This window comes from Conger conger, chromosome 6, assembly GCF_963514075.1.
Source record: "Conger conger chromosome 6, fConCon1.1, whole genome shotgun sequence".
NCBI classification, from domain to species: Eukaryota; Metazoa; Chordata; class Actinopteri; order Anguilliformes; family Congridae; genus Conger; species Conger conger.
Genome location: NC_083765.1, coordinates 63,623,730 through 63,901,625, shown reverse-complemented (window position 1 = coordinate 63,901,625; position 277,896 = coordinate 63,623,730). Strand labels below are relative to the sequence as shown.

General features: G+C 43.0%; 3 protein-coding genes and 1 long non-coding RNA gene across 5 annotated transcripts in view; 3 read left to right on the top strand and 1 right to left on the bottom strand.

The window, feature by feature from the left end:
- Positions 1-27,438, top strand: part of mettl15 (methyltransferase 15, mitochondrial 12S rRNA N4-cytidine) — a 143,867-nt gene extending 116,429 nt beyond the window's left edge. The window contains exons 4-6 of the mRNA XM_061246516.1: positions 6,046-6,237; positions 11,610-11,788; positions 26,814-27,438. Coding sequence (XP_061102500.1) covers positions 6,046-6,237; positions 11,610-11,788; positions 26,814-27,247 — 805 coding nt within the window. The 3' untranslated portion in view covers positions 27,248-27,438. The remainder of the gene's footprint in view (positions 1-6,045; positions 6,238-11,609; positions 11,789-26,813) is intronic.
- Positions 27,439-73,231: 45,793 nt separating this feature from the next.
- kcna4 (potassium voltage-gated channel, shaker-related subfamily, member 4) lies at positions 73,232-255,243 on the bottom strand. 2 transcript variants are annotated; one of them, XM_061246274.1, is made up of 2 exons: positions 251,857-255,243; positions 73,232-73,379 (listed from the first exon to the last, which is right to left on the bottom strand). In XM_061246274.1, exon 1 carries the CDS (start codon positions 255,241-255,243, stop codon positions 253,222-253,224), a length of 2,022 nt encoding a protein of 673 aa, XP_061102258.1. In that variant the 3' UTR covers positions 73,232-73,379; positions 251,857-253,221. The 2 variants fall into 2 exon arrangements, with proteins under 2 accessions (XP_061102258.1, XP_061102257.1); XM_061246273.1 differs by lacking the exon at positions 73,232-73,379 and adding an exon at positions 198,041-200,889.
- Positions 81,913-83,293, top strand: LOC133130201 (uncharacterized). The gene is made up of 4 exons (XR_009708923.1): positions 81,913-82,083; positions 82,171-82,355; positions 82,442-82,575; positions 83,091-83,293. It is a non-coding gene; the product is annotated as an uncharacterized LOC133130201 (long non-coding RNA).
- Positions 255,244-256,359: 1,116 nt separating the features above from the next.
- On the top strand, positions 256,360-269,142 carry fshb (follicle stimulating hormone subunit beta). The gene is made up of 4 exons (XM_061245513.1): positions 256,360-256,600; positions 265,640-265,741; positions 266,067-266,238; positions 268,677-269,142. Exons 3-4 carry the CDS (start codon positions 266,080-266,082, stop codon positions 268,893-268,895), a joined length of 378 nt encoding a protein of 125 aa, XP_061101497.1. The 5' UTR covers positions 256,360-256,600; positions 265,640-265,741; positions 266,067-266,079; the 3' UTR covers positions 268,896-269,142.
- The last annotated feature ends 8,754 nt before the right edge of the window (positions 269,143-277,896 follow it).

Sequence of the window (277,896 nt, the reverse complement as noted above, 5' to 3'; positions counted from 1 at the left end):
GTGTTTTAGCAGCACAGTCATCTGTGGCTGAGTGCAGAGTGGGTGGGGATACATCTGTAATGAGCTGAACGTGTGACAGTGCACTGACTAATCACAACAGATTTCACATTCTCTTTCAATCAGTGGCAGGTCATGTGTCCTTACTGTCCTGTGTCCTTTCTGTCATGTGTCCTTACTGTCCTGTGTCCTTACTGTCATGTGTCCTTACTGTCCTGTGTCCTTACTGTCATGTGTCCTTACTGTCCGGTGTCCTTACTGTCCGGTGTCCTTACTGTCATGTGTCCTTACTGTCCTGTGTCCTTACTGTCATGTGTCCTTACTGTCCTGTGTCCTTACTGTCCTGTGCGTGGTAATGCGGTACATACCCTGTGTGTTCCGTCTCTCTCTCCCTCTCCCTCTCTCTCACTGTTAGCTGTCCATATCCTGTCTATTCTCTCTCTCTCACTCTCTCTCTCTCTCTCACTGTTAGCTGTCCATATCCTGTCTATTCTCTCTCACTCTCTCTCTCTCTCACTGTTAGCTGTCCATATCCTGTCTATTCTCTCTCTCTCTCTCTCTCTCTCTCACTCACTCTCTCACTCTCTCTCTCACTGTTAGCTGTCCATATCCTGTCTATTCTCTCTCTCACTCACTCTCTCTCTCTATCTTTCTCTCTCTCACTCTCTCTCACTCACTGTTAGCTGTCCATTATGCCCTTTCTACAATATTAAATTAACTTTCAAGTGTTTCCACTAATGAATTCCTAATTAGAGATAAAGGTTGCTCATTGATGTTTTATTGAAAATGTATGCTGCATTTAATTGAAGCTGTGTCCAGTGATATGTCTGCTCATTTATACATTGGCTGGCAAAATGCATTTCGACCTTCATGACTAACTTAACCTAGTTCTGGTGGAAATTATAATTATCAGAAGTTAGCCAATTGCTTGACTGGCCTATGTATGCAGTAATAGTGGATCACAATAATTCAGACAAATAAATGCAAATAAATACATCTGTCCAATCTGACCAAGGCCAACGAGCCTTTAAAGTTGGAGAAAGGCGCAGATCATAAGGAAATAATTTCCTGAATATCCCTTTGAACAGGTTAAATCAGTTTTTATGAAGTGGGCAAGTCTATTGTGCCGCCCAGACCCTGGTGATTCCTCCCAGCTGAGCAGCCAGGCAAGGACACCACTGAGAATCGACTATGAAAATGGTGCTGGGACTGAAATGGGAAAAATGGCCACAAGCTGACAATATCCTCGTTATTCTACAAAATAACAGCGATTGTATCTCGTATCTATTTAGTTTGCCATCACGTTTCATTCATTTCAAACATTTCCTCAACAATGCAGTACGCCACAGATGACTAAAGGTATTGAAGCTGTCATGGAAGTTCTGCATCAACAACATCGGTACAAAACATTATATCTCTAATGGGTTATGATTAAGGCAGATGTTTGTCATGGGTGTCAGATTCTGTGATTTTTGATGATTTTTGGGAAGAACTGTGACTTTCCCATTTTGCTATTTCCGCAATTTCCTTAATTTTTTGTGCTCGAGTGCATTTTTCTCCCAATTTGAGCCGTGCCATCTCTAGTACCGGACCGTGTTTCCGAGCCAATCAGGGATGCTCGCATGTACAAGGACTTCAATACTTCCTACATTATCTTCCAGACGGTTAGTTTTCAGGGCCACATTTTCACCAGTTATGAACGTGTTGACTCACCTCGTTTGTGTAGATCAGTAACTTTATGTCATTCTGCAATATCGCGTGTGAATATGGGACTTTCATACTTCATGGCATGCATAGCTTTTTCAGACATAATGTGGCTCCACTTTGACCTCACAGGAGAATTTTGATGACTCTATATTAAGTATTGGGTGTTTTAAGCCAAAATAAACTGATTTTGAGTTACAAAAGTTATAATCAATTTTTTGTTCAGCAGTTACAGCATTGTAGGTAAAATGGTCTAACTTCCATGGCAATAATATGCAGTCTCTCTAGTCAATTTAGATTTCATGTATAATAATAAAAGAATAAAGGACTTGAATTTTCATTTGTTCTATTAAAAATAATATACTTTAGGCTTATATACAAGTTCTTGTGTAAATGTAACAGTTTAATTTATTTCATTACAACAAGACAGACCCAGCTAGCTAAATAGCTAGGTATAATCTAGCTTGCTCATAATTATGAATTAACATTTTCCTGCCGATTTTAGCAATAATAATTATAATTAGGAATAATAATAGTTTTAATAATAATAAAAAAAATTTTCCCAAAACATCGATAGTTATTTTGATCCGTAGTGCTATTTCTTTTGTAACTAAAAAGTTAAGTTACACTACAGTGAACTTTTTTCCTTTTTGACAAGCTAGTCGTCTTAGCAAGCGTCAAATCAATCGCCACCATTATTTATTTGAGTGGAACTATCACATTTGCAGCTCATTAGTAGAACAATAGTAGGCTACTATAGCTTTTAGCCTGCTCTTGAAACCGCACTTTCAAACAGGAAAATCATCTTCATTCATACACAATACGGATAATTATTACTACAATCTTAAACAATAAAGGTGGCCCGAAATTCAAGAGCTCACTGTCTCAATCGGGCCATTGCCTGATTAATGCGCTTAATTTGCCTCGATAGCCAGCAAACTGAACAAACTTTACAAAAAGCAGCTCACCTATTCTGAACCAGTGACCATGGACACAAATGACTTGGAGGTGTGAAAAGGCCAGCTACCCCAAGCCCATGAAAGGCCCCACATCTCTGTTCTTGGCATGTTAATGAGAATGTGTTTCTTTTCATTTAAGGGGAACGTTAAAATGTGAAATTCATTTTGTCAGAACATCTAGTGTATGATCATATGCAAACAGGCAATTGCTCTGTCTCATAATAATAAATATGAATTCACGGGCGGCGTGAATGCGTTCACTATCCTGAAATCATGAGGGAAAAGAGTGATGTTTTCATTTGACTTTATAAAACGGATAGTTCTGGTCCGGGATGCTGATTGGTAAATAACTTTTAACATGCCTTCGCACCATTGGTTAGACTGGAGTGATAACTTTTAACATGCCTTCACACCATTGGTTAGACTGGAGTGATAACTTCTAACATGCCTTCGCACCATTGGTTAGACTTATCTGCTGCCTGCAGAGATGACAGCGAGGCTGTCCTGGGCATAACTTCACCACCTGACAGCTATTTACAAAAGACAGTATCAATAAACCAAACTTAAATAGACACTTCGTCATGTTTATTTGCTTGCATAAATACATACCGACAGAATGCCTTACCAATGGAAAAGATACGTTGCTTAGCTACTCTTGCTGAAAGCACTTAAGGCAGTGCGACTTCTCAGGGTTGCCTATGGCGACCAGTTTTGCCCTTTTCCTTGTCTCAGTCTCAGCTGATACAGCTTCAGCAAGTTATGCTTGCTCTCTTTCTGCCCATGTCCCGTATATTTGGTTTGAAATGTGTAACCCTCACTATCAGTTGAAATATGAAAGTCATCACTGCCACTAGAAATATTTAACCACCGTTTACAGCTTTGTTTACCAAGATGACTTTATGGGCCATTTCCGAGCAACTGCTACCAGCTGTTGCGCAACGTGGGGTAGTAACGCCCGTTATAAGTCAAGTGGTCCAAAACAAAGTTTGAAATAGTTTTAATTACATGATACATATTTATGCAAGCAAATAAATATGCTATAAGCTTGGGTTACTGTCTTTTTAAAAAAAGCTGTAGAGTGGTGAATTCTTTGCCCCCATTAAATCAATCTTATTTGGCTATTTGGCAAGCTTTAGATGTTATTTGGTTTTCTTTAGACAGCAGGCTAGTTTTTTACTGTTCATGGACTGTTCTTGATGTATTTCAAAAATGACACTCTGCTGCCCCCTACTGTCGGTCATTGCAAGTATTTCAGAAAGCGTAAGATTAGAGTGCTCACATTTGCCACCTGGTGGTGGTTGTGCAAACAAGTCATTATAGTGGAAAAACCAAAAAATATACAGTCAGGTCCATAAATATTGGGACATCGACATAATTATCCTCTTTTTGGCTCTATACACCACCACAATGGATTTGAAATGAAACGAACAAGATATGCTTTAACTGCAGACTTTCAGCTTTAATTTGAGGGTATTTACATCCAAATCAGGTGTACAGTGTAGGAATTACAACAGTTTGTATATGTGCCTCCCACTTTTCAAGGGACCAAAAGTAATGGGACAATTGGCTGCTCAGCTGTTCCATGGCCAGGTGTGTGTTATTCCCTCATTATCTCATTTACAAGGAGCAGATAAAAGGTCTAGAGTTAATTTCAAGTGTGCTATTTGCATTTGGAATCTGTTGCTGTCAACTCTCAATATGAGATCCAAAGAGCTGTCACTATCAGTGAAGCAAGCCATCATTAGGCTGAAAAATCAAAACAAACCCATCAGAGAGATAGCAAAAACATTAGGTGTGGCCAAATCAACTGTTTGGAACATTCTTAAAAAGAAAGAACGCACCGGTGAGCTCAGCAACACCAAAAGACCCGGAAGACCACAGAAAACAACTGTGGTGGATGACAGAAGAATTCTTTCCCTGGTGAAGAAAAACCCCTTCACAACAGTTGGCCAGATCAAGAACACTCTCCAGGAGGTAGGTGTATGTGTGTCAAAGTCAACAATCAAGAGAAGACTTCACCAGAGTGAATACAGAGGGTTCACCACAACATGTAAACCATTGGTGAGCCTCAAAAACAGGAAGACCAGATTAGAGTTTGCCTTTGCAAAAGCCTTTACAAGTTCTGGAACAACATCCTATGGACAGATGAGACAAAGATCAACTTGTACCAGAATGATGGGAAGAGAAGAGTATGGAGAAGGAAAGGAACTGCTCATGATCCAAAACATACCACCTCATCAGTGAAGCATGGTGGTGGTAGTGTCATAGCGAGGGCATGTATGGCTGCCAATGGAACTGGTTCCCTTGTATTTATTGATGATGTGACTGCTGACAAAAGCAGCAGGATGAATTCTGAAGTGTTTCAGGCAATATTATCCGCTCATATTCAGCCAAATGCTTCAGAACTCATTGGATGGCGCTTCACAGTGCAAATGGACAATGACCCTAAGCATACTGCGAAAGCAACCAAAGAGTATTTTAAGGCAAAGAAGTGGAATGTTATGCAATGGCCAAGTCAATCACCTGACCTGAATCCGATTGAACATGCATTTCACTTGCTGAAGACAAAACTGAAGAGAAAATGCCCCAAGAACAAGCAGGAACTGAAGACAGTTGCAGTAGAGGCCTGGCAGAGCATCACCAGGGATGAAACCCAGCGTCAATGCGTTCCAGACTTCAGGCTGTAATTGGCTGCAAAGGATTTGCAACCAAGTATTAAAAAGTGAAAGTTTGATTTCAGATTGTTAGTTTGTCCCATTACTTTTGGTCCCTTAAAAAGTGGGAGGCACATATACAAACTGTTGTAATTCCTACACCGTTCACCTGATTTGGATGTAAATACCCTCAAATTAAAGCTGAAAGTCTGCAGTTAAAGCACATCTTGTTCGTTTCATTTCAAATCCATTGTCGTGGTGTATAGAGCCAAAAATATGAGAATTGTGTCGATGTCCCAATATTTATGGACCTGTCTGTATATGCAAATTTGCCACTGCCTGGCAGATCTCTCGAGGTAGAAGTGGCAAATGAAACATGAAATCTCTGTACCTGGTCTGCGACAATGTTTAGATAGGTGGCACATGTTAAATTGTCCACATGAACCCTCTAATATATCCCTGACACGTAGACATAGCATGCAAAGTTTCAACTTGTTTGTTCAAATGGTTGAAGAAATAGAAACATTTACTGAAATATCAGAAAGATCTGAGAGGTCAAGAAGGAAGGAGCCCTTATCCCCCACAATTGCATACGTCTATCCTGGTTGAAAATGTACTTGTATCAATTTGCTTGGTATGAATGTATTATGAGGTAGCTATATCAAATAGAAATGCTGTTATTAATGGGTACCTCCTACTTATGAATGTTTATCTCCCTGCTTTCTTTTCAGAGGCCAGATCAACTCATTGCTTGGGCGGTTCAGTGAGCTAAGCGCCCTGCTGTCCGCGCGTGGAGTTGAGCCCGGCAGTCTGGATGGTGTTCTGCTGGATGCAGGCTGCTGCTCCATGCAGCTGGACTGCCCAGAGAGAGGCTTCTCCCTCAGCAGGGACGGGCCCCTGGATATGAGGATGGATGGAAACAGGTAGTGTATGCTACACAATTTCTGGATAATGGGTCCAGCACATGTGCTTTTGGGGTTACCTCTGTACCTCTAGAATGAGGCCATATGTTGTAGAGAGCATTTAGTAGCAAATAGGGGTGTGAACTGTTAAACACTTGTAGGGGTCCTCGCACGGGACTCCAAATTATGTAGGGTCCTCGCACGGGCCGCCAAATAACGCAGGGATTTTACTCTCTACGAAACCGGGGCGCCAGTTAAACGTTGTGTAGCAGTATAACTGCAAAAAGTAATCAGTCTCATAAAATTACTATTATCAGAAATATCTAACCACAAATTTAGTATTTTAATTCATAATTAAAATAACCAATATTAATGATTAAACATACCGATAACCTGAAGGTTGGAAGTTCTTCGAAAGACTGCTTTAACTCGGCTCTCATGTCTATGTGATTCCAAAACGGACACCGGGGTTTAATAAAATATATTTATTTATTTATTAAACACAGAACAGATAAACTAACGGGAAGTTAGTAAGGAAATTTAGTTGGGTATGTGTGTGTGCGTGTGTGTGGCACGCGCAAGCGCGCGTGTCGCTTGAACAAAGGAAAGGTAAAAGTGGGAGTAGCTAGCTTGGGTAAGCTAGAGTTCTGGGTGTGTTAGTTATTGTTAGCTGTGAGAAGACTACTTGCGTAGTTTACTCTATATATGCACAAAAGACGGCGAATCAATTCACGTACATATATAGCTAACAAAATACATTCCAATGATAAGACAGCAAATATGGAAACACAGATTCACAAAAACAGTTAAGACTAAACTAAACACTGGCTATGCCTGAATGTTTGTTCTCTTACTGAGTCCATCCAAAAGACGTGCTGTCCTTGTAGGAGCCGCGATGGTGCTGTGAATGTGTGTCGCGGAGAGATGCGCAGGCTGGGGCGTCTTAGCCGCGCGTTGTCGTCTGGTCCGCTCGGTTGCTGGAAGGATGTTCGTTGGTCCCTTTTCCGGGTGGAAAAGTTTGTTGCTGTTGTTCTTTGGTGAGCTTTGCAGGGGTAAACTGATGTAGCGTTCCGCGTACACCAGTTTCCACTCGCTATAGGCCACGAAGTTACCGCGAGGTAACTGGGTGTGTCCGTAGGCCTGGTAGTGCGCTGTGCAGCATTCAGCCTCTGTCCGAGTCTCGGAGCAGATGAGCTGAAGCGAATGGCCACAAAGGGTGCGTCGAAGAGAAGAAGCAGAAGAGGCAGAAGAAGCAGAAGAGAGAGATCCCAAGAACGTGTCTTGCTCTTATACGGGACCGTTTATTGCTCCCGCCATTACGGGATTGGCTGAACCAAGTTAGACATCATTCGTGGTGGACGTCGCGGAATTTTCCTGTGGGATTGTGGAAGTTGTAGTCCCTACACACTTAAACGGTTAACTGAAACGGAGTTATAAATGTTTTCAAAAAATGACTAACCAATAACCAATTATTTTTTTCTGAAGCTTAAATGATAAGCTCAATTTAAGTAAATGGTCTTTCACACTTATAGACAAAATGCTACTCCCTCTATCCCATTCATTTTCAAGTAGTTATGTGATGTGCTGCTGGAATAGCCAAAGCTCAAACAGTAGTGCTATTTCTAAACATGCCATCCCATGTGAAGCCATTCCGACTCATTCCCTTTCTCGTGCTACATGGTTGGACAGTTGAAAGAAAAATTATGTCTGGCCTGGCATAGCTTCAGCCACATTTTACCCCAGACTGTCTCTTCCTCTCTCCCTAAATCTGAAAGTTACTACCCAAATGGAGACACCAAAACCACAGCTTGAAAAAAGCATGAGGTGGCTCTGAACAGTTGGCAGCAGAAAACCAGATAAAACGCCTCTTAACTTTATAAGCATAGCTAGCTACTGTACTGCACGATCAGGCGCTAACATTAAATCAACAATATTATCAGCTGACTTAGCGCTGCTACTTAACTTACTGCAGACTGGACAAGGAAAAAGCCTCTTAACATTAACCTTATCTAAACGCTTAATTTGACTCAGAAGGATGATCAGATGCAGAATAAATATGGTTTATAGTCAGCTAGCTTTGCTAATTGAAAGCTAAATAACGTTTAATATAAAAGTTAAAAAGTCTAGCATAACTCAAAGGAAGAGAAAATAACTTTTGTACTGGTAGTACTTTGATATATCTCCAGAAAAAAATACACCCAAAATATTATCTGGAATCCGTTTATAATTAACTACAGTTAACGCTAACCTTAACACTGGAGGAAAGCCTATATTGAGGAAATCCATAAAAACCTGGGGTAAATTCCCTCTCTGTCCCCTAACAGCAACACAGATTTTCACCTTAAAAATGTATAATATGAGCTTTTGAAACGCCTTAATATTAGCCTTAATATGAAAACCAACTCCACTCAATCTCTTTCGTCCCTTGTAAACACCCAACACCACCGACCCCACAAACAGGAAGAACAGGAAGTGATTAAGCGCGTTTCAGGCAGGAAACCAATGGTCAAGTTTAATTACATGACTGTGTCCTCCACAGCCCAATTTTGTTTTGTTCTTGTAGCATTTATTTTGCAATGCCTACATCTGAATAGAGGACTTCTTTGGAGGTCTTCCAAGGAATCTCTTGTGTCTAGTCCCAAGTTAATATTTCTGAGGAAGACAGTGAAAACACCTTTGACTTTAACTCCACAATAGTGGGCATTTTTAGTGACGTGACCCCACACAATGCCCTCTATTGTGGAGTCAACTTTGTTTTCACTGTCTTCCTCAGAAATAATCACTCAGATGTGAGATTCCTTGGAAGTCCTCCAAAGGAAGTTATCTATTTAGATGTAGGCATCGCAAAATAAATCTTTGTTGTAAAATGTCAACCTTGAAGTTGCATGAAGTCTCAAGAAATGTTTTTGCCGAAGGGCAACAGTCTCAGTGTGTGTATGGTTTCAGTACGCAGGTGCCGAGCAAACTATACACCATTGGAAATGTGATGTCATGAGCTAAAATGCATTTTTAGTCATGATATCAAGTTAGCTTATTTCCTGAATAATCAAGAACAATATGTAGCCTTTAGTGTTTTATAAATTATCATGACAAGGATAACTACAATGTGATATTTAACAAAGATGGCAGTAATCAGAATAATTTAGTCAAAATTATTTTAAGTGCCCAACAGCTGTCATTCAGGTTAGCAAACAAATTTACGAAAATCTGCAGTCTTCATGTCATCAGAAAATGCTAATGATGCAAAGAACAAGAGTGCTCAGATTTGCCACCTGGTGATGGTTTTGCAAAAAACAAACCCTAAAGCACTTTGGCTTATTGGTAATCTTGCTACAAATGACTGCTCCATCTGTTACAGGCCAAAACAGGTTTTCTTTATTTTGCTATCGAACACTAAACACTAAACAACAACTTTTCAGTGAGTATGCCTGTATCTAGCTTGACCAAACTCAAAGACAAAGGCTTTAGAATTGTAATTAAATTGGTCAAACACTGCCTAGGGAGGTAAAAAAAAAAAGTGAAGACTCTCTAGCCTAGTCTAGTTTGTAGCCTAATCCATACACTCAGTTAATTAATAGAGATAAAAGCTTTAACACATGCTGTTTGGATTGTTTGATTACAATTGTAAAACTGTGGTGTAAAGCCAAATCAAGAAAAAATGTCTCTGTCCGAAACATTATAGGCTACTGTATAGTGTATGACAATTCACCAAAGAAAGACAATGCAAAATAATGTTTTGATAGATTGCGCGGTGTATCCCATCTGCTGAATTCAGTAAGTAACGATAATTTATTGTTCAAATACTTTAACTGCCTACACACAAAGCATGTTAGTTGTTTGTGTGCTGGATAGTTCCCTGCACGCCTAAAACTCAATATAGGCTTGCGATTACAGAACCGAGAATATGGATTTCCACGTTGAGCAATTTTTTACATTCTACTCTTCCAATAGCAAACCCCCGGACTGCGATCATGTTATGCTGTCCCCCTGTGCTTGCAGCTGTGGCAGAGCTACAGAGGCCCATGTGGGACACTAGCTCCAAAACTAGAGAGGGTATGTTCAGTAAATCTTTTTCTTTTTTTTTTATATCACAAATTGCTTACTATGGATAGCAGGCCCCCGGGGGCCCAGCGTACACTTGTTCCACCCCTGCTTGGAGTACATACTTACGAGTAGGCTGAATACATACTTACGAGTAGGCTGAATACATACTTTACGAGTAGGCTGAAATGTATTGATAGAGACTGGTGAATTTAATTGCACAAGTTGTTCCTCCCAGCATTTGGCAATGTTCACAAATGAGTAGGCATACAGCATGCGAGACACTCCCCACTGCAGGCTACGTGCAATGTTACTGCATGTTAATGTTAACGTAACTGCACCGACCATACGGACAGCTCGGAGGCGTCCGTTGTTTTGACATCAGCTGTACATCATGGTAGCTGCAACCTGGTCAGCGACGGGGCTTTAGGACACGCGCCCTGCTGGCTCTCCATCGTTAGGGTTCAGTCAGGGCGTGTTTCTGTCTTTTCATCGTTAGTGTTCAGTCAGGGCGTGTTTCTGTCTCTCCATCGTTAGTGTTCAGTCAGGGCGTGTTTCTGTCTCTCCATCGTTAGTGTTCAGTCAGGGCGTGTTTCTGTCTCTCCATCGTTAGTGTTCAGTCCGGGCTTGTTTCTGCCTCTTCATCGTTAGTGTTCAGTCAGGGTGTGTTCCTGCGCCCCACGATCTTCCACACTGCTTCTCCCCCCTCCGTACGTCTAAAGACGAGTCTGTGTCGTACGTCTGAGTGAGACTCTGTAAATAACGATGCTGAAGCGATGCCATCCATGTCAAATTATATTTTTGTCAAAGTAAAAAAATATAGAATTATTATTTCGGAGAATCAGATTTAAATGTTAAAGCCTCAACACAGGCAGTTATTGTGACACGCAGAAAATAAATCGCTAATTTAGAGTCAGTCACTTTTCTGTATATCACTTGCATCAGTTTTTGTGAAATTGCTGATGCTTAGACTAAATTATATTATGTTTATTAGTGTGTGATTAAATCCTTCCTTTTCAATATATTAAAAACAATTATGAGTGTTTAAAAACATTTGGCTGAGATCCCTTGTGGGTGATTTGGCAAGGTTGTGCTAACATCTTATAGTTTATTGAAAAAATCCATTTCCATCTGTTAATTATTTATTTTCCTGCGTGTTCATGTGCGCATACTGTATGCATCGTGTGTGTTTAGACAGATGGATAAGTAGTTGCCAACTACCTTGTTTTTCTGCGTTAAGATCTGAAAGTTGCAGGCAGGGAGGTGTTCCTGTGTCTGAGGGCTGTCAAGCTGCACCCTTGTCAATGAGGATGTGACGTCAAGCTGCTAATTGCGCTCCTCTTTGTGCGTAGGTGCCCCGCCATGCCCAACGCTGCTGACGTGGTGAATGCCTTAGATCAACATGCGCTTGCGTCCATCCTGAGCACGTACGGGGAGGAGCGGCATGCCAGGAAAATAGCTTCAGCGATTGTGGAGGCACGCTGCATCTATCCCATCCGCCGGACCCAGCAGCTGGCCAGCATTGTGGCAGGTATCCTCATTAATGCTACGCGTTATCTCAGAGCATAGAAAAGGAGAGAAATATTAATCCCGTCTCTCCCTCTGGGATCTATTTGTCCAGGAAATCATGCAGCCTCTAATCCCGTCCATCCTCCTCTAACGGCAGTGTGTTGTTGTCTCAGGTCTGCCTCCTGATGAGGTTCTTATTAATAAGGGGAGAAGGTGTTGGTACAGGGTGCGGTTCTTTGTTTTAGTTTTTACTCAGCTAAGCCTCCCTGCCTCTCCCCTCCCTCCCCTGCTTTTCTTTGTTTTGGTTTGTTCCCTCCCCAGGCTTCCCTCCCCTGCTCTCCCACACTCTACACACACATTGCGGAGGCTTGGTGATTTCGGAGAGGGGCGAGTTGATCGCTGTTGAGCGCGTGCGTCACGGGAGGGGACAGGTGTGACGGAGGCCACTTGTTTGTTCTTTTTTAAGAGCAGTGCAAGTCAACACCAATGCTTATTCCAATCAATCCATAAGGTCTTGGCTTGCGTGGGTCCCAAGGGGTCATTAGGGGGCTGCTGCCTCGGTTGTTGCCTAGGGAAGTGCATGACGGGGGCGGGGGCGGGGGCGGGGGTGGGGAGGGGAGGGCTATCAGACGCCATAACGATAGGTATCTGGGGAGCCCGTCTGTCTCCGGCGGATTTGTTTCTTTGTGCCTGCATATCGACATGCATATATGCCTGCCATGGTGGGGAGCATTCTGCTTTTGGTTTGGCTTGTTTCAGCATCTGCCGATCCATGTAGGTGTGAATTCATCTGCTTTTTGCCGTAGGTCAGTTTGTATCTGTTATTGCAATAGGTAGCAGAGTGTTTCTTCCACACGGCATCAGCTTATTTCTGTTTTTGTGTCTGGTTGTTGGCACTATTCAAATGTGCTGAAATGTGTCTTACAGTATGAACGTGTTTCATTTTGCTTGAAATGTATTGTTTGTTAATTGCATAATTTTGTTTAAAAAATATTGTTTATCTATCTATTTCAGTCTGCTTGCCAAGACTGTTAAATTAACTAATAAAATGAATCAGAATATGTGCCTAATTTATGATTGGATTAGATCAATACTGTTTATTTGCCATGTCCATTTGGCATATATCCCACATTTTCCTGCAGTGAGAGCACAGTGTTTATTCCTGAATGCAAATTTAACATTTTACAATCAAAAGTGGAATTAAGAACCTGTTTGTATTTGTTCCCAGTACCATCATCACTGCCAAACTGAATGGAAAGTAGTTCCCAAAGCATTAATCAGGCCCAACACCTGACAACTGGACCCACACGAAAACAGTTTTATAGAACATTTGCTTTTTCATTTTTTAACTCAGTGAACAAATACACTTCTTTTTGTGACCTATAAACAGTGCAAATATTTTGCACTCACAACGAGACTGGTTCCTTGACTGGTTAATGAACATCTCATATATTACATTACATTACATTACGTGGCATTTAGCAGACGCTCTTATCCAGAGCGACGTACAACAAAGTGCAAATCAATCACAAGAACAAGTGCAAAAGTAGACCTGAGAGGACAGTACAGTTCCGAGTCCAAGTGTAAACATACAGAAATTCAGAACCCTTGAAGAGTACAATCAACATTCAAACTAGCATACCACTGTTGGCAGCTAGAATACAACAACAGCCAATAAAAACAACAATACCTATACAAGTAACGATATCTATACATAAGTGCCATTACGGTCTAAGGCTAATCACAGTGATTGTGAGTTGGGGAGGGAAAGGTGTAGCCTGAAGAGATGAATCATCATATTGATTTTTATTATTATGGGTCCAAGCAGCAAAGCTGCTGGAAACCTATTGTTTTTGTTCTGTTTTTTTTTTATTATATTTTCTCTCGGGAAAACACTTAATCTCCCAGTCGGTATGGTGAAAACTCTCCAAACTTGGTAGCCATGTTAGGGATGTGTGAAATTGTGATCCGTTAGAACTTCTTAAACCAATTGACCTACTGGTGGCACTATAGAGCATGTTAGGGTCATGGGACCAATACTGTTAGATCTGAATACTGTTAACTAAATTGCGAAGCAATAGTGGATAGTTGATCAAAAAACTGAATGAATGGTGAGCCAATCAAATGAACTCATCTGGGTGTGTGTTAAGATCACTATTATTCATTCTAGTCATAGTTTTCAACCTTGACCACATTGTTCTGAACAATCCAGTCAACAGCTTGAAAAACATGGTATTTGTACATGGTCATTGTTGGTAATAATAATAATCTTAAATAATACTTGTAAATCTTCTCATGAAGACTAAAGGCCTCTTAATAGTCCAGCGACAGAGTGTTGATTGACTGAAATTGCAGAACTTTCATGAACGTTCTATTGTCATCCAATGTACACTGTGGAAGCACACTCTAGTCACCCGGAGTATAAACCAAATGCCGTAGCGACATCCAGTGAACGCTGTAGGTCATGCCAACGCATTGTCTCTGGGCTATGAACTGCCCATAAGTCTGATCAATATGATGTGGTTAAAATGACGGTATATACAGTGCCCTCCATAATGTTTGGGACAAAGACCCATCATTTATTTATTTGCCTCTGTACTCAGATGTGTAATAAAAAAAAATCACATGTGCACAATATCTAATTTTAATGACGGGAATTTTCATACATTTTGGTTTCACCATGTAGAAATTACAAAAGTGTTTATATCTTTAGTTGTCTCTTTCTCTTCAGTATATGAAAGGCATGCTCAATTTGGTTCAGATTAGGTGATTGACTTGGCCATTCTTTAGCTTTGAAAAACTGTTGCTTTAGCAGCATGTTTGGGATCATTGTCTTGCTATAGAATGAACCGCTGGCCAATGAGATTTGAGGAATTTGCTTGAACTTGAGCAGATAGGATGTGTCTATACACTTCAGAATTCACTTTGCCGCTACCATCAGCAGTTATATCATCAATGAAGATAAGTGAGCCAGTTCCTTCAGCAGCCATGCATGCCCAGGCCATAACACCCCCACCACCATGTTTCACAGATGAGGTGCTATGCTTTGGATCTTGGGCAGTTCCTTCTCTCTTCCATACTTAGTTCTTCACTCTAATATAAGTTATATGTTTCATCTCATCTGACCAAGACCTTTTTCCAGAACTACGGTTGCTCTTTTAAGTTCTTCTCGGCAAACTGTAACCTGGCCATCCTGATTTGACAGTGGTCATTGACGTGTGGTGTGTTCAGAGATGCTCTTCTGCATACCACTGTTGTAATGTGTGGTTATTTGCGTTACTGTCATCTTCCTCTCAGCTTTGACCAGTCTGGCCATTCTCATCTGACGTCTCTCATGAACAAGGCCTTTCTGTCTCCAGAACTGCTGCTCACTGCATTTTTTTAAAATGACATAGATATATTGTAATACGTTACTAATAATAAATAAAGGTTGTGAAGTTAAATTGCATGTTGTTATGCACTGATTTTGTACCCATCGTACATTGGGTACGCCATAACAAAATTCCGCTTAGGGCCCCAATTTTGACAGGGGCGGCCCTGGGCCCAACAGATAGAGAACACTCTCCTGGATGCAGGTGTAGAAGTCCACCATACTTAGAAGACTACACAAGCAGGAATGGAGAGGGTATACTACATGATGCAAACCACTGACAAGCCTAAAGAACAGAAATGCGAGATTACAGTTTGCTAAAAAGCACCTAAAGAGACCAAAGTCTTCTGGACTGACGGAACAAAGATTAACATGTACCAGAGTGACGGAAAGAGGAAAGTCTGGAGAAAAAAAGAAAATGCCCAGGATCCAAAGCACACCACATCATCTGTGAAACATGGTGGAGGGGGTGTTATGGCTTGGGCCTGTATGGCTGCCAGTGGAACAGGCTCATGGTGTGGGGGGTTATGGCTTGGGCCTGTATGGCTGCCAGTGGAACAGGCTCATGGTGTGGGGGGTTATGGCTTGGGCCTGTATGGCTGCCAGTGGAACATGATCATGATGTGGGGGGGTTATGGCTTGGGCCTGTATGACTGCCAGTCGAACAGGCTCATGGTGTGGGGGGTGTTATGGCTTGGGCCTGTATGGCTGCCAGTGGAACATGATCATGGTGTGGGGGGTTATGGCTTGGGCCTGTATGGCTGCCAGTGGAACAGGCGCATGGTGTGGGGGGTTATGGCTTGGGCCTGTATGGCTGCCAGTGGAACATAATCATGGTGTGGGGGGGTTATGGCTTGGGCCTGTATGACTGCCAGTGGAACAGGATCATGGTGTGGGGGGTTATGGCTTGGGCCTGTTTGGCTGCCAGTGGAACAGGATCATGGTGTGGGGGGTTATGGCTTGGGCCTGTTTGGCTGCCAGTGGAACAGGCTCATGGTGTGGGGGGTTATGGCTTGGGCCTGTATAATAATAATAATAATAATATACCTTTTATTACATTTACATTTACATTTTAGTCATTTGGCAGACGCTTTTAATCCAAAGCGACTTACAAGTGCATAGGTTGTACCATAAGTCAGAGCATCACATCCAGAAACTAGCAAAATACACAGGAAATGCTGTTCTAAACATAGTTGTCAGAAGAATTTATTTATTTATTTATTTTTATTTTTTTTGGGGGGGGGGGGGGGGGGGGTTAGACAAGGATAGGGATATCAGAAAGGAGGGGCAGGGGAAATCAGGAGGGAGGACTAAGGTAGAGTTTGAAAAGGTGGGTTTTGAGTCTGCGTCGAAATAGGGGGAGGGATTCTGCTGTTCTGACAGTGGTAGGCAGGTCATTCCACCACTGAGGAACCAGAACGGAAAACAGGCGTGAACGTGCAGCTCGACCGCCAGGTGCACGTAAAGAGGGAACCGTAAGGCGACCAGAGCTGGCAGACCGGAGTGGTCTAGCTGGGGAGTAGGGAGTGATCAGGGATTGTATGTAAGGTGGGGCAGTCCCCTTAGCAGCCTGAAATGCCAACACTAGGGCCTTGAAACGGATGCGTGCGGCAATGGGAAGCCAGTGGAGGCCAATGAGAAGCGGGGTGACATGAGCCGACCTGGGCTGATTGGTGATCAGGCGGGCTGCAGCATTCTGGACCAGCTGGAGGGGCTTGATGGCACACGCTGGGAGACCGGCTAGGAGGGAGTTGCAGTAATCCAGGCGGGAAATGACGAGCGCCTGGACTAGGAGCTGGGTGGCTTTCTCAGTCAGGAGATGACGGATACGGCGTATATTATACAGAAAGAACCTGCAGGTTCTGGCAGTGGAGGATACTTGTGGAGCCAGGGTGAGGCAGTTATCAAGAGTCACCCCAAGATTCTTTGCCGTACGGGAGGAGGAAACTACAAAGTCCTCAACAGTCAATGAGAGGTCGATTGACGGAGAGGACTTAGCAGGGATGTAGAGAAGCTCAGTTTTGGCAAGGTTGAGCTTCAGGTGGTGGGAAGTCATCCACGCAGAGATATCAGCCAAGCAGGCAGAGATCCGTGTGGTGACTTGGGTGTCGGGGGGGAAGGAAATGAAGAGTTGGGTGTCATCAGCGTAGGAGTGATAAGAAAAGCCGTGGGAAGAGATAACAGAACCAAGAGACATGGTGTATAGCGAGAAGAGGAGAGGCCCAAGAACCGAGCCCTGCGGGACTCCAGTTCGTAGGGGTTGAGGGTCGGAGACTGCGCCCCTCCAAGTCACCTGGTAGGAGCGACCAGAGAGGTAGGAACCAACCCAACCGAGTGCAGAACCTGTGACACCCATCCCAGACAGCGATGAGAGCAGAATCTCATGGTTGACTGTATCGAAGGCGGCCGACAGGTCGAGGAAGATGAGGACAGAGGAGAGGGATTTTGCTTTAGCAGAGTGGAGTGCCTCAGTGACCGCGAGCAGGGCGGTTTCAGTGGAGTGGCCACTCTTGAAGCCAGACTGGTTGGGGTCATGGAGATTGTTGTGGAGAAGATAAGTGGACAGTTGGGAGCAGACCGCCCGTTCCAGGGTTTTAGCGAGAAAGGGAAGAAGAGAGACAGGCCGGTAGTTGTTCAGGGCAGAGGGGTCAAGAGTAGGTTTTTTGAGGAGGGGAGTGACTCTGGCCCTCTTCAGGGAAGAGGGCATGGTGCCGGAAGAGAGGGAGGTGTTGATTAGAGAGGAGAGAAAAGGGAGAATGTCCTCAGATATAGATTGTAGGAGGGGAGAGGGGATGGGGTCAAGAGGACAGGTGGTTGGGCGGTGGGAAGTAAGGAGTTTCAGTGTGTCAGCGTCAGAGAGGGGAGAAAAGGAGGTTAGGGAGTTGGGGAGGGTAGGAGGGTCAGCAGGGGTGGAGGGTTGGGAGAAGGAATTGCGAATAGCATCGACCTTCTTTTCAAAGAAGGAGACGAAGTCATCAGGTGTGAGTGATGAGGGGGGTGGGGTAACCCCGTGGGGTAATTTGGCCACTGCATTTAACCCATCCTAGTTATTAGGAGCAGTGGGCAGCCACAGTGCAGCGCCCGGGGAGCAATGTGGGGTTAAGGGCCGTGCGGATCATTTATTGTGGCTCGACCGGGTTTCGAACCAGCGACGTTGTGGCTCCCAGTCATGTACCTGGGAGCTACAAGCCGCCAGTGGAACATGCTCACTTGTCTTCATTGTGATGTCATTGTGATGTGACAGCAGACAGAAGTAGAACAATGAATTCTGAAGTCTACAGAAATATATATCTGCTCAGATAAATCCAAATGCCTCCAAACTTATTAGACTGGCCGAGTCAATCACCAAATTTCAATCCAAGTTAACACGCATTTTACATGCTGAAGAGGAGACTGAAGGCAAAAAGTCCCTGAAAGCAGGAGCTGAAGAGGACTACAGTACTGGGTATCACCAGGGAAGATACCCAGCGTCTGGTGATGTCTATGCGTTGCAAACTTCAAGCAGTCATTTAATGCAAAAGATAGGCAACAAAATATAAAAATGATGACTTTATTCTACATTGGATAGGTCCGGTCCTTTGTCACTACTGCTCAGTTTGCGTTCCAACCGTGCCAATATCCACGATATATGCACGGCTAAATGGAATGTTCACATCGTTTAATATTACTCCGCGTTTGTAGATGACTTTGTAACCGGAATTAACGTTGTAATCATTTCGCCACAAGTACCCTAACGTTACCAAAATAAAACACAATGAGTGATTTTAAAGTGTTCTTTGACCTTCTCAGGGATTTGGTAAGGAGAAGGAACAAAGAAATAACAAACGGCTAAGGCAACGTCCTCAGATCGAAACACCAGCAAGACCGCCAAACCCTGTTATTCCGCCTCGCGTTGTACCTAACCACCCCACTAGCTGGGCCAATATCCACGATATACCACAAGTTCCAGTTCCATAACGCTTAAGTATGTTAAACTGATTTTTTGATGCCTGAAAATGGGGGGGGACTATATACAAAAGGTTCTGTAATTTCTAAACGGTTCATCCGATATGGATGAAAACACACCCAAATTAACACATCATTGTCATTGCATTCTTTCAACCTCAAAGTGCTAGATTACTGAACCAAAAATAACAAACAATGTTTCACTCCAATGAATTATGGTGCTCACTGTATAACAAGCACTGTTTTCTTGTGTCACAGCAGTTCAGTGAAACGGGATGTAAGCCTGCACATGGGGGGGATGTACTCATTGTTACCACCTGGAGAAAGAATATTTTATTTTGGGACACCTTTTAAAGATGAATGAGTGAGCACAGAGTTAGTTCTGTGCGTCTTCGGGAGGACTGCCTTGGTTATTATTGATCCGGTGAGTCATGCCAAATGCCACAGTGCACTGGAGGAGAAATGGCACATGGCTCACAGACCGAGCTGAACATTAAAGGTGGTGTGACGGGGATACTGTACGTGGTGATGCGAAGGAGGACTGGGGCCGGACAGGTTGTGTTGCTGGCGATTGAGTTCAGCGCCTGTCCCCTGAGTCAGCACTATTGCCTGCCTGGGTGAGATATTCTCAAGAATCTTGGTGGCAGAGAAATGCAGACGTTTGTTTCGCTACAACGAATAGACTGATTAAACACTGACAGTCCAAAGAATACAATGCGCACATCCACGTAAGGAGTAAAGAATGTAACATTGAGAATTACTTTTGCTTTCTCATTCTCTCAGTGTGTAAAGCAAATATCTACATATCCACATGCACCCACACAAAATATAAATGTACAGGACTATGCAAAAGTCTGAGGCACATGTTGAAAAAGTCTGTACAGCAAAAATGCTTTCAAAAATAATTAAATTAACAGTCGTAAGTATCAAAAGTAAGTATCACTTACTATTGCAGTGAACAGTTAAAACCTTAAATCAATTTATTATGACCACCCTTCGCTTTCAAAACGGCATCAGTTCTCTTAGGTACACTGTCTTGCAGTTTTATAAGAAAATCAGTTAGTAGGTTGTACCAAACATATTGGAGAATTTGGAGTTCTTCTGCAGACTTTGGCTGTTGCGCTTGTATCAGGGTATCCAGAAAATCCCAGACAGTCTCAATCAAGTTTTTATCTAATGTGGTCTATTACTTAATATCCTGCCTTATTTAAATAAATACCAAAAATTCACTGTAACGTTAAATCTTTTGGAAATCTCAAATGTGCTCTTTGTACTGTAAGATTGTGGAAGGTTGTGTACATATAGCATTTATTTTATATGCAGGTTAAGTGAGGAGTTCTAGCTTGCAATACCACTTGTGTTCAGTATTCAGAGTGTTGAACATCTTAACAAGGGCATTGATTGTTGGAACCACTGGATCCAGAGACTAAACATATTTCACTTAATCCTCCCCGACATATTGGAGGTTCCACAAAGATAGGTTGTCTTGTTGTGCTGCCGCTGAGCTGACTTTCTCTGCAGTAGCTGGTGACTTACAGTGACTTTTTCCCCAAGCCAGTCTCCACATCTCCTCAGTCCATGCCTGCTTTGAATGACAACTATGAAGGTAATCTTGCCTGTTGTTGAGGTAGGATTTTACCCCTTGTTTATCCAAATGCTCAGTCCTCTGGCTGTAGTTAACTGCGGTCTTAAGCAAGTTCAGAACTTACTCTTCAAAGACATTTTAGATTAATTTGATTTGTTAAATTGAGAGTACCAGATAAGGAGAGGCATGTCTTGGTTTGTCTCCTTGCCTCTGTCCCTCTCCCCTTTGGACCTGCCAGCATTCCAGTCAAAGCTGGATCAACAATTGTGGGACATGTGTTCCGAACATCATCACCAGAACTTGTTGGCAGGCTGAATGCCATGGACAGGCTGGATGAGAAGATGGAATGATGGAAATGATGGAACTGAGTTTAAGGCATACAAGGGATAAAATCCTACCTCAACAACAGGCAAGATTACCTTTAACGCTCAAAGCAGGCATGGATTGAGGAGATGTGGAGACTGGCTTGGGGAAAACGTCACTGTAAGTCACCAGCTACTGCCAAGAAAGTCAGCTCAGTGGCCACACAGCTAGTGCAGGAAGACCCAGCAGATGACTCTGGTCTCCACACAACCCAGGAACCGCCCCCCAGAAAGGACAGCTCTGTGAGGCTCATCGATGCAGCCTCACCCCCTGTGGACTCTCCTTCTCCTTCGGATCTGGGGAATGTCTGGCAGCTGTGCAGATAGAAGTGGCGTGCTCTGTAGATTTGCTTGCATCACCCCCCAGCCCCGACCAAGAACTCCACACCACCCCCCGACAGGGGCAGCTTCATGGGGCTCATCGCCCCGGCTCCCACTGAGGATGCCACCCTGTCCCCTGTGGGCTCTCCTTCTCCCTTGGTGAGGTGTGCTCTGTGCACTGCATCAGCCCCCACAGAGAATGCCGTACCAGCTGCCACATAAGACACTGGGCCAGCCGCCTTGGATTCTCCTTCCCCCCGATGTGAATCCAGAGAACATCCTGAGCTGCCCAGACCCATGTGGAGTGTTGTGTGGGCTTGTCTGTAGCACCCTACTTGGACACTACCTCTGACAACATCCGGTCTGCCACCAAAGCTGGAGATCCGCATGACCAGTCTTTGGTGTGTTCCAAAGGAAGGCCTGCTCCTCTGTCAGAGCTTTAAAGGGACCCCAAAGGAAATTAACCAGGAGGCCGAGGCCCAACTGTTTCTGACCCCTCAGTCCCACATGTCTCTGCCACAGCTTCGTCTTGCTCCACAAAGAACGATAAACGGCCCGTTTGGAACACCGGCTTCCCGTGTCTTCGTCCTCCCACTCCCCGGTCATCACACCTCCAGGCTTCAGCCACAGACGGCATGCAGGGAGGCTGAGAAAGCCCTGTCCCAACGTCTGAAGCGCTGGTCCAGCAAGGAAATGGAGCCCTATCAGGGGCCATTAACCCATCTGCCCAGAGAGGCTACACCTGCAATTACTTTCATGGACCCTGGCCAGAGATGGGACAGGCATGGTTAATGTGGATCCACGTGCGAAAGACGCGAGATGGCAGAATACCTCCTGTCATCCCCCAGGTCTGCTGAGCGGTGTTCCCCCTCCACTGCCAAAGGACTGCAAGTAGCCAACCTGCTGTCCTCTGAGGTAAAACTGGACGCTTTCCACCAAACCGTACCACCACCTTAAAACATGGAGCCATGGCTAAGTCCCCTTCCCCAAGCATAGGTGCGTACGCTAGTCAGAGCTTAGCCTAGCCTGCTGTTGTACTCTGGAGGAGATGAGGGTCCAAATGTGTTTCAGGCCCAGTCCCAATATTGTCTGTTATTTGGATATTTTTTGTAGTGATTGTAGTGTTTTGTGCCAACTATTGAAATTTGTAAGTTTTGCTTTGACATTATATAGCCTTTACTCTCAACAGTGACTTATTGATTACTTTTTACTTCTGAAAGAATGTCACAGTTCACATAAACACATTTGTCTCCCACAGATGCACTGATTTCATTCAGTCTTCAGAACAAATAGAAATGGATGGCAAATGCACTGTCAGGAAAAATAGGATTGTTTTATATTTGGTGTGGCTGAACTAAACAGCTGGCCAGGATTCAGTCCTCATTTTTCCTAAACTCTTGACTCACAATTTGCAATCATGCTTTTTAAAGCGACAGGAGGGTGTACTGTACTTTCTCAGAATGAGCATTTGAAAACCTTTCACTGCAGTATTTTAGTTTTTAAACAAGTAAATATTAATCTTACTCAATAGCTTCATTCTGACGACTTGCCCTTGCAGCCCAGCTTACTGTAGGGAAAGCACCAGGAACTCCTTTCAATCTGAGATTTATTGTTGGCTTCTATTCCTTGTTTGCCCAGCTGCCCAGTTTAGAAGTGCAACCTTATCTGTTAGTGTGTGGTATGACACAGTCAGTGCATTCAAAGTGTAAGCTTATATTGGCATCTGGATGTTGTTTCACTGCTGTGTGAATTTGGAACCACATTGTAAGGATGAAAATGCAGTTGGCAAGTTACATGACATCCAAAGCGACTTACAGTTGATGGAGAAATGTGGAGTTAAGGGCCTTGCACAAGCACCCAAAAGCTGTCTGGGTCTTATCATGGCTAGCCCGGGGATCGAACCACCGACCTTGCAAGTCCCAGTCAAGTACCTTAACCACTACGCAACACTATGTACATTAACAACGCACGTGTCACACATGGCACAAGCTCCAACTGGGCCGGGTTTCATTGTGCAAATGCCTGAAGAATTAAATTGCATGTAAACATAAAAAGTGGGCAATGTTCAAAGCCTCCATTGCAGAGGCGGCAAGCAGGAGCTGTGGCCAGAAGGTCATTAGTGCCTGTCAGGGCGACAACCCAAGAACCCACTGGTGGACACCAGAGGTGAGGGAGGCCGTCAAACTGAAGAGGCCTTTCGGGCTTGGCCGGCCCGGGGTCCACTGAAGCAGCAGACAGGTACCGGGTGGCCAGAAGGGCTGCGGCTTCTGCAGTCACTGAAGGTATGGGAGGAGTTCAGGGAGGCTATAGGGAAGGACTTTCGGTTTGCCTCGAGGAACTTCTGGAAAACTATCCGACGACTCAGAAAGGGAAAGCAGGGCTTGTCTCAGGCTGTTTTCAGCAGGGGAGGAGAACTGCTGACCCGGACTGGGGATGTTGTCGGGCGGTGGAAAGAGCACTTCGAGGAGCTCCTGAACCCAAACAACACGTCCTCTGTGGAAGAGGCAGAGCCCAAAGACTCAGGGCAATCTGCACCTATATCCCTGGCGGAAGTTGCTGAGGTAGTCAAAAAGCTCCTCAGTGGCAAGTCGCCGGGTGTAGATGAGATTCGCCCTGAGATGCTGAAGGCTCTGGACATTGTTGGGCTGTCTTGGCTGACACACCTCTGCAGTGTCGCGTGGAGGTCAGGGACAGTACCTGTAGAGTGGCAGACCGGGGTGGTGGTCCCCATTTTCAAGAAGGGGGGCCGGAGGGTGTGCTCCAATTATCAGGGTATCACACTCCTCAGCCTCCCCGGGAAAGTTTACTCTAGGGTGCTGGAAAGGAGGCTCCGACCGACGGTCGAACCTCGGATTCAGGAGGAGCAATGTGGCGTCCGTCTGGTCGTGGAACAGTGGACCAGCTCTTTACCTTAGCGGGGTTGCTGGCTACCCATCCAGTCCACATGTGCTTTGCGGACTTGGAGAAGGCTTTCGACCGTGTCCCCCGGGGAACTCTGTGGAGGATACTGCCGGAGTATGGGGTACTGGTCCCTGTATATACAAAGTGAGAGCTGTGTCCGTATCCTCGGCACAAAGTCAAGCACGTTTCCAGTGGGTGTGGGACTCTGCCAAGGTTGCCCCTTGTCACTGGTCCTGTTTGTGATATTCATGGTCTGGATCTCAAGGCACAGCCGAGGTGAGGAGAGTGTCCAGTTTTGTGACCTCAGAATTGCATCTCTGCTTTTTGCGGACGACGTGGTTCTGCTGGCTTCATGGGACCGTGACCTTCAGCACGCACTGGAGCGGTTTGCAGCCGAGTGTGAAGCGGCCAGGATGAGAGTCGGGACCTCCAAGTCCGAGGCCATGGTTCTCTGCCGGAAAACGGTGGATTGCTCGCTCCGGGTTGGGAACGAGTCATTGCCCCAAGTGAAGGAGTTCAAGTATCTCGGGGTCTTGTTCACGAGTGAGGGTAGAAGGGAGCATGAGATCGTCAGGCAGATCGGTGCAGCGTCAGCAGTAATGCGGGCGTTGCACCGGACCGTCATGGTGAAGAGGGAGCAGAGCCGGAAGGCGAAGCTCTCGATTTACCAGTCGATCTACGTCCCTGGAATACCCAGCTTAGCCTACTGCCACCGCGACCCGACTCTGGATAAGCGGATGAAGATGGATGGATGGATGGCATAAAAAAGTGTTGTGTGACTATCAGTGTCTCAGAATGTCAACCGACACAAATGCAAATGCCTTAATTTCATTGGTTATGGACGAGCGTTATTACAGCGTTTCATTTTAGTGATTTGAGATGATCACTTTGCCCTTTCCGTTGTTGGTGGTGATTGATTTGGCGCTCGCTTCACAAGTCAAAAGGAAAACAGTTCACCCTAGTGGAACTTTTCAGTTCCAAAAGAAATAGCACTATACTTTCTACATAATTGTGCTCTTTCTGGAATACTACGTAAGACTATTCTCATGATTGCTAAAATCACCAGGAAAATGCGTTAATGTTAGTTCCTCACTCACTCCATGATTAATTGTGAGCAAGCTAGTTTATACCTAGCGATTTCGCTAGCTGGGTCTGATATGTCCTGTTGATATAGCTGATTAGATAGCAGCCTAGTTTTAAATTAAATATCAAGGAAGCAGCGATTAGCAAGATTATGATCGGATCACACACATCGGTACCGGTACTCTTAATTGTAAGTTTTATGGTATTAGCTTCCAAACTATGTTGTGAACACGTTGGTGGCACAGTACGAAGGTGGTACGAATGAATAAATAAATAAATAAACACATTAACTGAAGCTCCTTACCCGTATCTGCATGATTTTGTGCATTGCACTGCTGCCACACGATTGGCTGATTAGATAATCGCATGAATATGTAAGTGTACAGGTGTTCCTAATAAAGTGCTCAGTGAGTGTATACTACATTTAGGGAGTCGGGGTGCTTTATCAAATAATGCTGTAGTTTAGTTTCAGACAATTTACATTAAAGGGCAGTTGATGAAATGCATGTGGTTACATTTTTCCTCCTCATTAATAACAGTTAAATGAATTTGGCAGTTGGTATGTTGGGTATAGCAGTTGGTATGTTGGGTAAGGCAGTTGGTATGTTGGGTATGGCAGTTGGTATGTTGGGTATGGTGTTGGGTGTGTTGGGTATGGCAGTTGGTATGTCGGGTATGGCAGTTGGCATGTTGGGTACGGCGTTGGGTATGTTGGGTATGGCAGTTGGTATGTTGGGTAAGGCGTGGGTATGTTGGGTACGGCATTGGGTATGTTGGGTAAGGCAGTTGGTATGTTGGGTAAGGCAGTTGGTATGTTGGGTATGGCAGTTGGTATGTTGGTTATGGCAGATGGTATGTTGGGTATGGCAGTTGGTATGTTTGGTATGGCGGTTGGTATTTTGGGTATGGCAGTTGGTATGTTGGGTATGGCATTGGCTATGTTGGGTAAGGCAGTTAGCATGTTGGGTATGGCAGTTGGTATGTTGGGTACGGCGTTGGGTATGTTGGGTATGGCAGTTGGTATGTTGGGTAAGGCGTGGGTATGTTGGGTACGGCATTGGGTATGTTGGGTAAGGCAGTTGGTATGTTGGGTAAGGCAGTTGGTATGTTGGTTATGGCTGTTGGTATGTTGGGTATGGCAGTTGGTATGTTGGGTATGGCATTGGCTATGTTGGGTAAGGCAGTTGGTATGTTGGTTATGGCAGTTGGTATGCTGGGTATGGCAGTTGGTATGTTGGGTATGGCATTGGCTATGTTGGGTAAGGCAGTTAGTATGTTGGGTATGGCAGTTGGTATGTTGGTTATGGCAGCTGGTATGTTGGGTATGGCAGTTGGTATGTTGGGTATGGCAGTTGGTATGTTGGGTATGGCATTGGCTATGTTGGGTATGGCAGTTGGTATGTTGGGTATGGCAGCTGGTATGTTGGGTAAGGTGTTAGGTATGTTGGGTACGGCGTTCACTCTGTCCCTGTCTCTGCAGGAGCGTTTCCCGCTGGTGCACTGTACGCCCGTAGAGACCTGCTCCAGCGCCCCGCTCACCTGGCCACCAAGACTTTCCAGGCGCTCCGCATCTTCGTGAACGACGAGCTGAACGAGCTGTATGCCGGCTTGCAGGCCGCCCAGGCCTTTCTCCGGCCCGGGGGGCGACTGTGTGTCCTCACCTTCCACTCCCTGGAGGACCGCACGGTCAAGCGCTTCCTGCAGGGCCTGGACCCGTCCGCCCCGCCCTGCCGCGGCCTGCACCGGAGGACCCGACCGGGTGCGGAGGCAGGGCCAGGGCACGAAGAGGCAGAGCCAGCCTCCAGCGCTGACTGGGCTATTCTGCACAAGGGCGTGATCACGCCCCACAGGGAGGAGGTGCAGGCAAACCCACGGGGACGGTCAGCTAAACTTCGGGTGGCCTGTAAATTATAGAGATCTTTTGTGTTTTTTTGGCTACCAGAATAGATCTGTGTAGCTGGAGATACTTTTGTTACTTTTGTTTTGTCTTCAGTTTTTTTTTTTTTTGTCATTTTGTTATTTTAAATGTTGTATTATTGTAATGTAATCAGATTGTAATCACTTGTGTTCACACTAGTCAGTGAAATAAATGGAAATCCTTTCAATGGCTGTGGAATTGAATTGAATTGAAAAATATACGTAGCGAATGTAACCATGGTAACCGAGAGATATTTAAGCAACAGGTAAAAAACCTAAATGTGAATAGCTAAACTGCAACCAAGCAAGAAACATGTTTGAAACAGTGTCCATCAATCCATAGTGAATTAGCTTCATTCTTAATATGCATCACGTGACTTTGGCCCATCCACCATGTTGGAAAACAATCCACCCTGTACAACTGTGTTTTTTCAACCAAAATATATTTTATTTAAATATCAGTTCAGCTACATACTGCAAATATAAAGACAGCGATAAACAAGGTTTGTAACGGCTCATTTCTGCAGTTAATGTCTGCTCAGACCAAGCTGAGGATGCCATGCAGGCCGGCGTCGCATGATTTTGCCTAAGATCAGTTCACAGTAATATTGCATACTTATGCTTTGGTTAACATGGCGCATCAAGGAGAAATATAAGATGCACAACACATAAAACGGGTCAATCAATGCTTTCATTTATTGTATATAATTGTGCATATGAATGCTTGAGACCACTGGCCCTGACCATCTAAGTCACACCAGGGCACGAGTGGGTTTATTTGCATTCAGTCCTTTTTTTAAAAAGTGAGATTTACGATCAATCTGATCACTGGATATACCGTTTAAAAATGTTAAAACTCACAGTCCTATATGTATAAGTTATTTTATGATGCCATTGTTTTTTTGTTGTTTTGTAACTGGTGGGGAGGCAAAGCCAGCTTGGGAGGGTGCTCGCCTTCTCTGCACGAATCACAGTCAAATACGCAGTGTGCACACACTGGGGCATGATCAAACATGCAGAAAAATTTTAAGATTATGAAGCAAAATATTAGCGCTGGCTATTGTTTCATTCAAAAATACACAATAAAAATACAACATCATATTGGATGGACTAATATTGATCCAAATTAGACAGTTGCAGTAATGACAAATAATATTGCTCAATGGTAAATCTTGGGTGGTTGTTCGTTAAAGAGGTGTCTAATGATACATGGGGGACAGTCACCATAAATGTAACGCTTGATAAATGTAACATGGTCAACAACCTAATGTACAATGCAGATACCATAGCCATTGTACATGCACAATTCAGTTCTCTACCACCTTTCTGAGGAACTTACAGTGATTTCAGGTGTCATTTGGCATCGGCAAATATAGTTTTTCCACAAGAACTACTTCTCCATACCATCACCACCAGGTGCCAAATGTGAGCACGCTAATCCATATCTGTCTGAAATATTTGCACAGTTATGACAGTAAGGAGTGGCAGTGTCCAACAAGCATTATAGGGCTGAAATGTCTGAACGGCCTGGGCCCTGACACTGCAGACACTAACTTTGGCTTAATTCCTGAAACACATTGTTGAATTAATATTGACAAGTAACACTATCTATGATAGCTTAGGCTATCATATAACATAACCTTTTCCAACCCCTAAGTGTACCTACATTTGTGTCCTCTTGTTCTGCTAACCGAACTCAACCTGGAGAATCCCCTATACTTCACTTTGTTAATCCCTTTAATGAATTTAAAAGCCTCAATTAAATCCCCCCTAAGCCTCCTTTTACTAAGCTTAAAAATATTAAGCATCCTAAGTCTATCCTCATAACGCTTATGTTTTATACATGGAATTCAATCTGGTTGCCCTTCTCTGAACCTTTTCTAGTGCCTCTATGTCCTTCTTATAGTGCGGTCCCCAGAACGCAGTACTCCAAGTGTGGTCTAACGAGAGTATTGTATAAGGTGAGTATAACTTCCTTGGATTTATAATCTTTTCTCGTTCATCTGATTTCCTTGTCATAACAGTTTTCCAGTGTTTGGATCACTTCCTGCTGTTTGGACGGGAATTGGGTTAGACCCACTTGGAAGCGGGCGGAGAGTGGTTGTTTGGTGTTTGATTTTGCGGATTCTCACATGGCCAAATGAACTACCAAAGTAAAGGACTAAACGGTCCTGGGTTCAATGAGACAGCCCCAAACATGGCAGGTGAGAAAGTGACTTTCGAAACACAATGAAGTTGCAGCCATACAACACTTATATTATACCAAATTATATTATCGGCCTGTAAATACTGTATTTTTTTTGGCTATATGCTCGTTATGAGATGTGTACTGAAATTAACCTCCTTTCCCCTGCCTGTCACCCTCCCCTCCCCCTCCCCCTCCCTCTCTCTCACCCTCCCTCTCTCTCTCTGTCCCTCTCCCTCTCACCCTCCCTCTCTCACCCTCTCCCCCTCCCTCCCTCTCCCCTCTCACTCTCCCCTCTCTCACCCTCCCCTCCCTCTCTCTCCCTCTCTCTCACCCTCCCTTCCCTCTCTTTCCCTCTCCCTCTCTCTCTCTCCCTCTCACCCTCCCCTCCCTCTCTCTCTCTCCCCCTCCCTCTCTCCCTCTCACCCTCCCCTCCCCTCTCTCTCCCTCTCTCTCTCTCCCTCTCACCCTCCCCTCCCTCTCTCTCTCTCCCTCTCCCTCTCTCTCTCTCTCACCCTCCCCCTCCCTCTCTCTCTCCCTCTCACCCTCCCCTCCCTCTCCCCCTCCCCTGTCCCTCTCTCGCTCTCTCACCCTCCCCCTCCCTCTCTCTCCCTCCCTCCCCCCCTCCCCTCCCTCTCTCCCCCTCACTGTCCTTCCTCTCTCCTTACCACCTCTGCCGACAGCGGGTAGATTAAGGTGATCACACGCCCTAGGCTATACTTTGTGTAGGCTACACTTTCCACCCCATTATCAGAAAAAAATAATAATTAAATGATGCATTTGGAGCCAGAGTCAAACAGAGTATGATGCGGTACACATGGGAACATGTACATGTTACACACACGTGCCGTAATGGTAACTATGCGAAGGCTGATAGCAGTACTGTTTCACAGACGGCTGCTACAAAGTGGCAGAAGAAATTCTTCCACATAGGTTATGAGATGCATTGAAATGTCCACAAATCATATTGCGTGTAACAAACATTGCATGATCTGAACAGTCACAGCATAAATACAAGATAAACTTTTTGCTGATGTTACAAATCACAAGCTTAGACATGAATCTGTCTATCGGGACCTAAATAAATAAATATAGCTGAATATAGCTGCAAGGAGAAGGGAGTTTGGGACAGAGAAGTAGTTGAGGGTGACGCAGGGGGAAGTGCAGGTAAAGCTGTTGAATAGTTTACACTTCATAAGACCCCTAATAACATTTATATTCCATCTGTCCTTTTGGAGTCTCCAAATGTCCTTTTTGAAAAACAGCCCAGACATAGCTTAGAAAAAACAATCCAGAATGCTCATATTGTCATCAAATTTGAAAGGGGATTTCTCCAGTCTTGTGGCTGTGGCTCCATTTTGTTTCTATCCACACCAGCCACAGCTACAACAATCTGTATCTCGTGAAAACAGAAAATAATATTAGCAATTATAGAAAACTCTTGGAAAACAACCTTGCGTTTTTGGTCAATTTTTTGGAGGATTCGGACACGTGTTGTGGGCATCACTGTTCCATTCTGATTCTTTTGCACCTGAATGTACGTATTGAGTGCTACACTCACATTTACTTGGAGTAAGCAAAAGCTTCAGCTGTAACAGCTACTATGAAGTCCAAGAGGCTCAGCACAAAAGTACTGAAAGATCAATTATTTAAATTATACAATTATCAATAAAATAGATAAAATAGTCACTCAGGACATTCCTTCACCATGAGGGTTTGGGTCTTCACCTAGAAGATGAGGTAACATCACCGGTCCAGCTGTGCTGTGGTGCTGTGACTGACCGGTCCAGCTGTGGTGCTGTGTCTGACCGGTCCAGCTGTGGTGCTGTCTGACCGGTCCAGCTGTGGTGCTGTGTCTGACCGGTCCAGCTGTGCTGTGGTGCTGTGACTGACCGGTCCAGCTGTGGTGCTGTCTGACCGGTCCAGCTGTGCTGTGGTGCTGTGTCTGACCGGTCCAGTGGTGCTGTGGTGCTGTGTCTGACCGGTCCAGTGGTGCTGTGGTGCTGTGTCTGACCGGTCCAGTGGTGCTGTGTCTGACCGGTCCAGCTGTGGTGCTGTCTGACCGGTCCAGCTGTGGTGCTGTGTCTGACCGGTCCAGCTGTGCTGTGGTGCTGTGACTGACCGGTCCAGCTGTGCTGTGGTGCTGTGACTGACCGGTCCAGCTGTGCTGTGGTGCTGTGTCTGACCGGTCCAGCTGTGGTGCTGTGTCTGACCGGTCCAGCTGTGCTGTGGTGCTGTCTGACCGGTCCAGCTGTGCTGTGGTGCTGTGTCTGACCGGTCCAGCTGTGCTGTGGTGCTGTGACTGACCGGTCCAGCTGTGGTGCTGTGTCTGACCGGTCCAGCTGTGCTGTGGTGCTGTGACTGACCGGTCCAGCTGTGGTGCTGTCTGACCGGTCCAGCTGTGCTGTGGTGCTGTGTCTGACCGGTCCAGTGGTGCTGTGGTGCTGTGTCTGACCGGTCCAGTGGTGCTGTGGTGCTGTGTCTGACCGGTCCAGTGGTGCTGTGTCTGACCGGTCCAGCTGTGGTGCTGTCTGACCGGTCCAGCTGTGGTGCTGTGTCTGACCGGTCCAGCTGTGCTGTGGTGCTGTGACTGACCGGTCCAGCTGTGCTGTGGTGTTGTGTCTGACCGGTCCAGCTGTGGTGCTGTGTCTGACCGGTCCAGCTGTGGTGCTGTGTCTGACCGGTCCAGCTGTGCTGTGGTGTTGTGTCTGACCGGTCCAGCTGTGGTGCTGTGTCTGACCGGTCCAGCTGTGCTGTGGTGCTGTGACTAACCGGTCCAGCTGTGCTGTGGTGTTGTGTCTGACCGGTCCAGCTGTGGTGCTGTGTCTGACCGGTCCAGCTGTGGTGCTGTGTCTGACCGGTCCAGCTGTGCTGTGGTGCTGTGTCTGACCGGTCCAGCTGTGCTGTGGTGCTGTGTCTGACCGGTCCAGTGGTGCTGTGGTGCTGTGACTAACCAGAGGGATCAGCAGTCATGTCCTCTCCTCCTGCAACATCAGTCACATCAATCATCTTTTGTAATTTATTTTTCTGAGCTTGCTTTTACTGCCTCTTCTGCAAAATGTTTGCGGATTCCACACCAGTGTTCCTCGTAAATTCTCAAGCTGCATGGTTTGTGTTGTGTTCAAATTCAAGGGCCTTCTTTTGCAAATAATGAGAATTTTTCTTGGTGCATTTCAGTAATGTGTTCCTTAACAGACTAATTACCAAATGGTGGGTCTTGGGTGGTTTCCAGATGAGGCCTTCTTTTACCATTGTGGCTTGTGTTACTCGTTGTTTTATTTTGGGAACATCGGCTGAAACATGCCAAGGGGAGAAGGCACTTCTTCTTCTATTAAAAGATAGATTTGTACACCAAACCTTCTGCAATGGCTCCTACCAATAATATTTGCTCTCCGCAGTTCCCAGTTCCCCCTTGGAGCCTCCGGCTCAATCAATAAGTGTTGTAAACCGATAAGTGTTAAGAACACCCAACATAAAATATCCTTGTATGCTGACGATGTCCTGTTATTTGTTAATGATGTTAGGTTTTCTTTACCGGTACTGGTCAGAGAACCTAGTTTTTGGGCTGATCATGTTACAGAGAGCCTAAACAAAGCATAGATAATTAAATTTCTATGGACAAGTACCTCCGTACAAGTATGCAACAGCAAAACAAAAATAATTGTTTAGATTTTTTGATTTTGTTTAGAATTTTTCCAATTTTGGTAGCCAATTGTATCGATTCCAATTATGGCTGTAAGCAGCCCCATCTCTCGGCAGCCTGGATGGATCCAGCATAGCGTTCCTAACCCAGCTGAGTCCCGCTCTCCCTCAGAGCGACGAGCCAATTATGCTGCTCCACGAGAGCCTAATGAACTGATGCATGAAGGTCCGTTACATTAGCCTGCATCAAGGTCCATTACTTTAGCCTGCATCAAGGTCCGTTACGTTAGCCTGCATCAAGGTCAGTTACGTTAGCCTGCATCAAGGTCCGTTACTTTAGCCTGCATCAAGGTCCGTTACGTTAGCCTGCATCAAGGTCCGTTACTTTAGCCTGCATCAAGGTCCTTTACGTTAGCCTGCATCAAGGTCCGTTACGTTAGCCTGCATCAAGGTCCGTTACGTTAGCCTGCATCATGGTCCGTTACTTTAGCCTTCATCAAGGTCCGTTACTTTAGCCTGCATCAAGGTCCGTTACTTTAGCCTGCATCAAGGTCCTTTACGTTAGCCTGCATCAAGGTCCGTTACGTTAGCCTGCATCAAGGTCCGTTACTTTAGCCTGAATCAAGGTCCGTTACGTTAGCCTGCATCAAGGTCCGTTACTTTAGCCTGAATCAAGGTCCGTTACTTTAGCCTGCATCAAGGTCCGTTACGTTAGCCTGCATCAAGGTCCGTTACTTTAGCCTGAATCAAGGTCCGTTACTTTAGCCTGAATCAAGGTCCGTTACTTTAGCCTGCATCAAGGTCCTTTACGTTAGCCTGCATCAAGGTCCGTTACGTTAGCCTGCATCAAGGTCCGTTACGTTAGCCTGCATCAAGGTCCTTTACGTTAGCCTGCATCAAGGTCCTTTACGTTAGCCTGCATCAAGGTCCGTTACGTTAGCCTGCATCAAGGTCCTTTACGTTAGCCTGCATCAAGGTCCGTTACTTTAGCCTGCATCAAGGTCCTTTACGTTAGCCTGCATCAAGGTCCGTTACGTTAGCCTGCATCAAGGTCCGTTACTTTAGCCTGCATCAAGGTCCGTTACTTTAGCCTGCATCAAGGTCCGTTACGTTAGCCTGCATCATGGTCCTTTACGTTAGCCTGCATCAAGGTCCGTTACTTTAGCCTGCATCAAGGTCCGTTACGTTAGCCTGCATCAAGGTCCATTACGTTAGCCTGCATCAAGGTCCGTTACGTTAGCCTGCATCAAGGTCCGTTACTTTAGCCTGCATCAAGGTCCGTTACGTTAGCCTGCATCAAGGTCCGTTACGTTAGCCTGCATCAAGGTCCTTTACGTTAGCCTGCATCAAGGTCCGTTACTTTAGCCTGCATCAAGGTCCGTTACGTTAGCCTGCATCAAGGTCCGTTACTTTAGCCTGCATCAAGGTCTGTTACTTTAGCCTGCATCAAGGTCCTTTACGTTAGCCTGCATCAAGGTCCGTTACTTTAGCCTGCATCAAGGTCCGTTACTTTAGCCTGCATCAAGGTCCGTTACTTTAGCCTGCATCATGGTCCATTACGTTAGCCTGCATCAAGGTCCGTTACGTTAGCCTGCATCAAGGTCCTTTACGTTAGCCTGCATCAAGGTCCGTTATGTTAGCCTGCATCAAGGTCCTTTACGTTAGCCTGCATCAAGGTCCGTTACGTTAGCCTGCATCAAGGTCCTTTACGTTAGCCTGCATCAAGGTCCGTTACGTTAGCCTGCATCAAGGTCCGTTACTTTAGCCTGCATCAAGGTCCGTTACTTTAGCCTGCATCAAGGTCCTTTACGTTAGCCTGCATCAAGGTCCGTTACTTTAGCCTGCATCAAGGTCCGTTACTTTAGCCTGCATCAAGGTCCGTTACTTTAGCCTGCATCAAGGTCCTTTACGTTAGCCTGCATCAAGGTCCGTTACGTTAGCCTGCATCAAGGTCCTTTACGTTAGCCTGCATCAAGGTCCTTTACGTTAGCCTGCATCAAGGTCCTTTACGTTAGCCTGCATCAAGGTCCGTTACTTTAGCCTGCATCAAGGTCCGTTACGTTAGCCTGCATCATGGTCCGTTACTTTAGCCTGCATCAAGGTCCTTTACGTTAGCCTGCATCAAGGTCCGTTACGTTAGCCTGCATCAAGGTCCGTTACGTTAGCCTGCATCATGGTCCGTTACTTTAGCCTGCATCAAGGTCCTTTACGTTAGCCTGCATCAAGGTCCGTTACGTTAGCCTGCATCAAGGTCAGTTACGTTAGCCTGCATCAAGGTCCTTTACGTTAGCCTGCATCAAGGTCCTTTACGTTAGCCTGCATCATGGTCCGTTACTTTAGCCTGCATCATGGTCCGTTACTTTAGCCTGCATCAAGGTCCGTTACTTTAGCCTGCATCAAGGTCCGTTACTGCCGCGTGCCACTGCAGCTCCACCTCTAGCGAACACTATAATGGATTTGGTTCGCTGGACCCTTGCCCTGAAAATTTCCAAAATGCAGAGAAGGTGAGGTCCCCCCACGCTTTGCCACCCCATGTTACAAAATAAGGAACCATTGTCGTTACAGCAAAGGCATTGTGAAATTGTTTACACAGATAGGACTGTGGTTTTTAATGCTTTAAAATGGCATACCCTGTGCCCATATTGATTGAAAATTTCACTCCAGAAAAAGGAATGAATGCAAATAAACCCACTCTGGGCACAATGCAGGCCAGTGTGACTTTTGGGGTTAAACCAAGAAAAAAAACAAAAAACAAACAGCTTCAACTTTGCACATACTGTACACATTAATCAGTGCATCCTTTAAATACTCAGTGACTCAAACTCAGTGTCAAAGTACGAGAGCAAATCAGTGACTATTTCCTTCTCATTCGTCTCCTCCACCAAATAAGGTGTTTTGATCTTTGATATTTAACTGCATCTGTTTATAATTGCTCGATCAGTAGAGTGGACTGTTTTTTTCTGAAAGTTATAAATATGCTCACTGTGTTGCCTTGGAAACTAAACACCACATGTAAGGTTAACTTATTCATGTCTAAATATGTTTGCTGTTTAATCACAATGTCAATGGCAACCATATTCTGCATTTGGATGCCTCTTCATTTGAACTTAAACAATGTCCTTGCTTTTAGAACTTTTAGAAGTTGTCAGCACAATAATTCAAACTGATTATGAAATTATTCATCATTGTAGATGGAGTATATGCGTTTACATTTATGTCAATGTATCACATTACATTTTTCACACATCATTTTGAACTCCCTCATTATTGAGCTTTATTGACAGCACAAGGTACCTTGGGGGCAGGAGGTGAGATTGAAGCACACCCACCTGCATATTCCCAAACACGTTCACATTTCCAGTTTACAGTTGTTGGTCTGTTATTCGTATTCCTTTCTCTTGCTACCCCCTTTCTTTTCCGGGACCATTAACTAGCTAATAGATTGAATGCAAGGAGACAGTATGACATATGCTCAGTGATCACTTTATTAGGTAGACCTGTGCACCAGCTTGTTAATGCAAATACTTAATCAGCCAATCATGTGGCAGCAACTAAATGCATACAAGCATGCAGGCGTGGTTCATCCAGGTGTTTTTCAAACCAAATGTTCAGAATGGGGAAGAAATGTGATCTAAGTGACTTTGACCATGGAATGATTGCTCTTGCCAGACAGGGTGGTTTGAGTATCTCAGAAACTGCTGATCTCCTGAAAGTTTCAAGCACAACAGTCTCTAGCGTTTGCAAAGAATGGTGCGAAAAACAAAAAACACCAGTGAGCAGGGGGCAGAAATGCATTGTTAATGAGAGTGGTCAAAGCTGACAGGAAGGTGACAGTAACACAAATAACCACACATTACAACAGTGGTATGCAGAAGAACGTGAACACACAACATGTCAAACCTCTAAGGGGATAGGCTACAGCAGAAGAATTAAGTAAAAAAAATGTAGTCTAATAAAATACCTAATAAAGCCCAGAATGAACCCCACATGATTCACACAGGCAGTGAATGCGGTCTCTGACCATGCGGTCTCTGACCATGCGGTCTCTGACCATGCGAGCTCTGACCATGCGAGCTCTGACCATGCGGTCTCTGACCATGCGAGCTCTGACCATGCGGTCTCTGACCATGCGAGCTCTGACCATGCGAGCTCTGACCATGTGAAATCTGACCATGTGAAATCTGAACAATATCTGAAGGTCTGTGATTTAATTAGATGGGTCCCTCTACCCCCTGCTGCCTCGGAAATAATCCAATTACAGGCCAATGTCATAATTTCAAAAGAACAAATTTTGAAACATTTTATCAGCCAATGAATCCGTCATAATTCCTTTATGTCCCGGGTCAGGGGGACAGGACGTGATCCCAGGACACATGATCAGAGAGCACATGAACAAGGAGCTGTTTACATCCTTCTTGAATGTATTCTATACACTTCATGGATACATGCTATTTAAAATAATGGCATATTTAAAATCATATAAATAGTGTTAATATATTATTAGGGACCTTCTAATTCACATCCCCTTCTCTCACATGCGCTGTAGCGTGACACAATGTCACGCTCGCTGAGTGTATGAGACCTTGAGCATCTGATGACTCATCGCTGGAAGAAAAGTGTTCTGAAACCCTTACATTTCCTTGTATAATACCACAGCTGCATCAGATTCCGGGGATTTGAAACATCTAGTTGAATGCAACTAGTTATTATGAGAATATACCCAAGATTCTGTAATTTGGAATGACATGATCAGCATATTGAAGACGTTTGGCACTTTGTCAAGTATTTTTTTAACCATGGCTAACACTAGTTGTTGTTTTTATATTCGCTACTTTCGCTACTTGAGAATTTGTCATGAAATGTGTGGTGGGGGTAGCAGAGGCACTGGTGTAGCAGACACCCTCACACTGGGCCCAGGTGCAGTAGGGACCCCACCCTCACCGGTTACTAAATATGCACTTCAGACACTGCAAGTGTACAGTACAACTCAAACCCAAGTTTCATGCTCTGAAAGAAGTTGCAAAATGATTTCAATTGCTTCCCCGTTAGCTTTTGCTCTCCTCTGATAAGGATCTGTTTGACTCCACATATGCATTGGCAGCTCAGTATGAAAACAACTTTTCAGTTGAGTCCCTAACCTAAATAACATCGTTCCGAAATACTCTAACACCTGCAATTCTGCAAACTGAATGCTGCTCAAAGATCTCACACAAACCCTGTTCATTCTTCACCAGTCCATCTTACCAAGTGTCCTCAATGTTGCTAGGGCTTTGCAAACATTGCCTGTGACTGCTGCCACTGCTGAATGATCCTTCTATAAACTAAATATGGGGGCAATAGGCCAAATGCTGGAGACAGTGTGGGCTGAGTGTCCGCTGGGTTCTTGGGCGCCTCCCTGATCGAGGCCACCCTGCACGGTTACTCAGTTTGACCGACTCTAGGAAGAGTCCTGGTGGCTCCAAACTTCTTCCATTTCACAACTATTGAGGCCACAACGATGTAATGTTGTAGATATATATATTTTTTTTATCATTGCCAGGTGGAACTGAATAGAGGTTTTTTTTTTAAGGAAATATTAAATTAATGAGAACTGTTCCTTTCTTTCACAAAAATTTAGAGGCCATTGGCTTCCTCCTGCCCTCAGTGGGTGATTTCAGAAAGGTATTCTTATGATGCCTGTGTGTGGAGGAAGCGGAATCATCATTAGGACAGGGAGTGGATATTTGGGATATTTGGGATATTTGGCATTCTTCGATCAGCGGACATATTTCTGTCGGCACTGCCACGGGCCCTATTTATGTTTACTCGGCCCAATATTCAGGACAGCCACTATCTGGCACTAATTTAGGCTTTTAGTTTTGAGTTTTCTCTCCCCTGATGGTGTCTGTTGGCAGGAATTGTAAAATTAAACAAGTAGAAATTATACATTGTTTACATTACATTATCAGTAATCAGAGCAACAGCTGACAGTGTGCTGGTTTAGATTGCTTGTTCTATTGATTTCAGTTTATAATCCATTTGGAGCATTGAAGCGAATGTGCTTCTGACAACTTGCAAATTAGACCTCCCTCATCACACATACAGCGGGCTCCAGAATTATTGGCACCCTTGATAAATATACACAAAATATTCCGTAAACTAAAAGATAATAGTTATTGACAAGCTTTATTTTTCAACATTCATAAAGTAGTGTGCTTTATTTTTATTTATTTTTAAACAAACTGGTTCCATATTTATTGGCACCTCTGGTTTCATACTGGTAAATATGACATGACATGTTTATGTCTTTTCCTATAATTTGTGACGACGTTAAAGAACACATTGGAGGGATTTTTGGCCATGCAGAACTTTTCAGAATTATTTATATCCTGGGAATACCCCCATCTTCAGTTCAGTAATCTTATTATTATTTTTACATAATCCAAACCTTTTTACAAAACACATGTTACAGTGAAATTATTTTTAAAAATATCCATCTACAGGACATCTTTCATTCTCACAAATTCAGAATTTGTTATTTTTGTTATTTTTGTTTGTATCTGTGCGATTGTCTGTGGTTTGTGTCAACGGTGGAGCACTTACCTGTATCCTCCCTGCAATACCGTGTTCACGTTCCACGTGTGTCTGCTCCCTGACCAGAGGCCTGCGGACACAGAGGGTGGTGTTCATGTTCCACGTGTGTCTGTACCCTGACCAGACGTGTGTGGACACAGAGGGTGGTGTTCACGTTCCACGTGTGTCTGCTCCCTGACCAGAGGCCTGTGGACACAGAGGGTGGTGTTCACGTTCCACGTGTGTCTGCTCCCTGACCAGAGACCTGCAGACACAGAGGGTGGTGTTCACGTTCCACGTGTGTCTGCTCCCTGACCAGAGGCCTACGGACACAGAGGGTGGTGTTCACGTTCCACGTGTGTCTGCTCCCTGACCAGAGGCCTACGGACACAGAGGGTGGTGTTCACGTTCCACGTGTGTCTGCTCCCTGACCAGAGGCCTGTGGACACAGAGGGTGGTGTTCACGTTCCACATGTGTCTGCTCCCTGACCAGAGGCCTACGGACACAGAGGGTGGTGTTCACGTTCCATGTGTGTCTGTACCCTGACCAGAGGCCTGTGGACACAGACGGTGGTGTTCATGTTCCACGTGTGTCTGCTCCCTGACCAGAGGCCTACGGACACAGAGGGTGGTGTTCACGTTCCATGTGTGTCTGTACCCTGACCAGAGGCCTGTGGACACAGAGGGTGGTGTTCACGTTCCACGTGTGTCTGTACCCTGACCAGAGGCCTGTGGACACAGAGGGTGGTGTTCACGTTCCACGTGTGTCTGTACCCTGACCAGAGGCCTGTGGACACAGAGGGTGGTGTTCACGTTCCATGTGTGTCTGTACCCTGACCAGAGGCCTGTGGACACAGAGGGTGGTGTTCACGTTCCACATGTGTCTGCTCCCTGACCAGACGTGTGTGGACACAGAGGGTGGTGTTCACGTTCCATGTGTGTCTGCTCCCTGACCAGAGGCCTGTGGACACAGAGGGTGGTGTTCACGTTCCACGTGTGTCTGCTCCCTGACCAGAGGCCTACGGACACAGAGGGTGGTGTTCACGTTCCACGTGTGTCTGCTCCCTGACCAGAGGCCTGTGGACACAGAGGGTGGTGTTCACGTTCCACATGTGTCTGCTCCCTGACCAGAGGCCTGTGGACACAGAGGGTGGTGTTCCCGTTCCACGTGTGTCTGCTCCCTGACCAGACGTGTGTGGACACAGAGGGTGGTGTTCCCGTTCCACGTGTGTCTGCTCCCTGACCAGACGTGTGTGGACACAGAGGGTGGTGTTCCCGTTCCACGTGTGTCTGCTCCCTGACCAGAGGCCTACGGACACAGAGGGTGGTGTTCCCGTTCCACGTGTGTCTGCTCCCTGACCAGACGTGTGTGGACACAGAGGGTGGTGTTCACGTTCCACGTGTGTCTGCTCCCTGACCAGACGTGTGTGGACACAGAGGGTGGTGTTCACGTTCCACGTGTGTCTGCTCCCTGACCAGAGGCCTGTGGACACAGAGGGTGGTGTTCACGTTCCACGTGTGTCTGCTCCCTGACCAGAGGCCTGTGGACACAGAGGGTGGTGTTCACGTTCCATGTGTGTCTGCTCCCTGACCAGACGTGTGTGGACACAGAGGGTGGTGTTCACGTTCCATGTGTGTCTGTACCCTGACCAGAGGCCTGTGGACACAGAGGGTGGTGTTCACGTTCCACATGTGTCTGCTCCCTGACCAGAGGCCTACGGACACAGAGGGTGGTGTTCACGTTCCACGTGTGTCTGCTCCCTGACCAGACGTGTGTGGACACAGAGGGTGGTGTTCACGTTCCATGTGTGTCTGCTCCCTGACCAGACGTGTGTGGACACAGAGGGTGGTGTTCACGTTCCATGTGTGTCTGTACCCTGACCAGAGGCCTGTGGACACAGAGGGTGGTGTTCATGTTCCACGTGTGTCTGCTCCCTGACCAGACGTGTGTGGACACAGAGGGTGGTGTTCACGTTCCACGTGTGTCTGCTCCCTGACCAGAGGCCTGTGGACACAGAGGGTGGTGTTCACGTTCCACGTGTGTCTGTACCCTGACCAGAGGCCTGTGGACACAGAGGGTGGTGTTCCTCCCCCCAGGATCAGTGTCTCACTGAGTGGCCCGGGCGGGCATGAGGGGGCCTCAGCTTGAGTGGAGGCGATATGGCACCTTTTTGATGTGTGTTATTTTTGTTTTGGGGGTTTTTTTTTGGCTGTTGCCCACTGGCATTGCGGAATGGTTGGGGGGGGGGGGGGGGGGCTCCACTGTATTTGTTCCTTTTCACTCTTTGATGTACCTCTGTGGCATTGTGTGAAGTGTGAGTGAGCCCAAATGCGAGTCTAGCTGTACCCCCCCCCCCCCCCTCAGAGTGTACAGGTGGGCTGAGTGGCTACAGCCACACCCTGTAGCCTTCAGTGTTAACTGTGTCTTACCTATGAATTCAGGAATAAAGACATTGCATTTTTCTTTTCACTCAAGTGTTAGTGTGGTGTTTGGAGATCACCTGCAAACCAAGGAAAAGGGTTAGTGTGGGGGAGCTCAAAACCACTGACAGTATCAAGTGATGTTAACCCCTTAAGTCTCATGGCTGGTGTGTAACTCATGGTTCTATCTGTATAACCTATTTTAAGATGCCACTGCTTTAGTGACAACCTTGTGCTTATTTTGTAAAATGTTGGTGGCAAAACAGGCGTGAGGGGACCTCGTCTTCTCTGCATTTTGGAAATCCACATACTACACAAAATAACGTAATGTCAGGGTAAGGAAACCATAGCATTGTCAATACACACGCTGAGACGATTACGCCTCAGCAAAAAGTGTTCTTGAGATTTTATGCCCAAAAAGGCTGACGATTTACAACAAATTGTGATGCCTACACTTCCTTTGGGGGACTCTCTCGTCTCTCTAGCCTCTCATGTATTGTAGAGTGAATATCTCTGAGGAAGACGGTGAAAACACAGAATTCTAAATACATTCTCTAAATATTTTATTATTATTCAGTATGCTTATAAATAAGGAGCCAGCCTGCGTTTGAATAATAAATAGTGTGTGAAATTGCGGGATGTGTTTGACTTGTTGATGGGGGTTGGGTATTTGTCAAAGAAGTCAATCAATGGACCTGAATGAATATATTAGTATACAAGAAGTTATTGTGATTATTGTACATATTTTTACAATCTTCTCGACTTGTTGCTGTGTGCGGAGAGGCGGGGGGGGGGGGATCTGACAGGCGGGGGAAGTGCAAACCCTTTTTTTTCAGGAGAATAACAAAATCCGGAAAAATTTTCAGGATAAAAAGTGTATACTTTAGTAAGAAAAACACAGTATTTTACATGTCATAAGACCCATACTATCATTTAGTCTCCATTTGTTCTTTTTGGAAAACAGAATAAGACATAGCTTAGATAAAACAATGCAGAATGTAAATTCTTTGTGATATTGTCAGAAAATATGAAAGGGGATTTGTCAAGTGTTTTGGCTTTGGCTCCATTGTGTTTCTAAGCGCTCCAGGCACCGCCACAATAATCTGTATCCACTCAAAAACAGAAAGTCTTTTCAGTGAGAAAAAAATCTTCCACTTCCACTGTATTTGAGCTTCTGTAACTTTGGTAATTCTGACTCCTATCCCAGGAAAACCTACCCCAAGGAGTTACCTTTCAGACACCAGGATTATGCCTGTAGTCAAAGGGGTTCAAGAATAGCAGGCATTTTATTTTGGGTTTGTGATTTTCAAGCTTGTGTAAAGAAAAGAGGCAATACTTAAGGGGTTAATGTAAAACATATGCCAGACTACAAATGGATACATTATATCTGGAATCTGACCAGACCTGCCCTTTATCAACATGTAAAGCACTGCACACCTGCACTGTAACTACTGTGGTAAATGCAGCCAAAGCTTTTAAAATGCAAATGACGTGAAAATTACACTGCACCAGGAGGTGTTTTGCAACATACTGTTTCACAGCCTGCACTATCTCATGAGGGCTTGTGGAAGTAATTCACAAATTTGATGGAAATGCATGAATGTGCTCAAGTATGGGTATCCAAAATATTAATATATTAAAGGCACAAAGAGTAACAAGTGTTTAAATTGAAACCCAGCAGCTGCTAAACATTATGTTTATGCAATATCCCAAATATGATAACTGCCCAGAAAAGCAACTGGATGCTGCAGTGAGCACAACGCTGTGAAAACATTCAAACTAGCTTGAAGATTTAACATTTAGGTTGAGTTTTTTATTAATTTATTTTTTTAATTAAATGTATGAAAAAAGATCCTCACTGCATTTATAGAGGAGGCAATAATCTGGGTATTGAAGCTCTGCACTTATGTCTGAAAGCAGCACGTTCATAGTTCGATTATCAGAAGGTCTGTCAGACAGCCATTGCTCTGAGTGGGTGCTATGCTAACCAGTTATTCCTAATAGTTGCATCCAAAGGGTAGAGCTGTGAGCCTGTCCCCCTGCCACACCAGTTCTGTGGGAGTGCAGCACGCAGTGATAATCCGGTGGAGGCTGCATTCCTGTTCTATAAAAAGATTTCTCAATGAAACGCTGAGGTCGAAGCCATTTGAATGATTTTTCTGAATGACGCAGGGCCTGGCTCCCATGGGAAGCAGATCAAATCCACCTGAAAAGACAGAGATGTTCAGGCAGAGTGAATGAGCTGCCAGGAGCCCTCCCTTTTGCTAACTTTCAATTAAAACTTTGATAAAAACAAGACTTCTAAAGTCCTCATTCTCATGGGAACCTGGAGAGGCTGACCAGAGGAAGCCTCCATTCTTCAGTTAATTTCTTTTAAATGATTAAGTGCTCTCTTCGTTCCTTTGTACTTTCTCACTGTCCCTTGTCACTGTCAAAAAAGGAAAAAAATATTACCCAAAATACATTTTGTCCCCAGACTAACCCCTTTACCGATCTGCTTTAATACAGAAATATTATCAGTCATCTTGAAGGGTGAATATAGATTATTTAATCATATTGCATTTCAATGCAGGTCTAATTGAGATCGATACCCTCTAAATTATGGGTTGGGGTGAGGCTAAAGACATAGGGGGGAATCTCCTAAGTGAAACGGACAATTTAAATGAGCACCACAAACTGAAATATAAAAAAATAACAGCGACTAATCATTTTCAGTTTATTCACTAACTATTAATTTTGGGAAACAGCAGTATTTCAGGATTCTTTCCAAGTATTTTTCCAGAACAATCTGAAACTAGTTCAGCCTGTTAACCCCTTGAGTGCATACTATGCAGGATTTTCACAAAAATATTGTAAAACAACCGTGCTCAGTCATTAGTATGATACATTGGCAGCCTGTGTCTGTTTCACTTCTGCCCAATACCTTGCTTGTGCATTTGTATTTGTTATTATAGAAACTGCTTGTGGGCCTTTTTGTATTTCTGAGCTGTATCTGAAAAGCATGTGTTTAATACACTGAAATTATACACTCTATGATCCAATACAACCGGGGGGGGGGGGGGGGGTCAAGACAATTGGCTACTACAGTGGTGAGCTGGGTTTGCGAGAAACTAACCTTGGTTGCTAACCATTAATGAGGTGGCTGGTCAGCTTTCAGTCACCTTAAAGGTACAATAGGTAATTTTGGACTTCTAACAGTCAAGAGAGGAATAGCAGCAACAAACACCCTCAAACCCCAACACTGTTTATCCCTCCCCCCTCCCTGTAAACACTGGTACAGTAATAGGTCCTGTACTTTCATAATGAGAAGGATCTATTACTGTAAGAAGAACTGGAAGAAAACCAGTATCTGGTGGAAGTGGTTGACTGTTCACCCCAGAGCAGGAGACCCACATTGTAAATATTGTCATTGCAAATAACTGCATCAGACTGCAGGACCCAATAACACCATTCAAAATGTAAACAGAGTGAATCTCTATGTACTGTCTTGTCTACTGAAACGCAATAGAATTAGGATGAAGCAGCTGTTTGAAAGAAACTCAGACCATGTCAAACAACTGAGACAGGAATATGTGCAGGTACTATCATATCATTGGTTCTGGATCTGGAAGTGTATGGAGCTCCATCATATTGACTGATCCCTGTCTTTTCGTACTGTGCTAAGTTGTTTTGTCTTGTCTCTTTCAGAGTCATGGAGCTAGTAGCAGATGCAGTGCACAATGAGCATAATGAGCATAATGAGCATAATGAGCACAATGAGCATAATGAGCATAATGAGCTAATGATGCTATTGGTCAAAACCACATCCTTCACCATCCTGCAATCCTCGGCCCATACAACACTGTCACATTTCCAGACACCCTCCACAATAGACTGACTCCTACTGACCAGGGGCCCAAGCAGCCCAGGGCCCAATGAGCCCAGGGGCCAGAGCAGCCCAGGGGCCAGAGCAGCCCAGGGACATTATTTAGTTCACAGGTCACCCACTTTTCATCACACTGCCCCAGGATGATTACTGTTTTTAATCCTATTTAAGAATGATTTTCGGCATGGTGCTGGAAGGTGTATGAACACCAGTGCATACTAGGCGATGGAGGAGGCTGGTGGGGACATCGATCAGGGGGCATGCCAGGCCTGGATACGGCCCTCCAGGCCCACAAAGAAGGCCGGATTTAGCCTAATTCTGTTCTTCTTTTTTTTCTAGCACAAATGTTTTTGTTTTCTTCCATTGCGCTTTTGTTGTTTGAGGAGTGTGAGAACATTTTGAGGAAAAGAATATATAACCTTTTTTTCCCCTTATTTATATTGATAGTGGGTTATGTTCAGAATACACAGCCATAATTTACACATTTGGATACCTGTGTGTGTGTATGTTTACTACACAGAAAAAGGAAAAGCCAGAAGTGTTTTTCATTTATACTATCAGTGCGTAATTGGTGCTTCATGTGCTTATTCAAAGGTTTGTGTTTACTGTATTGGCACAAAACACAAAGAGTTTGAAGTTTTGCCAGACTTCTTTGGTTTTGCAAGAGGTGTAAAATGCTTTGCTAGTTTGGTGTAAGGTTTTATGGTTAGTGTATAGAGTTTTGCAGAAATAGCAATCGGAAAAAACTCAATTTTGCTTGTGAGATTGCATGTTGACTCGTGTAATGAGAAATACTCCATAAAGCAGCTAGCTAGCTAGGTATAACTACTTTTAAAAGCCTAACTCTAGGCTATCTAGCTAGTTAACTAGCTGGCATTAGCTAACACTGTTACTGCCATTTTTCCGTGTAGCTAGAGCTACGATAAGCCACAGTGAAGGTAGCATTGTGTTATTCCATGTTAAGTCTATGGGTCAAAATGCAATAATTCAAATTATTAATTCAAATTTAATCAAATGTACAGTCATGATATTAGAAAAAGCATGCATGCTTTTTAATTATGGACATAATGAGTCATCTTGTGTCAGCATCCGTTGGATTGAAATGTAGTTATTTTTGTGTTAATGTTTTGGGTTTTTTTATACATAACACGGAAATGGCGCAACGTACCAATACCATAATCGGTAGTTGGGGACGCCGTTGACCCCCCCCCCCCCCCCCCCCACCCCTCCAGGCACCCCCATCCACAGAACACCCCTTACAGGGCCCCTCTCCCCTCCCCTCCACGTTCCTCTCAATAACTGCCCTTCTGGGGTTTTCCATTTAAATTGATGCACTGATTTGTATAAATGTATACATATACACTCATCAAGCACTTTATTAGGTATTTATTAGACTTATTTTTTAGACTTCTACTGAAGCCTATGCACTTAAGAGGTATGACACGTTGTGTGTTCAGAGATTCTCTTCTGCATACCACTGTTGCAATGTGTGGTTATTTGCATTACTGTCAGCTTTGACCATTCTCCTAGGACCTCTCTCGTTAACAAGGTGTTTTTGCCCGCAGAACTGCTGCTCACTGGATGTTTTTTGTTTCTCACACCATTCTCTACAAACTCGGCAAGATCGGCAGTTTCTGAGATACTCAAACCACCCTGTCCGGCACCAACAATCATTCCACGGTCAAAGTCACTTAGATAAAAATGTATTGTGTATTGCACTGATTAAATAATCGCATGAATAAGTAGGGGTAATAAAGTAAAAATGTCCCTAATAAAGTGCTCGGTGAGTTGAGTGGGAGTGCTCGAGTGTTTGCTGTGAGGAGGGAGGGGCCGCCGGCGTAGTTTAACTCTACATACGCAAACGACGGCAAACCTATTCACGTAAACACACAGCTAACCGAGGGCAATGTACTGATGGCAGAAACACACACATTCTGTCTCTGGCCAGGCCTGGGAGGGTTGTTCAGTCTCACTGAGTCGACACGGGCTGCTGGTGCTGATCAGTCTCACTGAGTCCACACGGGCTGCTGGTGCTGATCAGTCTTACTGAGTCCACACGGGCTGCTGGTGCTGATGCAGGGGTGCTGTTCCTCCAGAGGCTGTCTCCAGCAGGGGTCACTTCAGGACGTAGCAGTGGCTGGTGTGCTGGATGGGGGAATAAAACCCCTGTAACTCCAGCAGTCGCACGTCGTACTCAGTCCGTTTCCATTTATTTTGCTTGTTTAACACTCAAACAATTCATCTGGTGAATAATCAATACGTAGCCTATCATGATTAAGAAATGACAATGAGAGAGATAACTAGGCTACAAAGTGAGATTCTTTAACAAAGATGACAATAATCTGAATAATTGTCAAGAAATCCCAATGCTTTCACTGAATGCTATCTCCCATTGTAGCATTTTCTTCTCATCGTGCTACAGAATGTAATTAGCCTAATTTTAAGATGCCAATCAGTTTAGTCAAAACTATTTACGCATTAGAAAGCCTCTTGTTAAGTGTATCAAACCAAGATTGAACGCAATGTATAAAAGCCGTTTTACACCAGTACAAAATGGCTTTAATTCAGGTTAGCAAACAAATTTACCAACCAAATTTAAACAAATTGGAAGGGTTAACTACAATACAAAAAAACCAACAATTTCTTCATTTTACAAATACAAATGAGATCATGACACGCAACTGCTTTGGCCCAGATTGAAAGGGAAATTTCAAAAGGGAAATTGCCACTAATTGCAAATTACCATGTCTACGGTAGATTCCCTTCAGCCTGCCACTGGGTGCATTCAGACGAGCTGACAACACGGTCTTGTGATGTACTAATCAGTGGAGTAAAGATTTCAGCCCAGTCCTGCCAGGTGGGAATGTGAATGCTGTGCTTTATTATAAACCCTAGCATTACTGTGGATACTGTTTTCTCCACTTGATACTTGACTTTTTCCTCTTTGCTGTCAATCTCACAGACAGCTACATTGTAAGGCACTTGGCGCAGTGCTGAGTATATTACAGCTTGTTGTGATGTGTTATTTTCTTTACCCACCTAGAGCTCAACAGGACTTCAACCTCTCAGAGAACCATAATGGAAGCAAAGTATAGGGTTGGGTTGGAGTCTGAGAATCTCCCGCAGTGAAGATGATGATTTGATTCTGTGGTGGTAATCTGTAGTCTCATAGGTGTTGATTACCATCTCCGTGCTGTTTCCAGGCTTTGTCACTTCCTCCCGTATGAGTCAGCCAGAGTTCTGTATTCTGCTTTAAAGGGTAGCATACTTGCTACATGCATTTATTTGAAATTTCCTATTGCAGAAAGGGTGGTATGGTAAACTAGCAATGCAGCGTGTTACATTGGGGACAATAACGGGGAATAGGGAATAACTGTTTTACCTTGACTTCTGACAGACAATACTCAGAACAAATGAGCGCTTAATCAACTTTGTCAATTTCTTGCAGTATGTTTCATTAGCATGGATGATTGTTTGAATTAAAAATATAAGTCAACAGAGATACACAGAAGTATTCATGAAATAGGCCCCAAGGTTCAGTCCAGTGTAAATCGGGCTCCAGAATTATTCGCACCCCTAATGAAAAGAAAGACAAAAGGCTGCATGTCATAAACAGTGTGGATAACGATCTATTAGGGGTGAGCCGAGCTCGCTTTAGATGAGTACCCGTAACGATTATTGACTTTTTACCAAGCACGAGTGTTGTAAGAGTAATTGGATTCATCATCCTCCATCGGAGATTTGGCCAGCTTTATTTATTTATTTTTTACCTTGGCTGCAGTGGCTGTACATCAGTGACAAATGCATAACATGAAGTTAACACTGCTTCGTGATTGGCCAGTTCCTCCCTGGTTCCTCCTTAGATGAGTAAGAATGGCTGCCTGCTGGTATTTTCCTCACTTCACTCTTGTGCATGATGTCACTACCTGTAGTGTAGTGGTTAAGGTACATGACCCTGTAGTGTAGTGGTTAAGGTACATGACCCTGTAGTGTAGTGGTTAAGGTACATGACCCTGTAGTGTAGTGGTTAAGGTACATGACCATGTAGTGTAGTGGTTAAGGTACATGACCATGTAGTGTAGTGGTTAAGGTACATGACTGTAGCGTAGTGGTTAAGGTAAATGACCCTGTAGTGTAGTGGTTAAGGTACATGGCTGTAGTGTAGTGGTTAAGGTACATGACTGTAGTGTAGTGGTTAAGGTACATGACTGTAGTGCAGTGGTTAAGGTACATGACCCTGTAGTGTAGTGGTTAAGGTACATGACTGTAGTGTAGTGGTTAAGGTAAATGACCCTGTAGTGTAGTGGTTAAGGTACATGGCTGTAGTGTAGTGGTTAAGGTACATGACTGTAGTGTAGTGGTTAAGGTACATGACTGTAGTGCAGTGGTTAAGGTACATGACTGTAGTGTAGTGGTTAAGGTACATGACTGTAGTAGAGTGGTTAAGGTACAATGTATAGGTATTGTTGTTTTTATTGGCTGTTGTATTGTTGTATTCTAGCTGCCAACTGTGGTATGCCAGTTTGAAAGTTGATTGTACTCTTCAAGGGTTCTGAATTTCTGTATGTTCACACTAGGACTCGGAACAGTACTGTCCTCTCAGGTCCACTTTTGCACTTGTTCTTGTGTTTGATTTGCACTTTGTTGTACGTCGCTCTGGATAAGAGCGTCTGCTAAATGCCACGTAATGTAATGTAATGTAATGTAATGTTACATGACCCTGTAGCGTAGTGGTTAAGGTACATGACTGTAGCGTAGTGGTTAAGGTACATGACTGTAGCGTAGTGGTTAAGGTACATGACTGTAGTGTAGTGGTTAAGGTACATGACCCTGTAGTGTAGTGGTTAAGGTACATGACTGTAGTGTAGTGGTTAAGGTACAAGAATGTAGCGTAGTGGTTAAGGTACATGACTGTAGCGTAGTGGTTAAGTTACATGACTGTAGTGTAGTGGTTAAGGTACATGACCCTGTCGCGTAGTGGTTAAGGTACATGACTGTAGCGTAGTGGTTAAGGTACATGACCCTGTAGTGTAGTGGTTAAGGTACATGACTGTAGTGTAGTGGTTAAGGTACATGACTGTAGCGTAGTGGTTAAGGTACATGACTGTAGCGTAGTGGTTAAGTTACATGACTGTAGTGTAGTGGTTAAGGTACATGACCCTGTCGCGTAGTGGTTAAGGTACAAGACTGTAGCGTAGTGGTTAAGGTACATGACCCTGTAGCGTAGTGGTTAAGGTACATGACTGTAGTGTAGTGGTTAAGGTACATGACTGTAGTGTAGTGGTTAAGGTACATGACCCTGTAGTGTAGTGGTTAAGGTACATGACTGTAGCATAGTGGTTAAGGTACATGACTGTAGTGTAGTGGTTAAGGTACAAGACTGTAGTGTAGTGGTTAAGGTACATGACTGTAGTGTAGTGGTTAAGGTACAATGTATAGGTATTGTTGTTTTTATTGTCTGTTGTATTGTTGTATTCTAGCTGCCAACTGTGGTATGCCAGTTTGAAAGTTGATTGTAGTCTTCAAGGGTTCTGAATTTCTGTATGTTCACACTAGGACTTGGAACAGTACTGTCCTCTCAGGTCCACTTTTGCACTTGTTCTTGTGTTTGATTTGCACTTTGTTGTACGTCGCTCTGGATAAGAGCGTCTGCTAAATGCCACGTAATGTAATGTAATGTAATGTAATGTAACATGACCCTGTAGCGTAGTGGTTAAGGTACATGACTGTAGCGTAGTGGTTAAGGTACATGACTGTAGTGTAGTGGTTAAGGTACATGACTGTAGTAGAGTGGTTAAGGTACATGACTGTAGCATAGTGGTTAAGGTACATGACTGTAGTGTAGTGGTTAAGGTACATGACCCTGTAGCGTACTGGTTAAGGTAAATGACTGTAGCATAGTGGTTAAGGTACATGACTGTAGCGTAGTGGTTAAGGTACATGACTGTAGCGTAGTGGTTAAGGTACATGACTGTAGTGTAGTGGTTAAGGTACATGACCCTGTAGTGTAGTGGTTAAGGTACATGACTGTAGTGTAGTGGTTAAGGTACAAGAATGTAGCGTAGTGGTTAAGGTACATGACTGTAGCGTAGTGGTTAAGTTACATGACTGTAGTGTAGTGGTTAAGGTACATGACCCTGTCGCGTAGTGGTTAAGGTACATGACTGTAGTGTAGTGGTTAAGGTACATGACTGTAGTGTAGTGGTTAAGGTACATGACCCTGTAGTGTAGTGGTTAAGGTACATGACTGTAGTGTAGTGGTTAAGGTACATGACTGTAGCATAGTGGTTAAGGTACATGACTGTAGTGTAGTGGTTAAGGTACATGACTGTAGTGTAGTGGTTAAGGTACATGACTGTAGTGCAGTGGTTAAGGTACAATGTATAGGTATTGTTGTTTTTATTGTCTGTTGTATTGTTGTATTCTAGCTGCCAACTGTGGTATGCCAGTTTGAAAGTTGATTGTACTCTTCAAGGGTTCTGAATTTCTGTATGTTCACACTAGGACTCGGAACAGTACTGTCCTCTCAGGTCCACTTTTGCACTTGTTCTTGTGTTTGATTTGCACTTTGTTGTACGTCGCTCTGGATAGGAGCGTCTGCTAAATTCCACGTAATGTAATGTAATGTAACATGACCCTGTAGCGTAGTGGTTAAGGTACATGACTGTAGTGTAGTGGTTAAGGTACATGACTGTAGTGTAGTGGTTAAGGTACATGACTGTAGTGTAGTAGTTAAGGTACATGACCCTGTAGCGTAGTGGTTAAGGTACATGACTGTAGCATAGTGGTTAAGGTACATGACTGTAGTGTAGTGGTTAAGGTACATGACTGTAGTGTAGTGGTTAAAGTACATGACCCTGTAGCGTAATGGTTAAGGTACATGACTGTAGTGTAGTGGTTAAGGTACATGACCCTGTAGCGTAGTGGTTAAGGTACATGACTGTAGCATAGTGGTTAAGGTACATGACTGTAGCGTAGTGGTTAAGGTACATGACTGTAGTGTAGTGGTTAAGGTACATGACTGTAGTGTAGTGGTTAAGGCACATGACTGTAGTGTAGTGGTTAAGGTACATGACCCTGTAATGTAGTGGTTAAGGTACATGACTGTAGCGTAGTGGTTAAGGTACATGACTGTAGCGTAGTGGTTAAGGTACATGACTGTAGTGTAGTGGTTAAGGTACATGACTGTAGCGTAGTGGTTAAGGTACATGACTGTAGTGTAGTGGTTAAGGTACATGACTGTAGTGTAGTGGTTAAGGTACAATGTATAGGTATTGTTGTTTTTATTGGCTGTTGTATTGTTGTATTCTAGCTGCCAACTGTGGTATGCCAGTTTGAAAGTTGATTGTACTCTTCAAGGGTTCTGAATTTCTGTATGTTCACACTAGGACTCGGAACAGTACTGTCCTCTCAGGTCCACTTTTGCACTTGTTCTCGTGTTTGATTTGCACTTTGTTGTACGTCGCTCTGGATAAGAGCGTCTGCTAAATGCCACGTAATGTAATGTAATGTAATGTAACATGACCCTGTAGCGTAGTGGTTAAGGTACATGACTGTAGCATAGTGGTTAAGGTACATGACTGTAGCGTAGTGGTTAAGGTACATGACTGTAGCGTAGTGGTTACATTTTTACATTTACATTTTAGTCATTTGGCAGACGCTTTTAATCCAAAGCGACTTACAAGTGCATAGGTTCTACCATAAGTCAGAGCATCACATCCAGAAACTAGCCAAATACACAGGAAATGCTGTTCTAAACATAGTTGTCATCAGAAGTGCATTTTTTTTTTTTTTGGGGGGGGGTTAGACAAGGATAGGGATATCAGAAAGTAGGGGCAGGGGAAATCAGGAGGGAGGACTAAGGTAGAGTTTGAAAAGGTGGGTTTTGAGTCTGCGTCGAAATAGGGGGAGGGATTCTGCTGTTCTGACAGTGGTAGGCAAGTCATTCCACCACTGAGGAACCAGAACGGAAAACAGGCGTGAACGTGCAGCTCGACCGCCAGGTGCACGTAGAGAGGGAACCGTAAGGCGACCAGAGCTGGCAGACCGGAGTGGTCTAGCTGGGGAGTAGGGAGTGATCAGAGATTGTATGTAAGGTGGGGCAGTCCCCTTAGCAGCCTGAAATGCCAACACTAGGGCCTTGAAACGGATGCGTGCGGCAATAGGAAGCCAGTGGAGGCCAATGAGAAGCGGAGTGACATGAGCCGACCTGGGCTGACTGGTGATCAGGCGGGCTGCAGCATTCTGGACCAGCTGGAGGGGCTTGATGGCACATGCTGGGAGACCGGCTAGGAGGGAGTTGCAGTAATCCAGGCGGGAAATGAGGAGCGCCTGGACTAGGAGCTGGGTGGCTTTCTCAGTCAGGAGATGACGGATACGGCGTATATTATACAGAAAGAACCTGCAGGTTCTGGCAGTGGAGGATACTTGTGGAGCCAGGGTGAGGCAGTTATTAAGAGTCACCCCAAGATTCTTTGCCGTACGGGAGGAGGAAACTACAAAGTCCTCAACAGTCAATGAGAGGTCGATTGACGGAGAGGACTTAGCAGGGATGTAGAGAAGCTCAGTTTTGGCAAGGTTGAGCTTCAGGTGATGGGAAGTCATCCACGCAGAGATATCAGCCAAGCAGGCAGAGATCCGTGTGGTGATTTGGGTGTCGGGGGGGAAGGAAATGAAGAGTTGGGTGTCATCAGCGTAGGAATGATAAGAAAAGCCGTGGGAAGAGATAACAGAACCAAGAGACATGGTGTATAGCGAGAAGAGGAGAGGCCCAAGAACCGAGCCCTGCGGGACTCCAGTTCATAGGGGTTGAGGGTCGGAGACTGAGCCCCTCCAAGTCACCTGGTAGGAGCGACCAGAGAGGTAGGAGGAAAACCAAGCGAGTGCAGAACCTGTGACACCCATCCCAGACAGCGATGAGAGCAGAATCTCATGGTTGACTGTATCGAAGGCGGCTGACAGGTCGAGGAAGATGAGGACAGAGGAGAGGGATTTTGCTTTAGCAGAGTGGAGTGCCTCAGTGACCGCGAGCAGGGCGGTTTCAGTGGAGTGGCCACTCTTGAAGCTAGACTGGTTGGGGTCATGGAGATTGTTCTGGAGAAGATAAGTGGACAGTTGGGAGCAGACCGCCCGTTCCAGAGTTTTATCGAGAAAGGGAAGAAGAGAGACAGGCCGGTAGTTGTTCAGGGCAGAGGGGTCAAGAGTAGGTTTTTTGAGCAGGGGAGTGACTCTGGCCCTCTTCAGGGAAGAAGGCATGGTGCCGGAAGAGAGGGAGGTGTTGATTAGAGAGGAGAGAAAAGGGAGAATGTCATCAGATATAGATTATAGGAGGGGAGAGGGGAAGGGGTCAAGAGGACAGGTGGTTGGGCGGTGGGAAGTAAGGAGTTTCAGTGTGTCGGCGTCAGAGAGGGGAGAAAAGGAGGTTAGGGAGTTGGGGAGGGTAGGAGGGTCAGCGGGGTGGAGGGTTGGGAGAAGGAATTGCGAATAGCATCGACCTTCTTTTCAAAGAAGGAGACAAAGTCATCAGGTGTGAGTGATGAGGGGGGTGGGGGGGGAGGGGGGGCCAGAAGAGAGGAGAAAGTTGAAAACTCTTTGCGGGGATTAGAGGCGGCCGCGTTAATTTTGAGTGAAAGAAGGAAGATTTAGCTAGAGAGACAGAGGAATGGAAAGATGATAAGAGGGCATGGAAGGAAGCCATATCAATGGGGAGACAGGACCTTTTCCATTTTCTCTCCGCCGCCCGCAGTTCGGTTCGGACAGCTCGTAGAGCATCAGAAAGCCAAGGACTGGGGGGGGAGGCCCGAGCTAGTTTGGTGGTGAGGGGACACAGAGAATCAAAGGAAGATGAGAGGGAGGACATGAGAGTTGTAGCCGCATCATCGGGAGACAGTCGGGAGAAAGACTCCGCAGATGGTAGGGAGGAGAGGATTGTAGATGAGAGGGTGGAGGAAGACAGGTGGCGTAGGTTCCGTCGACAGGTGACAGTGGATGGTGGGAGAGATGGATGGGTGTTAGAGGAGAGTGGAAGAGAGAAAGAGATGAAGGAGTGGTCAGATATATGGAGTGGTGTTACAGAGAGGTTGGTTGTTGTGCAGCTCCTTGTGAAGATGAGGTCAAGAAGGTTGCCTGCTTTGTGGGTGGGAGGGGAAAGAGTGAGGGTAAGGTCAAAACAAGAGAGGAGGGAGAGAAAGGTAGACTGGGTGGACTCTGAGTTGAGGTTGAAGTCACCCAGGAGGATCAGGGGGGTGTCATTGACAGGTGAGGAGCTGAGGAGGATGTCCATCTCATCCAAAAAGTTCCCCAGAGGACCCGGGGGGCGATAAACAACAATAACAAACAGTTTGCACGGCAGAGTAACAGAAACCGCATGAAATTCAAAAGAGGAGAAGGAGAGGGATGAGGAGAAGACACTAGATCTCCATGAGGATGAGATTAGGAGACCTGTGCCACCTCCTCTGCCAGAGGATCTGGGTGTGTGGGAAAAAGAGAAGGCAGAGGAAAGGGCAGCCGGGGTGGCCGTGTTCTCTGGTGAGAGCCACGTTTCAGTTAAAGCAAGAAAGTCAAGGTTGAGGTGGGAGGCATAGGCAGATATGAAGTCTGCTTTCTGGACAGCGGACTGGCAGTTCCAGAGGCCACCAGCCACACAGAGATCAATACCAGGGGATCTGGGAGGAAAGATGAGGTTAGAGATATTCTGCCCATGTTGGCGGGAAGTGAACCTCCTACCTGACTGGGACCTGGGGAGAGGAGAGAGGACAGGGATGGGAAGGAAACACATGGAGGGAACTAGGGAGGACAAGAGGAATACTACACAGTGGAATGAGGGCAGGCAGCAAAAACAAAATCAAACATCAGGCTCTCAGACAGTCTCGATGAACACCCGTAGATAGACACCCTCGACTTTGTACACCTGCGACTTCGTACGCCGAGGCAAGTAGCCGAGGCTGCCGCACACAGCTGCCGCTGGTGCGCTACACAACTGCTTAAATAACACTGACGCTGAATACAGAAAATGCAACCAACCCACTGCAGAACAATAATGCACACTGAAGTGAGTTCAGGTGTGCCAGTAATAATAGCCTGAGCAGGGTGCAAAGTATTGGCTCCTCCTACAACAAAAGCTGTGGCCTGCCAGCCAGTAAAACAATAGCCTAACTTAATAGCCTAGCTTACCTGAGAGAAACAAACACCTAACCCAGTTTCACTGAATCTAAATAAACACCACTTGTAATAGCTAACAAACAAACAAGTACACAACAGAACACTATAATGACAACTAAACTGAATTTAGAATCAGCAAGCAAACAAATAATACTTAACTAATCCAGGAGAAAATGCAACCAACCCACTGCAGAACAATAATGCACACATGGTTAAGGTACATGACTGTAGTGTAGTGGTTAAGGTACATGACTGTAGTGTAGTGGTTAAGGTACATGACCCTGTAGTGTAGTGGTTAAGGTACATGACTGTAGCGTAGTGGATAAGGTACATGACTGTAGTGTAGTGGTTAAGGTACATGACTGTAGTGTAGTGGTTAAGGTACATGACTGTAGTGTAGTGGTTAAGGTACAATGTATAGGTATTGTTGTTTTTATTGGGTGTTGTATTGTTGTATTCTAGCCGCCAACTGTGGTATGCCTGTTTGAAAGTTGATTGTACTCTTCAAGCGTTCTGAATTTCTGTATGTTCACACTAGGACTCGGAACAGTACTGTCCTCTCAGGTCCACTTTTGCACTTGTTCTTGTGTTTGATTTGCATTTTGTTGTACGTCGCTCTGGATAAGAGCGTCTGCTAAATGCCACGTAATGTAATGTAATGTCATGTAATGTAATGTAATGTTACATGACCCGGTAGCGTAGTGGTTAAGGTACATGATTGTAGCGTAGTGGTTAAGGTACATGACTGTAGTGTAGTGGTTAAGGAACATGGCTGTAGCGTAGTGGTTAAGGTACATGACTGTAGCATAGTGGTTAAGGTACATGACTGTAGTGTAGTGGTTAAGGTACATGACTAGTGTAGTGGTTAAGGTACATGACTGTAGTGTAGTGGTTAAGGTACATGACTGTAGTGTAGTGGTTAAAGTACATGACCCTGTAGCGTAGTGGTTAAGGTACATGACTGTAGTGTAGTGGTTAAGGTACATGACCCTCTAGCGTAGTGGTTAAGGTACATGACCCTGTAGTGTAGTGGTTAAGGTACATGACTGTAGCGTAGTGGATAAGGTACATGACTGTAGTGTAGTGGTTAAGGTACATGACTGTAGTGTAGTGGTTAAGGTACATGACTGTAGTGTAGTGGTTAAGGTACAATGTATAGGTATTGTTGTTTTTATTGGCTGTTGTATTGTTGTATTCTAGCCGCCAACTGTGGTATGCCAGTTTGAAAGTTGATTGTACTCTTCAAGCGTTCTGAATTTCTGTATGTTCACACTAGGACTGGGAACAGTACTGTCCTCTCAGGTCCACTTTTGCACTTGTTCTTGTGTTTGATTTGCACTTTGTTGTACGTCGCTCTGGATAAGAGCGTCTGCTAAATGCCACGTAATGTAATGTAATGTAATGTAACATGACCCTGTAGCGTAGTGGTTAAGGTACATGACTGTAGCGTAGTGGTTAAGGTACATGACTGTAGTGTAGTGGTTAAGGTACATGACCCTGTAGCGTAGTGGTTAAGGTACATGACTGTAGCATAGTGGTTAAGGTACATGACTGTAGTGTAGTGGTTAAGGTACATGACTGTAGTGTAGTGGTTAAAGTACATGACCCTGTAGCGTATTGGTTAAGGTACATGACTGTAGTGTAGTGGTTAAAGTACATGACCCTGTAGCGTATTGGTTAAGGTACATGACTGTAGCGTAGTGGTTAAGGTACATGACTGTAGTGTAGTGGTTAAGGTATATGACCCTGTAGCGTAGTGGTTAAGGTACATGACTGTAGTGTAGTGGTTAAGGTACATGACTGTAGTGTAGTGGTTAAGGTACATGACTGTAGCATAGTGGTTAAGGTACATGACTGTAGTGTAGTGGTTAAGGTACATGACCCTGTAGCGTAGTGGTTAAGGTACATGGCTGGCACCTGCAAGGTCAGTGGTTCGATCCCCACCCCAAATGCTCCTGACAAGCTGGTTGGTGCCTTGCATGGCATGGGGTGCTTTGGATAAAACATGGACTACATAAATGCACATTTAGACTAAGGATACTACTTAACTAGTATCTTGTCATAGGGTGATCAGATTGGAACTTTAGTCGAACCTTATACAGGTCTATGTCCCGATACGTGTATTATATAGACACACCCCAAACATTTCAAAGTATGGTGGCACTTTTTATGGTGTGAGCTTTCAACCTGGGTCAGACTTACTGCATCCTCCGGTCGGGGTTGTTAGCTGACATTGACTGAAAGCAAAATGGACAGAGCATGTAGGACAGAGCTTGCTGCTAACAACTCGGATGGTACTGCCTCGTACCTGCTATGCACAGAGCCGGCTATCATTGTTGTATTCGGTGTATATTTAGCTATATTGAACAGAATTAAATTGTCAGATTGCAGGCAAAGTTGAATGAAGATAAAGTTTCAAAATATATATAAACAGCAGCTGCAGAACGTGTAGGATGTAGGTGGCAGTATCCAGTGATGTGGGGCAGTTTGGCAGTATCCAGTGATGTGGGGCAGTTTGGCAGTTTCCACACTAATGGGTAAGGTTATTGTTATTATTGCTGTTAGTATAATGATGTATATTGATTTGTCCATATTCAAATTATTAGGCCATTACAATTATGAGAATATAATTATGATAATTATCAGGACTCATGTCAAGGGCTAGGCCTACTTCAACCGAGTGAAGGGAAGTGAGACATAACATGTAAAAAAACTGAAAATGGCATCTCCATACCAGCAAACTCTTTGGAAGCACAAAGCCCTTACTGAACACAATATGGAAAACCAAGCATCTTGAGCCAAACCTCATTGCAGTTATGATTGGAAGAGAGTGCTATGGTCAGATGAGACTAAAATGTTACATTTTTGCCATACACACCATGAACATGTTTTGCAGCAAATGAAATGCATACAAAGAGAAGCGTTTCATACCTGCTGTGGAATATGGAGGCGGGTCACTGACCTGCTGTGGAACATGGCGGAGGGTCACTGATGTTTTAGAGATGTTCTTCTGCCAGTGGTCCAGGGGCACAATTCAATGGCACAATGAATTCAACAAAGTTCCGAGACATCTTGGTAGAAAATCTGGTTGCCTCTGCTAGGACGTCTTGTTGTAAGTAGATTGTCCAGCAGGGCTATGACTCCAAGCATACATAAAAATGGTTAAGTAAAAACGACAAAAAAAATTTGTGCATATTTATCGAGGGTGTCAATAATTCAGGACCCCACTGTATCTAACCTTTTATGTTCTTTCTCATATTTTTTAATCCTTATTTTTATTTATTTACTTATTCATGATGCATCTGATATACAAAAGGTGCTATAGAAATACGGTTATTATTATTATTGTTATTATATAACTCCTGTAATTCCTAAAAATAAGTTCCATATGAAAATAGCCATTTCAAATACATTCATACCCATTACATATGCTCACCATGCTGCCTTATATTACAGGATGGATACGGACTACACCCCTCCTCCACCCCCCTTTTTTATTTTATTTTTTTATCTACATGTGGGAACTAGGTACCTGTTTATATGAAAGGTCTAAAGGTCCCATATTGTTCCAGAGTTTATTTTAAGTCCTGATATCTATAGGAAGACAGTTGTGTGGTTTTAATTACCAAAAACAATCTCTACCCAGTTTAACATTTTCCAGTGTCCATACTGACTATTTAGATCTGAGCTGAGCACATTCCCTCTTTCTTGCTGTATGCATTCTCCAGCACCACTCATGAGCTTTACCAAGCACTGTTTTAGTGACTGTTTTTAAGGCTCATTAATATCAATGAACATCTGTTATGATTGGCTGGATGAATGTCATCTGTGCCGAATGCTTGGAATGCTTATTGCAGGGTAGTATTATGAAATTACAATGTTGTGATAATATTTTATGTACATTTTTGCGCATTTGTTTTTCCAAAAAATGAGCACTGAGCTAAGTGCTACTGACACAAAGGCTTATCATGGATTCTGTTGAAATCATTAGCAGAAATGTAAAACCTTTGAGTGTCTGTTGGTGGGGGGGTTGCTATGCAGTCTTGCCGTAGCAGAGCAGAGCCTGAGTTGCCTGTGCACTGGCTCTGGCGGGCTGCACTCTGGACCGGCTCTGACCCACAGTCTCAGAGTGACGTCAGCAGGGCCTCGTGGGGCTGTGGTGAGTCAGAGCCGGCGCTGCTGCAGCCATTAGCGCGTCGTTGGTAATCCCAACGACACCTTCTCACATTCCTGTTTCACTGCGCTCCTGCGCCGGCTGCTCTGTTTACCAGGGTCACTATTCCTGGCGTGTTTGCGCTCGGAGAAGATGCAGAATGTGCCCCCTGGTTTTCGCGACTTGCTTTCAGGTTTCTTACATGTGATAAAATTGCAGGTGTAGATAAATAGGCAGGAGACATAATGAGATAAAGAAGATTCAATCATCAAGTGAGGAACTGAAAATAAAGAAACTAACCACACAAACATTACTCAACATATTATTTCAATCTTTTCATTTGGGGATTTATATGCAGCTGAATCTTATTCTGAACCCCCCCCCCCGCCCGGCCCCGCCCCACCTGATTCAGCCTATTCCATCAAAAAATAACTTGAGTTCTATTCAGACAGGTTTCTGTCTGTCACTATAAGGACAGGTGATAGAAATGCACAAAAAAGTGACTTCATACCTTTGCACAGACTAGAATGGCAGCCCATTCTACTTTGTGGTTTTTGAACTCCAGAGATGAGCATCACAGATTAAATGAAGGAAAACTCTTGTACCATTTACAATACTAATTTAGGAATTAAGTTATACTACAAATACGAAATATAGTCAGCAAAAATGCAGAGATGAAGTTGTTCTCCTTTATTTTGCAATGACATGTGGATAACACTGCGTTTGACCTTGGAACGGCTTTGACTTTGACGGTGAAGCTGAAGGCTGCTAGCGTGGTGGGGGAAGGGAAGACACTACAGGTGTGTGATCGTTGAGTGGACTAAAGATCTAAAGATCTACAAGGGAAGGAAAAGGTGCTGGGACTAAAGAGGGCAGGGGCTCCACGCTGATCACTACTGATCACGGGCTCCACGCTGATCACTACTGAGCAGGAATTCGGGTCTACTGAAAATAAGAATGAAATAGTATTAACAGTGGCCTAAAAGGAAATCTGGCTAATTTAAAAGGGACAACTGAGAGAAAGCTAGATAGATTGGCCGATGTAATTTATAATTATGAGAGATTTTTAAGGTGATTTGGAGGTCTACAGATAAGGAATAAAGGGACGCAGAGTCCAGTAAAGCAAGGAGACCGCCAGAAATAGAGAGGCTTATTCAGGAGAGAAGGCAGGTGATGAAAAGAGAGAGGGATTGAATGCGCTGGAGGTGGAGATGAAGAGCAGGGGTCCTTAGTGAATTTAAGGACCCATTTAAATTCACTAAAACCTTATTTAGCAAGGAGAAATCTGGCAAGTGAATTGTAGAAAGGCAGGAGCTGGGTACATCCAGATATCACAGACACCACAGACAGTGAAAGGGCTGAAAGGAACTGGCGATGCCAGCAGACACTGGTGAAATAGAGTGTCAGATGGACGTCACCCCCCCCACACACACACACACACACACACCCCCCTCCCCCCCACCCCCCAGGCATGTGCTGTGCATGGGCCTCATCCCTCCTGGACTTCATGGGATCTCTTACGGGGTTTATAAAGGAGCACCAGATGTGTCAAAGTATTTATGGAGGTTAATGACTGTAGTGTGGAAAAAGGGACCTATTCCAAGGGCATGGTGGAGAGAGGGAAGTATTTATGCCCATGAGGAAGCAGCAGTAGGCATTAGCCAGTTTTGGCCAGTCAGCCATCTTAATGTTGAGGAGAAAATGTTCTTGAGCATACTGGTTTGGAGGGTGGTAGCGCAAAAAAATCAGGGTTTCTCATGGTGCTTAGAGCTATAGCTGCAAAGTTCTGGGAATATTTCCATTTTGGATAAATTTTGGGAACTTAAAATGAGAGAAAACAGGAGTTAAACAGGTAACTACGATTCTATGAATTCCATCAGAAACGTTGTATGTGCACTGCACATTCTCCATCTTGTCTATGCACAGGCAACAAACAAAGAGCACTTGTGATGTCAATGACATAAGGCCAGGGATGGGCTGTATTTCTGATACATCTGATCTATTTGAACTATGTATTTCAATAAAAAATTGCATTTTGTCATTTGTATTTTATTGTGGAGGAATCTCCATGTAGTTTGTATAATGGAAGCCATGTCCACTACAAGCCCTCTCCAATGGCCAGGGCCATGCCTGTCTTTACATGCCATTATGCAGCACTGCTTCAAGATTCTCAATGCTCAAACAACCCTTCTGCAGTCTTTTTAACCTTTTGCAAAATCTAGCTATCACTAACTAATCAGCAAACTAGCTAGCTTTGTTGCAAAACAATGTTAGCAAACATTTGTAAGAGTTTGCTATACTTTATTTTACCTTCAAGAGAGGATACTTAGCTGGCTAGATATTTTAGTGGAGACAATTATTTTTAGCCCACTTTTTCTGCTGCATTGTTTTTATTGGCAAGTTTGAACCTGAGTAAGTTAACTAACACAACAGCTGTCACTAAACATTCCAAAATTTGCTTGGTTTGCTTTGCTCTTGTCAGCACCACAATCAGCAGTGACTTATCAGCTATCCAAGTTAGAAAAGGTATTTTAACAAGTTTGCTAACTAAAGTTACCCACTAAAATGTTATCTAACTACACTAGTTATCCTGGTTATAGATATTTCATGTTAGCTAGTAGGCCAAACTGCCTTAGCCTACTAGCTAACTTGTTATCTACAACCAGGATAACTAGTATAGTCTCTAACTATTTTTCTTGGAGGTGTTTTGTTTTGTTTTTCTATTGCCCATTTGCAATAAGCTGCCTTGTCATCCTCAAGGCAGTAACTTCATCCATAGCAACCTTCTTGGCTTTCAGAAACTCCCACAATCAGATCCATTGTTATTGTTTTGGCTTTGAGATGTGAAACTATTACTCTGCTTCATTGCCATGGGTTAGTGGCGCATGCTGGTCAGAATTTTTGGTGAAGCAAACCCACCATCACCCTTGGTGGAAATCGAACCCATTAGTGCCATGTTTTACCTGCTGACCTAGGCCGTTTTGAGGTGATAAAACTGATCACATCACACAGCCAGCTATAGGCAGCCCATTAAACAGGTTTAAATGGATCACGATGGTCCTTCCATTGAAATGAACTGCCTTCTCTTAAAGGATCTACACAAAAAAGAATACAATGACAAGTAGTCATGTTTATTTATTAACAATGTCATCTCACTATCCATCACCTATGAATTCAATAGATAGTTGTTATTTTGTTAAAAAACAAACACAACTGAGGGGGCACATATTGCATACAACTGTGTGCTACAATTGAGAGAAGATGTTGAGATGGACTTCTTACCGTTTGTAACAGGATGACACCATGTTTCAGATCCTTATTCTTAATGTTCTTGGAGCTTTAATGGTACCGATGCTGATCTGAAGTACCAGACATGTGTCATCTTTCTTGGGCATGTTGTGGCATCCGATTTTTTTTGTTTCGGTTATAATGATTTTTTTCTGGATGAAGAACACATGGATATTGGGGTTAAATTTATGTATTCATATTACCCAGTAAGATAGTTTATTTGGCCCAAGAAAGATGACCTGGGAAAAGTTCTACACATCGGACTGTAGGGGTCCTCGCACGGGACTCCAAATTATGTAGGGTCCTCGCACGGGCCGCCAAATAACGCAGGGATTTTACTCTCTACGAAACCGGGGCGCCAGTTAAACGTTGTGTAGCAGTATAACTGCAAAAAGTAATCAGTCTCATAAAATTACTATTATCAGAAATATCTAACCACAAATTTAGTATTTTAATTAATAATTAAAATAACCAATACTAATGATTAAACATACCGATAACCTGAAGGTTGGAAGTTCTTCGAAAGACTGCTTTAACTCGGCTCTCATGTCTATGTGATTCCAAAACGGACACCGGGGTTTAATAAAATATATTTATTAAACAAACGTAAAACACAGAACAGATAAACTAACGGGAAGTTAGTAAGGAAATTTAGTTGGGTATGTGTGTGTGCGTGTGTGTGGCGGGCGCAAGCGCGCGTGTCGCTTGAACAAAGGAAAGGTAAAAGTGGGAGTAGCTAGCTTGAGTAAGCTAGAGTTCTGGGTGTGGTAATGAGTTAGAGTTAGCTGTGAGATGGGACTACTTGAGTAGTTTTACTCTATATATGCGCAAAAGATGGCGAATCAATTCACGTACATATATATGTAGCTAACCAAACACATTACAATAGTAGGATGGTCAATATTGAAACACAGATTCACAAAAACAGTTAAGACTAAACTAAACACTGGCTATGCCTGAATGTTTGTTCTCTTACTGAGTCCATACGCATTGGATCCAAAAGACGTGCTGTCCTTATAGGAGCCGCGATGGTGCTGTGAATGCGTGTCCTGGAGAGATGCGCAGGCTGGGGCGTCTTGTCTGGTCCACTCGGTTGCTGGAAGGATGTTCGCTTGTCCTTTTTCCGGGTGGAAAAGTTTGTTGCTGTTGTTCGATGGTGAGCTTTGCAGGAGTAAACTGATGTAGCGTTCCGCGTACACCAGTTTCCACTCGCTATAGGCCACGAAGTTACCGCGAGGTAACTGGGTGTGTCCGTAGGCCTGGTAGTGCGCTGTGCAGCATTCAGCCTCTGTCCGAGTCTCGGAGCAGATGAGCTGAAGTGAATGGCCACAAAGGGTGCGTCGAAGAGAAGAAGCAGAAGGGGCAGAAGAAGCAGAAGAGAGATCCCAAGAACGTGTCTTGCTCTTATACGGGACCGTTTATTGCTCCCGCCATTACGGGATTGGCTGAACCAAGTTAGACATCATTCGTGGTGGACGTCGCAGAATTTTCCTGTGGGATTGTGGAAGTTGTAGTCCCTACAGGACAATATTGACAATTTTATCGGAATCCTACCCAGTGAACATGGCAAATTTAGATGGCATCGATTAGCAATGTAATGATATGCCTATAAAATAAAGTTCCTGGGATGCTTATCTAACCTGTTTCTACCTATTCCTACCTCTATTATAAGGATTATAAGGAGATGTATGGTGTCGTCCTGTTACAAATGGTAACATCTGACCTGTAGAGCTCATTAAGATTTTATCAATTATTTCTATGTCATTATTGCTTACTAATTAGATTTTAAAATATATTTTTTCATTGTATATTATTGGCATCGCTTTTTTTTCCCAAAAATGAGAATACACATTTTTCTGCAGCAGCAATAGGGTACTTTTTCTTTCAGAACAAATTTGTGGATATTGCCAAACATAAATATATAATAATAAAAAAGATCATTTGTTTTTTGTCAAACAGTTTTTCTGGTTCTTTTCGACTTATATCCTACTACTGTCTTTAAACATACCAAACTTGAGCATCATAAACTTTCATACTGGCCAGGTTGCCTTTATTTTTCTAAGCTATACGATTCATCCTTTTTAAACGATAGAATCCACCTTTACAGAGTAGGCCTAGAAATACCGGGTAATTGCAGTGCATTGCCGGTAACAAGCCACATAAACAATATTAAACATATTAGACATATTAAAATGACATGACCAACCAACCATAGGAGACAAAGTTTGGCTAACTTTACTGCTCAAACTAGCTAACATTACAGCATGATCAAAGCTAGTTACTTGCTAGCTCTGCATATATTGCTACCTATGGTAGCTATGCAGCAGCAGGCAGTGAAAGAGAATGAACAGAGACGATGTTATGCCTCATGCCAGGACGTGTTGCTGCTGATTACATTAAACGTGTTGGTTTAATGTATATGCTTTACAGGACTTAATAACGTAGCTAGCTAACTAGAAGTTGCCATTGTAGCTAAATTGTCTATTTAACGTTACATAGCTAGCTAGCTAACACAATTAGCTAGTAATATTAACGTTACTTTACCACAAAGCCAATATAGTCTAGCTAGTTAAGCATGGAGCTAGCTAGCTAGCCATCCCAATAGACACACCAATAGACTTTCCATGGCTAGAAATAGCTACATATTAACGAAAAATGCTGTTTTTTGTGGTGTTACCCATTGATACAGGGTCAGACATAATGTTACTTAGTTATTTTGAGAAATCAGATTGGAGAGCAGCAGGGCAACTGAAGCGTGAAGTATAGATAGCTAGCTAGATAAGTAACCTAGCTGTTGGAAATGTAGCTATATATATATTTCAGCTGACTAGCTTAATTATAGCTTTGTACAGTTGTATCACTAACAACTAGTAACTGATAAGCTAGCTAACTAACAGGTGCCTCCCATTAGCCAGAAAGTGCATACTCCTTAACTCCACTACCGCCCTCCTCCACTCTGTGCCCCGGAAACCGATCTTTGTGGACTCTCTCCCTCCACTGTCCAATTTTCAAAAAATCAGGGACAACTCCGCCCTCCTCTACTCCCCCTGCATTGTGTAAAATGATGCATGTTTCAGCGGAACTCTATTGTTAGTAGAATGATGTGGTATTATTACACAAGTTTATTTTGATATTCAGTGAGCAGCATTTTTCACCACTGAATCAGAAAACAATTCTGGCGGTTAAATATTTGCTTGTAAAACCGTGTTCATCCTTCCACATATATTTTATTATCTAGTGGGTCACTTTTGCTGCACATGAGACAGGGCTAGGGGGTGCTGTTTGACCACCAAACTAAGGGACAGCAGTGGCGCTTAGGAAACCCATATTTTTTTAACCGTTTCATCTGCGTCACAGATTTTGATGTTTCCTCCATCGTGTGGTTTCATTCAGCCGACGCCCTTATCATGTGACACTGCTTTCTCTTCTTTTTTTTAACATGGTATCAATTTATACAGCTGGATATTTTTCTGAAGCAATTCTGGCTAGTCCCTACCAGTGCCCTACCAGGGAATCAAGCGTGGAACCATGTTGCAAGCCCAGTTGCCTAATCATTACACGCCACTTCTGCCCAATATCTCGATCTACATATGAGTAATTGTACATTCTATAACCTCCAGTGTCTTTCAGTGGCAAAGGCACATGTTAGGCAGGGAGGGGATAAGTGGATAGTTGGGTAAAAAAAAGAGCCAGGCAAATTCAACCATTCAGGAAAATGGTAATGCCTTGAATCCTGTGTTGAGAGTCTAGACATGTGCAGCAACAACACAAGCTGAAGCACACAACTGCATTCCCAAGGCTCAATGAGTAATACCCACAGCAAGGTCTTTGAGTTGTCTTTATAGATCAGGTGTTAATGTATACTGACATTTCAAGTCTCAGCCCAGGAAATTAATATGGCTGGGGTGAGCTGCATAGAGTGACATTCTGTGAACATTTCAGCAGGGTTTGAGAGGAAAGAGAGAGGGAAGCATGGGAGAGATTAATGTGAGCTATATTTTTAGTGTTTCATTCATAAAATGGTCCGGGTATTTTTAGCTCTTCATTCAGAAAAAAAATGGATAAATAAAGCAGCTGATCCCAGTGGGACCTGGGAAGGCGTCATTCTGGAACTAACAAGGACTGTTCAGAATGAGCAGAACAGCATTGCCATTTTTATTGCCTTGCAAATGAATGCATGGTGAATGCAGATCATTACAAAAAATGGTAATCTTCTGGAAAATATCCCAAGTGAAAAAACAAAGGGTTTGGTCACACATTTCTGTTAAATGCACTGCTGAAGACACCTATTTATCTCTCTAAATTACAGCTTCTGAGTAAAAACAGAGTGCATTCCATAAGTATTTGGACAGTGGTACAATTTCTGTTATTTTGGCTCTGTATTCCAGCACAGGTTAAAGTGCAGTCTGTTAATTTGAGGGTACATACATTCATCCATATTGGGTGATCCATGTCGGAATTACATCCTTTTGTACACATAGTACACCCATTTTAGGGGACAGTGTATATTCAATATTCAATCACTTAGTGTAGGCATAAGAAAACTTTCCGTATCTAGTCTTAATTGGGTTTGATTGCATTTGGTGTCTATTGGTGTTTGTCAACATGAGGACCAGCATTGTGCCAATGACAGCAAGGAGACCATTATGAGGCTGAGAAATAAGAAGAAATCAGTTAGAGATATAGGCCATATAATGGACTTACCAAAATAGACTTCTACCCTCAAATTAAAGCTGACATTCTGTCATATTCTCACTTTAACACTCATATCAATTGTTTCATTTACAATACAATGTGCTGGAGTAAAGAGGCAAAATAACAGAAATTGTAGCAATGTGAAATTAATTATGTGACATGACACGGTAAAATGGGTATCACAGTGCAGCTTTATGGATGCTTAAAAAACATTGCCAGAATTGATTTTGCTCAAAAATGAGATGTGCTCATCTCTGGAATCTTGAATTAGTGTCATTCAGCCTATCATTCAGCTATAAATCCACTACGTATCATAATGTAGAAATATGGAAAACACGTTTTCAAAAGTCTGGTTACTTTTCCTGCCGCTGTTGAACAGCTGTAGCTATGTAAATGAATGCAAATGATCACTATTGATGTCACTATTGGCCATGCAATAGCATTTAGATTTAAAAATAAAAATTATTTTAACACTGTAAATGCAATACCCTCCTCCTTCCACTTTTCCTAAAGTGGATTTGGGCTTAAAATAACCATGTTTTTAAAAATCAAAAGAATTGACTCAGTGAAGAAATACAGGCAGTTATCAGGTGAGAATGTGTCGGATAAACTATTCAGTATGCTATCGACCAACACTATTGGGACGACATTGGCTCAGGCGGTAAGAGCAGTCGTCTCATTGGCTCAGGTGGTAAGAGCAGTCGTCTCATTGGCTCAGGCGGTAAGAGCAGTCGTCTCATTGGCTCAGGCGGTAAGAGCAGTCGTCTCATTGGCTCAGGCGGTAAGATGAGTTGTCTCATTGGCTCAGGCGGTAAGAGCAGTTGGCTGGCAATCGGAGGGTCATCGGGTCGTTCCCCTGCCTCGTCTGTGTCGAAGTGTCCCTGAGCAAGACACCGAACCCTAAAATGCTCCTGATGGGCTGGTTGGTGCCCTGCATGGCAGCTAATCACCGTTTGGGTGGGTGTGTGTGTGTGTGAATGGGTGAATGAGAAGCATCAATTGTACAGCGCTTTGGATAAAGGCGCTATATAAATGGCAGCCATTTACCATTTACAACACCTAGAAACATTCACTCATTCATTCATCATCCTAACCCGCTTATTCTGAACAGGGTCGCAGGGTGGCTGGAGCCTATCCCAGCATACATTGGGCGAAATGCAGGAAACCTAGAAACATATTGTGTGATAAAAGTGTTCAGTGAAGTTGCTGAGAACTTAATGTTGGATTAATTTTATGGGTAGCTAAAGCTGTAGCCTGTTTCTTTTTTAAAACATCATCACCAAGCAAAATCATCAGAAACAAGCATACACACATACCCAAACTATTAAACCTGCAGACACCATTGACTTTTCTTTCGAGAATTCAATTGGGATCTCTTCAAAAAGTATTGGGTTCGCATATGCACCCTACCAGTAACAACATGCAAATAAAGCTACATATTACTTCTACAAGCTAGGCTAGTTCTCAGTATGGTTTGAAGATAGCTAGCTATGCGCTACAAGTGTAATAGGCGCTACTAAATGATAATGTGTTAACATTAACTTACATCTGCATCTGTCCATATACAGCATGTCCTTCTCTTCTTTAAAACTCAATATCCCATTTTAATTCTTGTTATGTTCTGCCAACAATCACATTGATTTGGCAGACTTGTCTTCACATTATTGGTTTACCTCTTTTAGTGGCCGGAGCCAAGGCTGAAGGATCCAGGGAGAATTTCACAAAGCTGGATTAGTGGGTCTGCTAGCTGGATAGCTGCACTGAACAGCTTCCTGTAGCTGGCACGACAAAAGCAGCCACTCATCATTGGTGGTTGCGCTTCATTTTCTACATCATCATCAACCTGGTTCTCTTACTATTCAAATAATGGCTTTGCAAGTCAGAGGGGACACATCATGGACCTGGCATGCAAGCTGCACAAAATCTACAAGAAGTAAAAGGTTGAATATTGATATACACTGTGTACTCATGTAAATTGGCAGTGATTTGAAAAAGTGAGTTTCTTTTACAGAGAATTAATTACTAGAAAGTAACAAGACACATAATTGGTACATTTTAAGTTCATATAGCAACAAAATACTAAATCAACTCTTTAAGTCCTGAGTTCCTCTGAAAATAATCTATTTGGTTGTTGATTCAAGGAGAATATTTGATTGAATCCTCAGCAGCCTGCCCAGTGGTACATGTTGTTTGAAGTAGACCACCATAGTTACAGTACCCATAGCAGATATTAATGCATTGTGTGTTGGAAGCCTTGTCAGTGTGAAGGTCAAGATAATGGTCTCGGTGCTTGTGTGAATTTCCTGTCTTTTTCGGCTTTGGCCAACCATGATGACATCATCTCTCACTTTTTCCGGACTTTCTTTTTAAGGTAATTGTATCTATATAAACAGTGGTTACCCTGACCGAATATAATTTGTATTTGACCATTTAAAAAGAAAAGAGATCTGTATAAGACTGTTACCTAACAAATACATAATGGCCCTTACATGTGAACATCACAGCAGAAAGAGCTTCAATGAAGTAGCCAACCAGCCTTGAACCACTTGAACTAATTATTTTCCCGCCTTCAGTTACAGTTATTTCCACAGGGTCAGTCTGTGTGTGTGTGTGTGTGTGTGTGTGTGCGTGTGTGTGTGTGGCTGCAGTTATTTCCATGGGATCAGTCGCAGTTGCTGTAGCTTCTCAAATCAGTACCTTTACATTTTTTTCCAGCATATATAAAGCATTAGTGTGACCACTGATATAAAGATGTACTGTATGTAACCAGTAAATATAGTGTTACACATATTAATGGATTATACAATTGTCAAATTTTAACACATTTCCCATTTCTCCATAGCTATGTCATCTGCAACAACCTTCAAACAAGCGACCTTCCTGTCTCTGACTATGTAACCTAACGTTAATTCCTGAGACGAGAGACCCATCACCTGTGACCAAAACTGTATTGAGAGTCATGACAACATTTTTAGCAGTAGCGTTATCTTCTCAGCTATTAACGTTACAAAGTTTGCTAGCTAACGTTACTAAAATTGGCTAACATTCAAACGTTAAAGTTGCAGACTCCGACGGAGTGGACAGAAAAGCACTATGTGCTTCTTTGGAGGGAGATTCTTGTACCGGAACCCCTCATGTTTAAGAAAAGAAGCGCGGAGAAGGGAAAGGTGTGGACTGATATAGCAGAGTCTCTGAACAGCTGCCGAGACCTTCGGTTTAAAGTAAGTCAGAGATCTATCAGGGAGAGGTTTGCCTTACTGCAGACCAAGTTCAGATGGAGGAATCGTGCAGATGAAAGAGGTAGTGGCACATCAGAAACCACGACGGAGCTTGATGAGCTCATCTATGACGTCATAGAGAAAGAAAATGCAGCTGCAGAAACCCAGGGAGTGAGGCACCTCTCAGAGGAAGGTGGAGGCAGACCAGTCCAAAGCAGAGGAGGCTAGGGAGATGGCAATGGAGGAGTGGAGCAGACAACGAGAAGGCAGGGAGAAGATGGGGAGGAGAAGTGGAAGCGAGATCCTGGAGTCCTTGAGGGAGAAGACTCAAGCGGAAAGAGATCTAAGAGTGAAAGAGCTGGAGTTGGAAGCACAGGCTAGGAGAGGAGAGGATTCACCAAATCAGATGACACAGATGTTGGTCCTGATGCAGCAGCAGTAACTACAATTTCAGGCAGCCATGCTTGCAATGGTTGAGGACCTGTCTAAAAAGCAGAATGAAATGTAATATTCAGAATGAATATGCAAACCTAAACCATTTTCTTTCTTTTTTGGTACAGGTTGGGTACAACTGGTTGAAGTTGGATAGATATTTTGTCTGTATTCATCTATTTGTTATTTAGGCTATATTGATATAATGCATATTTATATATAAATAAAAGGCATATGAATCATTTTTCATAAAATTGAAGTGCTTTATTGACATTATTTTAAACTATTTCAATTAGTGTGTTCATTGGGAATGAACTTTTACTTTTTTTCTTTTTACAAACGTAAGCAAACTCTTGTTGTATTCGTTCATTTGTGGAGTGAGGTGAACATGTTGGGAATGGGGCCAGTGGATATGCAAGGTCCCCATACACAGACATCCACTGGGGAAACTGCTTGCTGTTCCAGAACAGGAAGTAAGCCGGAGTCTGCAAGCATCCCAGATTCATGTTTCTTCCCGTCTGCAAAACCAAAGCAACAAATGCAACACAGGGCTTAATTAGGGGTGAGCGAGCACTGCATTATTCGTATCCATTAAAACCAATTAAGTTATCCGTATCCGCTAATCACACTCACAGTGGGCGTGATGTAACCCGGAAGTGCTGTCTACTGCGGTCCCCTGTACTACAGTGCGATTTGCAGTACACTGCAGTACACGAAGACTTTCATATGAAGCACAACTACTACAGTTTTGCACTCTGTTATACAGGTAAATCTCTATTAAATCTTTATCTGGTTAATCTTAACATTAATAATAAAAAAGAAATGAATAAAACCATCTATATAGAATGATGTGCACATGCGTGAACAATTTTACAAGGAACACCTTTGGCTGGACCTTTGGTTGTTCGCCCGGACAGGGGTAAAGTGGGCGGAGTTATCTTCCCGCCGTGTGTCATAATGTGGTGTTCAAACAGGTCGTCTGATCTGCTATTAAAAACAACCGTCGCCTGACCTGTTTGTCAGTCTGCAAATGTTTGCTGTGAAGAGCATTACTACAAGAGTGTTTTAATAAAACGAAGCTGCCAAGCGATTCGAAAAACGCCACTATGTCTCTGCCTCAGTCTTTGGAGCCAGCGCTCGCCACAGTAGACCTAACAGAACTAACATGAAGGACTAGAAACAGAGGCGTTGAGTAGTTAAATGTAGTCGAAGAATGACTAGTCATTAAGGATTTTCCGATGTCCTCACAAATTAAACTGTGTTCAGACCGCTTCAGATCACAGGTAATCTGAACAGAAAAATCGATATATACATAAGCAAGCTTACTAGCTAGCTAGTTACATTAACATTGCAGCAAAATCCACTGTCCACAAGAATCACCACCAGAAAAAAGGAAAACTGACAAAATGTACTACCTTACCTCTAGCTAAAATAATGTCCACAGAATCGTGACTGCGCATCCTCCGTCCTTACAAATAATCTAGGTTTTTTAAATCCTGGATCATTTATGTCTAAAGTTAGCTCTGTACCATAGCTTGTTTGAAGCACATGGCTGTGTATTTGCAACGGGTCACGTCTTCCCCGTCAGCAGCCATTTCTGTTCGCAGTGCACTACCTTTTCAAATTGTAACAGAAATGACCACACGATGACAAAATACTAGTTAGGTATTTATATCCTTAACCTGCGATCAGAGCAAGTTAACACAACAGTCTCTTGTCATGCACAAGACATTGGTCCGAGGTCACCAAAGTTAGCTAGCTAACCTTGAGTACTGTAAGTTAGTTGATATAGGAACATATAGTAACTCTGTTGGACCACATTGCGCAGGTACCATTCATTTCAAATTATGAGGCTAGCCAGTGCTTTAGGATGAAATCACATTGACAAGAAGCAGAGTACCAGCCAGTGCTGCGCTTGTGATTACTGATGAGGTTGTGATAGTTTGGTAAAACAAGCTAGCTGGCTGTTTCAGAGATGTTTGACAGTTGCCTCACTGTTGCTTTGCAACAGAGCTACACACTGCCTGCTACCACTCTCTCCCACACTTTCCTTAGCAAACATAGTTTTTTATAAAACTTGGGCAGGCTCTTCCTGAATTATTTTTTTGTCAATTAGTAAACTATACAATGCAGTATTACATTTAGCGTTTGATAACAGTGAGCATTAGCTAGCAGACTAGCTAACTAGCTAGCTAACCTTTAGCTGATACAAAATTATACAAAATGTAATTTGGAAGCGCTGCTGTTCCATAAGTAGTGAATGGACCAGTTCAACAGATATGTGTAAAAATTGTAAAAATATTTTACATAGCAAAAATGTAAATGTAATTATTTTTACATGGACACAGATTATGCTCAATCCTGGACTAAATGCAGCTTCGTATGGAAAATCTCCAATTGAATTTAGTCTAGGACAAGGCTTAATCTGCATCTGCAATTTAATCGTAATTATTATAACTTTATTTGTAAATGGAATTACAATGTTGTACCCCAATAATTTTGGTTCATTAATATACTCTTACTTTTTAATTTTTAAATGAAAGGTAAGTGTTAGGCATTGACTTTAATCTTTTTTTTTTTATTTGTTCCATATTTTTTATGCAAGAAATCGGGATTTTGTGACTACATCTGCATTATGCTATCGGAAAACATAGCTAGAATCCTAAGGAATGCCATTAAACAATGAATAGTGAAATTATAAATCATTTCAAAACCCCAGGTAACAGCAGTACATGCCAAACTGGTTCTGCAGCTTTTAATGCCAACGCCTATTCCAAACAAGCTAACTGTCAATGTCCACGCAACTACTAAATAACGTCACCAAACAGGACATTCAAAATGACTCGCTGTCCTGCTTGCATATCAAGCTTAAAGAGCATACTAAAAGGTTTTTTTAGATAGTGCAACCCTCATGCTCCAGATCAAAACCCCAATAGATGACCGTTTTATTGAAAACGCAGCTGCTTCTGTGATCTACGTTGATAATTTAAATGGAGGGGCTTTTCAAGACAACCTGAAGAAGTTTGTTCTAATGTTATTGTCTAGTGGTTGTCTAGTTAACTTGCATAGCTTTTCAAAATGCAATTTAAGTTCCATTTCAAATGCAAGCCAACATCACTACAACTTGAGAGTCAACAAAATAAGATTTTTTGTTGCACTTTAGTGATGCTGCTTGTGAACAAACATTCTACTGAAGAGTCTGAAACACGATTCAATGACAAACCGTGTAGTGTTATTTTAAACTGGCAAATGCCACTGTTCAATGTCAAATTTCTAATTTCTTATTTTCCTTTTTAATCGATTAAAATGTCTTAATCCTGCCTTAACTATAAACCACTACGAGAGACACTGAATATGCTAGATGCTGTGTTATAACTTTGCCAAGATCATCATCATAATAGCTAACAAGGACATTAAGAATTTGATCCATGTTCAGGCTTGTAGACTCATCAGCATTTACGGTTGGTAATTAAAGAATAAATCGTTGCAAGACTGAACGTGATTGGATAGGATGCATCCAGAAGACAAGTGGGATCGTGTTATGACATTTAAGTACATGTTACAAATTAAGCGATGTTGTCATATCGATATATTGCACAGGATTAAATTCCTCCGGTATATACTATCATTTTAGGGGGAAATTTATGTATTATCTTGACTTGGCCGGGGAGTGGTTGTTGTGTGTTCTCTTATTTATTTTGCGACAATATTATTTTGTGGAATAAATGACCAAACGCCAGAAATCCAGCACCATGCCCTGAGAACTTTTAGTCCTGGGAGACTGTGAGTGCAACAACATAAGCCTATTTGTTAAGCAATTATTCTTATTTAACCAATTATTTTGTAAGTTAAGAAAAATATTGGCAAATCATTTTCATTTAGTGTACGGGTTATATTTATTTAATTAATTATGAGACTATAATAACCTAATAATGTAGCCTACCTATAGATGTTGTCCTGATTTTAAGTTTGTTCTTAGCTCTTAAGTCAGGAAATAATTTGCCAAAAATGACCACTAGCCTATTAATAAGGTAGGCACAATGTGGCTATAGACTGTAGTCTGCTGTGTGTGCACATGAACTCAACAATACATTTCTCACAGAAAACATTCTTTGTCCACTTTTTTACTTGACAGCAGTGGTGATACAACTTACAAGAATTAAATGCTAGTGAGTTGGTAACCTTTAATGATCCCCATCTGAGGTTACCATGATGTAGCTAGAGCGAGCCAAAAGCAATAATGCATAAAATGTGCTGCTTAACGGTACTTGGTCAATCAAAAGATAAGAATGGAAGCATTCGATTTCAGTGAACGGCACCAAAATTTTCTGTCGCACCATCCATAAATGCCAAAACTCCTACCATAGAACCAATTTAAATGTTTAATGATGATTCAGAAAATGTATAACTTCTCATTTCTGTTGGCTGCTATCGGTGAGTCCAAGAGTTCAGTTGCTATGTAAATAATGTCAGAACAGCACCGTTACTTACTACCTAAACTTTGTTGCACGCTCGAAAGCCATAACATGATTGGAGCCTATCATCAAAATCCATTTAAACTATTCACAAATATAAGGCGGAACATACCGAGTGTCCAGTGAAAATATTGACCTGGCTATCTTTCAGAATTCTGACAGATCAAACTGCCACCAACTGCCATACATGAGCGCATAAAAAATGAACCAGTAAGTGCCATTGTTACCATAGTCACCATGTTCAAACTCCATAATTGAAAACAATGGAATGTTCAGTGAAATCAGTAGGTCTGAGGCAATCATTAGTTTCAGATGAGTACTCATACCGAGTATTGACTTTTTTCCGAATAGGAATGTTGTACGAGTAATTATCCATGATCAGTGAATTGGTCTGCTTTATTTATTTTTCACATTGGCTGCAGTAGCTGTACTGTGAAAAGTTAACACTGAATGATCCAGAATTAGAGTTAATTGTAAGAATGCGATCACAATTTTGTGGACACGGACATTATTTTAGCGAGAGGTAAGGTAGTACATTTTGTCATTTTCACTTATTTCTGATGGTGATTCTTGTTATTTAGTTATTCACTTTTAAACACATTTACTATCCAGCTAGCTAGGTACTGTGAGGTGTTTGGGCGATGGCCATCTACTTGATTTGTTTGTTGAAGTTGTCTGGGGTGAAGTTACTTACAGTGTATTTTCTAGATTGCTGTAATGTTAATGTAGCTAGCTAGCCAATGAGCTTGTTTGTTATGTCCTACTGATTTTTCTGGTCGGATTACCTGTGATCTGAACAGTGACGTGCAGTCAGGGGAGGCAGTGCCTCTCGGATTGCGCAATCTCTCACAAAGGAGGTTAAGCTGCAACTTGAGCACGTACAATTGATCTCTCTATATGTCACCAATATAGTGTTTGTACAGACTTTTATTATATGTCCTCACATTCCATAGTCTAGTTCATGTATTTCACATATGTGTATAACATATTAGTCTTGCTGATCTGACATAACACCGCAGTTGAAAAGCAGGAGGGGAGGCGGCTAGTACCTCTGCCTCACTGAAGGGGGCGTGTGTGAGCACACAGGCTTGTTCTGCTATTGTTCTTCTACACCTATTGGCTAACTTTTTTAGCTAGCATATTACCCACAATGCCATTTGTCTGTAATATGCTAGCTAAAAAAGTCAAGTAGAGAAAGTCAAGTGCACCGCATCAGTCCGTAAATTTTTTTGCCCTGCCTGCAAAAATGGAATATTATATATCTAAGCTAAAACATTTCTCAAAACTGGACTTTCAATCAAAACAGGAACTGATAAATAATGGAAGACCGATGCCGGAGCTAAAAGATTTGCTTCAAACGACGGGACAGAAGATAACACGCTCTTTTCAAACTGAATGGTACACCCGAAAAGACTGGCTATGTGGGTGTCATACGAGAAACCGCCTTTTCTGCTTTCCCTGCCTTTTGTTCTCAGCAGGTGACAATGTCTGGACTACAACGGGATTTTGTGACTTGAAAAATCTACCAAGAAGCCTCAGCAGACATGAAAGTTCAACTACTCACATTCAAAGTCAAATTGCTTTAAAAACATTTGGAAGCGCAAGGATAGATCTGGCTTTGAACGAACAGCGGAGACTAAATATTAGCGTCCACAATGCTAAGGTAAAGGAAAACCGAGAGATTTTAAAAGACCTCATAAATGCAACTTGCTTCCTAGCCAAACAGCAATTAGCATTTTGTGGTAACGATGAGAGTACGACCTCTTCTAATCGTGGCAACTATGTGGAACTATTACATGCTTTTGCTGAGAAAGATGATAGGTTAGCTAGACATTTGGAGACATCCACTGTGTTTTCTGGCTTATCAAACAGAATTCAGAACGATTAAATTTGTTCTGAATTAAATTTTCATCCCTAGCAATAATCTCTATTGAGGCAGAAAGACTTTTAAAACTAAGAAGAAGAATAAGAGGACTTTTACACCAAAGCCGTAGAGATGTTTGTCCAGAAGGATAGGCGAATGGACTTCATTTACAAGTAAAGGTAAGACCATGCATACACTGCTGTACAGTCCACGACAAAAATAAAAGATCAGCCCTTTTTTAATAATAATTTAAAAAAAAGTTATTTCAAAGAATAAAACTATATTTGTCTTTTTGTTGTTGACTGTATATACTTTCATTTGTATTGAATGAGTATGAATTGTGGAGTTGTGATGTCAAATTAAGAACACATGGAGGGTGCAGAGCAAATGTGCTCTCTCTGAGCCCCTATATATTTAACGATCTTCTTTGGCCAAATATGTACCTTACCTATGTGTGTGTAAAGAATGCTGATATGGGATATGAAACATAACCAGTAGTCAATGTGCAAACAGCCAGTTGAATGGTGAATTTATGCTACTCTGTTGAATTCATATATTTGTAAATCTGACTTTGAAAAAGTCAGTGCCTCCCCAGCCACGAACCTCACCGTACGTCACTGGATCTGAAGTGGTCTGAACACACTTTAATGTGTGAGGACAGCTAAAAATCCTTAATGCCTACGTTTAACTACTCACCACCTCCATTTCTGATTCTTCATTGTTAGTTGAAGGTACAATAGGTAAGAACTTTGTGTTAAAACATTGTTACAAGACCATTGTAAATCCCTTCCTGTCATTGAAAAAGGCTCACTGACATGTTGACTCACCCTCTGCTTGTGTTTATAATCCTTAAATTTGGGTTTCAAAAATGCGGTTCACGGGCCAGCACTCTGTACCAATACATCATATAGCTATACAATATTTCAAGCTCATTGGTTGAAAATTGGTTCTAATTGCCACAGCCAATAGGATTTCAACGTCAGCACTTTCACAGAGAAGGGGTGGGATAAACAGTTTTGTGGTTTGAGCTGCAATTCCTCTCTTGACCTTTAGAAGTCTGTTACCTATTATGCCTTTAATATAACATTTGTTTGTGACCTTGTTTCAATGTGAATGAGATGGGCCAGAATTCATGCTGAGCGAAACTCACATATTGAGTAAAGATTGCAGTGGTCTTATGTGTCTAATTTAAAACATTTTAAAACAATTTATATTATGTGTCAATAGGCGCATTGGGAAGTCAAGATTCCAAGGCTTCGGTCAATATGTTGCATATGTATCACAAAGTTAATCATCCAAATATAAAAGAAAGTTGATCTGATCTTGTCGGTGTTGCAGGTGACACTCCCGACCCCAGAGGGTAAAGAGTGTAGTGCTTTAGAAAAACGTGGGTGTGTGTTTAAAGTGGTGAGTGTGACGGCGACGGGGATAGTTGTTCTGATACGAACGGGAAGGTGGCTCAGCCAAAAGTGTTCCTTGTAAAATTGTTCATGCACATACACACATTGGGCCTCATTTATCAATATTTTCGTAAATCAGTGTGCAAATGTATGTGTGATCGGAAACAAACTAACAAATTAATAAAATATTAATTCATAGAATAATAAAATAAAACGGGCTTTACAACCGTGCTCTTTCATTTCCGCGCAAAATACAAATAGCTGAGACTTGTGAAGTTCTTTCGGCTCCTACGAAAAAACTGACGTCCGAAAACTTTGATAAATCCCACATTATAATGAAATGAAAGGTAGGACTAACTCTGTGGTTAGTTATCGATCAGCACATAGACCAGCTAGCCAGGGATAACTTATAAGCTTAGCGCAAATTTATGCTAATAGTTATTGTTGTAATATGAACTAAATTAATCCTAAATCCATTTCATAAACATGAACTACGAATCTAGCGTTGAATCATCTCAGATAACTACACAATTTTTGTTTTTTAAACTCTCATAATATAAGCTTTATTGTCTTTTACTCGCAAATCAACCATAGCCTGAGCAGCCAAAATGAGAGAGAAACTGGCAGGTATTTGCAGTTAAATTAAATATGTAATAATATGTGGATTTACTTGCTTTCTAATAATGGCAGCACAATGAAACATGAAATTATATAATTTCTCATGACTTCCCATTCAATGTTTCAGTGTGTTGACATCACCGAAAAGCAAGTAAATCAAAGTATACTTGTGACTAAAATCGTAAATTCATAACCAATTACTTTTTCGTGATTATGCACTGTCGCCTATGCTGCATTTAGTATGTATGAAACGAGAGGACAAATAAAGTTTATTGCATTAATCGCTGGAGGTGCTCATAAAGATAACATGTAATGTCACAATGTTGAACTTTTGGTTGTTGACCACTAGATCACTAATTCTGTTTTTGCCTTTACTGAGTTTCACTGCCTCTTGCATCTTGTTAGACTCACCTGGGGCATGTTCAATCTGAAAACGGTGTGCACCGCTTTGCTACGGTTTCCAGGTTGAACGACGTGTTTCCTCAAAACGGTGTAAAACGGTGTGCAACAGGCTTTGAGGTATGTTTCCTCTCGTTTGGTGGGCGTGTCAGAGGCATTACCCAATCAGCAGCGACGTGTATATAAACCCCGCCCCGTATTTAAAAAGGCAGTGCGCACAATGCATCCAAATAAAGTCATTTACAAATGCAACAGATGTTTCCGGCTCCTGCACCACTGAATTTGTCTCCGGCTCCTGCACCACTGAATTTGTCTCCGGCTCCTGCACCACTGAATTTGTTTCCGGCTCCTGCACCACTGAATTTGTCTCCGGCTCCTGCACCACTGAATTTGACTCTTGCTGGACCATCACCTGCCTCTGCTCCAAAGTCGGCACCAGTCTCAAACCCCCAACAAATGCATAAAGGTACATTTTAAGTTGATTCCTCTTTCCTAACACAATTTTAGCGTTGATATATTTTCTGTGACTAATCTATTTAAATGTGTGATGTAGATACAAAACCATGGACGCACGAAGCTACCTTGCTTCTAATTTGTCTAACGAAGAAAATGGCTGAAGACTTTCAATCTCCTGTGTTAAAGAAGGTAGAAGTGGAAGGTAGCTGCAGGAATGCTGGCTAAAGGACATGACTTTGGAGCAGAGGCATGTGACAATAAGTTCAGGCAATTAAAACACAGGTTCGTTTTGGTACTGTCATTTGCATTTTTTTTATGAGAGTAGGGCAACTTGAAGACGTTTGCTATGTCTGGGTTTCTACTCTTAGATACAAAACAATAGTGGACAACAAGAAGAAGACTGGGAGTGGTGCCAGCAGCTGGGTCTTCTTCTCTTCAATGGAGGACCTCCTGGCTGATGATCCCAGTGTGGAGCCGGTCCAGACTGTGTCATCATTTGCTGGTGATAATCTTTTCCATGTCATTTGATATTTTTAATTGTGGACATTTTTTTAGTGCCATATCAACATGAATTAGCACAACAGAGGAGTTGAGTGCAGTTTGTTAATCAAAGAAAGAAGAAAATGTTATCTTAATGCATGTCTAAAACATTGGATCTTAATTGTAAGTTTTTATTAAATCACTCAGTGATGCCATAAAATGCCCTCAGTCATATTACCAACCATGTTGGATACAAAGTGGCTCCATGTTGCCATCTACTCTTACTGGATAACTTGGTAGTGTTGCTAGCAGTTTTATATGAAGGATGGCTTTTGTGTGGCTCAGGTAACTAGAAGCTTGGTTAACTGGATGTTTTAAGTAGCTTTGTTTGCACGACACTCATTTACAGTAGATGCAGACATGTTTGAGTCCATGTGAAAATGGCTAAATGTATTCGTCGGAGGAAAGTGATGTTTGCTGCCTTGATCACTACCATTTTGAGACCACCAGGTTTAATATATTTTTCTTTCCACTCAGGATCTTCATCAGACCCAGATGGCCCAGGACCATCATCTTCACAACCATCAACATCACAACCTAAGCCATCAGCAGAACGTGGCAGAAAGAGAAAGTACAAGTCCACATCTGAAGCACCCCAGTGGTTGAGCAGCATGTCACTGAGCAGAGGAGGCAGATGTCGGAACTCATGGTCCTGCAAAAACAAGCAGTGGAAGTGGCGAGTGAAAGGAATGACATCTTGAAACAATTTGTTACTGCTTTAACAAAGAAAGAATAGGAATTTATTACCACGTTCTGCTGATGGCTTAGGTTGTACTTTGTTTGGTTTAATGGCATGATGGTAGTCTTATGCTGCATGGAAATAAATGCAATCTTTATCACCTTTGTGCCTTATTCAGTATTTGTTTTATTTCCATTCTTTTATGAAGCAAAAACTTCTGAGAACTTAGATGAACCAAACAAAAGTAGTCAAACAGAACTTAAATCACCCTAAACCAAAAGTAAAGCAAGGTCATCCCTTTTTCTTTGACCTGTAGTATTTTCAGGGTCTACTACTTGACATTCATTGCCATCGTTGCCATCCACATCTTCACAATCCTCCATTTTGTGCCCTTCCTCCCTCAAGAGGAAATTATGTAGAACACATGCAGCTGTGATTACCACCGGGACTTATTTTTAGGTCTTCCATGGGCAGGTACTTCAGTTGTCTCCATTTCCCCTTAAGAAGCCCAAATGCCCTTTCAATCACAACTCTGGTTGAGCTGTGGAGAGTGTTGAATTTCTTCTGCCTCTGGGATAAGTGCCCATTATCTCTGTATGGTGTGATGACAGATGTGCTGAGTGGGTATGCAGAGTCTCCAAGCAGGTGGTAGTCACTTCCCATTACATCCTGGAGGTGGCTATATAATGGCCAGTTCCGAAACACCCTGGCATCGTGCACAGACCCCGGCCAACCAGTGTACACATCCAGGAACATCATCTCTGATGTACACACTGCCTGGAGTTGAATACTTGCATGTCCTTTCCTGTTTATGTAACTGTTTCTATGGAGTGTGGGTGCTGGGATGGGAATGTGTGTGCCATCGATGGCTCCAATGACTCCAGTGAAGCCAGTTTTGTCTTGAAAGCCATTTGCCAGGTTGGCAAGCTCATCCTCTCTGGGCCATTGTATGTATTCATTCCTCAATCCACACAGGACCTTGCAAATGTCTGAGAAAACATAATGCAGGGTTCCTTTTGACATGTCAAATCGGTCTGCAACACCCCTGAAGCTCTCTTGGTTTGCCAGCAACCAAATGGAGCACAGCAATTTCTTTGGGGTGTCCAAGGTTAAGTTGACCAAGAAAGGACCAACTTTCTCACAGAGGGCCAGTGGAAAAGTACTTGCAGCATTAGTTTATAGTAGAAGTTTCTACACCCCTATGACACTGTAAAATAAGCTGACACAAATCTTGCTATTATGGCTGTTGTATACACACTTATGCACATACTGCTATATACATTGTGGGAATTGTAGGTAAGTAAATATCTAACATATCTAATATCTAATATTGTTTGCACATGTGTATTTTACATCAAAGGCAGAACAACTCCAATAATAAGAGCACAAGCATATAGATCTGGTGCTTATTAAAGTCTGTCTAAATATCATTTAGTATGCATGTCTTCTGGTGCATGTCCTTTCCTTAGGAAGGTGTGCTAGGCATTATGATTAATGTAACAAATACATATACTGTAGGCTATATTTAAATGACATGACCTACCCACTAGAGTGGTCTGCAATGTGATTTTAAGACATGTTTGTATCTTTTGCTATTGTATGTACCATTGTGGAGTGACACTTTTATAAACGTTTCTACTCCACTCTACTCCTCTAAATATATAATGGTAAATATTACAATATCATATCATAACAACAGGATCAGCAATAATGATAGGCCTAATACTCGTAACACAGTCTCGAAGGTAAGAAGTGGATTATCCTTCACCTGAAATGTTTGCCTTGTCATCCTGAAATGCGAAGCAAATGTTGGATCGTTATAATTAGGAACCACAGTTTCCACATACTCCTTCACTCGATCGGGATGTTCTCTGCTATTCTGCTGGACGGCAAGGGCAGTGACGGTAACATCAAGCGTATTTCGTAGGATTGAATACGTTTCTGAACCGATTTCATCAGGCTCCAAAAATTCTTCGAAAAGAACGCAAAGAATGGCCTTCTCAGCCGCCATAGTTGCAACGCTTGCATAACACAACAGGGCGTTCAACGCACCACCGTTTCCGTTTAAATAAACGTTTTGCTACGTTTTGTCGGGGCTGAACGCACCCCTGCTCTCTGTTATTCAGTCATGTGAGTTGTTTAGCCTATTGTCTCACAGTATTTAAGCCTGGTCTTTTCACCCTGTTTTTGTTGAGTCTTCACTGAACCCTCTGTGAGTAACTTTTGCCTGAACTGCTGTAGACTTATACTCTGATTGCCTCACCTGCTCTTTGACCCTGGACTGTTGTAACTCTGTGATACTTGGATTGCCTTGTGGATTTGTTTGCCTTACCTGGATTGATATTTTTGCCAACGTAACCAATCTCTGTACCCTGATTATTTGGTTTACCCTTTGGATTAACTGTCAGATGTTTTTTGCCTTTTTGGATTTAAGGACTGAACTTTTGCTTTTGGATTTTTGTTCAATATCTTCTGAGCTTTTTGAACTTTGACTTTTTGTGGAATAAATCTTTGAACTTAACCTGCTGTTGCTTCGCAATTGAGTCACCGTCAGTTCCTTGGTGGTTCAGGGGATGGTTCTCTGACTGCCACACCGGAGACTCAGGTTCAAGACCCGAGTCTGACATGTAAAGGCCTTGTCGTTCTGAAAACACACATTCCCTTCTAAATGTTCTTCTTACAAGGATGGCTCGTTCGTTGACAAGAAGCTTGCTTACTACAGCTGAGCTAATTTCTGCTGTCTGAGTGTGATTTCACCAGGTGGTTTATATAGGCTACATACATCCTGTCCTCCTAACTTAACCTTTAACCTGGGATTTTGCAGGTTTGTGCTTAAAGACACTGTTGTCCCAGCAACAAGCCTGTCTATTTTCCACCAGGGTTGTCTGCATTCTGAGAAAAAGAGACTGAGAAAATTGCATTACAAACAAATTAAGAGTTGTGTTTAAATAGAAACAAGTATTTTGGTACTGTATTTACTTCCGGAAACAGACTTTTCAGCTCTATTATGATAATGCAAGCTCCTCATGTTGAAAAAGGGCACCGCTGCCCCCCTACTGTCGGTACCTGCAAGTGCATCCAACCACTGTGGGTTAGTGCGCTAACATGCCACCTGGTGGTGGTTGTGCGAACAACAAGTAATTACTGTGGGAAAAAAATATATATTATCTGCCGCTTCCCGGCAGATCTCCGTAGGCAGAAGCGGCAAATGAAACACAAAACCACTGTACTCCTGCATGCAGGGGACAGACAAGGCTTTGATCTGTAATATTAGGAAGTAATAACTTGTAATGTTGGGCATTGGAGAGCTGCACAAGCCTCATTACTGCTCTAAACGCTTTAGGCTTTGCAATGTTCTCACTCCCCACCCACTTCTGACCTATGAGTCACCAGCCAGTGTAGCCTCACACAAGCCTTTATTAAATTACCTTAAATCACAAAGTCTCACATTGGGAAAATGTGACATTCATCTTCTTTTTCTACAATGGTGTAAGTGTGTCTATGTGCTTAGGAGTTTGCGAGTGTAGGTTCCTGCACTTTGGGTGTCATCGGTCGGCCAAATGCGGCGTTGGTTAGTGACTGGATCAGCAGCAACAACCCCTGTACCTTATTTGTAAAATAAAATATCTTGGATAAAAATGGAGACTGTGAGTTGCGAGTTAAAGTAAACAAATGTATACACAAAAGGGAAACGTCAACATTGGGCGAAGGTCTGTATTTTCAAAGCCTGCGAGCGCTTGTGCCATAACTGATTAATTTCCTGCCCCACGTGAAGGGTTCTGTGATGATTATTAGAATTACAATATTTACATATTGTTTCCCTCCCTCTAAGGTCCATCAATAGATTTTCATTGCTGGCTTCTTGTCTGACCCTGCAATGCAGAGTTTCTTGATCTGGGAAGGAAACAATGTGTCTCCTTGTTAATGCTGTCGACATTGCCCGTGGCGTCTCTGACACCCAGCCCACCCCCACACGCTACACGTCCCTAGCACAGCTACAGGTCTGGGGAGATCTGAGCATCGCTGGGATCATGTGTTCCACCAGTGACCCCTGCTGACTGACTGCACATCACTGCTACTTCTGTCCCTGGAGGTGGAAGTTGTTGACTTTATTTAGTCAGAGAGGAGGTGGAAGCAGCGCTGCCAGTTAGATATGCTGGCTTAATTATGCTATTCCATTTGGAAAACATTTTGATAATAATGACTACAATTTACAGCAGAATGTACAACATTCTGCGTACTACTGAAAACAGAGCAATCAAAACCTTAAATGAATGGTCATTTATGTGTTCTCTTAAAATATTTAATGTTGAGAGCTGTTTAATGCTAGAAAGGCCAGAGCCGACACCTTCGGCGTTTTCACTTTCAGATTAAAATTACTCCAACACTGTAAATGCAATATAACAGCATTTTTAAATATAAATAATCTACTCAGTAAAGAAATACAAGCAGTTTGTGCCATTTTGTGCCATTCCAACAAAATCCTGTATCAGCCAATAGGAAACAGGTACTGGTACCCAGGAGTGAATGTTTCACTCTCCTCCAACAACATACTGATGCTTTGATGCAAATTGTTCTAATTTTGTACATTCAGTGCAGTCCGTAAGTATTTGGACAGTGGTAGAATTTATGTTCTTTTGGCTCAGTGTTATTATTACAGCACTCTATTAGGAACATTTTTACTATATTGCACCTACTTATTCATGTGATTATCTAATCAGCCAATTGATACGGGTCAGGAGCTTCAGTCAATGTTCACATCAAGCATCAAAATGGAGGGATCAGTGATTTCGACTGTGGCATGATTGTTGGTGCCAGATGGACTGGTTTGAGTGTTTCTGCTTATCTCCTGGTATTTTCAACAGTCTCTAGACAGTCTTTACTTGAATGGTGTAATGGTGCAAAAAACAAAAACCCAGTGTGCAGCAGTTCTGTGGACAGATACACTGTTGATGAGAGAGGTCAACAGAGAAAGGCCAGAATGCAGTGGGCACAGGCTTGCCAAAACTGGATAGTTGAAGACTGGAAAAACTTAGCCTGGTAGCATGCAGATGGTAGGGTCAGAATTTGCCACCAACAGCATGAATCCATGGACCCAACCTGCCTTCTGTCAACAGTCCTGGCTGGTGGTGGTGGTGTAATAGTGTGGGGAACGTTTTCTTGCCACACTTTGGGTCGTTAATACCGATCAATCATCACTTAAATATCACAGGCTATTTCAGTATTGTTGCCGACCATGTGCATCCCTTCATGGCCGCAATGTACCCATCTTCTAATGGCTACATCCAGCATGATAATGCACCATGTCACAAAGCAAAAGTAATCTGGTATCATGAACGTGACAACGAGTTCAGTGTTTTTCAGAGGCCTTCCCAGTTGCCGGATCTGAATCCAATAGTACACCTTTGGGATGTGGCAGAACATGAATGTGCAGCTTACAAATCTGCAGAAATTACATGATACAATCATGTCAACATGGAACAGAATCTCAAAGGAATGTTTTCAACATCTTGTGGAATCCTTACGGCTGTTTGAGAGCAAAGGGAGTCCTACCCAGGGTAAGTATATGGTATATAAAGTGCTCAGTGAATATATCTGTTGTCATGGTGAATATATCTGTTGAATGCAACATATTTTTGAAATGCAACATGTTTTCTAATTTAAATCTGCTATTCTAGTTGTGTGTTTGCCAGGCTCACATTCAAAAGCAAGTGCAGTGATGTATGATCTGGCATCCGCTTTTTCTTGGTCTAGCTAACATACAGGCTACATTCAAGCCTCGATAGGCGAAAACCTAGCTAGACCTGGTCCGTACTGCAATGTATGTGGAGCTAGCGTTATAGATGCAAGGATGTTGTTAACGTTAGTTCATCAGTACAAACATTAAACTTAGCATTAAAAGTAAACAAATACTTGTTTTACGACTAGCTGACGTTAGCTGTCCCTGGGGTAAAATCCGGTGATTACCAACTCTGGCTAAGTTACCTATCTGTTTCTAAACATAGCTTGAGCTGGTCAAATCATGTTGAGTATGGAGCTGGTCTAACTGGTCATCCAGCTGTTTCAAAACCCAGCTTAAGCAGTTTTTTTCAGCGGGGGTTGATATTTGCTTGCAAAGCTGGACAGGGATGTAACATTACAATGTTAAACAGAAACCACTGCCTGCTATTCACATTCCTCCCCCTCAGTAGGCAGCAGACTGCCGTTAAGTTCTTTGCTGTTGTAACCTCACGCTAATTTGTTGTTCTGCCATTTTGGCTCCATATAGCTCTGGCAGTGTATGTTCCGTGGGTCGCGTGGCTTGCAGTTGCATCATGTCTTACATTATAGAGTCACTGGCTAACAGATGAGCTAACTTTTCACTGTTCATTTTCAGTGGCACCTCGTTTTTGAGAGTGTCAATTTTAATAACAACCGTAGCACATGAAAACCCGCTTTTAGGAAAAGGCACTAGTCCTTTAACAGTAGGACATGTTCTAATTGGCTGGGAAACAGTACAACGCTATAAAAGGTTTGTAGAAGAGCGCAAAAAAAAGTCTTACAAAAATGCAAAAAATGTCACTAATCTTTTTAATAAAAACTACCAAACGGATTTGTATGACATTTTCAGGATTAATTTGAATAGTGTGTTTGCCTTACCAAAAGATTGTTCATGTATATTGGTCCCAGAACGGCAAAACGACAAGGCTGGCAATTTTTTCGTGAGTGCAAGTGTGGTTCGGACATTATCTGTGTTTGTTTGATTATAAATGTCACTTTCAAAGTAAATTTGCTGAACAATATACTTTTACATCTTTGAAAACAAACCCTGATATCCAGGATCCTGAAATCCATAAGAAGATATTTGTGTGGTTTTAGGTACCAAAAACAATCTCTATCCAGTTTTACATGTCCATTCTCCTGTGCCTCTCATGAGCTTTACGAAGAACGGGCTGTTTTAGTGACTGTGTCTTTAAGGCTCATTCACATCAATGAACCTCTGCTCTGATTGGTGGGTCGTGCTGAAGCAAATGAGTGCATCGTTGTGATGTCGCAACTTGACAGAAGTCCAAACGGCTTGCTTAAATGCACTTAAGTATTTGAGGACTGTGAATTTTTTTACTTTCACAGTGTTTGTAGAGTGTCTTTAACTCCTTTATAATCCACATAGCAAGGGACCTTTAATTGTATTGAGACAACCATTGAGAGTGGAAAATATTTCAAACTATAAACTGTATTAGTAAAAAATTGAAACAAACATCCCTAATGCTGCAGTATTTTATTTGAGGCTAACAATACAAATATTGTTTGAGAAATGGAGGTAATCGTATGGTGCAATGTGGGCACAGAGGAGCTCTGAAGATGAGCAGCAGCTGCAGGACCTCCTATTGTACAACCTGGCCCTTCCAGCCTTTTTTCTCTGCCTCTGAAGAAGCTGAGCCTTCGAAGGAATGACGTCAAAACGGGGCATCAATCATGATCCCTTGGATTTCTGAGGTATAAAAATGATGCATCTACAGATCTTGCGTGCCGAATGAGTAACCTTCACTGGACAGACTAATCCTTTGAACAGAGAACAGGGGAAGGAAGGACAAATCGTATGCAAGTTTTTAAAGGTTGTCTGAGGGGGAAGGACAGCAGTCTTCTGCCACTTCAGTGAATTTTGAAGCTGCATATTTGTTGTTGTTTTCTGCCCTTTTGTAAACCAAAAAACAAATGTCTTATTTGAACTGATTTGGAGCAGTTGAAAAGGAGTTTAATATGAACCCCATTCAGCTATAGTGGGCTCCAGAATTATTGGCACCCTTAATGAAAATTGAGAAAAAAAGGCTGCATATAAAAAACAACATGGATTATGATCTACATTGTCTGTTCACTCATACAGGAAAACTATATTATGGTCTGTAATCATAGGCAAGGGTTGAATGTTTTTGTATTAAAAATGAATAATCTCGCTGTGGTAATATCTTCAGAGTAGAGCCAAAATGAAAACTGTTCCCTGCTCTCCCCTACGGCTCAGCCAAAAGCATTCCTTGTAAAAAATTTTTGCACACACACCGTTTTACATCGAAGGTATCTGTTTTTAATTAGCTAACACCTTTACATTAAAACTAACCAGATAAAGATTTAATAGAGATCTGTTATTGCCTGCGTAGCCGAGTGCAAAACTGTAGTAGCTAGTAGGTTCAGAATATTTTGAATAGGTGTTTACAACATCAACAAATTTACAAATATCCACCTGAGGCAATACGAACATAGTAGCGTGCAGATTCACTGTGGTGAGGATAAGTGTTGTGGTTTGAGGGTGTTTGATGTTGCAGTTCCTCTCTTGAACGTTACGAGTCCGAAATTACCTATTGCACCTTTAAGCATAATTATTACCCTTCCTTTAGACATCATTCGTTGACAGCACTTGCTGTCCTATTGTTGTTGCCTAGCCTATTAATCTGAGGAAAATGAAAAGAACGCAATATTGTCTTTAGCCTGCTTCGCTTGCGATAATATTTCTACAAATGTTCATTCTAACTTTTTATTTATATTAGAAATCCATTTTTATTGTTTTTTTTTATTTTTTTATCGGTCATCTTGATCATCTAGATTTTTTGTTCAGATAAAAGAAAATGGAGAAAACTTACATAGAACAATAACTAAAGTGGATTGATGCATTTTTAAAGAAATAATCACTTTTTGACTTATTACATTTTATTTCAGTCAAAGCACACTATGACATATTCTGAAATAACAAAATAAAAGTATTTGAACAGAAATCTTGTTTTGTATATAAATAACAATACAACAAAACATAATAATTTACAAATAAAAATAAAATAGAAATTCATTCATTCAAAATAAATAGCTGAAATTAAACTATTTACAGATTATTTAAGAGGGCTGACTGCTTGCTCAGGGAAGGTTTGCGTTCAGAAATGCAAGCTTACGCACTTTCCCTGTTTTATTTATTCTTTCTGTTATTATTTGCCTTGTTTTTGAGTCGTTCTGAAGGGACAGATGTGGCCACTATACACAATCTTGTCAGCATTATTTCAGAGTCTTGGGCAGAGCACACCTCTATTTTGCCACCGAGTTAGGGGGTTAGAGGACCGTTGCAGGCGGGGCTCCTCTAGGGTTAGGGTTAGTCTCCTCTAGGAAGGCATCTGCTCTGGGGTCACTCCAAACTGATGAGCAGCCAGCTCCCTCTGAAGCTGCTCCCAGGACGTTCTCTTCCTCCCGCTGGCAAGAGTCTCATAACCACACGGTCAACACTGACTCCCTGTGGAGTCTCATAACTGCACGGTCATCACTGACTCGCTGTGGCGCCTCATAACCGCACGGTCATCACTGACTCGCTGTGAAGTCTCATAACCGCATGGTCATCACTGATGGCATATTTTTTTAATCTGGGCTGCCTCAGACAGGAGAGTATTGTCCTCCATTTTGTAGAATCTGTTTGATATGGTGCTTTTCAGCTGTTCTGTCATTTTTCTTACAGGCTCTGGGTGAAGTTCTCTGCAGGTTAGCTGTGATCTTCTGAAGCCCCCTTGAAATTTAAAGTACTTTGGAGGCTGTTACATAGTTGAAAGATTTTTTTACTTTGTTACTTTTTACATTTTAATCATAGGTATTCTAAATTATACTCTAAATTATAATTATACTTATGTATTCATACATATATGAGTATGAATACAACGCAACAACCCTTACAGAAGCATGGGGGAAGGAGCTCAATTGAGGTTGCTGCATTTTAATGGTCATAAACTGGCCTTCTGTAGGAGATCAGCTTATACTTTTACCTCAGATCCGTTGTATAGCAAGGATGCTATCATAAAATTCACAGACTAGGTTGTCAGATTGTGTTTTCTGTTATTTGTTTTGTCTAAGTCTTTAGCGTTTGTTTATTTTTGTTTGTTTGTTTGTTTACGGTTTTGCACACTGTAGTCTGTCAGTTCATTCATTCCCTGTTATTCGTTTCACCCATTTCCCACACCTGATTGCCATTCCCTCTCCTTGCCTGCGTATAAAAACCCCTCCGTTTCTGTAGTTCGTTCGCAGATTGTCAGGTGCGTTTTCTATACTCTCCAGCGTTTATTTCAGTCTGATCCCCGTGCGACCTGCTTTGTTTTCAACCTCTGGCTTTTGGATCTCCCATTTGTTTTTGGTAGTAGTAGTCGTATAGTATAAATAGTATTTGGACTCCCTTTGGTTTATCGCCTTATGATTTAGGACTTTGTTTCTGTCTGGACTGCCTTTGTGTTTTCGACACTTTGCTGGTAACCACGACCACTCTCTGGATTATCTCTGCTGTTTCTTTTTGCCCGGATACCCGACCATTGCCTGAACTCTCGTTTACAGACTTTGACATTAACTACTGTAGCCTCTCTCTTGGGTTCAGTGTTCTGGTACCTCAAATGGGTAGTGTTCTGCCCTCAGAATTATTTTCATGATTTATGATGATTGAAGTTATTAATGTTGTATTAGATTTGAATATTTGCATTAAGAAATCACACACACACACACAGTAATAGTTCTACGGAGAACCAGACCTTTATTTTGAAGTGTGATAGCAGGTTACATGATTTGTTTATATCCCTAGTAATCGTAGCAACTGCAGTAGAAAGATATGGTCGGTCACACGGTGAACATTGTCAACTTTCTCACACTCACGAAAGCAATGGCTGTAAGTTTCACAATGTATTCCATGATATAAACGAACGTAGCATAAAGTTGTATAATGTAAAGTTTGATGGTTTATTCGACTGGATAGTTAAGTTATCGGTCACGTTAATGAGTTAATGTAATGTGTGGACTCGCGTGTATACGCTAGCAATGGATAGTAGGCTAGCCTATTGTTCATGTGAACGGGCTCATTTTCGATGCGTAGTTCATGTGCTATTCCATTAATAGCTTGATGCAATGCTCTTGGTGTTTCACCCTACACTGAGAAAGAATAATGGAGCAAGGGGCTCATATCCTTGCTCAAAGGAAAATACCTGAGTTTGGCTTGCTGTTTAACTGTGCAAACGTAGGCTAGGCTGCATAACGCATAGGGAGAGAACAGTACAGGTAGAAATAATCATTTAAAAAATGTTACTATAAATCAAATTTATTCAAGCAGTCATTTTACCAAAGAATGATTATTATACTACTACTGATACTATGAGTACTACTACTACTACTACTACTAGTAGTAGTAGTAGTAGTAGTAGTAATAATAATAATAATGCTACATACCTTTCAGTAGTAACCTCCTTAAAGGGCTTCAGAACTTCACAGGCATGCCTGACCCCTCCTTTGGGGACAGCATTGACACCGGAGCATTGCCAGGGTGGTGATGATGGCATCCCTTTCAACATGTAATGTTGAATTCCATCTTGTTGGATAGTCTTGTTTAAGATGGAGCTCTTGCATGCCCATTTGCCTTTGAGTGGCTTTTAATTTCTCTGCAGCCCCTGTGCTCCGATGCAGATATGGCAGAGTTGCCTAGACTTTGTCAAGCTAGGCTGGATCTCACTTAAACTATCTTGGACAATTAGGTTCAGGGTATGTGCAGAGCAAGCTTGGTGCTTCCATCCTGTCTTCTTAACTGCCAACTTTGTGTTGCTTGCATTATCAGTGACACAAGCAATCACTTTGTCCCTTATCTTCCAGTCACTTGCAATTCTCAGCAGCTCCTCTGCCAGATTGTCAGCTGTATGCCTTTCTGTAAACTCCAAACAGTCCAGCAGACAGGAGGTCATATTGCAGCCATCAATGAAATGGCAAGTCACTGATAAAAAACTTCTTGTCATCTAACAGTCAGTGGTGAGGCAGACTGCTGAAGTAATGTTTCCTTGTTTGGGAGCACATATGATGGGTGGATGGCATTGCAAGAATCCCTGAATCCCCTGTCCTCAATAATTGAGAAAGTATTTGATTTTCAGCCAATCATCTTTCCCAACGCCTCATCCAATTTTCTTTGAATTAGTGGAGCCATTGGCCTCAAATATAGCTGGGCTACTGCTCTTTGTTGTGTGACCACCTCTGAATCAGACTTACAGACAGAACAGTAGAAGTTGTAGTGGTCCCCAAACAGGTCCTGCTTGTGGCTCCAGCATCAGTATCTCTTGGACGGACACGACTCTGTCTGAACATGAGCCAGTACTCCTGGATGCCTTGATTTAAGGTGCCTGTTTAGGTTAGTAGTGGATTCCCTCAAGTGGAAATGTGCACTTTGCAAATAGTGCATGTTGATTTTGATGGGTCATTGTAGTTAAAATGTGTCTTTTCTGACTGTCACTCATCTTTTCTCAAGTGCTTCTTGTCTAAATGGTCTTCACTACAAATTAGTTCACTTGCTCCTTGAAGAATATACTAATTACTAAGGACAGGTGTCAAGATTCTCAGATTACGTTGTGAAGTCAGACCAATTGTATTACTTAAGATATATAGGTTTTATAATGCAAATAGTACAAAATTCACAACTTGGCCTAAAAGCCTTTGCTTCATTTCAGGTTTCATGAGAATGTTTACAAATTGGTTCACTCGCTCAGTGGCTCTTTTGGCTCACTCGCTCAGTGGCTCTTTTGGCTCACTCGTTCAGTGGCTCTTTTGGCTCACTCGTTCAGTGGCTCCTTTGGCTCACTCGCTCAGTGGCTCTTTTGGCTCACTCGCTCAGTGGCTCTTTTGGCTCACTCGTTCAGTGGCTCCTTTGGCTCACTCGCTCAGTAGCTCTTTTGGCTCACTCGCTCAGTGGCTCTTTTGGCTCACTCGCTCAGTGGCTCTTTTGGCTCACTCATTCAGTGGCTCTTTTGGCTCACTCGCTCAGTGGCTCTTTTGGCTCACTCGCTCAGTGGCTCTTTTGGCTCACTCGTTCAGTGGCTCTTTTGGCTCACTCGTTCAGTGGCTCTTTTGGCTCACTCGCTCAGTGGCTCTTTTGGCTCACTCGCTCAGTGGCTCTTTTGGCTCACTCGTTCAGTGGCTCTTTTGGCTCACTCGTTCAGTGGCTCTTTTGGCTCACTCGCTCAGTGGCTCCTTTCAGTCACTTCTTGTTCACCAGCTCATCAGTGGCTCGACAACTTGTCTCCCCTGCCCCTATTTGATACGCTTACGGAAATGCCAATCAGCCTTCACACAAACACCGGCTGGATAAATAGCTATTGGCCACTGTGTCTAAAATCATTTGTCATTGGCTAAGGACATGAAGGGGGAGGGGGCAGACCTCAGTGAGCGGTGCGCTAGGTGACCGAGCCAAATTAACGGATCTTTGACGGTGAAGACTCAGGTCAGTTCGTTCATTTTCAAAAAGATTTGTTCGTTCGTGAACTTCCCATCACTAAAAGATGCACACTCACCAACGCAATAGCTCCAAATGCACAATCATTATTTTAACAGCATTTATTTAACGATTTCGCGTAACTTAATGTCTTTAAATAAATGTCCCATTTATAAATTTTTTTGTGGCCGTTAACCATGTATGAGTTGCTGTAGACTAGGGGAAATGCTGACCGATCAGCCCGTCTCTTTTACAGTAGATTGAGCCTTAAAGCATTTAAAAGTAGGCTACTGATGTCTCCCAGTTTTTTGTGTGTGCAGGATAACATGAACCAGGAATATGACATATACAGTGAAAGGATAACAAGATATTTCTGGATTTACCACTTAGTAGAAAGCTACCAAGGAGCTGGGGAAAGTAATTCATGGTGAATATTTCCCGCATATGTATTTAAGGGACCGGCACCTTGGAGAGAGCCGCGCAGGAAAGAATCAGCACCAAGGTTAGCACCACCGGAACGCGTGCGGAATGCACGTCACTAACCTCTCTAATCAACCAGGCACAGCTGCACCGAGTTGGAGGGGAGATCAACACCCTACAAAAGGGCGAACTCGGGAGCAGAGCGGGGCTCAGGGGCGAACGAGAGGAGACACGCAGAGCCAGGGCGAGTGAAAGTCACGTGAGCCCATCAATCCGGCTAGAAGCCAACTAACCTGTTTGTTTAAATTCTAGACGCCTAGGCGGGGGAAGAGGACTTCCGAGGCCGGGAAACCACAGGTAGTTAACGACCCCACGGCGGACACAGACGGCGAACCCCGCCGCATGAAGTCCGCCTTCGTTTGCCGTTTACTGTTTTTTTGAAATCCCTAATTTTTTGAGCACTGACTTATTTTCTAGTTTTCCTTTTTTTTTCTTTTTGTGACTTATTTCCGTGTTTTCAGAAGGGAATTTTTTCTTTTGTTCTGGACACTCCAGAAGTGCCCTGAAGGCACGATCACAAGAAAAAAATTTTTAATAAATGAATTTTTTTGTCACCAATTTTACTCTCTCTCTCTCTCTCTACCAGCGGGTTACCACATATGGTGGAGAATGCAGGCAGAGCGGACCCAGCTACAGTGAGTGAGAGACCCAGTGTAAGATTCAGCCCCGCCCCCTAACATGGAGGAAGCCATGAACGTGCTATTGCGCTCCCAAGGCGCCCTGCAGAAGGCAGTGCCGGAACTTTTCCAGAAGAGTGGCCTGGCGGCGCCCCCCCGAGCGCCAAAGGATCTGTTACTCAAGCAGACACCGGACGATGAGGTCGAGGCGTACCTGGAAACATTCGAGCGGATGGCACATTTGGAGAAATGGCCCCAAGGTGCCTGGGGCTCCATCCTCGCCCCATTCCTCAGCGGGGAGGCCCAGAAAGCGTACCGGAGCCTGCCCCCAGCTGAAGCCCATGACTATCCAACCCTGAAGGCCACCATCGTGGACGTATGACCCCACCCTCCCTGCGCGAGCCCAAGTGATGGACCTGGGGCTGCTGACCCGGAGCTGGCTAGTGGAGGGCGACGGACCGCCCCTCCTTGACAGGGTGGTGTTGGACCGCTGCGTCCGGGGCCTGGCACCGGACGTAAGAAAGTACGTGGCCCAACAAGGGCCATGGTCAATCTCCTGGAGAACCACCAGGTGGCGCAGGAGATGATCCGGACGACGCGACCCGACAGCCCCCGAAGACCCCCCGCTGCGGTCCGACCAGAGCCCCGGACCAGACCTAAGTGGACTGAGCATGACAGGGTCGAGGCGGCCCGAAAGAGGGAGATGAGACGCTGCTTCGCCTGTGGCCGGGAGGGCCATCTGAGCCGGGACTGCCCGGGGAGGGAAGAATCCATGGCCACCGCCCCCGAGACGAGTGGACCCTGCCACTACCTCACCACGTGCTGGGCTCACAAGGGCATGGCCACCCCACGACTGCCCGTCTGGATTGGGGGCCACAACGCAGAGGCCCTGCTGGACTCCGGAAGTGCAATTACGCTGGTGAGGCCTGGCCTAGCAGGAGAGGGGCGAGGTGACCCAATCGCGGTCACCTTCATCCATGGCAACGTGAGACCACCCAGGTAACCATCACCACCCCGCGGGGGCAATTCATTGGGAAGGTGGGCGTAGTTGGTGCTGTTGGGCCGGTACTGTCCGCTGTTCCTCGCTTACTGGGAGGAGAGACCCACCCCCGGGAGACCGGCCGCCACCCCAAGACCCCGCCTCCGAGGACCCCGGGGGCCCCACCCGGTTTGGGCCGCTCCGTCCACAGAGAGTGACAGCGAGGAGGCCTCGACCCCCGCCAGGAGAAGACCAACGTCACAAACCCCTACCGGGACCACCAATACTGCCCCGGAGGGCCAGACCCCACAGCAACCCCTGGTGGCCGAACACAGCAGCACAGGGGAATTTTCGGAGTTCCCACGTGAGACCCCAGGCGCGCCAACAGAGTTCGGCTCCGCCCAGCTGCAAGATCCCCTCCTCGCCCAGGCCTGGAAAACTGCGGCCTATATCGAGGGCGTTCCCCAAGGCGGGATGAGGATGAGTAGTCTGACCATACCCTATTTTAAAGTACAAAATGGCTTGCTGTATCGTGTGGGTAAGGTTAAGGAGGACGAAGTCCAGGGCTATCCTGCGGAAAGGTACATCGATGATGGTGAGCGGGATTAGTGGGTTACGGTACGTTACCTTTGGGCTATGCTGGCAATAGTCCTCCACAGCCTTTTTTATGCCCGGCCAGTAAAAACGGGTTAAAATCCGCTCCAGAGTCTTCTCGCGCCCCAGGTGCGCTCCCAACAGGTGGCGCACCTGGATGAAATATCCAGGTACAATGCCTACCCCATGCCCTGTGTAGATGAGCTGATTGAGCGGCTGGGGGCGGCCCGCTACATCAGCACCCTGGATCTTACCCGGGGGTATTGGCAGGTACCCCTGACACCACAGGCAAGGGAGAAGACAGCCTTTTCCACCCCGGACGGCCTCTTCCAGTATCGGGTCCTCCCCTTCGGAGTCCATGGAGCCCCCGCCACCTTCCAACGCCTCATGGACAAAATACTGAGGCCCCACAGGGAGTATGCCGCCGCCTATTTAGATGACATTGTCATTCACAGTGCTGACTGGGAGAGCCACCTGAAGAGGCTGGAGGCTGTGCTGGGGACACTCCGGGAGGCCGGGCTCACAGTTAACCCCGCTAAATGCCGCCTGGGCCTGGAGGAGGCCGACTACTTAGGACACACCGTCGGACGGGGGTGCGTTCGGCCCCAGAGCCAGAAGGTAGACGGGATCACGCATTGGCCTCTACCCAACACCAAAAGGCAAGTTCGCACATTCCTGGGGTTAGTTGGGTACTACCGGCAGTTTATCCCCGACTTTGCCACTCAAGCAGCCCCCTACATGAGGTCACCAAGAAAGACCAACCGCACACTGTGAAGTGGTCGGAAGACACCGAGCGCGCCTTCCTAGACCTGAGAGCGGCCCTGGGTCAGGCACCGGTGTTAACCACTCCTAACTTTGCAAAGCCTTTCGTGTTACAGACTGATGCTTCAGAGATGGGCCTGGGAGCAGTCCTGTTCCAAATCTACGATGACTCCGAACACCCAGTCACCTACATTAGCAGGAAGCTCCTGAAGCACGAGAGGAATTATAGCACAGTGGAGAAGGAGTGCCTGGCCATCAGGTGGGCAGTGGGTAAGCTAAAATACTACCTACTAGGAAGGGAATTCCTCTTAATAACTGACCACGCCCCCTGAAATGGATGTATCGGTGCAAAGACACTAACGCCTGGGTGACCCGGTGGTTCCTGGAGTTGCAGGGTTTTAAGTTCAAGGTTGAGCACCGAGCCGGGAGACTCCAGGGGAACGCGGATGCCCTGTCAAGGATGAACGAGGGCCTCTATAGTAACGCTCCTGCCGAGGGCTGGGAGCTGAGGGGGAGGAAATGTGGTGGCCTGATCGAGGATCAGTACACCACTGAAGGAGAGCGGGCTGTGTGACGCCGCCAGGAGCTGGGGAAAGTAATTCACGGTGAATATTTCCCGCATACGTATTTAAGGGGCCGGCACCTTGGAGAGAGCCGCACAGGAAAGAATCAGCACCAAGGTTAGCACCACCGGAATGCGTGCGGAATGCACGCCACTAACCACTCTAATCAACCAGGCACAGCTGCACCGAGTTGGAGGGGAGATCAACATCCTACAAAAGGGTGAACTCGGGAGCAGAGCGGGGCTCAGGGGCGAACGAGAGGAGACACGCAGAGCCAGGGCGAGTGAAAGTCACGTGAGCCCATCAATCCAGCTAGAAGCCAACTAACCTGTTCGTTTAAATTCTAGACGCCTAGGCGGGGGAAGAGGACTTCCGCGGCCGGGAAACCACAGTGGACACAGACGGCCGAACCCCGCCGCATGAAGTCCGCCATCGTTTGCCGTTTACCGTTTTTTTGAAATCCCTAATTTTTTGAGCACTGACTTATTTTCTAGTTTTCCTTTTTTTTTTTTTTTTTTGTGACTTATTCCTGTGTTTTGAGAAGGGAATTTTTTTGTTTGTTCTGGACACTCAAGAAGTGCCCTGAAGAGACGAGCACAATAATAAATGAATTTTTTTTTCACCAATTTTACTCTCTGTCTCTCTCTACCAGCGGGTTACCACACTGTGTAGTGGGGAAGCAGCCAGAGACTACCACCCCGGCAGGCTTATACGGCTCAGTCAAACGTGTTCCTTGTAAAATTGTTCACGCACCTGCATGCATCGTTTCATAAAGACGGTATCCATTTTCAAACTAGCCTACCTTTGAACTAACATTATACTGGTGCAACAGGTTGCTGGACATTGAGGAATTTGCATGGGTGTAAACAAGGATAAAGATCTAACGTGGTAAGTCCAGTGGTTTGAGAGAAGCACTGACTAAATGATGTTAATCTTAATATATTGCTACATTTCCTTATACAGTAATGCAAATTCATAATAATTGTGTGTTGACTGATGGAGTACTTATGTTATACGTGGTATAGCCTTTAAGGCAGCATCCAATAGGTATATTTTGGGTTTGAAGGAGGCTAATGGTTGTGAAGAGATTGTGATTGTGAATCTCCATGTGACTTTGTAAATCTCATGCTCAGTGTGTGGCTCTCTTGGGGCCACACCTAGGCATCAGCCCAGGGCCTCCAAACCCCTGAATGCGGGCCTGCCCGTGAAATTAATTATTCAAAATAATTTGTGATGGGGGAAAAAAAAGCTGAATGAGAGATAGAGTCGTGAGCAGCGTGGTGCTCACTGGAAGCTGGGAGGAGGGAAGGGAAGCCATGCCGTAAACAGAACGCCAGGCTGATGTTCATGGAGGGGAGCATGAAGACATGGAGAAATAATGGACATTTATATCCTGCATATTTTGCTTTGAAAAGCTGTGATGGCATCTGTTTAATTAAGTCAGAGATGTGGAATGTCGTCTTGTAGTTGATTTATCAAGCCAATAGGATCTTTAGTTTCCTGCCCTTGAGCAGTGAGACGGGAGGATGACGCACAGGTCTCAGGTGTTCGCAGGAGTGTGAAGGACGGGCTGAGAAAAGCAGTCACCGCTGAAATAACAGCAGATCCAACGGCCAGCCTCCTCTCTCTCCCCTCTGTTTTACTGCTCAAAATAATCCCTTCTCCTGTGTCACCCGAGTTCAGCTAAAATCCACCATCGGTCAGTCCCATTGATGCAGAATGTGGCTTGCGCTAGCACACTCGAGAATACATCTCTTTAGTCAATTTCAAAAAAAGAAAAAGGGGACTGGATCGATAAGTCAGCGCAGGACTGTGGGGGATGGGGAGTGTGCGTGTGACGGAGGAGGGCTGAAGGGGCCGCATAAAGGGGAAATAAACGGAAAATGACAGCAATAAAAATTACATGGAATAATCCTCTCATAACTGCCACACAGCGGCAGAACGCCCTCCCCTCCACAGCTGTCCCGTCAATGAGATTAGAAGGGCAGTCCTCCTCAACCGGGCGAGATGCTTAATTACTCCTTGCGGGGGTTCAGACCAGCAGAGAGGGAGAGAACAAGAGCGGCTCCTCCCACACCAGCAGCTGCTCACGTCTAATAGAAACATAAATAAATGAATCGGTTCAGAAGGGGAGGTGTTGTTTGGGCTGTGTGTGCATGCATCTGTGTGTGCAAACGTGTACATTCATGTATTCAGGGAACAGGAGCAGGGGCTGATATTTGAAAAAAGAACCAAGCTCTCAGTAGACGCATGTTCTTTGGTCTCACAGAGACTTTCTTAGCATCAGTTGAGGACACATTGTGCTCATTACGTGGAACCAGCCACTGCTTATTTCTGTCTCGAACAGAGTCTCTCTCCCCTCTCTCTCCCTCCACCCTTTCTCCAACTCACTTCTCACTGGCTGATTTATAATAAGCACTGTTCTATTAAAAAACAACAACTCCCAGAGGTACATGGGGAAAAGCCTGCTGCTTCTGTGTTGACAAGAATATGTGCGTAATAGTGGTTGGATGACGTTGTTCAGGCCCGTGATGCGTGCTGGCAATAGATTCTGTGAGAAATTATTCATTAGTTTGAGACAGGAATAGGAGGCATAAAAATACTCTTGTGTCTTACGACAGAATCTTATGATTAGGCTTGTATCAAGTCAAGTATCTCTGCTTTAACATTATTATTATTTCTCATGTTTCCTCTTCATGTGTTCACTAATTAGAGTCCCTTTTTGAATAATTTCATAAGGCTGTTGTTCACTCTTTTCTGATTAGCTGTTTTGAAGCTATTGCCATTTTCATAGCTTTTATTTGTGCATGCTTTATCATTTAATGGCGTTCATGAGGACACAAAGACTGGGCACTAATCAAAATTTTATTCCCTTTCCTTAATATAATCACTCCTCCAGAAGGTAAAAAGTCATGTATTTGTTTTATTGTGTGTGTGTGTGTGTGTGTGTGTGTGTGTGTGTATTTGCATGTGTGTGCATGCACCTGTGTGTCAGAAATCCTGATAAAGTAATACGAGAAATTTCAGACCACTGACATGTCAATAGTAAGCCAATAAATATAAACGTGGGTCTGGCTTACCACAGAAAGGCTAATAATTCCAAAAAGGTTTGATGTAAATTTATTGCATTTGGTTAGTGTATTGTGTGTTACCCGCATCATGAGCCCAAAGCTAAGGTTAAGTCACATGGCGGTGCGACAGAACAAAATATTTAAAGGAACATTTTTTCCGACTTACCCAGACTTAGACAAGATGTTTGATTTCATTTTTGCTTTTGCGGATTCACTGGCTCAGTTTCCATGTTAGCATAACGTGTTAGCGTAAAGACTTGAAGCCTGTAGGAGTCAGTAGCCTACCTCCTTCAAAGTGAAGAAATACACCTTACCGCAACTCCAAAGCTGTCGTAGTTACACAAGGTATCGTGTATTTGAAATACATGTGCAGGAAAACAATTAGTAAAAACAAGAGACATTGTTTTTGGAAAAGTTGGTTGGAACCTCTGAAGTATCCTTCCGTCTTTTGCTGGTAGAGCAGTATTTAGCACATTAAGAGATTTCTACAGGGGTAGACCAACTGCACGTATAGCCATTCTCAATAAATAAATTATTATTATTAAACTCAATAAATTATTATTTTTGTTTGCTCATGCATGATGATAGTACTGTAATGCATTATATACCGGACCAAATCCCACTCCGTGCAGCAGAGACATTCGTTTTCCGTTGGCATAGGTTGGCAAGCCGCACGTTAATACCACGGATCCTCCTCTGCCCGCGGCTCCTTGCTCAGAGGATTCGGCCGCCCTTCTTGCCTCCAAAATGAAATCAAACATCTTGTTCCTCATCTGTAAACTCAGACTCAAAAAGATAAGGTTCTGGATCATTGTCCAGAATAAATCATATTCATCCTCTTACAAAGTTGGCCATTATCAGAAGTAAAGTGTTAGTTAGCTAGTCATCTGAGTTTTGTTTACGAGTGAGCGCACTTTGTGTCGGATCTAGCTTTAAGTTCAGAAGGTGCGCGGATCACTCTACCTTCAGAAGGTGCGCGGATCACTCTACCTTCAGAAGGTGCGCGGATCACTACCTTCAGAAGGTGCGCGGATCACTCTACCTTCAGAAGGTGCGCGGATCACTCTACCTTCAGAAGGTGCGCGGATAACTGCGCTCAACCAGCGGAAGACGGAAGGATACATGCGTGTTCAGCGGTTATCGTTCCAACCATCTTACTTTTCCGAAAACAACGTCTCTCATTTTTGTGTTTTCCCCCACGTGTATTTCAAATACACACAATACCTTGTGTAAATAAGACTAAATAAGCTTCAGAGTTGCTGTAAGGTATATTACTTCACTTTGAGGGAGGGAAGCTACTGACTCCTATAGTCTTCAAGTCATTATGGTAAATGGTAAATGGTTGGCATTTATATAGCGCCTTTATCCAAAGCACTGTACAATTGATGCTTCTCATTCACCCATTCACACATGCACTCACACACCAATGGCATTGGCTGCCATGCAAGGCGCCGACCAGCTCCATGAACCTGGGGTTAGGTGTCTTGCCCAGGGACACTTCGACACACCCAGGTCGAAGCAGCAACCATCCGACTGCCAGACGACGGCTCTTACCACCTGAGCCAATGAGATGACTGCTCTTGCTGCCGGAGCCAATGAGACGACTGCTCTTACCGCCTGAGCCAATGAGACGACCACTCTTACCACCTGAGCCAATGAGACGACTGCTCTTACTGCCTGAGCCAATGAGACGACTGCGCTTACCGCCTGAGCCAATGTCGCTGCCTCATTATGCTAACATGGAAACCAAGCCAGTGAATGTACAAAAATGAAAATGAAATCGAACATCTCATCTAAGTCGGAAAAAAGGTATATTTCCCAACAAGGTACAAATAGGTAAAATTTTTGTGTTAAATCATAGACTAGACTATTGTAAATCCCTTCCGATCATTGAAAAAGGCTCACTGACATGTTGACTCACCCTCTGCCTGTGTTTATAGTCTTTAAATTCGGGGTTTCAAAATATACAGTTGACAGGCCGTCACTCTGTAGCAAAACATTGTATAAATATGCAATAATTCAAGCCCACAGCCAATGGCGTTTCAATGTCAGCACATTCACAGAGAAGGGGGAGGGATAAACAGTTGTGGTTTGAGCATGTTTGTTGCTGCTATTCCTCTCTTGACTGTTAGAAGTTAGAAATTACCTATTGCACCATTAATGAAGCATGCTAGATTTACTCGCATATCATTTCTGCTTTGAGTTGGCAGGTTGAATATCACATGTTTTCAAGTTAGTAGACAGTAGCAATAAATTCACTTTTAACCATCTCAAGTTTTTTACCAAGACTGTTCCATTTCCAGTTTTCTAGGTCTAGGACAAAATCGACCCTCTAGCATAGGCTCTGAATGTTTCCCAAATCAATGATTATCTGTAGATTCCCTCATTAGGTATAAGGTCGAGATGCTATATGGCACTCATGGGATTTCATGGTATTTACACTTGAGTGTCATATGGCACTCTCGGGACTGAAATGGTTACTGCCTCTTATACACACATACACCAATAACGTTGGCAGCCATGCAAGGAGCCTACCAACTCACTGGGCAATTAGGCATTAGGTAGCTTTGCTCAAGTACACTTGCCCGAAGGGGCCAGGAATTGAACCAGGAATTTTCCAATTACCAGACAATTGTACTACCCCTGAGCTAAGGTTGACTATTGTGAATGATATGATGTTAAAGTATGTATGGGGAATAATTAGAATTTCAGTCTTCTGAAACACAGTTCCTGAATGTATGAAACTCAGGTATCAAATTGGTGCAGAGGGCTAGGAGTATGAGTGTGATCTAGGCGAGTCATCGTGAGATGTGCTTATGTCCTTAATACATATGCATTTAATGGTGGATTGCGAAAATAAAGGGCAGAGATATTATAAGTGTGGCTGATTATGTATTCCGTTGAAAGTTCACGTGTCAAGTGAGAGAGACAGCGAAGGCCAAGGCAACCAAAGCTAACAGCTTTCTAGCAACTCTGTTATTGTCTGCACACCAGTATGACATCACGTACAGGAAGGCGGACCATCATGCTGATGGGCTCTCAAGACTCCCCGTTGCCTGTCGCACACTGAGCCACAAGCTGAGATCTTCTACTTCACCCAACTGACTGCAGCTCCAGTATCCTTGACTCACGTGAAGAAACACACTCATTCTGACCCGGTCATGTCTGAGGTTATGGAACACACTCACACTGACCCGGTCATGTCTGAGGTTATGGAACACACTCACACTGACCCAGTCATGTCTGAGGTTATGGAACACACTCACACTGACCCAGTCATGTCTGAGGTTATGGACATCGTTGCTCATGGGAGGAAAAGAGAGATGACACCAAGCTTGAAGCCTTGCCTGGTAAGAAGAAACAAGCTTTCAGTCCAGTCTGGATGTCTATTGTGGGGCTATCGTGTCATTCCACCACCACTAAGAGAAAGTGCTTGATGCACTCCACTCGGGACACTGGCATGGTGTGAATGAAAGAAATTGCATCCAGCTATTTCTGGTGGCCAGGCCTGGAATCAGCTATTGAGGAGAAAACAAAGTCATGTTCTGCCTGCCAGAAATAGAGAAATCTCTCGCAGCTTTACATCCTTTGGACTGAAGAACCATGGCAAAGTCCACATGTTCTTCGTAGTCGACGCTCATAGCAAATAGTCTGAGGTTGCCGTCATGAAGAGCACCTCCATCTTCAGCCATTTTGGTCTACTACAACAGCTCGTTAGTGATAACGGCCCACTAGTGTTTGAAGAGTTCAAGACATTGATACGGTATTCAGCACATCAAGTCTGCACCGTATCACCCACCTACAAATGGGCTCGCTGAAAGATTTGTACAGACCGTGAAGCAAGCTCTCACGTCCTCTCAAGGTACACAGTCTCTCAACAGACGCCTCAGTGCTTTCCTGTTGTCATACCTAAACACACTACGACAGCTACGACAAAGCTGTCTCCTGTCGCGGCTATGTTCAAGAGTCAACTCTGCACTCAACTTGACCTCCTGATACCTGAAAAGACGAGGGAGGTTGTGCACCTTCAACCGCAAGCTGAATAGAGAGATCAGCGAAAGCTGAACTTCGGAGCTTCATAGGTGGAGAGAGGGTTCTAGCCCTAGGGTTCTTGCCCGGAACTATGCAAAAGGGGTAAAGTGGACGCCTGTGACAGGTCCAGTGTCATAGACCGTAGAAACCAGTAATCATCTCATCTGGAGAAGACACATTGATCAACTGCTCCACACTTCTTGTTTCCGTGATGACTAGCCTCAGCCATTTATAAAACTGTGCAGAGAATCCACACAGAATGTTTGCGTACGTAGCAATGAGATGTATGTACGCCAAAAAAGAATGCGATTTATAACACCTTGCATACGCCTGCCAGTGCGCAATTTCCTTTTATAAATCCCAAATTTATCTTCAAATTGTCTGCACATGCACGAGCCCAACACACCGCCTTGTTCACGCCTGGGGCGACATGGCTCAGGCAGTAAGAGCATTCGTCTGGCAGTTGGAGGGTTTCTGGTTCGAACCCCCGCCCGGGCTGTGTCGAAGTGTCCCTGAGCAAGACACCTAACCCCCAAATGCTCCTGACGAGCTGGTTGGTGCCTTTCATGGCAGCCAATCACCGTTGGTGTGTGAGTGTGTGTATTGTACAGCGCTTTGGATATAGGCGCTATATAAATTCCAACCATTTACCATTTACCATTTACAATTACCCATACATGGTTAAAGAAACGCCCTTAATTAATATTGATAAGCATAGAACTGTCATTGATAATCCCTATGTAGATGATATCTGTGCAAAAATGGCAGAGCAAAGCTAAAAAGTGAAATTTCTCAGACAGTGAGATTGAAACACTTGTGGGGGAGATTGAAGCCAGGTGAAGGAGGTGAAGAAGTGGTCCAACCTCAAAGTTACTGCTAAAGAGTGCATTGCTCTGCACAGGCTGAGCTTAAGTGCCACTGGTGGAGGCACAGGGACACTGGACCTCTCTCCCTTTGACGAGCGCATGACATCAATTATCGGGGAAGCATCGATTATCGGTGTGGTAACTGAGACGGAGGGAGACACAGACACGGCTGGAGAAGAGACCACAGGTGAACCAGGTAAACAACCCAAGGCTTTGTGTGTAGTGCACCAAACCTAAACATCTGTTTCCACACTAAAACGCACTGAAGACTTTGTTGAAAAGTGACGTGTTGCTTAATACGTGCGTATTGGTTCACTCTCAGATCGTGCGTATCACTCAGTGGCTGTGATTGGAGGTGAGGAGGTGGCAGAAGATGAAAGTGTGCCGGGTCCGAGCGACTGCAATGCGCCCCGTCCCTTCAGCCAGCCCCCTGCGCCACGTCCCTTCAGCCAGCCCCCTGCGCCCCGTCCCTTCAGCCAGCCCCCTGCGCCCCGTCCCTTCAGCCAGCCCCCTGCGCCCCGTCCCTTCAGCCAGCCCCCTGCGCCCCGTCCCTTCAGCCAGCCCCCTGCGCCACGTCCCTTCAGCCAGCCCCCTGCGCCCCGTCCCTTCAGCCAGCCCCCTGCGCCCCGTCCCTTCAGCCAGCCCCCTGCGCCCCGTCCCTTCAGCCAGCCCCCTGCGCCCCGTCCCTTCAGCCAGCCCCCTGCGCCCCGTCCCTTCAGCCAGCCCCCTGCGCCCCGTCCCTTCAGCCAGCCCCCTGCGCCACGTCCCTTCAGCCAGCCCCCTGCGCCACGTGCCGTCACCAGTGACCACGTCCTGATGCTGTGCTACAGACACAAACAGATACAATTACGGCGATCGCCAACGTCACTGTGGAGATGAGAGAAATAAGATCAGTATTGTCCGAAATTAGCTCCACTCACAAAGAACTGACAAGCGATGCATCCCATCCACAGGCAGCTGCAGGCAACAGCATTTGGCTGATAGTCTGGTGGGTCAGGGTCAGGTTCATCGGGCCCTTTGTGTTAAGTGCTTACGTTATTAGAATCCTCAGTTCGGAGTTTGTAAACAAATAAATGCTACAAAAAATTCTCCCTGGTCTAATGTTTTCCTTATTGTTGTTAGTTGTTGTAGCGAGTAGCATATACAACAGTCAGCTGAGGTAGAGTTCCCTGAGAAAATGTTTGAGTGTTGCATATTCCATTTGTTTCATAAAATTGCTCCATAAAATTCAGTTCTGAAGAACGCTCTGTAGTCTACCATTAACTTTTACCCAGTATTTGGTCTTCACACATCTCTGAAGATTCAGAATTGATTCCATAATTAACCCATCACATAATATACACTCACTGAGCACTTTATTAGGAAGATCTGTACACCAACTTGTTAATGCAAATATTTAATCAGCCAATCATGTGTCAGCAACCAATATGCATAAAGGCATGCAGACATGTTTGGCAATATCCATTCAAGTTGCCTAATTCTGTCCTAAAATATGTCTTCTTTCCTCCAAACAATAAAAAAGAATCTATAAGAGAATCAATATACATTTCAGTCATTAAGCAGAATCAAAAATCTCAACAAACCCCATTGAGGCAACCATAGTCCAGATTTGCTCTAGCTGGTATTGCATATATCCACCAGATGTTCCTAGTGTCCATCTATGGTCGACACTTCTAAATACTTTTCAATATTAAAAAACATTTTAACAGCTATTCTTTCTTTATAATGTGAAGATATTGCTAAAATGTGAAAGAACAGAGTGTGCAGTGTCACTGAATGGCTGTAAAGGCAGGATGCTGCTCAGAATGAAAACTGACAGATGTATTTCCCCTTCAGCCTCTGGTAGAAATGAAACTGTGGATCTCATTGTATACTGATTGGATAGACCTGATAATGTATTCAAGGAATTGAGGCTCAGACTTACAAAGCCAATAGCCCTTGAGAAAAGGCCCTTGCTTTTCTATATGGGCCTACATAAATACAAACAATAGCCAACAGAAGCTGGCCAAAGAGCACCTTTTTTTTATAATCCCAGCCAATCTATATTCCAAATAACATCACAGTACAGTAGGTTGTGAGTCATGCGACAAATTGAATAGTCCTATAGAATGTTTTATGTTTCCACTGGAATGACGTGCTTGATGTTATTTCATTCCTGCTTCGGCTGTGACCATGAAATAACATTACAAAGCCTCTGACTCACTTGATATGTGGTCCTTAAAAGCTTCTTCACACTTTGCGATGAATCTCTACACTGAGATTGAGAATTAGTTTGGCCCGCCAGCACAATACGCTCCCAATACCCAGTACCCTCCTGAACTGCTATTATCGCATGTGTACAAAATGTGTTCATTCAGGAAAGCATTTTCTAACTTAAGATCAGTACATCTAAAATTAGGCTTGCGTCTCCATGCATTTAAAACTCAACAAGCTCATTCCGCAGGTATTTGGTATGAGCCTTCGACTCGTAATTAAAGGCTAATTGAAAAGGCAGTTTTACTGTATGTAAAACACTTCTTTTTGGTTTATTGCCAAGTGCAAATTACACTTTAGTTACAGCATCTAAACTATTCTTCCATTTAAGCAATGAAAATTGCATGGCTTTCTCGGGGTTCATAATATATAAAGCCGGTTTACAGAGTGCCCTCTCTGTAAAGGATTAATCCACCCATTTTTTTAACAGTGTGGTGCCCAGATTAAGTGTTTGTAAATTGACCTGACAGTTCATAAAAGGTCTGAAGGAACTTACAGAACGTACCAGGTTTAATTTTTTAAAAGTATGGGTAGCATTAATTAACACACAACCATACACACTTTTAGTTTTGATTTTGGGATGAACTGAGATGTGAGGTTGCACACACATGAATGACAGTGTCTCCATTTCATAAATTTGGCTAATTGGCAAACTTGGTAGCAAGGCTCAACTAATTTAGTCAAATGTTTTTTACATATTGAACTTATGATATAATGAAAAAATGTTTGAGGTGCTGACAATAATGACAATAATAACAAAAATACATAGCAGTTAATGAGAAAAATGAATGAGGTAAGAAGCTGTTACACTGTATTAATCGTCCCATCCAGGTAGTCCTTCTGGGGAAAGGTAGGCCTTGAACATAAGTGATCAGGGGCTGCCTATGACTGAAAAATGTGTTTGTTGAACCCCGTATGGAGAATTTTTCATCTTTTCCAGCCCCAAGAAACACCTAGTATCACGCAGCCATGAAGTTGGTGATGGGGGCAACAGTGTCCAAAACATATTGTATAAGTGAGATTACAACGCATGACCAAAACATACTGTATGAGTGAGATTACAATGCATGACCAAAACATACTGTATGAGTGAGATTACAACGCATGACCAAAACATACTGTATGAGTGAGATTACAACGCATGACCAAAACATACTGTATGAGTGAGATTACAACGCATGACCAAAACATATGAGTGAGATTATAACGAGCCAGTGTCAGCCATATTCGGGTCTATCTTGGCGAATCTAGACTTACTGTAGTGTGCCCTATGAACCATGAGTTCAAATTTTGCACAAGATGAACAAGATTTAATTTCTTCCAGCAGTTTAGACAACCAATCGTCAGACATGATACTGCCCAGTTCTGTTTCCCATTCTGTGTTAATCTTCAGAAAAGCTGGAGGAGTATCTGGAGTGAGGAGGTCATATAAAAACAAAATATGCCGCCTTGTTATTTTTGTCAGTGGCAGATGGCTATCGATTCCTGAAGAGGGTGGGGCATATGGAAATGAAGGTGTGTTTGATTTGAGGAAATGTCGAATTTGAAAGTATCTGAAAAGATCACTGTAGGTTGAAGGCAATACACAGCTGGGCAAAGCTAGAGAATGTAGCTTCACTGTAGAAATCACCAGTTGTGTTAAGACCCTGTTTGTCCCGGGGAGAGGATCTGGCTCCAATATTAGCAGGTCTGAATAGCTCATTATTACATATTGGGCTGTTAAGGGGGAGCTTGATTTCTTGCCAGATTCTCAGAGTGGGTATGACGGATATCGGATTAAGTGTGTACCCTTTGGGTTTAAGTCTGTTGGCATGGCATACTAAAGCTTTTAAGGAGAATGAGTAACATGAATGTGATTCCAGTTGGTAACAGTGAGTTTCAGGATAAAAGGCCCAGTGTACAATATTTTGCATTTGGTAACCCCAAACCTCCCTCCAATCTAGTTGTATGTAGTAAGGATTTTTGAAGCCTTGGAGATGTTTTGCTCCATGTAAAAGAGGAGAATACACTGTCAATGCTACAAGAGAAAGACCAGGGGAAGAGAAGAGGCAAACATTGAAATAGGTACAGATAGCGTGGAAGAATATTCATTTTCATATGTTGTATTCTCCCTGCCAATGTGATCTGCAAGCTATTCCACCTTTGAAGATCTTCTTTAACTTTTGATGTTAGTGCAGATAAATTGTTGTCAAATAGTAGTGATATATTTTGAAATGTTGATTCCTAAGTATTTAAATGTTGCTGGAGAGAGAATTAATGGCAAATCAGACTGTGATAGGGGGGGGGGCAGTTATATTGAGCTTATTTGATAAATCCTGTTTTGTCTTCCTATATGACAGTGGGTAGAACAGTTTCCAGTCTACATGCTAAACTTTGGCAAGTATTTTGACATCAACATTGAGAAGTGAGATGAGGCGGTGATGAACATTTATCTGGGTCTTTTCCTTTTTTATAGATATAGCAGCTTGTTTGAGAGTCGGAGAGATTCATTAAACATCTGTTGTTGTTTGTAAAACCTTTTGAGCCATACGGCCCTGGAGACTTTCCACTGTGCATTAGTGTGATGGTTATTGCAGCTATATTTAGTTGGGCTTCAAGGTCGTTTTTCTCTTCAGTGGATAGGTTTGGGATGTTCTGATTAGAAAAGAAATTTAGCATTTCAGAATTGTCACTCTGTGATTTTGATTCATACATTTGGGATTAAAAGGAGGTGTCATTGATCCAAAATGGGTCAGATATCATGTGACCCGAGGTGTTTTCTATTTGAGTAATCAGACCAACCTACCCATGAGCTGATGTGCAAGGAGGCCTCTGGCCTTTTCTCCGTGTTCATGTCAGATGCCTCATGTTTTCAGTCATAATTTCTCTGCCTCCTTTGTTGATATGAGATTAAATTCTGTCTGCATTTAAAAAATATATATTTGTGCAGTTCTGGAGTTTGAGCCAACGTGTAAGGCTTATCTAGATCAACTATTGATTTTAGTAGCTCTTGTTTTCATTCTTTTCTTGTCTTGTTAATATGCACAGAATATGAAATAATCTTGCCTCTAAGGACTGCCTTAAGAGTCTCCAAAAGTAAACTGGGGCGAATAGCATTAGTTCAGTTGGTTTCTAAGAACAAATCTATAGATTGTGTGATACAGGTGCAAAATTGAGTGTCTGATAGAAGTGGAGGGTCATGTTTCCAGGGACAGAATTTTGGGCCGGGACTTTAAATTCAGGTCTAAAGCTAAAGCAGAATGATCTGAGTTTATCCTTGCCAAGAATTCAGCAGAGCATTTTATCTATGAAAAAATAATCTATGCAAGAATGAGACTTATGAACATGTGAACAAAGGAGAACTGCTCATCAGTTGGGTGTAGAGATCGCCAAGGGTCAGCATAGCCGTATTGATTCATGAATTGTGTTAAAGTCTGTGCCAATTTAGAGGGAGTTGCATTTTTGGGGTTTGATTTATCAAGGAGGGGATTTATTAGTGTTCATGTCACCCCCAAGTATCAAGTAATGAGAATGTAATTTGGGTATTGAAGAAAGGAGCCTCTTCATGAAGTCCTCATTGTCACGATTAGGGGCATACACGTTGACCAACGCCTCTGGGTATTGACACAATGACATAGTGCCCATTATTGTCACAAATAGCTTCGACAGGATTGAAAGGAACATTTTTCTGAATCAATATTGGTGTTTTAGTATTAAACATAGAGTGAAAGATTGAGCTTATCCAAGGTCGACTTCAAGGCCAATAGTGTCTCTTTTGGGAAAATAATGTCTGTGTTAAAGTCTTTTAGGTGGGAAAATATCCTTTTTCAGGCCCACTGCCCCCCTCACCCCCATGTTCCAGGAGATCATTCGACTGTACGTCCCATGCCCTTATTTACATTACTGTTAGCCATAGCCTTATTTACATTACTGTCAGCCATAGCCTTATTTACATTACTGTTAGCCATAGCCTTATTTACATTACTGTTAGCCACGCCCTTATTTACATTACTGTTAGCCATAGCCTTATTTACATTACTGTTAGCCATAGCCTTATTTACATTACTGTTAGCCACACCCTTATTTACATTACTGTTAGCCACGCCCTTATTTACATTACTGTTAGCCATAGCCTTATTTACATTACTGTTAGCCACGCCCTTATTTACATTACTGTTAGCCATAGCCTTATTTACATTACTGTTAGCCACGCCCTTATTTACATTACTGTTAGCCATAGCCTTATTTACATTACTGTTAGCCACGCCCTTATTTACATTACTGTTAGCCACACCCTTATTTACATTACTGTTAGCCATGCCCTTATTTACATTACTGTTAGCCATAGCCTTATTTACATTACTGTTAGCCATGCCCTTATTTACATTACTGTTAGCCATAGCCTTATTTACATTACTCTTAGCCATAGCCTTATTTACATTACTGTTAGCCACGCCCCTTATTTACATTACTGTTAGCCATAGCCTTATTTACATTACTGTTAGCCACGCCCTTATTTACATTACTGTTAGCCATAGCCTTATTTACATTACTGTTAGCCACACCCTTATTTACATTACTGTTAGCCATAGCCTTATTTACATTACTGTTAGCCATGCCCTTATTTACATTACTGTTAGCCATAGCCTTATTTACATTACTGTTAGCCATAGCCGTATTCACATTACTGTTAGCCACGCCCTTATTTACATTACTGCTAGCCATACCCTTATTTACATTACTGTTAGCCATGGCCTTATTTACATTACTGTTAGCCATAGCCTTATTTACATGACTGTTAGCCATAGCCTTATTTACATTACTGTTAGCCATAGCCTTATTTACATTACTGTTAGCCATACCCTTATTTACATTACTGTTAGCCATAGCCTTATTTACATTACTGTTAGCCACACCCTTATTTACATTACTGTTAGCCATAGCCTTATTTACATTACTGTTAGCCACGCCCTTATTTACATTACTGTTAGCCATAGCCTTATTCACATTACTGTTAGCCATAGCCATATTCACATTCCTGTTAGCCACGCCCTTATTTACATTACTGTTAGCCATAGCCTTATTTACATTACTGCTAGCCATAGCCTTATTTACATAACTGTTAGCCATAGCCTTATTTACATTACTGTCAGCCATAGCCTTATTTACATTACTGTCAGCCATAGCCTTATTTACATTACTGCTAGCCACGCCCTTATTTACATCACTGCTAGTCACGCCCTTATTTACATTACTGTTAGCCATAGCCTTATTTACATTACTGCTAGCCACGCCCTTATTTACATTACTGTTAGCCATAGCCTTATTCACATTACTGTTAGCCATACCCTTATTTACATTACTGTTAGCCACACCCTTATTTACATTACTGTCAGCCATAGCCTTATTTACATTACTGTTAGCCATGCCCTTATTTACATTACTGTTAACCATAGCTTTATTTACATTACTGTCAGCCATAGCCTTATTTACATTACTGTTAGCCACACCCTTATTTACATTACTGTCAGCCATAGCCTTATTTACATTACTGTTAGCCATGCCCTTATTTACATTACTGCTAGCCATGCCCTTATTTACATTACTGTTAGCCATAGCCTTATTTACATTACTGTTAACCATAGCTTTATTTACATTACTGTTAGCCACACCCTTATTTACATTACTGTTAGCCATAGCCATATTTACATTACTGCTAGCCATAGCCTTATTTACATTACTGTTAGCCACACCCTTATTTACATTACTGTCAGCCATAGCCTTATTTACATTACTGTTAGCCATAGCCTTATTTACATGACTGTTAGCCACGCCTTTATTTACATTACTGCTAGCCATACCCTTATTTACATTACTGTTAGCCATACCCTTATTTACATTACTGTTAGCCATAGCCTTATTTACATTACTGTTAGCCATAGCCTTATTTACATTACTGTTAGCCATAGCCTTATTTACATAACTGTTAGCCATAGCCTTATTTACATTACTGTCAGCCATAGCCTTATTTACATTACTGTCAGCCATAGCCTTATTTACATTACTGTTAGCCACGCCCTTATTTACATCACTGCTAGTCACGCCCTTATTTACATTACTGTTATCCATAGCCTTATTTACATTACTGCTAGCCACGCCCTTATTTACATTACTGTTAGCCATAGCCTTATTCACATTACTGTTAGCCATACCCTTATTTACATTACTGTTAGCCATGCCCTCATTTACATTACTGTTAGCCATAGCCTTATTTACATTACTGTTAGCCATAGCCTTATTTACATTACTGTTAGCCATGCCCTCATTTACATTACTGCTAGCCATGCCCTCATTTACATTACTGTTAGCCATAGCCTTATTTACATTACTGTTAGCCATAGCCTTATTTACATTACTGTTAGCCATGCCCTCATTTACATTACTGCTAGCCACACCCTTATTTACATTACTGTTAGCCATAGCCTTATTTACATTACTGCTAGCCATAGCCTTATTTACATTACTGTTAGCCACACCCTTATTTACATTACTGTTAGCCACACCCTTATTTACATTACTGTCAGCCATAGCCTTATTTACATTACTGTTAGCCATGCCCTTATTTACATTACTGCTAGCCATGCCCTTATTTACATTACTGTTAGCCATAGCCTTATTTACATTACTGTTAGCCATAGCCTTATTTACATTACTGTTAGCCACACCCTTATTTACATTACTGTTAGCCATAGCCTTATTTACATTACTGCTAGCCATAGCCTTATTTACATTACTGTTAGCCACACCCTTATTTACATTACTGTCAGCCATAGCCTTATTTACATTACTGTTAGCCATACCCTTATTTACATGACTGTTAGCCACGCCTTTATTTACATTACTGCTAGCCATAGCCTTATTTACATTACTGTTAGCCATAGCCTTATTTACATTACTGTTAGCCACGCCTTTATTTACATTACTGCTAGCCATAGCCTTATTTACATTACTGTTAGCCATGGCCTTATTTACATTACTGTTAGCCATAGCCTTATTTACATTACTGTTAGCCATAGCCTTATTTACATGACTGTTAGCCATAGCCTTATTTACATGACTGTTAGCCATAGCCTTATTTACATGACTGTTAGCCATAGCCTTATTTACATTACTGTTAGCCATAGCCTTATTCACATTACTGTTAGCCATAGCCTTATTCACATTACTGTTAGCCATACCCTTATTTACATGACTGTTAGCCATAGCCTTATTTACATGACTGTTAGCCATAGCCTTATTTACATGACTGTTAGCCATAGCCTTATTTACATTACTGTTAGCCATAGCCTTATTCACATTACTGTTAGCCATAGCCTTATTCACATTACTGTTAGCCATACCCTTATTCACATTACCGTTAGCCATAGCCTTATTTATGTTACTGGTAGCCATACCCTTATTTACATTACTGTCAGCCATAGCCTTATTTACATTACTGTTAGCCATGCCCTTATTTACATTACTGCTAGCCATGCCCTTATTTACATTACTGTTAGCCATAGCCTTATTTACATTACTGTTAGCCATAGCCTTATTTACATTACTGTTAGCCACACCCTTATTTACATTACTGTTAGCCATAGCCTTATTTACATTACTGCTAGCCATAGCCTTATTTACATTACTGTTAGCCACACCCTTATTTACATTACTGTCAGCCATAGCCTTATTTACATTACTGTTAGCCATACCCTTATTTACATGACTGTTAGCCACGCCTTTATTTACATTACTGCTAGCCATAGCCTTATTTACATTACTGTTAGCCATAGCCTTATTTACATTACTGTTAGCCACGCCTTTATTTACATTACTGCTAGCCATAGCCTTATTTACATTACTGTTAGCCATGGCCTTATTTACATTACTGTTAGCCATAGCCTTATTTACATTACTGTTAGCCATAGCCTTATTTACATGACTGTTAGCCATAGCCTTATTTACATGACTGTTAGCCATAGCCTTATTTACATGACTGTTAGCCATAGCCTTATTTACATTACTGTTAGCCATAGCCTTATTCACATTACTGTTAGCCATAGCCTTATTCACATTACTGTTAGCCATACCCTTATTTACATGACTGTTAGCCATAGCCTTATTTACATGACTGTTAGCCATAGCCTTATTTACATGACTGTTAGCCATAGCCTTATTTACATGACTGTTAGCCATAGCCTTATTTACATGACTGTTAGCCATAGCCTTATTTACATTACTGTTAGCCATAGCCTTATTCACATTACTGTTAGCCATAGCCTTATTCACATTACTGTTAGCCATACCCTTATTTACATTACTGTTAGCCATAGCCTTATTTACATTACTGTTAGCCATACCCTCATTTACATTACTGTTAGCCATGCCCTTATTTACATTACTGTTAGCCATAGCCTTATTTACATTACTGTTAGCCATAGCCTTATTCACATTACTGTTAGCCATAGCCTTATTCACATTACTGTTAGCCATACCCTTATTTACATGACTGTTAGCCATAGCCTTATTTACATGACTGTTAGCCATAGCCTTATTTACATGACTGTTAGCCATAGCCTTATTTACATGACTGTTAGCCATAGCCTTATTTACATGACTGTTAGCCATAGCCTTATTTACATTACTGTTAGCCATAGCCTTATTCACATTACTGTTAGCCATAGCCTTATTCACATTACTGTTAGCCATACCCTTATTTACATTACTGTTAGCCATAGCCTTATTTACATTACTGTTAGCCATACCCTCATTTACATTACTGTTAGCCATGCCCTTATTTACATTACTGTTAGCCATAGCCTTATTTACATTACTGTTAGTGTAGCATGGTTAGCTCAGCTAGTTCGCTAGTAAGCACGGATGGTGCAGTGAAAGCAAAGGCTGGTAGCAGGTTATCGCGATAACACTCCCCGATGACGTAACCCTCAAATTCAATAGAACGTTGTTGCCCTTGGCTAGAGGCGAGTTCGTCTTTAGCTGACTGGTAACGCGTTCGTTCAACAAATAATTTGGACAAGTGAGAGGCCGGGGTTCAAATCCCACCTCGGACTCAGGCAATTTCTCACCGGCTACAGTGGTGACGTGACCCGGATTACACGCCGCTCCAGACTCATCGTCCCTGGGGCCATGGATCAACATCAGTTTGGTTACACGTTCATTTTAAAGTACTTTTAGAATTGTAGAACTGTGGTAGGAGAGACCCCCGGAGAGTACTGGCTTCGGCTAAATAAGGCAGTTGATGCTGCAGAGGAGGGTTTGAAAAGGCTAGGACGACGAATGGAAGATCCATGTCAGGAGGTAGCCATGATGTTCGTTAAGCACTGCCCAGATCCCACTCTTGCTGCTGTCTTCAAGTTTAAAGCACCAGATAAATGGGCAGCCAGGGAGATCCAAGAGCATATTGATCGCTACCAAATTGAAATAAAAGAGCAGCTGCTCTCCAAATCGAAGCGCCCTTAGCGGTTTATGCCCAGACCCCAGCCCTTGATGATACGGTGACATGCCACACAGTAGAGTCCCTTCCACAGAGTGAGAACAGTGCGATGCCCAGATCCCATTGTAATGATAACTGCATGAAAATGCTAGTCAGTCTTTTTGACCGCGCCCTGTCACAGAACAACCAGGCTGCACAAAACCCAATCCCCCCTGAGCAGTTTCGGCACAGTTCATGCAGGGTCTGCCAGTCTTCGAAGCACTCCACCCTTGCCCACTGCAGGGAGAAACGCCTATGCCTGGCATGCTTTCAGCCAAACCATATAAAGAGAAACTGTCCTAACCGCCAGTCTGGTCATAATCAGCGAACCTCCTCACCTCCTCACCTGGCATTTAGTCTGGGGTAAATTGCCAAATTATGTCCCTATGTCACCAGGCAGCACAGTAATTGTTGAGCCCAGCTCGTCTAAGTCTATGCCTCGTAACATCATGGTTGCTCGTGTCATCACACCCATGTGGGGCGATAGATGGGTTCCCATGAAAGTTGCCAACATGTCAGACAAGCCATCCATCCATCCATCCATCGTCACCCGCTTATCCGGAGTCGGGTCGCGGGGGCAGTAGGCAAAGACGGGTATTCCAGGCGTCCCTCTCCCCAGCAACGCATTCTAGCTCCTCCTGGGGGATCCCGAGGCGTTCCCTGGCCAGGAGAGATATATAATCTCTCCAGCGGGCTCTGGGTCTCCCTCGGGGTCTCCGCCCAGTTGGACGAGCCCGGAAAACCTCCAAAGGGAGGCGCCCGGGAGGCATCCTGATGAGATGCCCGAACCACCTCAATTGGCTCCTTTCGACGCGAAGGAGCAGCGGCTCTACTCCGAGCTCCCTCCGGATGTCCGAGCTCCTCACCCTATCTCTAAGGCTGAGCCCGGCCACCCTACGGAGGAAGCTCATTTCGGCCGCTTGTATACGCGATCTCGTTCTTTCGGTCACTACCCAAAGCTCGTGACCATAGGTGAGGGTTGGGACGTAGATCGACCAGTAAATCGAGAGCTTCGCCTTCTGGCTCAGCTCCTTCTTCACCACAACGGTCCGGTGCAACGCCCGCATTACTGCTGACGCTGCACCGATCCGCCTGTCGATCTCACGCTCCCTTCTACCCTCACTCATGAACAAGACCCCGAGATACTTGAACTCCTTCACTTGGGGCAAAGACTCGTTCCCAACCCGGAGGGAGCAATCCACCGTTTTCCGGCAGAGAACCATGGCCTCGGACTTGGAGGTGCTGACTCTCATCCCGGCCGCTTCACACTCGGCTGCAAACCGCTCCAGTGCGTGCTGAAGGTCACGGTCCGATGAAGCCAGCAGAACCACATCATCCGCAAAAAGCAGAGATGCGATTCTGAGGTCACCAAACCGGACACTCTCCTGACCTCGGCTGCGCCTTGAGATCCTGTCCATGAATACCACAAACAGGACCGGTGACAAGGGGCAACCTTGGCGGAGTCCAACACCCACCGGAAACGTGCTTGACTTTGTGCCGAGAATGCGGACACAGCTCTCACTTTGGTTATACAGGGACCTGATGGCTCGTAACAACGGCCCCGGTACCCCATACTCCCGCAGTACACCCCACAGGGTTCCCCGGGGGACACGGTCGAAAGCCTTCTCCAAGTCCACAAAGCACATGTGGACTGGATGGGCAAACTCCCATGACCCCGCCAGCAACCCTGCCAAGGTAAAGAGCTGGTCCACTGTTCCACGGCCAGGACGGAAGCCACATTGCTCCTCCTGAATCCGAGGTTCGACCGTCAGTCGGAGCCTCCTTTCCAGTACCCTAGAGTAAGCTTTCCCAGGGAGGCTGAGGAGTGTGATACCCCGGTAATTGGAGCACACCCTCCGATCCCCCTTCTTGAAAATGGGGACCACCACCCCGGTCTGCCACTCTACAGGTACTGTCCCCGATCTCCACGCGACACTGAAGAGGCGTGTCAGCCAAGACAGCCCAACAATGTCCAGAGCCTTCAGCATCTCAGGGCGAATCTCATCTACACCCGGCGACTTGCCACTGAGGAGCTTTTTGACTACCTCAGCAACTTCCGCCAGGGATATAGGTGCAGATTCCCCCGAGTCTTCAGGCTCTGCCTCTTCCACAGAGGACGTGTTGTTCGGGTTCAGGAGCTCCTCGAAGTGCTCTTTCCACCGTCCGACAATATCCCCAGTCCGGGTCAGCAGTTCTCCTCCCCTGCTGAAAACAGCCTGAGACAAGCCCTGCTTTCCCTTTCTGAGTCGTCGGATGGTTTGCCAGAACTTCCTCGAGGCCAACCGAAAGTCCTTCTCCATAGCCTCCCCGAACTCCTCCCATACCCGGATTTTTGCTTCAGTGACTGCCGAAGCTGCAGCCCTTCTGGCCACCCGGTACCTGTCTGCTGCTTCAGGGGACCCCCGGGCCAGCCAAGCCCGAAAGGCCTCCTTCTTCAGCTTGACGGCCTCCCTCACCGCTGGTGTCCACCAGCGGGTTCTTGGGTTGCCGCCCCGACAGGCACCGATGACCTTCTGACCACAGCTCCTGCTTGCCGCCTCTGCAATGGAGGCTTTGAACATGGCCCACTCGGACTCCATGTCCCCAGCTTCCCCCGGGATGCGTGAGAAGTTCTTCCGGAGGTGGGAGTTGAAGACCTCGCGAACAGGGGCCTCCGCCAGACGTTCCCAGTTCACCCTCACTACACGTTTGGGTTTACCGGGTCTGTCAGGCAGCCTCCCCGGCCACTTGATCCAACTCACCACCAGGTGGTGATCAGTTGACAGCTCTGCTCCTCTCTTCACCCGAGTGTCCAAGACATACGGCCGCAGGTCTGATGATACGACCACAAAGTCGATCATCGATCTTTGGCCTAAGGTGCTCTGGTACCAAGTACACTTATGAGCTACCCTATGCTCGAACATGGTGTTTGTTATCGACAATCCATGGCCAGCACAGAAGTCCAATAACAAAACACCGCTTGGGTTCAGATCAGGCAGGCCGTTCCTCCCAATCACCCCCCTCCAGGTTTCTCCGTCATTGCCCACGTGAGCGTTGAAGTCGCCCAGCAGAACTATGGAGTCTCCGGGTGGCACCCTTTCCAGGATGCCACCCAGTGACTCCAAGAAGGCCGGATACTCTGAACTGCCATTTGGTGCATACGCACAAATGACAGTCAGAGCCTTCCCCCCAGCGACACGTAGTCGCAGAGAAGCGACCCTCTCGTTCCCCGGGTGGAACTCCAACACAGTGGCGCTCAGCCGGTGGCTTGTGAGTATCCCCACACCCGCCCGGCGCCTCTCACCTTGAGCAACTCCTGAAAAGAACAGAGTCCAGCCCCTCTCCAGGAGTTTGGTTCCGGAACCAGTACTGTGCGTGGAGGTGAGCCCAACTATATCTAGTTGGTACCGCTCCGCCTCCCGCACTAGCTCAGGTTCCTTCCCCACCAGAGAGGTGACGTTCCACGTCCCCAGAACCAGTCTGCGACGCCGAGGATCAGCACGCCCGGATCCCCGCCTTTGCCTACTGCCCGTTGGGCAAAGCACCCGACTCCGATGCCGACCCCTGCAGGTGGTGAGCCCACAGGGCGGCGACCCCACGTGACCAGTTCGGGCTGTGCCCGGCCGGGCCCCATGGGATAAGGCCCGGCCACCAGACGCTCGCCGACGAGCTCCCCTCCCGGGTCTGGCTCCAGCAGGGGGCCCCGGTTTCCCTTTTCCGGGCGAGGTAACTGGGTCTTTGTGTGGCCGTGTCATGGGAGTCTTTGTCAGACAAGCCCATCACCCTAAAGAGGAACAGCAAACTGGCGGACGTGTCTCCCTGTCTAGCTGTGGACGATTTTGAGGTTTTCCAGGGAACCAGCCAACCTGAAACAGCCAAACAAGGAAAAGAGCATGACAAAGCATAGCCCATATATCTCAAACAGCGACTACAACAGGTCGGGCTCACTGACATTGATATTGGCAAGTGCAATGCTGGCCAAGAGGGGAAAGAGAAGTTGGTCGAGCAGCTCGAAAAGTACAATGACATATTCTCCAAATATCCCCTGGACTGTGGTGAGGCGAAGGGGTTCACGCATTGCATACGGTTCACCGATGACAGACCATTCCGCCTCCCGTACCGGCGGGTACCTCCAGCTCACTACCAGAAACTGCGACAGGTCCTGTCTGAAATGGAACAACAGGAGATAATAAAGAAGTCAATGAGTGAGTATGCCTCCCCTCTTGTACTAGTGTGGAAAAAGGATGGCAGTTTGAGGCTGTGCACTGACTTCAGATGGCTAAATGCAAGAACACTCAAGGATGCACACCCACTTCCACACCAGTCAGACTGTCTGGCCGCCCTCGGAGGAAACACCTACTTCAGCACAATGGACTTGACCTCAGGCTTTTATAACATCCCAATGGCAGAAGAGGACAAGAAATACACTGCATTCATGACTCCAATGGGATTGTACGAGTACAACAGAATGCCACAAGGTCTTTGTAACAGTCCCGCCTCATTCATGCGGATGATGCTCAGCATATTTGGAGATCTGAATTTCAGCAGTCTGTTGTGCTACCTTGACGATCTACTTGTGTATGCTGCCACTGAGGAGGAGGCTTTAGAGAGGCTAGAGGTGGTTTTCCAGCGGCTCCAGATTCACAACCTGAAATTGAGTCCTAAGAAATGTCATTTAATGAGATCGTCAGTCAAGTTTCTTGGTCACATTATAGATGGAAATGGAGTGTCTGTGGACCCAACAAAAGTAGAGGTAATTTCAAAGATGTCAAAAGTGGATCTGATGGAGGACGACGGCTGCACGCCATCAGTGAAGAGGATAAAATCCTTTCTGGGAATGGTATTTTACTACCAACACTTTATCCCAAATTGCTCATCCATAGCCAAGCCACTTTTCGCCCTCACTGCCGGACAAAAGAGGCGTGGGAAAGTCAGAAAAAAACTCCAACACTGGCTCTTACAGAAAACTCAGACCCCCTGATTGGACAGATGAATGTGAGGTGGCTCTGTGTAGTTTGAAGGAAAGTTTGTTAAACTGTGTTGTCCTCTCACACCCAGACTTCTCTCTGCCCCTTATTCTCTCTGTTGATGCTTCACTCGACGGCCTCGGAGCTGTGTTGTCACAAATACCAGCTGGTGAAGAAAAAGCACACCCTATTGCTTTCGCCAGCAAGACGCTGAGCAGTTCTCAAAAGAATTATCCAGCCCACCGGCTCGAGTTTTTAGCCTTGAAATGGAGTGTGTGCGAGAAGTTCAGCCACTGGTTAAGAGGTCATTCTTTTACTGTATGGACTGATAACAACCCTTTAACCTATATTATGACAAAACCCAAACTTGACGCTTGTGAACAGCGTTGGGTGTCTAAGGTCGCCCCTTACACATTCGACCTGAAGCACATAGCTGGCACCAAGAACATCGTGGCTGATGCCCTCAGCAGAGACCCCTTTGCAAAGACTGTCAGTCACAGGGTCATCACAGAACAGTACAACCACCTACTTGCTGAAGCTGAGGGTGTTAGTCATGACAGCATCCAAGATACTTTCCGACTAAAGGTCCAGTGTCACCAGGTGGAAAAATCAGCCCGTAGGGGTGTGAAACCTCAATATGACCCTCTCCAGTGTCACTGTGATGCTGCTGCTGTCAAGGCTCTGCTCGATGTCCATGACCAATGGGAGGTTGCTGCTGAGACAAGGGCCGTGGAGCTAGTTCAGTCTGTTCAGAATCTGTTGCCGCCAGGGCAAGACTCACTCCCGGTATTCACACTAGAGGAACTCCTGCGCAGCCAGGAACTTGATCCCACTATTTCAACAATTGTGTCATTTGTCGCTCTCAAGAGGCGCCCTTCCAGGCCTGAGAGGGCAGGCTTTGGCGCCAAGGCTATAGCGCTCATCAAACAGTGGGAGAGACTCAAAGTTCATAATGGGGTTCTCTACCGAGTCACAAAGGACCACATCAGTAAACAAAAGAGACAAGAGTACGTTCTGCCTGACAGCCTAAAAGAAAAAGCGTTAGTTACATGGCATACATGATGTTGCCGGACATCAGGGGCAGGCAAGGACCCTGCAGCTAGCGAGACAGCAGTTCTTTTGGCCTAAGATGGAATCTGATGTGAAAGAATATGTTAAGGTGCATACTGGCCAAAACACCAGACCCCTCGGCTCGAGGCCCACTTGAGAGCATTAGAACTTCAGCCCCTATGGAACTAGCGTGTTTGGACTTCTGGAGTGCAGAGGACAGTAAACAGCATTCGGTGGATGTTCTTGTCATAACAGACCATTTTACTAAGTTGGCTCACGCTTTCCCGTGCACAAATCAGACTGCTAAACAAGTAGCTAACAAGCTGTGGGATCATGTCTTCTGTGTGTACGGGTTCCCTGAACGTGTTCACTCCGATCAGGGAGCCAATTTTGAAAGTGAGCTTATACTGCTCAGACTTTCTGGAGTCTCCAAGTCACACACTACAGCATACCACCCCATGGGGATTGGGGGAACTGAAAGATTCAATCGAACACTTGGAAGCATGTTGCGGTCTCTTCCCCTCAAAGAGAAACACAAGTGGCCCCAACAGATACAAACACTGACCTTTGCATATAATGCAACAGCACATGAGACCACAGGATACGCACCGTTTCAGCTTATGTTTGGTCGAGTCCCAAGGCTCCCTGTGGATGTGATGTTCAAACAAGTGCTGCACGACCCAGTGGTTGTTGATCACAAAAGCTATGTGAAAACACTCATGTCACATCTTCATGAAGCGGCCAGGATTGCACAAAAACATGCTGTCAAAGAACAAGACAGGCAGGCAAAGGGCTATAACAGAAAAGTAAAAGGCACTTATCTGAACGTGGGGGACAGAGTACTCATTGCAAACAAAGGTGAAAGAGGAAAAAAAAAGCTAGCTGACAAATGGAACACCACAGTGTTCACAGTCAAGGACAGGAACCTGCAGACTCACACATACGAGCTGGAAGACAGTAAGGGTGGCACCAAGATAGTACACCGCAACCTGGTCCTGGACATCAGCTTTCTACCTGTGGAGGCAACTGAGGAGGAATTGTGTGACACTGGACCGGAGGAAGGATCGTCTGCAACTGATCCTCTGGACTCTTTGGAGGAGGAGGATACAGAGGATAGAACCACTGCGTGGATAATGAGTGGACCAGACAACACTCAGAGTCAGGAGATTCTGAGTGAAGAGCGGTTTGAGCCTGACCAGTCAAGTCAGAGTACTCCAGAGTTGGACCACAAGGAACGGTCTGTTGATGTTAAAATCCAGAGCTTTCCAAGTGACCAAAGTCACTCAAGCAGAGACAAAGACCTTGACAGTTTGGTTGCAGAACCTGACTCAGACTCACCACTCATGTCAGATGTACTTTCAGGGCACACAGACGCCCAGTTACATCCAGCAGACACAAATGGTGACACAGAGACACAGTCACAACTAGCGGACTCAGTTCATAATACCCAGGTACCTTCAAGAGACGCAGGTCATGACACAGGTACACAAATGTGCTCGTCAGCAGACACAGAGCATGTCCTTAGGACACGGATAGGCAGAATCAGTAGAAGGGTCAATCGATTAATTGAATCCATGGTTCAACAGCCTTTTAATTTCAATAATTTGGCAAGTTCAGTTAGGAGAAAGTCCCAGTCACTCCTCACACTGTTTTAAGGGGCCAAACATGTTTTTTTGTTCTTTGTTTTTTTGTAGGCCTACCTGTAATTCTGTCAATGTATCGAAGGGACAGTGTGACCTATGTAGTGTTTCACATGTAGTATGATATGTGATCGCAAGTGGCAGGATGTTATATGGTGTAAAAGGCATCATAAGTGTAGCATGGTTAGCTCAGCTAGTTCGCTAGTAAGCACGGATGGTGCAGTGAAAAGCGAAGGCTGGTAGCAGATTACCTCGACAGCACTCCCCGATGACGTAACCCTCAAATTCAAAAGAACGTTGTTGCCCTTGGCTAGAGGCGAGTTCGTCTTTAGCTGACTGGTAATGCGTTCGTTCAACAAATATTTGGACAAGTGAGAGGCCGGGGTTCAAATCCCACCTCAGACTCAGGCAATTCTTCACCTGTTACATTGGTGCTGTGACTCGGATCTGGGTGGGAGTAAAAAATAAAATAAAAATGGTTGCTGCGGAGTTTCACATGGAGGGGAAGTCAAAGGGGGGTGAGTGTAGCATGGTTAGCTCAGCTAGTTCGCTAGTAAGCACGGATGGTGCAGTGAAAGCAAAGGCTGGTAGCAGGTTATCGCGACAACACTCCCCGATGACGTAACCCTCAAATTCAAAAGAACGTTGTTGCCCTTGGCTAGAGGCGAGTTCGTCTTTAGCTGACTGGTAACGCGTTCGTTCAACAAATAATTTGGACAAGTGAGAGGCCGGGGTTCAAATCCCACCTCGGACTCAGGCAATTTCTCACCTGTTACATTAGCCATAGCCTTATTTACATTACTGTCAGCCATAGCCTTATTTACATTACTGTCAGCCATAGCCTTATTTACATGACTGCTAGCCATAGCCTTATTTACATTACTGTTAGCCATAGCCTTATTTACATTACTGTTAGCCATAGCCTTATTTACATTACTGTTAGCCATAGCCTTATTTACATTACTGTTAGCCATACCCTTATTTACATTACTGTTAGCCATAGCCTTATTTACATTACTGTTAGCCATGGCCTTATTTTCATGACTGTTAGCCATGACCTTATTTACATTACTGTTAGCCATACCCTTATTTACATTACTGTTAGCCATAGCCTTATTTACATTACTGTTAGCCATAGCCTTATTTACATTACTGTTAGCCATGGCCTTATTTACATTACTGTTAGCCATAGCCTTATTTACATTACTGTTAGCCATGCCCTTATTTACATTACTGTCAGCCATAGCCTTATTTACATGACTGTTAGCCATAGCCTTATTTACATTACTGTTAGCCATAGCCTTATTTACATTACTGCTAGCCATAGCCTTATTTACATTACTGTTAGCCACACCCTTATTTACATGACTGTTAGCCATGACCTTATTTACATTACTGTTAGCCATACCCTTATTTACATTACTGTTAGCCATAGCCTTATTTACATTACTGTTAGCCATAGCCTTATTTACATTACTGTTAGCCATAGCCTTATTTACATTACTGTTAGCCATGGCCTTATTTACATGACTGTTAGCCATGACCTTATTTACATTACTGTTAGCCATACCCTTATTTACATTACTGTTAGCCATAGCCTTATTTACATTACTGTTAGCCATAGCCTTATTTACATTACTGTTAGCCATGGCCTTATTTACATGACTGTTAGCCATAGCCTTATTTACATTACTGTTAGCCATACCCTTATTTACATTACTGTTAGCAATAGCCTTATTTACATTACTGTTAGCCATGGCCTTATTTACATTACTGTTAGCCATAGCCTTATTTACATTACTGTTAGCCATGCCCTTATTTGCATTACTGTTAGCCATACCCTTATTTACATTACTGTTAGCCATAGCCTTATTTACATTACTGTTAGCCATAGCCTTATTTACATTACTGTTAGCCATGGCCTTATTTACATTACTGTTAGCCATGGCCTTATTTACATTACTGTTAGCCATACCCTTATTTACATTACTGTTAGCCATGCCCGTATTCACATTACTGTTAGCCATAGCCTTATTTACATTACTGTTAGCCATGCCCTTATTCACATTACTGTTAGCCATAGCCTTATTTACATTACTGTTAGCCATGCCCTTATTCACATTACTGTTAGCCATAGCCTTATTTACATTACTGTTAGCCATGCCCTTATTCACATTACTGTTAGCCATAGCCTTATTTACATTACTGTTAGCCATGCCCTTATTCACATTACCGTTAGCCATAGCCTTATTTATGTTACTGGTAGCCATACCCTTATTTAATCTTGATTAGATTACAAAATCCTTCTCCAAATTTTTAAGATCAGGATCACAGCTTCTAGTTTTAAAATATCAAATTTTAAGATTCACTGTTATCCCATGCTATCCCATGCTATCCCATATTACCCAAAAAAGTTTAATACTGGGCTCTGGAGCATTCACAGTGAGAACCTATGCTACCACCTTTGCCTTTGACCACTGCCTAACTCTTCCTAGCACATAACCTTACCTATACCACTGTTTGCTCTATTCTCTATGCTATACTGTATGCTCCTGGTGTCAACGCAAACAATTATGTTCCAGAATTTGATAGCTGGGTGTTAGATTTCAATAATTACTTGATATTATTACAGCTGTTATGGTCTTATTGCAGTTAATTAGTGGTGGTTGGGATGCTAACACACCACCAATACAAAACGGGGAATGATAGGTTTGTACTTTTAAGGTTATATCTATCATACATCACCATTTACAGTTTTGTGGTGGTTTAACTTCATTTCACATGCACACACACACACACACACACACACACACACACACACTCTCTCTCTCTCTCTCTCTCTCAGCAATAGCCCTCCCAATGGTAGGGACAGCTGGTCACAGAGGATTCAGTTGTTGTTTGTATTGTTGTTTCAAAGGAAATTACAGGAACCACAGATCAAAGGGGTTTCCACCTGCAGCAGACTAAATGGGTTTCCTGGGAAATCTGGGTATAATGTACAGTGGCTTCAGAAAGTATTCAGACCCCTTCACTTTCTGACAAGTGAAAACATGCTTTTAAAAATCTAAAACTTAAATCTCCCATTTAGATAAGTATTCAGACCCTTTAGTGTGGCACTCATTCATTTTAATGATTAATTCATTCATGCAGCTCACATGCCAGGTCCATGATGTCTTCAGTGCTCTCTGATTGGCTCAGACGTTGTTTGAATGGCAACCACGTTGATGATGTTAAGTAAGAAACACCTGGTTCACGAGTGGCTGCTTTTATCGAGTAGGTTAGTCAGCTTCTTCCATGTTTCACCCAGCATAACTATTCAGCTATATTCAGCTATTCAACGATGATAATAATAATAATAATAATAATAATAATAATAATAAAAATAATAATAAAAAGAATAGGATATTGTGGAGTTTTAAAGAAGAGAAGAACATACGGACTGAAGCAGATGCAAGTTAATGTTAGCACATAATTCTTTTAGTATCGCTTATTATACTTTCATTGTGCATAGTTAGCTATTTTCAAACCATACTGCACTTGTAGAAGGTAGAGTTGAGTAGAGTTATTCCGATACCGATACCAGTCCAGCCCAAAATGCTGGATCAGGTATCAGTGAGTACGCGTGCCCATGCCACGATCCGTTACCACTATGTGGTACCATTATTATGTGATGATCGCTCATTCACGCTACTCAGGCAGACAACACGTGCGGGGCTAGCAGAGTGTAGTAAGAGCAAATGTCAGCAATTTGGCAATATTTTACACTGGAAAATCCCACCAGTAAAATGCCGATGTGCACAGCATGTGGGTGGCACTAGAGTTGCCAATTTCAACACCAGTAATCTTATAAAGCATTTGAAGGCGCATCACGCGAAAGAGCACGATTGGTTCATCAAGGCAAAGCGGAACTGAGTTTTTAACATTTGGTTCACAGGAGATCCATGTTTATTATTGATATACAAATTGAACATGCTTTCCACTATTCTATATCTACATAAAAATGAACAAAGTAGCTAATGCATCATTGGACAAATGCTGCATGGAATATTACAATACGCTGTTTCTATTTCAGAGGGTTAGGGTTAGGGTTAAAAAAAAACACTACTGGGAATTGAATGCTAAAGTACTATAGTTATCAAATAATTTCTGTGTGTTTTAAATCTGTATCTGTTGGTTCACATATAGCTTATTGTATAGCGTTTCTTCAAAAGTGTTTATTTGTTGACACGCGAATTCAAACTACCGGTAAACTGAACATCACTTTCCACTATGCTATATCTACATAAAAATAAACAAAGCCATACATTATAATTAGGCTATTTATCCATTGGATATTGAAATTGAAAATTCCCTGCTTTCAGCAACAAAGGGCAAAGTTTACCATTACATAAAAAATATATCAAATTTTACAGACTTTTCTGTAAATTTTTCAAATTTTCTCTCTATTAGCTTACCTCTTTAGGTGTTTAGATAGATAGCCACATTTTATCTGCATGTTGTTGATGTATGTTGTTGACACAATACTTTTGTAGAAAACCAAATTGAATTTAACTTTTCTATAGTGTTAAGGCAGCAAGTCAAAAGGGCTGTGACAATATCGCTTCATTGTCACCACTTCAGTTGCGTTCATTTGCGTAGCTACGGTTGTTCCACCAACAAATAACACAAATAACACGGGGGGACCCACAGGAAAAGTGACTGGACTTGGCTGGACTTTAGATGTTTATATTTCTTTAATATTTGCAGTACGCATCCAGTGATGGATTTATAGCTGAATGATAGACAAAGATTTCAAGATTCCAGATCCGCGCATCTCATTTTTGAACAAAATCGAACTTGACAGTTTTTTCAGCATTCTGTATAGTTGAGAACTGTACAATGATACCTCCTTTGCGGCGTCAAGTCACATATGTAATCTAAATACAGGAGTTTCCCTGACTAAAATAGGTTTACATAAACTGCTGGATCATAAAGAAGAAAGACAGCATTGTATGTTTAGGATCATTGCCTTGCTATGGGATGAAGCACCGTCAAATACATTTTTTGGAGCAGATAAGATGACTCTATACACTTCAGAATTCACTCTGCTGCTATCAGCAGTTACATGATCAATTGAGGCAAGTGAGCCAGCTCCAGTAGCAGCCATACATGGCCAAAGTATAACACCCCCTTGTGCTTTGGTCTTGCCATCACTTTTGTACAAGTCAATATTGGTCTCATGACCTTTTCCTTAACTCTGCAGCCTTTTTAGGTACTACTTAGCAAACATTTTCTGAAGTGTTCTGTGTAGAGTAGTCACTGACACATCCACATCTGCCACCTGGAGAATGTGTCTGATTTGTTGGACAAGTGTTTTTTTCATTTATGGTGAGAATTATTAATTCATGAACTGTAGACATCTTCCTTGGCCTCTTTGCAATTACTGAGCTCACCGGTGCTCTTCTTAATGAAGCTATTCTCCATGAGAATGCTGTTTTTCTTATTTTTCAGCCTCATAACGGCTTCCTTAACAGTCACAGCTCTGGTCCTCATGTTGACACATGCCAATAACAGATTCCAAAGGCCATCAAAAGTCAAGAAGACTAGATATTGAATGATTTATTATACCTGCACTAAGGAAGACTTATTTGAAACAGCTGAGAAGCCAACTGTCCTATTACTTTTTTACCAGAAAATGGGGGGACTATCTATAAAAATGGATGTAATTCCTGCACATATCACCCAATATCAACGTAATTAACCTCAAATTAAAGGTGACAGTCTGCACTTGACTGCAACCTCATATTCACGGCTTCAAATCCAATGTACAGAGCCAAAAGAACAGAAATTTCCCCTCAGTCCAAATACTTATGGACTGCACTAGATAACAAAATGTACACATTTCAGATATAAACATTCTACATTTTAAAGCAGGATACCAATGAACAGAATATCTATTCTATATGATTCTGGAGAAAAACTAGACTAAAAATCTTCAAGAGAGCAAGAGCCAGAAAAGGATGGGAATAATTAATTGCATTTTATCCAGTGAACAACTGCTTTTTGTGTCATCATCTGTATGAGTAAGACATCAGCCTCTCTGCGTATCTGCCATTCTGCTGTGACATGAAAGGCACAAACAACCCAGTCATCTATGAAACAGTGAATGAGACCACACTTGTCGTTGATCTGCATCTCTTGTGTGATACTGTTCTAAAGCAGTGGTTTTCCTCCCCCTCTGCGTTTTGTTTCTGGTTGATAAGATCCAGGCACCAACCCACCACCAGATCATTAAAGAACAGGCCAATCAGATGCACATCATGTGAATACTAGGATCTTGCTGCTCCTATGGAAACAATGACATCAATGACTCCATTGACTCAACTAATAACTCATAATGCCCACAGCTATTTATTCATTTTCAAGCCACTTCCGTTTGAAGCTGTGTAGCAGTTGTCTTTATAGATTAATAGTTCAATTTATTTGGCCTTCCAATTCTTCCGACAGCAGACTTCACCTTGTGTTGTATTCAGTGCACAGAACTTTATGATGTGACAGGAACAGTTTATGACAGGATCAGTTTATGACAAGATCAGTTGTTGACAGGATCAGTTTATGACAAGATCAGTTGTTGACAGGATCAGTTGTTGACCACTGAGGACTTTTATCAATGGAAATGGATGCAAAGACTGAATGGAGAAGAGACAGCACCATCTAGTGGTGCGGATTACCTGAAGCGTTCAGGAGTTAAAATCCCTGCCTGCTGGAATCCTGGATAGATCCTGTTATGCAGTTGCTACTGAAAAATTAGAAATTATTCAAATAAGACAAGATTCTTCTGCAGCAGTTGGGGTGGTTGGGAGGCCAGCACTAAAACCTCAGACAGAAATAATCAAATGAGAACAATCAGATGATTCAGCCATTGCACATCATGCTAAATACAGATTCAATTATTGGATCTGATTTCACACGTGATGGAACACCATGTGCATAATTGTTCTCAGTGATGTTCAAAAGATCAATGGACCATATGGTTTTGAATACAAAATGCTCAGAATTGCTCTATCAAAAGAGCGGGGAATGTTCAGTTTAACCCTTTATTGTGGTCCATATTTTCTTTTTCCTCTATTTAAATCCACGCAGTATGTACTATAGCCTTTGCAGCTTTATGTCTATGCCCAGGATGCTTTTTTTTTTTTGCATTCATTTTGTTTTTTAACTGTGCAATTTTCAATTCCTATGCTATCAGGATATACCGTTTGAAAGCATTGCAACTCACAGTTCTATCTGTATAACCAATTTTAAGATGTCATTGCTTTAGCAAAAACAGTTTTTTTGTTTTGTACCATGTGGGTGGCAAAAGAAACATTGGGACCTTGCCTTCTCTGCATTTTGGAAATCCACATACTACTGGAAATAAGGTAGTCAAGGTTTAACTCTGATAAACCTTGATAGAATGTTCATGGTTTTCTGAGAATTTCTCTGGAGGAATTATCATTGTTGTCCGTTTTGCCATTGCATACATTGCATTCTACAAAAGTACTCAAGAATGCTATGATCTACGTTTTGTATAGGCACTCTGGAACACGATGAGCCCTCGCACGAGCCTCGTACGATCGGTAATGCAGCTGCAGAAAAAAAATGCATAACCTCCATCCGTATGTAAGAAAATAAAGTATAACTTCTGCTCAACAAAGAAGCAACTACTATGTGGATGTTATTGAATTAATTAATTCATTCATTCATAGTTTTCTTTATTATTGAAGTGATGACTGAAAAGAAAGACATTACATTCAGCAAAAACAGTTCTTGAGATTTTAGGTTGACGTTTCACAACAATAAATGTCTATGCCTAAATAGAGGACTTCCTTTGCAGGAACACAGTGAAAAACACCTTTGACTCCATGATAGAGGGGATTTTCAGTGATGTGACCCCATTTTATATCAGTGTGCATCTAAATATAATATTGTATTGTGTCTCTAAACACACCAGCCAAATCCACAATAATCTGTATCCACTCAAAACAAGGTAAACATCGGGCTATCAGCCACACGCCAATGATGGCTATACTTTTCCACCCCTCTTCCGCTGATTTTGGGGCATGACTGGCCAGGGTTTAAAGAGATGGGCCCAACAGCGCGGGTGTGTTCATTGTCCCGTGTCTGTGGCCGGGGAGGTGGTCACTGTGGATCCAGGGGAGGGCGTGTCCCGTTCCTGGGTGAGACAGAAGTCTGACGCTTGTTCCCTAGCTCAATGTTCGATTCTGTGTGAATTACCGAAAGGTAAATTTGATGCCTATCGTATGTCCAGGGAAAAATGTGCTTTCCACTCCGCTAGGTTTACAACAATTCATTACGTTTCCATTTGGGAAACATGCAGCTCCGGCAGCCTTCCAGTGTTGATGGATAGGCCATTAAGACGGCATGTTACCTGCGCTGCTGTATATCTGCTACCTGCGTTGCTGTAAATCTGCTACCTGCGCTGCTGTATATCTGCTACCTGTGCTGCTGTATATCTGCTACCTGCGTTGCTGTAAATCTGCTACCTGCGCTGCTGTATATCTGCTACCTGTGCTGCTGTATATCTGCTACCTGTGCTGCTGTATATCTGCTACCTGTGCTGCTGTATATCTGCTACCTGCGTTGCTGTAAATCTGCTACCTGCGCTGCTGTATATCTGCTACCTGTGCTGCTGTATATCTGCTACCTGTGCTGCTGTATATCTGCTACCTGTGCTGCTGTATATCTGCTACCTGCGTTGCTGTAAATCTGCTACCTGCGCTGCTGTATATCTGCTACCTGTGCTGCTGTATATCTGCTACCTGTGCTGCTGTATATCTGCTACCTGCGTTGCTGTAAATCTGCTACCTGCGCTGCTGTATATCTGCTACCTGTGCTGCTGTATATCTGCTACCTGTGCTGCTGTATATCTGCTACCTGTGCTGCTGTATATCTGCTACCTGTGCTGCTGTATATCTGCTACCTGTGCTGCTGTATATCTGCTACCTGCGCTGCTGTATATCTGCTACCTGCGCTGCTGTATATCTGCTACCTGCGCTGCTGTATATCTGCTACCTGCGCTGCTGTATATCTGCTACCTGCGCTGCTGTATCTGGATGACATTACCATCCACAGTAATGCCTGGCTGCAGGACATGCAGCCAGTCTGAAGACGCTGTGAAGGGCGGGGCTCACCGCTGACCCAGTGAAGTGTGCAGTTGGGCGGAGGGCAGTACGGCAGTGCGGCTGCCTCTTGAGGCAGTGCCCTGGTCGATTCAGCCAAGGCCCGTTCTAAGTCTGTCCCCAACCTAAGTCGGGAGGGGTGGGTTGGTCTTCAGCTGCATTCTGAGGTGTCTGGCAGGTGGGGCTCAGTTTGCGGGAAGGAGGCAGAGCAACTGTTTAACACACACCTGGGCAACATGACGAATTATTCCAGGCCGCTAAATGTGTGCCCTTTAGGCATCTGAGACCGGGGGACTGTGTGCAAGAGAGCTGTTGTGAGAGGGAGCCGGTCGGACAGCCACAGAGCTTACAAGACAGAGAGGAAGCTGGAGAGAAAGCTACAATTTGGTTTTGTTTATTGTTATTATTTTAGTTCGTTTTGACGCCGGTCCCAGAAAGGTGAGGCAGAGACCCTTTTATTTTGACACTTTTGGGGGCTAGGGATCATAGACTGTCATCCATAAAACTTTGGTACATTCATGGATATTTCCTTGTTTCATCCATTTTAAATTCTGCTCTCATTGTTTATAATGTTTCCAGTTGCGTCTTTTGGTGATTTTGCAACAGTTTCCTCTGCCTTGTCCAAACAGGTGGACTTAGCGGGCTTTGCAGCAAAAGGCAATTGAAAGTAACATTAAAGAAGACATTTTATTCAGTGATGAATAACCTTTTCATTGCAATTAAAGTGAAATGAGTGAATTTGAACAAGGAAACCTAATAAAAATTACTCATTTAAAACAAATCTGGAGTCTGAAGTCTTCATATATACATTCATATAAGCTAATAAAAATGCTTGGCAGAAGGAGGAGACCACCCAGCGATGCTGACATTCTGGAGATTCTTTCAGCTGGATAATGAGTCAGGATAATGAGTCTTCATTAGGTACTTACCTATTTTTTTTACTTCTAGTGCAATAGTCACTTCGAGTTATAATGCATTGTGTGTTCAGAGATGCTCTTCTGCACACCACTGTTGTAATGTGTGTTCAGAGATGCTCTTCTGCAAACCACTGTTGTAATGTGTGTTTCCTGGCTGCTGGACTAATGATGGGAATTGGAAAAGGAAACTCACTACAGGACTACTTTACGAGTACAAATCCCATGTTTGCAACCCCCTTCTTCTCCACCCTCTTCTCCACCCCCTTCATCTCCACCCTCTTCTCCCAAGACCAGTTCTTCTGCTGCACTGTCTCCACTTCACCAGCACTGTTGCTGCCGAGCTCAGAGACCCACTACACAAAATCATAAGTGTCCTGACAAGCCTGAATTCCACCTGATCCATATCCCATAAGGGATATCAGTCAGGGAACTAATTCCTAATTCAACATTGGGCCATAGGGAGCTTCAAAAGACCAGGCCTGGTCTAGAGATAAAAAAAGGAGAGACAGAACTGGGGGGTTGGCCATGTGCGCGTGTGTGTTTCTGCATGTGTGCGCGTGTGTTTCTGCATGTGTGTGTGTGTGTTTCTGCATGTGTGTGCGTGTGTAGTTCTGCATGTGTGCGTGTGTTTCTGTATGTGTGTGCGTGTGTTTCTGCATGTGTGCGCGTGTGTAGTTCTGCATGTGTGCGTGTGTTTCTGCATGTGTGCGCGTGTGTAGTTCTGCATGTGTGCGTGTGTTTCTGCATGTGTGTGCGCGTGTGTTTCTGCATGTGTGTGCGTGTGTAGTTCTGAATGTGTGCGTGTGTTTCTGTATGTGTGTGTGTGTTTCTGCATGTGTGTGCGCGTGTGTTTCTGCATGTGTGTGCGTGTGTAGTTCTGCATGTGTGCATGTGTTTCTGCATGTGTGTGCATGTGTGCGTGTGTTTCTGCATGTGTGCATGTGTAGTTCTGCATGTGTGTGCGTGTGTAGTTCTGCACATGTGTGCGTGTGTGTTTCTGCATGTGTGCGCGTGTGTTTCTGCATGTGTGTGCATGTGTAGTTCTGCATGTGTGCATGTGTTTCTGCATGTGTGTGTGTTTCTGCATATGTGTGCGTGTGTAGTTCTGCATGTGTGCATGTGTTTCTGCATGTGTGTGCGTGTGTGTTTCTGCATGTGTGTGCGCTTGTAGTTCTGCATGTGTGTGCGTGTGTAGTTCTGCATGTGTGTGCGTGTGTAGTTCTGCATGTGTGTGCGCGTGTGTTTCTGCATGTGTGTGCGTGTGTAGTTCTGCATGTGTGCGTGTGTTTCTGCATGTGTGTGTGTTTCTGCACGTGTGTGCGTGTGTGTTTCTGCATGTGTGTGCGTGTGTTTCTGCATGTGTGTGTGTGTTTCTGCATGTGTGCGCATGTGTTTCTGCACGTGTGTGCGTGTGTTTCTCAGTGGGGATGGCCTGGTAGACCTCATGCTGACATCCTGAAGATCCCAAACTTTACAACAGACCTCTTACTTTTTGGTTTAAATTAGAAGTAACATTTGAGTCCTGTACCTTTTGCTGGTGTTATTTTTTCCCCATCACTGGTCTTTTGGAATGTTTGGCTGTCTTCACGTTTCTTAAGCATTTTGGGAGAAATCAAGCTTGGGTTTGGTATTTTTGTTCATCCATTTCCATTGTGATGGTTATGTGTCTGTGTAACATTCATTGCTTTCAGGTAGATTAACTATGTCTTTAGAATAGGCAAATACACCCAGTGAGCACTTCATTAGGTACTTACTTTTTTACTTTTAGTGCAATAGTCACTTAGAGTTATGATGCATTGTGTGTTCAGAGATGCTCTTCTGCACACCACTGTTGTAATGTGTGTTCAGAGATGCTCTTCTGCAAACCACTGTTGTAATGTGTGGTTATCTGCATTACTGTCACCTTCCTGTCAGCTTTGACCAGTCTGGCCCTTCTCCTCTGACCTCATAAACAGTGTGTTTCTGTCTGCAGAACTGCTGCTCACTGGATGTTTTTTGTTTCTCTCATTATTCTCTGCAAACTCTAGAGACTGTAGTGTGTGAAAATCCCAGGAAATCAGCAGTTAGAGATACTCAAACCAACCAGTCTGGCATCAACAATTCCATGGGCAAAGTCACTTAGATCACATTTCTTCCCCATTCTGATATTTGGTCTGAAAAACAGCTGAATTTATTCAAATAAATTAGCTACTCATTTTTAATCAAGAAAAAAGAAGAATTAGCACAACCAAAAATGCATAAAGCTTGCTTCATTTTCTTTTGGCGATTTCCACATGGGAAGTGCAAATATATTTTATTTTCACATGGGAATTCAACTGACGTTTCTTTAATCACACTAATGAAGCTGTAGGGTGAACCATCTGTGTTTAATTCCCACTTAAAATATATACAAACACATTTTATTTTTATTTCGACATGGTGATGACAAATTTAAAGCTTTATGAGTACCAACATTTGAATAAATGATCTAAATATTATAACTGTTCAAATTGTTATATGAAATAACAATGGGTTTAAAATTTAAACTGGTGATACTTTGTGTACAATACTGATTAATCACATTAATGCTACATTGGAATTGAACAAATTCCATAAAACATGTGAACGATGTTTGCTGTACATAAGGAGCAGAACCCACTACTATGGCTGACCGCTTTATTAGAAGATTTGGTGCATGGCGTGCTTTGAAGAGAGCGCATCTCTTCGAACGGGCTGTGTTTTTTTTGTGTTTCTTCAGAGAATGATGATTGGCTTTTGAGTAGATTCCGACTTCCCAGACATCAAAGTCCAGCACATTCAAGCGCTTTCGTCCTCAGATTCTTGGCGACTGCTACCTTCCAAGGGGAGATTGGCAACCGGTCGGGTATATCCCAGCACTCCTTGAGCCGTATACTGCCCAATGTGCTAAATGGACTGATTCAAATGAAACGGGAGTATATTCAGTTCCCATACAGCGCACAAAAGGAAGTGGAAGTCACACAGGGGCTGTTCGATCTTGCCGGCCTACCCAACACAAACGGTGCCGTAGACTGCACGCATGTGCGCATTAAGGCTCCACCTACAGATTAATTTGTCTACATGAACCAAAAGGGATGCCACTCCATCAATGTGCAGCTTATGCGAGATGCAGTTTTCCTTCTGCTGAATACTGTCGCTCATTGGTCTGGAGGGACACATGATTCCGAGAATGGCTTGGATGGGAATCAGCTGGTGGCATTGTTGAAGACTGCTGGCTTATTGGTAAGCATAATAGCTAGACTTTTCTTCTTGGTTTTTGACCTGTGCATAATACATTTCATGTTTTCCATAGGGATGTCAGGGAAGCAAGAATTAATGAAAATGTGTTGAAAACAGCAATTCCTGAATCCAGCCATTTTAAAGTGTGTCAACAGTTAAAAGACCTCGCTTGACCAACAAGTAAAATATGCTCATTTGATTTAAATTGATCATTCATATCTTTGATAATAATGACCAATTAAATCAGCAAATTCGGTGACAGGTTTAAGATTTAGTTATAAAGGATATCTAATCTGCAGACATGGTTCATCTACCTTAAAGAGAATGGCACTTACAAACACAGACAGCAGTCAGAATGGAAATGGATGAATGACAATACCTAACCCCAGCCCTAACCCTAACCCTAATCCTAACCCCTAACCCTAATCCTAACCCCAGCTTGTTTCCTCCCAAAATGCTCAAGGTACCTGAAGACAGCCAACATTCCAAAAAGACCAGTGATGAAAAAGTCCAACGCCAGACTAAGGTGTAGGACTTAGATGTAAATGTCCAATTCTAACCAAACAATAAAAAGCCAGGTCTGGTGTAAAGTTTGGGTGGTTGAGCGTGCGGGAAACATTGTGTATGTCAGATTTTAAATGCTAAAATTGTTACCCAATAATTAGGAAACCACTTGTTTTACAGGACTTAATTAATTAAATGAAAAAGCAGAGCCTTTATGTGAGCATTTATACGTAATGTAGCTCATTTGGCTGAAAAAGCAGAGCCTTTATGTGAGCATTTATACGCAATGTAGCTCATTTGGCTGAAAAAGCTGAAACAAGTCTTATTTTTATCTTCAAGTCTTCCACTGCATAGAAGCCTTGCGGTAAGTATACAGTGCGTACGTCACGTCCCAAAAGCTTGAGGCAGCGCGATTCTCTGTACAATGCAACAATGGAGAATTGGACTCTTCTATTGCCCAAATGACAGCCGTTGAATTAAAAATTTCAGTCTTTGTAGTAATAATAGCCTACAAGGGAGTTTTTGTAAAATGAACACGAATGAGAGAGCTATGTAGGCTACTGTGTGTGTGTTACAATCTTCTTGACCTGTGGCTATTTCAGGAGAGCACAAGGAGAGGGAGAGGTAGGGGAGGGTGCCAGGTGGGGGGAAGTGCAAACACTCTTTTTTTCAGAACAAAAAGTGTTGTATAGTGTTTTGTATAGTCAGCGAAATACAGTATTTTATACGTCACAAGACCTATAATATGATCTAGATTCCATGTGTCCTTTTGCAGTCTCCAAATGTCCTTTTTGGAAACGGCCTAGACATATCTTAGAAAATTATGCAGAAAGCTAATGTTTGGTGTCATCAAATTTGAAAGGGGATTTGTCCAGTGTTTTGGCTGTGGCTCCACTGTGTTTCTAAGTGCGCCAGGCAGAAACAAACAAAAAATCTTTTCAGTAAGAAAAATAAATAAATAAATAAAAGAAAAATCTTCCACTTCCACTGTGTCTGAGGTTCAGGTTCAGTCATACTTAGAGTAATTCTGTTTATGTTTGGTTTATTATTTTATTAAATGCATGTTTGATTTGGTTGGTTCCATTGAAACGTGAATAAAGTAAAGTATTTTCCACATTTTCAGCATTTTAAGTTTCTCAATAATCATATAGTTTTTTTGTGTGTGCATTGCTAATCAGTGGTGCCAATAATTCTGGAGCCCATTTTGTGGAGTATGTTTATTGAATGAGACTGGAGTTCATAATGTTGGTACAAATATGAAAACCCCGATTTTTAAGTGGCTTTAAGGATTAAGATTTTAAGTTTTGCAGAACTTTAAAAAATGTTATTAAAATCAAGGGGGAAAGTTTGGCCTTAAACACCTCTGTAATGACTGAATTATTTACTGTTGAATCTGTGAACAGCCTGCAAGTGCCTTGTGGCAATCTCTGCTGTGTAGGAAGGCCACTTTGTCCAGAGCAGAAATGAAAGCAAATCTGTTATTTAAAACATACTGCATAATTAGCTCTGCGAGTCTGCCTTGTGTGAGTAATTGATGAAAATGTTATGTTTCACATTTTAAATTCAATGTACTCCTCCAAGGCCAAGCCTGCAGAACTCAACTGATTGACTTCAAGTACTAGAGTACCAAGTCTGCAAGGAAACCACACTTCTTAAATGTTCAACTAATTCTATATGCCCATTTAGTATAAATAGGTTATGAGATATATATATATATATATATATATATATATATATATATATATATATATATATATAAATGAGAAATAATAATAAACTGCACATATATGGTTATATCTTTTTATATTACATCACTCTGAGTTAATTTTTTTTAATAATCTGTCAATAAATCCTCAGTAAATATGTGAAATTATGCAATGTTGATGTTATAATGGTGATGTAGTGACACTCAGTGATCACTTCATTAGGTTTACACAAGCTTGTTAATGCAAATATCTAATCAGCCAATCATGTGGCCTCAACTAAAGGCATAAAAGCATGCAGGCATGGTAAAGAGTCAGAATGGGGAAAAATGTGATCAAACCGACTTTGACCGTGGAATGATTGTTGGTGGCAGACAGGGTGGATTGAGTATCTCAGAAACTGCTGATCTCCTGGGTTGTTCATGCACAACTCTCTAGAGTTGGCAGAGAATAATGCAAAAAAACAAAAAACATCCAGTGAGCAGCAGTCCTGCAGACAGAAGCACACTGTTAATGAGAGGTCAGAGGAGAAGGGCCAGACTGGTCAAAGCTGACAGGTTGGTGACAGAAATGCCACTAACCTCTCATTACAACAGTGGTTTGCAGAAGAGCATCTCTGACCACACAAACCTCTAAGTGGGTAGGCTACAGCAGCAGAAGACAAGTCTAAATAATGTCAAAGATACCTAATAAAGTGCTCACTGTGTGTATCTTTATTGGATATTGGGTAGTGGTCAGTACAGTGATGGTGATTCACAGATTGAAGAGGCTGATGTCCATGCTCACATGGCTGCTCAGTTATAGACCGCTGGAGGAATGTGCAACTGCAGATATATATTGAATGAATTTTATTGTCCCCATAAAAAAATTGGACCAGTTCTTCAAATTAAGTTTCCGGCACTTGATCCAGATCCAAGAAAGAAACATCTCTTTGAAGTGGTGAATAGACTGGCGTTGGGGACCACAATACCTCTGATACAAATGTCATGGTGACAAGAGAGGGGAATAAAGCAATAAGCTTCTCCATTCATGAGTCCTGCAGTGTTTGCATGCTTTCAGAAGCCACTTCCTCTGTTAGCGTTAAACACTGTAGCTTATTATCTATATCGCATAGTCATCAACTTACAGAAATGTATAAGTGGCTGTCTAGACCATAGCTCATCAAACTGAAAAAAAAATCTTGCATACACACTTCTGAAACCATGTTCATATACTATTGAAACCTCACGCACACAACTGAAACCTCACACACATACAACTGAAATGCCTTTGACAATTAATATTTAAGTGTACAGAAGCGTAAATGGTACAATGTTAAATGTGACATTTCTTCACATTTTAAAGCAAGATTACATTTTATTTTTCATTTCAAAATGATAAAAAAAGGAAAAAGGTCCTTTGTAACTCCTCCTCGGGCAACTATAACAGCTTTTAAACACTTCCTGTAGCCAGCTAAGAGTCTTTAAATTCTCGCTTTTGGAATTTTACCCCATTCTTCCGGGCAGAACACCTCTATTCTTGGGCCAGCTTGCATGTACGGCATGTAGATCTCTTCACTGATTTTCAATAATATTCAAGTTTGGGGACTGTGGTGGCTATTCCAAAACCTTCATCCGTCTTCCCTGGTACTTCAAGGTATGCCTTGGATCTTTGTCTTGCTGCAATACACAACCTCTCTTCAACTTCAATGTCTGGACTGACCTTTGAACATTATCCTCTATAATGTCTTCATATTTGGTGGAATCCATTCTTCCTTCCACTCGCACAATATTTCCTGTGTCCCCAGCTGCCGCACACCCAAAGCATAATGGATCCACCTTTGGCAAGGTGTTCTTCTCTGCAAAGGCTTCACCCTTTTATCTCCAAACATACCTTCTTTGGTGGTGGCCAAAATTTTGGTTTCATCAGTCCAAAGCACATTGTTCCAAAAGGCTTCAGGTTTCTCAAGGTTCTCTTTGGCATACTTCAGTCCCTTAATTTTGTGTTGAGGTCATTCCTTCTGGCAACTCTGCCATGTAGGTCTTTTTGTCACGTTTCAGGTCTGTCTCACCATGTTTTATGTTGATTTATGTTTATTCATGTTGTCTTAGTCACGTAGTGTCTTATCATGTATTATGTTAGTCTAGGTTTGTCATGTTGTTTAGTTTATTTCTTGTTACGATTTATTTTCTCGTCATGTCTAGTTATGTTTTCGTACGATTATATTACCTGGTTATGTTGAGTGATTATCGTCTTAGTTCCGCTTTGTGTTATGTTTCGATGTATGTTTATTGTTACGTTAACTGGTCGTTGTTATGCATACACTTTTACATGTTTTTCCGCAAACCTTGCGTTCCGCCTTCTCTCTCTCTCTCTCTCTCTCTCTCGTTCTGTCCTTCACTCCCCTAATGTTCTATTTGTCTATTTACTAAAACTACTAACGCTAGATCAGGATTGGGTAGAAACTAACAAGACTAATCATGTGTTCATGTTACCTTATGTTTCTCGTGCATGTCATTTACTAATTTACTAATGCTAGGGCAGGATAGGTTTATTACTAACGATTACTAATCTCCTTGTTAAACTTGTCATCCATCGCACCTGTTTTCCATTTCCTTGCTACGCTCTTACTAAATTGTCTACACCTGTCTACACCTGCATTTATAGCCCAGTCGCGCTACTGTTCACTGCGAAATTGTCTGCCTCTGTTTTTTCACGCAACTCTTGAGCATTATTTACTGTTTGATTACACGTTACGATCCACGCCTGTTTACTGACCATTGTTTATTGATTTCTGTTTTGTGACCATCGTTTGTTTTTTGACTACGTCCTCGCCTACCGTTTTTGTACTTTTGCTTCGCTGATTGTTTCATGGTTTCGACTCCCGCTTCGCCCACGACTACGCCTCTGCCTGCCGCCCGTCTGTTCATCTGCCCCGCTGACAGCTCTCCCACTACCGGACCTCCCTGCACGTCTACCGACTACGAGTTTGCCTCTTCCCTCGGCACCGTGCTTTTTGTTTGTTTATTTTTTGTTTGGCTGGATCTACGTGTATGGACTTTGCTTGGGTTGACTACTCTCCTGGGATTCGTCCCGAATAAAGCCCTGAGGGGTCTTTATATTACTATTGTTTCTGAGTCGTGCATTTTGGGTCCAACCCCCACGCACCCGTCTCAGAACAATTTCGCCACTATGGACCCTGCTGACTCAACTGCCATGTTCCACGCCCTCCAGGAACAAGGAGCCATCGTCCGGCTGCATTCACAAGGAATCTCCGAGCTTCACCTGGAGATTCCTGAACTGTGTGCTGAGATGAGGAGGCTCGCCATCGCAGTCCTGCCACAACCACAGGAGGAACCCACCCACCCACTTCCCCGGCGGTCAACCCCTCGGGAGCCTGGCAATTCCGGGAGCCCCAACAACCCCCTCCGGAGAGGTTCGGTGGAGAACCTGAGAGGTGCAAGGCGTTCCTACTCCAATGCGAGTTTGTTTTCAAGCAACAGCCCCAGACCTACAACAGCGACGACCGTCGGATAGGCTATGTGATGGGATTGCTCAAGGGGAGGGCATTGGATTGGGCTACGGCGGTGTGGTCCGGGGATTCTTTTCCTCCTCGTTACCCAGTCTTCGCTGATGAGATTCGGAAGGTGTTCCAACACGCATCCAGCGACCAGGAGCCATCCCAGAGACTGATTGCTCTGCGCCAGGGACGGAAGACCGCGGCAGATCACTCCATCGACTTCCGCACCCTCGCGGCGGCTACTAGTTGGAACGATGCAGCATTGGCGAATCTCTTCCTGGCCAGCCTGAGTGAGACGCTCCAGGACGAGTTGGCGCGACTGGACCCCATAACCCAGCTCGACCAACTCGTGCGCACCACGATCCGCCTGGACAACCGTGCCAGACAACGCCGGTCGGAAAGACCGATCCTTCCCGGCAACCTGTACCCCAGGCAGGGGCCAAGTCCGCGACAAGAGGAGCAGCAGTCGGAGGGACCCGAACCCATGGACCTGTCCCGAGCAGGTACCAAGATCTCTACCGAGGAACGAGCACGCCGCAGAACCACCGGCTCATGCTTCTACTGTGGGAGGCCGGGTCACACCCAGGCTCGGTGCTCCTTCAGGACCAGGCGACCAGTAGAGGTGAGAGCAGTCGACAGGCATGGGGGTTCTGACAAAGACAACCATCGTCCCACGCTCACCACCCTGCTGATTCTCCCCGACGGAACTACCCGGGTTAACGCATTGGTGGATTCTGGAGCGGATGCCAACCTCATCGACGAGGTTCTGGTGTCTGAACTGAACATTCCCACCCTCCCTCTACCCCACCCTGAGAATGCGCGGTCGCTGGATGGAAGGACTTTCTGTCGCATGACGCACATCACTATTCCCGTACAATTGATCATTTCTGGAAACCATCGGGAGATGATCCAGTTCCGCGTCATCCAGTCCCCTAATGACCAACTCATCTTGGGATTACCCTGGCTCCAGAAACACAACCCCACGATCAACTGGAGTTCTAACCAAGTGCAAGCATGGGATCCTAAGTGCCATCTGTCCTGCTTGCGTTCCGCCCCACCACCAGCAGAGGGAGTGCCAGCCCTACCACAGACTCCCAAACCCTCCCTGGATAGGGTCCCCTCTCCTTACCATGACCTGGGCACAGTGTTCTCCAAGACACAAGCTCAGTCTTTGCCGCCTCATCGACCCTACGACTGCGCCATCGAGCTCCTTCCTGGTTCGTCACTTCCCTCAAGTCGCCTATACAACGTCTCCAGACCAGAAAGGGAGGCGATGGAGAAATACATCCGTGACTGCCTGGCTAACGGACTAATTCGCCCTTCTTCCTCTCCCGTCGGTGCGGGATTCTTCTTCGTTCAGAAGAAGGATGGCTCCCTACGCCCGTGCATCGACTACAGGGAGCTGAACAACATCACGGTGAGGAACAAGTATCCTCTGCCCCTGATGGACTCCGCGTTCCACCCACTTCACGAGGCCACCATCTTCACCAAGTTGGATCTCCGCAACGCTTACCACCTGGTCCGTATCCGTGAGGGCGATGAATGGAAGACCGCCTTCAACACCTCTCTTGGACACTTTGAATACCTGGTCATGCCATTCGGCCTCACCAATGCTCCTGCTGTGTTCCAGGCCTTGGTGAATGATGTTCTTCGGGACTTGTTGGGTCGCCATGTGTTCGTCTACCTGGATGACATCTTGATCTACTCCACCAATGCCAAGGATCATGAGCACCACGTCAGGCAAGTTCTACAGAGACTCCTTGAGAACAGATTATTCGTCAAGGCGGAGAAGTGCGTCTTCCACTCCGACACAGTTGAGTTCCTAGGGTTTATCCTAGAGAGGGGACGGATCAGGGCGGATCCCAAGAAGATTCTGGCAGTTACCGACTGGCCCACACCCACCTCACGTAAGCAGCTCCAACGCTTCTTGGGATTCGCCAACTTCTACCGAAGGTTCATCAGATCCTATAGTCAAGTGGTCGCCCCCTTAACCAAGCTCACGTCCCCTGCGGTGCCATTCCGGTGGAGCCCCGAAGCTGAGACGGCCTTCACCAAGGTCAAGAGACTGTTCTCTTCCGCTCCCATCCTGGTACACCCCGACCCGACCCGCCAGTTTGTGGTCGAGACGGATGCTTCCGACACAGGGGTGGGAGCAGTGCTCTCTCAGGTGGCGGCCGCTGACAACCGACTACACCCCTGCGCCTTCTTCTCCAAGAAGCTGTCCCCTGCAGAGAGGAACTATGACGTTGGAAACCGAGAGCTGCTGGCAGTCAAACTGGCGCTGGAGGAGTGGAGACATTGGCTGGAGGGGGCCGAGAAGCCGTTCATCGTTTGGACTGACCACAAGAACCTGGCATACCTCCAGACAGCCAAGAGGCTGAACTCTCGACAGGCTAGATGGGCGCTGTTCTTCGGGAGGTTCAACTTTTCTCTGACCTACCGCCCGGGTTCGAAGAACGTTAAGCCCGACGCCCTGTCCCGTCAATTCAACACCTGTTCTGAGCGTGAGGTTCCCGAGAACATCCTTCCTGCCTCCTGCACTATCGGATCTGTCACGTGGAAGATCGAGGCGGTGATCCAGAGGGCTCTACGGGAGGATCCCGATCCCAGGTCCAACCCCGGATTACGCCTATACGTTCCCTCAGCCGCTCGGACACAGGTGCTGCAATGGGCCCATTCATCCCTCCTTTCCTGCCATCCCGGCTTTACCCGCACCTTGGCGGTGCTGAAGCGGAGATTCTGGTGGAGCTCCATGATCCCTGACACCAGGCGCTTCATCAAGGCATGTACCACCTGTGCCAGAAGCAAGACCTCCCACCAAGCCCCGGCTGGTCTACTCCAACCTCTGCCTGTGCCCAGCCGACCCTGGAGCCACATCGGCGTGGACTTCGTTACCGGACTTCCCCCTTCCGAAGGTAACACCACCATCCTCACTGTGGTGGACCGATTCAGTAAGGCGGCCCACTTCATCCCCCTGCCAGGGTTACCCACTGCCCAAGAGACTGCGGATGTACTTATTAAGGAAGTGTTCCGCATCCATGGAATCCCCTCAGACATTGTATCCGACCGGGGCCCACAATTCATTTCTCAAGTATGGAAAGCTTTCTGCCTGGCCCTCGGTGCCACGGCCAGCCTCTCATCCGGCTACCACCCTCAATCCAATGGGCAAACCGAGAGGGCCAACCAGGATTTGGGAGCCGCGCTACGTTGTGTCTCTGCCCAGAATCCGGCTTCATGGAGCAAGATGCTCACCTGGGTGGAGTACTCACACAACACCTTACCCTGCGCCGCCACCGGGAAATCTCCATTTGAGATCTCTCTTGGCTACCAACCTCCATTGTTTCCCGACCAAGAAGCTGAGATCGCGGTTCCCTCCCTCGCCACCCACATGAAGCGATGTGCCAAGATTTGGAGGGACGCCAAGGCCGCGCTCTTACGCAGGGCAGATCGTAATCGGCGTGTTGCTGATCGCCACCGCACTCCAGCTCCGGCCTACAAACCAGGTGACTCCGTCTGGCTGTCCACTAAGGACATTCCCCTCCAAGCCACTTCCCACAAACTGCAACCCCGCTTTATTGGTCCCTTTAAGATCCACAAAATCATCAATCCTTCCTCTGTTAAACTGTCACTCCCTGCTTCCCTTAAGATTCACCCCACATTCCATGTTTCATGTATTAAGCCCGTATCCTCTCACCCCATATGTCCCCCGGATCCCCCACCACCTCCCCCCCGCATTATTGACAACCACCCCGCATTCACGGTTAAGAAACTCTTGAACATTCGTAAGAGGGGCCGTGGGGTGCAATACTTGGTTGACTGGGAGGGCTATGGCCCTGAGGAGCGTTCCTGGGTCGCTCCCAGTCTCATTCTGGACAAATCGCTCATCAGAGACTTCCATCGTGACCACCCTGATAAATTCCAAGGACCGCCAGGAGTCGGTCGTTAAGGGGGGGGTCCTGTCACGTTTCAGGTCTGTCTCACCATGTTTTATGTTGATTTATGTTTATTCATGTTGTCTTAGTCACGTAGTGTCTTATCATGTATTATGTTAGTCTAGGTTTGTCATGTTGTTTAGTTTATTTCTTGTTACGATTTATTTTCTCGTCATGTCTAGTTATGTTTTCGTACGATTATATTACCTGGTTATGTTGAGTGATTATCGTCTTAGTTCCGCTTTGTGTTATGTTTCGATGTATGTTTATTGTTACGTTAACTGGTCGTTGTTATGCATACACTTTTACATGTTTTTCCGCAAACCTTGCGTTCCGCCTTCTCTCTCTCTCTCTCTCTCTCGTTCTGTCCTTCACTCCCCTAATGTTCTATTTGTCTATTTACTAAAACTACTAACGCTAGATCAGGATTGGGTAGAAACTAACAAGACTAATCATGTGTTCATGTTACCTTATGTTTCTCGTGCATGTCATTTACTAATTTACTAATGCTAGGGCAGGATAGGTTTATTACTAACGATTACTAATCTCCTTGTTAAACTTGTCATCCATCGCACCTGTTTTCCATTTCCTTGCTACGCTCTTACTAAATTGTCTACACCTGTCTACACCTGCATTTATAGCCCAGTCGCGCTACTGTTCACTGCGAAATTGTCTGCCTCTGTTTTTTCACGCAACTCTTGAGCATTATTTACTGTTTGATTACACGTTACGATCCACGCCTGTTTACTGACCATTGTTTATTGATTTCTGTTTTGTGACCATCGTTTGTTTTTTGACTACGTCCTCGCCTACCGTTTTTGTACTTTTGCTTCGCTGATTGTTTCATGGTTTCGACTCCCGCTTCGCCCACGACTACGCCTCTGCCTGCCGCCCGTCTGTTCATCTGCCCCGCTGACAGCTCTCCCGCTACCGGACCTCCCTGCACGTCTACCGACTACGAGTTTGCCTCTTCCCTCGGCACCGTGCTTTTTGTTTGTTTATTTTTTGTTTGGCTGGATCTACGTGTATGGACTTTGCTTGGGTTGACTACTCTCCTGGGATTCGTCCCGAATAAAGCCCTGAGGGGTCTTTATATTACTATTGTTTCTGAGTCGTGCATTTTGGGTCCAACCCCCACGCACCCGTCTCACTTTTGTTGTTTAAAGTATGTTGTATTGTTGTAATGTAAACAGCTAGGCCCGTGGTTGCTACTCTTTTTTTGCAGCTCTTTAGCAGTGATGTGTGGGTTCTTCAGAGCATTTCTCACCAGGTCTCGGGCCATTCTGTCTGAAATCTTTCTTGGTCTTCCAGACCTTGCCTTGACTTCAACTGTTCCATTCATCTTAAATGTTCTAATAATGTTTCTGACAATGGAAATTGGTAGCCTTCTCCTTTCTGAAATCCTTGGATAACTGTTAAGAGGAGGTCATCCTGTTGTTAACACCGGACAGAACAGCCACTGCTGTTGGGTTCTTTAGAAGGCATGGAGTTACTTCAGAATAAATAACAGCTTGAACCAGTCTGGCCATTCTCCTCTGGCCTCAGTCATTAACAAGGCTTTTGTCTCTCACATAATTGTATTTCATGTAATGTTTTTCACAGCATTCTATGAAACTCTAGAGATGATCCCAGGAGAGCAGCAGTTTCTCAGATACTCAAATTACCCCATCTTGCACCAACAACTGATGTTTGTCTGGATAACAACAGAACCTTTTTAACATGTCTGCACATCTCAAGGAATATTAGCCCACTCTTCTTTGCAATACTGCTTTAAATCAGATATATTTATAGGTTTTCAAGCATCCTGCTGCAGCATATTGGTTAGTGGCCACTCCAAAGCCATTTATGAAGTTCAGGGACATCATCGAACCACAGGGGGAAGCAGCTGGAACAGTGCTGAATCTTCCCAGGAGTGGTCATCCGGCCAAGGGTGCAGTGACAACACAAAAGATTGCAGAAGAACATTCACAGACATTCTCAGACTTTTCTAGTCTCAGCTAAGGTCAGTGTTCAAGGCTGTACAATAAGAAAGAGACTGGGCTTTATGGAAGATGGAGTTTATGGGAGAGTAGCAAGGCAGAAACCAGTGCCTTGAATAGAAACTTCGATGGTTGTCTCACATTTGCAAAAAAGGACCTGGATGATCCCCACGCATTTTGGGAAAATGTTCTATAGACAGGCGAGTCAAAAGTGGAACTTTGTGAATGACACGGGTCCCATCATGTCTGCAAATACAGCGGCTGAAGAGCATCAAACTGAGCGTGTGGTGGTGTTGTGACGGTCTGGGGATGACTGCTCACTCACGATCTGGACCACTTCTTATTGGATAATCAGAAAGGGGGTAAATACTTATTCATAGCACTGTGTGCAGTGTGTGTGTGTGTGTGTGTGTGTGTGTGTGTGTGCAGTGTGTGTGAAACGGTTTGCTGCTGTTCGGTTAGTCAAAGGCCCAAATGAGAATACGGCTTTTAAATGAATTAAAATTACTGAAAACTTCCTGATAATTAATCAGCAATTGCAGCTGGTCTGTACTCTTCCCTTGGCCAGACGCAGGTGTGGCTTTGGCCGATAATTTGATAGAAGACCTCCAGGGAAAGCTACGTCGCTGTTCAAAGAGCCGTTCAAAAACCTGCATGAGGGTGAGGGGGAAAATTAACTAACAAATGTAGCCAATATATGATCATCCTAGCTGAGAGTTAAGTCTGTTTACTTGATATAAGGATACATATATCAAGTAAACAGACTTAACTCTCAGCTGGGATGATCATGGGCAGCATACATAGAAAGCTATTGCACTACCAAATCCATTGGGAAATGTCAAGGCCATTATTTGTTGTGATTCTTTCAGGCAATAATGATAGAGTGATAGACGTATAAATATAAAACTAAATGGGGAAAAGATTCAGTAGAATGTTACTTTTACCTACAATGTCCAGGAGATGGCAGACTATGCAAACATTTGTACCTCATTGCAAGGACTTGGCTGTATGTGTATTCTAAGACTGCATGATAAACATATTTCCTAATTAATAATCACTACTTTTGACCTTTGTGCAAGCCATCATCACAGAGGAATTACGTACTGCAAAAATGGCAACTTGAGTCAGAATCTCAATCAGTCCTGCACAGATACGCATCAACCTATTATTACAGCAGCTGTTGAGTATTATGACATATGGATTTCATTAAATAAATAAAGACTTCTTTATTTTAGTTTTTTGTAACCATGTTTTGCATTGGTCAACTAATAGTATTTGTTGTTCTATTGTATTGGGAGGCTCCTCTGTAACTCACGGTTTCAGATTTTTTATTGATGAACGGCTTCTGATGTCGTTTGGATGATGGAGGGGGACTTTAGCCATGTTTATGGGAGAAGAGAATGGAGGTGGAATTGGACAAAGGAGATCCATATAAATACCCAACACAGCCTCAGCAGGCATTAGTCAAATAATCAATCACTTTATCTGCTGCTGGATGCACTAGTATTTCTAGAGCACAATGAAAATTATATTTTGGAATGTACACTAAAATATTAGCTGTAAAAACTGTGTAACAGCATGATATTACATGTAGTACCCACCAGAAATAGTAGTTTCATATAATAGGGTGACAATACAGTCAGTCATAATACTATTCATTTCAGCTGCATTTATAATTCTCTTAAATTAATAAATATAATTCATAGTAGGATGATGAAAATGTGTGGCTGAAGAGACAAAGATTGTGCAATAATTAACTGCTATTTTAAGATTATGCTGAAATGCATAACTGTTCAATGCAAACGGTTCATTATTGAGATTATTTTAATGTTCAATGAAGTTATTCCTGAAAATATTTACTTAAAATAAGAAAATATTAAAATTAAGAAAAATGAATAAGAGATGTAGGCCACATAATGAATATAGAGGGCAAATTCTGATGCCTACTAAATTAAAAAAATTGTTTTGTCATCTGATAGTTAATGCTGTATAAAACACTGTATTTGTGTGATAATGTGCTATATATAGCACTATGCAGTTGGAAAAGCTTGTTAAGGCAGCAAACACGTTTCCAGTGATGGAGCCACAGGGGACAGTTGCTATGAAGGCCTCCTGTGGAGAGAGACGCAGCCAGGGAGCCAGGACGACTGGGCTGCTCTCACTCATCAGCCAGGATATAATGCCACCATTTTATGTGTTTAATAGACATTCAGACAGGGACCTACAACTTGAAACAACCTCCATCATTCCGGCCAACTGATGACTAAAAACGCCCTTAGCAAGGGAAGCAGGCCAGTCCACATTAGCCCACACTATCACGCAAGGGCGGCAGTGGCACAGGCTCCAGTGAAGATCTGATTGGCCCCTGCAGTGCCCCCTCCTGTAATTCACCACCATCGAAGCACCTCATTGGTTGATTTATCAAGGCCTCTTTTCAGCGCTTGTTTTGTCAATGATCTTGCAGCCTTCCCGCAGTTTCAAAGGCCAATCGAAATCGCTTCTGTGTCTGCTGCCAGTTGTCCTTCTCCAGGCTGGTTGCCATGGTTATTCATGGTTGGGCCAACGCTTAGAGCAACGCAATGACCCTCTGGGGCTGCCGTACTGTGGCCACCAAAAACATGTTGCAACCATGAGGGCACTCTTGCACCCAGTGCAGTCCGTATGCATTAGGACAGCTCGTATAATTTCTTTCCAGCACATTACTTTTTATACATACCCCACCCCATATTAGGGGACCAAAAGTAATTGGATGGATGGCTCCCAGCTTCTTCTGAACAGTCAAGTGTATTAAATTGTGCAGGTATAAGAAAGCAGTATCTAGTCTTGCTTCTCGGTGTTTGATTGCCTTCAGAGTCAGTTATTGGCATTCGTCCATGAGGCCCAGAGTCGTGCCAATGACAGTGGGGGTAGTATGTATAAACAGGGATGTAGTTCCGACATGCATCACCCAATATGAATGTAAACAGTCTGCACTTTAACCTCACATTTAATGTTTCATTTCAAATCCAATGTGCTGGACTACAGAGCCAAAATAACAAACACCACCAACTGTCCAAATGCATAGACTGCACTGTACATGTCCAGTTAAAGTAGTTATGTTAACATTGAGCTCAGGGATCGCTCAGGGACCCCCCCGCCCTGAGGACCGCTCCAGCCCCCCACCCCCCCGCCATGAGGCTGCAGCCCTGTTCCTCCCCTGGTTCACACCATGCATTTACACATCCTGGAGCTGCAGATAAGCACAATAATTAATTTTGTTATTATGTGGTTCTGTACTCTAGCACTTTGAGTTTGAAAGGATACAATAACAATGGGTTTGCAGTGCAGACTGTCAGCTTCCATTTGAGAGTATTTTGATCCATATCGGATGAACCTTTTAGAAATTATAGAAGAGACCACTTCATTAGGTAGACCTGTACACCAGCTTGTTAATGCAAATATTTCATCAGCCAACATGTGGCAGCAACTAAATGTATAAAAGCATGCAGACGTGGTCAAGAGGTTCAACTCTTTTTCAGACCTAAGGTTAGAATGGAGAAGAATAGGGATCTAAGTGACTTTGACCTTTGAATGATTGTCAGACAGGGTGGTTTGAGTATATCAAACTGCTGATCTCCTGGAATTTTCACACAGAACATTCTCTAGACTTTGCAGAGAATGGTGCGAGAAAAACAAAACATCAAGTGAGCAGCAGCTCTGTGGGCAGAAATGCATTGTTAATGAGAGATGTCAGAGGAGTAGGGCCAGATTGGTTGATGGTGACAGTAATGCAAATAATCACGCATTCAAACATTGGTATCCATAATCTCTGAACACACAATGCATCAGCAGTAGAAGACTTCATTCTTAGACCCATTTTAAATATTTGGTCGCATATTCTTTGCATTCAATGACTGCTTGAAGTCTGCGATGCATAGACATCACCCGACACTGGGTATCTTCCCTGGTGATGCTCACACAGGCCTGTACTGCAGCCCTCTTCAGCTCCTGCTTGTTTCAGGGACTATTTGCCTTCAGTCGTCTCTTCAGCATGTAAAATGCGTGTTCAATTGGATTCTGATCCGGTGATTCACTCAAGGAATTTTTACTTTTTGGCCATCAAATACTCCTAGAGCAACGAAGGGGTATGTTATATGTCTTGTTGCATGATGTCCAATACGTTTGGAGGCATTTGGTTTCATCTGAGCAGATATATATTTCTGTAGACTTCAGAATTCATTGTTCTACTTCTGTCTGCTGTCACATCCTCGATGAAGACAAATGAGCCTGTTCCACTGGCAGTCATACAGGCCCAAGCCATAACACCCCCACATCATGAGCCTGTTCCACTGGCAGCCATACAGGCCCAAGCCATAACACCCCCCACACCATGTTTCACAGATGAGGTGGTATGCTTTGGATCATGGGCATTTCCTTTTTTTCTCCATACTTTCCTCTTTCCATCACTCTTGTACATGTTAATCTTTGTCTCATCTGTACACAAGACTTTGTTCCAGAACTCTTGCACTTTTATGTGCTTTTTTAGCAAACTGTAATCTTGCATTGCTGTTCTTCAGGTTTATCAGTGGTTTGCAGCTTGTTGTGGTCTTCTAGGTATGGTAGACTTTGATACAGCTACACCTGCATCCAGGAAAGTGTTCTTTTTCTGTTGAGCCCAGGAGGGGTCCTCACCATAGAGAGTAATTATTCGGTTATCCACTACAGCGGTCTTCCTCAGTCTGTCAGGTCTTTTGACAATTGCAAAGTCTAGAATCAAGACTAGACATCAACATTTCTCTTCATTGCATTCACTAACACAAATGAATACACCTGCCTATCAAAACACAGCTGTGAAGCCAATTCAACAAATAATTGTTGTACATTAAAATGGGGGGGGAGGGGTAATTTCTGAAAGGTTCATCCATTGGTTCATCCGTTGGAATGCACTTCAAGATCATTGTCATTGTATCCTTTCAAACAAAAAGTGCTAGAGTACAGAACCAAAATAACAAAATAATTTGTCACTGTCCAATGAATAAAGTGCTCACTGTACATCACCATGCCTCTCTGCAGTTTCCTATTTCCCCCTCATTTGGACTTACTACTTTCCCAGTTAATATACTACTTATCTGTAACCTGTCAAACCCATTTTATTTGCTGTAATGGATTTCTTAAAACAGCTCTGTTATATCGACCTCCTGAGAGTTCTTCCTCTTGGGAATTCTCACCACTTTTTCCAACGGCTTTTCCTTTCCTCCCGGGAGTTTTTTTTACCTTACATGCTTGCTATTTTGAAGGATCAGGTCTGGTGTTTGCTCTTCTGCTTCTCTGTAATGCATCAGTCATTTGTATAAAGCATTCTACAAATAAAACCTGAATTGAATTTAAGTAAAATCACATAAAAGTACCATTTGGCCCACCACTGTGCCAGGTTTACATTAGGTGATCCAGCCTGTCCTGTGCATGGCTTCATCCTGAACCCCACCACAGTGGCTATAAAGTAACAACGGCTCTCTGTAACAGAGCTACCGATTTTGTTCAGTTTCTAGAGCCCCAACACAGTTCAATACGGAGCAACACACCTCAGAAAGAGAACCCGAATAGGGCGAAATCAGACAACAAAACCCTAATCTTGGTCCTAAGAAAAGGGAAGTTCCTGACTGTCTTTTAAAGGATGAATACATCCAGTCTTCCAAGCTACCTCTAATTGTCTGAAGCGAAATGCCACAGTCAAGCACAGAATGGAGGGACAATGAGGATATCACCATCTGGATACCAATTAACCAAGGCAGCAATCTTTCACGTGTGAGCCAAATAAAAGTACTTGCTGGAAAATGAGTTGAAACCCTGACAGACATCGGTCACTCTTTGACGTGACCGCCCTCACCAGGACTCTGGTGCCTGTGTCCGTTCCTCCTCGTGAGATGTCAGACTCATCAGCACTGTGAAAAACAGACTGTATTCCTTTCACAGATCAGCTGCAAGTCATACGTCAAATTATACGTATCAGAATTTTTAGGTTGAAAAGGCTCTTTCACGGGCACTCTCAGGAGCTCCTGGCGGTTCTTGGGAGGTAGATGGCTGTGCAGAGGGGGGCTCTGACTACTCTGGTCCACCCACCGCAAGGTGTCTGGTCCACCAACCGCAAGCTCCCCAATCACCCCCAGCACCTTCTGCTCCTCCTCAGGCACGTTCTTTAGCCTGGGATCCCCCTCCAGTTAGCTTCAACTGCCTCCGACACACAGCTTATTTCTGTCTGGTAAGGCTGGCAAAGACTTTTTAAAAATCAGTTACTGACCTTTGATTGCCGGCTACACCATTCACAGCATTTGTAATGCATTGCCATTTCTCATTCTTAATGTCACAAGAGAGGACATCCGAATATTTACCAAATAAAATATTTCAGTTTCTCGATTATGCTGTTCAGTTCCTACTTATTAGATTTTCTTCCACTGCTATTTTTGTATTTTTTATTTTGGCTTCAAACTGTCGTCTCAACTTTGGCATGTAGCCTTAATGATCATCATTCAGCAAATTTATACACAGCACAGCTAGACTAACAAATTGCTTTAACATGCTGTAGTGTTTTTTCAATGAAGGCGAAACGTGAATTGTGTGTTGCTAATTAGCAGTTTTAATTTTACTGTTTTTCATAAATACCATTAAATTAAGGACATGATTATACAATTTATTTCAGTAGTTTATATAAAAAATGTCCAGAGCATCACTTTTTTTTGCCCTCTTGGTACAACTGACAGTTCAATAGCTACATAGCAAAAGTATGATACCAAACCAAAATGAGGCAGGCGGATGAGAATGATGGCTGATTTACTGATTGCCTACATGAACGCACTTGCGACCTGCGTTTGTGGCTTGCAATTGCAAATGAAAAAAAAGTAAAAAGGGAAAATTCCACTTTCACTGTGTGTTTGAGATTCTGTAACTTTGATTTACTAATACTTAGAGTAATTCTGGAATTGTTGGAAAACAAACCCCAAAGAGCTACCTTTCAGAAGAGACCAGGCCTATGCCTTTAGTCAGAAGGATTCACGAAGAGTAGGCATTGTATATTTTCAAGCTTGTTTTAAAAAAAGGGTGATACTTAAGGGTTTGATGCATTTTGAGCAGTTTTAATTCATTAACGGTTTTTCCCTTTTTTTTCCCCCTTGTTTACATTTGTTATGAATAATAAACATTTATATATGGTTTGATTCAATGGACATATCCAACTACTGTACATGTAAATACAGCCAGTGAGTAAATGCAGCCAGTAGACTTATCTCCACAGCTCTAGCCCAATAGACTTAATAAAAGTACGCTACACTTTTGAACAAAAGTCTATAAATAAAGATTGAACTGATATATCAATGTAAAATCGACATTGATTCTACATTGGGAACAGTCTATATTTGTCGATATTCAACATGATTTTGATGAGCAAAAATGACCCTTGAATCAAGATCGGAATTTGATGTTGAATCGATGTATCCGTCAATGTGGATTCCACAATAAATCAACGTTCCTTTGTCATCTGGGATTCTCTGCAGGATTTATTTTCTCCTGTGTTTACATACAAAAAACATCTATGCCTCCATTCCCAGCCCCACTCGCCTACAACCCCAAGATGATTCTGGCCGTTGCAGGACTACCGTGTGATAGCAGTGATTGCAATGAGTTAAGAAAACTGCGGTCTAATATCATTTGCAAAACATTTGCTTTAGTCGTTGCTTTCCACACAGGCCATTTAGCTAGCTATGTTACTCCGGTTTGTATTCAGCTACATGTTAATGGTGCTTGGATGCTAGCTAAGGCTAGCCCCTGCTGCTAACACTAGTGGATATCAGTCTGCTCACCCAGCGTTGCACAGCGTTGTCTTTAACATAAGCACACATACTCACAAACACATCAATTCAGTTTCACTTTTCATCAGACATGTCAAGTCTTCTGAAAGTCTTTTCTGAAGGACTTTTGGATTTAGGCATGAGCTTCCTACCCAGGAGAGGACATAAACCCGTAGAATCTTCTGAAAATGTCAGCAGTAACACTGTGCTGGGGGACCCAGCTATCATGGCCAGCATGCTGACTTGAACTACCAACTGTAATGTTACAGAACGCTAGCCAGCCACTGGGCTAATCTCTCGGGCACCCAGACAAGTGAGCCGGTGTAACAGGTGAGAAATTGCCTGAGTCCGAGGTGGGATTTGAACCCCGGCCTCTCACTTGTCCAAATATTTGTTGAACAAACGCGTTACCAGTCAGCTAAAGACGAACTCGCCCCTAGCCAAGGGCAACAACGTTCTTTTGAATTTGAGGGTTACGTCATCGGGGAGTGCTGTCGAGGTAATCTGCTACCAGCCTTCGCTTTTCACTGCACCATCCGTGCTTACTAGCGAACTAGCCGAACCAACCACACTACACCGGCACCTGTGTCAGCCATACAGGCCCAAAGTACAACACCTCCATCACCATGTTTCACAGATGAGAGTACTGGCAAATACACCTACTTCCATACACAAGCTGATGTCTCTTACTCAGCTATATGTGCAATTGAAACTTGAAAGCTTGAGGGTGCTGACAACAATTTGTTTAAAACATGAAATCACCAGGCCAGCCTTGTGCTCCTCTAGCTAAGACCTGCTGGATTTCTGTTTCTTAGCTGTGGAGGCATGATTACGTTTTGTATGTCAGGGGATAAGAGCTCAACCGTAGTCCTGAAAGACGGATGGGCATCATGTTCTTGCTGATCACCTCCAGAGCTCAGTCTTATTGAAGACAATGGCAGAAATAAAATCAGCATATTAGCTTTCTCAGGCCTGATTGTGCAAAGGGCCATTAGCCCGTCTGTTCGAAAGGGATATAGGTATCTCTTTCCATTATGTCATTGTTCCAGCGTGGAGCTGAGCGGTCCAGGTACTGTAGGTGTCCCAAGCTCTTCCGGCTTTGATTGCAATCATCACCATTTATGGAAAGAAAGGTTGACATGGGTCAGTTCACATCACATACAACATCAACTCACAGCCCCATGGCTAGATGAGACCTAACATAAGTGCTCAGGGGTGAATGACACCAGAGATGTGAATTTGCTGGAAACCACTCAAGGTCCCTGTATCCCTAAGAATAACGAGACCCCAGCTAGAATACTGAGAAAACTACACTGCTCAAACCTACACATGTATTCATACTGAGAATACTGACACTGCTCAAACCTACACATGTATTCATACTGACAATACTGACACTGCTCAAACCTACACATGTATTCATAGTGAGAATACTGACACTGCTCAAACCTACACATGTATTCATACTGACAATACTGACACTGCTCAAACCTACACATGTATTCATACTGACAATACTACACTGCTCAAACCTACACATGTATTCATACTGAGAATACTGACACTGCTCAAACCTACACATGTATTCATACTGACAATACTGACACTGCTCAAACCTACACATGTATTCATACTGACAATACTGACACTGCTCAAACCTACACATGTATTCATACTGAGAATACTGACACTGCTCAAACCTACACATATATTCATACTGAGTCCTGTCATGAATGGGTTTCCAGCAGTTTCTGAGGAGAGGGAGTGAACTCAAAGGGAGGTTTAGAATTAACCCAAATTATATTTTGTCTGGTCCTCATCTCTCAGAATGATCCCACGGTGTGATGAAGTGAGGAACATGCTGTGATGAAGTGAGGAACACCTTTGTAAAATTGATCTTTGTTAAAATAGCAAGAGCAAAATAATTTCTGAAAGATTTAAAGAAGAGTTTAATATTGAAGGTTTCTAGTGGTGCTGTCATGTTGGGCACTTTTCCAGTACAATTGTACAATTAGAATGCAAGGTTGATGTCAACTTGTCAAAGTATTGAATGATAATCTTCACCCCATGTGAATGCAGCATTCCAGCAGAGAGGAATGTCATTTCAAGGTAACAATGCCTCCTTTTGAGAAAGCATGTGCAGTATATTTGTTTTTGTCATTCACAACTTCTATATTCAGTATGTCCAGCAAAGAAGTCTTTTTCCAAGAACAGACATAACCAGATGTAAAGTTCAGGGTAGATGGACACACAATGCTTTCATTCATGGTAATATCTATAATCAGAGGAAAATTTTCAAGAGATATAAGATATCTTCTTCTGAAACATCCCAAAGTTTTGACAGTAACATTATATTCAGCTCTCATCTGTCATCCAGGACGTTCTGGTGCTTAAAGGCCGACACTGAATTAGCTCATTGTGGTATGTACTGTAATGTGTTGATCTTGACGCATTGTGTAACAGGAGACGGTGCAAGGTTGAATCCACAACACTTCCAACACTGCAGTTATATACTGTAGTTAAGTACAGGTTTAACCAAGTTCTTTAAATGTAAGGAAAACAGAGATGTGATTCAAGCTCCAAAATGCAATTTATTTGTAATATTTAAAAGGGTATAACTGGAAGTATCTGTAAGGGGAAATTAGGAGTTATAAAATATAGATCATTATCCATGTTATTTATTACATAAATAACACACCTTTTTTATTAAGGGTGCCAATATTTCTGGAGATAATCAGTTATCATTACAGTGGACAAATAAATGGTTTAGCGTTTGTTTTTTGCACAACCACCACCAGGTGGCAAATGTGCCTTCATTTGACTGATTTAGAGGGCAGCATTGATGCGTTCTTCGCTGGGCATATCCTATATATCCCCTTTGCGATTAATATTATACTTTTTACTTCTGTTAGATTAACGGCAGCTGAAAACAGCCGTGGAGTTCGCAAAGAACTGTAAGAGAGCTCGTCCACAAGTGCAAGTACACAGCGAGCTCAATATTTTGTCTTAATTATACTTTCTAAACAAAATTGTAATTACTGAACACACTGAAATGATGCATTTAATGTTTTTAAGCCTCGGTGAGCTAGGCAGCTAAATTGCTTGTGATTACGCCTCACGTAATCACGTTACTTTCACTCTGTCTTTCTGCGTCTCATTCTCGTGCTGCCGAGGCACCTCCCAGGACGCCTCTGAAGGACAGATGACCAGGCCGCGGAGCAGAGTGGCATGCAGTCAACTGCCTTCGGTTCTCAGTGCCTTCCCATCTCAGAATACTGCCTAAGAAGGCGGTGTTTTTGCCGTTTGAGAGAGTTGCTTCAATGGAGGGTCAAAACACTAGGTGGTAGGGGTGATCCGAGTATTCATTTCATACGAGTATTCGGAACGATTATTGACTTTTTTCCGAATACGAGTGTTGCACAAGTAATTGGATTTAATTATCTGTGATTGGAGAATTGGCCTGCTTTATTGGATTTTTTTTTTTTGCATTGGTTGTAGTAGCTGTACATTAGTGCCGAATGCGTAACAAAGCTGTCACTGTTTCGTGATAGGCCGGTTCCTCCCTGGTTCCTCCCCCTTAAGATCAGTAAAACTACTGCCTGCTGTGATTTTCCCCACTTGTCTCTTGGGCGTGTTAAGAGACCGTTGTAAACACACAGCCATGTGCCGTAAACAAGCTACGGAACAGAGCTAACTTTAGATGTAAATGATCCAGGATTAACAAAGTTATTTGTAAGGACGGAGGATGCGGTCATGATTTTGTGGACATGGACATTTAGCTAGAGGTAAGGTAGTACATTTAGTCAATTTAGCTTTTTTCTGGTGGTGATTCTTGTTATTTAGTTATTCACTTTTAAAAGTGTTCACGAGCCAGCTGGCTAGGTGCTGGGATTGTGCTGTGACACCAGTGGGTGATTGCCATCGGCTTGTTTTCTTTGTTAAAGTTTTCCCACTCTGATGTTGCTTGCGGTGGATTTTCTAGATGTTAATGTAGCTAGCTAGCTAGTGAGCTTGCTTGTTATGTCCGACTGATTTTTCTGGTCAGATTACCTGTGATCTGAAGTGGTCTGAACACACTTTAATGAGTGAGGACAACTGAAAATCCTTAATTCCTACGTTTCTGATTCTTCATGTTAGTTAATCTAACAGTTGGCCAATTATAATGTTAAACGCTCATCTTGGTGGACCCTGTTGGCTTATTGCTGTTGTTGCTACATGCATGTATAGCACAGAATTCCATTTTAGCTACTGTATTTGCTGTAGATAGCTAGCAATCTGAGCAATCTTTTAATTGGGAAAAACTCTTTTTAGATAAAAAAAAAAGTACCGGATCACCCCTACAGAGCACATTATGATGATAGCAAAATTGCCACAGCATCTCAAATTATTGTTGTGTTCATATTTTTATCATACAAAAACTGTGACGTAATTAAAACTGCCAGACTCTCCACTAGCAAGAACAACGCTTTAGATTCTTATCAGCCTCTTATTTGCAATGCCGACCAAAACAATCAGCAGGCTCCCCCATGCCACGCTTACGGTTTACAACCACGACCTCATCACAGACTCAGACAATAAAATGCACATTCTAACAATCCTTGATACCTTTTCTCTATGTCAAAAAATCATGTTCCAATATAAGAACAAAAATTTACAATACAGAAGCTGCATGAAAAAATAACAGCTGACTTTTATTCCACGTCCAGCCTACATTACATTACATTATTGGCATTTGGCAGACGCTCTTATCCAGAGCAACGTACAGTTGATTAGACTAAGCAGGAGACAATCCTCCCCAGGAGCAATGCAGGGTTAAGGGGCTTGCTCAAGGGCCCAACAGCTATGTGGATCTTATTGTGGCTACACCAGGATTTAGAACCACCGACCTTGCGTGTCCCAGTCATTTACCTTAACCACTACACTACAGGCCGCCCTGGCATGGTACATATTTCCGGTTTGGTAGAAATACAAGTTTGTTTAGCAAATTATTTAGATCCAGACATATTTATGGAACCAAATATTGCTTGATTCCTACAGGTTACCCTGTGTAGGGGAGCCTGAGTTTGTAGGGGTGTGGCTCATTGACAATAATCTGTCATTGCCCAGGTCGCTTTTAATGGTAATGGAATTGCATCCCAGGCATGTATCACGTACCTGGGATCAGGCCCTCACAGAGTGTTATCCAAGAGTGCCAATAAACTCAATTACTTGTACCGCAGAACAAGACAGTTTGGCATCAAAATAAAAAACTCAGTGATAACACTGATTCAGTGCCACTTTGATTATGCCCTTTCTGCGTAGTACAGTGTTTTAACAATTCATTTTAGGAACAAGATGCAGGTTATGCAAAACCTAAATATCTTCTTAGTGTACCTCCAAGAACACATGTAGGAGTTAACGAATGTAAGATAGCGGGCCTGTTGCCAGTCCTGCTCAGGGTGGAGCTGCTGAACCTACATGTACAACATGCTCCTGAAGACCTGGGCTCACGGATGGACATGGTCTACACACAGCATGGTCATAATATCAGAGCCAGTGTGCGCTCATGTAAAAATCAGTAAGTGAACAGCGAAGGGCACAGCTCTGTTGTTTTATACAGGGACCTGATTGTGGAACAGCCTCCCACTGAATATCAAACTGTCCCAATCCAGAGGGGCTTTTAAAGGTCTGGCATGGGCTCATCTGTGGGGAGAGATGGCCGGCAAGTAGACAGGTCCTGTGAGGTGTTCTTTTAAATGCTTTATTTAAAACCTTCAGTGCCTTAGATATATAGATGTTTTGCACATAAAAAGGTAGGAGAACAGGTTAGGATGAAGAGTTTATTCATTTTATTTTTATTGCACTGTTATGTGAGCAGTATTTGTTTTCCTTTTCTTTTACTTAGGATGTGACAAATTATTTGTTATTGTTGGTCTTGTCTATTACAACAGGGACCATGTTGCAAATAAGCGTTTACACTTTATCGTGTTATTGTAAGGGAACGGGGGCTGGAGACCAAGAGCGACAGGGACGGCATCACAAAGTTACCCACGATCAGGATGACCACTGAAATAATCTAGGAACCCCTCACGAATGTCTGGGGAAAAACCAAAAACGGGAAAGAAATTCCCTGGCAAATTGCCAACTGAAACAAAACCGTAAAACCCTGTTCGACCGATACCTGCAGACTAGCACGGAATGCCCGAAGAAACGGGCGAGTCTCGTTGCGGAAAAAGGGAACCAAAACTCCCCGGCGTATCGGCAACAGGAACGTTGGTCAGGAATTAACAGGATTCTGCCAAAGCGGCGGAAGACTCTTGGGGTTCTTCAAAGGGTTCTTCAAGAGAAAACCCCCAGAAGCGAACTCCGCCTCTCGCTCCTCGAATACGAAGAGGGCTGAAGAAACTGAAATAAGAATGAATGGGAGGGGGAAGTGGAAAGGCTTCATTCTAGTTAGCCTACCATTTACCATAGCCTACCATGTTAGTTTCTCTCCTGAGGAATGTGATTTATGAATATGGTTGCTTATTGTCTATCCCAACGCTAAATTAAGATAACCAGAAATATCCTAATAGTCCTTAAAAGGCAAGTTAAATGAACCTAGTTAGTCAGATATTTCCATTGTCTTGCCTGCAGGCCAGCGGTGCAAACTATGGGTCACGAGGGAGTGGTTATCCTCGTGTGATGCACTACAAGGAGAATAGTCTCAACTGGTTGAAAATAGGACGATAAATTTAAAACGCTTACTTCTCCAAAACTAAAGAATGTTTAAATTGTGAAAACCTAGCTACATACAAAATGCTGTGGTAGTTATGATTGCGCAGTTGGTTGGTGGAGACAATTGCCTTTCTCCAGTTGCTCACAAGTATGAGATCAAATACAAGCAATTTTCCTTGCAAGCATGGTTTAATAGCAAATTATATTATTCTAGTCTATTCTGTTGATCGTAACCACACACATTCATTGCATTGCTCATTCATTCATCAAGAACTAGCGTTAGTGTTGCTAACAAATAAACATAATAATAATGTTAATATATATATAATATACCATTAGTTCAAAAAACAGTAAACAGGTTGTTCCTGGAAGCTGATTGGCTGATACCACGTTCTACAGTGAGTATGGGTGCAGGTCTTCTTGTGCGTGTCTTGTGGATAACCCAGGCCAGGGGTCGGCAACCCTGGTCCTGGAGAGCCGCAGGGTGTGCTGGCTTTCGTCTCCACCTTAAAATAAACAACCGATTCAGACCCAAGAAACCAGGTGAGGTGAGTTAACTGTGTAATCAACAGCTTTCATTGATCAATTAATGCTAAGTAACAACGAAAGCCAGCACACCCTGCGACTCTCCAGGACCAGGGTTGCCAACCCCTGACCCAGGCTGATGTCTCCAATGTTCCCTAAGTACTTAAAGCAGACCTTCTTCACGTAGCCAGACTTGTGTGAGGGGGGTTTTGGGCAGAGGAGATGCACAAGGTGGCCTCATATCAATGCAAAACAACCTTGGGGCTGATAACTAATTTCTGGATGTTCTTAATAAATCAGCCCGCAGGTGTTTGTGCGCATACACACACACACACACACACATAATGTTTCGATCAGGAGCGCTTCTATTGCATCAAGCTTTTTGAATACATATCTTGCAAGCACACAACACTTCAGCATGTATCCGATATATTTTGATACACACAAACAAACAAATATAAAAGATTAAATGAATGATTAACTCATTAACACATACTGATTTAATTAAAATGTTTAGTACATAGTATTTCTATTATACATCTTTGCTTACTGTATCCTTTGCGGTGCTTAGAAAATTAATTAAGTGGAGCACTGGTTGTGAGGCCAATCAGAAGATCACCCCAATCCCAACATGGGACCATCACTGAGGAACGGGAGGATGGACTCTTTGACCAAGGGCCATTTCTGGGTTCCATCTTCCCAAGGATTACCCAGGGAGACCCTGTTACCTTGTGCATGCTGTATGCATAGCTCATAACATCTCTCGCATATTGATCTAACTTACGGTTTTGCTGTAAATAAATGCCTGCCTGCCTGCCTGTTAAGACACGATTGGCTGAAGTGGGTCTTCTTTCAGGTTATTGGTGAAGTGGCTTCGTGTTGCCGGCAACAGTGTACATCTGGTTATTGTAACACCGGTGGATTTCGGGTCGTCACACCAAGCACCTATCAACATGACAGAGATGACTCATCAGACCATGTTGCTTTTTCCATTATTCAGTGGTCCAGGTTTGTGCTGCTTGTACCAGGTTATGTTTCTTTGTGCATTTGCCTTGTTCACATTTTGTATATGTCTTCATCATTTTCCGCAATGTTTCACTTACCAGAATAAACTATTCAGCAGTTTTTGTGACCAATGCACCCCTGCATTTCAGGCACCAATGATTTGATCTCTTAAGAACTCTGTTAGTTGCTGGACGTTACTTTGGAAACTCACATATCATAGTACTGATTTTCAGTTTCATGCATCGTGAATATTCGGATAATATCCGGCTAGGGATTATCTAGATAATATCCGGTTTGGTATTATCCAGATAATATCCAGTTAGGGATTATCCACATAAAATGATCACGATGTATGTATAACAGATCCAATCAGATCTCCCAAACCACTGCAGGAGGTGGTCAGATACGCATTCGAATATAAATGCATCCATCTCTCCAAGACACATATGACAACCAAAACCCAAAATGCTCCCAAAGTATACCATCACGTGGCTAAGCCGTCTTCCAAACCGGAACACAGGTATCTTCACAATCGTAACAAGAGGGTGGCACAAAACAGGAAGTGGGTTTTGCATTTTCCACAATGAATTTCTAAAAAGCCCAAATACTGAGGAAAGGTTGTGGAAGGAGGAGCTTATTGCATTTACAGTGTTGGGACTATTTAACATTTTAAAACCCAAAAGCCCAATAGCCTTTTTGACGTTACTCTAATCAGCCAATCGTGTTGCAGCAGCTCAATGCACAAAAGCATGCGGACATGGTCAGTTTTTCTTCAGACCAAACATCAGAATTGGCAAGAAATGTGATCTAAGTGACTTTGACTGTGGAACCATTGTTGGTGCCAGACAGGGTGGTTTGAGTGTCTCAGAAACTGCTGATCTCCTAGGATTGTCTCGCACAACAGTCTCTCGAGTTTACAGAGCATAGCGTGAAAAACAAAAAACATCCAGTGAGCAGCAGTTCTGCAGGGAAAATGCATTATTAATGAGAGTTCAGAGGAGAAGGGCCAGACAGGAAGGCATAACTCGAATAGCAATGCATTACAACAGTGGTATGCAGAAGAGCATTTCTGAACACACAACACACCTGAAGTGGATGGGTGGGATATAGCAGCAGAAAAAAATAAATAAATAGGTCTTATAAATACCTAATATTGTGCTAGCTTTATTAAAAATACCTCATAAAAACTTTAGATTTTAAATATCCCTCTACTCTGCCATGAGGTTCCCACCATACAGGTAATTTTCCATAATAACAATCCAAAAGAACATGAACTTCTGATAATGAATTAAATGTTTCCTGAACAAGTAAAGTAGTCCTAAACGGCAAGTAGTCACAAATATACACTAAATACAGAACTGAAGACCTGTTTAAACTTTTATCACAATAAATTGTCTGCTGTGCGCTGCATTACTAATTCACCAGGAGCAGTAATATGAAGAACGCAGCTCAGAACGTGAGGTGGATGAAGTCGTCAGTCTAAAGCAAACATGACCTTCCCTGGCAAGCCCCAACCTCATCTGAAACAAAAGCGTTATCCCCATTTGTGTGGCATTGGATACCCGCACACACACAGGCCTCTGTTCGGCCCTGCGACAACAGATCCCTGGACTAATGCCCTGGACTGACTCCACATAGAAACAACTCTCTTTATTCTTGCTTCTATGGTATGGTATGCGTGCAGGAATGACTTCTTACTAAAAGCTGTCTGTTAGCAAGATGCTGGGTTATCTCTCAGCATTCAAATTGGTGCCGTACTCAAGACACATTTAGAAATATTTGGTGCTGAATTCCAAAAAATATTAACATTTGTCCCAATATTCTGTGTTTATTTAACTGTTAAATAAGGAAGCTGAATCCTAACTCATTTCCATGCTAACTCATAATAAATGACACACTAACTGACTGTTCATTCAAAAAAGTTATCGAATCAAATCATTACAAAATCATAGGTTTGCCTCATTGCAGCGCTGGTGCTTCAAAGGAGACTACTTGGAATGAACCAAAGGCCTGTAGATGGGGGGGGGAGGTTATACCCTACCAAATTCTGTATTGGTTCGGCCACATTTTTGAGAAAATAAGCCCTCCACATCGTGTAGTGCAATACAGACAACAGGAAAAACAAACAATATACTTTGTCCTGTGCTGGACACCCTTTTTTTCGTAGCACCAGATACATGGATATCGCCACATGCAATGAAGACATCCAGTGGAGTAAACGGCTGTTTAAACTGCACTGTTTAAGATCTGCCTCATTTGCAAGTTTCACAGACATTAAACTGGCCCTTAGTGCAGTCTGTATTATTTTCACCGAAGCCAATTAAAATGTTTTTTTTTTTTGCAATTATTGTGGCTTTTTGGAATAATATTCTCTGGAAAAGAGTGAAAGTAAAATAAATGGACTAGAAATGTTTTTCCATCAATTTGTAGTTTTGTAAGTGAACGTTTTTCAACAAGGACCATGAATCAAAAGCAATTTGATTTAATAATAGTATATAATGGCAAATGAATCAGTATCATTGTCATCCTAGTGGTATTTTAACTGTATCTGTATCAACCAAAAGATAATCATTTTGGTGCATCCCTACTAGTATACACAGTGTTTTGGTGCATCCCTACTAGTATACACAGTGTTTTGGTGCATCCATACTAGTATACACAGTGTTTTGGTGCATCCCTACTAGTATACACAGTGTTTTGGTGCATCCCTTGTGATATTCCCACCTCTTGACCTATGGCTGAAATAGTTTTGTAATGAATATGTACCAGAGAAACAAGAAAACATTGCTCATCTATGAGGAATGGATCCATTGCGCAAATTATTGTCTTCTTCATTTGAAAAAAAAAAACTGCAAACACAGAGTGGTATTGAAGTTACAATAAGGGCTATGATATCATCCAACGACAATGATATTATTTAAATATTGACTATCAATTACAAAACACCAGCCACAATGCCTAACACACAAAGCCATAGGGCACAGTCCGGTCTCTGTTTAGAGAATGAGATGGTTGGTCTGGTGCCATATTTCAATTGTAATACCAAAGCAATGCAACCATTTGACAGTCACTTGAATACAGTGCCACTTAAAAAAGGGGAATTGTTGTTGCTGCTTTGCTCATGAAGATAAACTTTATGCAACTGACAAAAACAGCACTATAGGGTGCATCCCGTAATTTGGTGACCTGGTTTGTATTTTTGGCTGTCTTCTTGATTATCTGGATAATGATATTATATTATTATATTACAGGATCCCCGGTTTCTGGAGGGGTGGAGAGCCCCTGGCGGTGAGACAGAGTTCATAAAGAGTCCTGTGGGAGGTGACATTAGCATTGGTTTGGAAGATGCTGTGGAAGCGCTCAACACAAATTAACATATTGAATGCTTCCTTGATAATGAAAATGCTCAACAAAAAAAGTCAGATGGACAGCAGAATTCCTGCATAATCAAAACTGAGATTAAATGTTCAATTTACATTTCTAGACATTTTCATTTACAGAAAAACAGCGACTGTAAGGTAACCCAAAAATAATGCACGTGGTGTGCTTAGCACAGGGAAGTGACGTGATAAGGACGGCTTAAGATTAGCTGTTTTTTTCTCTCCCGAAACACCTCACAAAAATCATTCATTATGTAAGCTGTGTTCTTATATAATACACATCAAATGCCATATGGCACATGCCTTCATACATTTTCATTTATTACACAACATATGACATGGGCTTTGCATCATTCAACCATGGGGGTGACAGAATGTGTAAGTGTGCTTTGTTGAAAGGTCAAGTGTATTACACATATGCAAAATGAAAAGAAATTCCTTTTCAGGTGTTTTTCTTTTTCTTTTCTTTTTTTTAAAGCTTTTACTTTGACTTGCGCAACCTGGGCACCAAATCAGTGAATGCATTCCATTCACGCAATTCATAATTTTAGGTTGAGGAGAAGGTTGACATTTCCCCCTCTGTTTCTATTGTCTCCCTAGCTCAGGAGCCAGTTTGTTTGCAGCATTACATTTGGTTTTAGCTGTTCACCTGCTTGCTGCAGTATGGGAAGAATTGAATGCATAAGTGTTTACATTTGCTTAGCTTTTAGGTACCCCTTAACATTACAGGTTTCAAAGCATTGATTTTGTTCACAAAGACAGGTGATACCTTTGGCAAAGGGGAACTCAAACAAAGCTTCATTACAGAGCGTATTCACTGGTATCTGTATCACTGCATTTAGTATATGCCATTAAGTATAATAAAGCCTCTTGGTAAAGCTGCAGTTTTGTAGTCAAAAAGAACACTTTTGCTTGGTGCACACACAATATGCACAAACTGTGATGGGCAAGGCTTCTGAAGCCCTTAAACTGGTGGAAATTAAGCTGCCACACATTTAGGAGATTGGCTGAAAACCCAGATGTTTTAAGGGACCAGAGAAGAGGGAATGATTACTGTGGCATGAACACACTGCTAAAGCCATGCCCTGTCAGAATGGGGTGTATGGGTAAATCATGGAGGCTGAAAATCTGCATATTCACGTCTTCAGTGAGAGGATTTGGAGGTTGTACTGCCCAGCATGCACTAGTATGAGGAGAGCTGATAAGAGTTCTGCTTCATGTGTGGAACCTGCTCGCACGGTTATGATCTGGAAGCATTCAGGCAGTGACAGAAGCTAGTTATGACAGGCCCCTGAGCATGTTTTTTTACCCTCAGACACACACACCATCACGCATAGATATTTTACAGCAGACAATAGGCTGCATGCAAGAACATTATCGTACTTTTCTCTTACTTTTTTCATTTGAAGGGCTCATACGAGTATGCCAGATCGGATTCAGCAAATTTCAGAAAACTACAGTATTTACAGTACTTTAGGTGGGTTCTGTTGGATAGATGGTGGATGGGATTAACAAGAATAAGGGATGTGTTGGTTTTGCCAAAACATAACAATATGCAGACCATTGATAAACTTTATCTTATTCCTCCTAAACAGTCCACTAAAATATGTTTCTGAAAACATTTGAGATATAAATAAGCAATGCATTTGCTGAATCGTGATTCATATTTGATCCCTAGTTTGAAACTCTGATCCGAGCTCTGTGAGACAGGCAAGCAGTGCTGACATGCACTTTAAGCTGTGATTTAAAGACCGACAATGCAAATGTTATTCATTTTCAGATTTTCCAACTCATCGCTGGGCTAAGCGTTTGCCAGCCAGCTAGCTAGTTAGCAAGTATTGCTATGGCCATAACCAGCATAACATAACCATTCTAGCTAGCTTACAGTAAAATCCTGCTGTTACTGCTTTGACACTTTTGCTCTCCATATAATCTGCTGCTGTACAGGCCATTTCAGACACTCTGTGTTTTACACTAATTCACCTGCATTATGAGAAACAAAGATATTCTCCATAATATGAAGATGATATACTTTATTGAACTCTGTTGGGTAATTTGTCCTCTGCATTTGGCCCATCCTAGTTATTTAGGTGCCCGGGGAGCAATGTGAGGTTAAGGGCCTTTCTCAAGGGCTGGGCAGATTTTATTGTGGCTACACTGGGGCTTGAAGCACCAACTTTCCAGGTCCCAGTCATGTACCTTGCCACTACACTACAGGCTGCCCCATCCAATTCTAACAATAATAACACATAGTGGGATAAAATAGCAGGATGGAATGAACTACAAGTAATGTTTTAGCATTCTACAAATTATTATTTGTTATTTAGCTGACACTTTTAACATGTTTTGGCTTCATGATCATTTTTTGTGAATTTTTGTTTTAATTTACTCATGTTGAGCAAGCTAGCTAGAGTGTGCCATGTAGTTTTGGGCTTTTCATTCAAATTAAGTAATTAAGTATTTTGTCTCTAGCATCTCCCAATGCTAATAACAGGGCCCAAATTCATATTGGTCACTTGAACAATCTAGGATAATTTGATGTGTCTGATGAATTAAATTTGGCCTTACTCCATTTCATAAACGCAAACTACAATTCACTCAGTCAATCTAACATTGAATCTTGGATAACTTTGCATACCCACTCTGCAATAAAGTGCAGATGAATCGTGCGCCAAAAACAGGATCATACTCCTTATATAGACAAAGAGGGCGGGGTCTGCCCATGTTAAAGTTGATGAAAGTAGGCTGCGGAGTCCACAAAGTTTTGTGTTGGGGTAAAATCTGACCCATGTCTTCATGATATCCTCACTACCTAAACAAAACACTGCATTGCGCTATGGATAAATTTTAACCCAGCAGAGCAGCATTGAAAAGCTGTGGGTAGTTTTGTGGATCAAATTGGACTCAAACTCAAAGATTCACCTTTGGGTCTGGACACCCCTCTCCTCCCCTTCCTCCCCAGGAACAATTATTTTCTTGCAGTATGTACTTGTACTCCTAAACATTTTTCTTGCAGAATATGGACACTGACACACACACACACACACACACACACACTCTTTCTTTCTCTATCTCTCTATCTATCACTCTTGATCTATCTCTCCCACACACGCACAAAAATAATACCCCTCATTCTGTCAACTGCTCCCCTTCATAATATTATGCCCACATACAGCATCACAGAAACTCTTTTTTTTCTCTTGCAGACAAGTGCATTATTTAGCTGATGCTTTTTATCCAGAGCGACTTACTGTTGATTAGACTAAGCAGGGGGCAATCCCCCCCTCGAGCAATGTGGTATTTATGGGCCCAGCAGATGCACCTCTGGCTACACCAAAGCTTGAACCATCTTGTGGGGGCGTGATATGAATAACATTAAACAGATTTCTCGCAATATTTTTGGGTATCTTTCAATAAGGCTTGTTCTTGTCACTTGTCAGATTTAATTCTGCAGCAAAATCTATCTGCTCCAACATGTGCAACAGATTCACTGGCTATGAGGTTATTGATCATATCTTCAATCATGACAGTGAGGAGAGAGAGCACACAAATGCAAACACACACACACACACACATACAAGGAGAAAGAGACATCCTCTTCAATGGTAAAGATAGACACTTTGAAGATCTTTATCTGGTATTGTCTGGTTATATGTAAATATAATTGTTCAGGGTTTCTCACAGACCTTTTCCTGATCACTGCTATGACCGGAGTGGGGGTTGGCGAGGGAGTTTATTATTTTGAGCCTTGAATCAAACCTTATGCAACCTTTAGCAAAGAAATGTTGTTGTCAAATATTTGTTTAAGCCTTCAATTGAGCTTTGGGTTCAGACAAATAACAGGACATTACAAATGGGCACTCATGGTAAATGGTTGGCATTTATATAGTGCCTTTATCCAAAGCACTGTACAATTGATGCTTCACACTCTCACACTCACAAAGTGATTGGCTGCCTTGCAACACACCAACCAGCTTGTCAGGAGCAATTGGGTTAGGGCCACTTTGACACACTTCCACCAAAAGGTGGCATCAAACATGCTACCCTCCGACTGCCAGACGACTGCTCTTACTACCTGAGCCAATGCCACCCCTGTGTTGCCCTGTGTTGCCCCGTGTTGCCCTGTGTTGCCCCTGTGCCACCCAAATGTCATGGTGGTACCTTTGACTCCATATGATTTCAGAAAAAAAATTTATTCTAAACAAAAAATACAGGACATTAAATACACTTTTTACGACCCAAAACTGCAATTAGTTGTGCTTTTCTGGTTTCCACACGTATCCTGTATCCCATGAGGGACATAAAGGAATAGCTAACGAAGCGATAAAGAAAACCTGAATTTAAAGCAGCAATTACTGTACATGGCTTCTGTGAAATCATGTTGTACCTTGTGCTGTGTGAGAATTGTGACCAGAATGGCTATATTATTGGTGCTGTCTTTTCATCATATGCAGCTGTTATTCTTATTCCTGCGGCTGTGTTATTCAGGGTTATTGTTGTATTACTCTCAAAATCACTTATTTCAATGTAATCACTTCTGCTTGGGATGCTGTGATCATGCACACATGGCCTCTTTTGCAGGAAGCTGAAACAGAACGAATGCAGTGTGCCCTGCCATCCATGAGAAACCTAATTATTATGAATAATAATGATAGACTACAAATTATCCACTGAAGTATCACGGTGCAAAACGGTAAATAAATAAATAATAAATCAATAAATAATCTGTGAACCTGAAGATCTGAGAAATCGGTTGTTGCTGCCATGGTGGAACAGTTGGAATTACAGTAACTGTCTTTCTGTTGATTGACTACATTTCCTGAGTAATGCTTGGGTAACGGCCCTGCGGGCTTACTACTGGGTTCACGGCTGCCTGCCATCTGGTGCCACTGCCAGGCTCCAGAGCTCCTGCATTGTGAAGACAACCAACATTATTTTATACTGTTAATGGCTAAATATTGCCTTTCATCTTCAATTAAATGCAGCCTTTTACAAGATCAATTCTTCTTTATCAAAGCATATGAATGGGATAGCTGCTGCATAATCTAGATTAGACAATATTATTAATAACATTAATACAGTGCATTACATTACATTACATTACATTACGTGGCATTTAGCAGACGCTCTTATCCAGAGCGACGTACAACAAAGTACAAATCAATCACAAGAACAAGTGCAAAAGTAGACCTGAGAGTCCTAGTGTAAACATACAGAAATTCAGAACCCTTGAAGAGTACAATCAACATTCAAACTAGCATACCACTGTTGGCAGCTAGAATACAACAACAGCCAATAAAAACAATACCTATACAAGTAACGATATCTATACATAAGTGCCGTTACGGTCTAAGGCTAATCACAGTGATTGTGAGTTGGGGAGGGAAAGGTGTAGCCTGAAGAGATGGGTCTTCAGTCTGCGCTTGAAGGAGGTCACAGACTCTGCCGTTCTGGCATTCACCGGGAGGTCATTCCACCACTGTGGGACCAGGACAGACAGCAGTCGTGAGCGTGAAGTGCAGGTGTGGCGAGGGGGAGGCGCCAGACGGCACGAAGTGGCAGAACGGAGGGGTCTTGTTGGTGTATAGGTTTTGATAAGGGATTGAATATACACAGGGGCTGATCCTTTAACTGCCTGGTATGCGAGCACCAAAGTTTTAAATTTGATGCGAGCCATAACAGGCAGCCAGTGGAGGTTGCTGAGCAGGGGGGTGACATGTGAATGTCTGGGAACATTGAATACCAGACGGGCTGCAGCATTCTGGATGAGTTGTAGGGGTCTGATGGCAGATGCTGGAAGGCCAGCCAGCAGAGAATTGCAATAGTCCAGGCGGGACAGGACCATTGCTTGAACAAGGAGCTGAGTGGAGTAGGTGGTGAGAAAGGGTCGGATTCTCCGGATGTTGTACAGGAAGAACCTGCACGCCCGGGTCACCGTAGCGATGTTCTTGGAGAAGGATAGCCTGTTGTCCATCACCACTCCAAGGTTTCTTGCACTAGGGGATGAGGTCACTGTGGTATCCCCTAGTGAGATGGAGAAATCAGAGAAGGGAGAGGTTAAAGCAGGGATGAAGATCACCTCCGTCTTATCTGGGTTGAGCTTTAGATGGTGGTTGCCCATCCAGCTCTGGATGTCTCTCAGGCAGGTGGAGATACGGGTAGAGACCTGTGTGTCTGATGGGGGGAAGGAGAGATAGAGTTGGGTCATCGGCATAACAATGATAGGAGATGCCATGAGCAGAGATAACGGGGCCAAGGGATCTCATGTAGATGGAGAAGAGGAGGGGTCCGAGGACTGAGCCCTGGGGGACTCCTGTAACAAGGGGGCGAGGGGTTGACACTCCTCCAGCCCAGGACACCTGGGAGGGCCGGCCAGAGAGATAAGATTGGATCCACTCTAAGGCTGTGCCACAGATCCCTGTAGATGCCAGGGAGGCTAAGAGGATGGAGTGGTTGACCGTGTCAAATGCCGCAGCGAGGTCAAGAAGGATCAGGACAGAGGAGAGAGAGGTTGCTCGTGCAGCCTGAAGGGACTCATTGACAGAGAGGAGTGCAGTCTCCGTCGAGTGGCCAGGTCTGAAGCCGGACTGGTGGGGGTCCAGCAGGTTATTCTGAGAGAGGAAGGAAGAGAGTTGGTTGGAGGCGGCTCGTTCAATGGATTTGGATAGAAAAGGAAGGAGAGATACCGGACGGTAGTTTTGAATGCAGGAGGGGTCAAGAGTGGGTTTCTTTAGGAGCGGGGTGATGTAGGCCCTCTTGAATGATGAGGGAAAGCAGCCAGAGGACAGAGAGGAGTTAACAAGGGAGGTGACAAACGGGAGGATGTCAGGCGTGATTGCCTGAAAGAGGTTTGAGGGGATGAGGTCCAGGGCACAAGTAGTAGGGCGGTGGGAGAGCAGGAGGTGAGACACATCAGCATCTGTAAGGGGACAGAAAGAGGAGAAACAGGAGGCAGGCATAGAAGTGGTGGTGGTCGCGAAGGTGCTGCGGATATCTGCAACCTTCTCGTCAAAAAATACCGCGAAGTCATCAGCAGTGAGCGAGGACTGAGATGGTGGGGGAGGTGTGCTGAGGAGAGAGGAGAAAATGGAGAACAGTTGACGAGGGTTAGAAGTGGAGTTCTGGATTTTTGTTTGGTAGTAATTTCTTTTGGAAGTGGTGATAGCGGAGGAGAATTCCACCAGGAGAGACTGGTAGGAAGACAGGTCCGACGGGTCTTTTGATTTCCTCCACTTCCTCTCGGCTGCACGTAGGCTTGGCCTGGAGGAACATAGAAGGTCAGAAACCCATGGGCTGGGAGGGGAGGATCGAGCAGGCCGGGAGACAAGAGGACAGAGAGAGTCAAGGGCTGAGGAGAAGCAGCACGGAAGATGCGGAATCAGTGGGTAGTTTGGAGAAGGATTCAAGAGGAGGGAGGGAAGCAGTGACTCTGGGGGCAAGGGAGGAGGGTGATAGAGAGCGGAGATTACATCGGACAGAAACAGTGGGGGTGAGAGAAGGGGAGGGAGGTAGAGCAGCTAGGGGGATGGAGAAGGAAATGAAGTGGTGATCGGACTTGTGTAAAGGGGTAACAGTGGGGTTAGAAGAGGAGCAGTTCCTCATAAAGATCAGGTCAAGAAGGTTTCCAGCCTTGTGAGTTGGGGGAGAGTGCTGCAGAGAGAGGTCAAAGGAGTGAAGTAGTGGTAAGAAGGCAGCAGACTGGGGGGCTTCCAGGTGGATGTTGAAATCTCCCAGGAGGATAAGTGGGGTGCCATCCTCAGGGAATGAGCTGAGTAGAGTGTCAAGCTGATCAAGGAAGCTTCCCAGGGCACCTGGTGGACAATAAACAACGACAATATAGAGTTTAACAGGGTGAGTAATTGAGACAGCGTGGCATTCAAATGTGGATAGGGATAGGTCAGTGAGGGAAAACGCAGAGAATTTCCACGAAGGGGAGATCAGCAAGCCAGTGCCACCCTCCACGGCCAGAGGGCCGGGGGGTGTGTGAGAAGGAGAAGGAGGATGAGAGGGCAGCGGGGGTGGCAGTGTTCTCTGGTGTAATCCAGGTCTCGGTGAGGGCAAGGAACTGTAGGGACAGGAGGGAGGCATAACCAGTAATGAAGTCAGCCTTCCGTGTGGCAGACTGACAGTTCCATAGCCCGCCTGCAACTGTGAAGTTGTCACAGGGGGTCAGTGAGGGGTAGCAGAGGTTGGTGGGGTTCCGTCGTCGTGGAGGGCCACGTCGCTGGAAGCGCGTTCTGAAGGGGAGAGAGCAGACCGTAATGGGGTGCTGACACAACATACCATTCCAAAATGGGACGGAGCGTCGCTCTGAGCACGCCTATATAAACTGCTAATTACTAATGCAAACTAGCGATCTAAAAATTATCCTAACAATTGCAGCGTCCAAAGTATCCAACTGATTCTGATCACCTAATCAGAATAACAGAACCGAGCGAAACTGCCGGCGGCTGATGAAAAAACACACGAGATTTGCTAACTAATGACAGAAAATGCAAAACATCTGGTCTAACTAACGCAGTAATTTGACAACAAATCTACAACTGCTGATGGACTAACAAGGTTTCCTTATAACCTACTGCTCACACGCAAAAAACACAGAAACAATACTTAAGTTCCCTGGAGGTCTTCGAGTACACACGGCTAGTGGAAAAAATGCACTTTTCAATCTGTGCAATTTGTTTGTGATGAGTAGAGCAGTGAACTTTTTATTTAAACTGATATTCACTGGTAATTTTATTTTTACATAATAAGCTTATTGTTACCGGGAAATGCAAAACATTCTGGCAAGATGGCATAAAATATTTTCAATTGTGTTCTGCTCTTTCAAAATCAGTCACATAGACCCCAAAACATATTTTGAGTTTTAGAAGCTACTTGAAAGAGGAGAATGTAAGCTTTCCAACGACTGCAAAGTTATCTCTACTCCAGCTAACAGTATGGAATCTATTAAAGTGATCCAGGAAAACTTGAACTCAATACAGAAGTGAAAATAAATAAATAAATAAATCCAGAAAATTAACTTCAATACAACTAAATGTAAAGTTCTACACATTGGCATTTGGCAGACAGTTGATTAGACTAAGCAGGAGACAATCCTCCCGTGGAACAATGCAGGGTTAAGGGCCTTGCTCAAGGGCCCAACGGCTGTGCGGATCTTATTGTGGCTACAGCAGGGATCGAACCACCGACCTTGCGAGTCCCAGTCATGTACCTTTACTAGTACACTACAGGCCACTACTATTGGAAAGTGCTCAAGTTGAAGAGGACTTGGGGGTAATAGTCAACCAAAGCCTTTCAGGTTCTAGTCAATGAGCGGCAGCAGTAAAAAACAGGTTGCTAGGATACATAGCCAGATACATAGCCAGGAGTATTGAATATAAGTCTCAAGGAAGTTATACTCACCTTATACAGTACTCGTGTTAGACCATACTTGGATTACTGTGTGCAGTTCTGGCGACCGCACTATAAGAAAGATATAGACCAGTGCCATTACCTCTCCCCATCTGGATCTCTCCATTTCCCTAGGGGATACCACACTGACGCCATCACCCTGTGCAAGGAACCCCTCTCCAAGAACATTGTGGTGGTGACCCAGTCATCCTATACAACATACGGAGAATCCACCCCTTTCTCACCCCCCACTTGACCCAACTTTTGTCCCACCAGGACTACTGCAATTCCCTCTAGGCTGGCCTCCCAGCATTCGCCATCAGACCCCTCCAACTTATCCAGAATGCAGCAGCTCGTCTGGTCTTCAACCTTCCCAAATACTCAAATACTTTTTACTTCCCTCCACTGGCTGCCTGTCATGGCTCGCATCAAATTCAAAACATTGGTGCTAGCCTTCCAAGCAGTGAAGGGGTCTGCCCCAGCTTACCTCCAAAAAATCATCAGACCCTACACCCCTGCCAGACCTCTTTGTTCGGCCTCCACAGGCCACTTGGTGCCTCCTCCTCTCAGAACTTCCACCTCATGCTCACGACTACTGTCTGTTCTGGCTCCACGGTGGTGGAACGAACTCCCTGTTGAGGTCAGAACAGTAGAATCTCTTCCCACCTTCAAGCGCAAACTGAAGACCCACATCTTCAAGCAGCACCTCTCCCTGTCCCTCCCTACCTCCCTGTAAACCCTGTAATTGTTGTCTTTCTGTGATTTACTTGTGTATCAGGATGTTTAGTTTAGTTTGGCTAGGTAAGCAGTGTTTGGCTAGGTAAGTGGTTTGTTCATACATTTGTGTGTTGCGGTATTATGATTAAAAAAATGAAAAAATAAATAAAAAATCAAATAGGCCCTGGTTCTTATCTTTGTTGTGCAGGTAGCAGTTGAAATTGTACTTCCCTCTAGGGTCTTTCAGCGCATTTATCCCTGGTTATGGGTATGCACTTTGCACTTTGTTGTAAGTCGCTCTGGATAAGAGCATCTGCCAAATGCCATTAATGTAATAGAGGCACTGGAAAAGGTTCAGAGAAGGGCAACCAGATTGATTCCATGTATAAAAGATAAGAGTTACAAGGATAGACTTAAGATGCTTAATCTCTTTAAGTTTAGTAAAAGGAGACTTAAGGGGGGATTTGAATAAGGCTTTGAAATTCTTTTAAGGGATTAACAAAGTGAATTATAGGCGATTCTTCAGGGTGAGTTAAAGCGGACACAAATAGAAATAGGCAAAGGAGAAATTCCCTAGAGATCTTAGGAAGTATTTTATGTATATGATTGGTTGGTCCAGAATGATTGTTTGGTCCAGAATGATTGGTTGGTCCAGAATGATTGTTTGGTCCAGAATGATTGGTTGGTCCAGAATGATTGTTTGGTCCAGAATGATTGGTTGGTCCAGAATGATTGTTTGGTCCAGAATGATTGGTTGGTCCAGAATGATTGTTTGGTCCAGAATGATTGGTTGGTCCAGAATGATTGTTTGGTCCAGAATGATTGGTTGGTCCAGAATGATTGTTTGGTCCAGAATGATTGTTTGGTCCAGAATGATTGTTTAATTGAATTGCACTTGTTCCTCATTGAATTTGTTCCTAAAGTGGCTTCCAACAGAGCAGATCTTTGGAGTGAATCAATGGGATAGTATAAGTACATTGTCATAAGATTAATAATAATAACTTTGATATTACTTTAAGTAAAATATTATGTTCACAGTAGAATTTACATTAGAAGAACTGCACCTTTTATATCGTAATATATACAAATTGCATGAAATGTATATACGTACATTATTTATTGTCAATGATCGAATTCCATACCCATACCATAGCCATTCATATGAAACATTATCTTTGGACGGAGTCCAAATTCCTGTTATTGCTGTGAAATCATTTTACAGTTGTTCCATACAATTTCTCTGCGGTTTGTCAGAACAACTGCACATCTTCATAATTCTTGAACAGCACGGCGGATGCACAGGCGGATGCACGGAAGCTGTACAGAAATGCAAACGTGCAAACGCCCCCAGCATTTCATCCACGGCTAAGGAAAAAACATGAGGGCTTTATGTCAAGGACTGTTGCTGTTGGTGATAATTATAAATTGTGGTGGCTGTTATTAACATTTATTTATATATTATTAGCATTTGGCCCAGAAAGGCTGGAGTGTGAATATAACAAAGCTTTTTTCAATCAGACTGTCAACCAACACAAGAAGCAAAGGTACTGATGATGGCAATGATTTCATGTTTATCCATTTTATCTCAGCTAACAGTATAATCCTGGATGAAAATGAGTGCAACTAACAGGAAAATAATCCAATACAATTTAATTGCTTTGGTAACATGCATCTAACAACAAGTATATTGTGTTGATTGAGAATTAAATTATTTGGCTGTTTTCTGTGTACATAACCAAATTAAATAAATGGCTTTTGTATTTCATCAGTACTCCAAGAAGGTTACATAATCCTGCTAAATTTATCCAAGAACACTCATTTAAAATATGAATCAAGTGGTGCATCTGGATGCTCAAACAGGAATACAGATTTTGTTTAGCTTCAAGCTTATTTAGTTTATTAACTAGCTTCAAGCTAGTTTATTCTATTTTTGTCTCAGAAAAACAAGATGTAGAAAGGTTGTGGTATTTTTAGCATCCGTTGATGAAAAAAGCGTTTGCTTCACACTTACACAGACGATGAACACGGTTTTCAATAATTTCACAGCCGTGCAGCAGAACACTGGAGACCAACCGTGCATTAAGCTGGGACGCACGTACAGTATCTTGTGTTTCTCATCGTTTGAATTTTGATTTGGTTGATTGTTGGCTTTAAGGAGAGTGTGAAAAGAGGTTTTAATCCCCATTAAATGAGTGAGCTGTGTTGTTATTATATGGCTGATGAAAGGACGATGAAAATGTGCTTATATCCAACCTTGCGCAGCGGGGAAATTGCATCATCCCCGGGCTCCGAGCAGCACTGACACCCTACGTCACAGAAGGAGTCCTCTTCTGTCAGTCGGCTCCACATCGCCCGCTCCTTTCACATGTTATTCGCAAACACTCGCTCCCTCTCACTGTCACCACCGCTCTCTGCAGACATGCTCCTCTTCAACAAGCTTGCAAAGGTTGCATGGTTGTTTTCTGATGTATTTTCATATACAGTGGCTTCAGAAATTATTCAGACCACGTCAATTTTGGCACATTTTATTGTGTTGTAGATTCATTGTTAATTAATGTTAATTTTGCCAATCAATCTACACTCAATAACCCACAATGACAAAGTGATAACGTTTTTAGAAATTGTTGCAAATGTATTAAAAATCAAAATGGTCCCCCATTTGCATAAATATTCAGACCCTTAATTCAGTACTTTGTAGAAGCCCATTTGGCAGCAGTTACAGCTTCAGGTCTTGAGTAGAACTCTGTCTCTACAAGCTTTATACACCTAGATTTGGCATCATATTCTTCCTGGCAGATCCTCTCAAGCTCCATGGATGGGGAGCATCTGTCAACTGCCTGTCCTATTTAAAGGTGTTAAAATGGTCACAGTTTTAGTCCATCTGGTAATGCATTCCAGGAATGTGTACCCTTGAATGAGAAGCTGGATTGGCCAACAGATGTTCTGCACATTGGGATCATGCAGCTTCCACTGCTGGTTTGTTCCCAGCCTTACTCAGTTTGGCTGGACAGCAAACTGTAGAAGAGTCCTGGTGGTTCCTGGTGGTTTTCCATTTCACAATTATTTATGCCACTGTGCTCCAAGGAACACTTAAAGCTTTAGAAATGATTTCATACCCTTGCCCTGATCAATGCTTTGCCACACACGCAGGGCTGGACTGGGGCAAAAAATAGGCCCTGCCATTTGGCTCAGACCGGCCCACCACAATCGGTTGGACACCGCCCATCACTACAACATCCTTGCAGTCTGTTCAATATGCATATGATGGATATCTACCATTCATCAAATCATCAGTGTCATGGACAGATCAAGTATACCAATGCAAGTGTGGACCAGTGTACTCACTCACTGTCGACTTATTCCAAGGTGATGAGACATGGCTGCTGAGCAAACAATACCCATACTCATACTGTTAAGTAATTGTTAAAGAAAAAGCTCTGCTCAAAGTCATAGGAATAATTCAAATTATTTAATTTTAAGACGCTCAAGCTGCCAGACGCCCTGGCTAGTTAGCTACATTTTACATCAGTCTAGTCGCGGTAAATCCTCGATCACGTCGACAATAGTTAATAATAACAGCACATAATATTGTTCCTGAAACCCCCTGCGATAACGTACGATACTGTACTAAAATCTGTGAAGGGACCGGTTTGAAAAGAGCGCTCAAACGGTCTGTCAAAATCAATGCGCTCGCGCTGTTGTTGGACTAGGCTCATCTAGAGTTAGCAATAGCATTAGCCATTCTAACATTCATAAGACCTAGCCCAAAAAATTATGCTAACGTAACGTTGCTTAGTGAGACCGAGTGACTGACTGACCGAGTGACTGCTTAGCTTACCTCTTTAGTGCTAGCTATATCCTCCACTGTCACAACTGACTCTGAGTCTGTGTCACTGTCCGACCCGCGTTGCTGCTGACTAACGTTAACGTTAACGTTACTGCTACTGTTACTGCTACTAGCAGCAGTTCCAGAGAACATTTGTGTAATCTTTCTACATTTTGAGGCATCCTCTGCCAACTTTTGGACTTTCTTGTCTCTAATTTTCTGGGCACCTCCTTTGTGCTTTCGATCCATTTCGATCCATTTCTCAACTGACAACAACTTGACAACAGGGAGGAGGGGTCAGGGTTGAGCCTACCAGACGGGAGGGGTTGGGCTTAAGCATGTGATTGGGCCGGCCCACTGTCAGTATGGAAAATGAGCCAATGGGCCGCTGTCCATTTTTTGGGGGCCGCTCGATAACAAAAACATTAAAACATTTTTTTTTATTATTATTATTTTTTTTTAATAAATAAAAAAATGATACCGGCCCAAACCAGCCCAAAACTAGACCGGCCCACATGCCCGCGGGCATGTAGACTATATAGCCAGTCCAGCCCTGGTCTACAGAGAGTTCCTTGGACTTCATGGCTTGGTTTTTGCCCTGACATACAGTGTGAATTGTGGGACACAGGTGTGTACCTTCCTAAACTATATGTCCGATAAATTTAATTTGCTACACGTGGACTCCAATCAAGTTCTAGACACAACTCAAGCATAATTCATGCAAACAGAATGCACCTGACCTCAATTTGGAGTGCCACAGCAAAAGGTCTGAATACTTATGTAAATGAGAGATTTCAATTTTGGATTTTTAATCAATTTCATAAAATACATTTCTAAAAACATGTTTTTATCGGTTATTGAGTGTAGATTGATGGGCAGAAATGGTAATTGTATCCATTTAAAAATAAATATATAGCACAATAAAGTGTGCTAAATGTGAAAGGGTCTGAATACTTTCTGAAGCCACTTTAGTTGCTTAATGACACCCACAACCAGGGTAATTTACAGAGCTTGCTTTTTCCTCATTATCCATCAATACAGATGTTCACTGAAGGTGCTTGGCTTAAGCAAAATGTTTTCTGGATTTGTTTTGCTGCTCAGTCGTCGTCTGAAAGGAGCACAATAACCGCACCGCTGACTGCTGTCACTGGTGTGCACTGAGACAAGGACATTCCTGCTGTGTCAACCCTGCCTCCCTGACTAGCGCGATGGTGAATTATGCACCAGTCTGCTGGGGAAATGGCATGATCAGGTACCTGCTGACACGCTGAAGCCCAGCTGTTTGGCTGGCTGAGCCACCTGGACTGGTTCAGGTTATTCATATTTCATTGAGAGCCAGATATTTGCAATGTTGTATCACAGGGATGGATTTGTCACGGTTCCTTCCAGGTCCTGTATACACAGCTGCTATTGCTTACCTTTCCAGGGCAGTAAAACAGTTCAGATCTGAGTCAGTTGTTTTGATAAACGTCACACCTACATAAAATCACCCAGCAGCAAAAAACAGGTTCTTGATCCAACTTTCATTTTTGTCACTGAAGGTAAAAAAAAAGAAAGTGTTTTTGTTTCACTGCTGTAGTCCTGCGTATATTTAATTCAGGCTATTGACAGTAAGCTCGAAGAAGAACTGTGAGAAATATGCTAATGTCCTCTGTGAATTCAAATGAAGCTTGAACACCATTCCCAGGGAACCAATATTTTTTGTCTTGTCATCCAGGAAAGCATAAGGGAGATCAGAGTGCTTTTGAAGTTCACTTCATTTCCAAACTGAATGCAATTCAGTTTCACCAGTCCATCCATTCGAGCTGAAGAGAACACAAACTCTACACTCTGCTTTAGCTATCAAATTAGTTACATTTGTGAAATAATGAATGTGTTATGCAACTGTGTCATACATAACATAATAAATTGAACTTGACTGGTAGAATGTTTGAAGAGCTCAACGGCTGGTTGGCTGAAACAAACCAAGGGGACAGAAATTCCGCTGTTAAAATATTTTGGTCACAAAAGATTTTTTCATTTTGTGCTCCTCCACCCAGATATCAGGACCACTCTCGGTCTATCGGAGCTTAAACAGTGGGGCCACAGTCATATCATCCACGTACAGTCCTCTCCAAAAGTTTTGGAACAGCAAGGTCAATTCCTTTGTTTTTGCTATACACTGAAGACAAATGAGTTTGAGGTCACCCTATTTGTCAACCAAGGAAAACAACAGCAGTTGATGACAGAAACATTGTGAGAGATGTGAAGAAAAACATCAGTCAGTCATCACAAACAACCTCCACAGGGCAGGGGTGAAGGTATCTCAATCAACGGTTCGAAGAAGTCTTAGAGAGCAACAATATAACCACTAAAAGAAATAAGTCTAATAATTACCTAATAAAGTGGTCATTAAGTGTATGTTGTAAATGCACATTTGTATTCATTATGCTGGCTGTATACTGTGATGTATTGGCTGTCTTTTCCAAGTGGCACGTCACACTGCGATGTAGCCCTGACAATATCCCATCTTTCATTGCTGATCCAAGAATTCTATAATAAGAGCAGATGTTCCAACCAATGATTACAGTGGTCATCTGACATGCACATGCAGAAATTACGTCATCTGAAATCCACATGCAGAAATTGTGGACGCTAATCGTGGCATTTTTTTGCCCTGAGAAAATCATTCAAATCATTCCTTTTGGATATTAGCTACATTGAAGGTGTCACTACAGTGGCCTCCCAACTCATTTGGGCAGGGCCATCAGCGTCACTATAGCGATGCCAAAAGAGACCTACAGCGTTACTATAGCGATGCCAAAAGAGACCTACGGTGTCACTATAGCGATGCTGAAAGAGACCTACGGCGTCACTATAGCGATGCCAAAAGATACCTACAGTGTCACTATAGCGATGCCAAAAGATACCTACAGCGTTACTATAGCGATGCCAAAAGAGACCTACAGCGTTACTATAGCGATGCCAAAAGATACCTACAGTGTCACTATAGCGATGCCAAAAGAGACCTATGGCGTCACTATAGCGATGCCAAAAGATACCTACGGTGTCACTATAGCGATGCCTAAAGAGACCTATGGCGTCACTATAGCGATGCCAAAAGAGACCTACGGCATTACTATAGCGATGCCAAATGAGACCTACAGCGTTACTATAGCGATGCCAGAAGATACCTACGGTGTCACTATAGCGATGCCAAAAGAGACCTACAGCGTCACTATAGTGATGCCAAAAGAGACCTACAGTGTCACTATAGCGATGCCAAAAGAGACCTACGGCGTTACTATAGCGATGCCAAAAGATACCTACAGTGTCACTATAGCGATGCCAAAAGAGACCTACGGTGTCACTATAGCGATGCCGAAAGAGACCTACGGCGTCACTATAGCGATGCCTAAAGAGACCTACGGTGTCACTATAGCGATGCCAAAAGAGACCTACAGCGTTACTATAGCGATGCCAAAAGAGACCTACAACGTTACTATAGCGATGCCAAAAGAGACCTACAGCGTTACTATAGCGATGCCAAAAGAGACCTACGGCGTCACTATAGCGATGCCAGAAGATACCTACGGTGTCACTATAGCGATGCCAAAAGAGACCTACGGTGTCACTATAGCGATGCCAAAAGAGACCTACAGTGTCACTATAGCGATGCCTAAAGAGACCTACAGTGTTACTATAGTGATGCCAAAAGAGACCTACAGCGTTACTATAGCGATGCCAAAAGAGACCTACAGTGTCACTATAGCGATGCCAAAAGAGACCTACGGCGTTACTATAGCGATGCCAAAAGATACCTACAGTGTCACTATAGCGATGCCAAAAGAGACCTACGGTGTCACTATAGCGATGCCGAAAGAGACCTACGGCGTCACTATAGCGATGCCTAAAGAGACCTACGGTGTCACTATAGCGATGCCAAAAGAGACCTACAGCGTTACTATAGCGATGCCAAAAGAGACCTACAACGTTACTATAGCGATGCCAAAAGAGACCTACAGCGTTACTATAGCGATGCCAAAAGAGACCTACGGCGTCACTATAGCGATGCCAGAAGATACCTACGGTGTCACTATAGCGATGCCAAAAGAGACCTACGGTGTCACTATAGCGATGCCAAAAGAGACCTACAGTGTCACTATAGCGATGCCTAAAGAGACCTACAGTGTTACTATAGTGATGCCAAAAGAGACCTACAGCGTTACTATAGCGATGCCAAAAGAGACCTACGGTGTCACTATAGCGATGCCAAAAGAGACCTACAGTGTCACTATAGCGATGCCTAAAGAGACCTACAGTGTTACTATAGCGATGCCAAAAGAGACCTACAGCGTTACTATAGCGATGCCAAAAGAGACCTACAGCGTTACTATAGCGATGCCAAAAGAGACCTACGGTGTCACTATAGCGATGCCAAAAGAGACCTACGGTGTCACTATAGCGATGCCAAAAGAGACCTACGGTGTCACTATAGCGATGCCTAAAGAGACCTACGGTGTCACTATAGCGATGCCTAAAGAGACCTACGGTGTCACTATAGCGATGCCAAAAGAGACCTACGGTGTCACTATAGCGATGCCTAAAGAGACCTACAGTGTTACTATAGTGATGCCAAAAGAGACCTACAGCGTTACTATAGCGATGCCAAAAGAGACCTACAGCGTTACTATAGCGATGCCAAAAGAGACCTATGGCGTCACTTCTGCATTACGTCGGTATCCCGTTGACTTCAATAGAAACAATTTTTTCATTTGACGCCAAAGGTTAACATTGTATATCGACAATGATTGCATGAAAATTGAACATTTTTTATTTGCATCTAAGAAATCACAGACAAAAATATACACCTTTCCCACATCTTAAAGTAATCAACTTAATGATTATTCAGTAAATGTAATGTAAAGAGAGGTCAGCCATGGTAACGAAGCCTAATGCTGCATTCACGTCACATCAGAATGACGGAATTACTACCTTCCGATTGGGAAAAACAGTTCACAACAACCTTTGACATTAAACGCGAGGCAAAAAACTAAACTCATAAACAAATGAAGCGCATCAGCCACATGTGATGCCCCTTCTATAGCCCACCATGATGTCTGATGACGTAATTTATATTCAACTCCACTTAATCATTAATTAATCAGGATTACCAGAATGAAACATCACCTATTTTAATGGTGAATTGCTTTTTTTTTATATGATATTAATAATTATAATATCCAATTGGCATATTAAAATAATCTAGCCACTCTAAATCAAAATAAAAGATTAATTAATGGAATAATAAAATAACAAAACAGGCTTTACAACCCTGCACTTTACGAACAGCTGAGACTCGGCAACTGCGTTCGCCACCTGCAAAAAAACTGACCTCCGAACACTTTGATAAATCCCACATTATCTGTGCAAATGCAATTTACGATTGATTTACGGTGAATGTCGTTCGGTGCACGTTTGATAAATGAGGCCCAACATGTGGGAGTGGTAACACGTTGCACATTGAGAGATCCAAGACGGGTGATTTTGGCTCAGGATGAAAGAATTCTGCTGCGATTTGCTAATTTTCGTCTGCGACTGCAGAATCATGGCAAAAATAATACAGTGTCTACCCAGCATTAGCAATCTAATTATGTTGCATGCTCATCATAAGAAGAGGTAAGTTTCATCCAGGAATGAACCGTATCATTATCATGTCTGTTTGTTTGTTTGTTTGTTGTTCTAGTATACCTAGGAAGATTATGGGGGGGTGCAGGTTTTTGTTTTAGCCAAGGACTACAACACCTGCTTCAACTAATTAAGTAATTATGGTCTTCAATCAAGACCGTAGAAGTTGAATCAGGTGTGTTATTGACGGGCAATAACAAAAACCTCCACCCTGACTGCCCTTGCTGCCTCCTGGCCCCTTGTTTCTGTGCGATTTTTTTCCTGTATACTTGGAATTATTTTGCAGCATTCCACCCTCCGGTATTGATTCTGCATGCTCATAAGATGAAGATGAGGCCACACTGAGACTCGGTGATGCTGGAATCAGCCAGCCCTCGCTAGGATTCTTTTTTTGCTCTACTCGATCTATATCGGCAGTTGCCATGACAACAAATAGAAATTTTCTTCACACTTCACTAAAGTGTGTTTCACCACCAGCACAACATGGCGCCCTCACCCCACTGGTATAAACTCTCTTCAGTGCGAGTGCAACACAGACCCTCACTGTCTCATTTATGCTGTCTGCAAAAACTGCCACAGCGTTAAAGGATGAGGATGTTTCATATGTGAATCCATTCTGTGTGTGCCTGTATGCATGCTTGATAGTGATTTTAAATCTACATTACTACATGCCCAAAGAACTTAAGCTTCCAATGTGTTAAGTGAGGCTGTCTCTTCTAAAGGTACACGGATGTACAGACAGGCACAGTGAAAGATGGAGAGGCTGCTGTCATTTGTCAGCGTGCTTTTATAGCTGTCATCCAGCGATAAGGCACGTGACTCTAGCATGATGGACTAATAAAGCAATTCCCCATCAAAAGTCACCCTCCTCCTAACCATCCCAAACAGCGAGTGGCTTCCAGCAGCAGTGTGACAGCCCCAAGCATGCGCCCGTCGGGGGGGGCAGTAGGGCTGTGACTGTCACGGGGGCCTTCAGTCAGCCTCGGGCTCAGACACTCCACAATTCCCCTGCAGCTGTTTCTGGAGGTTGTAAACATGCTGGGGCTCCACTGGCAGGGAGCAAGGGAAATTCTGGAAAGTCATTTGGCACCGTTCATTAGCTTTCCTCACCCCTTTTCATTCTCTCTCTCACACACTCTCTCTCGCTCTCACAACAAGGTTGATTGGCATGACAGGATTATGCAACGATTGCCTATACACACGGATATATGACAAAACAGCTCTCTGGATTAAATATAAAACGGGCCGTCACGACAGTGAAGCTCCCGTGCTGTCTCACTTGCTCTTTTTCTGTTTTAGTTTTATCTTTTGCCTTTAAAAGTAAAATCTAGTTCCAAAGCTTTCTGTATAAAACATGGAGTTGTGTTTGATGTCTCTGAAATACCCTGTGATCTCGAAAAGAAGGCATTAAGGGAGACTGATACAGTACAAAAATGTCCCTGGGACTGTGCCTCCATGCAGTCCAGTAAATTGCTCTGCTAATGATAAGTAGCCGGAAACATTCTGAAAATACACATACCATCATTTCTACTGATGGGCAGATTTTTTGAGACAAAGATGGTTGCACAGAACCCCACAGACCTTGCGTCATACCAATGGTACATCCCACACATTCTCTGTTGTTTTCCATATTTGCCTTTCATTCCTTCACAATGACTATTAAAATACATGCAGGCTCAAAAAGCCACGTCAGATGAAAGCCTGTGACCTCGACAGAACAGCATGAGGGGAAACATGGGCCTCTTGGCCATGGTCCTGACAGAGTCTGATCTCTGGGTCACATTTATCACACAGGCAAGCAAAATATATTGCCAGAAATTGAAATATAAACTGTATTGCTTTGAAGAACACATGACTATTTTGTATGCATGAAAATGTGGCCATGTTTTGCCTGATTAGACATCCATATAGAGACCAAGCAGAATTTGACGAATCAATAGGTTCCTAATTGACCGATCCAGGGCCCCACCCATTTTTCCTTGAAAGTCCAATCACACATCGGCAATTGAACCTCAGTCGGCACCCATCACATTCTAATGAAATATGATTTATTTTCTTTTTTTCCCATTATCCTCCAAATTTAGTGGCCAATGTTACCATTTATCATGTCCTGTGTGCTGCTGAGGAAACACTGTCGCAACCCTGCCCCTGGTGGCCAGAGTTATTACTGCTGCTCCCCGTATGCATCAGCCATGTAAGTCCAAGTCCAAATGTAATATTGAATAACCATTTTAGTTTATTGTATATGAAGGTGCATCAAAGTTGCGCAATTATAGCCAACTGCTGGAACAATTTTAACACAGGCCTAAACTTCCATGAAATACAAAAATGTTGAGCATGGAGCATGGTAGAGAAGCACAATACTTGTTTAACACAAATAAAAATATTTAGGCTACTAACTGAATGGAAACCACTATGCAGGACTGCTTTGAATATGACAGTTTGTTCAATTTTAAATGCATTTGAAAATGCCAAAACATGTCTAACGGTGCCAAATGACTTTTAAAAATTAAAGAATTCCATTGCATTCTAACAAAAACTACAGGGTATAAATCGGAGCATGTCAATGAGAAAAGTGGCATCTGCGCTCAAATGCGAGTTTCTGGAAGTTTGGGTTGTGCGAGGCGGAGGCACTGGTGGAGGTGTTCTGTTTCTGAATTCTGGGGTCCTTATAAGGTCTTTTAGGGGTGTGAATTTATGCTAATAATAAATTCTGTGCATTGGCTTTTTGTTACGATTGAATGGTCACATACACAAGTGGATACAAAGAAAAAAATTGTCTATGTGTGTTTCCTAAATCCAGCGGAATTTGTTCATTTAGTTCCGATCACTCATACATTTACACACAGATTTACGTAAAAATTGTTAAATGAGGCCCTCTGTCTCTCCGCTGCACAATGTACAATACTTTTTTTTTAAAGTGTCATTTTAACAGCCGTGTACAATCATTTAATATTTCTCATCTGGCAATGCTGGTTAGGTCTCTCCGTCGAAGGGACTGCATTTGGCTATCGCAGGTTACCATTGTTCCACTCGGGCATTAAGCTTATATTAGATATCCACTGAATAAAGGAAACAAATCCTATAAAATGTAAGATTGCCTGACAAAGTAAACTCGCAGACCTGGGAAAGTCCTGGGTCTGGTGTGAATGGCAAGGACCCGGGACTTTCCTGTGACTATCATGTGGTGTGAATGGGTCGATCCCGGGTTCAATATCCTGTGTATATCCTGGGTTTTGTGTGAGAAAGGGGAAGATACATTCGACAACAGAAAAAAAGAGATAGTTAAAAAAAAGAAAGGGGACAATTGAAACCTGTATCTGTGCTCACAAAATGAGAGCAATGAAATCAGGCGACAATGGAGAATAAAAATGGTATATTGTCTGACCAAATTAATTGAGAATTTCACCGTGAATTAGAAAATGAATGCAAATATACCCACTCCAGCCTGAATACAGGCAGGCACGACTTAAAGGGACAGTTTACCAAAAAATTTAATGAAAGTCTGTTTTCACTTACCCAGAGTACTATCCATCCATCCAGTATAGCTGAGATTTCTGAGGCACCCTCAAAATAATACTTTTTTTGCTGGCACTAACAACTTCAGGCTGTTATGTTGTTATGGTTACATATGTTGGTTAAGTTCTGATCAAAATACAGAAGCTAGGTAGATGGCTTCGTCCAGTTTTGATTATTTTGTATCTTCGTTAAATCCAAGGTTTTAAACGAGGCTTAAATTGATTTCTTATTCGCTACTTCATATTTGTAATTCCCGGTCCACCTTAAATCTTATAGCTACAAAGTCTATAAAGGAAAAGATTATAGATAATTGAGAGTTGTCTGTTTACAAACAACCATTTCAGAACGTCAGAGAGTAACGTTAGCTATTAAACTAGCAAAACATTAGAGCGCTTACAGCTATTAATATCTTGATGTAACGTTATTGGACTTCACAACACCATTTCACAATTTTTAAATGCAAGTCACTTTATTGGAATGATAGTGAATGAAGTTGTGGTCAATAAAATAAAACATTTTAACTCGTATCAAATGGTTAATGGTTGGCATTTATATAGCACCTTTATCCAAAGCACTGTACAATTGATGCTTCTCATTCACCCATTCATACACATACTCACACACTCACACACTCACACACCAACGGCGATTGGCTGCCATGCAAGGTGCCAACCAGCTCGTCAGGAGCATTTGGGGGTTAGGCGTCTTGCTCAGGGATACTTCGACACAGCCCGGGCGGGGGATCGAACCGGCAACCCTCCGACTGCCAGATGTCGCCCCACACTGATGGCTTTGGGTTTCTCTTTCAAATGCAGCAAATTTCAGGCAGCATATTAATTTAGAATGGTGACTCGGCTTCACTGGTACTACCTGCCAAAAGTTGAAGGATTATACAAATTTAATCACCACCTAGCATCCAATCAGAATCGAGTATTCACCCAGACAACAGTAAAATGAATTGTATTGCACAGTCAGATATAAAATACAAATTGACAGGAAAGAAAAATTCAGCCCATTTCATACACATCCCTCAGGGGGATTATAACCCTCAAAATAAACTTTAACAGAGAATAGATAAATAATGTGCAGCTCGTCCTGTTATAATATCACCATGTTCCTGCTGTTCCTGCTTTAGCTGTGATGTGTTGTTTAGGTATAACACCACAGTGACCTAATGCATTGCTCTGGATTTTAGCACCCTATACTATAAATATATCAAGAGGTCATTCATAAATAGCCAGGATTAAGCCTTCTGTTAAATGACAACTATAATAATATAAATAAATAATAATTCTGTCATAATACCCCAAGGGCACTTGCAGTACACGTCTGTCCTAACGCCACAGTGACATGCATGGCTCATCTGCTAAAAGGAGGTTCTATAAATACATTCTGTACTGAATCATCAATCACTGGCAAAGACAATTTAGATGTCCTGCAGATGAGAATTGTCTTAATAGCAAATCCGGTCCAAGATCATGAGCACAAAGCATTTGGCCAGCACCTCCATTTGTGCCATTCCGACGGTATTCAAAGGCAAAATGCTGATTTACAACAATGACTGAGTACAACGCATTGGTTGTGTTCTAACACATAACAGTGCTTGTAAAGTGTATTCTTCTTAATTTCAAACTATTGAGTGTTTTCTCAAGATGCTGTCCATGATTGTTTGTGGTTTTTACAAATAATCACCTTTGCATAACACCCCCCCCCCCCCCCCCTCCCTAATACACAACCGCGTGTCAAAAAGGGGAGGTGGGGTGTAGAGTTTCAGATTTTCCATATGGACAGTGTGAGGCTGGCAGGTTAAAGCGCGGGGAACGGGGCATCGCGTTTCCCCTGGCCTGCTGTAGTAGCAGGACACCGTGTACGCTGGCGGTTAAAACACCGCAGAATGTCAGCAATGTCCTGGGATATTGTTCACTGACAAGTCTCGTGTTACAGCCGCAAGCAATTAAACCTATTATTAGGAGAGAGGAGCAGATGTAAACTAAGTAGATTCTAATGAAACTCCATGTACTCTTTGCTTTTTAGAAGTCCTCAGATAAGCACGATACATTTTTACGGTTAAATGGTAAATGGTTATTTTCATGATTCACAAGCATGTTTATTTGGTGTTGGTTTTCTCGGCCGACCTTACTCTGAAAGATATTCTTTCACTTACCATTCCACTCTATTAACAACAATTTTTAAAATTATTTTAATGTCCCCCTGTTGGGCCAGCACATGGACATCAGCACAGCACATAGTGTTGGAAACAAGCATGCAGCATGCAGTATGCAGCATGCAGCAGCTCGATCTCCCACCCAATGCCAATGCAGTCATTTTAATGGGACAAAGAGCCTCTCGCAGAACCGTTGATGGGAGTTTGGCTAATGGTGTTGGCGCACCTCCAAAAGTTTAGTAATTACTTGACACAGTACTCATTCTAAATATTTAAACAGCATCGAACCCAGATGACTTATGTATCACATATCAAAAACAATAACCCAAAGGCTCTGTAAAATGTAAAAACTGAGGGTGTCATCACATGCCCTGGCCTTCTGTTGCTGTTGTTCTTAGGATGAGGCAAATTCACTCAGCTGTCTAGGTGAGTCCATCACTTGTTTTTATGTGGCCTACTTTTGCCTGCATAGATGCAAATGCATAGACACAGTCCACAAAAAACAAAAGCAATTTGCATTTCTTTGTTTTTATTTAATATATTTATGTTTTAAATTGAACATTGCACATAATTCAGTATTCCATCACCTCATATTGCTGCCTACAAAATTATATGAATGTAGAAAATCCAAAATTTAGATGATGGTTTTACAAAAAAAAGTCAAATTAAGGAAATGAGGGTCCCAAAAATACCAAGGTAGCACCTAAATAAATAACAAGAAAACATTTAAAATAAGGACGCAAACATGGGAAACAGAGCATCATGCAAAGAGCAATAACATTCATATGCAGTTCATATGAATTCAGGATCACCAGGAAGAATTAGATAGCAATATTATACATGGTCTTTCCATACAAAACTATATACTTTAGGATTCCTAGCATTTTTGTTGTTTTTAGATAATAGATAAGTTTGGAGTATACATCACCTTCCCATAAACTATCCACCAGAATCGATGAGAACTACTATACCATACGAGGTCAATGACACAACATGAGTTTAAACATTGACAATACTAGGTCATTAACATTTGCTTTTATTGCAAAATTCACAGAGGTATGATATCATGGAGGATGTAAAACGATCTTGGTGACTGAGAAGTGTCTTTTTCACCATGTTGTTTTAATAGATTGGGTTTCAGACAACATGAAACATCCAACAGCTAAAGAGATTGAATCTGGCTCACTGTAGTCTGGAAAATGGCCAGCTGCTGTTTTTTTTCTCTCTTTTTTTTTTTCCTAAAGGTGAAAATATTGTTCTTTGTTATGGCCTTTGGTTAGCAGTAATCAAACCATATTTCCTTTAGCAGCAATTCAACCATATTTCCGTTGAATACCAGTTTTTTTCACTTTTTTTTTAACAATATTTCCAACATTTTTCATGAAATTATGATCTTGCATTTGGGAAATTATATTTCATAAAATAATACAAAAATAAAGCAGCATTTCAATTGCAATTTCATGGAGGTGAAAATTATATTCATTTAGTACTAATAAAGTAACTCTCTTGGGTGCACCAAGACATTTCCAGATGCACTAACAGATGGGCAAATATACTTTTTTGTCATATAATAGCACTATCCAAAAATAGTTATTTCTGTTTTTTTACAACCTAAAATATAAAAAAATAAGACATTTTCAGTAACTAATCACAAAGTGGCCAGGTAGTTGACATAAAATCACATGTACCTAATTTTTTACATTTAGGGGGACAACACATTGTCATGGTGATAAATTCCTAAGCTAATGAACTTCAGATAACTCTAAAAATGATACACAATATATGATTTCCAGTATGCAATGGCTTTGTTTACAGATATTGTGGCATGCACATAGGTGCAGACATATTTTACTCGTAAAATGCTTGGCTATTGACTTGGATGGTTGACCATGCAGTTGCACATGATATTTTAGGGGAACAAACACAATTTCTTTGGGCTGATTCAGTGAAAGTCTTCATCTTTCCAGAGCAAATGAAAGTTATGGGGTCTTAATGTTATCTTATGCGAGCAGTCTGAGGGTGCAGGATCAGGTCCACAGTACACTGCTGAACCAGGAAGCATGCGTGCAGAAGACAATACCGTTGAATGCCATTTGAAAATACCGCAACCTCAATAATTATTACTGCAAATTCAACTCGAGTTTAAATATAGTTGTAAAGTCTTTCCCTTTATGGAAAAAGCTAACAGTCATAGTTTAATATTGAGTAGAATATCATTTTGTAAGCAATTATGATGTTATATATTGTAGGACACACAATTATTTCAGTTTTTATGTATATTCTACCCATATCTATTTTCACTACACCTGCAGAATACTGTCAGACAATACAACTTTCATCAAGTATGACAAAAAACCACACATATTACATTTCTTTAGCTTACACACTCATGTAGACAAAGCTATTGCAACTGGGTTTGTTTGTATCAGAATCACATAAACATCCTTCAGCTACTGTTTCAGTCCTGGGCTTTCATAATGTTTCTGAGGTTAAGCAAAAGACAACCGCATGCCAAATAAAACGGATTTCTGATTTCTATGTGTGTGTGTTTTAGTAAATTAGAAGGTATGGGTATGCTCATTTGGCCTGTTCATGCTGTTCCTATGTTTTGTTACAAATCCCATTTTTCCATTTAAATATATATCAGGACATGCACACAGACAAACACACACACACAACCACACACATACCAGTGTCTTTCTACACCAGACATGATAAGAGCATAAGTCTGAATTAAATAAACAAAAGTAATGGCTATGTATCCCCAAACAATCATCGCAGGACGGTTGATTCAATAGGGACGTGAAAGAAAGCTCTGCTTGTACTGCACTTGCCAGTGGTATTTGGTTAAAAAAAGATAAAAAATTGTTCAAATGACATCACTGGCAAGACTAACAGTTATTCTTTGTTTGGTTATTGGTTGCAACAATAAAGCGGATAAAATGAAAAACAAACACAGTCACAACCTGACAATTTCCCCCATTATAATAAAATATTCACATCTTTTTCTTGTGAGACACTGCTTCACAATTAAAAAAGGAAAAGAAGGTTACCTTCAATAGGTCTCTAGTTCTGTCACCTCATATATATATATGTACTATTTATTAAGGCAATCAGCTGAGTTGTGACTTGCACACCTTCCTATGTCTTTGTCCAACACAGTATCGTACTGCAGCCTCAGCCCCCACTCTGTCAGGTAACCGTGATGACAGCGTCAGTCTTTGCTTGGTCAGGGAGCGCTTTCTCACACACGCAGCGTGTATCCTTGCTGTCAGGCAGCGCATTTCCACGACAGTGTAAATACTTGCGTCAGGGGTGATGCGTGTTCCGGGTGGGATCATCTTCTGGGTGCTTAACAGTACTGTGGAAGACAGAGAAACAGACAGACAGCACGGCCAGGTTACAGTTCGGCTCTGCAGGTGAGGTTTGAATTGAGTTTGTATACACCTGCTCCTCAACGAATACATAGGAGACAGAGATTAACCACCTTAGTATCTTCCCTTTTCTTAACACAGACTTGTTAAATAGAAATGATATGCCCAAAATTAAATGGTTACTACCCTAGAACCTTTTTGACTACAGGTGCAATCATGGTCTCTTCTGAAAGGTAACCCTTTAGAGTTTGTTTGCCAAAAGCCAGAATTACTCTAAATATTACCAAGCAATGAAACTATGAAACCAAACCATGTAGGTACACTAAAGAGAAATTCCATAACTGAACTGTCAGTAATGTAGCCTACCTAAGCACAATTACACACTGGCTAATGTATGCCACGTATGCCACGTCTGCCATTTGTGTCTGTGCAGTTTGCACAGACACAAATGTTGCCTTTAATATTTCATCAGCCAGTGATTTTCCAGTGAACATACAGTCAAGCAGCATTTTGACTTGTGTCTGACATGTACCTTAGTGATAGCCAGTTAGCCAATCACTTGTCTATCTAAAAAAAGAGAACTGGTCAACCAAGTCTAGAAACATGCCCCAGTGTAATGATGTGGTAGTTTCATCCTACCTATCACAGAGTTATCAAGTTGTGTCCTAGACAAAATGTAATATAATCCACAATTCTTGACAGTGAGTGGGTTTGTTACAAGTTCATTATGTCTCTATACGGAGTTATGATTATCTATACAGAGTTGTGATTATCTATACGGAGTAATGATTATCTATACAGAGTTATGATTATCTAGCTTCATCAAGCTGACAGGCTAGGTTTGCTTTACCCAGAATTGCCCAATTTTCAAAATTAGTTTCAAATTTCTGCTTCCAAATTTTCTCCAATAAATGTTTCAAATCTGTAATGCCTTGCTGAGTCCATGCCATGTCTACTCCAAAAAGCAAACATGGGAAGCAGAAAAGCAATTTCTTAGCTATGCTTGCTGTTAGCCATTCGTTCAAACCAAGAAACACAAAACTCACAATTTTGTAATTTGTCCTGTTGTCTGCAGATATCCCCAATCTGTTTATTGAGTGTTTCCTCCAAAGACATCTTAGAAAACAGATGATTAGCAAAGAATATAGGCTGCCTTTTTCATATTTGCGTGTAGCTAAAATATTGGTCATACTCTATGTTTTTCTCATGACCATTAGTGCTGTTGTTCTTGGTTTCACCATAATTCAAATCGCTTCAATTAATTTCGTCACATAAAATAAGACCACAATCAGGACCTACACAAAGGCAATTTCGAAACATATTTAGCTGTTTTCTATTTCAAAAGATAGGAAGGGATTAGCTCTGTTAGCCCATCTATACCAGCCACCACTGCACACGACATTATAATTATTAATACTTGCAAAATTATCATTTCTGATTTCTATGTTGAAAAACAAGCAGCCCAGGATCACAGGCTCACTCATTTAGCAGACATAGCATCGAAACACGATTTAACAATGATCACATTTCTTTTTTGCTCCCTATTTTGCCAAATGCCCTATAATATGTTTATCAGCATTTATTTCCACAATTTGGGAGACTGTAGACAAGCCATGTACCCTCCTGTAAAGTACCTGATGTCAGCTGCTGCTTCATATCACACCTCATTCTGCAATTCAAGCTCGCAAAGACATGAGTCAGAGGAAGACACCACAGCCCTCCCATCCCTCAGCCATGCTAGAGCCAATTGTCTGTTGCACTGCAGGCTACAGTTGAAACTGGCATGGTTCAGTTGCTAAGTGGACACCAGACCATGGGACCCACCCATGCACTTGAACAATACCTTACCAGAGTGAGGCGCCTAGCAGCCCATTGCTGAGAGGAAAGAGACCGTGAATTAGAAGAAGCTGTGCAGAATGGTTGTTTCATTTCATTTTAAAAATGTATTTCTTCCTATCTGTATTTTTAAGCCTGTAACTTATCTGCTACCAAACTGGCCCTTGGGGACAGCTGAAACACAAGTTCTACAGTATTACTTTTTCGTGATGATGGAATTTGCTGCCATCGGTAATACCTATGGTAACCATCTACCGAATTTCCAGGACACAAATAAAGTTCTTTTCTAGACTGCCCTGATAATAACATTTATATTTTTGATTAATGGCAGAGATATGCATGTAACTCTCTTCATATGCCTGGCGATTAGCACCCACAGACTGAAACAAGTCTAAAAGTTCAAAGCCCTTTAACATAATGCTTACTAAAACTTGCAGGAACCAATCAGGAACCAACCACATGACAGGAAATAAGTCTTACAAGCTGTAATTTCCCTCTCCTGTAGATATAGAGCTCGTGTGGGAGTGCAGCAAGATTTCATAGGCAAGAGTGTGGTGTGTTAATAGATTTTTAATACATTACAATTCACAAGACACTGTCAAGCTTTTTATATTTAATTTAGTGTGTGTGTAATTCACATTTTGGGATGTTCTATATACTCAGCATGTGTACACAGCCATTTCCTCAGATCTAAATAGCATCTCAATGGTAATTATAAGATAAGGGGATTCCTCCTGACTCTGCAGATAAGGGTGAGGACGGCCCTGTTCCTCTCATTTCTGTGTTCATGCTGCTCTCTCAGGAGGTCTTCACTCCTCACAGTTAGTGTTGCCATGTCCCAGCTGGTACAAACACATCTTGAGGGTTTTGGTTTCAGCTAGCTTTGAAAAGGCATCCTGTTAGTTTTCCAAGAACAACCTGGTAACCCGGATTCTGCTATGTATGGAGGCATGGAGGCATGGAGGTACTGAATGAATAGGGATAAAACTGGGGACACCTTTATACCAACCAGCATTGTAGACCCTCATAATCTGGAGGACAACTGTACACATGTCATAGATCTTTCCATTGGTATACAGAGCCCAGTATGATCAGGAAAAATACTACTTACAGAAATTTAATAATCTAAAGAGCAATATAAAACAATTCTGAATTTCCATACAGAACAGAAATAAGACCAAGTTGGCAGAAACTGCTGTGGAATGCTTCATGAAGACACATAGATTAATCTTTAGATGAGGGGGGTAGAAACACACATCAGAAAGGGGAAGAAATGTAATCAAAGTGACTTTGACCATGGGATGATTGCTGAATGAGGGAGGTGTCTCAGAAACTGTCCATCTCCTGCACAAGCACAACAATCTTTACTGGAAAAATGAAAATACAGTGAGGTGCCACTCTGCAGGGAAAAAGGCCTTGTTAATGCGAGAGGTCAGAGGAGAATAGCCCTAAAGCTGACAGGAAGGCGACAGTAACTCAAATAGCCATGTGTTACAACAGTGGTGTGCAGAAGAGCATCTCTGAACACACCATATGTCAAACCTTCAGGTGGATGTGTTATAGCTGCAGAAGACCATGAAGACAGGTAAACAGGTCTTATAAAGACCTACTAAAGTGGTCACTGAGTGTAGATACTAGATAATGCTACAAGCATATTATATCATAATATCATCATTATCAAACCTTTTGCATTAATTTGTCATGTAGTTTCCAAACCGTTTTCATGCCATGACAAAGTAGCAACTCCTCTGTATTTTCCTGCATTTTATGTTCTCTGAATGTAAGATTAATTTAATTGTAACACCTGTCTAAATGAGACTCAGCAGAGAAAATAATACATTTGAACTATTATTAACCTTTTAAGTATCACCCCTTTAAGCTTTAAAATGACATCCCCAAAATAAAATGCCTACTATTCTTGAACCCTTTGGACTACATGCAAAAAAGGTAACTGTTTGGTGTTTGTTTTCCAAGAGTCAGAATTACTATTAGTATCACTAAATCAAAGTCACAGAAGCTCAAACACAGTGGAAGTGGAAAAAAAATTTTTCCCACTGAAAGTATTTCCTGTTTTTGAGCGGATACAGATTATTGTAGCAGTGCCTGCCATGCTTAGTACAGCCAAAAACTGGACAAATCCCCTTTAACATTTCATGACAATATCACCAAAAATGAGCATTCTGCATCGTTTTTTCTAAGCAATGTCTAGGCAGTTTTCCAAAAAGGACATTTGGAGACTCCAAAAGGACAAATGAAATTATATAATGGGTCTTATGATGTGTAAAATACTGTATTTTGCTTACTAAAGCATACAACACTTTTTATTTTATAACTTTCCCCCGCCTGTCACCCTCGCGCTACATCTCCCTCTTCTTGTGCTCTCCTCAGATAGCAACTCTCAGTCATTTGTTTCACCTGTGCTCTAGTTCCTGGATTACTTAAGTAGAGTCCATACTGTTAGCTAAACCTCCTAGTTTTGTATCATCTGAAAATGTAACTACATTACTCTCAATGCCCATGTCAAAGTCATTTATGGAAATGAGGAAGAGCAGAGGCCCCAGCACCAATCTCTGTGGGACTCCACTTCCCACAATAACCTGCTCAGATAAGGCCCCTCCCACTACTACTTTTTGCAATATCTTTGTTCTTATACAGCAGTTCACTTTTATTCTTAATGCACTTGACCTCCTTTTTAATTTTCCTTTTCCTACTACTGTATTGAAGGAAGCGTTTGGGATTGCATTTTGCATCATCTGCGATTTGCCTTTTAAATTGCCTTTTGGCTAACCGTAGTAATTTTTTTACCTTAGCAAGCATATAACAATATTCAGCTTTAATACTCTCAGTGCTGACCTTTTTATATCTCTGATACAGATACTGATTCTTTTTTTTGCAAAGTCTTACGTATTCATCCACTGCGGAGACTTTTCTGCACCTTAGGAATGGAATTTACACTGCGTCAAATATAACCCTTTTGAACCTGCTCCACTTTTCATTCACAGTCCTGCAATCAAACACTTGCTCCCAGTCTACATTACTTAAATTTGATCTCATCTTTTTAAAGTTGGCACACCTAAAAATCCTGGACTTGGATGAACCCCCCTTAATTTGCCAAAGTACATCAAAACTTATTGTCGAATGGTCACTTGGTGGTTCCATTACCTCTTCCTGCAAATTCTGTCTGAATGATTACATATCACCAGATCTAAAATCGATTGCCCTCGTGTAGGCTGACTGACATACTGTCAAAAAAGGTCATTTATAACATCTAAAAAATCCTCCTTGCTGTTTTCCTGTCCACCAAATTATAGTTGAAATTGAAGTCTCCCATGATAATAGTCTTGCCTCCCTGGCAAGCTTGTTTCATATTTTTAAATAGCATTGTATTCACACTACTATCTGAGGCTGGCGGTTGGTAACACGCTCCAATGTTAAGACCTCCCCAATAAGCTTAATCTAAATATCCTCACTAGGCCTGTGTTGGTCCATTTCTGGAATCTCTTTCACACTAAGATTTTCTCTAACATAAACAGCCACACCCCCACCCCTCTTACGAGATCTGTCCTTCCTACCTAATAAGTTTATACCCCATATTATATTCATCCCCATTATCATCCCCAAGCCATGTCTCTGTAATCCCTACAATGTCATAGCCCCCACTAATAATAACAACGTTTTTATTTTGACAACATGACCTTATGAACAAATTTGAGCAGCACACCCAGAGGAAAAATGTACGCCAATCACATCTAGAAGCAGATATGAATATGATCAATTGAATTGACTGTATTCAATGGAATAGCAATCGCTGGTTTAACTCACACTCAGCATATAAATAGAAAGTTACGTTGTGCTCTTTATTGTAAAGACCATAGACCTGCTTGTTGTGTGCATGACCTAGCATTCTAGCCTTGACTGGAAATATATTAATTTAATTAAATTACACCATGTTGTGACACAATATGTCCTACATAACTCACAGAAGTCTGACAAAACTGATACTTGTCCAGAGACAACATTAGTCCCTATTCTTTCTAGATCTTGCAATGCATCTACAAACACTATCTAGATACATGTGATTACCACTTCATTTTCCTCTCCCCCCCTCTTACTCTCCATCCTCCCTCCCCTCCTCAACACCCCCACAGTTTCATTCGGCCGTTAACTCCGTAAAGCTCCCACTGTCACGGTTTCTCCCCCTCCTCTTTCTTCTCCAGCCACTCCACTGACTCCACATTGGCCACCCTGTTTTCATCCTCTGCTCTCCGCTCTCTCTGTTCTCTTGTCACTAGGCCAGCTTGCACATATTCCTCCAGTCCTTGGAGGTCCGACAACCAACATACCGCGCGAGCAGCCTCCCTCTCCTCTGTCTTGATTCCTCTAGATCTCTCTGCTGCCTTCGACACTGGATCACTCCATCCTCCTGTCCGCCCTGTCAGCAACAGGGATCTGTGACAGAGCCCTGAACTGGATTGAGTCCTACCTCTCTGGTTGCTCCCTCCAGGTTGCCTGGGATCTCGTCCTCTTGCCACAGGAGTTCCCCAGGGCTCAGTCCTTGGCCCCCTCCTGTTCTCCCTTTACACTAAGTGGCATATTTTTGCACAGCGCATTGCCACAGTTACCTGGCGAGCTGTGTTGCATGCTGGGTGTAGTGACTGAATCTCGCCATTTTCTGAAGTCAAGTACGGGGCACACTCAGTGCACCAACGCACCGTGCAAAACTCATTTATGGAATATATTATCAATGAGTGTGGTGCATCTTGATTCATTCATATCCAATCAAATGAACTCATGTCATTTTCATTACTATTAAGACCCATGCATATTGTACAGGTTGGATTGGCCATTTTCGTAGTCTCTACAAATATAATGGAAGACGAGGATATGGCAGATGGATCTCCCAAAGAGTACAATTAAATAATTAATTAATATGAATGATATAGCTTACTAAACTGAACTGACCGATTTTCTTTCAAGTGGAAAACGGGTGTTTGGGATTTGCACATGTTGTGAATACAAATTTCTTCTTGGTCATTTGAACTTGAATTTGACTTTAACTTGGTCTATCGACGTAGCCGGCCCTCTAGACCAGAAAATAATAACACCTCTTGGTGTTTATCTGTCTCTTTAACATTGAGCACAACCGGAGGATGTTAGTGAGGAGGATAGACTAGGGGATCAGAGTCTACAATGAGAATAGCCACAAACAATTAAAAACAGAAATAAATACATTAATTAGAATTACAAAGAAGAAAGAAAAACAGTGAACAATAAGCATACAATCCACGAAAACTGTTAATTGGATTGTAAGTAGGCTTCTGCGCATTTCATGACAATTGTAAAAGCTCAGAAATGTGAAATAGGCAATGCCATCGACTGGGCTGCAGCTGGTGCCTCAGACCTGGGTCAAACAGGTTAGTGGCAAAAGGGTGAAACGCAGACCTGTCTGAACGGAAAATTGCAATAAGCTACACCAAATTGGCAATGAGCAGCTCTCCTCAAAAATCAACAGCATGCCAGCTTGCAACTCACCAGATGGCGGCCAGAAAATATGGCCCCAAATCCCTGTTATTACTGCGCGTGGTTTGTCTTACCACTGCTATGCTGATTTCAAACCCCCTACTCGACCAGCTCCTACTCGACCAGCTCCTACTCCAGCTCCTACTGGACCAGCTCCTACTCAACCAGCTCCTACTCCAGCTCCTACTGGACCAGCCCCTACTGGACCAGCCCCTACTGGACCAGCTCCTACTCCAGCTCCTGGTCCAAGCGATGACATCGTCTGTCCATGTCCACTTCCCGGTCACAAGCGCTCCATGGTAGTGGACCAATGGCCAATGATATACAGTAAGTCTATATCATTCTTACATGTTGTGTTGTATAAAAACGGTTTTGTAGATATAATCCATTGTCAGATTAATCTACAAGGCCCAAGTCCCTATCTTTGTTGTATTCTTAGCACTTGAAACTGTACTTCCCTCTTGGGTCTTTCAGCGTACTTATCCCAGGTTATGGGTATGCACTTTGTTGTACATCGCTCTGGATAAGAGCGTCTGCCAAATGCCTGTAATGTAATATAAAACTTTGAGCAGCCTCTCTTCATGATCTTCCAAGGTTTTGCCAAAAAATATGAAATCATCAAGATATGAACATGTTGGAGGTTTCAGTATATCACCCACAGTGTATTCCTCTAAGAGTCTCAGCGGCTCCTGATGCCTTGATGCCTGCTCTCAAAGTAGTAAAAGCCTGCGGGACAAATTAAAGTGGTTTTAACGTTGTCAGCTGGAGCTACAGTATAGACACCTGATAACACCCACTCCTCAGGTCTAGCACACTAAACCACTCGCTGCCACTCAGGAATGGTATGCTTATTCAGAGATCTGTAGTCAACACAGTAATTCTAACAGTCCCATTCCTTTTGCATACTACTACTATGGGAGAAGCACAAGGACTGCAAGACTGAGAACTTATCCCTGCAGCTTTCTGATCACCCAGGTGCTTTCTGAAATCAAGCCATTTTGAAGCTCAGAAAAAAGGGGAAATCAATCAGAGCCATTGGGGATAGCTCGTACTAAAACTTGGAATGTCCTGAAAAAGAAAGAAACCGCAGGTGTACTGAGCAACAAACATCGAACATGTCGACCAAGGAAAACAACAGCAGTTAATAATGAAAACCACAAGATGTCTTAGAGAACAGCAATATAGAGGCTATACCACAAAATGCTAATCACTCATCAGTAGTAAGAATCTGAAAGCAAAATTACAATTAGCAAAGAAGTACAGACATGAGCCACAAAAGTTTTGGAACAAGGTTTTATGGACTGATGAGATCAAGATTAACCTCTACCAAAGTGATGGAAAGGCCAAAGTGTGGAGAGAGAAAGGATCTGCTCATGATCCAAAACATACAAGCTCATCTGTGAAGCCCGGTGGAGGAAGTGTCATAGCTTGGGCTTGCATGGCTGCTTCTGGAGTGAGCTCATTATCTTTATTGATGATGTAACTCATGATGGTAGCAGCAGGATGAATTCAGAAGTCTACAAATCTGCCTGCTAACTTACGGAGAAATGCATCCAAACTAATTGGGAGGAACTTCATCATGCAGCAAGACAATGACCCAAAACACACAGTTCTCAATAGACCTCCCTTAAATAAAGGATTAAAAAAGAAATAGCAGCAGGCATGCATGTACAAAAACACGAGCAGAGCCCCTACGTATAGACTCAGAATTTGAAACATCATGATGGACGTTTGGATGTCCAAAATAGTGAGAACAATCATGCAGTTGAAAAAGATATTTACTTGACCTGAATCTGCAGGGAGCCAGCGACAAGAATGAAACGTGATGCAGGGGGAACTAGAATTTGAGAGCATTTGCACATAGCAAACCTCCCGTAGGCAAACCTGCCAAACTTCATCAGATTCAGAATGGTGACCCATGCCAGCAGATGAAAAGGGCTCCCAGGCCCAGTTTATGTATTAACATGTGTCCTGGGTGAACGTGATTCATACACACACAACACAGAAACAAAACAACATAAAAATACAGGTGTGAATATACAAGACATATTTGAGATATAGTCTCCCAAACCTCTTCAGAAGGTTCTGGTCAGAGCGTGTTTGGCCACATTGATACACAAGGCTGCTGAAACTATAATGCAGCTCCAGTGCACATGCTTCTATTATGTGGGTGGAAATTAGACTCAACACGCGGGGTAGTTCAAGTGCATATCCAGTTGTTTAAAAATAACATACATACTGTGGTTGTTATTTTGAACCTGGTTATTTTTATATTTGTTCTCTAACGAAAATTTTAAAAAATAACGTTTTGAGCCGTGCGATGGGAAGCATGGGATTTCTCAGCTTTCATAATTCTTATAAATAAATACAGGAGCGTTTAGCGGCTGAACGACGATGGACAGCCGTGGGCGGATGCCAGCGTTCTCCTCTGCTGCCTTTCACAGCACGCCTGTTGTCTAAGACAGCTTCTCCATTTCAAATCGCAAAATAAGTGGCTACAACAAATATTTGTTCTGCCTCTGTCCATCTAAAGAAATCCAGCAATCAAAATTATGGGGATGTGATGTAGTCAACCAGCTGACCAGATCTCAGTGTGGACACGTAAGATTGTGAATGGAATCTGGATAAGTCATTAAAGGCATACTATGCAAGATGTCTGATAAAAGCAATATTGAATGCATGCGTTTGTGAGCACGCTTGCTTCTGTTCCAGAGTCGTGCCATGCTGCAGGCATTTCTGGCAGGCAAGAACAGACTGAAACCCACTGCTACAGTGGCTAGCGCAAGTCTATTCCATCACCACTAATCTGGCCTGAATGCAGCTGTTACTGTATTTCTGAAGGAGACGTGATTCCAGCAGTCTGCAGTGTGAAGTTACAGAGCTACAGGCACATGCCAGAGCAATATGTAGCTGTTTTATCTTGGGGTGTAGGCAGGGTTGAGAAGGGAGGCGGAGATTCGATTATATACACAGGAGCAAAGCAAGAAAATACATCCTGCATAGTGTGCCTTTAATGCTCAATCTGTAATGGCCAATCTGGATTTGAAATACATGTTAATGCCAGTTGTAAATAAGGCCAATTTGTCACCATATCTCTGAGCACCTGTATTTTCAATGGCCTTTAACCAAATGCATTCTCTCTGCTGAAAGAGAGGCTGCCCTTCCCCTGTGCCCAGAGAGTCATCCGGGCCCAGGGCCCAGGGCCCGGGCTGTTCCGTCAGCCTTCCTCCGACTACAGACGGCCCCCGGCCGCAGCTTTCACTGCAATCATCATGAGCGCCTGTGAATATTTACCCAGCAGGTCCCCCTGAAACACAATGAACATGGAAATGTGCTTCTTCCCAGCACCAAACTGCAGCTTATTTCACATTCTCAGAAATCCTTTATGGTGGCAGTTTTGTGAAACAAGACAAACAAGTTTGCACCCTAGCCAATGTGATGGTCTGTTGGCCTTGTACAATACAAAGAATGCAATCTAACCGACTACCAGCAAAAGGCTTGTTATCCCAAAAATGTAATGTTTCTTAAAGTTGGTTTATCACGTGCTGCACAGAGACCATGAATGATGGAACACGTCAGATCCCAGTCACATTAAATCAGGATGTAACTGATTGATTACAGAATGCTATACCATTCATGTCATGTCTCAGTATATCTTCAGTATATTGTCAATGTAAAAGACCATTTGTCATTCTGTACTATATTGTATTGAGTGGAAAACTTCATTCCGCAACCTTTTGTCACCATGAAGTGATAAAGAGATATATATCTACCCACAACAAAAGTTTTTTTTGGTTTTTTTCCTCACCCATCTTTCAGTGTGTATGTACTATGTTTAGGTGAATGTGCTGAATGTCACTCAGACATTGCTATTTATTTTCGGCATGAGTTCATGGGCAATAAGTCTCCAGTGTCTGCCGTGTTGTGAGCTGGTGTGTTGTCGATTTTGTATTTTCCCCAAAATTATTTCAGGACTCACTGTGCAAGTGGGAGGAGAGACATTGCTTGGGATGCGGCAGTCGAGAGCGGGTGGCTCATTGCCATTTTGGTGAAGCTTATTGCAATTTTCCGGACAGGTCCGCATTTCACCCCAGGCCTCGGGTGCAGTCTCAGCCCAGTCTATGGCATATTGCTCATCTCTGGGCTTTTACATGCAGTGCGCGCATGATCAGCCTACTCAAAAGCCTATTAACAGTTTTCATGGATCATATGCTGTTCAGTCTGTCTTTGATATTACATTATTGGCATGTGGCAGACGCTCTTATCCAGAGTGATGTACAGTTGATTAGATTAAGCAGGAGACAATCCTCCCCTGGAGCAATGCAGGGTTAAGCCCAACGGCTGTGCGGATCTTATTGTGGCTACACCGGGATTAGAACCCCCGACCTTGCGTGTCCCAGTCCTTTACCTTAACCACTACGCTACAGGCCGCTTACATATATCGGCTATAATTCCGTTTTTAATTGTTTGTGGCTATTGTAGATCCCTCAGGTACGGTATTTACACCCGTCTGTAATGAGACGAATGGCATCACTAACGCAACTTGAACAACCTTTTCTTATGTGACAGAAGTTAAAATGATAGCTATAGTAGCACGTACTGGCACACATTATGGATAGACTACATTTCTAAAATTTCTATCTTGGCAAAATAAGTCATGTGTAATAAATGTAATATCAATGTATATGTGAAGATATAATTATCATTTCTTTTAAACAAACAATGGTCACCTACAATGATATGATTACTATCAACATCACTGAACAGTCTTATGTATCTTGCCTTGAAGAGAAATAAACTGCACAATGTTTCCAAAAGTTATCTCCAAAAGATCTGCTTAGTAAATAAATAAAATTGATAAATAATTAAATAAAAGTCATTGAAATATAGGTCAAAGACAGACCGTAAGAATAATTCACAATGTTAATCAACACATCCCTGTGGGTATATTACAATGCTTCATAGTCACATATGTACACTTAGTAGCATGGCATTTGGCATTTTTTGTTTTTCGCACCATTCTCTGCAAATTCAAGAGACTGTTGTGAGATCAGCAGTTTATGAGATACTAAAACCACCCTGCCTGGCACCAACAATCATTCCACGGTCAAAGTCACTTAGATCACATTTCTTCCCCATTCTGACATTTGGTCTGAAAAACAGCTGAACCTCTTGCCCATGTATGCATACCTTTATGCATTTAGTTGCTGCCACATGATTGGCTGATTAAAGATATGCATTAACAAGCCGGTGCACAGGTCTACCTAATAAATTGCTCACTGAGTGTGTATCTGAGGTTGAATGAGCATGTTTTCCTTCTGCATATAACATTGGCAAATGCCTTCTGGCATGACAGATGTAATACTTGCACTTGACCCACACTGTATTCCAGTTTTCCATATGAAGAGTAAATACCATGGATAGCCCCCTCCCCCTCTCCTGGAGCTACAGCCAGAGTGGCAGTCTAGGGAGGAGGGGCCAAGCACTCCTGGAGGACAGGGTTAGCTGTTTAAATAAACATACTAACAATCATTCCGCAGTCAAGGTAATTTAGGTTACACATTTCCTCATCTGGTTTGGAACAACAGAACCTCTTGACCATATCTGCATGCCTTTATGCATTGAGTTGCTACCACATGATGGACTGTTTAGCTATTTGCATTACCAAGCTGATGTGCCGGTCTATCTAATAAAGTGGTCAAATACAGAAATTGGTATAAATACACAATTGGCCCTCTATGCCAGGAATCTCTAACATGCCTTATGCGCTTCACAGAATGTTCAGACTTACTGCAGAATGCACAACGTGACGCGCCCCTCGTGTAAAATGTGTTTGTGTTTTATCATGAGGCTTTGTCATTTATTACGTTATCTTCAGAATTAAGTACTGAAGAGATTGATTAATTATGGTGTTCGTTGGATACAGTTTGTGTTCGTGCACATATTCGTGTGCAGCACAGCAGTTGTTGTCCTTTCAACCAAATGGCAAACCAGGCGTGGCGTTCGTGACAGAGCTCTGGGTCAGACCGCAGAGCGTCATCTTCATCCAAAGTGACACGGGGGTTCACCAATCTGAAATCACTAGCACGTTGCACTTTAAATTGCATTATACCATGACATATGGTCACATTGGATTAACAGCATTCGATAGGGGGCCCATATTCTTGTCAGATGTATTTGTGTTAATGTGCAGTGCATTTGCACCCATGGGGGAGGCTTGTGTTTAAATGAGCACATTGTAATTTTGTTAAATTGTGTCAATGCCTCTGAAAGAGGTAGGCAGCAATACCGCTCCTTAATGAAGGCTCGTATCGAGCAATCATGGAGAAAACGCACAACAAAGTCATCAAATCCCTCAGCTCATATTAAACTCATAAATCAACTGCTTTGATGCGGCTCGTCTCCGTTTAAAAAATCTTTTAAATTAATGAGGACTAATACCAGGAGAGGACATGAGCAATTGTAGCCTTTTACACCAGAACAATCAGTTCAGTTTGAACGTGTATTTTAGTAATTATCTGTTTTTCCCTTCCGTCTCAGTGCAGAGCATCAAGGGCATTGCTGAAACATCCTTCAGCAAAGGACACATACTAGCATGAGCATCCACCAAAACGCATGCAGCTAGCCACCCATTCTTCTCACTCTGAAGTCTACTAGCTAAGCTGAGGAGCCATTCCCCACAGAGCAGCGGAGCCCAGAGTGTGGTACTCATGGCCCCAGGGTGCTCAAAAACATCTCCCAGGGGTTCACCAAAAAAGATTGCAAATGGTATATTTTACAATGTTTAGTCCATATGTTTCCATTCCTGAACTTCTGTATCTCAAAAGTAAAAGATTCCCTGTGCTCAATTAGTCAAAGTCCAGTCAAAAGTCTTTCAAATTCATTCAAAAAGAAAAGTGGATTATTACTCATAATATGAGAGGAAATAGCGCTGCTAACTCCCTTCCAAAATAAAATATTGTTATGGAAAAACTTTAAAAAGAGCCAAATGAAAATGTCCATTTCTGTTTATATCTTTGTGCATAAGTAATAGTTCTCTACCTTCTGTCAAACCGGCAGTTTGGTTACATGATTGAAATCCATGAATAGGGTACTGCAATTTTAGGAAATGAAATACCCTATTTATTTCAGTTATTATTCCATAATAAACCAATTACCAATGGCATTTTATGGAGGACTTTTTTACTCAAAATGTTAAATGTACCATTTTATTTTGGAATGTTTGATGGAAACATATACATTTTTAAATAATAACCATTTTCTGAATAATAGCGCTGCATTTCTTCATTTTACATTTCATAATGTTATATAATCAGTTAATATTTCCAAGTGGTGTTTTTCATAATAAGAGGCCTGATGTCCCAGTGGTATTTATTCGAATCGCATATTTCTGAATTTGTACACAGTGCTGATGAGTTCCAGGGCAATGTGAGGCCTTCAAAGCTTGACAAGTGCTTCAAGTTATTTTTAACTATTTATTTTTAATTGTGAATGTAGGCAGGCAGAGGAAGGGCCAGTATGTATCCTGGGTCGCTAACGTGGCTAACTAGCTATTAACTACAGCTAAATATCTTGGCATTTCAAAGTGCTTCTCATTCTGTACAACAGGTTGATATATTGTCATCATTATTATATAAGCTTGCTATCATTAGCAATTCACCTGAAAAATCTACAGAATTTAACCAGCTAGTTAGACAGCTAGCAGTAGCAGATGTGATGCAGCTAAATGTAGGCTATGCACTGGACCGTGTGTTGTTCATTGAACCAGTCTCACAAAGCACTTTCACTCACTCACACTGTCCACTGGACCTCCTGCATGCGGGTTCAGTTCCTCTCAAAGGGCTTCAGTTGCCCTTGCAGGCTGACTGGACCTTTCTAAGCAGCTGGCTCTCTCTTGCGCAAAAAGGATTTCTTTCCTCTTGCGTTTTGCGAATTACTTTTGTGTCCACAACAACGCCTCATCAGCTCCAACCCAGAAAGGGCAGTGGTGGCATTTCACTGAAGGGAAATGAGACCTAGGGCCTCTTTTTAAATGTTAAATGAGTAAGGATTTTCTTTGTATTTGCTTGCTGTCACAATCACATTTGCTGGACAGCTGCCCTGAGAACGCCCACGTTTTGGGACTGCATTTATTCCAGCACAGAAGGGCAGGCTCTGATCCCTGTCTGTAGCTGCTCTGTATCTGCTGGATGGTGTCAGCTCCAGGAAACAGTCAGCTGCACACACGGATGTCACAGAAGGTAGATATCAGCGGATCAATGTCATGTGCGGAAATCTGCAGAGAGGTTTGCAAATAATAACGTTTTGATGAAAGACGTAGAATCAGCTTGCAGACTGATTACAGAGTGATGCACTAAGTACAAAGATGGGCTTGTGTAGTGCTATTTTGTGTATTTCCTTGTTTTAAGCATCAAAAACTTGCAATCACAAAAAACAACCCTCGTAACACAAAGAGACGAATCTGTGTTCATGAGCAGGACACAAATTTTACCATAAAGCATAAAGCATAAAGCATAAAGCATAAAGCATAAAGCATAAAGCATAAAGCATAAAGCATTAAGCATTATCTGAACACAGGGCTCCTGTAACAAAGCAGCAGGTAAACCGGTGTTGGAATGCCATTTTTCTGATCCGTGTGACTGAGCGTTGTAAAACACATTCAGCGCTCAGGCCAACGCGGACAGGGCTCATCAAGGCCTGTCCTGACCATGTCCAAACATAGCATCGGATGAGTTTCCCTCTTTTTCCGGGAGGGGGGAAACTAACCAAAAATATATCTCTTTTAATAAACCAGTCAAGAAGAATCAATGTCATACACACCTGTCATCACGCACACAGGCACACACACATTGTCTCACCCCCCTATTGCCAAACAACCCTCAACAATGAAGAAACTGCAGCACTTTGTTAGTGTGCCAGGAGACAGTCTCTGGTTCAGACTCCGTGTGGTGCTGTACAAGTAGATAACTCACAGTTAATGAATAATTCAATGTCAGATCAGCAGTTAGACACCGCTGTGTAAATTAGGAAAACCACTTGCGTGCAATAGATCTACGTAAGAGCAACATGGCAGTGACATAAAACGCACACAGCTCTGGTCATGAGATACGCTCACTCTGGGGCCCAGGGGCAGGAGGAGGACGGCTTTCCACGCAGATCAACAGAGCTGCAACGAAAACACTCCTTTGGCCTCATTAATTATTTCATAATTATTTCATTTAGTTACTACAGTGAGAGCAACACTGATAAATATTTTCCAAAGTAAGAGTTGGGCTATTTCAAATACGGTGGAAAATGCCTGCAGAAGCAAAATTGTTCGATATTGTAAATTGGAGCCCCACGTTGGCATGGCAATGCAAACATTTACTATGCACATTTGGTTGTTCTGGTGAATCTGAAACATATGCCCCTGCGGTTCTCTTTCCCTTTATCCTTAGCAACAGAACCATGGAAAATGTTCCTGCTCGCGGTGATTGATTGACTCCACTTGCCGGCCATCGTTGCATTTCCATCGAAGTGTCATAACTGATGGGGGGGCGGGGTGAAGGGAAGAGCTGTCAGCTGCAGTCAGCCTTTGGCTAATCCCCTGCATTCCCCCACAATTTGGAAACTGGAGAAGCACAAAATAAGATGTGAATAATGTTCTGTGATGTTCAGAAGCTTGTGCCATCAATTATATAATAGGCAGGTTTCTACATTTGTCCACATAATGGCAGGAAGAGTTTTTTGTTTTCAAGCCAATCAAGCTGCTCTCAGATACTGCAGGGATAGATGTCTATTTATAGCATCGGCCATGTTATTTTTTGGTGGGTTGTCAGAAGTGCTAGCCCCTAGTCATATCACTGGAAGCTCACGGAAGAAAACATTCTGGAAGAATAACAAAAGGGAATTCCATCTGTACACACAAGGAGAAACTCTAGATAGGGAAAATATTCAGCTGCATAAAATAAACAGTTCCTGGGACACTTTAATTGTGTTATTATTTCTTCCACTGAGAAGCAAATGAGCCTTATTTGGAAAACTGCATTATGTTGAAAAACATTGAGTCAGTCACAGTCTAACAATTTCAAAAACAGCAACCGATAATATGTCCAGTATAGGCCTTGGGTAATGAAAAGTATATAGCAGATACAATTCTATTCTGGAAAATGTATTCTGAGCATGATGTCAAAGATAAACATGAACACTTCAACACCAAATATTCGTATTCCGCCATAGCAACAAGATAAAGCCAAAATAACACCAACATTTTCCAGACCGAAACCGAGCTCTTTACGCCCAGTGTTGAACGACAGCTGAGACAGAGCAGTGAGAAGCAGACCGGTGGCAAAAACCAATCTATGGTCGAGCAGAACGGTCTCCATTCATCACTGAAACCTCAAAATGTTGATAGGCTAGTGCTCTTGGCCAAGAACTTTCAAGTAGTTACTAGTTGGCTGCCTGAAAAGGACTGTATTAGTGGCTCGTGTTTCAGCCCTTAATTCCCCCAAGGCACCTCCCCCAAGACAAACAGACGTCTTTCCCCTCTCACATTTAGCACATTAGCCAATCTTATTTTCCAATCAAAAAAACTTCCTGTTATGGTCACCCTAATAGAATCACCATGGTCAATGATGTTATATGATGTTGACATTTGTGTTTTTACATTTTAAGAAGCATACCTACCCCACTCTCTCTCACACATGCATGCACACACACACACACACACACACACACACGCAAACACAGGCATATGCATACAAAATGGCATTTGTTCAAAGACAAGAGAGAATAACTTTTCCTTAAAATAAACTTAAAATAGCGTTTCCTGAAAATAGGTTAAAACATTGACATTGTAGAAGCCTGGGATTGGGAGAAGATGCTCAGAGAACAGAACATTAATAACAGCTTTCAAGTCTGCTCCAATAATCACTAGCAATCACTAGCACTCATGAAAACCTTGGATAAACTGGTAAAGAAAACCGGTTCAAACTGAGAGCGGGCCTAGATAAAGATAATTATTCCAGAGATATTTATTTTTATGTAGGATATTCTGAGTTTCTGTGCCAACAGAAGATTTGAGACGAGAGCGAATGCCTGAGAGTCATGTGCCTGTCACGTCCCGCGGCTCTGTGTCATGAGTCACTTCCTGGTTTCTATTTGTTTTCTGTATTTGGATTCCGCTTCACGTTTTCTGTCTTCCCTGTTACGTGTCCATGCTCCCCCATAATATATGTTCATTTCCTCTGTTGTAATTGTCTCATCTGTTCATTGTTGTCTCATCATTAGTCCCGCATATAAGCTCACTTGTTTCTCTGTTCTGTGCCAGATCGTCTTGTGCCCTGCCTTGTGCTTGTGTTCCAGCGTTTATCTCCTGCCTGTCCTGTATCTGTCCTGAGTTCCCATCTCCAGTCCTGTGTCGTCCTGTCCTACTCCGGCTCTCCTGTCTGTGTGCAGCCCTGTTCTCCTGCCTGTCTGTGTGCAGCCCTGCTCTCCTGCCTGTCTGTGTGCAGCCCTGCTCTCCTGCCTGTCTGTGTGCAGCCCTGCTCTCCTGCCTGTCTGTGTGCAGCCCTGCTCCAGCTCTCCTGCCTGTCTGTGTGCAGCCCTGCTCTCCTGCCTGTCTGTGTGCAGCCCTGTTCTCCTGCCTGTCTGTGTGCAGCCCTGCCCTCCTGCCTGTCTGTGTGCAGCCCTGCTCTCCTGCCTGTCTGTGTGCAGCCCTGCTCCTGCTCTCCTGCCTGTCTGTGTGCAGCCCTGCTCTCCTGCCTGTCTGTGTGCAGCCCTGCTCCCGCTCTCCTGCCTGTCTGTGTGCAGCCCTGCTCTCCTGCCTGTCTGTGTGCAGCCCTGCTCCAGCTCTCCTGCCTGTCTGTGTGCAGCCCTGCTCTCCTGCCTGTCTGTGTGCAGCCCTGCTCCAGCTCCCCTGCCTGTCTGTGTGCAGCCCTGCTCTCCTGCCTGTCTGTGTGCAGCCCTGCTCCAGCTCTCCTGCCTGTCTGTGTGCAGCCCTGCTCTCCTGCCTGTCTGTGTGCAGCCCTGCTCTCCTGCCTGTCTGTGTGCAGCCCTGCCCTCCTGCCTGTCTGTGTGCAGCCCTGCTCTCCTGCCTGTCTGTGTGCAGCCCTGCTCTCCTGCCTGTCTGTGTGCAGCCCTGCTCTCCTGCCTGTCTGTGTGCAGCCCTGCTCCAGCTCTCCTGCCTGTCTGTGTGCAGCCCTGCTCTCCTGCCTGTCTGTGTGCCGCCCTGCTCCTGCTCTCCTACCTGTCTGTCTCCCACCTGGTTCTGGACTTCGCCCTGCCCTCTCTCTGTATTGCTCTGGTTGCTTGGACTTGGATCCCTGCCGGAACTTGGTTGCGATTCTGCCTGCTCGACACTATTCTGATTTCTGAAGATTGACCTGTGTCTGTTGACATCGAATAAATAAAAATATGACTGTATCCTGGTGTCTGTTTGTGGTTCCGATTGGTTCCCTAACAGTGCAGTTCAGTGCAGGAACTCATCGTGTCGGGTTGCCCAGGCAACAGCACAGCGGCTGACTCATGTTTTGGAACAGTGCTGCGCAGAGACTGCCAAGCGCAAATAATTATTGATTTCCAAATTGATAGATATTTGGTGTATTTTTTAGCATTTAAAAAAGTATTTTATATTGTGTTGCCCTGGCACCCCCCCAGGCCTGTATACATCCTGCATGTGGAGAACAATGTGCAATTATTTTTAATCTGGCAGGCAAATGAAAACCAACTCTGGGATTACAAAATAATTTTATTTAACTTAATTTAATAAACACTATAATCTTTTTATTTTGATTGGCAGGACATTCTCAGTAAACTCATACTGATCATTGGCAGATATATTTGTGCATCCCTAATGAAAATAAATGTATTTGAATGACCATTAAATATTTGAAATTATTATTTGACCAAGGTCTGTTGTTCACCACAGTAATCTCTTCTCTCAAATACAATTAACAAAAGAATTTCAGCATACAGTACATCGTTTTCTTTGTCCCTGGAGGAATCGTTTGCGTGTGTGTGTGTGTGTGTGTGTGTGTGTGTGCGCATGCTTGCACACACATTTGTGCTTGCATGCTTGTTTGGTTCTTTGGACATTACAGTTTATGCTCAAATCAACAATTTTTCTTCCGCATGAAGGCAACACAATCTGGAGGAGTTGTGTGCTTCCTGTCAAGCAGAAACATACAGATTATTTAAGAGGAAATAGATCAAATAAAAAACTCCACTCAGGACTTTCAATCCTCTGAAAAGGCATACATGCCATTTGTATTCTGAAAGCTATCATTTCCCAACAAATACCCATTCAAGCCATTCATTTCTCAGTAGAACCCTAATTTTACTTACCAGAACCTTCTTTCATAATTCATACAATGGAATTATTTACTGGAACCCTCAAGAGTCATTTGTGGGTACAAATGATTAATTTGAGGGTTCCATTTAGTGATATGAGGATGAATAATTGTTAACTAAGGGCTGATTTTGTAAATTAGTTCACATGATTCATTTGAGTATTTTCAAGGCATTCAAGGCATTTTTCTGTCAATTGTCAACAGTGACAGAGTGGCAAGAGTTCTAGGTTTTTGGACACAGCCCATAACTGGCTACGAATCACTATCTGAGTGAGAGGCTTAAATCTTGGAGGAAATATAAATCTTGCTCGCTAGCCAGCTTACCAGATGTAGGTTATTAATGTATGTATGATTTCCCTCCAATTCTGGAATTACAAATTACAACTCGAGGCCCAACGCAACCCCCTCCCTCCCTCAAAGAGCCGCACACAAGCAGATTCGTCTCTGGCAGCAAACGGTGCAGTCAGCGGTCCGATCATGTTCATCTCTACAGCCTGCCAGATGCACAGGCAGCTGGTACAAGGAGCGCTTAGTCCCCAAACACCACAGGGGGCGCTCCTGAGCAATGAGCCGACCAGGGCTGTCTTGGAGACATACAGTGGCTTCAAAAACTATTCAGACCCCTTCCCTTCATGCACACTTTATTGTGTTGTAGGATAAACATTTTCCCATCAATCTACACTCCATAACCCATAATGACAAAGTGAAAACATGTTTAATGTTATCATGTTACATTTTTGCACATTTATTGAAAATCAAAAACTGAAATCTCTCATTTATATAAGTATTCAGACCCCTGAAGTATTTAGTACTTTGGAGAAGCCCCTTTGGCAGCAAATTGAGGCTCCGTCAGATTGGATGGAAAGTGTCTGTTAACTGCCATCTTCAGGTCTCTCCACAGATGTTTTATAGGGTATAGTCTGGGCTTTGGCTGTCCACTCAAGGACAGTCAGAGGCTTGTCCAGAAGCCACTCCAGCATTGTCTTGGCTGCGTGCTTTGGGTCACTGTCCTGCTGAGAGGTGAACCAGAGTCCCAGTCTTGCCTGCACTCTGGAGCAGGGTGATGGGCAGAAATGTCAATTTTAAAATTAATTAAAATGTAAAACTAAATCTACAACACAAAGTCTGCAGAAAGTAAAGGGGTCTGAATACTTTCTGAAGCCACTGTGCGTGGCCTTCTGCACTTATCCACACGCACTTCTTATACGCACCACATGCATCGTTTTTCTCCAACGATACACCGTAACAGATGTGCACATCATGCACCCTCCGCTGCAGTGTCTACCATAAGATGCACTGCTGAGAGAGACAACAACAGAGTACTGGAATTACCAGTGTTTACATTAGCTCACAACCATATTTATTACAATTCTATATTTATAGTGGTCATTCCCCACACTGTGTAAACATACTTTTTGCATCCGTAATTGATCCATGCAAAAATGGATCCAATTATGGATCAATGGATCTTCTAGTCCTAATATGATTGACGATACGATTCCACAGATCTTTCTGTATTAAAACCCCCGCAAAATAAATGATTAATCACACCATGTGAACGCACTGCCATGACTTCCTGTCGCTGTTTGGATGCCATGTATGGATTTGCATGGGATGGTCATGGGGCCTAACAAAAATGGTCAATTGCTTTGTATTTTTTGTACGATGTACAACTAAATTATTACTAATGTTTTGATCTTGATGTTGCTTGATCCACTCAACATTGTGTCGAAACTTGGCAATTTGAAACTGTCTAACGGTGGTCGATGGGACCTTAATATACGTAAGTTAGCTAGCCAACACAGCTAACTCAGCTTCATTTCGATAGTTAACACAGCTTAATTTCGATGTCCAAACTGGGCATGTCAATGTTAACTTACAACATTATTTTCTGATAATGACTGTCTGGTTCATTTTCCACTGGCAGGGACACTATCAGCAAGCTTTATGGGTTGAAATAGCTGGGCTACAGGTCTCTGCCCATATAACCCTAATCCTTACCTCTGTCCACATAACCCTAACCCTTACCTCTGTCCACATAACCCTAACCCTTACCTCTGTCCACCTAACCCTTACCTCTGTCCACATAACCCTAATCCTTACCTCTGTCCACATAACCCTAATCCTTACCTCTGTCCACCTAACCCTTACCTCTGCCCACATAACCCTAACCCTTACCTCTGTCCACATAACCCTAACCCTTACCTCTGTCCACATAACCCTAATCCTTACCTCTGTCCACATAACCCTAACCCTTACCTCTGTCCACATAACCCTAACCCTTACCTCTGTCCACATAACCCTAACCCTTACCTCTGCCCACATAACCCTAACCCTTACCTCTGCCCACATAACCCTAACCCTTACCTCTGTCCACATAACCCTAACCCTTACCTCTGCCCACATAACCCTAACCCTTACCTCTGCCCACGTAACCCTAACCCTTACCTCATTAACCCTTACCCACATTCTGCGGATCTCTAAAGGCAGCTAGCCACAGGCCATACACGGCACCATCACAGTGGATAATAAATACTGCCTCCCACTAAATATACACTCAGTGAGCAATTTATTAGGTAGATCTGAACACCAGCTTGTTAATGCAAATATTCAATCAGCCAATCATGTGGCAGGAACTAAATGCATAAAAGCATGCAGAGATGGTAAAGAGGTTCAGCTGTTGTTCAGAACAAATGTCAGATTGGGGAAGAAATGTGATTCAAGTGACTTTGTTCATGGAGTGATTGTTGGTTCCAGACAGGGTGGCTTGAGTATCTCTGAAACTGCAGGTCCCCTGTGATTTTCATGCACCACAGTCTCTAGAGTTTGCAGGTCTTGACTACTGCTATCATTTGTGACCCTGACCCATCATCACTGTTGACTGCTTAAACCTGCACAAACCTGCACCTATAAACACTCTCCGAGCACTTTATTAGACTTCTACTGCTGTTGCCTATCCACATAGATAATCACATAACTAAGTAAAAATGTTCCTAATAAAGTGCTTGGTGAGTGTATGTAAGTCACAGAATAAGTGTATTTGCTAAATGTGCAGGTAACGTGGCATGCCTGTGACTCATTCATTTCCTGAACATTTTAACCCTCAGAACTAAAACCTATTTTTAAGGAAGGAATTTCTACTTTGGAAAATTAGGCTCTCAACAAGAGAACAAAAAAACAAAATATTGACTGGAAAGCTGTCTTCTCCTCTTCACTTCAAAACCCCTCTACTGTGCAAACCTAAATCTGGCATACTCCTGTGTGTGCGTGTGAGTGTGTGTGTGTGTGTGTGTGAGTGTGTGTGTGTGTGTGTGTGTGTGTGTGTGTGAGTGTGCCTGAGTGTGTGTGTGTGTGTGTGTGTGTTTGTGTGTGTGAGTGTGTGTGAGTATGTGTGTGAGTGTGAGTGTGTTTCTATGTGTGTGTGTGTGTGTGTGTGTGAGTGTGTGTGAGTGTGTGTATGTGTGTGTGTGTGTTTGTGTGTGTGAGTGTGTGTGTGTGTGTGTGTCTGTGTGTGTGTGTGTGAATTTGTGTGTGAATTTGTGTGTGTGTGTGTGTCTGTGTGTGTGTGTGTGTATATTTACAGACTATTGATATGATTATTTATCTGTATTTCCATGTCACAAAACCAATTAGCAATGTTGTACTTGGAGGAGAATATGCTCGTGGGGCAGTGCATGGCAAATTTCAGATAGAGAGAACAGGATCCAGTCTTTAAGCTTTCCAAGAAAAAATAATAAAAAGGACATCATTTTCCACCGAATGGATGAAGTCCAGCTGAGAAACAGTTAAGGAATTCGAGTTTCCAAGCAAAAGGAAAATTTGACTGTATAAAAAACAGACTCTGTTTTAAGGAGAAAGGCACTACTGTTAACTTTAGAAATAAGGAAAAAAAATTACTAAAATAAACATTGTCATTCTTGTACTTTCTGTCCACATACACCAGTTCCAGAATAACACAGTCGATCGAGATCCAAATTAAACAAAAATCACCTACTGCTGGTGTCTTTTAAGCTATAAACTCAGCTGTTCCTTTAATAAATCACCCTCCTCTTGTGCAGCACAGATCAAACTTTTTGTATCCCTTATTTTAAAACTGCAGTGGATATAAATGTAAAGCAAAACAGGACATTTACAAAAGATGTTTTCACCAAGTGAATTAACCTTTTAAAATGGAATGGTAAGGATGAAATTAACTATTCTCTATCAGCTAAGTCTGGACATGCAGGCAACCACGTCCTGGGACAGTAAAGGACTTTTTTCACAAATCAATTTGATTTAATTTGATTCATTCCTCATGTCAGAGGCTTGCTCTTGACAGTTATTGCCTTCCCAGTTTGAAAGACGCAATGCAGTCAGGAGGCTTGGCTGCACGCTCTTCAGATCAGTAGCTTAGTGTGACCTTGGTGCAGCTTTGCAGGTGATCCATCATCACAAATGTAAGGAAAGAAGAAACAACCCAAGCTATCTGTCCTTGGGATTAAAGTTTAGTTTGATATGTGCAAGTGACCAATCCATAGATAGTCATTCAACTGCTGGGGAAAATCTGATTTGCCAAACTTAACAACTTAATCACGATTACTTCTGTCAAGAGAAAACGAGAGGGGAGAGGGCCATTAAAGCCCAGCGTGGCGGAGTCTTTGCCGCGTGCTTTGTCAGACAATACCAGATCACAACTAAGTGATGGACAGTTACTTTGAGTGTTTTGAGTTTGCAGTAATCACTGGAGCAGGAGATTCTTGTCTTTTCACAAGAACAGCACTTTATTTACTGGACTTTCAGCCGCAGTGAGGTTAAGGCAGACAGGAGTTTGTGAAAAGGAACAGGTCCTGAGAGGTCCTCTCTGTCAGGCTGGCAGCAGACCATCCCTGGTGGGGCCTTTGTTTCTGGCAGCAGACCATCCCAGGTGGGGCCTTTGTTTCTAACAAACCTCAAACCTTGAGAAACATTTGGGGCCAGGTGCACTGAGCCTTTTGCCACGATTTTCAGGCACATATGACGCATTCTGCCCAGGAAAGATGTGTCATATGCATCAAACTGGGGGAAAAGGGCTAGAACCAGTGTGCGTGCCATGTAGGTGAGTCATCGCAAGATGCGCTTCTCTCCTGAACACACACGCAGTTAAGGGTGGATTGTGCAAATAAAGGGGCGGAGATATTATAAGTATGGCTGATTATGTATTCCGTTGAGTTTACTGAAGTTCACGCGCTTCACGACGGTTGATTGTTGGTGAAGTTTCACGCATCTCTAAAGAGCAGGCGGAGACCGAGGCCCATCTGACACAGAAACACAGGCCCTGCATCCTGTAAATAATATACGCAACAAAAATCACACTATTTCAACTCCAAGAAATCATCAAACAAATTATTAATATTAAATATTGATTAATGATTGCAGCCAAGCAATAATTAAGGCTGGGTATTTGTCACAGATATTCAGAAAGTAAGAAAGACAGAACATCGCCTTTAACAGAACATCGTTAGAAATCGTTATGCTAAGATAATAAAAACAGGGTTGTGTGTTTGTTTTGATTAATTATCCATTACATTACATTACATTACTGGCATTTGGCAGACGCTCTTATCCAGAGCGACGTACAGTTGATTAGACTAAGCAGGAGACAATCCTCCCGTGGAGCAATGCAGGGTTAAGGGCCCAACGGCTGCACGGATCTTATTGTGGCTACACCAGGGATCAAACCACCAACCTTGCGGGTCCCAGTCATTTACCTTAACCACTACACTACAGGGTCATGTACCTTAACCACTACGTTACAGGGTCATGTACCTTAACCACTATGCTACAGGGTCATGTACCTTAACCGCTACGCTACAGGGTCATGTACCTTAACCACTACACTACAGTCATGTAACTTAACCGCTACGCTACAGGGTCATGTACCTTAACCGCTACGCTACAGGGTCATGTACCTTAACCACTACACTACAGTCATGTAACTTAACCGCTACGCTACAGGGTCATGTACCTTAACCGCTACGCTACAGGGTCATGTACCTTAACCACTACACTACAGTCATGTAACTTAACCGCTACGCTACAGGGTCATGTACCTTAACCACTACACTACAGGGTCATGTACCTTAACCGCTACGCTACAGGGTCATGTACCTTAACCGCTACGCTACAGGGTCATGTACCTTAACCGCTACGCTACAGGGTCATGTACCTTAACCGCTACGCTACAGGGTCATGTACCTTAACCGCTACGCTACAGTCATGTACCTTAACACTACGCTACAGTCATGTACCTTAACCGCTACGCTACAGGGTCACGTACCTTAACCGCTATGCTACAGGGTCATGTACCTTAACCGCTACACTACAGGGTCATGTACCTTAACCACTATGCTACAGGGTCATGTACCTTAACCGCTACGCTACAGGGTCATGTACCTTAACCGCTATGCTACAGGGTCATGTACCTTAACCGCTACACTACAGGGTCATGTACCTTAACCACTATGCTACAGGGTCATGTACCTTAACCGCTACGCTACAGGGTCATGTACCTTAACCGCTACACTACAGGGTCATGTACCTTAACCGCTACACTACAGGGTCATGTACCTTAACCACTATGCTACAGGGTCATGTACCTTAACCGCTACGCTACAGGGTCATGTACCTTAACCGCTACGCTACAGGGTCATGTACCTTAACCACTACACTACAGGGTCATGTACCTTAACCGCTACGCTACAGGGTCATGTACCTTAACCGCTACGCTACAGGGTCATGTACCTTAACCGCTACGCTACAGGGTCATGTACCTTAACCACTACGCTACAGTCATGTACCTTAACCGCTACGCTACAGGGCGTCCTAAACGACCAGGGAAAGGGAACTGGGAAAGACTCCAGCCATACGAATACGAAACGACAATAGCCACCACAGCTGGAATACGTACACACGTCCTGTTACCTGGATACGCTTTTACCTGGCTATCACTACATGCAGTGAAGATATTCAAACTCTAAACACCTTTTTTAACTGCGCTGTTTAAGATCGGTCTCTTTCACAAATGCCGTTCGTAGGGAGTCCCATTGGCTGATAGCACAATGAGCTGTAGCCTTCGTAATGACGACGTCATTTTCAGGCAGACTGGGACTGCATCAACACACTCTCGTCAGATTGCATTTTGCGCTGCGAGCTTCATGTACGTAAATCTGCCCCTTGGTGTTTCCACTTACATTTTTCTATTTGCTTCAGTAAATAATGAACATAGTGGCAAAAATATTCCTAATTTTCAGCCTCCCCGATTTCAGTACGGGAAGGCATACATATCAGCACAGCATTTACAATGCAGCTTGAATTAAATAAGCATGTAAAATACTGTGTTAAGCCTCAAACAGAAAATTTATGCTTGATTTTAATTTTGTCTGGAGTGAAATTCATTTACCTGTGGGGTTGTAACCTGTCACAGTAATCGAGGAGATAATTTCACAAATGCAATAATGTAGATTGCGTTACTCATTCTGTCATGTATATTTATAGAAATTAACCCATTTTCCATTGATGGTAAAAGAATATGCAAGCTGTATTGAATAAAGCAAGCTACAGTGCAATGGAACATATTTACATAACCTAATGAATCGGAGGCACTTTCATATATGCATACAGTCAGGCCCCAGATAATAAAGATTCTATAATAGTAGTAATTTCTCATGTGCACATGATCGATCTTAATTACAATCTGAATTTCTATTTCCAGCGACTGACTCCCACCCCCCACAATCTGATTTTAAAATATATACTATACAGTGAGCAACATTGAATAGGGACACATTTTTTGTTATTTTGATTCTGTCCGCTAGCACTTGAAAGGATAAACCCCTTCATTGCTCTAGCAGTGTTTTGGGTCATTGTCTTGTTGCATGATGAAGTGCCATCCAATAAGTTTGGAGGCATTTCTGTAGACTTCAGAATTCATTGTTCTACTTCTATCTGCTGTCACATCATCGATGAAGACAAATGAGCCTGTTCCACTGGCAGCCATACAGGCCCAAGCCATAACCCCCCACACCATGATCATGTTCCACTGGCAGCCATACAGGCCCAAGCCATAACCCCCCCACACCATGAGCCTGTTCCACTGGCAGCCATACAGGCCCAAGCCATAACCCCCCCACACCATGAGCCTGTTCCACTGGCAGCCATACAGGCCCAAGCCATAACCCCCCCACACCATGAGCCTGTTCCACTGGCAGCCATACAGGCCCAAGCCATAATACCCCCTCCACCATGAGCCTGTTCCACTGGCAGCCATACAGGCCCAAGCCATAACCCCCCCACACCATGAGCCTGTTCCACTGGCAGCCATACAGGCCCAAGCCATAACCCCCCCACACCATGAGCCTGTTCCACTGGCAGCCATACAGACCCAAGCCATAACCCCCCCACACCATGAGCCTGTTCCACTGGCAGCCATACAGGCCCAAGCCATAACCCCCCCACACCATGAGCCTGTTCCACTGGCAGCCATACAGGCCCAAGCCATAACCCCCCCACACCATGATCATGTTCCACTGGCAGCCATACAGGCCCAAGCCATAACACCCCCCACACCATGAGCCTGTTCCACTGGCAGCCATACAGGCCCAAGCCATAAGCCCCCCACACCATGCGCCTGTTCCACTGGCAGCCATACAGACCCAAGCCATAACCCCCCCACACCATGATCATGTTCCACTGGCAGCCATACAGGCCCAAGCCATAACCCCCCCACACCATGAGCCTGTTCCACTGGCAGCCATACAGGCCCAAGCCATAACCCCCCACACCATGCGCCTGTTCCACTGGCAGTCATACAGGCCCAAGCCATAACACCCCCTCACCATGAGCCTGTTCCACTGGCAGCCATACCGGCCCAAGCCATAATACCCCCTCCACCATGAGCCTGTTCCACTGGCAGTCATACAGGCCCAAGCCATAACCCCCCCTCACCATGAGCCTGTTCCACTGGCAGCCATACAGGCCCAAGCCATAACCCCCCACACCATGATCCTGTTCCACTGGCAGCCATACAGGCCCAAGCCATAACCCCCCCTCACCATGAGCCTGTTCCACTGGCAGCCATACAGGCCCAAGCCATAACCCCCCACACCATGAGCCTGTTCCACTGGCAGCCATACAGGCCCAAGCCATAACCCCCCCTCACCATGAGCCTGTTCCACTGGCAGCCATACCGGCCCAAGCCATAATACCCCCTCCACCATGAGCCTGTTCCACTGGCAGCCATACAGGCCCAAGCCATAATACCCCCTCTACTGGATTTCACAGATGAGGAGATATATATTTTTTTATCCACACTTTCCTCTATCCATCACATGGTAAATGTTGATCTTTGTCTCATCTATCCACAAGACTTTCTTCCTGAAATGAAAAATGATCACAGACACAGCTCAACAGAGGAATCAAACTAACCCGACACAGGTGACAAGACTAATGTAATAACTGATAGTAGTAATGAAGACACGGTCATTGCACAGGGACAGTTCTGGAAGCTCATGGACAAACCGTGACACCTGCTGCTTGAGAAGCACAGTTCATCTGAGCGCCTCCCTGTTTCCCCCCTCTTTCCATCCTGCTGCTTGAGAAGCACAGTTCATCTGAGCACCTCCCTGTTTCCCCCCTCTTTCCATCCTGCTGCTTGAGAAGCACAGCTCATCTGAGCGCCTCCCTGTTTCCCCCCTCTTTCCATCCTGCTGCTTGAGAAGCAGAGCTCATCTGAGCGCCTCCCTGTTTCCCCCCTCTTTCCATCGATACATAACACTCATCCAACTGTTAATCCATGCTAATTCATATTAGCATAATCACAACAAACACTATGCTGTGCATGAAAATAACAATCTTTTTCTCACTTGACAATGGAAATAACAGCTCTGATTCCCAAACACATTTGACTAGTTTTCGTAACACTTAGTGGGTAGAGTGAGGGGACAGTGATCCTGGGTCTATTGTCTCTCCTAAAATTATACTTCCTCTGACATCTATAGATTACATTCATTACGTTGCTCAATTATGGATAACCAGTGTCAAGTTGCAGCATGAAAAAAGACACTGATATTTTATACTGTAGGTAGCGAACCAAGAGGACGAGTCTTTGTTTTTCAATGCTCCTTTAAATGTGCAAACACCATGGTCATTGTGAAGCTAACCTTTGAACAGGACAGTAAACTTGGCTTGCACAATGATATGGACAGAATTAACTCACACAGCAGTGCTATTGCTACCACTGCTAAAATTTCTACATCTATATCCAGGAGAAATACTTGGAAATGCACTTGTCAAAATCAAAAGTTTTCCAATAATGCTGACTCCAGTGCCTGAAACAATAAATACTGAACCTGAATGACAATCCTAAAAAAAATATTTTAAACAATTTTATGAAAAGTAATGTGACCGGATTGAGGTGGTGCGGATGTACATCTTAAATGTCTTACACTTAAAAAAATTCCTGTTTCTTCTGTCTATATGCATGCTTATGTAAGTATTTATCTGAATAAAAACAATTCTTCAAAGAAATGAATGCAAATGCACAGCTAGTTAATGTAAAAAGATGCCAGATCAACATTCACTGTCTATTAAGGTTGTGACGATTATTTGAAGATATTGACAATATGATTATCTTTAGCTATTATATATGTTTATTATTATTATTATTATTATTATTATTATTATTAGTAGTAGTAGTAGTAGTATTATTAGTATTATTCATATTATTATTATTATTATTATCTGGGGCCTGTTTCACAAAGCAGGATTGTCCCATTATTACCAACTCTGTGCTACTTCTTACTCTGTGTTACTTCTGTTTTCTGGCTATTGAACTTGGACTGTAGAATTTTGCAAATAAATCTACCTGTTCTGCTATTTGTGAGTCTGCGCTTGGTTTAGATTGTCTGTCAAGTTTAAAGATTATCTTTTGCTTCTGTATGAAAGCTGAAGATACAGATACAGTGTTACAGGGGAACAAACACAATAGGCCAAAAGAAAAATCTTCAAATCTGGACAATATGTATTCTTTCTGCAAATGCAGTGAGCATGCTAGCCAATGGAATATTGTGTTTTACACAAATTCACTTGCATTCTGATAAAAAACTTCTGCAACTGTAACCTATCCACTTAGATTTATGATGCGTTGTGTGTTCAGAGATGCTCTTCTGCATACCACTGTAGTAATGTGTGGTTATTTGCATTACTGTCACCTTCCTGTCAGCTTTGACCAGTCTGGCCATTCTCCTCTCACCTCTCTCATTAACAAGGCGTTTTTGCCTGCAGAACTGCTGCTCACTGGATGTTTTTAGTTTTTCGCCCCATTCTCTGCAAACTCTAGAAATTGGTGTGCATCGAAATCCCAGGAGATCAGCAGTTTCTGAGATATTCAAACCACCCTGTCTGGCACCAACAATCATTCCAAGTTCAAAGTCACTTAGGTCACATTTCTTCCCCATACTGACATAAAAAAAGAAAGACTCGGAAGAACTGCAAAGTGAACAGAGTAACATTATGGTCCTACTATAACGTTACTCACTGAGAAAAGGTGGATCGTTTTAGACTGGCCAAGTCAATCACCAGACCTTAAACCAATTGAGCATGCATTCTACGCCCGAAACAAACAATAACTGAAGGAGGCTACAGTAAAAGCCTGGAAAAGCATCGAAAAGATGAATGCAACAGCTTGGTGATGCCAATGGGTTGCAGGCTTGATGCAGTTATTGCAAGCAAGAGATATGCTACCAAATATTAAGTGTTATTTACTTTCATTTACTTAAATACTCTCTGTTCCAATACTTTTGATTACCTAAAATTGGGTGGTCTGATACTAAAGGTACTACGTTTTAAATAGTTTAACACATCTATGTGTAAAGACCTGGAAATAAAAGCTGAAATTCTGAACTCTTGTCTTGTGTTCATCTTTTTATCTCAACCCAACTCAAATGTATTCAGTATATTGCAAAAACAAAGGAACTGGCCTTGCCGTTCAAATACTTTTGGAGGGGACTGTACATTCAAATTGGTATGTGCCTAGAGACATACTTATTGAGCTACACAATCAATAAAAAACACTGCTCTGACAACCCCATTGCTGTGGAATTAGAAATTCATAATTGCAGATAGAGCCATTGGTTTTTGGAAAATTATGACACAAGAAATAACTGCAAATCATAATGGTGATGGATTGCATTTATAGAGCACATTTCATGATCTCAAAGGTGCTTTATATGGTTTGGCTCACTTCAACTACCAGCAATATGCGGTCCCCACCAAGGTGATGCATGGCTACAATTTTACAGAGAAATGTTGAAGACCTATTCGCTGAGGTAGAGAGCGGGGGATTCATTGAGCCAGTTACAGTGGCCAGAGTGAGGGGATGCAGAATTTGTCCTGCACTCCGGGGGAACCCTTGAATCTTAGCGAATAATGGAATGGAACATCATGACCACAGTGGGTCAGGGCCCTACGTTTACGGATCTTTGTTTTATTCAAAAGACAGCATCTTCATCAGCATTGTAGTGTCAGCACTCTCAGTTGGATCCAGAGGGAACTGGTCTCGCCGCAACCAGGCGTGTCCATGTACAATACTGCACATATCATATATATGCCAAATATTCCTATTCTTGTTTGAACTCGTACTGAAGGCGTTTACTGTGTTTGCTCTGCTCAGCTTTTAAGCTTTTTATGTTTTATCCTACTCACAAATATATTTTTAGACTTTTCACACACAACAGTCTCTAGAGTTTGCAGAGAATGATGCGAAAAACTAAAAACATCCAGTGAGCAACAGTTCCGCAGGCAGAAACATCTTGTTAATGAGAGCAGGAAGATGACGGGAAGGTGACAGTAATGCAAATAACCACACATTACAACACTGGTATGCAGAAGAGCATCTCTGAACACACAACGCATCATAACTCTAAGTGGATAGGCTACAGCAGCAGAAGACTTAATTCTAAAAAATAAGTCTAATAAATACCTAAATACCTAAAGTGCTCACTGAGTGTATACTGCAACAACCTATGTTCTATTGTCGGTTCAACTTCAGACGCAAGTTCAATTCAATTACATTTTATTTGTATAGCGCTTTTCACAGAAAACTGTCACAAAGACACTTTACAACAGTAAAAACAGGAAATACAAAGTATGAGCCCTAAGCCCCCAAATAGCATATGAAACTAATGGCTAAACAAATCCCTCAAACCATCCAAGTGCAAGTTGTCCCCATGATGGTGAAGAAGATGGTAAAGAATAGCAGAGACTGCAAGATGCACCGTAAGACCCTGGAGCCGGGAGACTCGTATGTTGTTTTAGCAGACACCTCAGCACCACAATATAGAACTGTTGAATATGTTAACAACACAATCACGTGCGATAGATTCAAGGAGTATCGATTAAGCTCGGAAGATTTCTAAACAACAACTGCCCTGGGAGGCTGCCCAAAGGACTGACGCCATAACATTAAAGCTTGGTAGGTGGACAGTAAGCCATTGCTGCAAGTTTATAATTTCTCTATCAAACGTTCAAGAACACAGCCTGGAGATCAACTGATTAGTGATACCATGCCAACTTGCATGCTTTATAGAGCACTAATCATGGCAGGGCCAGCACAGCTAGTGTGTTTTAAAGACTATCCATGTGTGAGGAGAACAGTCATTTCTCTATCAGTCACGTGGAGTCTTGGTAACTGCACAATCTCTTTTTGTTATGAAGGCTTTTATCCTTGATATCAACCTTTCCATTACATATTGCAGCCATTAGGCACCCTAATCCTCCCTGCCGGGCGCTTACACAGAGTACCTTGGGGGGGCCTGAGCCCCGTCTGTTTGCCCTCTCCCTTGCACTTTGGGGTTTGCTGTAGCCTACTTCGGAAAGACCGCATATTCAAAAACCGATTTCTTTGGTGAGGCTCACAGAAGGAACAACGAACAATAACAACGAGTTCAAGTTCAAACATCATGGTAAGGAAGTGGCATGGCATGTGGCTGATGCGCTTCGTTTGTTAATGAGTTTTGTTTTTTGTCTCATGTTTAATTTCAGAGGTTGACGTGAACTGTTGTTCTCAGTCAGAAGGTGGTAATCTAGTCATTCCAATATGATGTGAACGCAGCATTAACTTTCTTTAGATTTCATTCATTGTTTTAATAGAAGATTAAAGCATGGCTGACTTCCAGAACAGGGTCAGGTGCTTTCCTTCTTGCGGACTGACACAGGACAGTGAAAATATAGCACTCCTTGATAATCCCAGACAGTAATGTCTCTCCTATAATTTTATAACTTTGCCTCCAGTTTTATGTCAAACCATTTTTTTTTTTACCTGTGTGGAACTCAAGACAGAGATGACAAAAACAGCAATATCTCTGATGCGTAGGCCGATTTCAGCCCTATGTGGCACATACATAGTTTATGTAGTCTATGTAAACAAAAGTAGGCTAATTACCAATGTTTAGATGTTAGTTTGGATGAGTGCTCCTCACACTTCTTCGTCAGGTTTGGCAAATCGCTTTATGTTTTCACGAGGACAATCATCTTAATTTCCTCATCCGTTTTTTTTTAGTTCAAGTTCAAGTTCATGATAAGAAAACATAGTCCTAAATAAGTTTTCATATATATTGTCATGTTCGCAAAGAGAAGTTACAAAGTAGCCCACACAGTAATATAATGTTAAAAAAATAAATCAGATCATGTGTAGGCTACATAGTATTTTTTCTCTGCCATCTCTTTAAATTGCCTGAAATTGATTTCTGTGGTCCTTATAAGGTATTTTAGAGGTGTACATTTATGCTAATTATACATTTTATGCATGCGCTTCTTGTTTACGATTGATTGGTATTTATCAACATACACATGGATACTAAAAAAAGCTGTCTACACTCCTGTTTCATAAATCCGGTGCAAATTTTTAGTTTGTTTCTGATCACACATACATTTGCACATGGATCTATTAACCTTTAGTTTGTTTCCGATCACACATACATTTGCACATGGATTTATTAACCTTTAGTTTGTTTCCGATCACACATACATTTGCACATGGATTTATTAACCTTTAGTTTGTTTCTGATCACACATACATTTGCACATGGATTTATTAACCTTTAGTTTGTTTCCGATCACACATACATTTGCACATGGATTTATTAACCTTTAGTTTGTTTCCGATCACACATACATTTGCACATGGATTTAACCTTTAGTTTGTTTCCGATCACACATACATTTGCACATGGATTTATTAACCTTTAGTTTGTTTCTGATCACACACACATTTGCACATGGATTTATTAACCTTTAGTTTGTTTCTGATCACACATACATTTGCACATGGATTTATTAACCTTTAGTTTGTTTCTGATCACACACACATTTGCACATGGATTTCTGAACATATTGATAAATGAGGCTCAATGAGTGTCTTTTTGGGCGTTTAAAATTGACAAGGAAATTGAACAAACACAATGGCTATGGTTGTTTGCATTAGTCCTTTCTCATGTATACCAACTGACATCATTTGAATTTGGGTGTGGTAAATATGTGCCCATTGTGAAACATGACAAAGATAGCTCTGTATCATTTCAAAGTTCAATATAGATGTTTATCCATGTGTAACCGTCAATCTCTTTAGTGATGGTTATTTATGTACCAGTATTTATTCACGGTAATCACGTTAGCTAACCAGCTACCCAGAACCAGCTACCCAGTAACACAGACAAACCAGAACACTAGGGAAGATTCCATTTAGATTTACCTTTGTTTTTGAGATAACATTGCAGCAACAACATTCTCCGCTATGAGAACATTTTATTGTCTCAAACCAGTTCTATCAATGTAGACATTCCAGGTTTGCACAGTACAAACTGTGACTCCTCAGGATGGTTATCATGATGGATACAGGTCACGGAGAATAAATGTCATATATATTTTAAGAAGGTTCGAAACGAAGGTATTGAAATGACATATTTGTTTAAAGTTGCTAGCATTCCTGACAAAATCAACATAAGACTGTCCACAATTCAGGATTCTCCCCCAAAAATATAACAGTGCCCTTGTGCAACTCTACGTCCTCTCTTGTGTCACCTGTATGTCATTGCTGCTCCACCTGCACAACATAGGGAAAGTGACGTGGCTCTGTGAAACAGTGGGCACACAGTGGAAACTAAATGATTAAACTTGCATTGTAATAAAATGATTGGCTGATTAGAAAATGGAATGAATAAGTAGGTGTAAAGGTGTTCCTAATGAAGTGCTCAGTGAATGTATGTATGTATATGTCCAATCTGCATTTCATATATTTACTAATATATTTAATACATATCAGCATCATCCATCCATCCATCCATTATCTTAACGCGCTTATCCTGAACAGGGTCGCAGGGGGGCTGGAGCCTATCCCAGCATACATTGGGCGAAAGGCAGGAATACACCCAGGACAGGTCGCCAGTCCATCACAGGGCACACACACCATTCACTCACACACTCATACCTACGGGCAATTTAGACTCTCCAATCAGCCTAACCTGCATGTCTTTGGACTGTGGGAGGAAACCGGAGTACCCGGAAGAAACCCACGCAGACACGGGGAGAACATGCTCAGAGAGCATCCACACAGAGAGGCCCCGGCCGACGGGGATTCGAACCCAGGACCTCCTTGCTGTGAGGCGGCAGTGCTACCCACTGCACCATCCGTGCCCATATCAGCATCATGTATCACCAATATACTAATCCCCATTATTCCCCCATTTCTTAATACACATATGAACCCATACATTTCTGTTCACATCTACCATTCACACACTGGAATACCAGTTTCTCGAACACAAAGGAATTGATATGTGAGTGCAAAAACTACTCAGTCCCAAGTTTCAGCCATTGCGTTTATTTAAAGAGCAATAATACAATATAATATATAAGTACATCATTTAACCACTGCTCTCTAACATAATGCTGCTAACAAGATGTGCTAAGATTTAAGCTAGGTGGACATCTGCAGAGGCTGAAAGGCAGTACTGACATTGTTCTCAAACACAACAGCACAGTGTTGGTAATCTGCTATCATGAGCTAGGTGGACATCTGTAGAGGTATGCAGAGGTATCTGGAGATGCAGTATTCACACAATGTAGTCACACATATCCTATCATTAGCTGTGTATTGTAGACAATTTAAGATTATTTCATGCCAATAAAGAATTTTGAACTGAACTGAGGGGGAGGGGGGGGAAGAGAGGAAGGGAGAGAGAGAGAGAGAGAGGAGGAAGAAAGATGAGAGGGGAGAGAGAGGTTATGGGGGAAGGGGGAGAGAGGTTATGGGGGAAGCAAGAGAGAGGGAAGGGAAGAGAGGGAAAGAAAGAGAAAGAAAGAAAGTAAGGGGGGATCATTGCATACAGATGCACCTGATAAGTCAGTTTGGTTCCCAGGTCAGTGTTTTTGGTCAGCCCCGTTGGTGACCCTAGCCATAACCCCAATCTCCTCCGTGGAGAGAAGGTATGTCCATTACGCAGTTTTGTGACACATGAACACACCTGACAATAGCAGGGCATGCACTGAAGGCATTGGAAGCTACACTCAGTGAGCAATTCATTAGGTAGACCTGTACACTAGCTTTTCAATTCAAATATTTAAGCAGCCAATCATGTGGCAGTTAACTAAATGCATAAAAGCAAGCAGGTCAAGTTCACCTGTTGTTCAGACTAAATGTCAGAATGGGGAAGAAATGTGATCTAAGTAACTTTGACCATGGGCTGATTGTTGGTGCCACACAGGGTGGTCTGAGTATCTCAGAAACTGCTGATCTGAGATTTGCATCCAGTGAAAAACAAAAAACATCCAGCGAGCAGCAGTTCTGCAGAAACTCCTTGTTAATGAGAGGTCATTGGAGAAGGGCCAGACTGGTCAAAGCAGACAGGAAGGTGACCGTAACGTAAATAACCACACATTACAGCAGTGTTAAGCAGAAGAGCATCTCTGACCACACAACGTATCAAACCTCAAATAAGTCTAATAAATACCTAATAAAGTGCTCACTGAGTGTAGATGTCACAGTGTCCACCTGTGAACTATAGAACTATGAAACACAAATTATTATTATTATTATTATTATTATTATCATTTTATGCTTTAGGTGCTCTGCTTAAGACAACATGCAGGCTACCTCTCTGTATTGGATTTCGTTTTTTATTGAGGTCGCAATTAAGAAATACGCATGTTTATCACCTTCCTGATCTCCGAGGTTTTTGAGGTTGGGTGACACTTCCGTGCAGCACCTACAACAGAAAACAAAAAAGTACATAAGGCAATTTCTATAACTACAACATTCGGTTATTAATCCCTACCCTAAATTCTTTACCAATTTCAGACGATTATACGTGTGAAATTGATTTCAATTGCACTTGCGCTTGCTGTTGTTGGAGGAGAGCGAAACACTCGAAAAAAAGCTTCCCTATTGTCTGATGAGATGAGTTTTATGAAGGAATTTGCATTTCTTAATGGAGTATATTTTTTCTCAATTAAAAAATGCCGTATATATTATTTTATTAAAGACTTATCTAAAAAATAAGTCTAATAAAGAGCTTGGTGATTGTATATGTGACCAATCACGAGTAACACTATGCACTACCACCCCCATCACCCTCGTGACCAATCACGAGTAACACTATGCACTACCACCCCCATCACCCTCGTGACCAATCACGAGTAACACTATGCACTACCACCCCATCACCCTCGTGACCAATCACGAGTAACACTATGCACTACCACCCCCATCACCCTCGTGACCAATCACGAGTAACACTATGCACTACCACCCCATCACCCTCCTGACCAATCACGAGTAACACTATGCACTACCACCTCATCACCCTCATGACCAATCACGAGTAACACTATGCACTACCACCCCATCACCCTCATGACCAATCACGAGTAACACTATGCACTACCACCCCATCACCCTCGTGACCAATCACGAGTAACACTATGCACTACCACCCCATCACCCTGGTGACCAATCACGAGTAACACTATGCACTACCACCCCATCACCCTCATGACCAATCACGAGTAACACTATGCACTACCACCCCATCACCCTCGTGACCAATCACGAGTAACACTATGCACTACCACCTCATCACCCTCCTGACCAATCACGAGTAACACTATGCACTACCACCCCCATCACCCTCCTGACCAATCACGAGTAACACTATGCACTACCACCCCATCACCCTCGTGACCAATCACGAGTAACACTATGCACTACCACCCCATCACCCTCGTGACCAATCACGAGTAACACTATGCACTACCACCCCATCACCCTCGTGACCAATCACGAGTAACACTATGCACTACCACCCCATCACCCTTGTGACCAATCACGAGTAACACTATGCACTACCACCCCATCACCCTTGTGACCAATCACGAGTAACACTATGCACTACCACCTCATCACCCTTGTGACCAATCACGAGTAACACTATGCACTACCACCCCATCACCCTCGTGACCAATCACGAGTAACACTATGCACTACCACCCCATCACCCTCCTGACCAATCACGAGTAACACTATGCACTACCACCTCATCACCCTCATGACCAATCACGAGTAACACTATGCACTACCACCCCCATCACCCTCGGTGAAGAGCAGTGTGGTAATAATACTTGCCTGCAATGATCATATTCAGGAGCTTAGACCAGATACAGGAGCTGAGAGTTTTCTTTACGTAAGGAGCTGCCTTGACCCCGTAGCTCTTGGAGCCGACCGTCATCACTGCTCTACACTGAGTGAGGGTGCAGGACAATTTACTCTTCTGTTGTTTTGGATGTTTCAAGAGTAGCCCGTTTCTGGAGATAAAGGTAAATAAAACATTAGTGTAATAACTGTGTAGAAGTATGCTTTCCCTCTGTACACAGGTGAATTATACTTTGTAATTCCTTTGAAACTATAATGCTTACAATGATAATCATAAATACAATTTTCATTCCCAATAACACAGGTCTCTATATGTAAAATAAGTAAAAGCCATCAATTATGATCTTCCTCAATCCAATTTAGCAAATTTGTATTCTCATCTTAATATTCCGTATCTGGTAGCAAAGTTTGCTTCATATGTACATTGAATTTAAAGTTTAAAAAATCTGATTTGATTAATCGACCCTGAATTCCGTTTTGAAGCCAATATTAGCCACATTATAAGCATTAACACACAATATTTGTGACGTAATGCATTATCTTATCGCAATTATGAAATGTGGGTTAACTAATTCAGTCATTTAATCTCAAAGGTTATGTATCAGCATGCCAGTTTTGCATGGAAAGCTAGATCACCATTAACCAACCTTTCATTGCCAGACGAAGACGAGGAGGGCTCCCCATCTGCTTTCTCCTCTTCTTGAAACGCAAGCCGCTTTGTTTTTTAATGGGCCTACGACTCATTGCCAACATGGGATTCATCATTTGTCTTCCCGCCAGTTTTAGAGCATCAAGCAAAACACTTTACCGACGGACTGAACCAAGAATAAGTTAGCTAGCTAGCAACATTAAACAACCTTATTTTAACGTCAGTTTTCTAACAAAGGTAACTTATATGTTGCAATTGTAGGCCTATGCTAAACACGCAAATAGTCTATTAACGTTAGGGTAACCGTTAGACAAGGAGAAAAACATTCTAACGTTAAGTTACAGGTTTTGGTATTTCCGCAGGCGAACTTACGTTGACAAAAATAAAAATATTATTCATTAATTCATTCAAACTCACCTGATAATTGAAGTACTTTTGACACTCTCAACGGCCCATCCTCGTGTTGGAGCAGCACTCAACTTGGATTTACTAAAGTCCGTAGGATCAAAACCCACAGTCCATTTGCTTTCAATTATTTGTCCATGTAATGAAAGCGAACCTTGACTTAAGCTATGACTTCAAAATACTTTGTACTGGACAGCTGGCTAACAAAGTTGTCATTGGTCAATAGTCAGATGGTGGGTTGCATTCAGTTGGCTCCTTGGCTTACTGGTTGCTACCGTCACATAGTTTCTTGCCATCTTCATTTCCGTGCATTTCTCTCCTCTCTGTGTTGCCACCCACGTTACAAAATAAGGAACTGTTGTCGCTAAAGCAATGACATCTTAAAATAGGTTATGGAGATAAAACCTTTCAAACGGTATATCCCGCGACCATAGTGATTGAAAATTGCCCACTGAAAATGTCCCTGGGCTTGTGAGACTGGTGAGACTTTAATACCTCTTTTACAATAGAAAGCCTATGAAGCCCTGTCTCTGCTATCTTGTCCATGAGGTCTGTGAGAATATAATAGAACATTTTGACGAATATATTATTTAAAAGTGATAGCCTTTCTATCTAACTGAAGCGGCTAAGCTGACAAGCTAAGTAATAATGCAGTTATGCTAGTTTGGCCAAGTATAAAGCTTTTGCATATGTATATAATACATTGATACTCATGTATTGAAGATATGGATAGATAATCAATCTGACCTATACAGGTCAAATTGTAAAGGCTTGCAAGCTAACTGGCTATTGATATAATTAACAGCATTACAGTCCTCTCCAAAGGTATTGGAACAGCAAGGTCAATTCCTCTTTTTTTGCTATATACTGAAGACAATTGAGTTTGAGGTCAAAATATGTACATGAGATGACAGATCTGAATTTCAGCTTATATTTTCTGGTAATTTTATCTAGATTTGTTAAACAACATATCACATTTTGTATCAGACCACCCAATTTTTAGGTAAGCAATAGAATTGGAACATGTGACTGACAGGTGTTTCCTGTTGCCCAGATGTGTCCTGTTAGATTGATTTGTTAAACAATAAACAGTTCTGAATATCTATTCTTGGTTTTAGCCTTGGGTTTTGCCTGTGAAGACTGCATTTATATTAGAAAAGATAGACCAAGGTGAAGACCAGAGAGCTGTCTTTGGGAGAAAAGCAAGCCATTTTTAAGCTTAAAAGAGTGGACATCAGATCCATTGCACAAGCATTGAGGATATCTTCTACAACAACTTGGAATGTCCTGAAAAAGAAAGAAACCACTGGCGTACTGAGCAACAGACATCGAACAGGTCGACCAAGGAAAACAACAGCAGTTGATGACAGAAACATTGTGACATTGTGTCAATGACATTACAAACAATCTCCACAGGGTAGGGGTGAAGGTATCTCAATCAACCATTTGAAGAAGACTTAGAGAGCAGCAATATAACCACTCATCAGTAGTAAAAATCGGAAGGCTAGATTACAATTTGCAAAGACGTACAGAGATGAGCCACAAACGTTCTGGAGCAAAGTTCTATGCACTGATGAGACCAGGTTTAACCTCTACCAAAGTGATGGAAAGGCCAAAGTGTGGAGAAAGAAGGGATCTGCTCATGATCGAAAACATACAAGCTCATCTGTGAAGCACAGTGGAGGAAGTGTCATGGTTTGGGCTTGCATGGCTGCTTCTGGAGTGGGCTCACTAATCTTTATTGATGATGTAACTCATGATGGTAGCAGCAGGATGAATTCAGAAGTCTACATTCTGTCTGACAACTTAGAGAAATTCGCCAAAACGAATTTGAAAGAACTTTGTCATGCAGCAAGACAATGATCCAAAACACACTGCCAACACAACAAAGGACTTCATTGGGGAGAAAAGGTGGAAGGTTTTAGACAGGCCAAGTCAATCACCAGGCCTTAACCCAATTGAGCATGCATTTCACCTCCTGAAGAGGAGATTGAAAGGAAAACCCCCCTAAACAATCAACAACTGAAAGAGATAAAAGCCTGGAATAGCATCACAAAATAAGAATGCACCAGTATGGTGATGTCAATGAGTCACAGGCTTGATGCAGCCTGTAGCATAGTGGTTAAGGTACATGACTGTAGCATAGTGGTTAAGGTACATGACCCTGTAGCGTAGTGGTTAAGGTACATGACCCTGTAGTGTAGTGGTTAAGGTACATGACCCTGTAGTGTAGTGGTTAAGGTACATGACCCTGTAGCATAGTGGTTAAGGTACATGACCCTGTAGTGTAGTGGTTAAGGTACATGACCCTGTAGCGTAGTGGCTAAGGTACATGACCCTGTAGCATAGTGGTTAAGGTACATGACCCTGTAGCGTAGTGGTTAAGGTACATGACCCTGTAGTGTAGTGGTTAAGGTACATGACCCTGTAGCGTAGAGGTTAAGGTACATGACCCTGTAGCATAGTGGTTAAGGTACATGACCCTGTAGCATAGTGGTTAAGGTACATGACTGGGACCTGTAAGGCCGAAGGCCCTTAACCGTGCATTGCTCCAGGGGAGGATTGTCTCCTGCTTAGTCTAATCAACTGTACGTCGCTCTGGATAAGAGCGTCTGGCAAAATGCCATTAATGTAATGTAATATTGCAAGCAAGGGATATTAAGTGTTATTTACTTAAATACTCCCTGTTCCAATAGTTTTGCTCACCTAAAGATTTGGTGGTCTTATACCAAAGCTGCAATGTTCTAAGTAGTTTAACACATCTAGGTGTAAATACCAGGAATAAAAGCTGAACTTTTGGTAAATAGTAAATGGTAAATGGCTGGCATTTATATAGCACCTTTATCCAAAGCGCTCTACAATTTATGCTTCTCATTCACCCATTCATACACACATTCACACACCAATGGCGATTGGCTGCTATGCAAGGCATCAACCAGCTCGTCAGGAGCATTTGTACAGTTGAAAGACTTGATTCACAGAAAGGGATGTGGAAGATCAGGTCCTTGTTATGATAGATGAGCTGGGACCTGAGTCATTAGGGTACTTTGACCATCTGCATGATTTTGTGCACCACATAAAGGATGCCGGAGGCCTTGTATTAGTCATTTCACATAACAGCAGTAAATGATTTTAAAACAGGAGGAATGGAGGTGGGAGTGCATGCCCACTGCTTGCGGCAAGAATACAGCAGCAAACATGTTCCTACTGGGCGTTTTTTTTTCAGGATGAAATGTCATTGCTTTTATATTGGGTGGATAAAATTGGTTTACATAACACAGGTTGTGTCATTAACAGCAGTGATGAATAAGCAAGAGGTTATTCAGTTTTTTATATATGATAGCAAATGTAGCAGCATGATAATCTGTGTACACTAGTTTTTGCCAGTTTGCATCAATGCTAAAGCGTTCTTCCACTTTCATTTATCGACCAATTATTTGCTTAGCTTAATCATCCTATCAACATAGGATGCAACAATTGCTGTGTTTATAACCTTTTTGAATTGTGCTTTGTGGGTGTAACTGAGTAAGTTGACTCGTAATTATTTCACTACACATCTGACATTTTTTCATATACAGGATGCATTCTGAAGACACGTGAAAGCAGAATGATCTCGGCATAAAATAAAATAAAAATTGCTATGAGTGCGAAGTTCAAATTTGTCCTGAACATAACATGCCACGGGAAATCCCTTTCAGGTCACCCCTTTCACGAAGGTTTGTCTTTAAGTATTTTATCAAACTACACTTATACATTGTTGCTTTTTGTATAATATTAACTCAGTTGCATATCATGCCAAAAATAGATTCAGGACAAACCAAATTCATGTTTTCAACATTTCTAGTGCCTAACCCCAGAAAGGTACAATAGGTAATTTCAGACTCCTAATGGTCAAGAGATGAATTGCAGCAAAAAACTCCCTCAAACCAGAACACTGTTTATCCCACCCCCTTCTCTGTCAATTTGCTGACGTTGAAACGCCATTGGCCAATTTTCAACAAATGAGCTTGAATTATTATACAGCTGTAAAATGTTTTGGAGTGCCCTAACTGTATATTTTGAAACCTGAATTTAAGGACTATAAACACAGACAGGGTGAGTCAACATGTCAGTGAGCCTTTTTCAGTGATGAGAAGGGAATGGTCAACACAAAAATCTTACCTATTGTACCTTTTTTGACACATGCTTGAAAATGACTTACCCAAAATAAAATGGCTACTATTCTTGAACCTTTTTGATGACAGATCTGAAAGGTAACCTTTTGGGGTTTCTTTTCCAAGAGTCAGAATTACTCTGCTAAAGTTATTCAGTTACAGAAGCTCAAACACAGTGAAAGTGAAAGGTTTTTTTCTCACTGAAAAGATTTTCTGTTTTTGACTGGATATAGATTATAGATTGGATATAGAGTATTGATAACTTCAAAAGATACAGATCATAAGAAAGTAGAATGAAAGAAAGCTCACTCAGGGAGTGAGTAGGATACAAGTCTATCAGTGGTGCCCAAAAACATACGAAACATAAAATATCTCAACAAGCTAAAGCTGGAGGTTGGAAATTAAAGAGAAATGTATTTAAAATCCTGCTGGACTGTGGTATTTAAAGCACCACTTCTTCCAATTTTTCCTGAGGTTGTCACTAAACTTAAGCTCTTTTTTTACAATTCCTGGGACTGTGGCATCTGGAGAGTGATCGTTTTCAAAACTAAGACTATTCAAGAACTAGACTTGCTTACCTTAGAAACACCATGTCGTAAAACACACATTATTTTTGTCATTTTGACTACAGCTGGTTATCGATAACTGCAATCATAAGGGACAAGGAGTAGAGAGCAGATTCAACTTCTTTATATTTCTTTATATTTACCTTGATTGTTTTTTGTGTTGATCGCATTTATGTTTTTGCCAGACAAAAAAATATTTCTAGACCAAGAGTGACTATTTAGCCTTGCTATTTCTTTCATGATGCACTGAGCAAGCTTCCCCCCACATTGCAAATCACTCATTGCAATGTTACATCTTAGACATCTGTGTTTTTGATGCTATACCGTTGCTATATTGTTATATTATTATACCTATAATCATGTGTCGGGTTCCATTGGATTTAAATTGAGTTATTTATTTTGTGTGTGCGTGTGTGTGTGTATGCTTGTGTGTGTGTGTGTGTGTGTGTATGCTTGTGTGTGTGTGTGTGTGTGTGCGTATGCCTGTGTGCGTGTGTGTGAAAGTGTGTGTGTGTGAAAGTGTGTGTGGGTGTTTGTGTATGTGTGTGTATGCGTGCGTGTGTGTGAGTGTGTGTGTGTGCATGAGTGTGTGTATTCGTGTGTGTGTGTTTGTATGTGTGTGCGTGTGTGTATGCGTGTGTGTGCGTGCGTGTGTGTGTGTTTGTGTGTATGTGTATGTCTGTCTGTTCATGTGTGAGAGTGTGTGTGTGTGTGTGAAAGTGTGTGTGAAAGTGTGTTTGTGTATGTGTGTGTGTGTGTGTGTGTATGCGTATGCCTGTGTGCGTGTGTGTGTGTTTGTGTGTATGTGTATGTCAGTGTGTTCATGTGTGAGAGTGTGTGTGTGCGTGTGTTTGTGTATGTGTGTGTATGCGTGCGTGTGAGTGTGTGTGTGTGCATGAGTGTGTGTATTCGTGTGTGTGTGTTTGTATGTGTGTGCGTGTGTGTATGCGTGTGTGTGCGTGCGTGTGTGTGTGTTTGTCTGTGTGTTCATTTGTGAGAGCGTGTGTGTGTATGTGAAAGTGTGTGTGAGTGTGTGTGTGTGAGAGTGTGTGTGTGTGTGTGCGTGAGTGTGTGCGTGTGTGTGTGTGTGTGTGTGTGTGAGAGTGTTTGTGTGTGTGTGTGTGTGAGAGTGTGTGTGTGTGTGCGTGAGTGTGTGCGTGTGTGTGTGTGTGTGTGAGTGTGTGTGTGTGAGAGTGTTTGTGTGTGTGTGTGTGTGTGTGTGTGAGTGTGTGTGTGTGAGAGTGTTTGTGTGTGTGTGTGTGTGAGAGTGTGTGTGTGTGTGTGCCACCTCAGCCAGGTAAATGGCCACCAGCCGCAACCACTTATTGCTTCAACATTGAACACTTATTTAACACTGCAGCTGCAGTCAGTGCTGATTACTCAGATATCTGAAATGCGCTCACATCGAGGCTGATGTCAGCTTACTCATTAGCTGGGATGTGACTGCATGCATGAGAAATGTACAGAACATTCAATCATTTATGGATTGCACAGAAGCACATTTTATAACACAGATTTGATTCTTCAGGAGGTAGTTATTGATCTGACATCTTGGGCCTACCAAAACAAAACTATTAAGGGGGTGAAGTAAACCTTCTACAAAATAATGACTTGCTTCATCATTTTCATTTATCTTGCATGGCAGTGGTGTGAATGTTCTGTTCTGGCCATTCTGAATAACATTTGGAATGTTTTGTTATGTTTCTGTAACTAATTGGCCTGCCAAAGCTTTGAAAATAAAGGCAGACTTCACATTACATCTGCCAAACATTGTTTTGATATATACGGCCCAGCCCATAAATATTTGGATGGTGGCACAATTTTTTGGATTTTGTTCTGCACTCCAGCACAATGGATTTGAACTGAAATTATGAAGTGCAGACCATAGGCTTTAATTTGTGCGTATGTACAGCCTTATCACCCTGTTCTATACGGCACCCGATAGAATGGGGATGTCCGATTGAATGGAAATAAACGCAGTCTGGCTGTGCATTTTAAGGGATCACACAGGATTCCTAAGTATTTTGTGTTATAATGGCTTGGCCTATTTCTTGTATATGTCACTGTGCAAACGTCATGAAATGTGCAGTTCCATTAACAGCCTCTGGTTAAAAGAAAGGACAATGTTTAAAATAAAAGATTTATCCCCGGAATTTGCATTAGTGTAATCCACTTTTCAACCGTTTTATTTAAAATGGAAAATAAAGCCCCACAAAAATCCCGGATTTTTACAATAAAAAATAAACTCTGAAATTGATGAGCCTTAATTACATTACATTACAGTCATTTTTAGTCACTGTTATCCAAAGCGAGGTACAATAAAGTGCAAATCATAACCAGGGACATCTGGAGTGATCATAAATAAAAACTTGAACCTTGTAGATTAATCAGATTAATCTAATCAGGTAAACTGACTATCCACTACCAATCCACCAAATACCTACTCAAAATAATGAAATAACTACAACAACACACATGTTCAGATACAGTCAGACATAAACTCTGCATGTCTACAGAGCCCACCACCCCACCTACCTCCTCAACTCCTAAACAGAGTAGACTGGGTTGGAGAAGGAGGGAGACTGGGAGAGGGATAAGGTTGGTAGAAGGATTAAGAGCTGAAAAATAAGAAATGGCAAACAGCACACAGGAAGGGCCCAGCCAGGACTCAGAACCAGGAGGGTGCTGTCGCCAGGACTCAGAACCAGGAGGGAGCTGTCGCCAGGACTCAGAACCAGGAGGGTGCTGTCGCCAGGACTCAGAACCAGGAGGGTGCTGTTGCCAGGCGACAGTGCTAGCCACTACACCACCGTGCTGCCACGCTATTTATGGACAGTTCCAGTGTTATGGATGTGACGAACAAAATTACTTTTCTTACATGATAAAAAAATGTTAATACATTTTATCACAGCACCCAGTTGGCTGAGGGAAAGGGCCAAAAAAGAATGAAAAAAAAGACAGGTATTTTTGGGAGACTATACACTTTCTAAAAACTCTGTGAATTTGAAAGTGTAATGCAGAAAGTCTGATATCCATATAATGCAGGAGGCTTGGCTCAACATAAAAATAGCAATTTTGAAAATATTTCTTTCTTCGTCTTGATTTTTATGAGGAGACACCAGCGTTATGGATGTGACGCCATTGCGTTATGGATGTGACACGTCTGAAATGCACACTGTTTGACAGTCTACTTCCCCATCAAATTTTATCATAACACATTTGTTGTAATCCGAAATGGTTCTGAATGTCAGTTTTGACATTGAGAAAACAATCTGAAATGGCTTTGCTTGTTTTCATCATGGCTGCCAAATAGCATTGATTTCAATCGAAATAGGACGAATAAAATGTTTAAGCATTTTCCTGTTGTTAGTCTACTTTTTATCAGATTTCAAAATGGTCACCATTGACTGTCTGGGACATAGTAAGTTTAATTGGGAAGTAGGTAAGTTTAATTTTTCATGCTCAGGTTGACATTACTGTGGGATTGCACTTATGTTACAAATCTCTCTATAGAAAATTTCTATGTACAAATCTCATGAAACTATGGGAGGAGATATGCAATGAGATTAAAACATGTATTGGCCATTAGGTCAGGGAATTCTTGATGTCATGAAGGACCCTGACCCAAGAGCTCAGAGTCTGGTAATAAATTAAACTTTAAACTTCGCCCATTTAATCCCCACATGGGAATAGATGGAAATGTCTAGACTGATATAAATCTAATTGCAATTGCGATGCGTTTGATTTCTCTCATTTTGCTGGAGCTTAATACATACCATAATAACGCCAAACAATGTAGTCATTCATGGATTTACCTGGATTTACAGTCACTCTAAGGCCTATGCTCCCATCCAACAGTTGCTGACAAAAAGTATGAGTTCACAATTATGATGATACTCTCGCAGTAACATGTTTCATGTTAAATTATTTTAAGAATATTTAAGAGCACATAAAACTGTTAGGCTTGCATGAGTAGACAATTAAGCACCCCACAAAAATATAATTCTCTAAATATTCTCCATCCATCACTATCAAAAACTGTTACCATTCTTTCAGTTCATTCCATAAACATACTTGAGTGCTACACATTCCCATTATTAAAATGATACCACTCTCTGCACCTTGACAGGCAGGACAATTATTGAATCCAAAAGGAGACATAAGCTGCAGCATCATGATCAGGTTGCTAAGCAAAACAGTGCTTAACGCTTCCAAATGTCTCTGACTCCATTTACAGTGTGCTTTTGGGTTTTTTAATACATGTGCTCACATTAAACACTTGGGAACTGACACTTGTACTGTTAATAAATGTGAATTGCTCACTATATAGCAGCAAATTATGTTGCTGCTTTATTTGCTGTTTATTACTTTGGCTGTGGTAAGATAACGTGGTTAATGAAAGAGTAGGCATTTATGGACTTCAGACTTCCTCTGAATTCACGCACCAGCTCGCGTGCACAAGAAGACAGGTTTATTTTTTTTCTTTGCAAATGGAACTGAGAAGCAAAGAGAGCCACTTCTGTTTGTGTACCCAGATTAAACCATCACCATGCCACCCAGCTTTAAAATTGCACTTCAGGCAAAAAAGGACACTAGTTTTTCCACTGGTTGGATTTCAATTGCTGAAATTATGCTATAATTTTCCAACAATGGAACACATGCGGTGGCACATATTCGACGTCAGCAAGAATATGTTTAACATCAACATTGCCTGCTTCACGGATAAGATAAATGCATATGTATACAGCATGTAAACAATTATAAAGAAAATAAACATACCTTTGTGCACAGCCCCTCAGTTCAGGCATTGTGCATGTTCTCCAGGAAGACCAAAAGTTCTTTCATCGATGGTGTTGTTTTGCATGTCCATTGACCAAAAGAAAAATAATAAGTCCATATATTCAAGGTTTCAGTAAACTTTCTTCGGAATTCTGTCCTTTATGACGTAAAGGGATCTATAGCATTCTCTTATGTGAGGCTATTTAAAGGGCAAAACACTCCGCCGTAGCAGCCTTTAGATGCTGATCTTCCTCTCGTAGTAGTTGAAAAAAGAGCTCCACACTATATCGCCTGTCAAGTTAAGAATTTTCTGTGCATCGCTCCAGGTACATGTAGACTACACAAAACAACTATGTGTGCATCGGACGGCCTTTAAAACAAAGTAAAAACTGTCTTAAATTAAAGACACGATTGGGCTACCAATATTGGAAATGACGTGAGTTTTCGTTTGGAAAATAGCACACATTTTATGGGCGCTAGAAACCTTTAATAGACATTGGGCATTCATTATTCAACTTATGGACTATATGCTCGTTAACAGTTCGTTAGTCAGTAACCTTCAGTGAAACTCCATTTGTTATCTGTCAAAAGTACTTTTTCATATATTTTTTCTGCTCAGGATAACGGTGATGCTGTTAAGGTGATGTTTTTCGGGTACTTCAAAACAATTTTATATTTTTTATACTCGAAACATAGCTACTTTGCGGAGCTTACTGTCTGCTTGGATAATGAACATATTATAATCATAATACAGTACGTTATGTCTTTCATGAGACGTGGATGTTAGCTGACCACAAAATGTCGATTAGGGCCTTTTCCAGGTGATTCATTATAGTTGATAAATTTACAACTATTCATTGTACAGTAGTGCAAAAGAGTTACTTTATTGCATAACAGCAAAACGACGAGATGAGTTCTTCCTTCCATTCATATATTAAAGTAACGTAAAGAAACGTATAAAGTGCCTTTGCAGCCTGTCATATCCGTAGTTTCGTAAAATAATAATTTCAGTTCACTAGGCTATAGCCCGTTTCAAATGCATGTAAATATCTTCATTTGAATATATGGTAAAGCTCTTGATGTCCGCTTCATTTGTTTTTATTTCATCCCTCTATAAAGATCAAATCAAAGGTGCATGTCTCCTAGTCGATACGGATAGCTTTAACGTTACATGTTGAAGGTCAACAGTGATATTTTAAAACCACCAGGCGCGTGTTAAGAATAGGCTATCATGCATGTTTCCCACTATTAAGCAACATATCTTAGAATTTTTCCGTCGAGTCGGTTACACGCCAGACCTTAGTTCATAACATGTGGCTAACTACAAACAAAGATACGTGTTTTGGTTTTATTTTTTGTTTGTTTTCACACGTCTGTTTGAAGCGATTTGGGATTGGAGCTATTTTTTCTAACTACTTCTGTACCGTTTCCTTTGCTCGGGCTTTGCTTCTCCACTCCGCACAGCGACTCGGTCACGCCCTCTTCCATTTCCATATACTCAGCTTTGTCTCCGATCGAGGACGCCGAAGGGGAGCCCCTAAATTTCTTAAGAAAGTTTGTGGGGAAGTAGGGGCAGGGAGGTGTGTTCTGCACAACTGGTGTTTGGTCTTCGTTGTCGGTCTCTCTATGATAAAAATAGTTGAAGTTGGACACAATGACCGGGACTGGTAGAGCAATGGTCAGCACACCGGCTATGGCACATAGTGAACCCACTATTTTACCACCAACAGTGATTGGTTTCATGTCCCCATATCCGACTGTGGTCATGGTAACAACTGCCCACCAGAAAGCGTCAGGGATGCTTGTGAACTGAGACGTCGGCTCATCTGCTTCAGCAAAATACACCGCACTGGAGAACAAAATAACGCCAATGACAAGGAAGAAGATCAGCAGGGCCAGTTCCCGCATGCTGGCCCGCAGAGTGTGCCCCAGGATCTGCAAGCCCTTGGAGTGCCTGGAGAGCTTGAAGATGCGAAAGACTCTGACAAGGCGGATTATTCTGAGAATAGCGAAGGTCATCGCCTGTTGCCCGTTGCCTTGCTGTTGGGCAAGATCTGTGCCAAGAGTAATGAAATAAGGCAAGATGGATACAATGTCTATAGAATTCATAATGTTTTTAAAGAAAGCAGCTTTGCTAGGGCTTGCAAAGAAGCGGACAATTATTTCAAAAGAGAACCAAATAATGCACACAGTCTCAACAATGAAAAACGGGTCGTTAAAAGGTGTAAATCCATTGTCTGAGTATGCAGAATTGTTACCTGCGCCGAGGAAATCTTTGTCGTCCCTGAACTCCGGCAAAGTTTCTAAACAGAAAATGACTATGGATATAACGATGACCAAAACAGACACGACAGCAATTCCTCTGGCAGGGGTGGAACTTTCGGGATATTCAAACAGTAGCCAAACCTGACGTTTGAACTCATCTTCTGGTAAGGGTTTTTCTTCCTCCTTCACGAAGCCCTCGTCTTCCCGAAACTTGAGCATTGCATCCTCTCCAAGTTCATAAAACTTAACCTCCTCTGAAAAAATATCAAAGGGTACGTTGACAGGTCTCTTTAACCTCCCACCCGATTGATAATAATAAAGAATGGCGTCGAAGCTTGGTCGATTTCTGTCAAAAAAGTACTCGTTCCTCAGAGGATCAAAGTACCTGATTCGTTTTTCGGGGTCACCCAAGAGAGTATCGGGAAACTGAGTGAGAGTCTTTAGTTGTGTCTCAAACTTAAGACCAGATACGTTTATCACAACTCTCTCGCAACATCCGTACTCATTGTAAACATTTTCGTAGCCTGACTGGGGGTGTCTATCGGTAATCGAGACTGTCTCCTCTTCATCATCCATGTTAAAGAGAAAACTTTTCTCTCTCTTTCCTCTGGCCTCTTCGCCGCCCCCTCCTCCCCCGTCTTCGTCTTCTTCTTCGCCTTCCGCCTCCTCCTCCTCTATCATAATGTCCTCCTCGGATCCAAGTAGCGCCAACTCCGAGTGGCGCAAGTCTCCACCGAGGATTGAACGGGTCCTCCTGCGGTGGTCGGCACCCCGTTGCCGTTTCCGTCCCTTAAGAGTGTGCTGTTGTGGTTCCTGGTTGTGCTGCGGCGGCTGTTGCGAGGAGGAGGGGCGCGAGGCGGTCCCGCCGCTACTGTTGCTGGCATGGGATGAGGAGGCGGCGCGAGACTGATGCTGTTGGTGGTTGTGGTTGTTGTGGTGATTGCCGGAGGACACTCCTCCCTCTCCGACCGACCCCGCTTCGGCAGCCGCCGCCGCCGCCGCTCTCGAGTGCGCCTGCCTCTCCCGCTCGCGCTCGCGCTCCCTTGCGCGCGCCTGGGCGTATCCATAAGGCAGGTGGCTGTTGCACCCACCACTTTCTGCACCTACCATGGCAAACTCCATTTTGTTTTTTGTTTGTTTTTGTATTCGGGTTGTGAATTATATTTAGATTTCCCAAATAATATACACTGGTTGACGAAGTTGTAGTAGTGCTTCAGGGTGGGAGCAAACGGTGAACAGCTGGTTGCAGCAATAGCCTACATTGTCAGAACTATGCACCTGTTTTCGTACTCTCTGCCCGCAGCAGCAATTGTTGTCTTGGATAGGCTATATACATTTGAGTATTTTCTGTCCATGTACAATGCCATTCTTGCGTCATTGACCAGGAGTTGGTTACACATTGAAGCAAACTAAATAAGTTTGTATTAGATGCTCCCAGTTAGTCTTTAGTTCAACTCAAGTGTTCCCCAAGACATACACAAGAGAAACGCTTCATAATTCGGCTTGGGCCAACATTTTCTAATCACGCACACTGCAAGTTGGCGAACAAGAGATGTTTCCAGTTGGTAACTTTTATTTTATTCTCTCACTTAATTATTTCATTTAATCCGTGTACAGCAGCTCTTTTCGTTTGGTATAAAATTTTAATTAATGGCGAGCTAGAACACCCGCTCTCCAAAAAAATGAACGTATCGTATCTCGTTCAGGTTCCAGTCACTTGTTTGCTATATAGGTACGCAGGCATAAAGCGTAGATGTTTATTTTAGTCTCTTATTGCCCTTCGAAATGGATGGTGGTAGACCGCACTGTATCGCTCTGTCGTCTTTTAACTACATATTCCTTTGACGCCTGCGGAGACGGATGGAAGAGAGTGTTAGAAACCCCAAACCTACAGCGTGTATACACAGTAATAATGTAATAATTATGTCATATTTATTCTGATACGCATGTTTTCTGGAACTTGCTAATAAGTAGCCTCTCCCTCGCATAATATCTAAATAAAAATAACACAACGAAGGCCAGCCTAGGCAACAGGAGGCAGCTGCTGCGTGACCACATTTCCCAACACAACCTCTGTGAAGTCCTTCATATAGACACTCCTCCGGCCATGCATGCTAATTCATCCTGTCCCCAAATACTCCACGGTTACATCTAGACATGGTACTTACATCTGAAAAGGCCAAGCAGAATATTTTATTTTCTCCATTCATCGAATTAGCATATTGTAGATAGGCGAGGCTGCAGTTTTCGGGTTTGTGCCATTTCCATTTCGATTTGGGAGTGTGAAAATCCCGCGATGACATAAACCTTGTGAATTTTAAGCCTGTACATAGCCTATGGCTATCGCATTCGAGGGATCTGATTCCACTTTTTGACGGGTAGTACGTGGCAATTGATGCCAAAGTGAGAAGCTAAAACACCGATATAAGTCCCCTTCTCGTCGCGGTGTGCAAAGACGAAAAAACGCAACAAAATATAAGTATGTATTAATATGTATATTTCCTTAATATAAAAATGATATGCTGTTAAAACGAACTGCTTAATTTATCTGGCTTCTCGTTGATGCAGCTGTTTGCAACGCAATTCAGTAGCATCAATCATCACCTGCGCCTCACCTTGCAAAAACAACCAAATGTACCGCTGTATCCCTTCTTCAGAAAAACAGGTATCCAAAATTCATACCATCACAATGCTTCGATAAAACGAGCGTTGCCTTTATCATGATAAAGTTTTATATTGTCAACTGGAATAAGAGCCAGACTGACACGCATCTGTCCGCCGTTCTGCCGTCGCTATTCCCCATTGTGCATGTGTTATTGAAAGACAGCGCCGTTGCGTTTCGCATGTTCTGCAGCGCTTTCTAGACTTAGATCAGCCCCCAGTGGCTAGACTGTGACACTACATCACCTACAGTCATACTGCAGTGCCAAACTTTTGTATCCAATACAACTGTTGCCATTTAACCATTGAATGCATTCGTCTCGTTTTGAAATGCCATTCTGACCAATGAGCTTTGATTTTGTTGCGCATATAAACGTATCTTCAAACTTAACTCAATGAATTAATTTGGATAGTATACGTAGGGAGACCGGAGATGGTTGTCACACTTTTCGCTCACTTGAGACTCGCTGAATTTCAGCGCGTCATATGAGCCATTTCAAGACTAGTGCAACCCGTTATGTCTCAGGTAATAAAGGATCAATTAAAAAAAACTTTCATCCTCTTGCAATAATATAAGAAAAACTTTTCACACGGTATAAATACAAATAAGTTTTAAATTTGTATACATTTTTAAATATCGATATAGATATTGACTACATTAAATATCTATTCCATCAAAGATGTTTATTTAGAACACACTAACTGTGTAAATTAAAGAAAAACATGCCAGGATGTGTTTTTTTCAGACTTTTCATCAACCTTTCACAAGAACACTTTCTCAATGAGGTAAGGTACTGCTTAGGTAAAAAGCACATGTCTTTGATGGACATAACCAGATAACATTTCAGATGTGTAGGGATAGGCATTCATTTTAGGCTGTAGATTTGACTTGAAGAATTACATGTGACAACCATCCTTGCGTTTTTGCTTGAATTGTAGCTAGTGGCCACATGTTGTTGCCTAACGAAAGAAAAACCTATATAAATGGTAGCCCTCCCTTCCGTTTTCAATGTTGATAATTGTTTAAAGATGAATTAATAGCATTTAAGTATAGAAGAAAAACATCAATGAGTTGAAATTTTGCTTTTTTATACCTAAACATGAAACCCCCCTCACTTCAATGATGTGTGGCTTGATACCAAAATCTTTGTACAGAGCCTTCTAGGGAGTGAGATATAAGCAGTGTGACAACCAACCCATGTGACAACCATCTCCAGTCTCCCCTAATGAATATAACTTGGTTTTATAACTTGTTTATAACTCGTTGGGAATAAAACTTGTTAGTATAACTTGGGTTTGCCACATCCAGGCTATGGACTGCTTTTCCAATGACCCCTGATCCTACCGTATTAGAATTTGAATGGTTAAGATGCATGGTCATTCCAGTTTGAGGTCTCACCATAATTGCCATGGCATATTGGCCTACTTGATCAAGAAATGTTTGGACATTCTGCATCACTGATAGTTATTTAAGCTATTCATGAATCATCCAAAATGAATTTCATCTGTTATTTTAGTCATTGACAATTAAAAAATGTTTCAATAATATGCATAATTTTAGAGCTGTAGTATTATGAGCAATTTATAGCAGGTAATGAGGGCTTTGTGATTAATCCAGGCCATGATCCTGACATTCAACCATGTCATTGGTTTGGGCTTGGCTTGGTGGAGTGCACCTTATCAAACTAGCATTGTGCCCAGTACACAGTTCATCCGTCAATTTAAAGTGTGGAAGTTTCTCCATGCAATCCCACTCCGAAACTGTGCGTACCAGCACAGGGTACTGATGGAGCATGGAGGTGTAGCAGCACAGGGTACTGATGGAGCATGGAGGTGTACCAGCACAGGGTACTGATGGAGCGTGGAGGTGTACCAGCACAGGGTACTGATGGAGCGTGGAGGTGTAGCAGCACAGGGTACTGATGGAGCGTGGAGGTGTACCAGCACAGGGTACTGATGGAGCATGGAGGTGTAGCAGCACAGGGTACTGATGGAGCATGGAGGTGTAGCAGCACAGGGTACTGATGGAGCGTGGAGGTGTAGCAGCACAGGGTACTGATGGAGCGTGGAGGTGTACCAGCACAGGGTACTGATGGAGCGTGGAGGTGTAGCAGCACAGGGTACTGATGGAGCATGGAGGTGTAGCAGCACAGGGTACTGATGGAGCGTGGAGGTGTAGCAGCACAGGGTACTGATGGAGCGTGGAGGTGTAGCAGCACAGGGTACTGATGGAGCGTGGAGGTGTACCAGCACAGGGTACTGATGGAGCGGAGGGGACTGCTTTCCTGATTGCAAGCTATCACACAACGTTTGCATGATGCAGCTTGACTACAAATGGCAACTTAAGTAAAAATGGCAAGTTCTGTCAGATAGGCTCATTCTGATTGAGATTATTGAGCAAGCAACAACCAGGGGTGCACCATAGTACGATGGATCGTTAGAGAGACTATCAACTTAGTCACGACTATTCCCACAAAACCGTAGTGACTAGGTTGCAGATTGGCACCACTGCAGTTTGCACCACAATAACTTGAACATATGGCAAGCCGCTAAAAGGCTGACTATGATAAATTTTAGGCCTTGATGTGGCCCTTAAACTGATGTTACTCCTGTTTGTATTTAGCTAAACATTGTTAGTGGTCATACTAGCCACTGCTAACGCCAGTGGATTTCAGGCTGCTGTAGCTAGCCTGTCTGTAAGGAGCACACATACTCGCAAACACATCAAGTCACTGTTCAGACATCTCAAGTCCAGGAGTCTAGGTATAAGCTCCGTGCCCAGGATAATTTGGTCGTATCTCTCAAAAATAGTAGTACTGTGCAGTGGGACCCAGCTATCATGGCCTGCCAGTTGATGTACAAAACTGAAATTTAGTTAGCTAATAACAGCAGCTACCTACTGTAATGTTACCTAACACTAGCCAGCTAGTTCCTTAATGGTTAGCAACCAAGGCTAATCTCCCACAAACTCACCACTGTAGTTGCCAATCCATACATGTCTCCTCTTGCCCTCCTTCCATTGGATCATAGCAAGTTCAGTGTATTGGACACATGCTTTTCAGATACAGTACAAAAATAAAAAATGCCCACGCCCAGAAGGGGCCTGAGGAGTTTTTAGAACAACAAATACAAGTACACAAGCAAGGCGTTGGGCAGAAGTGAACACAGACACAGGTTGCCAGTGTATCATAGTAATGAATGAGCCTGTTTATTTAATAAAAATTTCAATGTGATAATCCTGCATAGTATGCCTTTAAAGCTTTTATTAAACTTATTTTTGATATAATAATTCAATGCATAATACCCTGAGAACGAATCAGTTATGAGGAAATAACTACCTGACAGGGTGGTGCTTCAGCCCAACGTGCAGTGAAGGGCCATTTAGGGGCAGTTATTTCTACATAACTGACTCATCCATAGGGTATTATCCTACTTATACCACGGCTAACTTGCCAAAGTAATGTAGCTATGGAGAATTCATTTTTAGTTTAGAAACAAATGTATGAATTTAAACCCAATGGAACGGGAGAAAAAAATTGTGCTGAGAAAAAAGACATAGAATAGCCTAGAATGACCTCCTGCGACTAAAATCTAACCACATTATCGCCGAAGAAAAGCTCACTAGCTCACCATCACCTAAAGGAAATATAACGTTAGGCTATTAATGTGAACTAGGAGACATTATAGCATTTTAGCTAGCTAACAAACAGTGCCACTTACTGGCGAACAGGGTTTTGGATTATTGAATAATTAATAGCTATATTAGGTTATATTATGGTAGCTGCACGTTATTATACTCAATGGAAACCTATTTGTCATCAACGTAGCAAAGCGCACCATCATCTCACAACTTAAAATGTGAGTGAAAACAGGTTTGTGTATAATAAAGTTGGGGACAATGCTGGTCGCAAAGCATTATGGTTCGTATCCACCTTTCCAATGACCACAGTTGGTCACTAGATTTTACGATGCATTGTGGGATATTTCTAGTGCCCTCAAAATGTGAGTAAAATTTTTTTTTTTGAATTCGGACACAAGAATGAGATGGCTGATGGCCAGTCTAGTTTACTATTTAGTGAACAGTGAGACATTTTGGACACAGTCAGAAAGAAGTTAACATGCTGGTGTGAGGGAGGGGGGGTGGAGGACCAGGAGCGACCGTGGTCGAGGGTCGATAAGTGGCCCACAAACTGCGGAAAAACCGCTGGTGAGGAGGGAAGAAATGAAAAGGAAGAGCACTTCCTGGCTAAACTTGCCAAACAAAAATAAACCACAAAAAAAGCGGGGTAACTCAGCCACACGCCTCCTAACCAACTAGAGTGCCACCAGAGAGGCGAAGGAGAAATAATAAGAAATAAAGAAAAGACTCTCAACCTCTGAGAATCTCCAATACCAGGAGGAGTTTAGGGGAGAGCTAGAAACCAGGTAGACTCCAACGACAGGACTGAGCATCTTAGAGAGAGAACTCAGACAAGGGCAAGGAAAATAACGCAGGGCAGGGATACCAATGCCTCACTCTAACCCTAAACAACAGAAGTTCCTGCTTTTCTATTTATTTATTTATTTTAAATACCAGTCTTCAGACTACCTCTTTACCAGCTTGTTACCACATCAGAATGTGACAACAAAGCCCTGAGCAAAACCCTAAAGCAAACCAACCTTAAATAGGGTAGCCACACCTGTAATTAATAACGGGTAATTAGGTCTGCCTGTTGCACGACGGAAACAGCGTGAACCAGCGGAGCGCCCTCTGGTGGCCCTGAGAGGCAGCACCCAGAACCGGCCACAGCAGGCAAAGACCCAAGACGACTGGCTGCTGTTTCGGTGGTGGTCGCCTCTGTTTTTATGTTCATGAGCTGGCTAGCTTGTTAAAGGAAAACACCAACATTTTGGGAAATATACATTTTTTCCGACTTTTCCCAGACTGTAATTTTCATTTTTGTGCATTCACTGGCTCAATTCCCATGTCAGCATAACGTGTCATCTAAACACTATCAGAGTCAGTAGCCTACCTCCTTCAAAGTGAAGAAATACACCTTACAGCAACTCCAAAGCTGTCTTAGTTACTCAAGGTATCATCTGTATTTGAAATACGTGTGTGGGAAATTTTTAAAATGAGAGAGGATGTCTTCGGAGAAGTTAGACGGTTGGAACTATAACCGCTGGACACACTTGTATCCCCTTCCATCTTCCGCACACCTTCTGAAGGTATTTTTAAAAGGCAGAACTAAGCCGAAAACAAAGTCTCTCGTTTTACAATTGGAGGGAGAGACCTGAAGATGGAAGTTCACAGACGCTCCACATCCAATCTGATGGAGTTTGAGAGGATCAATGGGATGAACTGCCCAAATCCAGGAGTGGAAAGCTTGTTAAGAGTTACCCAAGAAGACTCAAAGCTGTAATTGCTGCCAAAGGGGCTTCTACAAAGGATCTGAATACCTATGAAATTAAGAGATTTCAGTTTTAGATTTTTAATACATTTGCAAAGCATTCTAAAAACATGTTTTCACTTTGTCATAATGGATTGTTGAGTGTGATTATGTCATTACATAACATAAGTAAGCGTTCAGAACATTGTGCATGGGAGCTTTTGCTTTGTGTTTATTGGGTTGGGTTGACGTTCTGAAGGGGAATGGGGTGGGGGTGCCGCATTGGTAATCTAGAAACTGTTGACTGAAACTGAGAGGTAGGTGATAATCCACAAGTATCTATGGTTGGGGAAACACTGTACTAGCTGGTAGAAGTAAAGACCCATTTCATCACTGTTTACAGCCGCTTGAAAATGTAAAACGAGACTCCAATGTTCCATTCGCTGCCCTGCACCAAGGTTTAAACTCGGAGCAAACTGCACTGTCACAGGTTGCCAGTGTAGTGAGAGGAGGGGGGTGAGGGTGACATGAGCAAGCTTGGAACGATTGTAGATGAGTTGTGTGGCTGCAATTTGTTTTAGCTGCAGGGGTTTTTGGCGCAAGCAGGGAGACACCTGTCGGAAGGTCATGACCACAGGACAAGCAACCGTGCCGGGAACCCTAAAGCCCCCGTGCACAGATTCAAGGATCCAGTCTACCAGCCCTGCCTGGGATCTACAGTGAGGCCAGTGTAGAGAGGGGGAGTGTGTGTGGAGAGGTGTGTGGAGAGCAGGAGTGTGTGTGGAGAGGAGGAGTGTGGAGAGGGGGAGTGTGTGTGGAGAGGTGTGTGGAGAGGGGGAGTGTGTGTAGAGAGGGGGAGTGTGGAGAGGGGGAGTGTGTGTAGAGAGGGGGAGTGTGTGTGGAGAGGTGTGTGGAGAGGGGGAGTGTGGAGAGGTGTGGAGAGGGGGAGTGTGTGCAGAGAGGGGGAGTGTGTAGAGAGGGGGAGTGTGGAGAGGAGGAGTGTGTGTGGAGAGGGGGAGTGTGGAGAGGAGGAGTGTGTGTGGAGAGAAGGAGTGTGGAGAGGAGGAGTGTGTGTGGAGAGGAGGAGTGTGTGTAGAGAGGGGGAGTGTGTGTGGAAAGGAGGTGTGTGGAGAGGTGTGGAGAGGGGGAGTGTGTGTAGAGAGGGGGAGTGTGGAGAGGGGGAGTGTGTGTAGAGAGGGGGAGTGTGGAGAGGAGGAGTGTGTGTGGAGAGAAGGAGTCTGGAGAGGAGGAGTGTGTGTAGAGAGGGGGAGTGTGGAGAGGGGAAGTGTGTGTGGAGAGGAGGAGTGTGGAGAGGAGGAGTGTGGAGAGGAGGAGTGTGTGGAGAGGGGGAGTGTGGAGAGGTGTGTGGAGAGGGGGAGTGTGGAGAGGAGGAGTGTGTGTAGAGAGGGGGAGTGTGGAGAGGAGGAGTGTGTGTGGAGAGGGGGAGTGTGGAGAGGAGGAGTGTGTGTGGAGAGAAGGAGTGTGGAGAGGGGGAGTGTGGAGAGGAGGAGTGTGTGGAGAGGGGGAGTGTGGAGAGGAGGAGTGTGTGTAGAGAGGGGGAGTGTGGAGAGGAGGAGTGTGTGTGGAGAGGGGGAGTGTGGAGAGGAGGAGTGTGTGTGGAGAGAAGGAGTGTGGAGAGGGGGAATGTGGAGAGGAGGAGTGTGTGTAGAGAGGGGGAGTGTGGAGAGGAGGAGTGTGTGTGGACAGAAGGAGTGTGGAGAGGGGGAGTGTGGAGAGGAGGAGTGTGTGGAGAGGGGGAGTGTGTGTAGAGAGGGGGAGTGTGGAGAGGAGGAGTGTGTGTGGAGAGGGGGAGTGTGGAGAGGAGGAGTGTGTGTGGAGAGAAGGAGTGTGGAGAGGGGGAGTGTGGAGAGGAGGAGTGTGTGGAGAGGGGGAGTATGGAGAGGAGGAGTGTGTGTAGAGAGGGGGAGTGTGGAGAGGAGGAGTGTGTGTGGAGAGGGGGAGTGTGGAGAGGAGGAGTGTGTGTGGAGAGAAGGAGTGTGGAGAGGGGGAATGTGGAGAGGAGGAGTGTGTGTAGAGAGGGGGAGTGTGGAGAGGAGGAGTGTGTGTGGACAGAAGGAGTGTGGAGAGGGGGAGTGTGGAGAGGAGGAGTGTGTGTAGAGAGGGGGAATGTGGAGTGGAGAGGAGGAGTGTGTGTGGAGAGGGGGAGTGTGTGTGGAGAGGTGTGTGGAGAGGGGGAGTGTGTGTGGAGAGGTGTGTGGAGAGGGGGAGCGTGTGTGGAGAGGGGGAGTGTGTGTGGAGAGGTGTGTGGAGAGGGGGAATGTGGAGTGGAGAGGAGGAGTGTGTGTGGAGAGGTGTGTGGAGAGGGGGAGTGTGGAGTGGAGAGGGGGAGTGTGTGTGGAGAGGTGTGTGGAGAGGGGGAGTGTAGAGTGGAGAGGATAATGTTGTTACATGAAAAAATATTTGCTCCCTTCATGATTTCCTCTATTATTGCATATTTATCACACTGATTGGATTCAGATATAATTTACACAAAATGTAATATTAGACAGAGGGAACCTGAGTAAACACAAAACTCATTTTTAAAATCATTATTTAATTCATTTTATGAACAATGTTATCCAATTCCAATCACACCCATATGAAAACGTAATTGCACCCCTAGTTAATCAACCAATTTCAATTAGACTCAGCTGATTGAACCCAGCCTGGACTATTTACAGCCAGCCCTAAAACCCCACTGTGCCCCACTGACTGTCCGTGGGCATGGGAAAAGTGTTTTGAAACCGTGAAAGTCGAGTTTTCGGTCTCCGCTATGTTATGAAATCTGGAGCCAGAAGCCGTGCAGCAGGGGAAAAGGAAGCCCTTATATGGGCATGGAGCTGGCTGAGGTCACTCCCCCATGAAGCTTGTTAGAGAGAGTAACTTGGCACTGTTCCTGATCCATCCGCAAAGGCCACGCAATAACAATTGTGAATACATTTTCTTGTGGGTAAAAAATTGTGACTTTGCACTTTGCTGACATGATTGTTCTTTGTTGTTGGACTGCGTACAACAAGATCATAGTTGGTGTTTTTCTGTAATACAAATTTATACAGTATTGTTGTTTTGCATACGTAGATAAACTGCATAAATTAAAACTAGCACTGCAATGATGCATTGTCTTTATTTATCTGTGATTTGATCTACTGTTTGTTTTTGCAAAAAGATTCCATTGCATATGCAGCATGGAACAGGCACCATACATTGTGGAAGAATAGTCTTGTACAGGTACGGCCCAGCTTCTCGAGTGACTTTGGTTGGTCATCTCAAATTAAATCACTCAATGTCACTTGAGAGGTTCCCTTCTGTTGTGTCACAGCTGTGTTCAGTGCTGACCTTGGAGTTTAACTTAATTCCACTCGGAGGGGAAAAAACTAAACATGTTCTTGCTTACATTTAAGCTAGACATAACAAGCATGATGAATAGATCCCCCCCACACACACACACACCCACACACACAGTGATATATACTACTATTGGATTATAGGAGTCCCACCTGTCATTTTGCCCTCCTCCGCAATCTTTGCAACAGGAGCGTATAAAAGCCAGAGGGCGAGGAGATTCAGGCACCCTGCTCGGCACCGGACAGGTGAGGACCTCTGACCTGTGTTCTGTCTCTCCATCACTCTGTTTTCATTTCTGCTTTTCGTTGTCTTCTGTTTTCCTTCATTTCCTGTTGCGTAGAATGAAAAGTAGATTGCTTGTGCTGAGTGCTGACACTAAACTCTACCTTTATCTAGGAGCACACAGCTGAATAACGATCATGGTTTAACTTTTAAAACAGCGGCCACTTCAAATGCTTGTCATTTCAACATGAAATTTAAAACATAGATAATAGAAACGGAAAAGGTATTCTGGCAATCTGGGGAGCAAAGTGGCCATCCACGGCTTGATCTGTTTGCATTCTGTGGCAGATTGACAGTTGCCATGCATCTGGCTGCCGCTGCACTGTGGTTGACACTGGCTCCAGCTCTGGCCAGAGCCTGCTCCAGCTGTGGTCTGACCAACGTCTCCATCACCGTGGAGGGATGCAAGGGCTGGGTCACCTTCAACACCACCTCCTGCGCTGGCCTGTGCTTCACCCAGGTAACCACGTCACCTGCAGTTCCTCTCTGTCAGTGAAACACCTGCATGAATCCCTAATGTCGGCATTATGCTCCAGGACAGAAACACTTGGCTCAAAAGAGCACATTCTGCATGGATGCTTTAACCAGCAACCAATAGCAATGGCATTTATTTTAGTTTATTGCGGGATTGGATTTGTGGTTTCTTGTTTTTGTCTCTTGTCTTCTGTGAGCAAGAGACAATTATTGCACCTGTTACAAATAAATCCATGGTTAAAACTATTGTGTATAAATAGAAACAAAGCAAAATCATGATTAAAATGTCCATGTTGTTCATTTGTTTTAAAACCAACTGCAAGCTATAGTGACCCCGATTCACTCATGTAATGTAGCCTCACATAGACACACAGTGAATATCCCCATTATAGGGATAAACTTGCTGTTTTGTATATTTGCTTATTTATTTCTGTGAGTGAGCAACACAAGTCAAAAATATCGAGATAAATTATCAAAATGGTGGTTTAATAAGCAGCGTAATTGGCTGGCCGCTCCTAGGGAGGGACTCGGCAGGGGTACAGCACCCCCGGGGTGCCTCGGAACCATGGTAACGCTGAGATGGTACCCAAATGGGATCCCAGTGATTTAGACTGTGCCATGATTGTTGGTGCCAGACGGGCTGGTTTGAGTATTTCTGTAACTGCTGATCTCCTGAAACTTTCGCAGACAACAGTTTCTAGAGCTTACTCTAGAATGGTGCAAAAAACAAAAAACATCTAGTGAGTGGCAGTTCTGCAGATGGAAATACCTTGTTGATGAGAGAGGTCAACGGAGAATGGCCAGACTGGACAGAAAGGCTGCGGTAACTCAAATAAACACTCTGTACAATTGTAGTGAGCAGAAAAGCATCTAAAAAACACATAGAAAAAACACATAGAACCTTGAGGTGGATGGGCTACAACAGCAGAGGACCACATCGGGTTCCACTGCTGTCAGCCAAGAACAGAAAGCTGAGGCTGCAGTGGGCACAGGCTCAAAACTGGACAGTTGAAGACTGGAAAAATGTAGCCTGGTCTGATGAATCTCGATTTCTGCTGAGGCATACAGCACTATCAGCATGAGTCCATGGACCCAACCTTCCTTTTATCAGCAGTCCGGGCTGGTGGAGGTGTAATGGTGTGGGTGGTGGTGGTGTAATGGTGTGGGTGGTGGTGGTGTAATGGTGTGGGTGGTGGTGTAATGGAGTGGGTGCTGGTGGTGTAATGGTGTGGGTGGTGGTGGTGTAATGGTGTGGGTGGTGGTGTAATAGTGTGGGTGCTGGTGTAATGGAGTGGGTGCTGGTGGTGTAATGGTGTGGGTGGTGGTGTAATGGAGTGGGTGGTGGTGGTGTAATGGTGTGGGTGGTGGTGGTGTAATAGTGTGGGTGGTGGTGTAATGGAGTGGGTGCTGGTGGTGTAATGGAGTGGGTGCTGGTGGTGTAATGGTGTGGGTGCTGGTGGTGTAATGGTGTGGGTGGTGGTGGTGTAATGGTGTGGGTGGTGGTGGTGTAATGGAGTGGGTAATGCTTTCTTGCCACACTTTGGGCCGTTAATACCAATCAATCATTGCTTGAATGCCACAGCCTATTTCAGTATCCCTTTGTGGCCATCTTCTAATGGTTTCTTCCAGCATGATAATGCACCATGTCATCTCACACTGGGTTCATGAACATGACAATGAGTTCAATGTACTTCAATGGCCTTCCCAGTCACCGGATCTGAATCCAAAATGACACCTTTGGGATGTGGTAGAACGGGAGATTCACAGCATGAATGTGCAGCAGACAAATCTGTAGAAATTATATGATGCAATCATGACAACATGGAACAGAATATCAAAGGAATGTTTTCAACATCATGGCACAAAGAATTGAGGGTGTTTTGATAGCAAAGGGAGGCCCTACCCAGTATTAGTATAGAGTTCCTAATAAAGTGCTCAGTGAGTGTGTAATCAGTCCAAGGGAAATGTTGTATTAGCAGCACATATCTGGTATATTCCTTCTACTGGGGATGTACCAGACATATCTGGTGACTTATTAAATCTAGCTAACTACCGAGCAAACTGGCTAATTGGATATATATATATATATATATATATATATATATTCTTTTTTATTATTATTATTATTATTATTATTATTATTATTTTATTTTTTTGGCATATGTATATTTATCCCCATGACAGTGTAGCATAATGGTTCTGGACTGACTGGTTTCATAACTGGCTGCAGCTCCAAGGTTGTAAATGTGACTCCCTGAGGAGGCCCTGCTGTTCACAGTACTTAACGTGAAATTCAGCTGTCACAATATCCAGCTGTATAAAGAATGTAAGATGTGTAAATTGCTCTGGATTAAAAGTATGTGCCAAGTGCATAGAATGTGAGTTTAATGTACTGAAGTGTATGTTTCTACTCTGGGTCGACAGGACCCTGTGTTCGACAGCCCCCTGAAATCGCCCCCCCAGACGGCCTGCAACTTCGGGGATATGGTCTATGAGACCGTGCACCTGCCGGGGTGCTCCAACGGAAAGGACGTCCACTTCACCTACCCCGTGGCCCTGAGCTGCAGGTGCAGCCGGTGCAACACTAACAGCACGGACTGCGGCCAGCTCAACACAGAGGCGTCCGGCTGTCTGGCCCACTAGAGCGGGCCTGGGGGCCCGACGGAGGCCAGGGGCCGACGGTACAGCTGCACACAGGCTCCCGGGGGCCTGCATCGGGGAATGTGATGGTTTGGCACGTGAAGAACTCTAGTGTGTTCCCCCTAGATTGCATTTTAGAATATAAAATTAATTTTGTTAGTACTCATTTCAGTTTAATATCTTGCATGTTTAATGGCTGCAACATAATATTTATCTCCTATTACGTTTTTCAGTTGTTCTGCTGAAATAAGTCAGCTTCAAAAATTACAATGCATGGTCGACTGAGATGCTGTTCATGTCTTTGGTGATTTCTATTGAAGTACTTCTCTGAAGCAAGAAAAATACATTATTCTAACAGCTTATTAAAAAATGCTACATTTATAGTTTAGTGGAAAATGAAATAAAATCATGTTATTTTGAAACAAATAAAAGATTGTCATCTCAATGCCTTATTGATGAAGCCCACACTATCATTCTTTAGAGATTGCTAATGAATAGAGTGTGTTTGAGTGACCCAACATACACATTGGAATATGTACATTACATCCACAGTACAGCCGCATAATTATTGTTTTGGCTGCAAATTGTTGTTGTAAACAATACATTCTGCATCTCATTACCACAATTTCATTATCATATGTCGTTTTATAAAGGAATTGTTTTATTTTAACATGCTATGCACAGCACCTCCAGAACCTCAAACAGCACCAATCACCCCTGTACTGGCTTCACAATACTTACTGCCAGCTATAATGACCTCAGTTAGAACAATCAAGACCTAAATAAAGAACAATCATAAATACCTAAATATTAGTGGTGGCTGTAATCCTTTTGAGTCATACCTATGTGCTCATTATAAGTTTGAGGCATATGTGAATGTTGGAGCCCCCCCCCCCCCCCAGTCAAGCATTTATTTAACTAATGAGAGATCTACTTTTCCAGAGCAGACAAAGGCCTGCAACTCAGCTTCTGTGTCTGTGAGAGTATCACTGGAATGAAAAAAATCCAATATGCATTACAGACTACATGTATTCTTCTTTAAATGATTTTAAAAATATAGAAATATAGCCTGGTTATAAAGCAATTTGCGTGTGGTTTCATGACCCATCACTTTACCTGTCACACCAAGATTCCATTAACACAAAATCATAGCCCCACAAATACCCTTCAATGTGAACGCTTTAGTTACCAGACTTCTGTATGGCAGATTGGCCGTATGTAAGCCCTGAATCACATCCAAGAGACAGATGCACACATAATGTATTTCTCTTGAAAGAGCAGAAATGTATTGCACCTGACAGACAGCTAATGGGCAGCTCAGAACAGAGACAGCGCATTACTCAGAACAGAGACACCGCATTACTCAGAACAGAGACAGCGCATTACTCAGAACAGAGACAGCGCATTACTCAGAACAGAAACAGCGCATTACTCAGAACAGAGACAGCGCATTACTCAGAACAGAGACAGCGCTTTACTCAAAACAGAGATACCGCATTACTCAAAACAGAGACAGCGCATTACTCAGAAAAGAGACAGCGCATTACTCAAAACAGAGATACCGCATTACTCAAAACAGAGACAGCGCATTACTCAGAACAGAGACAGCGCATTACTCAGAACGGAGACAGCGCATTACTCAGAACAGAGACAGCGCATTACTCAAAACAGAGATACCGCATTACTCAAAACAGAGACAGCACATTACTCAGAACAGAGATACTGCATTACTCAAAACAGACAGCGCATTACTCAGAACAGAGATACCGCATTACTCAGAACAGAGACAGCGCATTACTCAGAACAGAGACAGCACATTACTCAGAACAGAGATACCGCATTACTCAGAACAGAGACAGCGCATTACTCAGAACAGAGACAGCACATTACTCAGAACAGAGATACCGCATTACTCAGAACAGAGACAGCGCATTACTCAGAACGGAGACAGCGCATTACTCAGAACAGAGATACCGCATTACTCAAAACAGAGACAGCGCATTACTCAGAACAGAGATACCGCATTACTCAAAACAGAGACAGCGCATTACTCAGAACAGAGATACCGCATTACTCAGAACAGAGACAGCGCATTACTCAGAACAGAGATACCGCATTACTCAGAACAGAGATACCGCATTACTCAGAACAGAGACAGCGCATTACTCAGAACAGAGATACCGCATTACTCAGAACAGAGATACTGCATTACTCAGAACAGAGATACTGCATTACTCAAAACAGAGACAGAGCATTACTCAGAACAGAGACAGCGCATTACTCAGAACAGAGACAGCGCATTACTCAGAACAGAGATACTGCATTACTCAAAACAGAGACAGCGCATTACTCAGAACAGAGACAGCGCATTACTCAGAACGGAGACAGCGCATTACTCAAAAAAGAGACAGAGCATTACTCAGAACAGAGACAGCACATTACTCAGAACAGAGACAGTGCATTACTCAGAACAGAGACAGCGCATTACTCAGAACAGAGACAGCGCATTACTCAGAACAGAGACAGCGCTTTACTCCTGTTTGAAATGTCACCCCTCCACCTGGGCAGGACACAACTGACAGAGCGGCTCAACTAAGACACAATAAACTCCACATCTGAGTCATTTGTGACTCAAATTGGATTGTGAGGGGGCATCTCTGGGGAAAAAAATATGAGCATATATCCTCACATATTTCTTCCTGAATGTATTCATGATCTTGAGAAAAGTTATCCATCAAATGATTTAAGTTTTGAATTGAGGAAAAAAGATTTCCTGGTTGCAAATGGGTTTTCATGATTCAAGGATGCAGGAAATCCTCCTACGGCAACAAGAACTAATCCACCGGTCACAGATTGATGTCACAGTGAGTCATGCAAAGGTTTCAGCAACTACACTGCTGCCATTCTGTCAGGGAAACCGCTCCAAACATGCATTCATTACAGTTTCACAGTACCGTGAAAGTATTCGCCTTCCTGACGTCCTCTATTATTGCATATTTGTCACATTGAATGGTTTGAGATTTTTACACAAAATGTCATATAAGACAAAAGTAGCCTGAGTAAACACTTTTTTTCAATTATAATTTAATGTACTGCATGGAGACTCTCCTAATTGTCATTGTGAATATCAAAGAAATACAAATATCTTTCTGTGCATTAGTTTTTGGATTTTCTGGTTTTGGTCTCTGCCTGGTTTTTGGAATCCCTATGTTTTTTTAATACCGTGTTTGTACTTTCGCCTGTGTGGACTGCCTTGCTGTTTTCTGACAACTCTGTTTTCTAACCTGCCTGGATAACGACCATTGCCTGTTTTTGGATTGTGTTTTTTATCTGCCCCCTGTATTATTAAAGTCTGCCTTATTCCTGAGTCTGCGTATGGTTCTTCTGTGTTTTAACCCCGGGTGTGGATGAAGAATGGTCTCTATAGCCACTGGTACTAATTTACAGAATTCCTTGATGGGGCGGTTGGGGTGTAGACAGCTATTTCCTGATACTATAGGGGGAAATGTCTCCATTTCACTGTCTTTAGATTTAATCTTCCTGGCACTGTTTCTGCTTCTTGCGATATTCAACCATTTCTACAGTTAGCTCATGTATCTGTTTAGCATATTCTCATTTTTGTTTCTGCCGCAATATTTCTGTGCTTTCTTCGCTCAACACAACACACGTTACAGCTTCTTTCCTTTTATTCTTACAGTTCTTACGGCCACTCCACCAGTCGCTCATAGTCTGAGCGAAAGTTCGATCGGTTTGTGCTTGCAAAGGAGACGCCGGCTCAGCTTTAACTACAGCACAATCGCTTCCATTGCGACGCATGTCCCGCTACAAGCCCTCTCCAACGACTAGGGCTGTCATGACATAAATCAGCTTGTTTTGCTTTGATACTCTTGTCAGCACCACAATAAGCAATGACTGGATTGCTATCCAGGTCTAAGTTAGCAAACTTTTTTTTACAAGTTTGCTAATGCTATCCGCTACTTCAGAGAAAAGACACCAAACTGGCTTAGCATATTAGCTAACGTTAAAGAACTACACCCAGGTTAATGAGTACAATACGTAGTGCGGTTTATCATGAGAAAGACTGCTGTCAAATAATAGAAAACTTATGGTTGTTGCTATTGCTGCTAAAGGTGATGCAACCAGTTATTTCGATTAAGGGTGCAATTCCTTTTTCACATGGGTGATATGGATGTTTGATAACTTAATAATTAATTTAATAAATGAAATCATGAAAAAATGTGTTTTGTGGTTCCCTTTGTCTAATATTACATTTTGTCTAAAGCTCTGAAACCATTCAGTGTGACAGATATGCAGTGATAGAGGAAATCAGGAAGGGGGCAAATACTTTTTCACACCACTGTGTGTATTTACATTATTTGAACATTGACGTATATATGTAAAAGCATGTTCATTATTAAATTTCATTTTATATATCAGAAGCATGTTGATGTCTTTCTCCCCAGATGTAGTTTTGGAACGGTCACAAAAATATTTGTGAGAACAGGGACCAAACATAGGATATTCCATTTCATAATTATTATTCTGACATTTTTTCCTAAAATAATTTACTAATTTCACCAGTAATTATGTTTTCTAATTCCCTAAGTGGCACACTTGCTGACCCACCCAAGATTGAAATCAGTTTGGTACAAATCCAAAGCCACTATGTTGCCATGCTGTGGCCTTACCTTTGTACAAAGTGGCACTTTCCTAACTTTTGTGGATGCAGATAACAACAGCACACACTCTGTGCCTTCCTGCAGCCAATAGTCTCCTTCCTGTGTACTTGCTGTGCGTGTCCAGAGCAGTGTTCCAGCTCCCAAAGCACACAGACTTACAGTGGGGTGCAAAACTTTACTGTTTATAAAAGATAAAAGGAAAAGGGTTCTGTGCAAAAGTTAGGGAACCCTTTTGGATTTTTCTTTGTTACTTTTTCAAAAGATGAATACTAAGGCCCAGACCCAGGTGATTTACTCATTAAGGCTTCAATGAGTCAGGTGAGTATAGTTCCAGGGTGGAACTTCTGAAGTAACTCCATGCCTTCTAAAGTATCAAACTGCAGTGGCTGTTCTGTCTGGTGTTAACAACCTCTAAACCTCTAAACAGTTGTCCAAGGATGTCAGAATGAAGACGGTTCATTTCCACCAAGAATGAGAAGGCTACAAAAAACTCCACTCTCAGAAACATTATTATAAAATGGAAGACAAATGGAACAGTTGAAGTCAAGGCAAGGTCTGGAAGATCAAGAAAAAATTCTGATAGAATGGCCTCATGAGAATAGCATAGAAGAATCCACACATCACTGCAAAAGAGCTCTAAAAAAAGAGTAGCAGACACTGGTCTAGCTGTTCACAGGACAGCATTACAACATACTTTAAACAGCAAAGACCTAAAAGCCAGAGTTGCCAGAAAGAAGCCTTCCCTATGACCTCAATACTATATTAAGCGTCTCAAGTATGCAAAAGAAAACCTTGACAAGCCTGAAGCCTTTTGGAACAATATGCTTTGGACTGACGAAACCAAAATGTAACTTATGGAGATCTGTGGAGAGATTTTGAAACTGTAAAACATGTTAATAAAAAATTAATCTTGCTTTTGAGCATTGAGTTGATTGGCTGATTATATATTTGCATTAATGGGCTGGTGTACATGTGTATGTAATAAAGGGGTCATTGAGCATATAAAACAAAGCTGGTTAAAACTTGCTGGAATAATTTGCAGCAAACCTGTTTCACATACTGTAACTTGCCTTTCCAGGTGCCCTCCCTGCTGTAAAATATGGTGCAAGCAATGACCAGCTTGAAATGAGCAGATACCAGCTGCTCCAGAACAGAGCCTAAGCTGCTGAAACCCTGTTCAGTATGGAGCGTAGCTTCAGTATGGAGCTTCAGTATGGAGCGTAGCTTCAGTATGGAGCTTCAGTATGGAGCGTAGCTTCAGTATGGAGCTTCAGTATGGAGCCTAGCTTCAGCCGTTTAGTTCAGCAGGGCCAGACAGGTGTTAGGTGTTCAAACTACATCAACCTGCTCAGAACCTGCCCTGGTCCTCTCGGGTAATTCTACCTGCCATAAAACAAACAAAAACGTATCTGTGTATTTACATCTGTTACAAATCCATTGCCATTCGTTTTCAACTTGAAGGATCGGGAGCTAATAAACTAAGAAAGATGTACTGTAACAAATAACACAACATGTTTTGAGTTTCCTCTACTTCAGCTGCAGAGAAGATGATATTGAATGGTGGCTTTGTGCCAACCGCATGGAAATATATACAATCCAATACAAGGTTTCTCTCTTCATGTGTAGTATTTGATTAAGCTGAGCGTGGGACATTTGACTAATAATGTCCCAATCCCCATGTATCAGTAAACCGTGCACACAGACAAGATAGGGAAGAATTAGCCTGGCTGGGTAATCCTGTCCTTCATTGCCTTGGATACAGCAAAGCCTACCACCTGCCCACTCAGACTGGCCTTGGGAAACAGAGATCAGGGGGAAATCCCTGAGCAGGCAGGGGATTTCTTCCGAGAAATATGCCAAGGGAGACTGCAGTCACCATACCCACAGCACAGGAGAGGGATTTCCTTTGGCCCATGGACAGATCAGGAGATAAGACTGGGAGATGCTCATTTTCTATCTGTTTTAGATTGTTATGTTTGAGCATGCATCAGAGCCTTGGTCATCAGCTGTCGAGCCATATTTGAGGTATATTTCAAAGAGACTTCAAAGAACAAGGATTAAATTGAATCCATTTTCTCATAAAAATTCAAGAGACTGAAAAGTGCTGGGTTGGGTCTACATGCTTAAGTGTCACAAAGTGTTGCAGACCTTTCATACTATGTAATATAATAAATATAATAAATCAGTACAGCCTTAATTTACATTTTCGGTGCTTTGACCACCAAAAAAACTGAAAACAAAAAAAGGTCTAGAGGTATGTTGTGTCATGGTGATCTAAAAAACCTATCAAATATAGGAAATCTTTTTTTGTATGCAGGTCAAGGTTTCATTCATTCATTCATCATCCTAACCTGCTTATCCTGAACAGGGTCGCAGGGGGCTGGAGCCTATCCCAGCATACATTGGGCGAAAGGCAGGAATACACCCTGGACAGGTCGCCAGTCCATCGCAGGGCACACACACTATTCACTCACACACTCATACCTATGGGCAATTTAGACTCTCTAATCTGCATGTCTTTGGACTGTGGGAGGAAACCGGAGTACCCGGAGGAAACGCACGCAAGCACGGGGAGAACATGCAAACTCCACACAGAGAGGCCCCGGTTGACTGGGATTCAAACCCAGAACCTCCTTGCTGTGAGGCGGCAGTGCTACCCACTGCACCATCTGTGCCGCCCGGTCAAGGTTTCAATGAGTAAATAATTGAGATGTTATAACGTTACGTGAATGCAGACTTAGTAAAGGTATTGTTTACAGTTCACAGTCTCCCCTATCACACCTGCAGTCTCTCCTATCACACCTGCAGTCTCTCCTATCACACCTGCAGTCTCCCCTATCACACCTGCAGTCTCCCCTATCACACCTGCAGTCTCCCCTATCACACCTGCAGTCTCTCCTATCACACCTGCAGTCTCTCCTATCACACCTGCAGTCTCTCCTATCACACCTGCACCATCTCCCCTATCACACCTGCAGTCTCCCCTATCACACCTGCAGTCTCCTCTATCACACCAGCAGTCTCCTCTATCACACCAGCAGTCTCTCCTATCACACCTGCACCATCTCTCCTATCACAGCTGCAGTCTCTCCTATCACACCTGCACCATCTCCCCTATCACACCTGCAGTCTCTCCTATCACACCTGCACCATCTCTCCTATCACACCTGCAGTCTCTCCTATCACACCTGCACCATCTCTCCTATCGCACCTGCAGTCTCCTCTATCACACCTGCGGTCTCCTCTATCACACCTGCAGTCTCCTCTATCACACCTGCAGTCTCGTCTATCACACCTGCAGTCTCCTCTATCACACCTGCAGTCTCTCCTATCACACCTGCAGTCTCCCCTATCACACCTGCAGTCTCCTCTATCACACCTGCAGTCTCTCCTATCACACCTGCAGTCTCCCCTATCACACCTGCAGTCTCCCCTATCACACCTGCAGTCTCTCCTATCACACCTGCACCATCTCTCCTATCACACCTTGCAGTCTCCCCTATCACACCTGCACCATCTCTCCTATCACACCTGCAGTCTCCTCTATCACACCTGCAGTCTCTCCTATCACACCTGCACCATCTCTCCTATCGCACCTGCAGTCTCCTCTATCACACCTGCAGTCTCTCCTATCACACCTGCAGTCGCGTCTATCACACCTGCAGTCTCTCCTATCATGCCTGCACTGGTATTATCTGGAAGGTATGAAACGAAAAGAATCCCAATAGATCCAAAAGGACCAATGCAATTAAACTTAAAGCTACAAAGCCAAATGATGCAACTGGATTTAAAGTCTGCATTTGCAGACATTTAAGAATGAATGTATCAAAGTTACTTTCACATGATCACATCACACTACTCCTCCTGGAACCCATTAAACATGACTATGACCTCTCCAGGATTGGTATTTTATAAATGATTTTAGAATTTGTGTGCTGATATTGCTCTTAGTTTGCATAGCTATCTCGTCCGTGTTACTAAACAAGTTTGAGAGAGATTAATGTTGCTGTCGGTCTGGACACACCAAACCGATGGTCGGCCGTCGGACGTCGGTGGCACCCTGTCGGGCGAGTCATTCCGGTGTGTCCCGCACGCCGACGGCGTGTTTTGGAGGGCTCCGACGCCGATTCAACATGTTGAATCGGCGTCGGAGGCCCCGGAGCCGTCGATGGGAGAGAGCTCTCTGATTGGCTGTCCAGCTAGCGAATCAGTGCACGAGAAGAGAAACGGAAGCGACGAAAGCAAGCCATTCCAAAGTTACTATCACTACCAGACATAATCTTCGATTAGTATTACTAAATAGCGAGAGAACAAGGAAATTGCTG

Coding starts and splice junctions, on each gene's coding strand:
- kcna4 (XM_061246274.1), bottom strand. CDS start 255,243: ATGGAGTTTGCCATGGTAGGTGCAGAAAGTGGTGGGTGCAACAGCCAC.
- fshb (XM_061245513.1), top strand. CDS start 266,080: ATGCATCTGGCTGCCGCTGCACTGTGGTTGACACTGGCTCCAGCTCTG. Junction 266,239..268,676: donor CTGGCCTGTGCTTCACCCAG/GTAACCACGTCA, acceptor CTGGGTCGACAG/GACCCTGTGTTCGACAGCCC.